Consider the following 288358-nt stretch of genomic DNA (forward strand, 5'->3'; position numbering starts at 1 on the left):
TTGATACTCATCAAATAACAATTAAGAAGAATAATATTTCTGGGATTACAGCCTGAAGAATACTTAATCCATTCTTCTAGCTATTGTAAATACTATCTTCAGATTAAATTACACCATCAGAGTTCTGTATACCTGCACCCCATCATTCTGCTATACACCCATTGCCTACTAGATTGTTTATATTTAATTATGTTTTACCCTGTTGACACTTATTTACCTTTAGTAATTTTATAAGACAGAAGCTATGAAACTCATTATATTATGTGATATCAAGAGGTTTTTATGTCATTTTTCATTGTAGCATAAACAGGACAGAATATATATTGCAAAATGGGTTCTACCTAGGTGATGAGCTAACATGTTTATTTTCTTTTTCCCTTATGATAAATTCAAATTGATTTTCTAATCACAATAAAAAGCAAGAATGTTTATTAAGTTGAAATACAATATGTGAGTTAAAAGAGAATCTTAGATTGAGGAGTTCACTGTTTGCAGACTATGCCATGTATTATTTAAAGTCATTTATTGGCTGTAAGAATTATTACTCTTGCCCTGGCAGGTGTGGCTCAGTGGATTGAGTGCTGGCCTGTGAACCAAAGAGTTGCTGGTTAGATTCCCAGTCTAGGGCACATGCCTGGGTTGCAGGCAAGGTCCCCAGTTGGGGTGTGCAAGAGGCAACCACACATTGATGTTTTCCTGTCTTTCTCCCACCCTTCCCTTCTGTCTAAAAATAAGTAAATAAAATATTTTTAAAAATACAAAATTCTAAACTTTTTTCAGTTTTATGTTGGTGGAAGAGTATTAAAAACTTGTTAAATTTATGTGTTGACAAAGGGGTTTATAAGCATTCAGTAAAAGGACTGGGGGAAGAAAAGAAACAGATTTACATGTGATTTTGATGAGCCAGTGTGCTAGGTAAGTTAAATTTGATATATTTTTTAACTATCCCAATCAAGCTAGGTAAGTATTCCACTCTCATTTTAATGTTAGACAATTAAACTTAAAGAAGTTAAATAACTCCCTAGGGTAACACTGATAATTGATAGAACTGAGTTATCTCTCAAAATATTTATTGAGATATGGCTTGCTATTAGTTTGAATTTATGAAATTAGAGGGAAAAGTTTGTGTTCCTATGTTTGTTTTTAGTCCAGAGTTTTCAGTTTTTAACTTTTGTTGGGTGCCTTTTCAGTTCCTGTGCAATATTGTAATGGATGACATCACCTTACTCATGGTGGGGCAGATAGCGTATCCCTTTCATTTGCCAAACCAGAACCTCCAGGAGAGCAGAAGACTGCTATATCACCAACATCTAGAACAGTATTAGGTAGGCATCCAATAAATATTTGTTAAATAAATAAATAAGTAAATAAGTAAATAAATAAATAAAACTGTGAATGTACTTCTACATACAGTAATAGCATCTGTCTGGGAGCTGGAAGAGATGTGCTACTTCTCCAAATGTAGCACAGAAATAAATAAGCAATCTAAATAAATATGTACTCACCGTATGAATACAGCTTAAAAAGTCTCCTACAGTACTCTTTTGATCAGATCGCCTCTTGTCTTTTCTAAACAAAATTTAGAAAGCCCATTGTTCTACTTCATCTGTTTTCAAAATAAATAAGATAGTTTATTTTGAAACCATCACAGACAGATGAGAATCATAAAGAAAAGATTCAGAACCATATAATAAAGGATAATTAAGCAGTAATAATTCCAGAACAATCTAAGATATGCAAATAGATTAAAATTAAGAATGAAATTTAGGCCTGAGTGGGCTGGTAATAAAGGGAATTATGAAACTATAATGAATATAATTCTTAGTATTAAATGAGAGAAGCATGTTAGTTTGCAAGAAACACCTATGTTTTCCTGATATTAAAAACTTGACTTTATAATTAAGAACATAAAGAACACATTGATAAAAATGATCAAATAGCTCTCATAAGAAAATGTCTATATTGGTGGTTTGCGAGACTGCCTACTCTATTGCTTATTTTATATTTTTTCTTTAAGTAGAACAATATGCTTGAAATAAGAGTTAATTTTGAAAGTTTTTGAGGCTCATTTCTTTTAAACATTTTACAAATAATAGTATTTTAATTTCCTTAATGAAAATTTATGTTGGGCCAGGGAGTGATTATCATTTATGACTTCTGCCACAGTAACTAGGGAATAGACACACATTTTTTTATTCCTCTTGCTACATCTAAAAATCCTAGATTCTGTATGTAAAACAAATATAAGAAGACTCTGAAAGGTGGAGAAAGCAAAGCAGGCTGGCCAGCAGACCCAAGGAACAACACAGCATTGAGCTCTCTGGATTTTCTTTTTGCCTCTGGTCTGCCAGACTGGGTACTAGAGAATTTGACATACTAGAAACATCAGCGGTACAAACAATGAGAGTCCCAAAGGAGAGCCAAGGACCAGAAAATTATCAGCTTACAAAGATAGAAAACTTTTTAGGCAATAATTACCAATAACTAGTCTAGTCCTACTTAACAACTTAAAAAAAATAACAGAAAGCAAAAAAACTGTGGTCCCACCCCCAGCCCTACCAGCAAAGGTTGAATGAATAGCTTAGATGTTTCCACCTAGTGACAAGGTTGTCACTAGGTATCTATCTGGGCATTTATCCCTTCGCTGGGGCAGTGTCAGAGACCCAGAAATTTCATACTCAAGAAGGCTCCACTTAGTCACTGCCATGGCCTTCCAAAGGCCAGGTAAAGGGCATGAGAGCTAAAAGAAAAAAAATACCTTTGAGGCATGTCAGGCCTTCATCAATTAACATTCAATGGTCCCTTGAAGGCCGGAAATAAGGCAAGAGGTTGGAGAGGTACTAGTATCCATGGTGCAGAAATACAACGGTGGATCTTAGGGGGAAAGAACAGGCCACAAGATCTCCCACAGGATTTTCATCTCCTCTTCACCCCACTGTTAAGGGGAAATTCCCACCCTTGGTTATAGGGATGACTGAACACATGAAACCTGACACTGGATGGATGAGATGGACAGCAGTTTATGCATATACTCACAGCCTTAGGGTGGGGGTGTGGGGCAGTAGAACACCACACACCACACAGCAGCTGTACTCAGGAACACAGTGAACAAGCAGGGCCTGTAGGAGGTAGGCTTCCTAATATCAGGAGTGTGGGTCGATCACTGGCTCCCACTAGGCCATGTGATTGGCTTGTTTGAATAACTCTACAGACTGGAAGGGAACTGAAACCCACTACTCATGTATAACCAGAAATTCTGCCTGCTCCCCTTGATAAGGAAGAATCTTTGTCTAAGGGACCTTATCCTCTGGAGCAGAGTGGGGAAGGGAACTTGTGGTTTAGCCCATCCGGAGCAACCCCCATCTCTTGTCAAGCAGCACATAACATTGCATCTTAATTTTAGTCCTTATACCACTCAAAGATCAGAAAGTTTTTTTCTTGTATTAAAAAGAATAAAGAACTCTTTGGAGGATTGCCTTGCCCAAATGTCAAGTCTAGTTGAAGGGAAAAGCATTTATTTAACAACTGAGCATTTAACAACTGAGCTGAGTTAAAACTAATTAAGGCTACAATAACTTTAGAATAGACCTAGCTCAATTACAAATTGGTGTGACTCAATCCCTACAGTGGGGGCCTGACAGGAGAAGGGGTAGGCCCTTCTCTGAGGTAAATGTTATTTACTAAAGATCTTTTAGTAAGATCTTTATACAGTAAAGATCTCTCATACAGTAAAAAAAAATATGAGACAAATGAAGAAATTGTTTAAAATGTAACTCACAGTCAAGAAAACATCAAAAGAAATATATCTAGAAAAGGTCCAAATATTAGAAGTATCAAGAGGTGAGGGGATTAAGAAGTAGAGATAGATAGTTACAGAATAGCCATGGGGATGTAAAGTACAGGACAGGAAATGGAGTAGCCAAAGAACCATACTCATGACCCATGGACATGAACAATGGTGGAGGGACTACCTAGGGGAGTGAATTGTTGGGTGGAAAGGGGGAAAATTGGGACAACTTTAATAGCATAATAAATAAAATACAATTTTAAAAACAAGTAAAATAAGTATGGTAGAATGGGGTAAACAATTTTGGCAACATGTGTTGAATACAAAGGGAATTTCAGCAGAGACAAAAACTTTAACAAAATATCAAATGGAAATGCTAGAAATAAAAAAAGAAATAAAAATATATTTGATAAGCTTAGTAGCACACAGGAAATGTTTTTAAAACATTACCAGTTAATATGAATTCAGATCAAAAGAAATTATCCAGATTGAAACAAAAGATAAATGTGTGTGCAAAAGGAAAAGCATCTGAGACCTGTGAGGCACTTTCAAATGGTTTAACTAACATGCATATAATTGGAATATGCATGTTACCACAAAGAAAAATAAAACAGAAAAGGGGGAGATTAGGATAAAAGACATATTTATAAAGATAGTAGCTAAAATTTTTCCAAATTGATTAAACTTATCAACCCAAACACTCAAGAAGTTCAAAAACCCCAAGAAAAAAAATATGCTTGGGTATATTGTATATATGAAATCTTAAAACACAAAAATAAAAAGAAAATATTGTAACCACCCAATTAAAAAGAAGTCACATTACATAAAGTATATAAAAATTATGACTGACTTTCCACTAAATACAATAAAAGAAGACAGCAAAATGACATCTTTGAAGTACTAAAAGAAAAAAATAACCCATTAATTTAGAATTCTATATCTAGTAAAAAATATCCTTCAAAGTAAAGGGGATATAAAAACATCTTAATAGACAAAACCTGAATTTGTCTCCAGAAGACTCACATGCTAATATATTTGACAATTTAAATGAAATGGATATATTCTTTAAAAAAAACTAAAATTGATAGAAAAAGACATGAAAACATCTAAAAACCACATTCATAATAAAACTTACTAACAAAGAAAGCTCCAGGCTCAAATGACTTTATTAGTAATTGTATCAAACATTTAAGGAAAAAATATCGCAAGTCTCCATGGACTCTTTTCAAAAATAGATAAGACAACATACTTGACTTTATTTTTGAGGCTAGAAAAACTCTAATACCAAATATTACAAAACCAAATACTTCCAGAAAAAAACAAAGCCACAGGCTAATATCCTTCATGGACATGAAAACAAAAATACTGTAACTAAATAATAGTACTGTGTAAAAGGCTACTATATCATGACCACATGTGTTGTTGTTTTTTAAAAATATTTTATTTATTTTTAGAGAGAGGACGGGAGGGAGAAAGAGAAGAGAAACATCAGTGTGTGATTGCTTCTTGGGCGCCCCCTACTGAGGACCTGGCCTGCAACCCAGGCATGTGCCCTAGACTGGGAATGGAACCGATGACCCTTAGTGGATTGGCCAGGGCTCAATCTACTAAGCCACTCTAGCCAGGGCCACATGGGGTTATTACAAGAATTCAAGGTTGGTTTACACTCAAAATTCAAGCTATGCAATTCATGATGATACAATGAGTCTAAAGTAGTCTAACAATTTCTAAAAAGAACTGAGTGAGTGGTTCACACTACATGATTTCAAGACTTAATCTACAGTAATCAGAATAGTGTAATATCAGTGTTCCTAATAATGTAAAACTAAGAGAGTGTTCTCTAAAAATAGAACTCTAAAAGAAAATAGTAAACCCACATATCAATGCACATTGATTTTTGACAAAAGCACCAAGTTAACTCAATAATTTAAAAAAGCTTTTTAACAGCAAATACTAAATCAAATAAATATGTAAATTAAAGTACAATTTTCACTTGTAATGTATTCCAATACCAAAATTAATTTAAGATAGATTATAAACAGTATAAGAACTAACCTATGACCCTCAAGAAACAAACATAAAATAATATCTTTGTGATCTTGCTGTAGAAAAGATTTCTTTCATAAGACACAGAAAACATGCACCATAAAAATAAATGATATAAGGAATTTTTTTCAAAATGAAAAACTTCAGCTCATCTAATTATACAATTAATAAAATGAACAACAAAACCTCCTCTTGAAGAAAAATAGTAAAAATTTAGATATTTGAACAAATTACTCATCCAGAATATAAAATGAATTCCTATAAATCAACAAAAGACAATCAAATGAAATAAATTGGCAAAAGCCTTGAACAGATACATAACGACAGATGATATACAAAGAACCAACAAATACACGGTGCTTAGCATAGAAAAGCAAAGCAATTCAAACTATGTAGATCATCCCAATTAAAGAAGGTTGGGTTTTTATTTTTGATGGTTTGACTTATGGTTTTTTACTCTGAAATGGTATGATTTGCATCCAGTAGAAACTGTACTTTGAATTTTGATATTTTCCTGTGTTAGCAGCATGGGGTAGATATTTACTTGAGTTGCAGTGGCAACGAGCTTAGCTCCAGCCAGCCACATCACAATATGGGCAAACAACTGATACTCTGCAGTGCATTCACTGTGTTAGCAGATGACTTATACAAGATTATTCATAACGGCTTTATTCCTAATAGGAGCCCTAAGAAAGAAACAACTCAGATGTTCACCAAGATATAAAAGAAGCACTGTTTTTGTAGTAAAAGTATTCCCTTTTACTTAGTATTCCTTTTTACTTACTTATTCCCTTTTAGTTATATACACAGTAATATTAATAAATCTCAAAGTCAATATTGTTGAGTGAGAGATTTTTAGACAGAAAAGAATACCTATGCTACAGTTCTATGAAATGCTCTCAAGAATGCAACCCAAGGCACCAGGAATGGTGTTAATCATGGAAAACAGTGTGGTGATTGCTGGGGGGAGGAGGGTATAAGGGGACTACAGTATAATGGAAAAAATACAATAAAGATTAAATTAAGAAAAAAAAAGCCAGAGCAGATTACCCTAGCTTGCTTTTCCCCCCTTGTTTCTAAATCATGTAGAATCAAGGCAAAATCTTAATATATAAGATATACATTATGACTCTTTTCAATAGTAGCTTAAATATTATTAACAAAATGTAACACCATAAGATTTTTGAGAAAACTCTCTTAGCCTTATGTTATTTAAAACACTTTAATTACAGCAGTGACTAACCTTCAGGTTGGTTACCAGACTTGTAAGAGCTCTAGGGATCCTATTCAACACTAAAAGGATACCTGGTGCTGAGGGTCAGTGCCCTCAGGCATCTCAGTTTCTTGCTCTCTGGGCTTTTGTTGCTAGGCATTCACAGAGAGCCCAATGGCTGGGCTGTTGAAAACACGCTTTTCTTTTTTTTTTTTTAACTCTGTTGAATTCTTTTTGTTTGTTTGTTTTTATTTTTTTATTACTTTTTTATATTGAAGCTTTTTTATCTGAAAATACAGTTTTTCTTTCTGCAACATATATTTCCCTGAGAAGACAAGTGAAATTCAAACTATATTTTATTTTAAAATTTTTACACTGTTTTATTTATTTTTTAATTATTTTATTGTTCAGTTACAGTTGTCTGTGTTTACCCCCACTACTTCTCCCCACCCCAGCCATCCCCACCTCCCTCCTTTCTTCCATCTCCTCTTGGTTTTGTCCATGTGTCCTTTATAGTAGTTCCTGAAACCATTCCCCCTATTATCCCCTCCCACCTCTCCTCTGGTTACTCTCATGTTGTTCTTAATTTCAATGTCTCTAGTTATACTTTGCCTGCTTTTTTTTTGTTTTGTAGATTAGGTTCCTGTTAAAGGTGAGATCATATGGTATTTGTCCCTCACTGCCTGGATTATTTCACTTAGCATAATGCTCTCCAGTTCCATCCATGCTGTTGCAAAGGGTAGGAGCTCCTTTCTTTCTGCTGCGCATAGTATTCCAATGCATGAATGTACCATAGTTTTTTGATTCATTCATTTACTGAAGGGCACTCAGGTTGCTTCCAGCACTTGGCTATTGTAAATTGTGCTGCTATGAACATTGGGGTGCATAGGTTCTTTTGGATTGGTGTTTCAGGGTTCTTAAGATATAATCCCAACAGTGAAATTGCCAGATCAAAAGGCAGTTCCATTTTTAGTTTTCTGAGGAAATTCTGTACTGTTTTCCACAGTGGCTGCACCAGTCTGAATTCCCACTAACAGTGCACTAGGGTTCCCTTTTCCCCACATCCTCTCTAACACTTGTTGGCTTGTTACTTTGTTTATGATGACCCTCATAACTGGTGTGAAGTGGTATCTCATTGTGGTTTTAATTTGCATTTATCTGATGGCTAGTGATGCTGAGCATCTTTTCATACGTCTCTGGGCCCTCTGTATGTCATCCTTGGAGAACTGTCTGTTCAAGTCTTTTGTCCATTTTTTAATTGGGTTGTTTGTCTTCCTGGAGTGGAGTCCTGTGAGTTCTTTATATATTTTGGAGATCAAACCCTTGTCCAAAGTATCATTGGCAAATATGTTTTTCCATATAGTTTGTTATCTTTTCATTTTAATGCTATTTTCTTTATTCATGCAGAAGTTTTTAATTTGATGAGGTCCAATTTGTTTATTCTTTCCTTTATGTCCCTTGCTTTAAGGGACATATAGGTGAAGATATTGCTGCATGGAATATCTGAGATTCCCTGCCAGTGTTTTCCTGTAGGACTTTTGTGGTGTCATGACTTATAATTAAGTCTTTTATCCACCTTGAGTTTATTTTTGTGTATGGTGTCAGTTGGTGATCAAGTTTCATTTTTTTTGCATGTAGCTGTCCAAATATACCAGCACAATTTGTTGAATAGGCTATTTTTACTCCATTTTATGCTTCTTCCCCGTTTGTCAAATATTAATTGACCATAGAGACTTGGGTTATTTGTGGGCTCTCTGTTTTGTTCCATTGGTCTATGTGCCTGTTCTTATGCCAGTACTAGGTTGTTTTGATTATAGTGACCTTGTAATATAGTTTTATATCAGGTATTGTGATCCTTCCTACTTTGTTCTTTCTCAAAATTGTTGCAGCTATTCAGGGTCATTTATGGTTCTATATAAATTTCTGAAATGTTTGTTCTCTATCTGTGAAAATGTCATTGGTAATTAATATGGATTGTTCCGTGTACATTTGAAAAGAATGTGTATTTAGCTTCTTTGGATGGAGGGGTCTGTATATATCAGTAAAGTCCATTTCATCTAGGGTATTGTTCAATGCCACAATATCTTTGTTGATATTTTGTTTGGAAGATCTGTCCATTTTTGACAGTGGGGTGTTAAAATCCCCTGCTATAATTGTGTTGCTGTCAATATCTTTCTTGAAGTCCTCCAATATTTTCTTTATGTATTTGGGTACTGCTATGTTGGATATATATATATTTACAATGTTTATGTCTTCTTGATGGACTCTTCCCTTGAGTATTATGAAGTGACATTCTGGTTTCTTTTTATGACCCTTTTTTGAAGTGTATTTTGTCTGATATGAGTATTGCTACCCTGGCTTTTTTGAAAACATTCTTTTTCCCCTGCCCCTCTTTAGCTCCTGTTTCTCTGGTTCTGAAAATAAGAGAATACTTGAAGACAGCTTAAAGAGAAGCCAACAGAAGTTTTCAAATGTTATCATCTAGTATATATCTATGGGCAAAGTATATTAAGATAAGAGCTATCAATAATTTTTTAAACTAACATGCTGCTTGAAGTGTTTTTTTAAATAATAAAAAAGTTTGTTATTATTACTTCTACTAAGATTACAGCTCTATTTTGAATACTAATAGTGTTAGTACCTGGTGGAATGTATAATGAATTTTTTAAAGCATTCATTTTCCTTTAAAATATGTGGCATTTGACATAACCCATAAGGACAGAAAATCTTCTGGCAGAATTTAATAATATGTATGAAAATAGCCTGAAGAAGAGCATTTATGTTGAAAACTGTTATAATGTTATTACTGCTTATAGAACAGTCATTTTTTTTAGCAATTCCTTTAGTTGATAGACTAAATCATCTACTAAATCAGCAGACTTTATGCTGTGAACCTACTAATCTTTTGGATATATTACATTGCTGCTTTAATTTTACAGAAATTCTGATTGCTCTGGGTAGAGAAACTAAAGGGGGTGTGGGGAGAAAACCTGGTACATTTGCACATAAGACTGCTTTTTTTTTCATTTGAAACCGAGCTTTGTATTTTGCTCTATCAGTTTTATAATGGAATAGTAATTATTTTCTATGTGTCAATATAAATTCAACATCTAAATTAATACACAAGGTTCACTGAGGGTAGAGGGTTTATTTTAAGCCCCAGAGCTAAAGGACCTGGATTCAAAGATCAGTTATGTCACTTTTCAGTTGCTATACCTTGGGCAGTTGCTTGACTTCTTGATAAAGTGGGGGTTATAAATCACAACATCATGGATTGTTAGAGAAAGTAAATAAAATAATACAGTTTTATATACCAATTAAGGCAATGCTTAGCACAGAATCAATACATAATGATCCAGCAACTATAATTATCCAGAAAATGCAAATCAGTATTAACCTATCCTTCTATTGGCATAAGAAAGGACAACTCAGAAAATTGATAATCTGTCTGAGAATTTTTAGAACACATGAGCCACAAAAAAAGGCTTCTAATGCTTAGAGTAAGAATAATTTTCCCTTAAAGCACAAAGAAATTCAAAGACAGGTGGGTCCAGGCATTTGCCATGACAAGAGTAGAGAAAATATAGTGGAAATTATAAGCAGAGGATTGATAGAGTACAGCCCTGGCTTCTTGATATAATAATATCTCAATTTGTATCAGTATACTGCTTTACATTATGATAGTCCCCTCCACACCAACCCATATAATCATCAGAAGAAGAATACAGAAGAGACCACTAAAGCTCAGTGAGATCATGGGATGTGTCTAAGGTCATACCAGTAGTACATGACAGACAGATGTGAGGAAAAATATCTTAGGTTTAAGGTTCAAACGTGTATTATTTGCTATGCTGCCTTCTTTCTACACTGTGCTGAAAGTGGTTTTCAAAGAAATAAAGGGTTAGGAGGTAAAGGTTCCATAAGAATATGAAAAAAAAAAACAATGGGATTTATTAAAGCAGGGTGGGTGTATTCAGGAGAGAGAGTATTATCTACTGGAGTTTGGTAAGAGAAACACTGATAAACTGAGGGAAAAGCACAAGTTGGCTACTTCTAGAGATGCAAATCCAGAGAATTCCTTTGTTGATGTGCATAGGAATGTTTTGAGTGGATAATTCCCTTTACTTTTTCTTTAATTTAACCCATGATATCTAAATTTGCATACAGAAAAATAAGCAATGAACTGTAACTGCCAATGGAGGAAATTTCTTAATTTTATGAGAATATATGCTAGCATCTAGTTGAGTTTAAATTTCAATCTGCTAAACACACACTTCAAAACTAAAATTCCATTTTTAAATTTGAAGCAAACACATTTGCAATACATTTTTTAACTTATGAACCACTTATTATAAGGTATTAAAGGACTCCAAGGGAATATGGCTGTTTTTTAGACTGATGTAAGAGATCTTCAAAATTTCAGAATGTTGGATATATACTTATGCTGTTAAAATGAATTCCTCTAACTGAAAAAGCGAGTGTTCTCATTTTGTGTGAATGCTAATGTGTGTATGAATGAATTATATGCCTTTTTTTAAAATGAAGGACCAAGACAGTGTTACAGGTGGGCACAGGTATCCAGGTTCTTGGTGATCGCAGACAAAGAATTGAACCAAACACACAGACTTTATAGCAGAAAGAGAGAGAGAGAGCAGATTTATTATGCAATAGTATATTCCACAGGACATGGGAGTGAGCCAACTCTGAGCAGAGATTGACCTCAGAGATTCTTTATAATAGAGTTCCTCTATTATAAGGTGGATCTTTCCTTGTTAGTTTTGGTGGGCTTTTATTGCACATGCGCAAGTAGTTATATTACTTTAAAGCTACTGTGCATGTGGGTCTCCCATGATTTTCCTTGGTTGACCACCAGGGAAGGGGGTCCCACAATGTTAATTTGTTATAATGCTATTATAATGAAGCAGGGGTCATGTAGCATCTTCTGCACAGGTGCATTCATGATTCACCATGATTCAGCGCTTTTCCAGAAAGTGGGAACAACTGGTCTTAGAATAGGGTCTTTGTCCTGTATTGATGTCCTTTATCTTAGCCCTGGGGTACTGCTGGAGTTTCCTCCTTCTGGTCTATCTCCTACCTCGACAGGAATATCAATTAAAAATGTCATGCGTTTATCAAAGTTACCCATGATGAATGTAAGATGTCGTATTCTAATCAACACTATTGCTACAACTCTAGTAATGACTTATCTAGTATTGATTCATGTTTTTACCCGGTGAAGCACTGTACAACTCCTTCAATCCATTGATATGTTGTTTTAAGTTATATACTGAATCCATTTCTAAAACGCTGTAATGGGTATGGGACAAGGTTCAGAAAGAGGGTAGGCTGAGAAGTTCCCAGAAATACAGACGAAAAAAATGCCCCCACAGCCTTGGCTTGGGAAATGGAAAAGCCAAGCATGACCATTGAGAGATTTTACCTAACTATGGCAACTGGGCCAGCCTCATAATTATGTTAAATGGCTGAGCCTGCCCACTCAGAGAGAGGGAAATGGGTGTGACTTTGACTTGTGATGTAGCTGGAGGAGCCTGCTGGAGTGTGCTGTAGCCAGAGAAAGGCAGAAGATACTGGAAAATGGGCAGATGTAGCCAATTGTGGGAGGGGTCAGAAATGGGGTTACAGAGGAAGCTCAGGATGAAGGTTTAAACTCAAGTTTGGCAGCCATTCTCTCTTGGCCATGCAGGGAGTAGTGGTGAGGGAAGAGGCATGCTGTAAGGGATTTTTGCCATACAGTTTGAAAGAGAACAGTGAAAAGGAAGAAGTAAACAAGGAGCTATGTAGTTTATAGTGAGGAAGGAGGCCTGGACTAAGAAAGGAAGTTTTGCTGCTGCTGTGATCGTGCCTGCTCTAGCTGACTCTGGAGCAGCAAAGGACTTCCTTGCAGGGTCCTGTCCTGCTGACCCTGGGTTTTACCTGGGTTATTAAGACCTGTGCCTTTCCTGAGTTTCACCATAATCCAGAATAACACAGCACATGCTTTTCTGGAGTATTATACAGAGGCTGATGACAGTGAATGCTATATACTGCACAGATAAGGACATGGGAGACTTTGGGGGATGTTTTTTGTCTAGTAGCCTAGTGAGGAGCATGGGAAGTGCTAGGTCTCATGGGAAAGGAGGGCTCTGAGCTGAGATGCTCTGAGCTGCCCCTCCAAAAGTTGTAATATTGCAAATAAATACCTGCTTCTTCCAGCATTAATTGTTGGGTCATTCACCAAGGTGTCACGTGGATGGGCCCCAGTCTGCTTGGTAACAGGGCTACTTTTCAATGTTTAATTTAGCTTTTGAAAGCTGAACAGAAATAATTAAACTAATAAAGGAGCTGGGTATAAGTTATACATCACAATTACTGAGAACACTTCAAATGAATATAAAGTAATTTGTGAGCTATTTCTGTTCTGATTATAACACTTGTTTATAACATCTGGTCATTTCCTAAATTTATTACTAACTACAGTTTGTTAGCAGCCAGGATATCTTCAGATTTAGGCTATTGATTTAAGTTGGGGTATTATATTAACCAATTTCCTTTTGCTTAGGAAAAGTAACTCTCTCAGAAAGATTACTTTCATATTTTGGTGAATGACCATACATCTTTAATTTAGTTCCTATAAGATGATATTATTGGCTCCTAATTTTTCTACCTTAGGTAGATTTTGTTATGGTAGAAAAAATTTTTTTGAATTTCTATTCAATGATTTGTTATTAGGTTTTGTCATTTCTGTCTTTTTATAAATATCAAATCATTTTATAAATATTATTTTGACTTAACAGTAAATATGTAAATATATGTTGTTAGAAACAATAGTTAGTATTTTTCTCCTTTAATAAAATTAATCTAAATCTTTTAAGCTCTTAATTTAACTGAGTTTAGAGGTTTTACAGGAATGTATGCAAAGACAGAACTAGGTTTAGAAAGACTAGCTTTTAGTCCTGATTCTAACAGTGAGTTTTCTTAGTGTCCTAATATATTTTTCCCTTCATTTTGTGTTCCAGGCATATTGCATTTTTGGTAAATATTAACTCAGTTTTTGTTGATATCCTGCCCTGTAGATCATGTTTGTTCTACAGATGAATGTAAATATTAGATGTGCTCATTCACTCGACTTAGGAAAAAGTGACACACTGCTGGGAGGGGGCGAACATTCTTGATTTCGAGCTTATTAAACTCTTTTTCTTTCACTTAAAAAAACTAATGTGTCAACTGCATACCAAGAAAGCACAACTCTTAAGTGCTTCAATGATTTTGACAATTATATATCCTCAGTACCCACAACCCACAGTAAAATGCAAAATATCTCCATCATCCCATGAGGATATTCCATGTCTTTTTCCAGGAAATCCTCTTACCATCAGAGGAAATTACTTTCTGATTTCTACCACCATAAATTAGTATTTCCTTTTCTTGGATTTATATAAGTCCTTAAGAATACCCACGGATTCACACAGTCCTTCCTTCTCCCTCTACCCAGTCTGGGGTACCATATCTCAGGAAAAGAAGTAGATGGTTCCCAGCACCATCAGCTGTGTTACCACTGCAATCTCCAGTTAATCCAAAACCATATGGCACCTTCTCATGGCCCACCAGCAAGAGTCCTTTCACCCCTTTCCTTACCAGCAAGGTCTCTCCTGCTTCCTAAGCCACGTGGCAAAAGGGAGCACCCCAAAGCCATGCATGGTCCAGACTCTCCAAAGCCATATGATTCCCAAAAAATCCCAGCATGGCTGCCACACATGGATTTAAATCCCAGCACCAATCTTCCTCTGCTTCCTGCAATTTCCATTTCCAATTCCTCCCACAATTGGTTATACCTGCCAGCATTCCCGTATTCTTCTAGCTTTACTGGGTTGCCAAAGTAAGCCTGGGCAGGCATGGCCCCATAGCATGGAGTCAATCAACTCCAAGCTTTTATGCAGGCACTGTAACCAGGCGGAGTTGCCTCCCAGTTGCATCCTGGGTTGAAGTCATTCTTATGCCCCTGGCCACAAAGCATGGCCACAGCTATTTAACATGTCCATGAAATCAGTTAAAACTTATATAGATATGTTAAATGACCATGCCAGAGGTGAGCTGCAAAGTTGTTGCTACGCAAAACAGCTCTTAATGGCCCTGCTCCATGTGTCCCATTCCCCAGCTCAGACTTGTGGGGGTGAGGACATACTATATATATCTTTACTAATATTTCTTGGACACCCTGAGTTTTGGACCCCATTACAAATCTCTATTTGGTCTCCCCCTTGGCTGCATCCTATAATACTATCACAGAGGTCTATGAAAGTACAACCTTAAAAGTCATGATGAGATTGCTACCTCTGGGCTCCACTAGCCTCTCCTATTTAGAGTCGAATTAGAAAACTTCTGCATTGCTTTAGAAATATGTTATCCCCCCACAAACAGAATGTATTAAGTAATAATTAATCATAAGTAAATAGAAGTAGTTTTGCTTCAACACTAATGTTTGACATAAATATATTTTAAAATAAATGGATGAATATATTTTTACATAAAATTTTTAAAAGGCAAAGATATTTAAAACAATAATTATTCATTAAAATAAAAATATATAATTATCCTCATAGAAATGTATAAACCCAAACATGTGAATTCAACAGAGAATATTGTATGGAAAGAATGCACTGTACTGGTCCTAACAAAATTGAGATTATATTGTACAAGTCATGTTAGTAAATTTAGTATCTTTACTCAAATATTTAAAAAGCATAAAAGTTGTTATTATTAATACACATTTGGTAAAGTGCATATTATGTATAACATTTACATAGTATTATATGTACTATATATTGTACATATGCACTTATATACATATATGTATACATACATAATATATACATATATACACAATATATGCATATAGCATATAGAGTATACACATACTTTAGTGTGTGTATATATTTACCTCATATTAGAGTTATTTGGGATACATATATGTACAGTAAATAAATAGGTAAATAAATACAAGATAACTAAATTTAAAAATAAATAAATAAATGAAGAGCTATGGGAGTTTACTCAGATGTTACATTTTATTTATTCCTTTAAATAAATTTGTGTGTGTGTGTGTGTGTGTATAGAAAGAGGTAAAGAAAGAGATACAGATAGAGTCTCTTTATGGAGAAGTGAGCTTCGTAAGGTGAGAAATTGTCTTCTTATATTATCACTTTAGAGTGTGGCAAATTTATGAGTTTATTATGTAATTGTTGAAAGCAAGTTTCAAAAGTAATGAGAAGTCTTATGAAGACTTTTCAATACTCAAATATCACTTGCTCTAGCATACCCAGAGGTAATTTATGTAAAGTGTTAATCAGATTACGCACTTTCCCCCGTGTAAGGCCTTTTCTTTCCCACTGTGTGCAAAACACAGCCCAGATTCTCAGATACTGAATGACCCTCTCCCCACTCCATACTTCTCGCATGCCACCCTCTTCATCACTTACTGTATCCTAGTCCTACAGGCGCTCTTTCAATTCTCAGACTTTTCACTTCTTCATTGGACAGTTTGGGCCCCCTTTTTCATTTTTCCCAAGGCTGCTACCTTTTTTGTCATTAATTCTCAATTTACATAGTTCCTTATTTCCTATGCCTATCTTCTTCAAATACACATTTCACAACTACACATTCATTTATTATTTATTTCCTTCTTACCACATGTGACAATTAGCTGTTATCTCACTTATTTATTCATTCTTATTAATTCTCCCAAAAGAAACACTAAATTCCATGATGCTACATGATATGTCTATCATATATTCATTTTATTATATTGCCTAGCATGCTATCTAACATACAGTAGGTACTTAATAAGAATTACAGGTGAGTACATGAGAAGTAATTTCTGAATACCCATAGCTCTTCATTTGTATTTCCCTTTAAACATTTAATCCTTTCTGCCTTGTGTTAGAGCTATTTGGAATGTAATTAGATGAGAAGGTCCTCTTGTATCCAGGGCAAGATGTGCTTTTCCTGTTTCTATCCTCCATTGGACAGAAACTGCCAGCAGTCTGTGGAGGCAGGCACCATGGTATACAACCCAGGTCCTGGCTCAGGAATGAAAGATTACTGTCCCATCTGTGTGAGGACTGCCCTCTACTGTCAGCCTTCTTTGGGAATTACCTTAGCTGAAGAGAAGTGTCTTGGCCAATGTCATACCTCCTTTCCAGGAGCAGCCTGCAGCAAGTGACCAATTGTTGGAATACGAGGACTCAGCCTCCTCACTCAGACTAGGGACAATTCTGAATGGTGTTGGCTTAGGTCTTTGTTGGGACTGCAGAGCAGCTCAATCTCCCCCCTACCCACAATTACTCCTTTCTTCAATCTTCTCTAAATATTGGTCCCAAAAACACTCTACTAAATTTCCTTGGAAGCAATCAGCACCTCAGAATCTGCTTCCCAGAGAACTTGAATTGCAATATCTACAAATATTTATTCCCCTTTTCCCATAGTAATAAAATCCCTTATTTTTAGTTGTATCATCCAGAATTAAGGCTGTACATACTAGTTTTCCCTGTGGTCTGTTATGACTAAGTTTAGTGGATTATAAGCAGAAATTGTGCATCCAATTGCCCAAAAGTGCCCTTAAAAGAAAGAAATGTACTTGCATCTTTTATTGCTTTTCCTCCTTCCTCCTGAATGGAATATCTGGAGCTCTGATAATCATCTTGAATCATTATAATAACTTGGAATCAAAACCTGTGAAGGACGAAGCAGTAGGATGCATTAGGCTGGGTCTTGAACATTGTGATCTATTGTTCCCGTGATGGCTTCACTGACCACGTCCAGGCTTTTTGAATAAGACAAAGAAGTAAATGTCTTGAACAGTTTAAGGCACAGTTAGTGGGTATTTTCAGTGACTGGCATTCAACTCAAATGCTGACTAACATAGTAACTGACACAGATCTTCAAACATTGTATAATGTCTGAAAATAATTTTGAAAATTAAACCAATAAATAAATAAAAGCTATAGAAAAGTTATGATTTAGGCAAGTTTTCACTATGAGTATGACTTAGATAATTGAGGAACAGAAGAAGGCAAAGTTATTTTAACAATCAGATTATTTCTTGAATGGCATCTTAACAATTTATATTTAAAGGCAGTAAAAAAGGCAATAGAAATGTTATGCTTTGGTTTAAAAGACCTTGTATAGATCTGTAAAATATGTATCCTCCTTCCAGTGCTCCAACTTTCCTCTTCGTTTGCATCTCTACCATAAATATAATTTTAGACTTTCTTAGATGTATTTCATAAGATCTAAGAACATGGGGTGTTCTATATGATCCTCTAAGAATAAATCCTATTAAAATATTCAACTTGAAAAAGAATAAATCATGTTAAAAAAGTTGACATTCCTCTCTGCATTGGTGAAAATCAATTGGTTCTACTGTGCTAATAAAAAATAACTTAAATTTAACTTTTCATTACAGTGGAAGGAAAGTAATAAAATTTGGTACTATAAAAGTGATTTTATTTATATTAGAAAAAATATTTAATCCTCATTCAAGGATATATTTATTGCCAATAGAAAGAGAGGAAGGTGGGGTGGCGGGAGAAAGAGAAACATCAATGTGAGAAAGAAATATTGATCAATTGCCTCCAGTAAGCACCCAGGCCAGGGATCATACCCACAACCTAAGTATATGCCCTGACTGGGGATCAAAAATATCAAACCCGTAACCTTTTGGTGTATAGGATGATGCTTCAACCAACCAAGCCACCTGTCCAGGGCTATATTAGAAATTTCATCGTGATAAAATATGTTGCTGTTCAAGGGAAGAAAGAATAATTCTTGTTGTTGACTCTGGAGTCAATAAAATCTGGATTCAAATCCTGATTCTATCATTTATTTGCTGTATTATGTTAGGCAAGATTCTTCAGGTACCTATATCTCAGTTTCTTTCTCTCTTAAATGGGGATGTACATAGTAATGCTTTCTTGACATATCGCAGCCTGTAGTAAACTGACTTGGATCTTTCAGTTTTCCTAATTCTTGACACCATGCTATTTATTTTTAAAATAATACAGTTTGGCATAACCCATCTTTGTAACTTTATTTATGTCCTCAGGAGCCCAAAATCTCTCTCCAGTAAGCCTAGTCTACCCAGTATCTCCCCATTTTTCACATCTACTTCTGTTCCTACATGACTCCAAAACAAAGACATGAACAATGTCTTCATCTTTTTGTTGCTGTTTATTAATTTGAAATATCTTTCTTAAAAATAATATAGAACTCACATGGTATGAAATTTACTTTTTGAAATCTACAGTCCTATGCTTTTTAATATATTCACAATACCCATTAGCAGTAAGTTCCCACTCTGCCTGCCCTTGGACCCATAGCAAGCACTAATCTACTTTCTGTCACTCTGCATTTGCTGTTTCTGTACACTTTCTATAAATGGAATTATACAATATGCAATCTTTGGTATCTGGCTTTTTTCACTTATCATAGTGTTTTCCAGGTTCATTCTTATTGTAGCATGTATGAGTACTTCACTCTTTTTTTATTGCTGAATAATATTTGATTGGATGTGTATATCACACTTGGCTTATCCATTCATCATTTGATAGACATTTGGGTTGTTCCTCCTTTTTGGTTATAATTAATAATGCTGCCAAGAGCATTTGTGTATAAGTGTTTGTTTAGACCTATGATTCAATTCACCTGATAGCTGAATTGCTGAGTCATAAAATAACCCTACATTTACCTTTTTGAGTAGCTGCCTCACTTTTTCATAGTGATTGCACCATTTTACATACCCCCCAGCACAGCACATGGATTCCATTTTTTTCTGCATCCTCACCAACACCTGCCATTGCACGTCTTTATGACTATATATTTGTTCTGCCTGCCTGCTCTTAACAGGAGTCAAGGAAAGTATTTTTAGTCAAATTGTTAACTATATTACTACAAATGTTTTTCCTCTCTTCTGGGAATTTCCTTTCCCATTTTACTTGCCTTTCCAGATTCTATGAATGCTCCTCGTTTACTGTCTTTATAAAGACAGCTAATTATTCTAGTGCATAATTATTTTTTCTGGACTAATCTATATGGCACATGGTATCTACACTGCCCATTTATTGTATTTACTGTTCTGCTTTATTATCTTCTTAGTGTCTGTTCCTTATCTTCCCAACTCTGTATGTCACTTGAGGTATAGAGCCGTGGCTCATACTCCTGAGCATCCCCTCGAGCACTTAGCATGTTCCTGAATACGTATAGTAGGGCCAAAGTACAAGCCTTTGGAAATTGCTTTATTATTAAGTTAGGAATATCACACTTTCCCGATCTCATGGCTTTTCCCCCCTTTCTCTGATAAGATAAAGTGAAGTCTTTCAAGTAAATTGTTGGACATTTTAAAATTATTTGTTTATTCTAAGTCCATTTTCTAATAACTTGGGTAGTTTTGATAAAATTTAGTACATTACTACCAAGATGTCTGACTTAGCATTTGTGTTTCAGTTAGCTATTAGGTAATTATAGCTAAGACAATTAGGTAATTGTAGCCAAAATAAGAGAAGAAATTTTAAAGTCAGCAATGTCACATATTTCTATTTTTAATAGATGTGTGTGTCATTGTGAATATGGTAAGAAAGAAAAAGGAAAAGAAAAAGAAAAAATACTCCGTAAACTCCATGTTTTCAGACACAACCACACGTCTCTGCTTTTCTTTATAGAAAACCAGTGGGCTATATAGTTCACGTGTCTACTTCTTCATCCCCTAGTATCTCCATACCCCCGCCTTCAAGTAAGACTTTCAGTGCTTCCTGTTCCACTTGAATAAATCATCCTCAAGATCTCCCAACCTAGCTCCACAGTGACCTATTGCTTGCCCAATACTAATGGTCAAATTTTTAGGCCTCATCTTATTCCATTTATCAGCAGTATATGACATGGTTGGTGACCCTGTCATTTTAGGAACACATTCTTTATTCAGAATGTGGGAAGCACTATTGTCCTGAATTTTTATCTCATTTCATTGGCCACTCTTTCTCAGTCTTTCTTTTTTGTTAATCATTCTACTCACATAAACCTCTAAAGATGGAATGCCCCACAGCTTAGTACATGGCTATTTGCATTCCCTGCCTCCTTCCAGTACCCAGAGAGTCATCTTGTATCTGAAGATTTTAAGTGCCACCTATGTGCAGGTGACTCCAAAATTTACATCTCTAACTCAATATTCTCCCTTGAACTCCCAGAGCCATAGAAAATTGCCTACTTGAAATCTGCATTTAGGTTTCAAAACAGAGCTTTTTATCCCAAATCCCCATATTAACACAAACAACAAACATGGGGATGGCTGGGGTGAGGGGGGGAAATGGTGTGGGGGAAATGGAGACAACTGTACTTGAACAACAATAAATAAATAAATAAATAAATAAATAAATAAAACAGAGAGCACCTCTCCTCTAGCTGTCCACTCATAGTAAATGACCACACCCCAACCAATTCTTTCTCTCACAATGCACATCCACTACACAAACACATGTGATACCTCTACTTTCAAGGTATATCTGGAGTCTAACCTATTCCTATGACATCCAAAATTTTCAATTAGTTTAATCCACTATTTTCTCTTCCCTAACTTTTCTGATTCTCATTTCAGCTCTGCTTTCTCTACAATGAGCACTGAAGCAGTCAGAGTAAACTTTTGAAATGTAAGTTATATTATAAAACTGCTTCTTAAAACCACCCCATGACTTCCTATTTCACCCACTGTAAAATCGAGGTCCTTGTCATAATTGAAGGCTCCCCATGACTCTCTGCTTGATCTCATTGTCTTTGATTGTCCATCTGGCCTCGTTCTCTTAGCCATACAGATGTTCTTCCTGCTCCAAAAATACATCAAGCCAATTCCCACTTCTGGACTTTCTATTTCCTGTTTCCATTGCTGTTACTTTTGTCCCTTACATTTATGTCTTTTCTGACATATCACCTTTTCCAAGTGTCCCTTAATGACCAACTTATTACATCTACCCCTGTGTATCAGCCATAGCTCTTTGCTGCAAATAATAAAACTCACAATGGGTAGTTTAAAAAAAAAGAAATTAATTAAAAATATTAAGTAACATACATCATATGAACACCACAACTCATTGCAGTGACTCTGAGGCCCCATTCACATCAATATTTGGGTAGACTGAATACTAGAATTGGCTGGCAATGTTCCTGAAAACCTGGATTCCCCTGCCACCACATTAGTCAAGAAACTCAATGTCCCAGATGAAACAAATGCCTTCATATTCCATATTAAAATGTAATGCTAGTGGATGTGTTTGACAGAAACCAAGATATTGCCTGCATCCTAGATGAAAGGTAGCTGAGACTGTAAGCTTTCTGTTTTGCATTTTTGGAAAGGTCAAAAATCATAATGCATAAAATTATCAAAACATAACATGAGTGGTCAAAAATATTGGTCAGCTTTCAATGATGTGTTCATTATATACTGCTTTTATTTTTTATCGCATTGTCACTCTCCATTATTGTAGCATGTACTTATTTATTCCTGGGTTGCCTCTTCATTAAATAAATATCTGCTCCCTGGGAGCAAAACTTCTCTCTGCTTTTACCACTGTACATTTAAGTCCCAATATAACATGATGACACTCTATGATTTTTTTGGCACATAGGTGGACATACTAATATATTTCAACTTGGAGTTGAACATCATGAAAACTGTCTTTCATTTACAACACCAGGTTTCTTGAAAACTATAGGTGGCTGTTTCTTTAGGAGCAATATGAGCCAAGGTCCCGGCATCCATGTTAATCTAGTTTTCTGATCCTCAATTGCCTCATCTGTAAAATGGAGATCACAACAGTACCTGCTACATAGAATTGTTATAAAGTAAAAATGAAATAACCTAGGATTAATCTTTTTGTTGCAAAGTATAAATAAAATAAATAACCTAGGATCAGGGAAAGGCTTTCCATCTAGAAAATGTTCAATGAAAATTAAAGTTATTATCGATAATAACATCTAATTTATCTCTTTGTATATAACTAAGCAAAGTTTCCTTTCTAGAAGGATGAATTAAACTATCCTTTTAAGGGATAAATTCTTGAGAGAACACAATAACTTGTTTTTGTATTTAAGGCATAAGTTAGTTGAAAGCAATTTTTTTTCTATGAAATAATATGTAGAATGGCTTTACCAAAAAGAATTCAGGGACCACATCAAACCTCTGCAAAAAAGGAAGAAAAAAATATGAAACTACCAAAAAGTAGTTAAAATACAAAACATACATGTAGTTAAAGTTTATCTGTGCAAGTGGAAAGTCATACATTATTTCACATTTAGAGCATACCTGTGAAGGTGGAAAACCAGTTCCAACTGTGGGAAGTAGGTGTTATACTACCCAGTGTCAGCAAGAGAGCAATCGATCTACATGATGAAAGCTTTACATGGTGACTTGGATATCTTAGAATTTTTAAATCCTCTCTCCCTCAAGATTGGAGGACATAAATAAGTTTACCATTATTCAGCATGTGATTGTTGGAAAAGGAAGAGAGGATGATTAAGGTTGAGCCTCTTTTGTTCAGTCAGTTCAGGTTCAGTAGCTTGCACTGAAAAATGACACAAAGTCATGTTTTTCTGATATTGATAAATGGAGTCAACAGCATCAAATCATTTTCTTTATTCTCTGCATCAAGTAGTTTGCTATTGAAGAGAGTTTAATAAAGGAAGTTGAATCTCAACACATACATGAAGATAGAGATGCTATCATTGATTCTAAGGTGAAGAGAGACAGACACATACACACAGACACACAGAGAGAAAGAGAGAGAGAGAGAGAGGGAGGGAGTTTTAACTTTTATAAAAACGCATGTGTAACCACTAAGGAAATATATAAAGGAAAAATTGAAGGCTCTGTACAAATCCTGACAGATTTTATTGCTAAGTCTTCATATGACCTAAATCATATAGCTGCTTTGTAAATGTGTTACAATAATGTTGGAACTAAAATCTAAAATTCATAATTGTAATACATGGAATAAACACTTATTTGAAAGAATGGTGGGCCTCCATTTATCCCTACTGAGACCATTTTCATTTTCTTTGTTGATATCGCCTGGGTCGATTTCTCTCTTTCTTTTCTCTAGTTACTTCACATAAAATGTAAACATATATAAACTATATGTATATAAGCTAAGACCTCCCTGATTGAAATAAATAAATAAATAATAATAATAATAATAAAGCAGATCAATGATTTAGGTGATAGTATAACAAATTAGTTGTATTAGTAGTAAAAATAATAAAAATAATACTGATGTATTATTTTTGAGCATCTTCATTTAAAGTTACAGATAGTATATCATTTAAGATACTTATGATTAACTGCTTGATTCTCTCTCTAATTTAGTTCTCAAGAAGATTAAAATATTTTATATTAAGATGCATTTAGGGCAAAACTATATAAACAGTAAAATTCTCATTACTCTTTAAGAAGTACTATTGGATTTATTTATTTATTCAAACAAACCAATTTCAAAACACATTTTGAAAAATCAGGAAAATTTGATTATGGTCTGGGTGTTAGATAAACAAGAATAATCTGATACAGTTACATGTGATAATGGTTTTGTAGTTACATAAGAATAGGGCTTTAATTTTATTGATACAGACTAAAGTAGACATATTAAACAAATTAAACACATACTAAACACATTAAAAAGAAATATGCCCCCTCAACACCTGATCATGCCTCTCCCTCTGGCTGTGTGTGGGTCTACACCAAATTCGGATGCTATTATCTCAAAGCCTTTATATGGGTTGTTCATTCTGCCAGGAGCATTCTCCCCTGGGTACCCACATAGCTTGCTCCTTCAGGTCTTTCCTTGATTGTCACATCACTGAGACATTCCCAGGCTATTTCATTTTATTTACCACATTTTGCCATGTGTAATGCACACTTTTTGCCCAAATGTTTGAGGGAAAAATAAGGATATGCATTATACTTGGGTAGTACTAATTCCATATTTATATAAATGTGTTTTTTTCTTTTATTTTTTTTAGAGAGAGGGGAAGAGAGAAAGAAAGAGAGAGAAACATCAATGTGTGATTGCCTCTCATATGCCCCCTACTAGGGACCTGGCCTGCAACCCAGGCATGTGTCCTGACTGGGAATTGAACTTGTGACCCTTTCATTCATAGGCCGGCACTCAATCCACTGAGCTACACCAGCCTGGGCTGTTTTTCTTTTATTTATGCTTATGCATTAAAAGTGTAACTCTAGGAAGCAATATCAATATCTGTATGCAAAATAGGACCCTGAAATATGGTCATCTGTTTTGTTTCTAAATATAAGTAAATAAATAATTTAAAAATTAAAAAATTAATTAAGAATTAATTAATTAAGAATTAAAAAATTAAAACCAAAGATCTTTTTCCTGAAAGTTTGGGTGAAAAATGTGAATGCGCACTATACACAGGAGAGCATTATACACAGCCAAATAATGGTATTTACTTTTGTTATTATTTTTAAATTGAAGTATAATTGCAACTAAAGTTGTAAGTACAATTTGATATTTTGATATGAAAATATCATAGTGAGAGGATTAAACCCACTAACACATCCATCATCTCACACACTTACCTTGTGTGTGTGTGTGTAAGAGAGAGACAGATGTTCAGCAAGTTTTAAATGTACAATATAGTGTTATCAACTGTAGTCACCATGTTATACATTAAATATGACTATTTTATTTAAAATACCAACATCCACTGCCCCTGCTCCCAGTGTTTCTTATCTGTTTCACTGATTTATTTTTCTTTGTTTAAAAATTTTATTCTATCTTTTTACTTTTCTTTTTTAAACATTTTTATTTATTAGCTCTGGCTGGCGTAACTCAGTGGATTGAGCACGGGCTGCGAACCAAAGTGTCGCAGGTTCGGTTCCCAGTCAGGATACATGCCTGGGTTGCAGGCCATGACCCCCAGCAACTGCACATTGATGTTTCTCTCTCTCTCTCCCTCCCTTCCTTCTCTAAAAATAAATAAATAAAATCTTAAAAAAATATTTATTTATTTTTAGAGAGAGGGGAAGAAAAGGAGAAAGAGGGGGAGAGAAACATCAATGTGTGGTGTGTGGTTGACTCTTGTGTACCCTTTACTGGGAACCTGGCCCTCAACCCAGGCACCTGCCCTGACTGAAAATTGAACCAGTGACCTTTTGCTTCACAGGCCAGCACTCAATCCACTAAACTACGCCAGTCAGAGAAAAGAAGCCAGCTGAAGTGATCAACTCTTTTTTTATAGAATTTATCATCTTATATACTATACAGCGTGCTTATACTTCGTTATCTGCCCCTCCCTGAAAGAATGTAAACTCTATGAAAGCAGAATTTTGTTCCTGCTCTAGTCACCATGATATTTCCAGTATTGCTGAACAAATCAATAGGGCAGAAAGCTAGAATAACAGAAATCCAGCAATTGTTATATTTTCTCCTGTGGTTATTAAGCAAGAACTTTGAGAACAGGAGCAGGTAATGAAGGAAGGAGGGCAGTGGTGCAAAAGCGGCTCCTCCCAGACAGGCCAGGCAGCACAGATATTCTCCTTCAAAAATATCTCAAAACTTTTTACAACATAAGATTCCATTTGAAACATAGCTTGGCTGGGTGGAGAATTCTAGGATAATAGTTTTTTATGTTACTACTATAAAAAGGTTACTCCAAAGTCATCTAGCTTATATTATTTCTGACCAAAAACAAACCAAACCAAAATAAAACAAAACAAAAAACAACAAAAATAATCCACTTACATCCTTGTCTTTGTTCCTCTTCAGAGAACGTATCTATTTTTCCAGCAAGACATTTGATAATGATGTGCCCTGGTATGTTTTTCATGTTCCCTGTGCTTGTGGTTCTTGACTTGTGGGTTTAAGGTTTTCATTAATTTTTGAGAATAAAATGACCACTGTTTTTTCAAATACATATATATTATATTCCTCCACGTTTGAGGATTTTAATTGCACATATGTTTGGCCACTTAAAATTACCCCAGTTTGTTGATCCTTTGTTAAATTTTTTTAAAATCGGTTTTCGCCCTTTCATTATGGATAATTTCTACTGCTATGTCTTCAAATTGACTGATTTTTTTTTTGCACTGTTTTATGTGCCATTAATCCCATCCAGTATATTTACCATCTTAAATACTGTTCACTTTGGGTCTTCTTTTATATCTTCTATGTGTAGATATATCTTGTTTAATCTTACTTCTAGTTTATTGACCATATGGAATACAGTCAAAACTGTTCAATAATTTTGTCTACTACATCTGTCTTCTTTGTCATTTTAGGGTCACTTTTAGATGATTTATTTTTCTCCTCATCATGAGTTGTATTTTTCTAGTATGTTTTCATGCTTGGTAAATTTCAATAGTATGCCAGACATTGTGAATTTTTCTTTGTTGGGTGCTGGATATTTTATATTCATTTAAACACTCTTAAGAATTGTCCTAGGATACATTTAAATTGCTTAGAACTTGTATAGTCATTCCAGTTCTTGCTTCTAATCTTTGTTAGGCAGAACCAGAGAAGTATTTAGTTAAGGCCTTCTTTTCTCCTGCCTACTGAAGCAAGACAATTCCTAGAACTCTAATGCCTTGTGAAATATGTTATTGTCCATTCTGGGTATTAACAGCAGGCACTGTTCCTGGCAGGATGTGATCTTAAGAGTTTGTTCCCTCTGAATATTCTGCATGGTTCTTTCCTCGTCCTCAGATTGTTTTCTCACATGTATAATATATGCTCAGCAGCACTTCACCAAATACTTGAGGATGGCCCTCTGCAGAACTCTGGAATTTTCTCCCTGTGCGACTCTCTCCACTCTAGTCTCTGCCCTGACAGTTCTACCCACCATTATTTCTTCAGTTTTTCATTTATTTAACTCAAAGAAGACCCTCAGTTCCTATGCTGTGGCCAGGATGCTTTCTCCCGGTAGGAACCCAGAGCGACCAAAGAACTCACTTCATTTCTTTTTCATGTGTCAGTGGTCACTGTTACCTGGTAACACAACATCCAGAAGGCCACAGTTTCATATAGTTTCCTTTTTCTTTTTCTGGTTATATCAAGCAAGAGGTTAAAGCCAGCCCTTGTAACTCCATCTTGGATGGAAGCAGAAGTCTGCTAACTCAATTTCCTTTGGGGTTTGTACCTACTTGAGAGATGTAGGACTCATTTAAACATTTGGATTCATATACTGGTTTTTCAGGTTATGCTTAAAATACCATGCAATCAATTCATTATTGTATGTTATTACTAATGAATCTCATATAGAGTTAAACACAAGACAAGAAGATATTCTTCATGAAATCTTTCCTTATGTAAACTATAAGTAGTGTCAAGGACATGAGTGTATTTCTACATTATGAGAAAAAGAGGGAAATCTACTTTTTATCATTTAAGAGTACACTTAGAATAACTATAGAGAATTCTGTAATTCTAAATAATAGTTTTATAATTCCACTTGCAATTTTAATAGCATGAAAAAGACTCTGACTCACGCTATGTTGAAGTGAACTGCTGTGGAGTGCTACACTACCTCTGTGAACAGCAGCGTGAAGTGACTTGACATATAACCCAGACTAATTACACTTTTGTAGCATCACAATACTAAATAGTTCAGAGCTTTCCTGGGTTTCCTCTTATCTGTTAGTGTGCCAACAAATTCATTATACCAACAAATGTTTTTGAAATCTTCATGAAGCAATAAATAATTTTTAGATGTAGAATATTACCTACTTATGAAATAGGGGGTTTAACATATTACTTTGGAATTTTGCTTTCATTTAACCAAGATAACAATCTTATTCTAGAACCATTTTATTTTTTAACATACTGTAATTGTTGCAGACAACAATCATATATTATTTGATTATTTTTCTCTTGAATAGCAACACTTTATTAAATAAAAGTTAAGTTAGCTATTATCAATAGTTAAATCTTCTGGAAAATTAAAAAGAGACATCCAAAAACTAAATATATATATACATTTTATTTTATATACATAAAATGAAAATGTTTTACATAAAAAGTTCCAAATAAGTATTTTTAATAAATCAATAAATATATACTTTTAGTTGTGTCTGCATCTATAAAATTAATTACATAAAGTATTTAAAATTTTCTAAGATATTTGATTTAAACCAAGAGGAAATGATATAATTCATATTATTAAAATAAATTAAATATTTTAAAATATTAATTTATTCTTTGAAGTTTAAGGTATATGTAGATTTATGTGTTGCCATAGTTACATGCTGCCTCATAGTTGATCATCTTCATTGTTCAGAAGGAATAGCCATTCCCATCTTTAACATTTGTGTACAAATTAAAGTCTGTTATGTTTGGAAACTAAAAGTATCCACATTATCTCCTATGCTTGCTATTTTTTATTTTTCAACATTATTTGAACTAAGTATTTTTTTAGTAGTTGCTAACTTTTAAGTAGATACTTATGTTATATTTATAACAATTTCAAAGCTATACATGTTATACAATATAAAAGAAATGAGACATGTGCTTGTACCCAAGCATAGCATGGGTACAGAAACATAGCATAACTAAAGCACTATGTCCTTCTTTTTTTAATGTATTGATAATATGGGCTCACGTGACACTATACTATTTTTTCTTGAAAATTATCATAGAAATTGTAGCTTTAAAGCACATGCAATTTTGTTTCTAAACAGCAGATGGCAGTATCAAATTCTAGAGCCACTACAATTTTTCTATTTTTATTTTTTCTTTCTTAACCTTTTTTTTTTAACTTATAATGACTGTCTTGCCCTCAGAAATACATTTAGATTTAATTCAGGAAATACAGTTTTACTGACATTCAGTCTTGAAAAAATGTTTTCAGTGTCCTATTCAAATGACTGTTTTTTCCAGAATTAATATCTGACAGGAGTTGAAAGCTGATCAAATTTAGAGGTATTAACATCAAAACAAAGAGAATCAAGCTCATAATATAACTGATTACACTCAGAGCACTGAAACTTCCTCTTTAAAACAAGGATAATCTCCTCTGAGCATCGGTAGAGAATAGGATGGCCCGTGATATACTGTGATATGCTGATGTACACCAGAACTAAATAGCCACAGGGAAGCCCAATGCCTGACAGCACACAGATAGCAAAGATCCTACTTTCTCCAACTTATGACACATAAGAATATTTTTTTAATTTATTGATTTTAAGAGAGAAGGGGAGAGAGAGAGACGTTGATTTGCTGTTCTACTTATTAGTGCCTTGACTGGTTGATTATAGTGTGTGACCAGACTGGGAATGGAACCCAAAACTTCTGCATATCAGGATGGTGCTCTAAGCAAGTGAACTATCCTACTAGGGCCTCTTAGAAGCAGCCTGAGTGCCCCTCAGTAGATGAGTGGATAAAAAAGCTGTGGTACATTTATACAATGGAATACAACTCAGCCATAATAAAGAAGGAAATCTTGCCATTTTCAACAGCATGGATGGCCCTGGAGAGCATTATGCTAAATGAAATAAGCCAGGCAGAGAAAGACAAGTATGATATGTGGAATCTAGTGAACAAAATGAACTATCAAGCAAAATAGAGACAAACCCATAGACAAAGAGCAAGCTGACAGCTATGGGGGTTAGTGGAGGGGAAGCTGTGGGGGAGATGAAGTTGAAACCACAAAAGTCAGCATTTGTGTAGCCTTTCACTACCAGAACCAGTAAGCAGAGACAGGATTAAATCTTTAAGGGCACTTTATTCAGATGCTAGCAATCTGAGAAGATGGCAGGTTATGTACCCTGAAAACCATCTTAACATCTCATCTGGAGCTAGCCTTTTTAATAAGGAGAAGAAAGGGTAGGTGAGGGTTTTTTTAAAAAAGGTTGATCAGAAAAGAGCTGCAGTCCAGCAGTAATTTCCCCAGTATTTATCAGCTGATCAACAATCCTTGATCTGTGTCACAGATGTTGCCTCGCTGGAACACAAGGCTCAGATACCATCTCCATCCCTTGCAGAGCCCCTGGGACACAAAGGTTGAATTGCCTGTGGCCTTCCTGGAGTTGTGTGGTCACGAATTCCAGGTCCTGGAATCATAGCTTTCCACGTGCATTAATCACTTAAACCTATCAACTATAACTGGAGCTAAAATCTTCTAACTCTTGAGTTCCCTGATCAGAATGACTGGGGAAAAAAGAAAACTCATGTATAGGGACAACAGTGGGGATTGCTGGAAGGAAGAGGAGGGGAGGTAGAGGAGTGTATGAGAGGACAAATGGTGATGGATGGAGACTTGACTTGGGGTGAAACCTGTATAATTTTATTAACAAGTGTCACCCCAATAAATTCAATTAAAAAATGGTTTACATTTTTCTTCCCCAGCCAGAAGGTAAATAGCCTAAATCACCCTACTCAGGGAGATAGAGACCAGAAATCCAATTAGTGCCATTTGTACCAACCACACCCAAGGATGGATGAAGTTATGAAATAAATCTCGTTTTGGTGGGTCAGCATAAAGCTGATGAGTATTCTATCAAAATTCTCCCCCAAGACCTCCCTAAACTCCCAGACTTTCAAATCCTCATAACTAGGACCCAGGGTGTGCTCTTCTTCCTGGAAGTACACGCAGCCTTTCTTCCCTCTCAGGCATGCATCTCCTAGACTCTAAGGGACCCCCATGCACTTGCAACCAGGGAAACAATGGGTGGCAGCAGCTCGCCCCTGGCTCACCCCTTGTCTCCTAGGCCCCTTTCCCTGACTTTCCAGTGAGCCAAACCAGCCCTGCCTGGGCTCCTTCCTCTTGCTTCTTCTATCCTAAGCCTCTCCTTGTTTCACTCACCCCAGCTTTAATAAATGTACTCGAGAAATTTTTTAAAAACCTTAAAAATTAAAAGATAAATAGAAGGTAAAACAAAATAAATTTGCAAATTGCCCTCAAGAACTATAGTGTAGGTTAGATAATATTGGAAAACCTGAGAAGAAAGAAAGATGGAAAAAAAAGGATAGTGGTCATAGAAGAGAGGGACTCCAGTCTGGTATAGGAAGGACAGATTCATTTATTGTAGAAATTAACCGTGAACATGAGTTCTTTGGTGGAAGAGTGTAGATCCACAACATTATCCAGATGGCTTCCTTATTCTGGTTGGCCCTGGAGCTGCCAGGGGGGCCAGAGGTAGAGCTGCCAACTTTAGGTGCTTTTCTGCTTGTGTGTTCTGCTGTATCCCACTTTCAACAGTCCCAGTCATATGCCCTGCTATTGTGCCTAGTGTCTTAGAATAACATTTTGGAAATTTAGCCCTACATATAATATTTTCTGGATCTATCATTATCCCAAATCTCTTTATATGCTTTTTCTTGGAAAACACACTTTCCCTTTATGTTTTCTCTATCATTCAAAAGTTAATTGTCATATATCTTTGTTCTTATCACTTAGCAAAGTATCAATAATGTAACTCCATGTTTCTTACCTCATTCTTTTCAAATTCTTCTTATGCTTGGCAAAATAGATTTTTAATATAACTAAACTGCTTTATTCCCATTTAAAAATATTTTTTCTATTTCAGAATATCTCTGCATATGCATCATAGAAGAGACCCCCATTGCAGTTTATACATTCATTCTTTTCACTTCTCTACTAAATTTATATAAATGATTTGTTCAATTATTTTGACTAAACTATAAACAGCTCTGCTGATTTAATAACACCAAGAGTAAGATCTAACTGTCTTTATTTCTCTGGCACTGAAAAACTAAGATCTTTAAGTAAATCACTCCTTATTCTTGGTGGTGCAAAACACCAGGGTGTTACTATTTGGGAGGTCATGATGTTTTCAATGCAAACACACTAACAAAAGTCAGTGGTGTCTCAGGTGGATTGAGAGCTGATAAGGGGTCCAGGTAAGCTGTGTCAGCGGGGCAGTGGCCAGCATTCTGCTAACAATTTAGAGTTCACCAAAAGAATAAGAAGACAAAGATAGGGAGCAAAATCAAATGTTCATAGTAAGTGTGTACCAGAATAAAGATCATTTTTTCTTCAAACATATAGATACCCAGTGCTATCTGTCCTGTTTTCACTTTTCATAGAGATGTGGCACATTAGGATTAGATTCAACTGTAAACAACAGAAAAATGAAAAAAACCATGGCTTCAAAAATAGAAATAATTTCTCTCTTGTGAAGAAATTCAGAGACAGTCAACTGTTGTGATGGCTACCCTGTTCCAGAAAGTTCTCTGAGGCCACAGTTATATCTAATCTAGCACTCTGCCATCTTTAGTATATGTCTCCTGTCCTCAAAGTCCAAAATGCCATTCAAGAAGTAGAATGAAGAAATATGAGAAAACAAAAATGAGGTAAAAATGTGTCTACCAGTTGTTCTTGAAGGAAAGTTCCAGAAACTGTCATATGACACTTTTGCTAACATTGAATTGGCCAACACTTAATCTCATATTACACCAAACTTCAAGATTATAGAAAAACACCCTTCTCCACTCTACCCAGGCAGGTATTATCACAGAGTACTTATTAACACAGAGACCTATGGGACCACTACCAAAATGTCAAAGTGGACACCAACCTCATTCTTTACCTTTGAGTGGAAATACAAGTTATGTATTAAATATCTCTACTCACTGATTTTTGGAATCACTAATCAAATCCAAGTGAATTTGATTGAAGCTGAAATAAAGAGAGAAAGCATCAAACTGTTGTTATGGTAACTGGAATGGTTGGAATATATTTATTATTTTCACAGCATAAATGATACATTTCTAATCATATACTTTCATAAATTGCCATGGGGTTTGGTTAATAGCCTGAGCATGAAGAAATATTTGTATCTCTGTTGGCAAAAAACCCCACATAGTTTTGACTAATTTGACACATTTTTAGCAGTTCTGTAATTTATTTTATTTAATTACATTTTCATCTTGCTTTTACAGTGGGCAATTGGAAACAATATTTAAAGGTCTAAACAGGAGAAATATAAATTTTATTGAATAACTACTTTTAATTTTTATTTATAATTTACTAAAAGAATAAAATTATTGCACTGGATATGAAATATCTTGAAGAGAATATGGCCAATTACAATGTCACTAGGGATTTAAAGTAACATAATTTACCGATTAAGGTTATGTTCTTATAGTCTATAGAATGTTGAAGTCCATATATTGGGTTATCCAGAAAGCCTGCTCAGTTTATTCCATAAAATTAGACACATTTTTCATTTTCACCAATAGCATTATTGATTTGGATATTTTCAGTATGTCAGCTATCTCCTGCATGGTATAACATTGATTGTTCTCAATTAATGTCTCAGTTTGATTGCTATCAACTTCAACTGGTCTACCCTGCCACGGAGCATCATCCAGTGGGAAAGAAATCTCCAGCACGAAACTTCAAAAACTACTTGTGACATGTTCGATCAATCACAGCACCTTCTCCATACACTGTACAAATCTTTTTCTTTTGTATTTCAGTTGTGGTTTTACCATTCTTGAAATAATAAAGTGAGCCCTGGCTGGCGTAGCTCAGTGGATTGAGCGTGGGCTGGGAACCAAAGTGTCCCAAGTTCGATTCCCAGCCAGGGTACATTCCTGGGTTGCAGGCTATAACCCCCAGCAACCGCACATTGATGTTTCTCTCTCTCTCTCTCTCTCTTTCTTTCTCTCTCTCTCTCTCTCTCTCTCTCTCTCTCTCTCTCTCTCTCTATCTCTATCTCTATCTCTATCTCTATCTCTATCTCCCTCCCTTCCCTCCCTAAAAATAAATAAAAAAAAGAAATAATAAAGCATAATGTGTTGAAAATGTTGCGTATTTTCTTCCATTTTCAGTATTGAAATGGCTACACAAAAGAGTCACCAATTTTGATAAGTTTTTTAAAATGCATGCTGACATGACAGCTGTCACAATACAATCTAACAAAATTGTTTCAAATGAAGTTAAAGTCAACTAAGCACTACTAGAGCCACCTTATGGGGGAAAAAACGAACTTTTTGGCCAACCCAATATTTGGTAAAACAACATTTTGATTATGACATGCACATACACAACTGGATATGAAGTTGTGAAAGATAAATCAAGTTGTAAACTTTGACCATGGTTGAAACTTTCAGATTTCAAAAGCAAATTTTTAAATATTTAGTTTTTTAATAAAACTGAGTGAAAGATATACAGGAACTCTCTGTACTTTACATTATTTTTGTAAAATCTCACATTATTTAAGAAATGTTTTAGAAATGTCCAGAATTAAAATATATTACAAATGTTTATTCAAAATTTTATAGGCATTATGGCTAATATAGTAATGATACTACAGGTAGACAGAGAGTGAAAATAGTTTGACTATGGTTAAGTTATTCACATTCAGCCTCGTCAACTTTATCTCAACTCAGTTCATCTTTCCTCCCAACTTAGACATGTGGTTACACTCAGTTTTGAAGTGAATAACAGGAGCATTAGATATTAAGGATTCACCGGGTGTCAGGAAATTATAAAGTTTCATGACTGCTGAGCACTCGTGCCAGGCTGTCTTGGAGAAAGCACCTCGTGTGCTCATGAACACTGATCTCTGACTTCGAAAGGCAACTTTGGAAGGAGGCAACTATCTCAGCAATTCGTTAAAGTGTTAAAAAATAAAAGAAAAACTAATTCAGCTTTCTTTATAACCTAAGATTTTTCCTACCTTCTCTTTCACAATTAAAGCTGCCAGTATTTTCTCAGATGCCAAAGAGAAAAAAATTAACTCAGAATGTATTTTTATTGCTGAGATACAGGTTTGTTGTTTACATTAGACTGCTCCTTTCCGTCACACCTTTTAGTTCAGCTTTGCTCTCAATCTGGACTGTTTGGCATCTGCTCCCGTATAGTCTATACCTTTATCGTCACTCACACAATCCATCCCATGAAGCACCGTCAGCCTTTTCTACTGCAAACCAATATCTGTGGGCCCTCTCTGATGTACGCCCCCAAGCACACACACACACACACACACACTCAGAGATTATGACTCAATACTGAACTCCATTATTAATTTGTGCTCAGTTCAACAGATCAAAAGCATATTTTATTCCAAGCTATTCACAAATAAGACCAAATTTCTGCACGTGTGAAAACAGTAAGGGAATTAGCCATCTAACATTATACTCTCCTATTGTGCAAATTTTGTCTATTTTAGCAAAAATGGACTGTGAGTTCTCTAGATCTGCTCTACACATCTCTTTTTCCTTCATTTAAAATGCCTACTTTTTCCCCATTATTTTCTTTTTAATTACCCACAAAAGTTAATTTGAAAGATCTCTATTGTGAATTGTTCCCTAAACCATAGAGCAATAAATGATCTCCCCCTTTCCTTTGAAAGAAAACTTACTAAACAGTTAATACATGCCTATGCAGTGCCAGGACACAAGAGACATTAAAAAAATATCTATATGCTTATATAACAACTGAAACTTCTATAAATCAAAAGCTGTACGTAAAATTTAATAACAGTATGTTTTGAAACTGTTCAGATACAGAGAAAGCCTTCCTGGTACATGCTTGGCACATTCTAGTTGATATTAATGCTGCCTTTGCATGTGCTGTTTATCCTCCACCACTTTGCAAGCTTCTTGAGGAACTCCAAAGATTTCTGCTATGGAAAATGGGAGGTAACCAATGATGGACAAACATTAAGGAGGTAGATTTGAAGAACTACTGACTGAACTGGATATGAGTGATGAAGAAGGAACTGACTATAGAGTAAATTACAGGAGATCATTTTGAGCAGTTTAGTGCTGATGCTGCCATTCACCAAAATAAGAACATCAAGATGAGAATTGAGTTTTAGAGGAGTAAAGAATAGAGAAGGAAGAGTTTACAAAGAAGATTATCAAGAAATAGAGGGGTAGGAAAGAATCATGTTTTAAAAAATTAGGACTGGAGGATTTCAAACTATAGAGTATTTCAATAATCACAGGGGTTAAAAGAATAAGAAATATATTCAGATACAGGCATCTGAGTTAAACAATGTTTTTGACAGAGCCATGGCAAACCATGTGAAAGTTTACTAAGGAATACTCTGCATTCATTGGAGTTCTATGTTTCAGGCTCTGGGCTAGGAACTGTGAATGTTGATGAGAAGAGGACCCAGCTCTGCTCAAGGGCCTGTGGCTCCAGAAGGACCGGGCAGACAGGTAAACCAAGGTCACCACTTTATTGAGCAGTCTCACATTGAATGAACCTAAATGGGAAGCTTTTAAAATGTTTTTTTATTGCCTTTGTTCATACTGTATGCACTTTCTCTTTCCCATCTCTTAACAGAATCTGGGTAAAAATGATAATTGTCTGACAAACTTCAGTTATTAAATTTAGTCCAGGAAACTAGCCAGATGTTGTTCTGTCTTTACAGTTCCCTGAAGATAGTTGCTGGGTAGCTGAACATATGTTGTGAATCCACTCCTAATCCAATTACATAAGGCTAGGGTGTAACTACAAAGGGCACACAGCTGTTCATGGGGTAGGCTGTGGATGAAGAAAAGTCTTCACTATGGAGTGTCAATGGAAAGGATATGATGAGGCCACTTTTGAGAAAGGAAACTTCAGATCAATGGAGAATTTGGGCAAAAGTGCAGGTTTAAAGAAATTCACTGTATGCTGTTCTGGGAACTCCAAATTATTGATTTAAAAAAAAAATTGTTGGAGCATAAATTGCAAGGACAATGATATGGTAACAGATGTGGGGAAAATGCACAAAGTTATGCTCTAAAATTCTGTTTTTTATTTTGAAATTATGCTTGATTTTATTTATGAAGACTTATTTATTTATAGCAAGGGCTGACTCTATTAATTGGAAGAATAGGTAACTACCTACACACTATAATTTGACAGTATGCTCTAATGGGGACAGTTAATTGCCAAAGAAAACCTATGGGACCCAAAATGATAATACTTACAACTTTAGGCTTTATTTCCAGAAAATGATGCAACATAGCAAAAAACATTAAAGTAAGTAAAGCTTCAGAGCTGAAGACCCTTTCCCAGCGCCTGGCCCAGAGAAGCAGGTGTGGACTCCTGCTGTCACCCCTCTGAGCCAAGGGGGAAGCAGAGAGGGAGCATGGGAGTCACTACAACTCATACATTTCCTTTTTATAAACACTCTGCCCCCAAATGGCTAATTCCAGTGATCCTGGCATTGGCCTTACTTGTGCTAGAAGGGTACGAGTCTCTGCGTGTCTCTGACACTTGGTCAGGCATGAACCGTACTGATTAATAGTGTTGCTCTGTAACCAGGAGCCTGAGGTAAGTATCAGAGGGGTTTGTATTAGTTTGTCAGCATTGTTTGTTAATAGCTGTGAGATCAGTGATTTCCACCTACCTTGAGTGAAGCCCCTGGAAACTCACACCATTAGGGATCATTATATAAAAGAATATGCCTATGTGACCAGCCGAGTATGAGGAGCCCAATCTAATTTCCATTGTATGCCTCCTGGCTCAGAGGAATTCTGTGCAGTCAGAAAGTAGACAGCCCTTAAGGAGGGAAGACAATAGGTGCCTACATCTGTCCTCTGTGGTCCCCTTGTTAAAGAAACATTCTCTAGCTCTGATGTATTCACTTACTTTAATGCCATTGTTATTTTGTATCACTTTCCTGCAATAGAACGTAAGCTTGTAAAAATTGTCATTTTAGGCACTGTAAACGTTTTCTGACAGCTAGAGTTGGTGGTAATGTTGCATTTAACTGTAGTAACAAGTGTTTCACTATTCCAAATAAACACGTATGTGCTTACCTAAAGGGTCATACAGCTTTCCAATAATAGTTAAGTTGGAAATAGTTAAGTTGGTTGATAAACTGGTTCATACTGATCCTGATCTCAAAAATGTAATGTGCTGGAGGGTCAGTGTCAGTTAGAAACGCTCTTCCGGAAGAAGGTGTCTGGGGACTTGGGAGAGGGGCTCACTGGAGATCCCGGGAGAGGCCACCGTGGTGGAGGTGTTGAGTCAGTAGTCTTACAAGGAGTTATTGCTTTAAGAGAGAAGAGAATCCCTCTTTACCCACTTGAAAGGTTATTTTTCTTTCTTGTGAACATTCTGTGTTTACTGAGAAACTTCCTGGAAGTGGCCATTTGTCATTTTGATCACTTAAAATCTAGCTTTAAACCTAGCATTATGAATTCAATACTTTTACTGCTAGTTCCTCAACTCAGCATACTGCCTGAACAGAAACTGTCTGGAACTTTGTCCTGTGGGAATTCCTCATCTTTTAGGTAAACACTGAGTTTTAATGCATGTCAAATCTCCGCCAGGCTGAGATTTTGAACACCTCTTAACTCTAAAAATTAAAATGTAAAATCAGGTGAAAGACACTGCCATTAAAAAAGTTTTTCAGTGTGAAAGAATTGAAGACATAGTTTATGAATTTTAAAAGATCAAATGCCTTTTCAATAAATACTATAGAGTAACTTGTTGTTTTAAAAAAACAGCAACAAAGAGTGTGAGACAACTGTAGCATTCAATATATGGCTCTATTAATTTACTAAAATGAGTTCAAAGAAACATAAGAACTACCTATTGATATACTTCATGTTTATGAAAAGGGTATGAGTTTAAACTTTTCTCAGTAGTTTATACTAAAAATGTTTGTTCAGACACAGATGAGAATTTTATTTGGTATTTTTAATTAAAATCATGTACATTAATTCAGACTGTATGCTAATTAAAAAGTGAAATGAGTCTATGGTGAGACTGGCCATTCAAAAACTAATGCAGGTGATGGAAATGGCTGTTGTTATGAATTCCTACTGATCACTGAGTTGGCCATGAATACATGTACCTATGTATCTTTACATGTATATGTATGCATACATATATCCATGTATTTAATAAATGCTAGGTGCTACATGAATCTGAAAAAGCAACTCTTGAACTTTTCACAGATTTTTAAATGCTAACATTTGAGGGATGAATGAAGAGGAAAAGCTACAGGCAGACAAGGAGCAGGAGGTGGAGAAGGGGAGGATTTAGAGCGGGGACATCAGAAGTGCCCCCGGGATAAACAGGGTGATAAATTGGTGCTTTCTAAAAAAGTTATGTAACAGAGAAAGCGATGCAGGACACGTGTTGGCAGCTAGAGATTTGAGTCGTTCTTTCACGTAACGACTGCACTAAATACCAGCCAGGCCAGGAACGCACTAACAGGAAAAGCCTGGGGGGCTGGAAGCAGAAGACCAGGTTCAGGTTTGGGACAGACACTTACAGCTCTCTAAGGACTCAGTTTCCGGATGGTCCGGAAGAAAGGGAAAGTGATTAAGGATTCATGCCTCAAAAGTTAATGTGGGGATTAAATGCTGTAGGAAACGATGAGCATATTGCCTGCCTCAAGCTAGTGCTCATGAAATATTTTCCCTTTTATTTTTCTTATGGGAGGTGGTAAATTTTTAACCTTTGTCCATTTTCTTGTTTTATTAACAGGAAGGGAAAGGCAAGATATTGTCCTAAGTTTTTTCTTTTTAATCTGCAATTTGAAGATAACATGTTTTCAATCAAATTGTCTTCTATGTGTTGGGTAGGATAGATAGCAGAGCAAGGCAGGGAGGAGGAGGAAGGCCTGTCTCGCCCACTGATGCGGCAGTCCCCAGACTGGTCCCGTGATATTGCCAGGTGTCCCACCATCCCAGGAAACACCTGCTGACACAGGAGGAGGGCAGTCCTTAAAATTCTGGGAAACAAAGCCTTGAAACTGTGCTTTCATCCCTGGAAGGTGGGAGAGGGACTAGAGTGCCCAAAGGAAGAAGCCCATAAAACAAGTTTGGTTAATTGTCTATCCCTGGTCAGTATCTCTTCTATGAGGGAGCCCCTAATGCTTACAGAAAGAGCCAACAAATAACTTTTGGTAACTGCCCCAACTTTAATTAACTGCCTCCTGTCACATATCTGTTTTACAACAAGATGTACAAATGGGGTCGGGAGCAAGAAAAGGATTTGGGGTGACAGACCCCACACATACTTAAGTTTGGGTAGTCACATCCCCCCTGGGAGAGCTGGCACCACCTTTACCCATCAATCAATATGTAACTTCTTCACCCCCATCCCAGCTATATAAGTCCTCAGAACAAAGGAACTGGGGCCACTCTTACATTTGCCACCCTTACCCTGCCTTGCCTATGCCTTCACCCATCCACCCCCAAATTAGCTAGGCCATTTTCTTCCTCAAGAACAGATCACCAATAAACTCTGCTTGCACACTAATAGATTTGCTGATCTGTAATTCTTTACTTCATTGGTGAGAAGAACTGAGTTTCTAGGAGTTTCTCCCATAACATGTGAACTTTGCTATACTAGATGGTAAACAATTTGCAGATTTTTATGCAGCAAGAAACACTAATACAGAATCTATACATCTGTAAGGTTAAGCAGAATTTCCACTGAGAAATTCTGAAGCAATTTAATTTTTTTTGTTCATATTCTTCTAATTCAAATTTCTAAATCAGTTACTGAAGCAGAAACTTATGGAAAGAATCCCCCTCCCCAAAACTAGAAATTTTATTGGACATTTGATTAATATGTCTATTATTCATCATTTTAGTTATTAAATGAAACTATTAACCTGAAAGCTTTGTTTATTCAATCTGTTTTTCATGTTCTTAAGATAAACATTTTATAAGCTATTATTTTATTTTCATTAGTTCAACACACTTTTAACTATCTTTTATCCAAATCACTGAGTAAGTCAATAAAATTTTAGTCAGGAAAACAGGAACAATAGTTGGTTTTTCAACATAGACAATTTAATATAATTGTTTAAATTATTTTGAAGGCCTGAAAAAGACATAATAGGAAAAAAAATGAAGGTTAATCAGTTCAGGAAGCAGGTATCACCCTCCTAAAATGGAGCCACAGAGGCGAAAGGTTGCGGTTTTCAGAACCCAGTGTCTTAAAGCAGGGCTCCTTCAGAGTCAGCATTCACGCTTCAGAGGAGAGGGTGTGACAGGTTCCTGTTGGCATCTCAGGAGCTCAGGGCTGCAGTCAGAGCCATGAGGAAATCAGATCCCTGAGGAAGGTGGCTGCCTGGAGGATGGTCAGTGCCGATAACTCAGAAGCCCAGGGAAGAGTCCCACATCACTGGGCCTCAGACATCTGAAGAGGGTCCTGTCCTCCATGTCCAGGAAACCCTGATGGCCACAGCTTGAGTGTTTCTGGAATCACAGAAGCAGCTGGAGGCTGGATCCAATTGCTGGGGCTGGCAAGGAGGAACACAGCTAGAGTCAGGTAACAATGACAGTGAGAACCATCAAATAAGAAGGATCAAATTACTTTTGCCCTGCTCTCCACCAGTTCCTCACCTGGCAGAACCTAACAGAAAGTCACCTGGGAAAGGAATATGGTTTGTGGATCCTAGCCCCAGTGCCAGAGAGAAAAGACAAAAAAAAAAAGGGACTTGGAGTTAGGGGCACTAGCTTCATAACTGGCACAGTGACATTGAGTTAAAAAAGATCTTATCATCAGTTTTGTTCAGTAAACTCACTTGTTCAGATATTAATATGTGTTTATTTTGTGATAATCCACCAACAAAGAATTGAGTGTCTGGTGTTCATGGACAGCAAATTAATATACTTTTCAGTTCAATTTTAAATGTCTTGATTTAAATACAATCAGAAAGCTGTTAAATTATCATCATCAGTTCTACCAATTAACCAAATATGAGAATCTAGTTGTAAAACTGGCATTAATTTGGATAAACTTTTATTTTTATCAAAGCTTAAAATATTCATTAATAAACTATCTTCTATTTTAGGACTCTAAAATAAATGTTTTACTACTGTTATAATTGTTATTAATAAATCATTATTATTATCTACTGCAGATACACATACTGTGGTATTTATTTATACTGCAATATCCTGTGTTTTGAATCTACTCAATGTTGAAATCAAGTTTCTCTATTTCCTACGTCCAGTAGTGAAAATGTGACAGTGACTTGATTATAAATATTGTTCTTAGTGTGTAAGGAGAGTAGCCCTTCATGTTACCAAAATTTTCTTGCTTCTGTAATCATCTCTATTTCTGGTGCTCCTTTTCAACACCTGTGAGGCTGCATTTATTTAAAGTTTCACTTGAATCACCATTTTGTCACTGATTAGACACAGTAGGACACAAAGCATATTCTACTGCATTTGCAACAAAAGGAAATCTGAGGAATACAGTATAAAATGAAAATGGCAACCAGAGAAGTCTACTTCGTCCCAAAGGATCTGTGAATCTACGCCCAACTGGATGGACACTCTCAAGTTTTCATTTTCTTTGCAGGGTCCCCAGTAGTTCTGTCTTTGAAAAGTCTTTCTCCTATGATTGATAGTTTCAAAATTGAGTCTTAGAAATAAACAATCCAAGATACAGCTAATAAAAATAGGGAAAGATGAGTGAGTTCTTATTCTGGTAAGTTTCTTTACCCTACAAACATCAATAATTCTATTGTCTGGATAAGTTGGTTTCATTAATAGAAGAGTAAGAATAATAAAATTATTAAAGGCGAAACCTGTGTAAGAAAAGGGAAAGAAATATTTAAAGCTCTGAACAAACTTGTTCTAAAGGAAATACCAAATAGTGAAACTGATGGGTAACTCAATAACTGGAAAATTTTAGTTTATTGTAATAATTAATAAGCCTAATAACTAATACATATAAAAGGCTATTGTTTCAGGAACTGCAGGTATGACCCACCCTGACTCCAGGAGACCACAAGCAATTGACCTTTGTGCTCCAGAAAAGACCATAAGCAATTAAGATGGTATCTGAGCCATTGTGTTCTAGGGAGAGACACCCACCACCCAGGACACAGGTAAAATAAATCTCCCAGGAAACAAGACATAGGACATACATAAACAAAATCATTGGTCAGCAGGTGAAAGGATGTTATGGAAATTGCCAGACTGCAGGTTTTATCTGATTAACCTCTTTTCTGAATTCCAAATCCCTTACCTACACTTTTTCCCCCTTATAAAAAGGTTGGCTTGAAAGGAAATATAAGACAGTCTGTTAGGGTACAAACCTGTCATCCTCTCAGACCACTGCCATCTGAGTTAAGTGCCCATAGAGATTCAATATCTATCTCTGCTTATTGGGCCTGGTAGGTGACAGGTAGCACAAACACTAGCTTTTCTGGCTTCAAAACCAGAAAGACACAATCATAGTTAAAACATTATTTTGAATTAAAATAAAAGTAACAGTTGAATATTTCCACAAATGCAGTAGTATATATTTAGAAAGCTTTTGGAGCAAATGCCAGGTTCTAAAACTGAGCACTGTCCAGGACAAAGCAGGACCCTAGTACTCACAGGGGTCCCTTAGGTAAGCAGACAGTTTCCTACAACAGAAAAGAATGAAACTGAAGTATAGGCTGTGTCCTACAAACTGGAGATCAGTAGGTGAAGAAGGGTTTGGGGGCCTCCTTCACGTACATTTCCAGGCACTGGGAATATAAAGAAATATGTGGCCCTCTGTTGCTCAGTAAGTAGTCATTGATTTCAAGACCCAGAAAAATACATTTCAAAGGTTATTCCCTTAGAATCTAAGCAATGTTCTCTATTGTCTATGCCCTATTTAGCTGTCAACATGCATACTTTCTATTGAATTATCTGGGCAGTTTAGAACGGAAAGGCCTATAGGATAGGAAGTTCAGGAATTAATGATGGATACTTTTCATCTTTCAGACAGTTAAAATAAGGGTGACAAAATGAGAACACACATTCTTTATAACCTTATTATAATTCAGTTCTTTAAATTCTCAGTCTTAATCTTTATTATACCAATGATTTTTTTAGGTTAACCTCCCCACCCTTACTTTTGTCAAATAATGAAAGCTAAAATGATAACCATCGTATGATACTGATGAGTCTGGTTTTAGAGCCTTAAATTTAAGCTTTAGAACTTTATTCCTAGTTGTGCATATCTATCTTAAAATATTCATAATGCTAGCTTTTGTTCTGTATCCCCAGGTTTTGTCTTCCACCTCCTGAAGCTTGCACTATACAAAACAAGCACTTTTAAAAGAGAGGATGGGATGGTGCTAATACTATATATTTTATTTTCTGGTATATTTGATTATGAGAGAGTGGGCAAAAATGTTAGTATATGTGGTAAAAATATGGCATCCACATCATCCATGGTTGTGATAGTGGTTGGTTGATCTTGGGCAAGTCATATGGCTTCTGCAAATTTCAGAATCCCTGGACAAGGTTCATCATGTAGCCAAAGTTTTTATTTGAAATATAACTATTAATTACTCTGATATATTAACTTCCTACCATAACTAAGCAACAGAAATATATTTCTCATTATCCTGGGACTAGAAGTCCAAGATCAAGGTGTCAGCATGGTTGGTTCTTTCTCTTGTCTCATCTCCTTGGCTTGTAAATGTTATCTTCCTCTAGTGCCTTCACATTGTCTTCCTTGTGTCTGTCTGTGTCCTGATCCTTTCTTCTTATATGGACACCAGTCATATTGGATCAAGCCTACCCCCATGACCTCATTTAAACTTAATTACCTATTTAAAGATGCAGTCTCCAAATACGGTCATATATTGAGGTGCTGGAGGTTAGGACTTCAATATATGAATTTGAGAGGGACAAAATTTGGCCTATAACATTTGGGATGTTAACTCCATTGGTTATTAGTGTCTTGGTAAATAAATTTCTACTACTTAAATAAAGATCAATATTTTTAGAAAGAAAAAGGCCATGAAAAATAAAAGGAAAATACTAAAAGAGAAAAAGAACAAGATGAAAGAAAGAAGGAAAAATCCTGGCTAAATAAGAGGCCCTTTATTTAGGTGAAGCTTTAATTTCCATCATCTGTGTATTCAGAGAGATTTCTGTATCATTCTTCACCTTCATTAAGGGTCTCAATATATCAATCAAAATATGCAATTCACATGAGGGACTATGTCATAATGCCCTCTCTAAATCCACAGAAACAAATTAATTTGCATATTTGGCAAGTGTACCAAAGCTCATCACAATTTCAACACTGACAGAATAATTTGAAAGGATATTAGATCAGACTTATCATAGTGTTACTGGTTCTAATCAGCTCTCTAAAAGGTATAACATTTTTTCTTTGCAATTAAGCTCTATTTTGGAAAGTGTTAAATTCATTCCCCCCTCCACTTGGTGAAAAAGAAAATGTGGAAGAAATCTTGAAAAGTAGGACTATAGTAATTATGAGGATATAAATCATTTAGACTGTAACCAGTACTTTAATAGAGAAAACTATTGTGTATGAAATAATTCCACAGATGTTTCTAGCTAATTATTGTAAGCAGGAATCAATAGATGTTCTACAAAGTTCTCTTGTTTGTGTAGGAATTAAAAAGCATGTTCCTTTCTTTAATAGGGACCAGGGTCTCCATACAGATGTTTCTCCTTGGAGATCAGTTTCTGAGATGCAGACCCTTTCCACAGTGGAGAGAAGCGTGTGCCCTGTTTCACCACTTCTCTTCTTCTCTACCACTCTGCCAGGTCAGTTTTAGGCAGTGATAGTTGGTACAAGATGCCTGGGAGCCTCTACTCTTCACATTAATCTCTCCGTACTATTGCAAGGTATGTCCTACGGCTTTGTAAAAATAGGGGAACATCACCACTTCCAATATTCTGTCAAGGTTCTAAACTTCCTGAAGAAAAACACTATATTTTAGATACACTTATGCTAAACAACTCTTTCAATCACATACATATATATGGTTATTAACAAAATATTGTATATATGAAAACAAAGTTGAAAGCTCATCAACTATTTCAAATGTTGACAGCCAGGATGCACCTAGCAATACTGATACAATCTGATATATATTTTTTGAAGCTATTCTAGTAGAGCTAAATTTAAAGATCAAGAAGGGAAGATAACTATTTTAGACAGAATAACTTTTAATATTTTCAAATATTTTCATGTATTTTAACTTTAGCTCTTCTAATGTGTTCCAAATGTTCACACTTGCTTAGCTTTCTAGTTGAACATGTATTATATACTCTAAATGGTTGAATTCTACCTGAAATAGCTTCACGTCCTGATGCCAATCACTTCTTCAGGAGTTAAGGACAATAAAATTGAATGTTTTTAAACCTATTACTTTGAAAAGTTAGTAATGAATACAAGATACACTTAGGCCAGTTCTTTTATTTTAGGTAGGATATTTTTAATGTTTCACCTTTGGTTTGGTGTTTCTCTACCTGAGTTTTTATAACCTCACTTTCTTTTCATCCAATACTAGCTTTTCTGTGACCAGAACTAAATCTGTTCTTTACTTCTGTAAGCTTTATTTTGTCATATGCAGCATTTATCACAGAAAATGAGCAGTAAAATTATTATTCTTCCTGTTTTTTCCCTAAGATGCTTTGTAAGTAGGATCAGTTCTTTTGCATATTATCATAATAGTTATTTACATACATTAACTCAATCCATTTTCACAAATTTATGAGGTAAGTATAGCTAATCTCTATCTCTTAAAGAGAAGAGAGCAGGTGGAGAAAAAGCTAACTCGCAAATATTTGCAGCTGTATTGTGTGCTATCTAGGGAGAGTATGGAAAGAACACAACTCATCATTAACTATTTGTGTCACATATCACAGAAGGAGGCAGTGGCCTTAGATGCATACTTAGTCAGGACATTTTGCACTGCATTGATAGAAAAACAGTTAATGGAAAATGCAGGGACATTCTTAAAATTGCATATAGGAGCATACAATAAGTTTCCTTGAGTATATAACATTTCTTAGAATATATTTCTAGAAATGGAATTGCTCAGTCAAAAGGTATGGATGTATTGAATGATTTGTTATTTTTAAGTTAACTTTTATAAAAGTAATATTTAATTAAAAAGTCAACAGGCTAACACAAGTTGCTGGACATAACAATATGTTTCAGGTATACCTTGTTTTGTTGTGCTCCACTTTATTGCATTTCACAGGATTGTTTTTTTTTTAACAAATTGAAGGCAGTACCCTTCGGCAGTAAATGGATTACAACTCACCATACTACAATGCTCACTTTATCACTGTGGTCTGCACTGAAACCTGTAATATGTCCAAGGTATGCCTGTACTTGCTTTATTGCGGTGTTCTGAATTAAACCTGAAATACATCCAGGGCATTCCTGCATGTCTTTTTTTTCTTATGTAGATTTGCTTACTTTTAAAAAATTATCACATATTATTTATGTAACAAAAAAATAAAGGCAAATAATAGTTATTGAATGTCATTTCAGTCAGTCCTGTCATGGAAATCCAATTTGATTTTTAACATATCTCAAGAGTATTATTTTTAACAATTAAAAATATTCCCTATAGGTTAAGACCATAATCCAAGATGATTAAGGATATTGAATTTTCATTTAATTGACTGCTGATATGGGCACTCACACAGAGAAAAACTAAGCCATTAAATACATGTCCATCTTACATTTGAAAAGTCTTGAGAATTCTTTCACTACTATTCTTTCATCTACATGATATGTATATGTGTATATTATATTATGTTGTCTATATCTTTATGATCCTGTAGGTATATATTGGTTCCTTACTTGAAAATTAGCAGCAACATTTCAATACATCAGTGAGATTTTTTATACGAATTGGTTTTTCCTTTTGTTGATTATACCATGTGAAGATGTTTGAACACCATATGTTTTCTCTTATAAATGTACTTGAATCTGTGAAACACCAAGTTAGATTTCTTGAAGGAGCTGGAGATTTATATATTTACCCAAATCTATTTCTAAACTTCAAATATTGATAAAGTAAAATAAAATTTATAACTTTATATTTTGACCAGTTCAAGTGTTCAGTAATCACTGCTATAAAAATTATCCTTTGTGGTTATCCTGACCAAAAAAAAAAAATCCCAGCTTTTAGTCCAAAATTTTAATGAGAAAAATCAACAGGAATTTAAACAGGAGTGGAAAGAAAAAGGAATCAGAGAGACTTAAAGAAAGATCATAGATTATCATAGAGAAGTTGATTTAAGAGGAACTCAATAATATTTAAATACTTATGAAGAATAATTAGACTGAATATATTGATAAGCTCTTGTCCCATTCTTGTGAAGATAATTAAAAGTAAATTGAACTAAAACAATTTATAATATTTAAAAATAAAAGTAAGGCCTGGCTGGTGTAGCTCAGTGGATTGAGTGCAGGCTGTGAACCAAAGTGTCTCAGGTTCGATTCCCAGCCAGGGTACATACCTGGGTTGCAGGCCATGATCCCCAGCAACCACACATCGATGTTTCTCTCTCTCTCTATCTCCCTCCCTTCCCTCTCTAAAAATAAATAAGTAAAATCTTTAAAAAATAAATAAATAAAAGTAAATAAAAAATAGACGATTGTCTACATGATACAATATAATGTTTTATGTGACATTATTATGTAACATCCCAAATGTTATGGGCTAAACTGTGTCCCTCTCAAATTCATATATGGAAGTCCTAACCTCCAGCACCTCAATATATGACCGTATTTGGAGACTGCATCTTTAAATAGATAATTAAGTTTAAATGAGGTCATGGGGGTGGGCTTGATCCAATATGACTGGTGTCCATATAAGAAGAAAGGATCAGGACACAGACAGACACAGGGAAGACAATGTCAAGGCACTAGAGGAAGATAAACATTTACAAGCCAAGGGGATGAGACAAGAGAAAGAACCAACCATGCTGACACCTTGATCTTGAACTTCTAGTCCCAGGATAATGAGAAATATATTTCTGTTGCTTAGTTATAGTAGTCCCAGCAAGCTAATATATCAGAGTAATTAATAGTTATATTTCAAATACAAATTTTGGCTACATGATGAACCTTGTCCAGGGAATTGGAAGTTTGTAGAAGTCATGTGACTTGCCCAAGATTAACCAACCACTGTCACATAAATGACATCACACATCTTTATATACTGACATGGATATGATATGATATTAAAATATTTATCAGGTAACCATTAAGAAGTAATTTCTTTGAATAATTTCCTTTTCTTGTTTTTTACAGATTTTATTTATTTTTTAGAGAGAGGGGAAGGGAAAGAGAAAGAGAGGGAGAGAAACATCAATGTGTGGTTGCCCCTCATATACCTGCAACTAGGGACCTGGCCTGCAACCCAGGCATGTGCCCTGACTGGGAATCAAACCAGTGACCCTTTGGTTCACAGACCCGTGCTCAATCTACTGAGCTACACCAACCAGGGCTAATTCCCTTTTCTTAATCTCTTAATGGTAAGGTGGCATAACAAGCATTCAAAACATTAATGATATGCTTTTAAAATAGTGTCGAAGATAATTTTTTAAATGCCACTTCATGCTCTCAAATTATCTATTGAGGAAAATATATCAGATGCCTGGATAATTTTGATATTACTTGAAACACGCTCATGTTAGTAACTTGTTATGATTTTTCTATTTATGAAGGAATTATAATTTTAGTTTTAAATACTACACAAAACATTATAAACTTTTTTATCTATTTATTTTTCTGCCTTTCTGAACACATGCAGTTACAGAGTAGAAGATTGGTCCTTGTGTAACCAGTCCCCCCTTCTTCACTTGCCTGGAACATTAGAGGCGGAGTTGATTTCTGAATTGGATATTCATTCTGAAGCCTTCCAGAACTGCTGTCAGAGAGAGTCTGGCAAACCTGGAACACTATTGGTTATATCATTTATCATTTTAGTTTTCTACCTTGGAAAATAAACAGAATTCATACATAGCTCCAACACTGCCCCTTTATAGAAACCAGGTTTTAAGAATGTAAAACTGAGCCCTGGCTAGTGTAGCTCAGTGAATTGAGCACAGGCTGTGAATCAAAGTGTTGCAGGTTTGATTTCCAGCTAGGGCACATGCCAGGGTTGCAGGCCACGGGCCCCCAAGAACCACACATTGATGTCTCTCTCTCTCTCTCCCTCTCTCTCCCTCCCTTTCCTCTCTAAAAATAAATAAATAAAATCTTTAAAAAAAGAAAAAGAAAACAAATAATGAATTTAAAAAATAGAATGTAAAACTGTCAATAAATACAGAGAATGTTAATTCTATCACTGCCCCTGTATTTCTTGAGGCTGCTGATACGCATAGCTGTGAGTGATGTTGTTATCAAAATCCATACATTATGGAGAAAAAAGGAATATTTGGCATATTTTAAATTAATGACCTTTATCAATGGTCCTTGAATCTCCCCATCTTATGTCCTCACAAATTCCATTCCTGGTTGGAAATTTTTTACCTATCTCTAGAAGCCAAAGTTATTGATGGAGAGGCATGAGACACCTCAAGTATATTTTGGGTGGGACGAGAGGTTGGGGACAGCTGGGAATAAGATTGCAAACTACTGCAATGAGAAATCCATTTTCTAGGGCACCCTGAAACATGGGGGCTAGTCAATTATAATGATTACTTGAATTGAGAGATTTCATTGTGCTTGTTCTTTGCTAAAACCTGTATTATTTATTCTTTAAAACAATCACACATGACAAATAAAATATCATTTCCATTTTATAAATGAGAAAATTAAAGATTAGAAAGGTTAGATATATGTTTCAAGTCACCACCACCAAGTTCAAATTGTACGCAGTTCCTCCACTCTCAGAAGTCTACCATATGTTTTTCCTTCTAATGCTAAAGTCATCTGAACTTTTTAGGTCCTAAAATGTTTAAATATATTTTTTATCTGGCTTTAAAGTCTTTAATCTTCGAATCTTGTATGTCTTTGTATTTTTAGTACCATGAAAATCACAGGGATATTTAAAATGATGTAGTTTGGCCAACAGACATTAAACGATGCTCAATATCACTAATCGTCACAGAAATGCAAATTAAAGGCACAATAAAGACATCACCTGTCAGAATGGCTATCATCAATAAATCAACAAATTAGTGTCCTCAGTGTGGATGTAGAAAAAAGGGAACTCATATCCAGTTGGTGGGATTGCAAATTGGTCCAGCCACTATGGAAAACAGTATGGAAGTTTCTCAAATATTAAAAATAGAACTACCTTCCATTTCTGAGTATCTCTCTAAAGGAATCCATGCAAGAAGGAGCTGCAAAGAAGTATTTGAAATTATGAAAGGCAAGGACCTACATTCAAGATTACTCTATCCAGCAAAGCTATCATTTAAAATGGAAAGGCAGATAAAGTGCTTCCCAGATACGGTCAAGTTAAAGGAGTTCATCATCACCAAGCCCTTATTATATGAAATGTTAAAGGGGCTTCTCTAAGAAATAGAAGAAGATTAAAAACTATGAACAGTAAAATGACAACAAACTCATAACTATCAACAACTGAACCTAAAAAAACAAACAAAAAAAATAAAGGCTAAGCAAACAACTGGAACAGGAACAGAATCACAGAAATTGAGATCACATGGAGGGTTTTCAGTGGGGAAGGGAAGGGGAAGAATGGGATGGAAGAGGTACAGGGAATAAGAAGCATAATTGCTGGGCATAAAATATGCAGGGAGAGGTTAAGAATAGTAAAGGAAATAGGGAAGCCAAAGAATTTATATGTGCAACCCATGGACATGAACTAAGGGGGAGGGGAATGTTAGAGGGTGGGAGGTGTGCAGGGCAGAGGGGGAATAAAGGGGAGAAAAAAATTGGGACAATTGTAATAGCTTAATCAATAAAATAAAAATAAAAAATAAAGAAATCTAAAATACTAATTTAGAAAGATATATTCATCCCTATGTTCATTGCCACATTACTGACAACAGCCAAGACATGGAAGCTACCTAAATGTCTATCAATACACAACTGGGTAAAGAGGTGGTACATATATATGATGATATATTACTAGGCCATAAAATAAAGAATGAAATCTTACCATTTACAACAACATGGATGGAACTAAAGGGCATTGTGCTAAGTGAAATAAGTCAGAAAGAGAAATACCATATGATTTTACTTATTTGTGGAATCTAAAAAACAAAAAAATCAACATATAAAACAGAAAAAGAAACAGAATAAACTGATGGTTGTCAAATAGGAGGATGGTTTAGGGACTGAGGTGAAGGGATTAAGAAGTACATTATGGTAGCTACAAAATAGTCACAGAGATATAATGTACAGCATAGAGAATATAGTCAATAATATTATAATAACTTATGGTGCCAGGTGGGTACTAGATTTATCAGGGGATCACTTCATAAGTTATATAAATTTCTAACTACTATGGTATACACATGAAACTAATGTAATATTTAATATCAACTATAATTGAAAAATTAAAAATATGTGCAATTTACATATTGTGCAAGGCATGTTCTTGTGATCATAATTTGTATAGTGTTGAGAATATACTATATTATTAATAAATATGCTAAATTACATTGTGCTATAATAATGTAAATGTAGTAATGTAATGTAAATGTAAATGTCCATTTCCTCTGTGATGCCAATGGTATTATAGAAACAACATGAAGTTGTCCGTGGGATCAAGCTAGATAATCTTTTTTGGACATTATACTCCCTCTTCATTGCTCTTAATATCTCTTTGAAGTAACCCCATGTCCTGTTTCAGGCTCAACACCTTTCCAAAATCATACACAATGCCACCTTAACTGTACGCATTAGGCATTCCCTCTGTGCCCACTAAGAAATTACAAGAGAAGCCTATCAAGATCTCACTACTGCATGTTTTTCATACATTACAGAAGATGAGAGGAAGATACAAGTAGAGGATAAGAAACAGCGTAAAGTCTTTTTAATTACTTGGTCATGGACAGCTTCCTTATTTTTCATGCCATTTCATTCTCCAGCACTAGCTCACCTCATGGCACATCGAAAAATCAGCTGTTTTATGGTGAAGACAGAGAGTTCAAGTTTAACCATGCATTTCATAGAATGTTAACCTATAGCTGTGTAAGAGTAGCACAGTATTTAGAATTCATCAATGAGAAACCCAAACACGTATGACTGCACTAACAAAATGTGCACATTAGTAATACTTCCCAATAGGTTGTTCTGCCATATTCCTTATGAGATATATAGGCTATGCAATGAGATTAAATTTTAAAGTTATATAGAGAGAGTTAAAAATTTACTCAAGGCCATACTTTGAGTCAATGATGAAAAAATATTTATTTACTTCCAGTTCCCTTCATTGTTATTGAGTAGTTCTTCTGCCTTAAGAATACAGAGCTAAGAAACTACAGGTAGAACATAAGCAATGTTAGTATCAGTGTTATCAGTAATTAAGCTTATCGAATGCTTACTGTGTGTAAGGCACTTTAAGGGGTGAAAAGTAGAGTAAAACATATAATTATAATTTAAAATGACAAAAAATTGTTTTATAATTCTTTTTTTCTTCTTTGGTGTGGGTAGTGAGAAATCATCTCTCCCTACTTAAATTGCCAACCTTGAAAAGACAAAATTTCATATATAAATGTACTCTTTTACAGTAAGATAAATTCTCCTTGATTTCCATTGTCATATCTAAATTAAAAAGCCCTTTCTAACATAGTTAGGTCAGGTCTCACTTTTTCCTCTTATCGGATATTGCATCCAATCTGTAATGTTTCAGAGAGCAACAGCCAATTCTGGAACCATATATGCCTTCTGGAACTGTTCCTGCTAGATTATCTCAGCTATTCCACTTAAGAATGAGACAGTCTTGGCCCGTTACTGAATGAAATTCTTTGCACCTCAGATTCCCTGTCTATAAAAGGTACGTAATGAAACTTAAGTTACCAATTAAATGATACAGTACATTACTCCTTTGCCAGGCGTGAAGAACCATTGAAAGGTGTGGGATCATGCTCTCCTACAACAAGCACAGAAAAGTAACAACTGCTCAAAATAATTCTTTCATTGGTCTGCAATGAGCAGGGCCTAAAATGCATATTTTATTCCCCTCCTTGATTTAAAGCCCTAGGTCTCAAGGAGATCCCTGATAAACTATAAATATGTCATATGAAATAATATATTAAATAATTGCCATAAAAGTATATTAAGGTACCTAGCTGTGATGGGTCACAATGGAAAACATTTATTTTTGGCAGTAATAAAAAGAAGCAAAAGCAATAAAAAAAAACAAGCTACTTACTGATAATATGCAACAACATGAATAAACTTTATAAATATTATGCTGAGTGAAAGACACCAGACACCAAAATAAGTTCATATTGTATGATTCCATTTTTGAAATTCTAAAATTATATTTACAACTAAGAAGGACATGAGGAAACATTCTCTGGTGATAAAAAATTTTCTATGTCTTCAAAATGATGTGGGTTACACTAATGCATGTGCAAGTATTTTTCAAAGCTGATTTAAACAAAAGATCTAAGCATTTCACTGTATATAAATTACACTTCAGCTAGTTTATTAACTAAATGTTATTATGGTTATTTTCATTAGTTCTTATATTTTATGGATGCACGCTAAAATATCCACAGATGAAAAAGGTATATGTAATTCTTGCAGTGTATTTAAAAATGGATAAGTAGTGGTAAAAACTGGGGAGTGGGTAGGCATAAAGAAGAAACATGATTAGCCTTATGTTGAAAAATGTTGGAAGTTGGGAGACAGTGGGGAGTCTCTATTCTATTTCTGTATATTTTTGTTTTAGCTTTTATTTGTTTATTTTCAGGAAGAGGGGGAGGGAGGAAGAAAGAGGAGAGAAATCTCGCTTGGTTGCCTCTCACAAGCCCCCACTGGGGGACTGCCCGCAGCCCAGGCATGTGCCCTGACTGGGAATCGAACCCATTACCCTTTAGCAATCCACTGAGTCACACCAACTAGGGCTTTCTGTATATTTTGAACATTTTCCATAATTAAATGTTGGAAAGGCAGGGGTCCCCTGGGTTTACCTCATTATAAAAGAAAACTGAACAGAAGGGGGACATAACTTGTACAAGGTCTCAAAGCCAGACAGCGAATCAACTTTCAAGCTTAGCCTTCTTCCTCTGACCCCAACGAAGAGTGTTTTGGAAAGGCTACTTTTTAAAAGGGCCCGTCAGTAATATAAATAATTATTTAAGCATACATATACTTGCTTCCTGCCCTTTTTGGTTTCAAAGGCTTGTTTTGTAGATATGCACTGCATATTTTTCAAATTTCAGACCCAAGTAAGTGCAAGGATCAGCGAAAGCATCCCTCTCCCCGCAAAATAAACACAAAACAAAATAACAACACGGCAGACTTGTTTTCCCTTCCAGTGTTAAAATCATCCTCCCAGGCAAAGAAAGCAAAGGCATTCTGTTAGAGGGAGGAGCTTGGTTCTGCATTCTGACGCGATCCAGGAACAGCTGTTTTCCCTCCCGCTGTGAAAGAGGTGAAAATGCGCTAAGCAGTGCAATAATTGTCTTGCAGCCTGCGCTTGCACGTCTCGGCGTCTTCAGCTCCGAGCGCAACCCAGCTCAGAAGTAGGAAAGGTGACAGGTATATTTCAGAAGGGGCGGAAGATATGTAATTAAATGCGATCATTCCGGAGAAGAAAACCGCTCTGGGCTTGTCTCCATCCAGACACTTGAGTGTAGAAAGTAAATTTCACTTCGGGAACGAAAAGCCAAACGACCGCTCGGTTTCGAGGGCTGGGGAATATTTATTCCTTATCCAGAGGATGGGAGAACCTGCGCCTGGCAGCCCCTGATTGGTGGAAGAGAGAATGGTGATAGTGGGGCGGGCAGAGGGTTTGACGCGCCTCCTCCCGCCTCCTCAACCTGTAACTCTCCCCCACGAGTCTCCTCTGCACCCGCTGGTCCCTTTCCGCCCCAGGCAAGGTGAACAGCCAACAGAAATCCAGAGGGTGTTGGAGCAGAAGCACCGTCAACCTTGTATTCTAAGACCATTAATCAAATTTCACGAGGGAAACGTGCTCTCGGCGGTGCCTCTGTGAGCTCTTTCCTGACTCGCCCGCCTCCTTCAGCAGCTCCCCAAGAGGATGACTCTATCTTTGGCGGTCGATCCCTAGGGACCCACGCCCCCAAACTGGCTCTGATAAAGGGGTCCCCGTGAAACCAGAGGAAAGGCAGAGACTGGGGAGGCGGGGGGATGGGAAAGAGGGAAAGACATCCGCCCAACCCTAACCGCCCCGGGTGGTCACGAGAGTCGCGGAGACCCTGAACTTGCGGTGAGGCACGCAACAGCCCCACCTTCCCGCAGCCGCCTACCGCCGGCGGGCGCCCGGAGTCGGGGCGCAGCCTCCCCACCCCCGTCCTCCTCCGAGGGGAGCGAGGTGCGCGCGGCGCGGGAGCAGCTTGCGCGGGGCGAGGGGCGGGGAGAGGCGCTGACAAATCAGCCGCGGGGGCGGTGAGCCGAGGAGAAGCAGGAGGAAAAGGAGGAGGAGGAAGAAGATCGCGACGACCAGAAGGGAACCCGAGAAAGGGGGCGAGCGACCGAGAGCGGCGACGCGGGGTGAGGTGTGTGCTGGTTTTAAAGCAGACCCGAGGACCCGCGAGCCCTGCCTTCAGCATCCTTCGCTTTCTCCCCGCCTTCCCTTCCGAGCCCGTCTCTTTCTCTGGGGTCCTCGTGTGCTGGGGACTGGGAGTGACAGTTCGACGACAGGTTCGTGGGTTGGCTCACACGCCCCCCGCCGCTCACCCCACGGCTGTGCTGACGGCAGCCTCCTCTGGGCACCGTCCCTCTCCTGGTGCCGCCTCTGCCCTTCTTCCCTACCCTAATCAGCGCTCCTAATCCTCCCTCTTCCATTTAAATGCTACTTGGGAATTGATTAAATGTTTTTAAGGGAATAGGGGAAATCAGACATCTGAGAAGCAGAAGGACTCAGGTAAGCACCTGTGGATCTAACTGGGTAGCTTCGTAAATCCTGGGGAACACCTGGTGGAAGGGGAGCCCTTGTGGGCGCCTGGCAGGGGGGTGGTGCTGCAGCAGGGACCCGCTGTGCCAAGTCTCGCTGGGAGCTGAGTGCGCTTGAGAAGAGTAGATTGACCAGGATTTCCTCCCTCTTGTGAGATTTTCCTTCTCTCAAAACGCAGAGAGGTCAGGCTTCTCCGGGACACATTTTTCCTTCAGGAAACGCTTGGATGCTGGATGCAGCGTGAGCATCCAACTTCATTTCTCTCTTACCTCGAACCCCCAGTCCTGCCTCTCGGTTCTCTCCGTAAAGTAACCAAGCAATGTTTGGCAAATAAATAAGTGCAAGTGCACAGAGGACAAGTCAACAGGTGGTAAGGGGTTAACAGGTGCGGGCGCGGAGTGGGGAGAAGTGTCGGAGCTGGAAGAGAACGCCTCCTGGGGCCGCAGGCGCGAGTCTGGAGTCAGCCAGCGGGCGAGAACAGGCGCCTGCTCACGGCAGATAGCCCGGGGCGCGGGTGGGTGGTGGAGTGGATTAGAGCTTCAGGGAGTGGGCTCTCTGTGGGCCCGAGATACAGCCACACCCAGGATGGCAGTTCTCTTACTCCTCTCTCCAGGTGGACCTGTTAGCGCTCCTCTGGGATTCATTTTCGGAGTGTCCCTGACCCAAAGCCCCAGCTAGCTTCCTCTCTTTTCCAGGCTTGACTTCTAAACGTACTTCTAATTTATACTGTCACCGTTTGGACCCTGGGAAGTTGAAAGAGGGGTCCATCTTTTCATGCAACTCCACCTCGGAAATGCAGTAACAACAGCTGAGATGATTCATCCTAATCCATGTTTAGGCAGCTAGATTTGTACTAGCCAAGATGGATGGGGCATGCTCAGTTTTTAATGAAAAACTAAAAAAAAAAAAAAAAAAATGCTTCTGTGCCCAATGGTTGAAATAAGGGTACAGTTAAAAGAGCCACCACACTTTCTGGAGTTCTACTGATCTCTCGGGGTGCTTCTAGTTTTGTTTTATTTTACCCAAAAGTTCTCATTCGAAGTGTGTTTTGTGTCTTCCAGTGTGGTGTAAAGGAATTCATTAGCCATGGATGTGTTCATGAAAGGACTTTCAAAGGCCAAGGAGGGAGTTGTGGCTGCTGCTGAGAAAACCAAGCAGGGTGTGGCAGAAGCAGCAGGAAAGACAAAAGAAGGTGTTCTCTATGTAGGTGGGTAAGCCTCAGTGTCATCTTTTCCCCTTTTTCTTTTTTTCATTGTTGTTGAAGCACAGTTGTCTCCATTTCCCTCCCACCACTCCCCCCACCCCAGACATCCCCTCCTTCTACCCTTTATTCTACCCCCCTTTGGCTTTGTCCATGTGTCCTTTATACATGTTCCTGACAAGCATTCCCCCATTCCCCTCATTATCCCTTCCCACCTCCCCTCTGGTTACTGTCAGTTTGTTCTTAATTTCAATATCTCTGGTTATATTTTGCTTGCTTGTTTTGTTGATTAGGTTCCGCTTATAGGTGAGATCATATGGTACTTGCCTTCCACTGCCTAGTTTATTTCACTTAGCCTAATGTTCTCCAGTTCCATCCATGCTGTTGCAAAGGGTAGAAGCTTCTTCTTTCTTTCTGCTTCATAGTATCCCATCGTATAAATGTACCATAGTTTTTTGATCCACTCATTTACTGATGGGCACTTCGGCTGCTTCCAGCACTTGACTATTGTAAATCAACAAGCAACAAATGCTGGCAATGTTGTGGAGAAAAGGGAACCTTACTGCACTGTTGGTAGGAATGCAGATTGGTTGCATCCACTATGGAAAACAGTATGGAATTTCTTCGGAAAACTGAAAATGGAACTTCCTTTTGACCCAGCAATTCCACTGCTGGGATTATACACTAAGAACCCTGACACACAAATTTGAAAGAAACTATGCACCTCAATGTTCACAGCAGCACAATTTACAATACACAAGTGTCATTTTGATATTATTTGTAATTAATGAGTTAGGATGATTAATGCTCTAAATGTTGATATCTCTCTCTGGATTCATTTTTGCCTCATCACTTGTCAAAAGGATGGACTGAGTCAGAGTTATGAGTGGGTAGGTGAATGTATATATTTGAGCTAATAGTAAAAAGTGAATGTAATATTTTACTTTTCCAGATTATTGAATTTTATAATAATACCTAGGACATTTTTGTTACTTTAAAAATGTTTATGTACATAAAGGACTATTTAAAAGGATGTTTCTTTAAAAAAATCAGTCTTTTCAAAAATAATATTTTTAAAAGAATCAAAATCATTCATGGGTTTTTAGCTTCTTTTGTCATTATGAATGATTTTAGGGTATTCTTTTAAAAAAATCTAAAAGGAGACCTGAAAAACAAAGGACATAGTCTTTGTTTTATAACAAAGACTTTTATAAGTTTTTGGTGGATTCTTTGGGACCACATGGCAAGCTGGGGAATAAGAGCTCAAAAAAGTACTTAAGGGTTGCTACTAATGTCTTAGGGACATTTATATAGTTCATTTATCAAATGATACACAAAATAAATAATGAGATTGATGCTTATCATTTCTACCTTTCCTTAAATTCCCACCTTGGAGTATTCATGAAAACCCTGACTCTTTTCTTATCTTAAACCATATATTGTTAGCTTGGGCGTTATTTTACAAACTTCAGATTCTTTGGGGGAAGGAATAGACACACACGTATATACACACACTCATCCACAGGGACAAACACACCCATGTATGCACATTCCCATTCCATCTGTCCTCTTTGCCCTCTGCTCCTCTGAGCTCTTCCACACTCTTGGGTGGCCCCTGTAGCAGCAGTAGCCACAGAATGAGCAGACAGGTGGAGGATGAGCATATCGAGTGGTCTAGGGTACCACACCTGTGTCTGTGTGGTGAAAGACAGCTACTCTGTCTCTCCAACATAGATGAGTTGGAGGATAGTTATTCTTAGAATGGTTTTTATGAATGCTTCTCTCTTTCTGGTCACTATTCATAGACTCTTTCCTATTGGTTGATCTTAATACAAATCTTCAGTTTAATTGCTTTCTTGATCCTAAAACATTTTCAGAAAATCATTGAATTAAAATGTTACAAGAGAAAAATTGGTAAGTTAATTTCAAGTTCTTTTTTGAAGTGTAAATTACATCTTTAGATGGAATTTGGACTACTGACTCAGTGACATGCAGATAATTAATATCTTTATATTTGTCCACAGAATCAGTGACATGCATATAATTAAAATATTTTTATATTTGTCCTCATTTTCTCAAGTTGTACATGTATGTGCTTAGATATGTTCTTTGATTTCAGTTACTTTTAAACTTAATGACTTTAAAGATTTTTTAAAAGATTTTATTTATTTTTAGAGAGATAAGAAAGGAGGGAAAAAGAGAGAAACATCAATGAGTGGTTGCCTGTTGTGTGCCCCCAACTGGGAAACTGATCCACAACCCAGGCATGTGCCCTGACTGGGAAGCAAACTGGGGACCCTTTGGTTCTCAGGCCAGTGCTCAATCCACTGAGGCACACCAGCCAGGGCTAAAGATCTTTTTATAACATCCACTTAATTAGTTTGTAATGAGTCCAGAAACTATTGAAAATTAAATTAATACAATTGCTGTTTTCCAGGTAACAAACAAGTTTTTCTTACCTGTAAAATTTTTCATTTGTTTTTATTGTTAACTGTGAGTTTGAACAAGTAAAATTTTATTTTCAGAGGTGAATTCTGTTATTCTCTTTGGCATTATTTTATAAAGTTGTGATTTATTTATGTGTTACATTTAAAAAATAATCTTTAATGTCTATTATGGTATTTGATATATAGTAAGTTCTATAAATTATTTATTAGTTTTATACTAACATCTAGTTAAAAGTTGAACCCAAACACAGGATTTTGGATGAGAAGGGACCATAAGAAGATACAATAGCATAGTATAGTTGTTGAGAAACTTTCTGTAAAGATCTAGATAATAAATATTTAGGCTATAATATCTCTGTCTCAACCGCTTAACTCTGCTATTGTAGTGTGAATGAAGCCATAGATAATAATCAGTGTGTCTGTGTTCCAATAAAACTATTCTTACCAAAACCAGTGGTGAGTTAATATAGTTTGTTGGCTGTAACTTTCTGACTCTGGGTAAAGTAAAAGAACATAAATTTTACATTAGACAAACCTAAATTCTAGTCCAGGCTGCATCACGTATTGCCTCTAGGATACTGGGGAAGTTACTTAACCTTTCTGACTACTATGTCCCTCATTTGTAAAAATACAATTTAGACAAATGTAACTACCTTGCAGAGTTTTTGTGAGAATATCATGATAAAAAGAGAACATATGAGTTACATAGCATACTTTTAAAAAATTAAGTGTTTTATTATTTGGAGCAGTTTCAGGTTCACAGAAAAATTGAAAGAAAGAGGTTTCCTATGCAATCCCAAACCCCACAGATTCATAGCCTCCCACATTATCAACGCCCCTCACCAGAGGGGTACATTTGTTCTCATTGATAAACCTACACTGACTCACCATTATCACCATTATGAACCCTTAGTTTACCTTAGGGTTCATTCTTGATGTTGGACATTACATAGGCTTGGACAAGTGTATAATGACAGCTATTTATCATTCAAGTATCATACAGTAGTTTTGGTGCCCTAAAAATCCTCTGTGCTCTATTTATCCCCTCCCCCAGCCCTAAGCAACCACTAACATTTTTTACTGTCTTCAGGCTTTTGCCTTTTCTAGAAGGTCATATATTTGAAATCATATAGTATGTAACCCATTGAAAGTGACTTGTTTCACTCAGTAATATGCATTTAAGTTTCTTCCATGTCTTTGCATGGCTCATCAGTTCATTTCTTTCCAGCGCTGAATAATATTCTGTTGTCTGAATGTACAATTTATTTGTTCACCTCCTGAAAAATGTCTTGGTTGCTTCAAATTTTGGCACTTATGAATAAGGCTGCTATAAACATCCATGTGCAGGTTTTTGAGTAGACATACGTTTTCAGTTCCTTTGGCTAAATACTAAGGAGTACAACTGCAGGCGAAAGAGAATGTGCTTAGATTTGTAAGGAGCCTTCGAACTCCAGAGGGGCTGTGCCATTGTGCATTTCCTGTAGCAGTGAATGAGTGCTCCTGTTGCTTCACATACCCTCCAGTGTTGAGTGTTTGGTTTTAGCCACTTTAATAAGTACATAGTGGTAACTCATGGCTGTTTCACTTTGTATTTCACTGATAAAAATATGATGTGGAGCCTTCTCGTACACTTATTTACCATCTGCTGTCCTTTTTGGTGAAGTGTCTATTCAGGTCTTTTGCCATTTTTTAATTGGGTTGATTATTAATTATTTATTTACTTTTTAGTGTTGAGTTTTAAGTGTACTTTGCATATTTTGAATAACAACCCTTTTTCAGATGTATCATTTTTTGAACATTTTCCTGTACACTGTTGGTTGTTTTCTCATTCTCTTGACATGTCTTTCCCAGGGCATAATTTTAATGAAGTCCAGTTAATTGATTCTTTCATTCCTGGGTCATGTCTTTGGTTTTGTATCTAAAAAGTCATTGCCATACCCAAGGTTATGGAAGTTTTTTCCTATGTTATATTGTAGGAGTTTTATATTTTTGCATCTTACATTTAGGGCTCTAATATCTTTTGAATTTTTTTTGTATGTGTAAACGGTGTAAACTTGGTGTCTAGATTCTTTTTGTTCTGTTTTGGTTTTTTGCACATAGATTTCTAGTTGTTCCAGTACCATGTTTGGAAGGACTATCTTTGCTCTATTGCATTACCTTTGCTCCTTTGTCAAAAAGCACTTGACTATGTTTATGTGGTCATATTTTGGGGCTGTCAGTTCCATTGATCTATTTGACTGTTCTTTTGCCAATGCTACACTCTAGCTTTATAGTAAGTCTGGAAGTCAGATAGTGCCAGTCCTCTAACTTGTTCTCCTTCAGCAGGGTGTTGGGTGTTTTGGGCCTTTTGCCTCTCCACATAAACTTTAGAATCTGTTTGTCAATATCCACAAAATAACTTGTTGGGATTTTGATTGGGACAGAATATAGATCAAATTGGAAAGTACGACATCTTGACAATATTGAGTCTTCCTAGTGATGACCACAGAATAGCTTTGTATTTATTTATTTCTTTGATTTTGTTCATCAGAGCTTAGTAGATCTTATATATATATTCTGTTAAGTTAATACTCAAGAACTTCATTTTTTTGGTTCTAATGTAAATGGAATTGCATTTTTAATTTCAAATTTCTCTTGTTCATTCCTATTACATAGGAAAGTAATTGACTTTGGTTTATTAACCCTGTATCCTGCAATATTACTGCAACACTTACTAGTTCCAGGAGGTTTTTATTATTATTGTTATTGTTATTATTATTTCAGAGTTTATATATAGATTATCATGTTATCTGCATATACAGTTTTTTTCTTTTTTTCCCAATATGTATACTTTTTACTTTTTTCTTGTCTTATTGCATTAGCCTCATCCTTCAGTGTGACGTTGAAAAGGATTGGTGAGAGAGGGGTATCCTTGCCTTGTTCCTGGTCTTAGGAAACCTTCTAGTGTCTCACCAGGAATTATGTTAGCTGTAGTTTTTTTTTTGTATATAGTTTTTTGAAAATATTTTTTAAGTGTGATTATTTTTTTAAGATTTTATTTATTTATTTTTAGAGAGAGAAGGGAGGGAGATAGAGAGAGAGAAAATCAATGTGTGGTTGCTGGGGGTCATGGCCTGCAGCCCAGGCATGTACCCTGACTGGGAATCGAACCTGTGACACTTTGGTTCGCAGCCTGCGCTTAATCCACTGAGCTACGCCAGCCAGGGCTCTGTATATAGTTTTTTTTTTTTTTAAGATTTTATTTATTTATTTTTAGAGAGGGAAGGGAGGGAGGGAGAGAGAGACAGGGAGAGGCATCAATGTGCGGTTGCTGGGGGTTATGGCCTGCAACCCAGGAATGTACCCTGGCTGGGAATCGAACCTGGGACACTTTGGTTCCTAGCCCGTGCTCAATCCACTGAGCTACGCCAGCCAGGGTTTATAGTTTTTATCAAGTTGAAGAAGTTACCCTCTATTTCTAGTTTACTGGGAATTTTTTATTATGTTGTCATATTTTTCATGAATTTTGAATTTTTTCAAATATTTTTTCTATATCTATTGATATCACCACATGATTTATCTTTTTAGCCTGTGGATGTGATGGATTACATGTTTTAATTTTCAAATATTGAACCAGTCTTGCATACCTGGAATTAATCCCACTAAGTCATGGTGTTTAATCCTTTTTGTACATTGTTGCATTTGATTCACTAATATCTTCTTGAGGATTTTTGTGAAACATACTTTATATATAGAAGCCATAGTTATAATCAAATAAATTCTCCAACAGAATAATTACTTAGCATATTTTATTTTATATTTTCATCCATTATTTTTAAAACCTACTATAACCAGTTTGAAAAATTATAAGTGACTAAAGAAAATTTTCTAATTTCACTATGGCTGAACAAGTTTGCCTGTTTTCATAAACTTCATAAGAAAATAAACCTTTTCTTTTATAGCATTATACTTTTGAAAACTATCTTTTGACTAATTGAAGAACTATTATAAGAATCAGTGTTGTTTTTTATGATTTTTCTCCTTTTGTGATATATACAAGTTTTCAGTCTATAGACTTCAATTTAATGGACAGATACCCTCAATCAAATGGCTGAGAAATTATAAATTGAGAGTCAAATTCAAAAGCAGATGGTCTTTATATAATGATAAGTATAACAGTAAAGGAAGAAAATAATCCTCAAAAGTCTTCTAATGCCACTTTGCTTACTAAACAGTAGTGGCTATGAGTATGGATTGATATCAACCTCTCACAATATGCTTCTCCTGTACAAAGGTTAAAAAGTCAACATGACATGAATGACAGTATAGCTGAGTTCTTAAAACTACCAGGTGTTATTTCCAACTATTTCACTGTGCAGTTTTGTGAAGTCATGAGGGAGAATAGGATACATGTAGGCCATGGCAACAGGGAGTATTAGTTCCGGTGTGTCTTTAGCTTTCATATCTTTCTATTCACATAGCCACTTGGCACAGATTTTGTGACAATATATTTTTAATTACAAGTTACTCATCAGTTAAAGTATAATCATTAATTAAATAAGAATAAATAATTAGCAGCAAACAACAAGTGATTTGTTTGACAAGAAGCAATCTTATTAAGACTCATTTATCGCTTTTTCATTTCTGATTATTTTTTTCACTTGATCCCTTTATTTTTATTGTATTTTTCCATTACCATTTATTCCCCTTATACCCCCTCCCCCAGCAATCATCACACAGTTGTCCATGTCCATGAGTCCTGTTTGTTCAGTCCCTTCGCCCTAACTCCAACCCCCCAGAGTTGTCAGCCTGCTGTCTATGAGTCTGTCTCTATTTTGCTTGTTCATTTTGTTCATTAGATTTCACATATGAGTAAAATCACATCATATTTGTCTTTCTCTGACTGGCTTATTTTAGTTAGCATAATGATCTCAGGTCCATCCATGCTTTCACAAAGGTTAAAATTTTCTTCTTTTTAATAGCTGAGCAGTATTCCATGGTGTAAATGTTCCATAGTTGTTTTATCCACTCATCTATTGATGGCCACTTGGGCTGCTTGCATATCTTAGCAATTGTAAATGACACTGCAATAAGCATAGGGGTGCTTATGTTCCTTAGATTTAGTGTTCTAGGTTTTTCTGAATAAACTCCCAGAAGAGGGATTGCTGTCATAAGGAAGTTCCCTTTTTAATTTTTTGAGGTATCTCCATACTGCTTTCCACAGTGGCTGCACCAGTCTGCATTCCCATCAAAAGTGCAAAAGGGCACCCCTTTCTCCACATCTTCACCAGCACTTGTTTGTTGATTTGTTGATGATGGCTACTCTGACCAGTGTGAGGTTAATATCTCAGTGTGGTTCTAATTTGCATTTCTCTGATGATTAGTGGTGTTATGCATCTTTTCATATGTCCATTGGCCATCTGTATGTCCTCTTTGTAAAAGTGCCTATACCGATCCTTTGCCCATTTTTTTTATTGGATTGTATGTTTTTTTGGTGTTGAGCTTTATAAGTTCTTTATAAATTTGGGATATTAACCCTTTATCAGATATATCAGTAAATTTCTCCCATTCAGTGGGTTGTCTTTTTATTTTGTTGATGCTTTCCTTTGGTGTGCAAAATCTTTTTAGTTTGATGTAGTCCCATTTGTTTATTTTTTTTCTTTTGTTTCCCTTGCCTGAGGAAATATATCAGAAAAAAATGTTGCTACTTGCCTTGTCCAAGATTTTACTGCATATGTTTTATTCCAAGAAATTTATGGCTTGAGTCTAATATTTAAGTTTTTAATACACTTTGAATTTAGTCTTATGTGTGGCATAAGGAAGTGGTCTGGTTTCATTTTTCCACATTTATCTCCCCAACACCATTTATTGAATAAACATCTTTAGCCCATGGTATGCACTTGCGTCCTCTGTCAAATATTAATTGATTATAAAGGTGTGGGTTTATTTCAGAGCTCTCTATTCTGTTCCCTTGATCTATGTGTCTCTTTTTATGTTATCACCAGGCTGTTTTGATCAATATGGCCTTATAGTATAGTTTGATATCAGGTAGTGTGATTCCTCCAACTTTGTTCTTTCTCAATCAAGATCACTGTTGCTACTGAGGGCCTTTTGTGGTTCCATGTAAAGTTTTGAAATAAATGTCCTAGTTCTGTGAAATATGTTTGGTATTTTGATAGGAATTGCATTGAACTTGTAGATTCCTTTGGGTACTATGGACATTTTAATGTTCTTAATTCTTCCTATCCATGAACACAATATGTGCTTCCGCTTATTCAGTCTTCTTCAATTTCTTTCTTCCGTGTCATACTATTTTCTGAGTACAGGTCTTTTATGCCCTTGGTTAGGTTTATTCCTAGGTATTTTACTCTTTTTGAAGCAATTGTGAATAGGATTGTTTTCTTAATTTTCCTTTCTGATAGTCCATTATTGGCATATTAAAATGCAACTGACTTCTGGATATTAATTTTGTATCCTGCTACTTTACTGAATTCACTTATTAGTTCTAGTAGTTTCTCAGTAGGATTTTTAGGGTTCTCTATGTACAGTGTCATGTCATCTGCAGTAAGACAGTTTTACTTCCTCCTTTCCAATTTGGATGCCTTTTATTTCTTCTTCTTGTCTTCATATGGCTAGGATTTCCAGTACCATGTTGAATAAGAGAGGTGAAAGCAGACCATATCTGTAGATGCAAAAAAAAAGCACTTGATAAAATCCAGAACCTATTTATGATAAAAACTCTCAGAAAAGTGGAAATAGAGGGCACATAGCTAAACATAATAAAGATCATATATGACAGACCCACTGCCATCATCATTCTCAATGGGCAAAACTACAAGCTTTCCCCTTAAGATTGGGGACAAGACAATGATATCCTCTTTCACCTCTCTTATTCATTGTTTATCTTTAATTGAGGATTCATTCCATGATATAGTCAAAGGTCAGTCCTCAGGTATACTGAGGAAGCAAGGAAAGACTACAGACCAAGTGTTACATGTTTCTTTCTGCTAATCATTTAGTCATTTTTAAAAATATGAATTACAAGAGGTGATGGGTGGATAGTGATAAGAAATAATCTCTCAAATGCAGACAGTTTTCACTTAACATAACATAGTTCCAGGATACACAAATTCAGTCACCACAGTTCATTAAAAACACCAGTCCCTAACAACACAGTTCAAATTTCTGTTACCACAACACATGAACTATGAGCAATTGCATAAAGTACAAACTGCTCTTAGCTCTTCAGCCTGCAGATTACTATATAAATAACAGAAACACATTATGATACATGACCAGATCCCATGGCTTCTTTCAAAGTCTGGTGGTGATTGATCACTGAACATCTGTTCAGTTCATATAGACAGCAAAGCCCATTGTTATTGCTCCTCCCAGTGAAAAAAATCATGGGGTATTTTGCAAAAATACATAATCAAGACAGGAAATTGGGACAAAATGATGGTAGTGCAGCAAAGAAATAAAGTGAAAATATTGGAAGGGAATTTGATTCAAGCATACATTTATTTATGGATGAAATAGTCCACTGTAGGAATATTGACAGTGCTAGAATTCACGACACTCTAGATGTGCAGCCAGAGAAACTTATTGAAGGTGACGGTAGCAACACGCACATAAAAATGGCTGTGAGGCCTGTGGTGATGTTGCATCAGAGGAAGTGGTTCCACTGAAACATCTCATCTTAAAAGAATAGTCAGAGATGACACTAAATATACAAAGAGTAACATTTTGAAAACTGATTCAAGTTTACAAATTTACAAGTTGTCTAAGGCCTAGAAAAGATGTTTGCTCCATATAAGAAGTTATACACTTACAAATAAGAAGAATAAGACAAGCAGAGTTTAAACTACTTAAGTTTTTCACAAAGAAATAAAACACTTGAAATTTTAATGTATTAAATTATAGTATACTAGGAGAGGGTTTTTTTGAAAATTTTTTGTTTTGTTCCATTACTGTTTAATACCCTTATAACCTCTTCCCTCACCTTCTCATTCACCACACTGTTGCCCATGTCTGTGACTCCTTTTTCCTTTTTGCTAAATCCCTCCACCCCTTCACCTCCCCCAACCTTAGCTGTCATCCTGATCTCCATCTGAGTCTGTCTCTGTTTCACCTGTTCAGTTTGTTCATTAGATTCTACATATGAGTGAGATCACATGATATTTGTCTTTCTCTGACTAGTTTATTTTATTTAGCATAATGTTCTCCAGGTCCATCCATACTGCCACAAAGGGTAAAATTTTCTTCTTTTTATGGCCAAGTAGTATTCCATGGTGTAAATATCTCATAGTTGTTTTACCCACTCATCTACTGATGGACACTTAGGCTGCCTGTGTATCTCAGTGATTTTGAATAATACTACAATAAATATAGGAGTTCTCATGTTCTTTCGAATTAGTGTTTTGGGTTCCATTAGACATAGTCCAAGAAGTGGTATTGCTGGGTCAAAAGGCAGATCCCTTTTTAATTTTTTAGGTACTTCCATACTGCTTTCCACAGTGGCTGTACCAATCTGCATTCCCACCAACAGTGAAAAAGGGTTCTCCTTTCTCTACATCCTCGCCAGCACTTATTGTTTGTTGATTTATTGATAAAGACATTCTGAGAGGTGCAAGATGGTATCTCATTGTGGTTTTATTTTACATTTCTCTGATAATTAGTGAAGTTGAGCATCTTTTCATATGTCTATTGGCCACGTGTATATCCTCTTAGAGTTTTTTAATTTTTTGGCAAAAAAAGTTCAAGGTTATGGAACAATTGTAATCCTTACCATTGTATAATTGTAATTTTTTTCATTTATTGTGAAGATCACATTCCACAACTTCACCTCAGCTGATAACACACACACGACATTTTATACACACACACACACACACACACACACACATATATGGCACCTATCCTGTATTCTTTAATATATTTAATACCTGCACAGTTTTATTTATATGAATTTATGCCTTGGTGATTTTTATTTGTTTTAAACTGAAAATTGATTTACAAATATTGTATGTAAAGAATAACAGTTTTATTTAAAAGTATTTACTATGTACTAAATACTGTTTTAAGATATTTATGTATTTCCTTTGACCTTCATGTTGACCAAATGATGTATATTTGATGTGGTGAAGTGAATATTTAAACACAGAAAATATGAATCCAGGGCTTATGTTCTTAAGTTCAAAACTATAGGGGTTTTTTTTGTTGTTGTTTGAGAATTGTATGAGTTTACTTGGGCCAAAATTGAAGATATAGGCTAGGAAGCAAGATCGCAAATGCTCATTTATGTTTTATTTTCTTTTTTCTTTTTTCAAAAAATGTATTTATTTCTTTTGTTGTTGTTTAAGTACAGTTGTCTCCAGTTTCCTGCCACCACTTTCCCTGTACCACCCACCTCCACCTTCCACCCTCAATCCTAACCCCCTTGGTCTTTGTCCATGGGTTCCTTATATATGTTCTTTGGCAACCCTTCCCCATCTTTCCCCTGTTATCCCCCTCCCCCTTCCACTCTGGTTAATGTCAGTTTGTTCTTTATTTCAATGTCTCTGTTTATGTTTTGCTTACTCTTTTGTTTTGTTGATTAGGTTCCTGTTAAAGGTGAGATCATATGGTATTTGTCTTTTGCTGCCTGGCTTATGTCACTTAGCATAATGCTGTCCAGTTCCATCCTTGCAAAGGGTAGGAGCTCCTTCTTCCTTTCTGCTGCATAGTATTCCATTATGTAAATGTACCACAGTTTTTTAATCCACTCATGATGTTTTGTTTTTATTGGAGATTTTAAATATTCACAAGTTGGAAGTTCTTAAATATATTCAAATAATTTTGTTAAATATAGAAGCTTTTCTTGATGATTTTGTAAAGTATAAATTTCAATATAATGCACACAAATCTCACTTAATATCATATTTATTTATTTTTATAAATATAGTGAAAGAACATTTTCAGTATGATTCTTCATATTTATTTAGACCATCTTATTGATCATTGTATTATTTAAATTGTATTCTAAATTATAAGTAAATTTCGAACTAGAAACTGCCTCAGACCAGTGTTTTCCAGATTGGATCTACAAATTACCTGATGTAGATTATGAGAGTCATTGCATAAGGCAAATATCTGTGCCTGTTATTTAGTGAATGATTGAGACTCCAGCTCAAGAGTCAACAATGTTACCTCAGTTCCACCCAGTTAATTCTGCTGTGCTCTCCAGTTTATGAACCAGCTTCTTACACATTATTTAATTGACCTTACCTAGGAATTATGTTGATAGGGAAACCAAAGCTCTCTTATATTTTTTTTTCTTTTCATTTAAAGTGTATTTACAGTTATTTCTAGCATACTTAGTAAGGCTTTGCAATGGAGTGCATTTTTAAACTGCAGATTGGTAACAATCTTAATATCCAAATATAGGTTTAAATCATTTCACAAATATTGTTTTCATTTCTTTATAGTCTCCTGTGTCTGATAGGATTATATTGTTTGACTTATAGTGTAGTTCTCAAGTGAATCTGCAATTCCTTGTTATTTTTCTCCAAAAATATTTTATTAAAATATTGGCATGAATTGCACTTGAAAACTCTAACATTAGAAAGCTTATAAATAAAATTGTTAACAAACTTAGTTTTAATGACAAATATTAATAAATTATTTGTATAAAAGCTGGTCAAAATTTGGGGCAAGTTCTTATTTTTCCCCATCTTGAAACTAGTGTTAGTAATACTTGAATGATAAAATAATCTATTCCTTCTCAAGGTTCACCGGCTCAGTGGAATGAGTTATATTTAAAATGACATATTAGCAATGTAAGTCCAGTTTGAGATTTATGTTTTGAATTTTTTTTAATAGGCTCCAAAACCAAGGAAGGAGTGGTTCATGGTGTGACAACAGGTAAGCTCCATGGGCTTATACCCAGGGGTGATGGGGCAGTGCCCTGTGAGCTGCGGGGACCCTGTGCCAGTCATTCAGGATGTAGTTTTGAACCACCCCTGCACCTGTAGAGGAGCAGTCTAAGGAAAATCAGCTCTGTGTAATCTTAATTCTTTATTAAATATGTTTAAACAGACAAATATTTATTGTGAACAAATCAAACAATATATTTAACTGTCAAGAATGATGTCTCTGAAATGACCAGCTATGTTTACTTTACAAAGTAGTATAGAAATGGAATACTCTGACATAGGCTAGGAATTTTCTACCTACAAAATCCAAGGAAAATAAATTCTTCCACTTAGGTAACCTCAAGATAAAATCCAGAAAATTCTACCAAAACCCCATCTTTCTTTTTTTTTTTTTTATCTCAGGACATTATTATTTCAGTTGTCAACTTCAAGTATCACATTATAGGAAAATATGATAGTGTAGTTAGTCTGGACTTACTGAATAATGTCTTTGAAATTGCTGTAAAGATCAAAAAAGTAAATTATATCAGTTTACTCCTTTTCCCCTAATAAATGTATGGTGTAAATAAATTCCTACTATTGGAGATTTTCTGAAGGCTTTGATTCTTATAAAAAGAAATTTACTATGAGTAATGAATACACTTAATTTTCAACATGTTCTAATTTAAAGTTTTTTAAAAATTGCTTTATAATATACTGTTCTTTATTTTCTCCAAATTTTTAATTTGTATACCAATTCAAAACTAGATCTTAATTGTAGTATTTTGCTTAATGTGTAAGGTTAGACTTACTATATCTATTCTAAAAGTTGGTGCCTTTTTCCTTCCCAGAATTTTATTAAGTTAGTTAAAGTTAAACATAAGTTTAATTATTGATGTTAATATATTAATTACAGGTATACAGCAAATTCTTTTCAATGAATTTAAAGTTATTTATTGAGTATCTACTGTGAAATTAAATATAAAGAAAAATGAAACAGGCTCTTTGATCTGATGACCTCAAAATACACTGGTGGAGGCAGACAGACACACTGGGAAATAACGGTGCATCGTAGAGGGCTCAATAGTAGAGATATATTTAAAATTTCATGGGATCACAGGAGTGGGAAGGAGGATACTTGTTGAGAGGAGGGGTTTCTATGAAATTTGACAGTTGAGGTGGGTGTTAATTGTAACACCAGCTTGAACTTGCTAAGTGAACAGAGGGCTGTCTGAGCAGGATGAAGGCTCCTGGCTAGAGGGGGCTCAGTGAGCCGAGTGGGAAAGGCTGGTACATTTGGAGGAAAAAAATAAGTGTTTAAAAATATGATACCATCAATTGTTTGGGAAGAAAGTATCCTTTTTGACCCTGGTTATAAGGTCTTACCCTTAACAAAATGCATTTATTAGTTGCCAAATGTACTAAGTTGAGTATGTTTCTTTTCCTTTTGTTTTTCACCCTTTGGTTGAGATGTCAGTGAACAGAGAAACAGTGTAAAAGGCTAAATGGGAAAATAAGGGTCAAGGTTAATGGATAAATCCACTAGATAAATCAAGTCCTAAAGAAAGTTTTTAAAATGTATTTATTATTATTACATGTATAGCCTGTCATTTTGTAATGTAACTAATTTACTTATTCTTACAATGATGAAACCTAATGAAAGTGTAGTAAAGTACAAAGTACATTCTATTGTGCAGTTTATGTTCATTAAAGTAGATTAAGGTTTATATATAAATAATTAAGTATTATAAAAATTAAGTATATTATTTATATATAGATAATTAAGTATTGTAAAAATAAATGGTTGGCAAAATTATGAGTCTGTAAAGAGATAAAAAATTACTTTTGTCTTTGTGATTTTGTAACAAGAAAAGATTAATTATCAAGCAAAATTTTCTATTCATGTTCTTGGGGAAAAATGGCAACCTGGAGCACATTAACTGCATAATGAAATGTATTTTTATGTGCTACTTTTAATGGATAAACAAATGTTTTAAAAATGTGAGATTGCTAGTACAGCTTTTCACTGGCATTTTAATTGAACTTTGCATTGGGAACAACCATTACTCCTTATGAGGCAGCGGCAATATCCCAGAGGTGGTAAAAGGCCAATATTCAGCAACACCTGCTGAGTGCTCCTGGTTTTAGGCTCTAGGGCAACTTCCTTTCCTCCCCCATTGCCTAGGACCAGGAGTAAGCCTCTTCAACCTTACAGACCCCCATAGCTTCAGTGACCTAGTATATTTGAAACCCAGTTGCTTTGTCCACACTGTTTAATCATTGTCCTTGCCTAACTGGTGACATGAAATCTGTACAATAATCATATGGCTAGCATGTAAGACCTAGAAGTGGACATGGTAAAATTCCATGGGTTCCCCAGACTGGGAATTATTTGGATAGGATGTGTATAAACACAAAGCATAGTAAATAAAGGTGTCTCTATTTGCTTAGCGTATAGTCTGCAAAAAAAAAAAAAAAACAAAAAAAAACAAAAAACAAAGCAAAAAAAAAAAACCCCAAATCACAAATCCCTGAAACATGGGGGAAAAAGCAGACAAAAAAATGAGTTTGTGGGGCAAAAATAAAAGAAGGCAAACACTGTATAGGTAGCAATAATAGATACAAGCCCTAGGTTTTACAAGCAAAATGTTACAAGGTTTAGATGAAGGGAGGGTGTTTTATTTCTTTATTGACTTTGACATTATTAAAAGAGCAGATTCTCTTGTTCCTTGCCTCTCTTTCATAGAGCTCTTTATTTAACCCAAACGGCCTTTTTAATTTGTGCTTTTTTCAAAAAAATATTTATTTGTTTATTTTTAGAGAGAGGGGAAGGGAAGGGGAAAAAGAAGGAGAGAAGCATCAAAGTGTGGTTGCCTCTTGAGTGCCCCCTACTGGGAATCTGGCCTGCAACCCAGGCATGTGCCCTGACTGGGAATCAAACTGATTACCCTTTGGTTCACAGGCCAGCACTCAACCCATTGAGTCACACCAGCCAGGGCCATTTCTATACTTTCTTTGGTTGGTAATTGCATGGAGGGAACATGAAAAGATTAATTCAGCAATTATATCAAAGACTGCTTGGAGAATTTTTGATATAAGATGAAACCTCTGCTTCTGCATCCAATCCTAAACTACTGATACTGTTTTCTAAATTTTTCACTTATGTTAAAAAAAATACTGAAGAACCATATTTTAATTTGTTTTGTGAAAAGAAGTTTTAAGTATGTTCAACAAACCTCTTCAAAATCAATCACATTATTAAGAGCCCTTCTGTTTCACCTACCTGAACTTCTAAGGAAGGATCAAAGGTCCCTCATAATCATCCCTCACTGCACTGTTTATTTCTGATAGTGGTGCGTATGAGCATGGAGGTGCCATGTGACTTGGAAAGTGTGGTGAAAAGGAACCTTTTCAGTGAGATAAAAGAATTGGCACTGAAATTGAAATAAAGAAATAAATTTCAGGCTGAGTCTGCTACAAGTGTAACTGCACCTGTAAACATAGCTTTCTGCAAACTCTCCTTAATAAAAGGCAAACCAAACTCACATTGCTCATGGCAATAAATTTGTGATCATTAAATGTGAAGTATCTTCTAGTGATCAAACCAAAATATCTTAACAAAGATTTAATATTTGTGTCCACGCTCACTTAGAAATCTCTATAGCTTTTATTTCTTCTGACCCTTCAGCTATCTTTGGTATTGTAAGTAGAGGTCTTTAGAACTTGACAGCTAGTGGAAGTAGAATTATTTTAAGTTGCTGTCATTCCATCATCTCTTAATCTCTTATTGCTCTTGATTTATCCCAGTGGCTGAGAAGACCAAAGAGCAAGTGACAAATGTTGGAGAGGCGGTGGTTACAGGGGTGACAGCAGTTGCACAGAAGACAGTGGAGGGAGCAGGGAACATTGCAGCCGCTACTGGCTTTGGGAAAAAGGACCAGTTGGGCAAGGTATGGCTGTGTTCATTTTTCATTACACTTGTAGTTTGTGAGATCACAGAGTGTTTTCTTGCAAGGCTTTAGACAGGAATAGGATGCCTACTTGGGAGGGATGCTCGACCCTCCCCAGCAAAAAGTACTACTTTTATATGAGTATTGTTTTTTGATGTAACAACCCAGATAAATACCATGAAGATTGTACAATAATCATGATTGTTTCATTTTCTGGAAGAAAGTTCATGAAATGAATGCTGTTATAAATGCAACAGTGACATTTCAGAAAGAATGGGTGCTTTCATGTGGGTTATGAATCTTGGAATTTCTCTCTATCAGAATATAACAAATCACTTTGTGCCTAGTTTCTAAATTTTCAAAATGAACATCTTTTACTTGATTTCTTTGTAATGACATCCTATTACATGATGCATTTAAATATCATGTAACAGTTTATTGCCAAATACATTTCTGGGAATTGAGGGACTTAAAATGCATAACAATCTGAAATCATGGTTTTGGGGTGATTTGAAAATTCTCAGAAGAATTTTGACTTTACATTCCTGATCCAACTATGACTCTAGTACAGTTATATAAAATGTATCATGACTTTCTTTTTAACCAGGAAAGTAATAGAAAACAAGGTGTCAAATGTAGGATAAAATTTTATAAATTTAATGACCACAGCAGCAGAACAATTTTTGCTCATTCCTTGCCACAGTGGCCTCCATGCTATTCCTTGAACAAGTCAAGCATGCCCTTGCCCTGGCTTCTCCCTCCGTAGGAAAAGCTCTTCCCCAAGATCGTGTACTTGGCTAACTCCCTCAGTCCTCACACCTTTGTTCGCGACGCCTTCTCAGTGAGGCCTGCCTGCACCTGTTTACAGTGGGCACCTTTCTCCTCACCTTTATTTTTTTCTTTTTTGCTAAAGCATTATCACCTTTAAAATAGTAAATAAGTTATTTTTATGTATGTTGTTTATTTTATTTCTGCTTTAGTACCATGAAGGTAGAATATATTTTGTTTACCGATATTTCACAAGGGTCCAGAAACATGTCTGACATGTAGTAGACAATTGATGCATATTTATTAAATTAAGGAGAAAAGGAAGAAAGGAGATGAATAAATAAGCAAAGCGACTTTCACTTTTGTGTATTGAATAATTATAGAGCTAGCAACTGTGGCTATTTGGGCATCCAAAAGCTTTAACTGACAACGGTTTGGAATAGATATCATGAAAATGGTAAGGTAGTAGCCTTGTTTGCTGGTGAACTGCTGAGTTGTCTCCACTCCATGTAATCCTGTGCAGCAGGCCTACCTTGATGGGTCATGGGAACATTGACAATGTAAAGACAGGACTAACAACCTGAACATATTTAGATTTTGTTGCATGGAGTTACATTATCTGGGGCAATTGATGCTAATTATGGAAACTGTGGACTGGGCTCCTAGTGAAGTTCTTCAGCTAACACTTACATGTATGGCTGATAATGGTAGTACTCCTTTGTGCGGAATATGCTTTTCAAATACTCTTATTACTTGTGCTGGTAATTATACTAATTCCCTTTTCCTATGTGAAATCAAAATTATGGCTTTATTACCTTTCAAAAGCTAGAGGAGAGTTTAGATATCAGTATAGAGATAATTAACCTGTTTTTTGTCTCAGACCCTTTGGCCAATCTAATAGAAGCTATGTACCATCTTTCTCCCAAAAATGCACACTCCCATACACACACCAAAGGCTGAGTGAGATCTCGGAAGGCTGTTGACAGACAGAGCCTGTGACTGAGACCAATGCCCTGATTATAGTTGAAAATGTGAAATCTACTGGGGGCAGCAAGCAGTCCAAGTTCACACAGACAGCCGGAACAGAATGGACACCTGTAGTGTTTTCCCATCCATTAGGTTTCTGCCCCAAGCACTTCCTCATAAACTAGCTTCCTTTGGGTTCTCATAAACTGATGTATGACAGGCAGATTTAACTGGAGAAATTCTTTGCTTTAGAATATTAAGGAACCAGGGAAACATGTATCACACCCCACACCCCCCATTTAAAGCATGCAATATAAAGTGCAAACAGGGCATGAAAGTTTTCATTTCTTACAAAGTTGGGCTTGTGTTCTACCCTTCTAGAAGACTGCTACTTATTTTAACATTTTAAGGCAGAAATCTAAATAGTGTGACAAAATTTATCATTTGGAGATATTTCCTCTTTGGGGTACTTTTAGGTTCTTACAAATTTCTAACATAAAAATGAAGCCATAAAACCTAGAAATCACAACATAGTTGTAGGGAAAAACAAAACAAAACGTTGCACTGGAGGTAAAATGGCAGACTTGCATCTCCACTCTGCCACTACCTGACTGGGTGACCTTTTGCAGATCTCCTAAGATTCTTTCTCATCTAATGAGGAAACTACACTAGAAAACTGGTTAAAGCCCAGTTTAGCAATAAAGTTCTGAATTTCTGTAACTTAAGGAAAATACCAATAAACTTCATTCATTGTAGTCACATCTATAAGATGCCAAAAAAAAAATCTAGGGAGTTTAAATAAAGTGGTTGAATTCATCCATTAGAAAATTTGAAATAATTTAATTTTATAATTCAAATTCTGATCAAAGTGATTCTGGTGAATGGAAATAAGCAATTTATTGTTGCTTCAACCATTTGTTACTGACACCATTGAGGAATTTACGCTTTAAGAAAAAATGCTTATTCACTGTGTGCCAGAAACTGTGAGATGTTGAGGTTAAAATAATGAGAAAACCTTACTCTGTTTATCTCTTCATTTAGCATATATTCTAGTGATAAAGATCAATACTAATCATCACATAATCAGTGTGTAATTTTTAACTGTGATAACTGCTATGGAGTATAATGCTGAGAATAGCTAAAAGGTATAACACAGCTCTTACAGGACAGGGGTAGGAGAGTGCATCACACAGGCTTCCCTGAGGAAGTGTACTGGAGCTGAGATCTGAAAGGGAAAAAAATGACTGGCAATTAATAAACAAGCAAGAGTTGAAGAAAAACATTCCAGGCAAAGCAAAAACATGAGGGAATGTTCTGTGTTGTGAGAGGACTGTAGCAAATCACAAAGGGCTGTGTTAGGAGCCCGAGGAAATTAGGAGGAAGAGACTGGAGAAGTGTCAGGGGCCACATCATGGCTGGCTACAATAAGAATGTTGGTCATTATTTTAAAAATAAAGGACCCTGTTAAAGCTTTTAAAGCAAGTTTTATGTCAAATTGTAAGTTTACATGTTGAAAACATGTCTCTGCCTCAATGGAAGGAACAGGTTAAAGGATGCTCACAGTGGTAACCAGGGACATTTAGTGGGTTGTGATGGAAAGAGAAGATGACTGTATATATCAATCAAATACAGTGTTGGCGGGGGAAAGGAAAGAAATGGGTTAATTCAAAGACTATGGAGAAGGTAATATCAACAAGATTTGGTGATGTATTTCATGAGGTGTGGGGGAAGATGGATGTGACAAGTAGGGCTACTAAATGTTAACTTGTAGAGTGGATGCATGGTGGTGCTGTTCTCCTGGTGGTCCGAGCCTCTCTTAAAGACCAGGAACACTTCAAGAGGAATGGCTGTGTTAATGTTCAGCCTTTGTGCCTTTTAAGGATATTTGGCCCATAACTCTGATTGAGGAGACAAAGCTTTCTTCCTTCCTTCTGCTCACTCTGTCCTTTCTTTTCTGTCTTTCTTCCATTTTTTTTTCTTTTTGGGTTTGTTTGTATTTAAACCAAGAGCTCTAGTCAGCTCATGTTTTATTTGTCTCTCTCTTTTTGTTTTTTTGTTTTGTTAAATTTATCTCTTTGTGACATGCTATATTTGGTATATGTGTCTTTTTGATGCTAACAGGGAGGAATGACCACAGATACCTAAGTATTTTTGTGAATTTCATCATGCAAATGAAGCCACCCTTAAAAATAATTTCTAATTATAAACTATTAGATTAAAGGACAAATAAGATGCTTTGAATTTTACAAATTTATTTTATCAAATATTATTAGCTTCTCTATTTAATATATCAAAATAATACATCTGACCTATATTTTTTTCTGTAAGCACAGAAGTGGTTATCAGCCATATAATTTTTTTCTGAAGCTCATCATTTCATTGGCAGAGTAGAAACAGGCTACAAATGCATCAGCAGGGATATTCAAGTTTTAAGTTCAAATAAATAGTGATGTTATATGGAGAAAATTTGTTTCCCACTGAGAACAAGTGATCTACTAGTTCCAGTAATATTATATACAGAAAGTAACTTGACGAGAGGTGTTCTCTAGTGCCACCATGTTTAAAACACACAGCTCATGACTAGGACATTTGTTCCATCTCAACTCCTCAAGAGTGTTTTGCATGTGGCTCTGCTCAGATCCTTTCTGGACAAATGAGTGCTTCTCTCAGGCCTTCTGGAATGCCTTACAAGGCTCAGACCCTCAGGATGCCTAAAGTTTATATTTTTGTTATTTTCTAGATTTACAGAGAGTGAAAGTCTTGCATAAACTATAAATCTGCTACCCAGTAAATGGTATAGCAGTCAGCTTCATTAACACATTCCATGGAGACACTGACCAATCTACATAGAGATTAATAGCTTTCATGAAAGAAAAAAATTGGAAATATTTATAGCCTCAGATTTTTTATGTACTCAGGTTCATGTATTTTCTCTGTATTTTCTTTAAAATTAGAAGGAAGTTCCCAAACAGTGCCAGTGTGGAAACATTAGATCAGATTATAAAAAACGTTTACAACCTCCAGCACAGACCAATGTTGATTTCAAATGGATAGACACCTGCATACTCTATAATGCTGCCATAATCCACAAGAGGATAGCTAACCAAGTGTCTTCTCGATGAATAAAACAAAGCAGGATAGAAAAATGTCAGGTTTGACATTATGATCTATAACATTTAAGTGTCTTTCTGCTTAATTCCTTTGACTTACTAGAGCTCTCATGTTTAGCTTGATGCAAATTTATTTTTAAACACTTGAGTGTTATGAACCATCTGATTAAATGATTAATTGGATGATGGATGTTGCCATCAGCTAAGTCATTTTATGTTGACTTCACAAATAAGCCAAAGGTCACAGGCAACCTTCCAGATTTCTTTGAAGAAGGGTACACAGATCATAGGTGTAATCTTAGCATCATTCATCAGCAGGTCATTGGAGATGTCAAGATTGTAAAATATTTTATTTTATAGTGCATAAACACAGACAACAGTGTGGTGATTACGAGGGGGAGGGAGATGGGTGGAGGTGAAAGAGGGTATGAGAGGATAAGTGATAATGGAAAAATACTGTAAAAATTAAAACATAAATGTTTAAAGATAATCAATATATTGTATCAAACAATTAATGTTTTGATTCTTGCCTTTGTACTTGATCTCAGAAAATAACCAACATGACTGTTAGTTATATTTACACCTAAACTAAAAGACTTATGGAACAAGGATTGTCTCTGATTTGTATTCCAGGTGGGAGCTATATATACGGTTAATAGCATTGTAATCTTTAATTAAAAAATAGTGTGGTAATTAGAGAAAAGACAAATTGAAATAACATTTTTCTATATATATGTATAAAATCAGTAGTATTTTGACATGTGGTATGTAAAAATCAGTATTTTATGCTCATGTGAGAGTCTACTAATGTTAGATACACTGTCTCCACTTAGAAATACATCCATTATGATGGGCTTTTTTGTGTCTAATAACATATATTTCACTGGGCCGGGGACGGATGAATCATGATGCCTAATGACCCTTAATCTTGTAAAGTTGTAAATAGAAAAGTACATGTTAATTATATATAAAGAAGTAAGGAACATAGGCTTATAGTTATGTTTTTATTGAAATTCAGTAGCATTCAGTCATTGAATGGGCACTTTACATGTGCCAGACACTCAGCTGGGTACGGTGGGGAACACAAGAGTAACATGTGGATGGCTCCTGCCTTCAAAACTGTGCAGGCCAGGGGTGACGACTGGCCTGCTCCCGCTTGGTACAAAGGCACATCCCTCATCTTTGACAACATTTATTTATCTGTTTCCCCTATGATAGGGGAAAAACAGTTTTTGTTAGAAATGAGAAAGACCTATTTTTCAATGTACATTATACTTTAAATTTTGTTTTGTCAGTGTACTATGAAATCACCTCATATATATAGAGATTAGAGCCATAATATCTTAGCTGTTGACACATAATACACTTACACTGAGTTCTAGAAGCAATGGTTAATAATCTATAAGCACTACAACCATGCAATATATACATGATTGCAAATTCAATTTCAGCCTTCTAAGAACTGATGGTGGTGATAGTATTATTTGTTAAAAAAATGTATTATAGCAAGAATATGATAAAAATACTGCAAGGCTCACTAACAACAGCTTTAAATCATATTTGTGCTGTTGGTTTATTATTTTTTATATGCCCAAGATGGATTAAAATTCTGCTGAATGCAGTGTGAGAGCAATGATTATACCTTTTGAACCCATCTTCATCGTGCATGTGCTAACACCTATTAGTGATGTCTTTTCACATATGAACATGACATATTTTATAGTGTTTTATTAATCTTAGGCTATTACAGGTAGGATAATTTCACACTCAGGTGGTTTTTTTTTTTAACTTCTGCCACCATCTGAGCCATATTTTCTCCTGGTAATTCAATGGAGAACCTAGAAAAATAACATTACTATGTTTAGGTGACAGATAAACAGATCTTAAGATGTGCTTATGTATTATCACATACAGTAGTCTTACCCCAGCTTCAGTGATAACCAACTTGTTTGTCCCTAAAAAGAAAGAACTTGATGTTTTCAACTTCAAAAATTAGATTATAGTTTTTTTTAATAATCAGGAAGACAATCGTTGATGTGTTTGCTTTGTCAAGAGAAAAATAAAAAAAGGGGTTCTGTGGGTCTCAGATATTCAAAATATACAAAAAATCTAGGATAGAATATGTTTTCTTGAATTCAAGAACCACATGTAAGGTAAATGAGGTACCAGTTGTGTTTTGAATGCAAATACATAATCATGGGGACCAGGGTTGGACGATCCATCTCAGCAATCCAATTGTTCTTCTGTGAGGGGAAAATGACTAGTTTGTCAACTCAAACATACAATAATTTTTATCAGGAGCTTTATTAATCTTTAGCAAACATTTGAATATTTAAGTTACAATTTATATACCTGTCTATCAGGTGATTTTGGAGTCACCCACAGATATTTATAAACACCCCAAATTTGTATTTAATTCTTACTAAGGCTATATTGTACATTAATGCAAAGAACACTGAATCATAAATTATGTTTGTTGAATAATTAATTACTTAACAACTAAGTGAATAAATGAAAAACAAAAAGAAGAAATAGGTATTCTATCTTTCTAGTCAGAGGTGGACACCACCTCACCTTTCTCTTGTGTTCTTCATAGTAACACACTATCATGAATGTATTTGGAATTCAATTTATAAAGATAAATTCTGTTGCAACTTTATGGATTATAAAGAAAAATGTGAACTTTTAATTTAAGGACTTCAAATAGATCTTAACTGTCTATGCTTACAAAGGAATTGTGTAAGTCTCACAATCCATTATGGCAGATCAGCTCCAATCCACACACTCACACAAATATTTTATCCTATTTGATCATTGGGAATCCTCAAAAAATAGAAATTCTTTCAATATATGCTAATGCCACACAGGTTTAATCCTTGTCATATAACTTCATCTGATGCTTTAGTTCTTGTTCAGTGGATAGTATATTATTAGTGTCTCTAGGAGAATTGAGGATATGCCCTTCCTACTATGTCACGGAGTTTTAGGATTAATATAATTGCCATGCAAAGCATTGAATGTTATTTAAAATGCTTTATTTTAATTTTTAATACTCATGTACAGTAGCTCCTCTAAAAATAATCTCCACCAAATAGTAATAACTGCTTCTAATAACAATCCTTCTTCCACGGTATTCTTTCTGCAAAAGGGAATTAACATTTTTGAGTTTGAAGTAAAGACAGTTCATAAGTGTTCTAACTAAAGCTGCTCTGTATCTGTTTCCATCCACCACGACAGCCAGCTGGCCTTTGTCTTCCTATGAGGTTTCTGGTTTATCTGCAGCATTTGATTCAGCCACATATAGGGAGAGCATGGCTTTGTGTGGAGGGCATGAGTTTCAAGTCAGGGACCGTGGAGTTGGTCTGGCCTGTCTCCTTTGCTGGATGATGTCCTCTCGCCTCTCTGAGCACAGATTTTTTCATCTGTGAAATAAAAGTGTTGGATTAAATGAGTTCAAAATGTTTTGAGTCTATTCAATGGCTTGGATTTTAGGTTAATTTGTTCAATTACACATTGCCAGACCTCTGGCAACTCATTTAACCTTTCTAAACCAAAGCCACTCATCTGTAACTGGCCAGCCACTGCACAGAATCAGAGTGTAAATTAAATGAAACAATGCAGCAAAAGATAAACAATCAGTTGTAACACACTATACGGTTAAAATATTTTGCCAATGGTCTTTGTGTGGGGGGGGGGAATGCAGACAGCTATAGCTGAACAACAATAAAGTAATTAAAAACAACACTAAATAAAAAAATATATCTTGCCAAGAAGAGATGCCTTTCCTTTAAGATGTGTTAAATAAATGATTGTAGAAAGTGTTTTCCATATTTATTGACAGTTTGATGATATTTAGTAAATAAATGGTATAATGCAAAGAAGGAAAAACTGTTCTTTAATCATTTCACTTTATTTAACTAAATAAAATGAAGTCACACTACTGTTTGTCCTTAGATTTTCCCAAAGTAATGTGGTTCCATTGAATACTACACCCATGTTGTAATTAGAAAGGAATGATTTGGGAAAACACTGGAATAAGCAAAGTTAAAAGTTTCTCTTTTAAACTGAAAAGAAAATCTCAGAACCCTGATGGGTTAGGGTTATAGGTGCTGTCTTTCCTAATGCCTTTTAGATGCCAAACCCAGGGGGAAGGGTTCTGGGTATTCACTGAAACCCAGGCTTGAGGTTCCTTGGTTGACTGAAACTGTCCCTACCCACTCTTTTCCTCCTTTTCTAAATGATAACCAGTTTTTAGGTCCTAGATTAGAGAGATTTAGGAAGATTATCAGCATGCAGTATCCCATATCTGAACCCTATTCTTTCACAGCCATTTTCTGTAAGATCCCTTGCAATAAGGAAAAAACAAAACAAAACCACACACACATACACACAAAAACATGACCCTCTTCATTCATACGAGGCTTTTGTGCTAAATCCTGATAAAGCTCCCTTCTGACTCAGAAAGAGGTAGGTCTAAGCAGTTTGCATTTGTGAAAATGGGCTAAGGCATCTTCTTGGCTTTTTTATTTTAAACCCAAAGACAGGGAAGTTCTTAATTTGAAGGGAGCCAGAGGGTTTTCCTGAAACTAATTTTTCATGCCAGAACTTTCTTAAATGGTAAGGGTTTCAGAGAATGAAACCCTTTCAATCACACTCAGGTGGGTTTATCTGAATTTGACCCCTTTATGATCTTTAAGACCCTGTTTTTAATTCTATTTTAGTTATTTGAAGTGTAACATACTTGTTATATAAATATTCTGTCAAATTTAAGATATATTTATTGCCAGACCTTAACAGGAATTCAAAGTTTCTTCTCCCTAAGTTCATTTGAAAATGGAGTGGTATGTCTACACAGGGTAAAGGAGGAGGGAATCTCTATGTTCTTGATGTGGTCTTGTTTTCATTACACATAGCTATGAAGATCCTGGGGTCACTCTCTGATATGGTACATTATATGACCTAAATATGCTTGGTTGATGCCCCCTACCCTCCGGGGTCTAGTATAACCACACTCTCCTGCCACTCACTGCCTTTATTCCCCATGTTTCCCTTGGTCAGTATCTGCTTACTCTTTGTTCCAAGTCCTGATATTGGCCCATGAGAAACCTGGGAGTCCCTGTCACACCAGCCTCAACTCTGAGGAATCAGAGTGTGTGGGGGAGTGAGCTTAAATTCCCCAATGTGGTATGTTAGCCCGTGTGCCTATATGGTCGTTTGCTCACATTCTGTGGGCATTGGGATGGATGAACAGGTCCTGCTCCTCAAGCGGCATCCCACCAGGAAATGAGACGCGCCTCTGCCCTGCTCAGAGACGTCTTCAAACCTGAGTCACTGCTGGCTCCCACAAAGGCAAGCTCCACTAATGCTTTCCTTTAAATCTCTTTCCCCAAAGACCTCTTCTCCTCTTTTCTTTTTATTATTTACAGGTGGAAAAATAATGGAAGTGTATGGCAGTTGGACTTTAAGAATTTAGTTTGTTGTCTCAACTGTGAGCTTACTTCCCAGCAATCCTTGTATCTTCTACTTAAACACAGGATAGGGAAGGGACTAGGTATTACCCAGGGTCACAGTGCCCTGAGATGGTGTTTCATATTTTCAGAATTTTTTTGTTGGAGATGACCATCAATCACCAATAACGGTTGGACAGTAAATTGGTACAAATTATTCTTGCAGACATAGTGAAAATCCGTATTGAAGTTATGCATATCCTTCACCAAACAATTTCACTTCTTAGTTTAAATGATCACAAATGTAAATATAAGGATGTTCATCTCAGCATTGATAATAACAAAAAATTGAAAAAAAATGCTAGAAGTTTGACAACAGAGACTCAGTTAAATGTGCTGTGGTTGATCTGTAGTGGTGAGCAGCTATTAAAATGTTTGTATAGAAGAAGAATTAATGGAGTGGAAGGATGTTCTTGCTGCATCAAGTGAAAAGAACAGATCACAAAACAATAGGAACAGCTTTTATAGTATAACCTATTTTCATTTTAAAAACACCTATACATGATATATGTATGTAGAAAAACCTAAAGTAAGTTCACCAGGCTCTAGGGTTTTTCTCAAGTAAACTCTATTTGCATTTCCGACCCCATAATCCTTTGCTCTGGGGAACTGTCTCATTCACTGCAGATGTGTCCCAGCTGCAGGCTGTACTTGTTAAATGCCAGTGGTGCTCCCCTGGGATTGTAACAATCACAGAAAGCCTTCCCACATTGTCCTTGAAGAAATGCCTATTTCTGGGTCATGGATTACATTTTGTGGTCTTCCTTTGCTTACTTATGTATTTTTAAATTATCTTTAGTAAGTGTGTATTTATAACAAAAAGTCTCATAAGCAGTACTTATAACATTTCACAGTATTCAACATTTATGTGACTAAGCATTCTGATGCTTTACCCATAATTAGAACGTGAAGATCCTAATGTTCGTCTTTGGCATCCCAGTTCCCACTCACATTTATTCAGCTTATTCAAAAGAAACTTATGTTAGCTTCATAGGCACTTAAAAGTACAGGCATAGTTATAGCACTTGCTATTTATTCATTCACCTATCTATTTACCAATTCATTCATTTGACCCACATTAATTAAACTTATGCTATGTGTAAAATAGTATGCTAAGCATCATCAGAAATATATTGATAGATGAAAGCAATTTCTTGATCTCTAAGCATTGATATCTGGCTGTTAATCATGATCAACATGTGTAGGTGTATATTAGTTAATTAATATTACAGACCTTGCTTAAAGATTTCTTATCCAACCTCCTCTTCAAGTTGCAAGTAAAGCTGGCTTTGACTGAGGTATCATAGCACTCAGTCTTTTATTGTTTCTCAAAAATTGTGATTATAACACACTTCTTTCATGTATTCCTCTTGACCCCAAAGATCTAACCTAATTAAAATGCCATTTCATCAATTTTCTGGTTTGTTATCTAATAATTCTGTGCACTTCCATATTTTAAGATAAATTTTACCATGATTTTTGCAGGAGTAATGGGTTGTAATGCCCAAATAAATTGAATAATTTGTTTTTTGATTTCTCATTATGGCAAGTGTATCTAATTATTGAGAAAAGTCAAAATTTGACTTTGCAAAATTTTATTTTAAATCTTTTGGATGCAGAAGTCCATTATCTTCCTATAGTCATGTATCCTCAAAACTTTGCCTTACCCGTTGTAATATGCTTTGTCCACAGCTTGCCCCAATCCCTGAGCTCACAAATAACCTTTCAGTGTTTTTGTAGACTTTCAATGTAGTCATTTTGATTCTACTGAAATTAGATAATCCCAGCCCCAGTGTCTGGTTTATTTTGCATATGAACAAAAGACCTTGTGCCGGAACTAGGGCAGCCTTTATATTCTTCAGGCTTCCCTGTATGCCATCCATTCCACTGAATGTCAGGAGGTCCTAGTTTTTGTTAAAAGTGCCTAGCAAGTCTGATCATTCCAAGTGCCTAAGGTCACACTTTAAAATAAGTTATATTTTTGGACCTAAGAGCTACATTTTTGAAACATAACAAGGATTATGCCATTGGTGTATGTATTTAGAAGTATAAAGTAGTTGCAAATAGAGAGTTTCTCAGATTTGATGTATACAGTTAATTATATATAAAAAAATGAACACTGTAGAAGGAAAGATCCTCAAGGTGCCTATTTTTATATAAGTAACCTGGACCTATATGAGGAGAAAAAAGGGTATTTCTTATAGCCAACAAATATTTGTGTTTTCATTATTCATCAGAAGAATGAAATTTCTCCCCTCCTTTACACATTCTACTTTCTTACTAGAAACTCTTGGTGAAAGGTTTTCTTAGGCTCTGCTGAGGAATAAATGGCAATCAACCACAAAGTTAGGCAATATAAAGCTTTTTATTGGAGTTTGCATTTCCAGGCAAGGTTCTCTGGTCCAGAGAAAGGGGGCAGGAGAAGTTGCCCCAGCAGGAAAAAATGGTGGGGTTTTATTTTGGGTTGGCTCTCCGTGGGAGCTGGGGATTGGTCCCTTGTGAACAAAGCAGCAACACATCATTGGTGGTTCCGCTGGTGCCCTGGTGATGTCAGCCATCTCTTCCAGGTTGTAGTTCAGCCACCATGATTGATTGTAGTCCAGCCACCATTTTGGTTGTAGTCCAGCCACTCATCCTGACACTTGGTACCTTTATAAAATAAACTACAAAAGACTACGTTTTGGGGGAGAGAATTCCTGGCTGATGTGATGAATGGTGGGTTGTGCTGCATGTGTATATGTGCATATGCACACACATGCACTAAGTGATGAAATTTACCATTGCATTTTCTTAGAAATCTGCTTGACCTCGACCTTCTCGGAGTTTTACCATTTATAAATGCATCTACACTAATCTTTATCTTGAAACCTATGGAATGGCTTTTGGCAATACTTCCTTTAATACAGTGTACTCGAAATTTGGATGTTACTGTTACAGATAGTTCTAGAAAATTTGCCAGTAAATGTATACTGTCTACAGCAGGGGTGCCAAACTCATTTGAACTGGTGGCCACATCAGCTCACAGTTGCCTTCAAAGGGCCAAATGCAATTTCAACTCCTGAACAGTTAAGGAGTAGTTACATTAATGCAGTCCTAAAATTATTTTGGTCCTTTGAAGGCAACCGCGAGGGTGATGTGGCCCCTGGTGAAAATGAGGTTGACATACCTGATCTAGAGAATCAAGCTCTAAGTCCTAATTCTGTTACTTAGGTCCCTCTTTATACTGCCTCTCTTTCTTATCAGCTATATGTCTTACAATTATTCAACCAAATTCTTCAGTCCTGGTTGACAGTGTCTTTAAAATACCTCCCAGGTATTTAATACAATGTGCAACTTCCAATGCTGCCTTACTTTTAAGAAGGTTTTTATGCCTCCTCCCTGAGTTTTACTGAGGCTAAAAGTTTAGTTCAGGCATCTCCAGGAAGCTCTCCCTAGGTGCCAGGAGCCATAGCAGTTTCATCTGACTTAGCTCTCATTGCAGTTGCAATCATACCACACATACTCAGTTGCTCAGTCCAAAGTCGGGAAAGCATCCTTGATTCGTTTCCTTCTGCATCTTCCATCCAATCCTTTAGCTAATCAGTTTACCTGTATTTCAAAATATGGCTCCGATGCTACCACCCTAGGCCAGGCCTTCATTGTGCTCACCAACACTCCTTCCCAGGCCCCTCAACTGGCCTCCCTGTCTGCACTCAAACATCCCCATTAGTCTGTGCAATGAGTCAGTGTAATTCTTTTAAGATAGAAACCAAATCATTTTTCACTAGCTTTGAACCACCCAGAGATGTCCTATCACATGCAGAATGGAATACAAATCCTTCTTTTGTTTTAAAGGCCTGACATTATCTAAACCTCATTCAGTTCTTATTTCCTTTTTCTTTCCTCCTTATACACTGCCCTCCAGCCATGTGGACCTCTGATGTTCTTCAGAGCTGCAAGCACATTTCCAATACTCAATAAGTGCATATAAAATAAATTTTATTCATTTAAGTGTAGATTATTTTCTTCTCCTAAAAGTAAAGATAAATGATATAGTCTTCTTAAAAAAACTTGTCTGCCCAGAATTTCTGATCTTAATTTTGAAAGACAAACTGCATGAAATGTACTATGAAATGGTAAAGATATCATTCAGTCCCAGATTTCCTTGTGCTTTTAGTGCATATTAGTAATTCACTGTATTATAGAATACAAATCTATTCTAAATAAATTTCTTATATCTTTCATATTTATCATAATAGTTCTTGCTTTTCCACATTTTTATAACAATTCAGTTGATTGTATGTAGATACATGAAATTAACTTTGTCCCTGAAAACAAAGCAGCCATTTCACTCATGACATATATAAATGTTATATATCTTAAAACTGCTTATCATTGTACATTATTCCTATGACATTAAATATTTTCTTAGTAAATCACATAAACTACACTGACTCTTGGACAGATGGGCAGAACCACATGCATCCAATATTAGGCAGTTGGTGAGCATAAAATGCCAGAAAAAAGATTAGGAATATTGAGACAGGAAGCTTCCTATTGCTCTTGAAAAGCATGATCATTTGCTCCTGACTCTCCACTATGTGTTTTACTGGGTTGGCCAAAAAGTCCATTTAATTTTTTGTATTAAATAAAAAACATCTTTTTCATTTTCACCAATAAATTTATTGATTTGAATATTTTGATTATGTCGGTTATCTCCAGCTAGTGACTTTTAGTAGGTAGATACCAGGGTTGCTGCATATCTTCCAGTGATGAGACAGCCCCACAGCAAAGCACTGTTTGGCCAAAATGTCAATAGTACCAAGAAAGTTTGCAAACCACTTTTGACACATTTAATCAGTCACAGTACCTTTTTCATATACTGCGCAAATCTTTTATTGTGTTTCAGTTGTGTTTTAACCTCTTTTGAAATAATAAAGCATAATACACCAAAAATGTTGCATATTTTCTTCCATCTTCAATATTAAAATGTCTGCACAAAAATTCACCAGTCTTGATTTTTTTTAAATGCACAGTGATATGACAGCTGTCAAAACACAGTCTAAGAAAATTGTTTCAAATGAAGTTAAAGATAACTAAGCACTCCTAGAGCCATCTTACAGAAAAAACTAAGTCAACTTTTTGACCATCCCAATACTTTGAAAGTAATGCCTTCCAAAACAACTTTTCATATTTTATATCCAAATGCACACTCAAAGCTTTCTTAATTTATATATTACCAACAAAAGGAAACATGTAGGCAGATTGAAAAAGGAGTTTCCCCTCCTTCTGACTTTTATGCAAGGATGACAGCTATGAAACATGTTTCCTCAGCAAGGAATGTACAGTGTCAGTTGCAAGATGAGAGGGAGAGAAAGGCTGCAAACTGTGGAAGAGAGTGGCATTTGTCACTGCCAGGACTCAGCAGCTGTGCAGACAGACCTCTGAGGGGCACTGGCAGAGATACGAGACTCCCTTATTTATTTCTGGAATATTCAGCAATACAGATTCCATTAGAAGCAGAGAGAAACATTAAGAACTAGTTAGTTTTGGGGAGGCAGAGCATTCATCTCTAGATATTGATTGAGGTTCAGGAAGGCATCTTTGTAACTTCTTATCCATAAGCTCTATTGTCACATTTCAATAATTCTAATCTCCAGAACTATTTTTGGGGTGTGAAATATCTTAACAATAATGAAAATTCACTCAAAACAACAAGTAAATTCTGTCTACTATAATTTTGATCTGGTTGAAATCATTGTAGTTTAACAATTCTTCCTCCGTAGGAGGAAATTAATTGGTAACTTACGGCAAAATTATTTGTTGAGGGCCAGTAGCTTCACATCCAATGAAAACCATGCATATATTTGCTTTTTCCTAATACAAGATATCTCTCTCGGACATAGATGGCAGTGAAAATTGTGTGAGGATGATGGCTTGAGGGCCACAGCTCTTTCTCTTCCTACTCTTATACCTCTTCTAATTGGTCCAGTAAAATCTGAAGAGCCCCCAAACAGCCATTGTGGCTCCATTCATTCTGCTTCACAAAGGAAGAAGCAAAAGCAACCACAGTGATGGTGAAATCTTCAGCTTTTCATGCCCAATATGGATATTTGCTTGGAATTATTACTTTCTACTACATTAAAAAAATAAGAAACTTAGTTATATAAATCAGCATGCCAAATTTTTTAATTTATTCACTGTATTTTGAGTATAATAGAATTATTGCAGCCTGAAATTTTTATTTCAGTTGTTCTCTATTCAAACTTTTAACTAAACCTAAACCAGCTAAACACATACAGTCTTTATTACCATGCAGGTTTAATTCTTTTAAAATCAATTTTAAAATTTTGGTAAAATATTCTTTTGAAATTATTTTCTCCTTTTTCTTTTTTTAAATTAAATTTATTGGGGTGACACTAGTTAATCAGGTTATATAGGTTTCAAATGGATATTTCTATGACACATGATCTGTATTTTGCATTGTGTGCCCAGCACCCAAAGTCAAATAAATCTTCCATCACCATGTATTTGGCCCCCTTTACCCTTCTTTATTCCCTACTCCCTTCCCTCCAGTAACCACTTTACTGTTGTCTGTGGCTATGAGTTTCAGTTTTATATCCTACATATGAGTGAAGTCATTTGGTTCTTAGCTTTTTCTGACTGACTTATTTCGCTTAGCGTGATATCCTCAAAGTCCATTCATCTTGTCACAAATGGCAATAATTCATCTTTTCTTATGGCTGAGTAGTATTCCATTGTATATGTGTAGTACATCTTCTTTATCCAATTATCTATTGAAGGACACTTTTTAGTCATGCCTTTCATAAATGTATCCCTCCTGTATCATATGTCTATATTCTTCATTTTTAAAATTTATTTTCAACCCGCTTACAATGTTAGTTCTTATGAACTTCTCTCTCAATTCTAAACATTCCATTCTTTATTTATTTTATCTTCCTTTTCACATCATTGAAGAAGAGTTATTTGTTTTTTAGAATTATTGTTGCCTTGGGAACTGTATTTTAACATATTTTAATTACAATCACAAGTTAACACAGCAATGGAGTTTTTCCTGTTAGAGATACACTGTTTTCTGTATATCTCACTGGGAGAGAAGTTGGCATGGTACCATTATAATGTTCTTAATGGATATTACCTTTTATAAGGTACATTGTTTCTGAGAATGCCATTGTTTTGTTTTATTCAGGTGCATGTCACACAGGCTTACAGAGTCAGTACCTATTATTTCAGGACTTATTATTGCATATGTATTAAAACTTGTTATCTTTTGTCTGCTCACTTCAGATTCCTTATATGATTTAAGTTAGAAATGTACTTACATTTTACATTGTCATGCTTTTTAAACATTGTATTTTGAATAGAGGTTGAAGGTGATCCAGTAGATTGCAATCAATAATAATTCCAACAGCAACACAATTTAGAAAGCAAGTATAGAACATAAGCAAACTCATAAAAATTATATGCGGACCTATTTCATCACTATCTCCTTTTACATCTAACACTCAATCAATATTTAATAAATTTCTTTGCAGTATCATATGTTGTGATAAATTCTAGGATGCAACGATGAATCAGATACAAGAATGTTCTTAGATCGGAAAAAGGTTCATAGTGTCTCTGTGTAACAGTTATCTCAACAAATCTCTGTAAAGCTAATGGAATAGTTTTTCACGATCTGTTTTAGACTCTAGACACTTGGTTCGTCTTTTTCTCCTTAGCAGACCAGAATCATTCCAGGCTTCTTAAATTCTGGGAAACCATGAAAATCAAACACTAAATCTACCACAGATGAGATCTATTCAGTCTTGCTTGGTACTGAAGGTCATGAATAGAATGAGATTGTATGTCTAGTTTTTTTTTGTTGTTGTTGTTGTTTTCTTTTCAGTAGATATGAGGGGAAAAAAAAGAAAAAAACAGCAACATGAACACCAGGCCCATGCCTAAAACTGATTCTTGAGTAAATAGGAATTTTCGTTATCTCAAGGATCTCCATGGATGCCAAGAGATCCCACAGTTTCTCACCATCAGTGAGCTGCTGAGCAATCTAGTGTATGCAGCATAGTTTGAATTACAGAAATGTGAGTTCTAGAGATGGACCCTGCAAGAGATCTATAATATAGCCTTCTTCAACTTTACAGGAAAAATGAAACTTCACTAAATTCATTAGCTGTTTGAGCATAAAAAATCACTTCACTATTCAGTTACATCATCTGTATATAAAGAGAATAATAAAATTCATTTCTCATTTCTCATATTAACTTTTATAAGATACATTGTTTCTGAGAGTGCCACTGTTTTGTTTTATTCAGGTGCACATCACATGGGCTTACAGAGCCAGCACCTGTTATTTCAGGAATTATTACTGGTGTGGTGAGTTTACATGAGGTAAATGTAGCACCAGAGCCTGGCACAAAATCTTAGAATGTGCAGTCTCCTCCTGTTCTTCCTTGTACTCCAGAGGATGTTTGGCATATCACATCTATAATACTGACCAAATGGCACTGTGCTTAGTGTGTCCTTCGCTGCCATGCTGTAGGATCATTTGGGAACAGGTCATTGCTGATACACTCCATATTTTACATAGTGCTTTATGACTTTCAAATTGTTGGCATAGTGTCTAATACACAGCATAATTATTAAGTGTTTTTTGTTATTTTCATTGTTACAGCAGCTTCAGAGTAAGATGGGCAGGAAAAAAGAGAATGTAATTTCCATTTACAATACAAACGCATTTTCAACGCGCAGAGGAATCAAATGAACTGAGGTCACATGTGTAGTGAGTGGCTCAGACGGAGGAGACAGAGTCCACTGAGTCTAAGCTCTGTGCTTGCCTACTATGTCCCAGAAACTATGACATATTCCACGAAAATTTTAAATGTTCTATTATATGATTCTCAACTATATACTTGAGATACATACATATGTACTGTACATATCTAGTACAGATGTGTGCTATGCATATGTACATGCATGTATACTATACACATATATTATATGTAGGTATCAGAAATAAGTATCCTGCTGTTCAATATTCCTAACAATTAACAGGTACTGACAGTCATTGGTATTTAAATATTGATATTTACCAAATGAAATGTTGATATCAATGTAGGAATGGTCAAAGAAAGATTCATATCCTATGTATGTTGCAAATCAACTTTTTCAACTATTTTTTAGTTAAACAGCTTAACTGCTATTTATATTTATATTTAGCATACAACATTTTTATAATTTTAACACATTTCCTCATCATTTCAACAGAAAAGCAGAATCTCTGGTCCTTGGTCTTTCCTTGGCCACTTGCCTGTCCATAAAATAGCTATCAAATTGTAAAGCCCACTACACACTATTAGAATCCAGGACACTAACAGCACCTAATGTTGGTGAGAATGTGAAGCAATAGAAACTCTCATTCATTGCTGGTGGGAATACAAGATGGTGCAGGCACTTTGGAAGGCAGTTGGGCACTCCCAATAAAACTAAACATACTTTTATTATCCAATCTAGCATTCTCATTCCTCGGTGCTTACCCAAAGGACCTGAAAGCTTACATTCACACAGATGTTTATAGCAGCTTTATATGTAATTGCCCAAACTTGGGAGAAACCAAGACGCCTTTAAATAGGAAAATGGTTAAATAAAATGTGATGTACCCAGACAATAGAAAATTATTCAGTAGTAACAATAAGTGAGCTATCAAGTACAAAACACATGGAAGAACATTAAATGCCTATTTCTAAGTGAAACAAGCTAGTCTGAAAAGACTACATACTAAGTGATTTCAGCTATACTACATTTTAGAAAAGACTAAATAGGAGACAGTGAAAAGTCCACTGGTTACTTACCAGGAGCTCGGGAGAAGGACAGAGGGATGAACAGGAGAAGCCTAGAGCATGCTGGGGGCAGTGAAGCTGTTCATTATGACACTGCAGTGGTGGATATATAACATTATACATTTGTTAGAACTCGCAGAATGTACAACACAGTGAACTCTAAAGTAAACTATAGCAGATATTTTTAATGTATTTTAAGAAATGAATCACATACTCATGCAAGATATGAATAACAGGGGAAATTGTAGAGGGAGCATATAAGAACCCTTTGTATTTTCTGTACTATTTTACTGTAAACCTAAGGCTTCCCTAAAAAATAAAGTCCTTTTAAAACATTGTAAAGCCCAGATTCGATACAGCATCAGTATGGTAGGTAGGAAATCTTATTTCAGATCATATCACCTGTCCTGCGTATACAGTTGTAGTTCAAGTTAGTGAGATTTCTTTCTAATCCCAATACTTCTTCCTTGGGGTAGTGTTGCTTTATAGTTCCACTGAATTGCCACCCTTAGTTACAAATTCATACCCTGTTTTACATGAGAATAATAAGGACAAAGAAGTGTTTTTAATGATCTTTTTATCCATAGCTAGATTTTGTTGATCAAATCAAAGTGTAAATAGCAATTTAGGTATCAATCAGTAGTTAGTGTAAGGCTGTATTATAAAACATCATAATGATTGGGGCTGATATGGAGAAAACACCTCAATGACTATTTGGTATTTTGCTTTCCTGTAAACATTTTGAAATGTACTTACCTGGTATCACTTCTAATTCCCATAGGAAACAGATAGTGCACATGAATCAGGTAATTTACACAGACTCTACAAAGTGACTAATATGAAAGTTTGGAGAGAGTTAGAAAAAAACTGAAGAAATTGTGTAGTCCTTTAACAGCAACAGTGGGCACCATTGCAGCCACTAGGCCTGAGCGAGTGGGGGGCAGATAGATTCTCAGGACAGGATGTTGCAGGGAAGGGGGAGAGGGAAATGAGACCATACATAAAAAAGCAAGGGCTGTGTGTGGTGGCTGCCTGACAGGAGCTGGGATCTTTGGAGTGAGCTTCTGCCTGCACTGACCGAGCAGAAGTAAAAAGTTCTGGGAAACGTGACCTGATCTTGCTTTCCTACCTCCCCTTTGATCTTTCTGGTGCTCCCATTGGCCAACACAGTTGGTAACTGAAAGGCAAAGGAGTACAACAATGTAGCTGAGTGGTTCTCCAATGAGGGTGATTTTGATCTCAGGGAATATTTTTGGCTGTGCTAACTCAGGGGGAGAGGGGAGGAAGAGGGAGAGCACTGCTGGCTTCTAGAGGATAGAGGCCAGGGGTTCTTCTAAATATCCTGCAACACACAAGACCTTCTCCCATGACAAAGAAATATTGATTCAAAATGTCACCAGTGCCCATACAAGTAAGTCATCTTCCCAGGGTATGGAGCAGGAGAGTATGGTGGAGAGGATTTCTGACGGGAGAAAAAAGGAAGAAACAGCATCCATTATGAAGATACCATGAAATAGCAGACATGAGAAGAAATAGCTCTGAAAATACAGAAGTCTCAAAAATATGTCTGATAGTGTTTTATGGAGTTTATTAAAAATCAACTTGGAGTGCATAATATTTAACAGACCAGCTAGTCATGTTATGCAAAACATGGACAAGAATATAATAAAACAAAGCATAGCATTTCATGGCTACCCAGGCAATCCTTCACTGCTTTCGGTCATGCATGTTAAAGGCTATAGTGTACACAGTAATATAGCTACATAAGACAGTAAACTTGACATTTATTTAGCTTTATATGTGTGCACACCAGTATGCATGGCCTTTCTACCTAGTTGATATTTAATTCTTTGATTCATTTATAGTTTATTCCCAACAGTATTCTCTACAAAAACTGTCTCACATTTTTACAATTAAACCTTTAATCTGCTGTGTAGATTCCTGACTCATTCTCTGAGTTTTGCTTTTTTCTCAACAATATCATGTATTCTCATGGCTGTTTATCCCTTTGTACATTTCTAGTGGGATTGGATCTCTTTCCTAATATACACCCTCCTATTTCTTTTTGTACACTGCACATTTTTATTAGATACCACATTTTCATTTCAACAGGTTTAAGATTGAACTTAATCTTTCCCACAGACAAGGAGCCCTTCAGTATCAGCTATCAATATCGATGACCAAATTTTTCCTGTAACACACAATATTGATCTTTAGTGTAATACAATCCCCTTTCCCACATTTAGCCACAAAATGGTTCTAGGATCCTTACTTCTTTCATTCTCCCAATTTCTCTCCCATCTGTTTCATTATGTTTGGAAAGGACTCTCATCAGCTCCCACTTACATTAGTGCAGTGGGCTCACAGCTCATCTGTCTGTGGCTCATCTCTTCCTCTCAGAAATCTTTCAGCCACCACATGGACCACTTCATACTTACTTTCCATTCGAACATATTTAACTGGCTCTTCATTTATTAGAAGCCAACATGTATGTCATTAAATAGTCTACAATATATCTTAGTGTATATATTGTATCTTTTGTCATTTACTTATTTGCACATTTAAGATTTGTTTAAAAATCTTAACAAATTAAGATTTGTTAAGAAAATTCAATATCATATAATATCTCAAGTGCTGGCTCATCCATTGTTCTTAGAACAAATCAGGCTTTTTCTATCTTTGTGTATGTGTATATATTCTATGCCTAAAACCCACATATTAAATCTCACATATCAAAGACATACTTTTGTTCAAGATCACAAAAATCCTCACTGTAATTGTTACACCTGTTGCCTACACTACTCCCATTAAACTCGTCAGAGATGGCCGCTCCTGTTAATTATCCACTTAGTACAAAATCTTTTTTACAACTTCATTGTAATTCCTTTAGTATTGGATTGTGGTATTTTTTTTTCCCTTTTGGGTTCCCTAGTACAATTTCTTCCATCTGATAGGTATTTAGTAAATGTTTTTCATTGACCTCTGCCTGCATTGCCCCATGTGCCAGGTATGAGATTTGTGTTACTGTTAAGCACTTGCAACATAGCTAGCCTGAATTGTTATGAAGTGTAAGACAAGGTAGGAAGTATCTCAGGCTGCTGTGCAGCTCTGAGGAAGTCTTGGTTTCCAACTGGGAGTTCTGATACTAAGATTGCTTGTTAAGGAGAAAGGCAACAAGCAGATATGTCCAGGCCCTAAATGTATATTGTTGTTCTCAGTCACTGGCTGAAGTCTGGCTCAGTTCATAGACCCAGTGGACCCTCTAGCTGCTGCAGCCAGAAACTGACAGCAATTCTTGCAGCTAATTGGCTTTGAATAGAGATCCAAGAGGTGTGTCTTCATAGCTACCCCCTTGGGTCAGGGCCAAGTTTGAGGAGGGGATTAACAGGGAAAAAAAGCACAAAGGGAATTTGGGGGAAATAAAAAGATATAATTTTGTGATTATAGTGGTGAACATGGATTTTTTAATGCCTTAAAACTCTAGAAATATACATTAGCAACAAGGGCATATTATTGTAGGCAAATTATATTGCTGCATGGTTGACTTTTTAAAATTACAGACTTCTCTTGATAAACAGAACAGGCTCAAGACCATGTGCTCTCCAAAACTTGTTTTGTGATCTGCAAAGCAGAAGGTACCTTGTAGAAAAGGAAACATGTGACATTTTTAGCAAGGGAAGGTAAAATCAGCCTTGTTCTAAGTTAACAAACTTCAAAAATGTTACAGAAAAGGGCTCCTAGTAATACACACTTTGAAAGAGATACAGTTTTCCTAGTATAAAATTTTGGATCTGTAAAGGGGCTACACTATTTGTCCAGGTGAATAAAATATTGAAGATCTATTAAGGAGGAAAATAAAATAAGGAGAAATAAAATATGAAGGATCTCTTGGCTAGAGGACATACTTAACTATCAAGACATGTGGAATGAAGTTGTGTTGGTTTTGCAGGGGTGTTTGTCCATCTCCGATCATGTGATGAATTGGTCTCCCCCTAAACTTGCACCTCCCCCTGTAATGTTTTTTCCGTTCTCTTCAACTCCTCATCTGCCTCACCCACCGCCCTCACTTATAGTCAGTCATCCAGTTCTACACCTTCACTTTCTACATTTCCTGTATCTGGAACTCATCTCTGGATTTCACAATCCCTTAGGTGGACAATGGCAGTTCTCTCCAACTGCTTCCTTTTTTCTCTCCCTGCCACCACCCAAATCCAGGTGTCATAATTGTCAGAGGTGCCCCCTGACTAACACCCATGAGCTGCCCTCCTCCAGTTTGGGGACACAGCCCCTCCCTGGACCAGCTCAGGCTCTCTCCCACCTCATCTCGTGCCTCCACTGGCCTGCAGTTTGCCCTCTCCTTGGCTGGTGATCCCTTAATATACCTTCATGAAAATTTTTTCATGAATATTATGGCTTTTGATGCATGGTAACTTTGTTCACTAATTTATTCCAAAATTTGACAAGGAACTTTCTGAAGCAAGCATTGTCTTTCTCATTTTTAAAAAATCCTCAGCATTTTACAAATTCCTTGAACATAAAAGAGACCTAAATGAAATAAATCAATTGTTATGTAGTAGGTTACTTCTCTTTTGCTTTATATAGTTTTTAATAAAAAGCTTTATTATATAAAATAAATAATGCCAGGTTTTACATAAACTTTAGAAATATTGGAGATATTACTTCCTAAAAGCTTTTTTCTGTAATCTTCTTATATATTTTTATAAGATGTAAAATAATAGAAAAAAATTAAGACTTTCAGTGTCCTTCTAAGAAGTAGCATTATAACAAATAAGATGCAAAAGCTATTTGAATTCTCTTTAGCTTTAATAGGGGCAGATCTCAATCCAGATTTTTCTATTTTAATATAAATTAGTCTTACTGAAATGCCACACAAAAGCTTCCAAATTGGACTTTTTTTTTCTAGGAGTGTTTTTTTTCTTCTCTTGGAATATTAAAGAAGAAGACAATTTTTTCAGTCTACCCCTCCATATGTACTTGAACCAATTTTACCAGCCAAAGTGGATAAAATTTACCATGACCTCTAAGTAGTCTTCTGTGACATGAACAGCTACTATCGATTAGCTCAGGCTTCTTTCTAGTACCTGATAACAGAAGGAACATTATGTCCATTGCATGACTCAGTGATGTTTCTAATTATAATACTATATTGGGGTGGTAACTGAAGCACTTCCATGTGGGGAGTGAGTCCTAGGTTCTAGGTTATAATGTGATGAAAACTCAAATAGCTTGAAAGTGCCCTGGAACTTCTTTTGTTTTTCTCTACTCCATCACCAGTGTCAGTTCTGGTCTTCAAAATATCTTACCTGTCCGCAATAACTTACTAACTACTTTCTGTCAATATAGAATATTTCTGCTATAGAATATTCCTGCTAATATTCATACTATGGTGTATTAGTCACAAACTCCAACTGCTGGGAAAAAGGCTGCCGCAAGGTTCTTAATCTGAGACTTGTGAACACCTGCTAGGTGGATGGGTCATTTTCAGATCCTGGGTGGCCTTTGGACATCTGTGCAAAATGCTGTGAACAGGTAGGGATGTGTAATTTTGGGGGAAGTGTTCATGGATTTTATTGGATTCTAATAGGGCTAAGTAAAAGGTAAAACATTAACAACTATTACAATAGGGAGAATTCAAATCTTTTCCCATCCCCATCACCAACTCAACCACCACCCTACATCCCGTATTGAATTCTGAATCTGAATCCTTAAAAACATGACAGAGGCATCAAAATAGGGGTCACAGCTTTAAGTGTGAGAGGTGCAGAATAAAAATTCCCCTAAGGTTCTTTTGCTACATGTAACTGGGTTTAACAAATACGCCTTCAGCCTCTACTATGTACCAATCACTATTCTAGGTAATAGAGATACAGAGGTAAAACATAAAGATTTTGCTTTTGTGGAATAATAAATGAGTAAAGAAATAAACAAACAAGGTAATTTGGAGAGTTGTAGGTGCTTTAAAGAAAACAAAACAGAATGTTTTTATTAATAATAACAACAATAATAACATCAATTTTTTCATACTATGTGCCAGACATTATACTACTTGGTATTCACAAATATAACCTCAGTTAACCTTCCAAACAGCATCTTGGTATTAATACCCCTAGTTTACATATGTGAAAATTGAGGCTCACCATGTCTGGCTTCTCACAGATAACATAGTTACTAAGAGACAGAGCAAAATAACTTGCCCATTTGTTTATTAGCCCATGTTGACTGAGGGCCTGCTTTGTGCTGGACATCGTTCCCAGACACTAGGGTAGAACTATGAACAGGACACATAAAAAGTCCTGCCCTCAGGGACTTAACATTCTCACAGAGCTTGGGGAAAAAATAAACATGAAAAGTATGAAATATACCATAGATTTCTGGTTTGTGCTAAGAACTATGAATGGCCTTAAGAAGCTTGAAAAGGCAAAAAAAAAAAAAACCCCAGATCTTCCCCAGAACATCCAGAAATGAACACAGTCTTTCTGACACCTTGATTTTAACCAGTGAAACTCCTGTCAGTATACTAAGCTGCAGAACTCTGATAAGTCTGTGTGGCTTTAAGCCACTAAATTTGTGGGAACTCATCACAGCAACAATAGAATAATGCAAGGGGGAACTAAAAAAGCCAGAATATATTTATTAAAAATTTATCTGTGTACTTATTCTTACATGTTTAAACTTCAGTCACCTTTGAAGTACCCTCCATTTGGTGCATTACACTTACTGAGATTTTTTTTTCTGCTACTCAAAACAGTCTTTGAACTTGTTGATTTTGATGTCTTTTAGTGCTTCTGCTTTTTGTTTCACCTCTTCCACATCAGCAAAACATTTCCCTTCATGGCCTTTTTTCATATGGGGAAACAAACAAACAAAAATATTGCTTGGGGCAAGATAAATAAGGAGGGTGGGGCATGGGGGTCGTGCTGTTTTTGGTCGAACACTCAGCAGGTGTGGACAGATGCGCTTGTAAATCATTCCCATGGAATGGGCAAATGCACTGAAAGAGTTTTCACTAAAAATTCACTGAAGGTGAACTTAACCTCTCACAACAATGCCTGCTGGTACATTGACACAGATGGGATCCTAGAACACTCACCTAGCAGGGGAAGACTGTACTACAAGGGACCTGCACTCCAGAAGATGATTCTGGGTTTTTTTTTTTTGGCAGTTTCCCTTCATACTATATCAAAATAGTTATAAAATAATAAAATATAAATGTCACAAATAATACCTAAGGAATAATTGTAAATGCTGAAGAAGATAATGGATTTAAATTTAGCATTAAGCACAATGTTTGACATAAAGTAATGCATGCTACAATGCCACCATCATCATCAAAATTTAAGGACCAAAATAAGTGGCATACGTGTAAAGAGATAAGATTTCCTTGCTGAAATAGAGGTTATAATAGAGGATGTACAGGTAAATAACAGCTATCAAATAAGGGAAAAAAATGGAACATTTTACGGGGTTAAACCTAATTCAAAAGGGAATAAAAGCTACACAGTAGGCTTTTTAAAGTAAAATTCAAGCTAAAAGATAAACTCTGAGTATATATTCCAGAAAAAGTCACACCATTGTTAATATATCAAAACGGTTTGTGTGATATCAATGTAACCTGACAGTCAAGGAGAGTGGACTGGAATATGCATGTGTGAACAATGACAACTTCACTATACTAGTTAGTGATGCAGTAGATGCCATTGAGTGAGCATGTGTACTGTGTGGCCATTGCATTCAAAATGACTGAGAGAGTAGAGAAAAGAATCTGGACCAGATTTTGCATTAAGCTTGAACATTCTTCTATGGAAACTATTCAAATGGTTCAGAAGGCTTCAGCTATAAGCAGCTGGTAATTGGCAGCCTCATCACAACAATGCTCCTGCTCATGAATCATGTCTCCTGCAGTTTTTTATTTTTGGCAAAATATCATATCACCCAAGTGACTCGGCCCCCCTGCAGCCGGTCCAGATTTGGTGCTCTGTGACTTCTGGTTTTCCTCAAACTAAAATCACCTTTGGAAGGGAAGAGATTTCAGACCATTGATGGAGTTCAGGAAAATACGATGGGACAGCTGATGGTGATTGGGAGAACTCTATGAGGTCCCAAGGTGCCTACTTTGAAGGAGACTGGGGTATCATGGTCCTATGTACAATATTTCTTGTATCTTCTTCAGTAAATTTCCCTGTCTTTTATATTACATGGCTGGATAGCTTCTGGAAAGATCTGACATATATGAATAAAGAGGTGATAAAAACATCAAGAGACTAGGTTGACATACTTTATATACTAGTCACAGTTGTGACCAGGGAACTAACTATGGGAATAATGAACCACACCAGAAGCAAATAAAAGAGATTGTGTAATATGGGGTATGCATACAAAATGGCTGATGTTGGACTGTTACAAAGGAATTTGGTACTCATTGCCTTACTAGGCTTTACCAGAAGAAATTGAACAGGATCAGCCTAATAACCCAGTTCTCCCACCAGCTTAGACTTAAGCAATTCATTCCAATTCAGATGCCCTGTTTCCATTTGTAAGTAAGAGGACTGTGTTTCAGGATATCTCAGGTGTTTTCCAGCAGTAAATTTGTATAAATTTCTATTGTCCTCAAAATAGAAATTTACTTTTATGTTACAAATATTCTAAATATATTGGATATCAGTAACACTAATTTTAAAAACAAAACATAAAAAATCAGCATTCTAGAAATAAACACAAGTAATATTTAGGTTTTAATGTCTATTTCTCTTCAAAAGTGTCCATAGATCCAGTCACTCAGAAGAGAGGAAATGTTGTGATAGTATTAGCACAAGTTGGAAAGATTTGATTTCCTGAAGTAGGAAAGCCCTTCTCATTTCTGAGCACTTTTCATTTTTCCAGATGAAAGTCATTTGGAAGGGTCAGTGTTAGTGCTGGAGGGTAGCCACGTCAAAATGACCTGTTTGCAGGACATTTTTACCTGTACAAACTATTGCCATATAACATAGGAGCAATCAGGTCAGTATATTTATTTCCAAGGAGCTAGAAAATCTTAATCAGCGTGGTTTTGAGGCAACAGTATATCATTAACTTTGAAAGCAGTCGGGATTCAAAACACTTTCCCAGGCTAAGTGATGATGATGGGAGAGGATGGCAGGGGGAGGTTTGTATTGTTTCCTCTGTGGACAGAGAAACACATTCTTCATTTTGTCACACTATTAAATCGCTGCTGTGCAGGATTTATTAGTGTATTCTTCTGAGACAAGCAAAAAGCTACCAAAGGAAATCAATGAATTATTCTCCTCACACCTGAAAAAGGATGAGAAACATATCTGTCACTGACTTTGGTTTTGACCTGTGGAGTAACTCCCCTTAGGAGAAATAAATTAATTCAGCAACTCTCCTACTTAATCTTTGACCTTTATTTTATAAGAGATTTTCCACATGGCATCCTGAGCTGCCTCAATTATGCCCGGGTGTCCCCTGAGATAGGTGAGTTGAGACCACAACTATTTCATAGCCCGAAATCTTTAATAGTAATTATATAACAAAACATTACTTCAATTTGTATAAGTACACATAATTCTCACTAATGTCAGAGAGCATGCTACAAAATGTTGTGTGAGGGTACTAGGCAGGTAAAATACTGAATAGCTTGCAATGCTCCAATTAGAATATTAAATTAATACCTGATGGAAGGTGTGCGTGTAATATATACACAGCAGAGCTGGCTTCCCTTTCCCCATAGCCTGCCCCTGGAATTGCCCCTCACCCTTCCATTGTCCTTAGCCATTGCTTGTACCTCATCCCACTCTTCTCACCATTGCTTGTCATTGGAGACATGGTTCCCTCTCTACCAGTTGGTGCTAGAAACTGAGGACACGAACTTAGGCAGCATTCGCTCTCTACCAAGAATTGGACCATTGTGCTGCCCAAGGTCACTCAGTGCCCTCTTCTTTTACCCACATTCCCCTTTCTCCACTTAGAACCTCAGGACTTCTTATCTCACTATTGAGAACTAGAAAAACTTACTGCTGAGAACTAGATTAACCAGTACAACAAGAACTAGTAGGGAAACCTGGATCTCGAGAGCGGACTTTTAGTATCTTAGTTAGATGTGTGGTACTGATAATACGGTGTTATAATTTCATGACTTAATGAATAAGAGAGACTGTTCTGGACTTGCCTTGGGAACTAAAGTCATCCTTAATGTAATTGGTGTGGCAGAAATAAGGTTTTTGTTTCAGCAAATGGCTTACAAACACATTTTCGGAGGAAAGGCATTTATAATAAAGGAAACAGTGCTCTTGGTAACAATGTTCTCTTCCTGCAGTAATTGTAAGGCATAATTTGTTTTCTTACATATCCTCACATATATTCATTCAAAGCCCAGTTTAGTAGTAATATTACATATACTGAAAAACTTACTTTTCTGCTAATTTATCAAAGGACATTAATCAAGATTTTTATGATATTTAGCATAATAAATAGATGTTGGAAAAAATACCCGAGACAACAGTGTGGTGATTGCTGGGGGGAGCGGGTGTAAGGGGACAAAGAGGTAATGGAAAAAATATAATAAAGATTAAATTTAAAAAAAAAGAAAATCTGAAGTCTTTTAAAATAAGACCTTGCTAACCAGCTCTGTCTTTTTTTATTGATGAGGATTTTTGGCATCTATTCAGAGAAAGAAATGTATTTCTAGCAGAGATCATACTTCCTACATAGAAATGAAGCATCTACCAAAACATCTACAAGGCAAAATGTTTCTGTGTGTGTACTATATATTTCCTATAGAGCTATTTTCTTCTGTAACTACATTTCAGAGAAAAGCTCATCTTTGACAAACAGAAAGCTTGTTGGTTTACAGATATATTTTAGAAGTTATCAGTGTTTTGGTTTGTGATAAAGGAAATAGAAAGATAAAAGCATTAAGTAGACATACGTAAATAAGGCCTTGTCGGTAACCTGAATTATGTTACTGGACAACTGAAAGAAATGTTGAGTGTCAGCAGCCTTTAGATTCTCTCAGGCCAAGGACAAGCTTTTAGGGCCCAGGGAATGAGAGAAGATTCGGATTTTAATCTGAGTGAAGAATTCAGCTTTGCATGCTGATCAAGATGCTGGTCATCCAAGGGACTTTAAGTCTAGGCAATCGACTCTGATTTCTCAGCCCTCAGCTATTCGTTTCAATCTGGACAGGATTTTAAGTGAAATATAAATATCCACATTAGGTGTCTGTGGGGGATGTTTTTACTACTGACTTTCAAAAATGTTATGGTACTTTCTGGCATTTCCTTTCATGTAACATTGTATTAAAAATAAATTAATTCACCCATCTCCTTTGCTTTTCCTATTTTCCCTTTCTTTTCTCATTTCCCTTTCCTCTTGCTATAGAAACATGCACACACAGGTGCCGGATGTCCGAACAAGGGGCACTCAGCAGCCAAAGAAGTGGGAGGGGAGAGGAGGGCTGCAGAGACCCTGAAAGAGGCAGCCAGAGCAGTTATAACATTTGTCACGCTGAACAAAAAATTGATTTTTAATTGATTTTTAAGAAAGGTAAACAACAAAAATAATAAATTAATCTATTCAGTGACATTTGTATATTAAATACTGTAGGATAAATTTCTATAAAAATACTTAAACACAGTAAATTTCTTTCTTATTTATATAAGTCTGTGGTAGGTGGGTCTCCTTCATGAAGTTTTAAGGGACCCAACCCCCTCCAGTTGCAGCCTTTTGTTTTCCAGGGGGGCACATCCAACCCACTGAAGTACATACATTATTTCCTCTCTCTCTCCGTTGGATATTGGCTGTAATTAACTCAAGGCAGATGGGAAAATGTAGTATAGAGCTGCATGCTCTCATAAGGACAGGAAAACAGACTTTGGTGGACTCCAGGCAGACTCTGATCCAGCCTGTCACTAAGGTTATTTGTGGGTCTGTGCTGACTAGAAGGAGGCTCTCTTCCCTTCAGCAAACAAACATGCAGTTCCACTTTTTTCAGTTGGAGCTGAGCAAATATGGGGATATCAAAATATTACAAGCAGACGTAATCACTTCTGTCAGTGAGCTCAGAAAGGATGAGTATCTGTAATATAATCACACCTAGAAGGGCCTGTGACAATGAAGTACAATGAATATTCATGAGTACAGTTTTAGCAGTACATTTCTGTGGGATGGTTTAAAGTTATCTTTGAATGTTATTATGTCAGGGAGAGGAAGAAGATGTTTTGGGTTTGGGGTTAATAATTATAGCTAAAAGCAGTCTTAATTTTTTTAGTTTTATATTTTCATGTTTAAACATATTTCTATCTCCTAACATTCAAGGGGTAGAGACTGTGTTGTATAACCATAACAGGAAGAGAACATGTTAGTAACACACATACTGCATCTTTTTACCACTAGGTAATCATGTTGATTGTTTTGGACTTAACTGATCATTTATATTTATCTAACTGAGTGAGCAGACATGGCAAAAATGTGGAGAATCCATCTGTATTGTAGGTTTTCTTATGCACTCTTTTCAAATGCTTCCTGGAGTTTTATTAGAGGATTTATTTTATAGGTCAGACACCTTGGCTAAGTCATCATCATTATAGCAAATCTACATGTTACTCTTTTTTTTAAAGATTTTATTTATTATTTATTTTTAGAGAGGGAAGGGAGGGAGAGAGAGAGAAACATCAATGTGCAGTTGCTGGGGGTCATGGCCTGCAACCCAGGCATGTGCCCTGACTGGGATACATGTTATTCTTACTACAATATATATAGACTTTGTCCTACTGGGAATTTTTTCAAGTAATTAATGTCTAGCTTTTTTACCAGCTTGAACTTGTTTTCTTGGGAAAAATTCACTCAGCAGCATCTAATACCAGGAAAACATTAGAAGCTTCTGTGAATGTTAGTTCAGAATTTGTTTTCTTTTATTTATTATCTCTGAGTTATCTTTTCTCTGTTATTCTTCTATGATTATCCTAAAGGAATCTAAAGTATTATTTTTATAAGTAAAGTTTATGTATGAAGAAAAATCAGGTGAAATATTGACTTTGGCTTATCCCTAACCTTTTAATAAACTTAATTTTAAGACCCTTTTAACTTAGTCATTTAGTTGTAATATAAATGATAAGTTCTACATTAACTTTTTAGTTCCTACCATAGTATAATACTACATTATGACTGCTGATGGTGATAAAGACTTTGAAAATATATTTGTATTTTTTAGCTTTATTGAGATATAATCAAGAAGTCAAAATTGTATGTGTTAGATTGATGTATAATGTGATGATTTAATATATATATAGTGAAATGATTACTATAATCAAATTAACACATTCATCACCTCGCATAGTTACCATTTTCTTTTTTTTTATACTTGCAGTAAGAACATAAATATACAATATTAATAGTATAGTATTATTAACTATAATCACCTTTCTATGTATTAAATCTCCAGAACTTATTCATCTTATAACTGAAAGGTTTTTACCTTTTGATGAACATCTTCCTATTTCCCCCATCTCCCTAAACCCTGGTAGCCACCATCCTACTCTTTAGTTCTGAGTTCAACTTTTTCAGACGTAAGTTTCACATGTAAATGAGATCATTCACTTTGTCTTTCTCTGTCTGGTTCATATCACCTAGCATAATGTACCCCAGAACTATTCATGTTTTCACAAGTGGTAGAATTTTCTTCTTCCTCATGGCTGAATAACATCCTATGGTGTGTGTACAGGGTTGGGCAAAAGCAGGTTTATAGTGTTCATATGGAAAATAATACAATAATTAATAAATAATAATATAAGAATAAACTGTGTTTTGTGTACCCACAACTGTTAACCTACTTTTCCCCACCATATATATATATATATATATATATATATATATATATATATATATATATATATATATATACACACACACACCCCACATATACATATACATATACATATTCTTTATTCATTTACCCACCAGCAGACACTTAGGCTTTATCCATACCTTGGCTATTGTGGATAATGCTGCAATGAACATGAGAGGGCAAATATGTCTTTGATACATTGATTTTATTTCCTTTTGATATGTCACATAATTTATTATGCATATCACTTTCACACCATTCATAAGTAAAAAAATTATAAGGTGAATACCATGGTAAGTTGAGAACCATCTGCATAGTATTTTCTGCTTGTAAAGCACTATCACATGTGTTTCCACTTGATTCTCACAATAACCCTGCTAGATAAACAGTGCTAGCTCCTTATTACACATAAGGTTATGCACAGAAGCAAGACTGCTGGGTCCTATAGCAGTTCTATTTTTAGTTTTTTGATAAACCTCCCTACTGTTTTCCATAGTGGTTGTACCAATTTACATTCTCATCAGCACTGCATGAGGGTTGCCTTTTCTCTGCACCCTTGCCAACACTTGTTAGCCATGCTAACAGGTGTGAGGTGATACCTTATTGTAGTTTTGATTTTTTTCCTCTGAAGATTAGTGATATTGAATATCTTTGCATAAAGCTATTGGCTTTGTGATATCTTTTTTGTAAAAAAAAATGTCTCTTTGGGTCCTTGGTCAATTTTTAATTTAGCAATTTTGGGGTTTATTTTTTATTATTATTATTTTGCTATTGAGCTGTATGAGTTCCAAATACATTTTAGATATTAACCTCTTATTGGATATATGGTTTGCAAATATTTTCTCCCATTACCAGTTGCCTTTCAGATCATTATTTCCTTTGCTTTACAGAAGCTTTTCAGTTTGATGTAGTCCTACTTGCTTATTTTTTATTTTGTTTCCTGTGATTTTTATGTCATATCCACAAACAAAAAAACATCACCAAGACCAATGTCAAGGAGATTTGCCCTATATTTTCTTTTAGGAAATTTAGAGTTTTAAGTTTTACATTTAGTCTTTATCTATTTCAAGTAAATCTGTTTTTGTGAATGTTAGAAGTTAGGGGTCCAGTTTTACCCTTTCACATGTGGTATCTAGTTTCCACAGCACTCATTGAAGAGATGATCCTTTCCCCATTGTTGCTGAAGCCTTTGCCAAAGATTATTCAATCACATATGTGTGGGCTTATTTCTCAACTCTTTGTTCTGTTCCATTCCCCTTTTAAAATTGCAGTACCATACTGTTTGATTACTATAGCTTTGTGATATAGTTTGAAATCAGAAAGTGTGATGCCTCCAGCTTTGTTTTTTACCTCAAGATTGCTTTGGCTATTTGAGGTCTTTTGTGGTTTCATAAATGTTTTAGGATTAATTTTTCTATTTCTTCAAATTTACTGGAATTTTGACTCCAAGGGGAATCAAAGGGAATCAAAGGGATTTGATCCCAAGGGATTGTATTGAATCTGTAGATTTCTTTGGGTAGTGTGGACATTTTGACAATATTACTTCTGTCTTATGTCTTCTTTAATTTCTGTTATCAAGGTCTTGTAGTTTTCCTCATACATATCACCTCTTTGGTTAAATTTATTCCTAAATATTTTATTCTTTTTGATGCTATTGTAAATGAGATAGATTTGTTAATTTCTTTTTTGGCTAGTTTGTTATTAGTGTATAGAAACATCACTGAGTATTCCTTTAACTTTACTGAATTCATTTATTAGTTCTGTTTTGGAGTGGAGTCTTTAGGGTTTTCTATATATGAGATAAAATGAGTTCTGGCTGGGTAGCTTATTTTGTTTGAGCATTGTTCCAATATGACAGAGTTGTGGGTTCAATCCCCAGTCAGGGCACATATGAAGTCAACCAGTAAATGCATGGATGTGAGGAACAACAGATTGTTGTTTCCCTCTCTCTCTCTCTCTCTCTCTCTCTCTCTCTTCCCACTTTACTCTCATTCTCTCTAAAATAAATAAATAAGAATTTAAAAAATAAAGATCATATCATCTACAGATATGCTTCATCTTCTTTCCAATTTGGATGCCTTTTTTCCCCCTTAACTAACTGCTTCCGCTAGGTCTTCTAGTACTATGTTGAATAGAAATGGTGAGGGTATGATTACTTACCTTCTTCCTGGTCTTAGTGGAAAAGCCTCAGCTCTTCACCACTGAGTGTGATGTTAACTCTAGACGTGTTATATGTGGCCTTTATTATGATGACATAGATTTCTTCTATACCTTGAAAGTATGTTAAATTTGTTGTATATTATCTACCATTTGGTACATGTGGCAGCATAAAAACCTGCTATTTGACTCTACTACAACCTATTTTTAATTAAAAAATTAATTATCCTTCCCTTTTTGAATAAAAAATAATTTAAGTCATAATTATACATAAACCCATACCCATATCCAACTAACAACTGGGCGGGCCATCAGTCCTTCATTTAGAGTGTGATATCGAGTGTCCTGGTAGAGAGGGCTCTAGATCCAGAAATAGATAACATGGATTTGAGTCCCAAATCTGTCCATGACTTCTGCTGTGTCTGTGATCAAATCATGTGACCTCTATAGGTCTCAATTTACTTATTCAGTTTACTTGATAACTCATTTCATGAAAACGTTGCAATTTATTTATAATTTTATGTATTACAAGTAATGTTCTGATAGGCATCCTTAGATTTAAATCTTTGTTTATATCTTCATCGATTCCTTAGGAAAGGTTGGAGAAGGATTTATTGAAAATAAGTATGTTTGCTGCTAAAAATACTGAAAAGTCATAATGTACAATAAATGTATCATATTTCACAAATATTTTTATTTTTAATTAATTCATCTGTTTTGCTCTTGCAATAGTTTCCTGAACAAACACATATGAGGACACTACATAAAGCAGAATTTTACTAGGTCTTATAACTGTATATACCTTTGAAGTCTATGGAAGCAGTTGATCCTATAGAAATAATTTAAGAGTTATAGTTAGTATCACATAATTCAAGAGGTCTGTGACTTTATTCATGTCATTTACCATTCCTACATCTCACATGTAATAAGAAGATAATCTCTGTCTGGCAGGGTTACTGTGAGAATGAAACAGAAACACAAGTGAAAGTGCTTTGCTAATAATAAACCCTATACAGATGGCACCTCACTTATGATGGTTCAGTTTACAATGTTTCAATGAGATGATGCTGCGAAAGCAATATGCATAATACATTATTTGAGATATCCAACACTTTTTAAACAAAATACGCTTTGTATTAAATGATTTTGCCCAACTGTGTGCTAGTGTTAAGTGTTTTGAGCACATTTTCAGATAAACTGTGCTAAGTTACGGTATTTGGTAGGTTAAGTTTATTAATTGCATTTTCAACTGATATTTTCAACTTATAATGGGTTTATCAGAATGCAACTATCATGATTTGAAGTGTACTTACATATTTTTATTATTATCATTATTTTTTGGTAAATAAAATGGTCAACTTTATTCAATGACCTTTAATTTCAATTTCAGGTTATATAGGTTTTCCTTTAACATTTCTTAAGGTTAATGAATAAAATATTTCTATTATTAAATATATTAACCACTGTCTTTCTATGAACATACTGAATATATTTTATAGTAGTATTAGAATATAGTGAAATTTTGAAGTTCTTTATAGGGACAGATTTATGAACAAGATTAAAAAAATAAAATGAACAAATGGACTTATATGAAGCATCTCCAACAACATTTTGTCCCTAAGAAGAGCCAATTTTAAGAAAAATCTGACTTGTTCATGGGTTTTATTTTCAAAATAAACCTAGCTCATATGGTAAGTTTCAAAGAAGGAAAAGGAAAAAACCATCTGAGACTCTGGTATGCTGCCAAAAGTATAATTTGGCAGTTTATCCCACCTTCTGGACGCAACTGATTGGCAGTGATGCTGTGATGCTGGGGCATAGTGAGACTAGAAGGAGAAAGCGGAGGATTCAGTGTTCTTGTTTCTGCAGAACAGCCTGTTTCTTTACAACACTCAGACTCTCCCACCCCATCCTCTAAACCTGTATGATTTGTGAGACCAATGTTCCTTATATTGTTAGACTTTCACATCCTTTTTCCACACTGTCTTAGAAGAGTAAACATTACTTTATAAATACTCGTCTTTCTTAGCTATATAGTCCCATCCCAAATATCTAAGAAAGAATTAATTTAAGGTGAATTTATGCATATAGATTAAAATGACAAACTCTTCAGATGTTTCAAATAGAATACATTGTTTTTTAAAAAAGAAAAATAATTGGATTCTGCTCTGACAGCTGTGGCTCAGTTGGCTGGGCATCCTCCTGCAAAACGAAAGGTCACTTGTTAGATTCTCATTCAGGGCACATGCCTGGGTCACTAGGTCAGGGGTTTGGGTCCCTCTGGTCAGGGTCGGCACACGAGAGGCAACCGATCAATGTTTTTCTCTTGAATCGATATTTCTCTCCCTCTCTTTCTCCCTCCTTTCCCCTTTCTCTAAAACTAAATATTATTTTTAGTTTTACAGAATAATTTAAATAAAAAGGAAAATCAGATTATTTTAATTAAATAATTAAGTTTAATAGTAAAGTAGAATGATCAATTCTAAATAAGTTTCTAAGACTTGTTCAACTAAGTTAAATAAACCAATCAGCAAAAGACAAATACCATATGATCTCAATTACCTGTGAAATCTAATGAACAAAGTAAACTGATAAACAAAATAGAATCGGAGTCATGGATACATGGAATAGACTGATAGCTGTTGGAGGGGAGAGAGGAGGGAGATCTGGATGAAAGAAAATGAAGGGATTAACCAAAAAACATATATGATATATGCATGACCTGTGGACATGAACAATGGTATATTGATTGCCTGAGGGGTGGAGGGAAGCTGGGTGGAGGTAGGCAAAGGGTGAAAAAGCAGTACTAATTGCTATAACTGTAATAGCATAAACTATAAAATACAATTTTTAAAAAAGGTGTGTTCAGCTTCCACTACCTTGGGAAGGAACAAGAAATTTTAATAAAGACATCTCTTCATATAGATGTCAGTGTTACATGTTTAGGAAATGCCACCATAGTATTTTTATTAATGCACATTGAATTCCCAATACTCTTGGAAAAGTTCAAAAATATTAGGGAAGTTTCCAGATATAACTGTAGCTGCAGAATCACCAGACTTGCCATTGGAAAGGACCATCGTGGGCCCATGTCTTTGGATTTATCTTTAGATTCAGAGTCACAACTGACTAGCCCAAGGTCACAAAACTAGAAAGTGGCAGAATAGACACTAAGATACGTATTCTTTCCCTAGTGCTATAGTCTTCTTATTACTAAGCTTGTTATATTTTGAAATGTTGAAGACTCTGTTATTGATGTCCTTTCCTTGATCTCTTTCATATTTTAAACAATCAAAATACCACCCCTCTGTACCGCTTCCCAACCCATCTTTGAAGGTACTTAAAAACAATTATAGTCACTCTTCCTCCTTCTCTGCAAGACAACTGCCAATATACAGGTTTCTCTCTGAAGCAGATTTCTCTGTTATTCATAAAAATATTACATAGTATCAAGTGCATAAAAATTTTCTTCAACAGGAAACTATCAAGCTTTTTCCCCCTATCCACCTGTCCATTCATTCCTTCAGCTGGTAATTACTGACCATCATTAAGTTGCCCTTTGATTTAGATGCTATTGCTCTGTCCTGGGGGGATCTGAGGAGACAACCGAGCATACTCTCTTCTTTGTCTTCCCTGTTTTTGATATATTTTCTTTCATCTTTTCTACCACTGGCCCTGGCTTCTTCATTGTACTTCAAGCTTCTTATTGTTCAGAGTTATTTCTGCAACATAGACTATTTTCTTGGTCACACTGTTTTTTTCTTCACTTACAAAATTAACTCAGAAAAATGACCCAAAGATTACTATCAGCCACAGAACATAAACTCTAATACCATAGGTCAGGCTATAGTTTAAAGTGTTTCAAATGCAGATTCTGAAAATAGATATAGGTCTCATATAAATAATGTAAATAGTTTTTATTACTCTTCTCTCCACTCGAAAGAAAGAAAGAAAGAAAGAAAGAGCAAGCTGTCTTAACATATTCATTCTGAAAAAGACCTATCATTATAAACACAGGCCCTTCCACACAGTTTATAAACCCACAGTTAAGAATGTGGTTTTCTAAGCATCCAGTTACATGTTAGACTTTTAAGATTTAGTGCCAAATATTATGTTTTTATTCCATTTTTTTTACAATTTTGATAAAGGCATATATTGAAACTAGACATACAAGTGTGGACAAAAGTAGTTTTATAGTTCATATGGAAAAAGACATGTAAAATAATACAGTAGTTAATAAATAATAATATAAGAATAAATTCTGTTTCACATACTCATAACTCTAAATTTACTGTATTTTTGGACCATAAGACACACCTAGGTTTTAGAGGAGGAAAATAGGAAAAAAAATTTTTGAAGCAAAATATGTGGTAAAATATGTAATAACATAAATAACATAATATTTTACCAGTGTAAATGCAAACAGAACTGAACAGCAGCATTAACAACCATTATTCCTCCCAAATTTGGGTGGGGGGAATGTGCATCTTATAGTCCAAAAAATACAGGTACTTTTTCCCATCCTGGTAAGGAAATGTTTAAATTTTACTTTTATGCCATATGTGAATGAAAAGAGGTAAAAAGTTTTTTCCATAATGTAACCTTAACCATACTTAAATTTAGACTCAAAAAATAGAACATATCTTTTCTATCATTCAAAAATCCATGTCCTTAGAATAATGCTAAAATTGGGTATAAAAGCAAAATTTGTTTGGCTTGATTGCCATTGGCCCATTAACTTAACAAAAACAATAGTTATAGGTAATGATATGAGATCACCTAGCTCAAGTAAGAGTGTATGCTTCATCAAAAATATGTCAGAATTAGTAAGAAATGTGTATTTTCTCAAGTCACCTCTGTAAAAATAATTTTTAAATAGTAGAATAGAAGTTTGACCTTCTATTCCCTACTGGAAGACATCAAATGTCCGGAACCTAGAACTACAAGTTCTTATTCTCAAAGGCCTTTCTTAACTTTCTATTGCTAATTGGAGTAAACATAAGTTGTTATTTTACTGATCCTTCAACATCATAGTGATAGAACCCCAAAGTAGCTGATAGATAGAGAATAAATGATAATTTAACTGCTGATAGAAGTCAGTGTTAGAATTAGCCTTGGAACCGAAGGAGTAAAATATACTCAAACCTTGGTTCTTGAACGTGTTGGTTCTCAAACAATTCAGTTCTCAACCAAGCTGCTCACAGAAAACAATGTCTTGGTTGTTGAACAAATGTTTGTTTCTTGACTCGACAACCCTTCCATGCTGACACATGTTTCTAATGGGAAAAAAATAATTCGGTTTTTGAACAAACTGCTGCTTGAACAGCCCTCTGGATGAATTAAGTTTGAGAACTGAGGTTTCACTGTAATTCTAGGAAAGTTGGTAGCTGAGGTGTTAGTGTGGCACACGTTTGCCCATGCCTGCAGAAACAGCCCATTCTATGTGGATACATGCATTAAAGGAGTGACCACAAGGGGTCCCAGTATTGCTCCAGAGAGGTCAATGGGAAGCGTACTGTCCTAAAGGTATAGAGAAATTATTTTCAAAATGTTTGTAACTGCTATAGAAATTATTTTCAAAAGGTTTGCAGGATTTTTCAATTGGTGATAGCTTTCAAAAATTAAAACGAGTTCAGTATATAGGACATCAACCTTGGATATATTTTTTTGCTATCGTTATTATTAACCATCTGTTCTCAAATATAAAGAATTTGTTTTTCTCTAGATCATACTCCTTCTCATATTACTAAAACTATTTCAGATATTTAAAGGGTAAAGAACAGTCTACATTATTATTTTTCCACATGTATCTGGAAGAAATAGCAAAAGCTAGTACTTGGCTGTGTGTTCTTGCATATTTATGTTTATAAAATAAATATTGGGAAACATTTTACTTGTGTGTCCTTGTTTAGAAACAAGATATATAAAAAGGATTTTAAAACTATCTAAGGTCAATATATAATTCTAAAGTAAAGTTGAGAGTCACTGCTCTTAGGTAAAATACTGCACATTGGTCCTACTCTTCAGAGAAATTTAACTGAGAATATAAGAAGAAGGCCTCTTGTTTAAGCTTAAAGGTGAGCTACAGTCAGAATGCTTTACTCATTGGGACACATAATTTGCTTTTCTCATGAGTAGTATTGATGCTGCTGAGATAGCTACCTGTCTGTGACCACAGCTCCTGTTGGGATGTGGCCCTTCAGCTTAGGGATGCTCTCCCGCTATGGGAAAAACCGATGGCTGGGATGAAGCTATGGGGTCTAGGAAGGTTTGACTTTGTTGGCAGAGTTCAAACAAGGAAGCCACAAGATTTTCAGTTGTGTTCTTATAGGTTAGTGAGACATATTTCACACTTTTCCTACGAGATAATATTTACACAAACCTTGTTACAAACTACAATAAACTGATCAATCAACTGACTTGTGAATTTTGTATTATAAAAAAGACATCTGCGAGGCCCCATATGTAAGACTCTTTTATAAAAAAGTATGATTCGATTCAGTAATCATTTATTGGGCCTCTACTTAACTGCCCTTATAGCTTTATAATCTAGTTGATAAGGGGAAATGAATTAATAAAACATCACTTAATAACTAATATTTAACTATTTAACATCAAATAATAATAGGTTAAAATCAACACATTGGTAAATAAAATATGAGTGTTACAGATAATTTTGGAGAAGAATAAATATTATAGTAGAGGATTGGTTGTCTGAGAACTAGTCATACAATAATAAGGTTGATTAGATCGTTGAAAACTTAATGAGAGAAATAACATGATGAAATTGAAGCTTTCAAATTAATCTGATGGCAGCACACAGAATACACTGAAAAAAGGAAAAGTTGGAGGTGTGAATGACAATTTGAAGGCCGTAACAGATTCATCTCAAATCTCAGTATTTTGGAGTGATTATTCATGTATTCTAACTGGCAGTCAAATACTTAAAGGACTATATCTTTAAAGTAAAAAAATCAACTACAATGGCTCACACATAATAATTTTAAATAGCGTTTTCCTATTTTATATGACAGATTTAGGAAGACTTTTGAAAAGCAGTTTGCATATTACTAATTGATGGACTGTTACAAAATGATATGCTAGTGTAGTGTTCCTTAAGGCCACCATTATAAATAGTATGTGAAACCTTTGTAATTGGTTCTGGGATACTGACCACAAAATGTCCTTTGCACTCTAGAATTTTTGTCAATCTTAACATTTGTTATCTTTGTATGTGGGTTTGGACTAGATATGTATAGCTCATAACAGGTAGCAAGAAGAGCCAGCATCCAAGGCATATAGCGTACGTTGGAAAACACAATGGTGCCAGAGGTCTACACTGAGGGTTTGCCAAAACGTGGCAAGGTGTGTGGATTGAGATTCATAGAAGGTCTTGCTCAGGAGTTCAGGGATGACCACATACTTTGTGCGCACGTTCGCGCGCACACACACACACACACCAATACACCAGTAGGCATCTATCTGTGAGACAGAAAGAGAGGACCAAGGTAGTACAGAAAAGCACCCTGCATGGCCATCAAACAGAAGGCTTCACTGTCGACAGGAGCATGGCATAGACCCAAGCTGATTGACTAGGTACTTGGCATTGAGAAGCAGGATTCAAAGAAGAATCCAAGTTGTACAAACTGAGGCACCTCCAGCAGAGAGGGGAACATCTCTAGAATATAGGCTTGAAAACACTCCTCTCAGGATAGGATCCTGTATGTCATCCAGGGATTTACATGTATGTTGTGGGACACAAGTGGCAAGGAGATAATTCTATGAGCCAGGTTTCTACCATTGTCCTATAAACAAATAAATATTCATGGAGAATTAGATATAAAGGTAGACATCTTGCAGTTAGTTCCCAGGTACTTCCATGATAAGCCTGTAGGAAGGTGACTTAATGTCTATTGGGTCCCAGGTCTTAACCACCCAAGAGAAGTGAGTTAAGGACATATTATGGACAGAGAAATAGAAAAGAGACCCATTACAGTTATGTCTTAGATAGGCATTTTAAGCTGCTTAAGTATCTGGAGCCTTAACTTAGGCTGGTTCTGGAATGCGAGAGATGGCTAAGCTTTATGGGAAGTCACTGGGTCTAGCAGTTGTAGAAATTGCAGAGAAATGATGCTGGGTATTTTGTTGCTTTGATTATAATCTCACAGTATTTTGAGACTCTTGTTGGGATTTTTTTTTTATTTTAGTCATTTGCCTCTAATTTTTAAACACAGTTATAAAGATTTAATATAGTTTACAAAGATAGTTTTTGAGCATGTGCTTCTTTTGTGCCTTGTGCTTATCTGTCTCTCAGTTTCTTTGTGATTTCACAATAGAAAGTTATAAAATGTTCAGATCCACTTAACTGTCCAATCTTATGCAACCTATACATTCATAGAACATTCGTGCAGTTACACTATGGGTTGGCCATACAAAGGTGGAGAGGTTGTGATGTCTCAGGCAAAGAATTGTAATAGAGTGTTATAGGCACACCGATGGATAGGTACAAAGTGATACAGCAACAACACTGAGGGTGAAGAATTGAACTGACTGTAGAAAGTGCCACTGAAATGTCATTCAAATATCAGCAGCCTCTAACCAGGCTTTTCTTACCTTTGTGCCTCGTGCTTGCCTGTCCTCTGCCTTCTTTCTCTTAGCCAACTTTTTCCTACACCTCAGGACTTTCTGAGGACTTTCTCAGGACTTTTGCATCATCCAGGAAGTGCCCCTTAAACCTCCCAGCCTGGCTTATTAAATTATGTCCTTCTTCTTTGCTGCCACAGCATGCGTGCCTGTGTCTGTCATTACACTAGCCCAGTTGTTTTACAATAGTCTTCGTGTGTATCTCCTCAGTTAGGTCATTGAGAGCAATGGCCATTGTACTCGGCTTTACACCCCCAACACTGTGGGTCCATGCTGAGTGACTCTGTGCTATGTGAATTTGAACTCTCGCCAGTGGCAATATGGACACAATGACAGTTTTTCATTTGGGCCATGGCGAAATCACATTTGGATTTTATTTTAAAAATTCTGATGGTATACTTAAAATTAAGAGATGAAGTTACAGATTGAAATTCTAATTAAGAAATTTAAGCACAAGCACAGGTGAGAGATCAATGAGGGCCTGAGCCAGACTGGGAAGGTGAGAATGGAGAAGAAGGCTGACAATTTGGTTGTGAGAGGGGTGAGAGAGAGAGGTGTGAAGAATGACTAAGCGTGGAACTGTTCGTAAGGAGGGAATAAAAACCTGAGTATGTGAGCTAATCAGGCCTAATGTTTTGAACAAAGCAATATGCTTGCAACTTCTCATTTCAGCTGTGGACTGAAAAAAATAGAAATCTGCATTTCACAACCTCTTTCATATACCTGGTTTGACTAAGGAGTCCAGCTAACCACTTGGCCTCCAAACTCCATGTAATCCTAAACCAGCCAAACAAGTGACTCCTACTTAACCTCAGAGTCCTATAGGAAAAGTTTACTGCCTTTTTTTCTCTAATAATGTGTCTAAGTGTGGGTAAAACTCTTACCTATATTTTAATAAATTTTTGCTATAACCATTGATCTTCATAAATATTTCAAGTAAACCAATTTTTCCCTAATCTGAAAAATTTACAACTGGTAAGAAGTATATTGCCTATTTTTTTGAAAAAGGAAATGTTATAATAAGTATTTTTAGAATTAGCTAACTAAATACTTATAAAAATTATTATGCAAAATATTTCAGGTCCCTTTAAAACTGATATAATTATAAAAATACTCCAACTTTGTCTGCTAACTATTTCTAATGATGATTTTTGTATAACTTTCACATTTTTATACCACTAATACTTCTGTTTTCTCTAAACCTTGATAAGGGATACTTCTGTGTCCTCTTAACCACCATATAGCCACCTACACTTATATCTGACTAAAATGATTAGTTGAGATTATTGTTAGTACAGCTGTAAAAATATGTGTAAATTTTACCTTCAGGCAAAAGATTTTATTATATTTTATGTGTAATCACAAAAATATAAAATTTACTTTCAAACCTATAGAACAATGACAAAGGAATTGTCAGAAGACTCTGGGTTGCTTATTACAAATTCCAGGCCTTTTATTGGTGGATTAGTGAATATTATATAGGGAAACTACAAATAATAATTCAGTCCAGTAGAGCCTTCAGAAGGTCAAAGGGCCATGGGACTGTGTGTGATCCAGTGAAACATCTGTACTTTCCTGTAACATTTTCCTGAAACTTTAAAAGACAATGGAGAATGCTTGGTAAGCACGAGGAATTTGCAATTCCTGTTCCTTAGGAGTGGAAATGGTGGTGGTCAGAGAACTTGCACCTTGACCAGGAAAGGCTGTCTTGGGACAGCTTTGCCAACTGACTATCTGAAAGTGGTGAAAGGAAGTGGCACTTGCTTTTAGTCTGTTTTTTTCCTCAGGACACAATCCCCCTCACCAAGCTAATATCTCTAGGTCTGAAGCCTAAGAAAATGTGTACATCTCATTTCTCTTTCTCTCTCACAACCTATCGGAAGTTACATTGGGGAAATATTACTTTATTCAGAGATTGGTCATGCCTATTTTTTCGGTGAGTTAGCTTTCTTCATTTTTTTTTATTCCACAGATATTTCTGACTTGTCACTCAGTGCCAGGTGCCCTAACACTCATAAGTACTTTTCACAGGTCCATTTCCTAAAGCTCATAGTTTACCAAAAAGTCCATAAATGAGAATTATGAGTTCATTTATTTAATCTTCAAACATTTATTAAACATCTGTAGTTTGCCAGGGACTGTATTAACATTAGTGATTCAAAGATGCACAGGAGAAACCTTATCATGGCACAGAAATTTCTGTGATAAGGTCTCTAATAGAAGTAGATTCTAGGACCTGGTTCACAGAAGCAAGGTGGGTTTAAATAAGAGAGGTGTTTTGTCTGAGCCTTGATGGACTCCCCCTGAAAGCAGAGTCCGAAATATAGTGGTGAAGGCAGGAAGTTTCTTCAGGTGGTAATCCCAAGGAACAATAGAGAGTGTGACATGGAAGAAGAAAAAGCCAAAATAAAAGTATGTTATTGAGGTCAACCTCTGAAGAAGCATATAGATAGCTTCCCCAAATTATCTGCCTGAAGGACAAAAGGGAAAAACATTTATCCATCAGTTCCTATCTCTCATTCATGAAGAGCTGTCAGAGAATATTAACTCCCTACAATTCTGCAGAAGTCCCATCTTATCTTTGGCACTGGAGAAACCCACAAGCAAAAAAGACACAGTATTCTTTTAATGCAAGATACTGGTACAAAATGAATGAAAGTCCATAGGAAACTTTGCATCCAGAACAAGCTGGAACCTGAGGCACTGGCAGGGGACTGAGAGCAGTGGCACCTCTGATGTTCCTTGTAATGTGCCCTGTAGTCTGTCCTGTGTACAGGTGAGCAGAGGTATGCTGGACAAATGGGCTAACAATGTACAAAAGCACAGCAGGCAAGAGCACAAGTAAAATTCAGGAGGAGGCTAGTGTGTTGTGCCTTTTCTGATGCTAAGAGTCACCAAGGGCAGGCTTGTGACAGAGATAAAGTTAGGTGGGGCTACAAGTATCTGAAGGATCTTAAATATGGTATTTTAGAATGGCACTTTTTCACAAGTATTGAAGTCTGTTTTCAGAGCAGCAAAACTAAAGGCAAGGAGACCATGCTGATGTTTAATGATTCAGAAATGAAAGAAATGACATCTTGAACCAAAGCATGAAGCTACTTAATGATTTATAATGAAGAGGATTTAGCAAATTGAGTATGAAAGGAGAAGGAGAAAAAAAAATCATTTCTTTTTGTTTGTCATTCTTTTTTCTACTCCTCCCCTCTTCTGAGTGTGGATGAACTCTGTAAACACTTATCCCAGAGGATTCTGGGCATTCATAGTTGTCTCTCTGATGAAATAAACAAACCTTTATATGTTTATAAATGTGTAAACATATTTAAATATTAGGAAAAAATGTTAACAAATTTCTTGGCAGGGGTTGGGGGGAAGAGACCTGATTCTTTGTTGGCAATATCCATTGCTATTTTTGTACATGATCTACACTCATATTTTTACTAGTTGGAAAGTGTTTCTCTAATTAGTGCTACTATCATTGTATGCTTTCCTGTTTATTATTATCAATCTAAAAAATTATCTCTGAAAAATGTAAACACATTTTAAAACATGCAATCTGAATGGCCACTGTGGTGGCACAATGAAGAAAATGTCATCAAATTGATAATAATCTATTATCTATTCACCTATACATGGAGTCTTAGCCCAAGAAAAAGGTGGTTACTTATGTTTCAGAATCAAACTCTCCTACACAGAGGAAGAGGTGTAACTAATGTGCAGGCATACCTCTGAGATATTGCAAGCTTGGTTCCAGCCCCCTAAGTGAAGCAAGTATCATAATCAAGTGAGTTGTAACGTCTTTGCTCTCACAGGGTCTTGCCTTCGATTTGTTAAAAACTCAGCATATGTGCAGCACAAAAAAGTGAAGCTCACTAAAATGAGCAATGGCCATACAGCTGACACAGCAACCAGCTTTCAAGTACAGTGACCATTCAGTCTAAGTTTCTCCACTGAGCCTGAATCTAAAAGTTGGCCTTTTCTATAATAAGTGAAAGTAAAATAACTGAAAAGAATCTGTTGCAATTTTGAAATATCTGAAAGTATATTTGGGTAAGGGACAGTTTGCTTGGTTGTTTCCTCTGTAGGCAGATAAGAATACAGTGGAACCTTGGTTCTGGAACTTAATTAATTCCTGAAGGCTGTTTGAGAAGCAATTTGTTTGAAAACCAAATCCTACTCATACTCAAGCATTCCGTCCTTTGTTGCCTGAGAGACGTGTGGCTGATCATATAGGTATCAGTATGAAATGGTTCTGGTCGAGAACCAAAGTTTTCTTTGATGACCAAGACATTTTTTCTGTTGAACCTGGTTGAGAACTGAATTGTTCAAGATGGAAGATGTTCAAAAATCGAGGTTTGGCTGTAATGCCCTGTTCCTCTCTTCAGCCTTGACATATCACCTGTTACTGTGTATCTTTAGTTTTAGCCACCACATTTTTGGGAATTGTTTTAGCAGCAATAGGTAACTGATATAATTATCTTAAAAATTGTAAAAGAAAATTAAGTGGGCATAATACTAAAAGCAATTAGAAAAGATTATAAGAATTTTGTTTCCAAACTAGGAATTTAAAATTTTATTGTTCCTTTTAAAACAGTTCTTTCAACTATGTGAGTACCCTTTTTATCTCATGGAAATATAAGTATTATTTGATGACATGTAGAAACAAAATGAATTCTAATAATTTAAAATGTAAGTTAATGCTATTTAAAAAGAAACAGGAGAAACAGCACCCAGAAAGTCTGTCTAATGGATCTTTATATCATCTACTTATGCATGTGTGCATGGATTCAGAGGTAGGTTTATAAGATATGAACATAAGACAAAACTTAAGGGAAATATTTATTTCATTCAGTGAAAATTCAATACAACTGTTATATGCCAGTATACACTATGTCTTTTGAACATTAGGCCATATTTATTATTAGAATTTTAGTGGAGATTAAAGATGGTACTAAATTCTAATTTCTAATTGAAAAACATAGCTAAGATGTAGAAGTTTTTCACGTATAAAGGAAACACAATGGTTAAAGAAATTCAACCATGTAGTTATACCATGAGATTGGTGATATTCCATATCTCTTAATTAAATTTTACTAATTATACATTAAAGAAAAATGCTGAATTTAATTGTAATTGGGAAAAATAGAATTTTTACATAGTGTTAAAATAATTGAATATCAGTATTAAGTGTATGAAAGAGGTAAAGTGTTTTTTATTCATTTGTCCTACATCTTTTAGAAATAAAATTTAACTTCCTTTTACTTTTGTAAAAAAAATATTCAAAGGAAAATCTAAGGTTTTGCTTTTAGGTGACTCACTATTCTAGAAGTTTAATATTTTGCTTAAAATATTTATGCTCTGTGTTCCATCAAGTGTAGGTTTAAAAAAACCTTTATTCACTTGAACTTTAAGGTGGAAGAAACCAATTAAGTGGGTAGAAAATATCACACTTTTATCCATATGTCTTTTTATTTAAATGCAGAAGCCCAAATTTTGTAGATTTAGTTTGCCTTTGAGTCATACATGTGTCAGAATGTTACTCTTCCACCCATCTTGATAGCAACTTGAAATAGAAGCTCAGTAGCTGAAGAAAAAGTGGGCTCTGAGATTTGGCTAGAAATTATTTGGCTGGGAGCCTGTTGCTGAGGGAAGAACTATCTAATCCAAAACGTATTTTTAGAACCAAATGCCAAATTGTCTGTGCTGAAGTATCACACACCAGGCTTACCTGCAAAATGATTCCAAACCAAACGGAGAAATGTTTAGGTTTTGGCTACAGGATTCTATTCATAAATAATAGGAAAATAGTAGAAAGCAAGAGGCAGACAGCATCACAGTTATATGTGACCCCTCTTCTTTTTCAGAATAAGGGTCCTTTGTTTTTAAAGTCATATAGTCATTTGAGGATATAGTCATTTATCATTCTTGTTTTCCTTTACATTTCATGATTTTTAACATGATTACTTCAATAAGGAGCAATATATACATATATACTGTTAAATACTTGAAATATTCTGAAAGTACTACAAATTTTGTGGGAAAGATATAGGAAAAGGGGAACTGAAAAGATTATTTCTCTACATTGCCCTACTTCGGTGTCTGCATTTTAAAAATTTTCTATTGTTAATACTCAAGTTGAAAAGTAGCTGTTACCAAGGCAACTCGGCCCAGGCAAAAAAAAATCTTTAAATTTTTTAAGTTTATTGATTATCAATATTTTATTGATTATGCTATTTCACTTGACCCAAATTTTCCCCCTTTACCCTCTTTCACCCAGCACCCCCACTCCCTCAGGCAATCCCCACACCATTGCTCATGTCCATGGGTCATGCTTATAAATTGTTTGGTTTCTCCATTTCCTATACTGTACTTTACATCCCCATGGCTATTCTGTAACTACCCATTTGTACTTCTTAATCCCCTCACCTCTTCACCCATATCCACACATCCTCCTCCATCTGACAACTATCAAAATGTTCTCCCTATCCATGATTCTGTCTCTGTTCTTCTTGTTTGCTTAGTTTGTTTTTTAGACTAAATTATTGATAGATTTTATTTTTTGCCATTTTATTGCTCATAGTTTTCATGATCTTCTTTTTCTTAAATAAGTCACTTTAACATTTCATATAATAATGATTTGGTGATGATGAACTACTTTAGGTTTTTGTGGGGGGTTTTTTGGGGGGGGTCTGTGAATCTCTTTATTTACCCTTCAATTCCAATGATAATTTTGCAGGGTAGAGCAATCTCAGCTGTAGTTCCCTGCTTTTAATGACTTTGAATATTTCTTGGTAATGCATTCTAGAATGCAAAGTTTCTTTTGAGAAACCAGTTGACAGTCTTATGGGAACTCCCTGTAGGTAACTAACTGCCTTTCTTTTGCTGCTGTTCAGATCCTCTTTTTATCTTGAACATTTGGAATTTTAATTATGATGTGTCTTGATATGGGCCTCCTTGCATCCATCTTGCTTGGAACTCTCTGTGCTTCCTGGACTTGCATGTCTATTTCCTTCACCAAATTAGGGAAGTTTCTTTCATTATTTTTTTTAAATAGATTTTCAATTTCTTGCTCTTTCTCGTCTCCTTCTGGCATCCCTGTGATGTGACCTTTGGATCCTTTGAAGTTAGTTGTCCCAGAGGCTGCTTATACTATCCTCATAGTATAAGGAGATTCTTTTTTCTTCTTGTTTTTCTGACTGGTTGTATTTGCTTCCTTATGTACCAAATCATTGATTTGATTCTCAACTTCATCCACTTTACTGTTGTCTCCCTATAAGTTGTTCTTTATTTTAATTAGTGTATCCTTAGTTTCTGACTGAACTTTTTTTTATGCTGTTTAGGTCCTCACTAAATTCCTTGAGCATCCTTATGACCTTTTAAACTCTGCTTCTAATACACTGCTTAATTTCCATTTTGTTCTTTCCCTTGAGTTTTGATCTATTCTTTCACTTGGGCCATGTTTCTTTGTTGCCTCATTTTGGCCACCTCCCTGTATTTGTTTCTTGTGTATTAGGTAGAGCTGCTATGATTCTCTGTCTTGGTAATTGGCCTAATATAATATGTCTCCTGTAGGGTCCAGTGACACAGTCCCCTTTATCACCCAATCCGAGTACTCGAGGTGCACCCTCCATGGGGGCTAAGTATACCCTCTTCTTGTAGTTGAGCCTTGATTGCTGTTAACAGGTCAATGGGAGGAATTTACACAGGCTAGTCAGCTGCAATGACTGGCTGTGAACACTGACCACCAACCTCCTAGCTCTTTGGAGGATCTGTTGTGTAAGAATAGGGTAGTGGTGTTCCAACGTGATCTGTAGCTGTCCACTGGGTGCACAGGTTTCAGGGTTTCCAAGGTCAGCCACCACCTGTGTTCTGACTAGGATCACCCTGTATGACCTATAAATCAGTCTGCAGATGACTGCTTCTGGGGCTGGGCTTGAAGGTCCCCAGGTGAAACCAAGCTGTGAACCTAGGCTAGCTGCTGCTAGTGCCAGGCCTGGGGCTACTTGCAAGAGGTAAGGGTGTAGGGACTCACTGAAGCAAGCTATTGCTTGTTTGAGAGGATTTAGGAAGATGTAAACTTTACATCCTTTATTAAAGGATGAGCCAACACCAGCCATTCATATAGAAAAGCCACTGTTAACAGTTTGGGTAGGCCGTAAGTTGGGTCAGGTGGAACCTCAGGGAGACACCAGAGTGAGGGAAACAGTGTGAGCCAGGCTGATGGAGTCTCTGATGTCTCCTGCCTGCTGGTTCTGTGGCTCTGAGGGAGAAAGGTTCAGAAAAAGAATCATGGCCTCTGTCCACTGTTCTGTTTGGGAGAAAGCTGTTCCCCAGCTTACATCATGAAGCCAGACACTTCAGTGTCTCTCTGTATGCCACTTGTGCCTTTCAAGCTGTTACACTAGTGCTGGAGCTCAGAGGGAGTGAGTCTGAGTAAGTCTATACACTGATCTTTTAATAGGATCTGCTTGGGACTCAAGAAGTTACTTCTACCAACTCAATTTCTGCTGGTTTTTACAACCAGAAATTATAGAGACTTACCTTCCTCACTCTGCAACCCTGGGCTGAGGGGCTTGGTGTGGGTCTGGAACTCCTCACTCCCAAGATATCCTCCCCATATTTTATCCACCGCATATGGGTGTGGGACCAGCCTGTTCCACATCTCCATGTCTTCTACCATTCTGGATAGATATGGTTTTTTAGTTCCAGAGTTTTCAGACTCCCACCCACCTCAATTTCTGATGGTTGTGAGTGATGGTTATTCTGTAATTTAGTTGTAATTTTGATGTGGTTGTGCAAGAAGGCAAGCTATGTTTTCCTATGACTCCATCCTGACCAAAAGTCTCCAAATTTTTATTCTTGAAGATAAGTTTTTATGCCTCTGCTTAAAATTAAGAGGCTTAAAATTGATTTAAAAAGAGCAGATTTAAAAATACAGAACAAAATATATATTTGAAAAGTAGAAGAGAAGGGTTAAAGATAACTAACCTCTTGTTCTTTATTAGTTTATAGATATATATTTATTGCTATATATTTTTATACTTTCAGATAAACAACTTTGTAAAACAATTGCTTCATGTAAATATCATGTATATTTTCAATAGGTTTAGAGACTTTGTGAGGTCACCTTTGTAACCAGCTATTTGTTTACCATATTTCTTTCTTAATCTCACTACCTAATATTTTAGCTTAAATCTTCAGCAACTATTAAAATGTTTGTGACATCAGTCTTATCCTGTAGCAATACTGGTAATAAAAAAAAAATCATGTTTTAGACTAAGGGAAAATAGAATGCCAGCTTCTCATGGAGGAAAATAATGTACTTCTATATTTAAAATAATATCTTTTGTTCTGTTTTTACAAATCTGGTCTTGTTCAATCAGTTGTAAACTATTTGAATATAATTTATATACCTAATGGTAACTCATATAGGAGTAATGATAACTTAAAAGAGGATATCTACAAATAATTAAATTAATTACAATACATTCTTATCACTTTCAAAATAGCTTCATGCTGCGCTGACTAGTGTGGCTCAGTGGTTTGGGCATCATCCTGCAAACCAAAAGGTTTCCAGTTCAATTCCTGGGTAGGGCACATGCCTGGAATGTGTCCCAGGACCCCAGGTGGCAGTGTGCAAGAAAACAGGTTGATGTTTCTCTCACACATTGATGTTTCTTTCCCTTTCTTTCTCTCTCCTTCCCTGTCTCTCTAAAAAAATAAATAACATCTTTCAAAAAATGGCTCCATGCACATTTTTCCCCAATATTTTGTGAGATATTTAGCAAGAACCCTTCAAATGTCATGATTCCTACCCATGTGGGCAAGAATCTAAGTTCTCTAAGTAAAAATTTTGCACATTGGCTCTGTGCTCACCAGCAAAAGGGGCAACAGGGCTTCTGAGTACAGCCACTGCCTGGCCACATGCTTCTGTGACACAGGAGACCTTCTCAGATCAGCAGGTCCTTCCTGGGAGGCAGGAGATTTATGATTGGGAGCAGCACCCCCTTCCAGTAAGGAATTAACAACATTACCACCTTAGAGTGAGAAAGGCTGACAATATCCTAAAGACCAAGGGGGTCATGTGACTTGCAAAATCATAAATTTGTCATCTACCAGTGGCTGGGCACTTTATACTCAAACATACAACAAGAATTCTTTGAGCAAATCTTTCCTTCTTCCATATTATTTTTATTCCTTGGATCCCCATCTGTTGTTGCAGGCAACTATGCTGTAAGGATGTCTTCCTGCGTGTTGCCCCTATTAGATAGTGCCATCCCAGGTAGGTCAGGGATAGCATCTTATTCTAGAAATCTCCAATACTTATCACTACCTGGTTACGGGGAGATATTTGCTGAAGAGTTGAATAAAAATATGTATGAGGGACAGAATTAACATTGTTAAGGGAGATGTAACAAGATAAAGACTGGCTTGGAGGGTAAATCTACAGAGCAACCAAAAACATCTCTTCATCTCTTGGTTAGCTGCCCTTACTTAGATTTCTGCCACTGAACTAAGCATACAGTGTAATGCTATTTCCATATGCTCTTGAATCTAATACCTAGTAATAAGATATACTATGCATTTAATAACATTTTTGGAAGAGCTTGAAGAGATAGGCAGAGAAGAGAATATACATATTAATTTTAAAATTTACCCCAAAATCAGAAATAAAAAATGTACAGAAAATTGTGGGTCATTGAATAAAAAATATATATAGTATTTTAAACTACTGAATTTACTATAACTTGTAGCAAATCATTATAACCACTGACATATATTGAGTATTTAATATGTTCTAGTCACTGGGTTATGATCTTTATATGCATTATCACATTTAATCTTCAAAATAAGATAGAATGTAGGTATTTTGAGAAGTTAAATAACTTTCCTTTGATCAAAGACCTAGCACAGTCCTGTCAGGCTCTGAAGCCTGTGCTTGTAAGCATTATCCTGTCTGCATTAGCTCCCAAATTTACTTGCAATCCAGTCATTTAAAGGCAAGTCATAAACGTAGTATCACCAATGTATCCACTTACTAAGTTTTATCTTCAAATGGTGGTTTTATCTTAGTTCATACATTAATGAGCATGACATTTTTCACCTTATATGACAAGGACGTATTTGTAGATATGCAAGGGTATGGTTACATACAAATCTACTTCCTTTGCTTCTTCACTGTGGTGGAACATAACAAAAACCCTAACTTAATGTGTGGATTCCCATAGGCTTTTGGTGTCTGAATAGAAATAAACACACCTACAACAAATGGAGAAAGCATGTGAAGTATTTCAGTGAACAAAGTCCATTCAGTCACAGACATAGGAAAACAAAAACTAAAAGACACTTAAAATTCCTCATGCAAACTTCATAAAAAGACCTCTTTGTTTAAATAAATCCTGCTCTATAATTACTCAAAGTAATATCTTTCAAATACTGGATTTTTTCCCTGAGATTTATTCTGCCTGTTTTAGATGAATAGAACATGGTGTACTTTTAATTTGCTCAGACTTTTATGAGATATATAGTAAACGTATTAAAACAGCAGTCCCCAGGTTGGATTGCCAGTATTGGAGTCTGCTTTCCCGCTTACCCACCTGTGTCACCTTGGGCAAGTCACTTTGCCTCTCTCCTAGATCCCTCAAGTGGGGGACAAAAGGAATACTTACCTCAAACAAGCATGCTATAACGGTTTTAGAAAAGTTCCACATAGCACTCAAGGAGTGCTGGGCTTTATTACCTCTTTGGAAATGGAGAGTGAAATTATCAAAGTTATGCCCCTAAAATCCATCTAAGTGACGGAAATGGAAATATTTCAGGTTTGTTGAAGAGGGCTTTTTCTGGAGCTTTGGCATGTGTTTTCAGGACAAAGCCATTCAACTCCAGCTTCAAATGAGAAACCATCTCTGAGTTCCTACCTCTGGGTTTCAGGCTTTTTGCCTCCATCCTGAGATGAGGAAGCTTTGATGGGGAAGAGGAGAGTCAGACTCAGCCCAGGTCCCTAGCCAAATGAAAGCAATTGTCTCCTTTAAGCAGGCAGTCAAAATTCTTATAAATTGTACATATATTTTTAAGTCCAGGGACTTCTGTATATAATGGGTTTTTATGACATACACCTGCACTTCCTGGGAATAAAATAGTCAAAGCCAGGAAGTGAGCCGAAGTCATGTCTTAGATCAGTGCCTTGCCAAGTTCATGGGGAGTCACTTGAATAAAAGCCCCAACTGCTTCTCACCTGACTCTCATTCTTCACTCACCAGCTATTCCTGAAGTACCTACTATATGCCACTCTCTGTGCTAGTACATGCTGGATCTGCCCTTTCTTACTATTGTCTTCTGTTCCCCACATCTTCAAACCATAAACACATGAGGTAAAAAAATGAAAATCTTTTCATCAAAATCCATTTTTTAAAACACCTATATTTTCATTTAAAATACATATTTCATCCCAACAAAACTACTGTTAAATGTTTTGAGTATACCTTTCCAAATTTTTTTCTATATTTGCACATAGACTATTACACTTATGTTTATATTGTTTTATACCCTGATTTAGTTCATTTCGCTTCTTACCTGGTGCCTTGATATTGTCTTGACCAGTATACTTGAGCATTAGTCTAGGTGAGCATTGGGTGACTCTCTAGGATCCGCCTAACTGGAGCTAACCTGTCTGGTATGAAAGGACTTGTCACAGGATTTCATAAGTAAATTTAAGGGAGAAACATTTTAATATTACCTTTTCTGCTGATGTAGCAGAGATAAAGATTTTATGACACCTACTTTTGCAAGCAGGTGTCTTGCATGTTACCTGATTTTAATTACTGTATATAGTATTTGCCTGTGTGACTAAGTTATGAATCCCCGTAAGTTATGAATCCCCTTAAGTTATGAATCCCCGTGAAGCCCAGACATGATAATTAGTCAGCTAAATTGGGTCAGCATCCATGGTTCTCTGAATGCTGCTTCAGTGCAAAGAGGAGTCTTACTTGGACCATTTAAACACCATTTTTGACCAGACTTTTGTTGTAAAGAACAGCGCACCAACACACAGACAAACACACAGCCCCCCTGTTCAGTCACAGCCCAGCAGCCTCAAACTTCACCAATTTCTCTTCCATTTCCATGACCCGATATGTTGGGTGACTGAGAAATGGGAGCTCTATAGCTTGGAAAAGCAGCCACAGAGGGGTCACAGTCCAGGCTGAGAGTGGGACTGAGAGCAGGGCCAGAAACATACCAGCATCCTAGGGTAGTTACAGTGCTGGCCCTGAGTGTCTGAGCTGTGGCAGTCAGTGGTCCCTCTCTGCCCATCCTCCCTCCAGTCAGTCACAAGGGCCTACATATTTTACTTTCTAGATATTTTCTGATACTATTCTCCCTCACAATCTTATCAATGCTAATGTATCAATAGTTAAGGGCCTCCTTATCTCTCTCCCCTGGCCTTCAGTTACAGCTCTTCAATTCTGCATTTCCCCAGCCACAACACTTGAGCGATTTCCCACCCTATGCAAAATAAAATCCAAACCTCTCATCAACACACACAGGTACTCTGTGGCCTACCTTTATTTTCTTCTGCAGGCTAATTTTCTAGAAATTGGCTTCCAATGGGAACCTGGAGCTATGACAACATGATAAATAAATTTGAAGCTGAAGATCCTAAATTAAAGACTATGTAATGAAAGGCTTATAGCTATATCACAGGAAGCCTTCTAGTATATAGTGGCTGAAAGCTTGACCTTTACTGTCAGACAGACCATTTGCCAACTAGGAGATGAGGATAAAAATTACCCCTCTTTCATAGGATTTAAATAAAGTGTTTAGCATAATATACTTGCTAAGAGTTAAGTGTTTAGCATAACAATTATAAATTCAGTACTGGTTATTCGTTATAAATGGAAGACTACTGACTTTATATCCATATTTAATATGTTCTGATACATGGATACATGCATATAAAGTAGAGGCTTATAGCCCTGACTAGTGTGGCTCAGTTGGTTGGGTGCCTTCCCTCAAAAAGAAAGGTTGCCCATTCAATTCCCCATGAGGGCACTTGCTTCAGTTGTGGATTTGTCCCTGAGAGACACAAGACCATTGCTCCATGTTTCTTTCTAATGTCAATATTTCTCTCTGTCTCTTTCTTTTTCTCTCCCTTCCCCTCTCTCTAAAAACAAATAAATATTTTTAAAAAGTAGAGGCTTATAGAATTACCCAGAAAGAACTGGCTATAGCTTACTCAAAGATAGTAATGGAAGAATAAAAGATAATTGCAGGAACTGTGGTCCTCTTTGCAGGAGAAACACAGATCAAAAGGCTACCAATGTGTTTTGGCCTCTTTTGCCAAAATGGAAATGAGAAATCTGTGGCTTAAAAATTAGGGCAATTGTAGCATCTTGTTTCCACACAATTCTGATCCCTAAAAAGGAATCTATAAGAAACACACAAGAAAAGAGGCAGTCAGGGGTACCAATGCCTTTTGAATCATCTTTTAATGATTAAAATTATAGCTTAAGTTTCCAACATGAAAAAATAGTTTGCAAATTGTAAAAAAATGGGTTCTAAATTTGTACTGAAAACATAAGAATAAAGCCTATTAAAAGATGAATTCCATCTTTTTAGAGATCAAGTACATGATTTAACAATGTCCAATCAAACCTTCAGCTAGTACATTTAAACTCATAATTTCAAAATGTTACTTAATGATGCCAAATGTGTCTCTGGATACAATGTCTCTGGATATCCTGAATATTATTTGTGCAACTTGATTTTCAGTAAAACTAAGCTATGAAAAATGTTCCTACTCTGTATGAATTTATATAAAATTGAATATCAATGAAATAATATCTGTTGGGATTAAAAATAAGTGAAAACATATATATTTCCATTCCTTTTTCATCAAACTATGATCATGTTTAAAATAGATCTGAATAGTAAGGGGTGCATAAATAATCCTTAGCTAAGGTTAAAAGAGATAACATACTGGTTTCAGCAGAGCTTTTAGGATAAATTAGTTTGTAGTTAGGCAGCAATATGCTACTAGCTATGGCTTTGGTCCTTTTATCATTTTTTCCATTTGATCTTACAAGTGGGTTTTAGGGTTGAATGTCTCTTGGTACCTATAAGCTTTACTGAAAGATGTATTTACTTGTTTGGGTCTTTTGATTTTATAATCATAACCATTCATAGCTTTCTTATAAGATTAGCACATTTAATTTATATTGTATTAAATTTTGTTATATTGTACATTAGTAGGCTTTTCCTATGGAAAGCAAATATTGGGTGAGGCAAAACTAGGTTTATAGTTTTTCTCATGAAAAATAACGCAATAATTAATAAATAATAAGAAAAGAATAAATGATTTCACATACTTACAAATATATGCCTACCTTTCCCCACCTTGTATTGTTCTGAAGTCTCTTTTTTTTAATTAAACTTATTGGGGCAACATTGGTTAATAAGATTATATAGGTTTCAAGTATACATTTCTATGGTACATGATCTGTACATTGCATTGTGTGCCCACCACTCAAAGTCGGATCATCTTGTATCACCATATATTTGGCCCCTTTTATTCCCCACCACTCCACCACCCCCTTCCTTCTGGTAACTGCCATACTGTTGCCTCTCTATGAGTTTCAGTTTTATATCTCACATGAGCAGAATCATATAGTTCTTAGCTTTTTCTGACTGTTTCTGAAATTTCTTAAAAGATTAATCAAAATGTTGCATCTTTTTAAATATTATGGGACTATACCTGATGAACATAGTTGCTAAAATCTTCACAAAATATTAGCAAACCAAAACTAGCAATACATCAGAAAGGTCATACACCCTTATCAATTGGGATTTGTTCTGGGAATGCAGTGTTGGTACAATATTCACAAATCAATAAATGTGATATACCACATAAACAAAGAGAAGAGTAAAAACTACATGGTCATATCAATAGATGCAGAAAAAGCATTTGATAATATGCAGCGCCCATTTATGATAAAAGCTCTGAGCAAAGTGGGAATAGAAGGAACATACCTAACCTTAATAAAGGCCATATATAACAAACCCATTGCCAGCATCATACTGAAAAGGTAAAAACTGCAAGCATTCCCCTTAAGATCAGGTACAAGACAGGGATACCCACTTTTACCTCTTTTATTCAACATAGCACTGCAAGTCCTAGCCACAGCAATCAGACAAAAAGAAGAAATAAACTGCATCTAAATTGGAAAGGAAGAAGTAAAACTGTCTTTATTTGCACATGACATGGTACTGTACATAGAGAACGAACTCTAAAGATTCTTCTACCAAGAAACTACCAGAATTGATAAATGAATTCAGTAAAGTAGCAGAATACAAAATTAATATCCAGAAATCAGTTGCATTTTTATATGCCAGTAATGAATTATCAGAAAGGGAAATTAAGAAAACAATCCCATGCACAATTCCTTTGAAAAGAATAAAATACCGAAGGATAAATCTAACCAAAGACATAAGATACCTATACTCAGAAAATTATCAGACACTGAAGAGAGAAATTAAAGAAGATACAAGCAAGTGGAGGCACATACCATGTTCCTGGATAGAAAGAATTAACAACATTAAAATGTCCATACTACCCAAAGCAATCTACAGATTCAATGCAATCTTGTCAAGGAATCAATGATGGATTTCACAGAACTAGAACAAATATATCAAAATTTTATATGGAATCACAAAAGGCCTCCAATAACAACAGTGATCTTGAGAAAGATGAACAAAGTTGGAAGAATCACACTACCTAATATCAAACTATAGTATGAGGCCCCAGTAATTAAAACAGTGTGGTACTGGGATAAAAACAGACACAGAGAGCCCAGAAAACACCCACACTTTATAGTCCATTACTATTTGACAGAGGAAGCAAGCTCATACAATGGTGTAAAGTAGTTTATTCAATAAGTGGTATTGGGAAAATTGGACAGATGTGCAGAAAAGTGAAACTAGACCACCTTCTTATGCCACACACAAGAATAAATTCAAAATGGATCAAAAACTTAAATGTTAGACCCCAAAACATAAAAATCCTAGAACAAAACATAGGCAGTACAATCTCAGACATTGCTCATAGCAATATTTTTTCTGTTGTATCTCCCCAGGAGAGGGAAACAAAAGAAAAAATAAACAAATGGGACTACATTAAAGTAAAAAGTTTTTGCACAGCCAAGAAAACCATCAGCAAAATAAAAAGCAACCTACTTAATTGGGAGAACATACTCATCTATATATCTGATAAGGGGTTAATAATATCCAAAATTTATAAAGAACTTCTGAGATTCAACAACAACAACAAAAAAACAAACAATCCAATTAAAAATGGGCAAAGGATCTGAATAGATGCTTCTCCAGGAAGGACATACAAATGGCCAATAGACATATGAAAAGATGCTCAGCATCAGAGAAATGTGAATTAAAACCACAGTGAGACATCACCTCACACTGGTCAGAATGGCTATTATCAATAAGTCAATAAACAAGTGCTGGCAAGAATTTGGAAAAAGGAGAGACCTTTTGCACTATTGGTGGGAATGCCGATGGGTGCAGCCACTCTGGAAAGCAGTATGGAATCACCTCAAAAAATCAAAAATGGAACTGCCTTTTGACCCAGCAGTTTCACTTTTGGGAATATGTCCAAAGAAACCTGAAACATTAATTCAAAAGAATGTAAGCACTCCTTGCCCTGACTGGTGTGGCTCAGTGGGATATGCATCATACCACAAATGGTAAGGTCACCAGTTTGATTTGCAGTCAGGGCACATGCCTGAGTTGCAGGCCAGACCTTCAGTTGGGGACATGCAAGAGGCAACTGATCAATATTGCTCTGGCACATCTATGCTTCTCTTCCTTTCTCTCTCCCTCCCTTCCCCTCTGTCTAAAAATAAATATAATTTAAAAACAAAGAAAGAACTATAATCATCCCTGTGTTCACTGCAGCATTAATTACAGTCACTAAGATATGGAAGCAGCCCAAGTGTTAATCAGTAGATGAGTGGATAAAACAACAATGGAATACTACTAGGCCATAAAAAAGAAGAAAAATTTTACCCTTTGTGACAGTATGGATGGACCTGGACAACATTATGCTAAGTGAAATAAGCCAGTCCATAAGAAAGACAAGTACCATATGATGTTACTCATATGTGGAATCTAATGAACAAACTGAACAAACAAGAAAACAGAAACAAACACATAGACGGAGAGCAGGATGACAGTTGTGGGGGAAGCTTAGTGGGTGGAGAGATTGAGCAAAAATAAAAGGAGTCACATACATAGACAACAGTGCGGTGATTATGGCAGAGGGAGGGGATATAAGGGGGATAAAGGGTAATGAAAATACAATAAAAGTAAAAGTTAAATGTTATAATAACCCTATAATTTTGCTTACATGTGGAATCCAATGAACACAATAACATGTGGAATCCAATGAACACAATAAACTAACAGTGAGACAAACTAAACTCATGGATACAGAAAAGACTGACAGCTGTCAGCTAGGTCATGGGAGGGGGTGCTGGGTGAGAAGGATGAAGAGATGAAGCAAAGAAAAAGAAGCACGATTCCTGGATGGAAAACAACAGTTTGTTGATTAACAGAGGGAAGGGGGTTGTGGGGGGTGGGGGGAAGGGGGATAAATGGGGATGGAAGGGGACTTGACTTGGGGTGGTGAACACACAGTACAATATACAGATGATGTATTTTAGAATTGTATACCTGAATCCTATATAAATGTGTTAACCAATGTCACCCCAACAAATTCAATAATTTTTTAAAATAGATTATTTCAGATTTGGGATGTGTTACTCAAGATCCAATAAAGCTTATTGAACAGCTGCTAGCTAAGCTGATAGGACTGTTACATGAACTCCAAGCAATGTTGCACAGTAGCTGTGCGCTTCAGATTTCACGATGGTTAATTCCTTCTGTTCTCATCAGTGATTTTCTGAGCCCTGGGCACAAAGGCCTTTTTAGGTATCTGAAAAAAAAAGTAACAAATGTTCATAAAATACAAGTGGCTTTGTCACTCTATTATAGCAAAAAATGAATGAGAAGTTAAAGCTGATGTTAGACTATATAACTAGACTGTATAACTGCTTTTTAGCTGGAAAATATTTTATGCCAAGTTTTATGTACTTTGGGGTCAAGAAAAAATGGAACTTATTTTTTATACACTGTCATCTGCTCTCTTAGAGAAGCTCTGTGATGAATGAGCACTATGTAAATATGGTAGATGTGTAATTATAGGCTTTCTTTGCCCAGTTTCTAAATAGTGGATGCCATTTAGGAGTGCCTCTAAAACTTGTCCTTTTGCTGCAAACCATATCTGCACAAACATCTAGCCTACTTTCCACTCTGATCCCTTGCCTTTGTGACCATACTGTTCAGATAACACTTCTAATCCTCTATCCATATAACTCATACCAGCAGGACCTTACGATAGTTACTGGCTGTGCTTACCTATGTTCATGGTGTTTGTCAATTATTATGGCTTTATGAGGAAAGGCAAGAACTCTAGGTGAAGTGCCATGAGGAAGATTAACCCACCAGACCACCTACTGCCCCCTTCATTTGCCCTCACTTCACTTCAAACAACCCTCTTCTTAACCCTATCTTGAAGCTGGTACAGATCTAAGTCAAATTTAAAGAGCTTCTGAATCTTAGAAAATTGCTATCTTTCTTCATATAAAATATCAATTATTTTCTGCCTAGTGCAAATAGATGTTTACTTACATGTTTTATTTAGGGCAATAAATATAACTATTCCCAAATATTAGCAAATAAAGGGGATGAAGAGGTAATTTAAAGGGGAGATGTGTGGAACTATAAATAAAGAAAATGATATGTTACATGTATAGAAATATCCTGTTGATAGAAGAGAGGGGCTTGTACTATAAATGAAAGCATCTTTTAAAAAGAATGATTTTGGTCACAGATCTGAAAACACGAATACTTGTGACTATAATTTAGATAGTTCCCTCTGTGTGGATATAACATTTGTTTTTCTCTTCTCATAAAAAGAACACTAAAGTAAATAGTTTTTTTTCTATAAATGTTTCTAAAGGATTCCTCAAAAGGATTATTGATCAGATTTTCTTACTCTGTGTGAATATACAGAGTCCAATGAATTCAGCATTATTTCCAGGGGCCTTAAATGAGAGAGCCATTCCCAATGTAAATTACTCCAAAATTCACATAGTTGACTTGTAGGCAGAGACGCTGATGCAGCCTGGTGAAGTCTTTGCCCACTGATTTGTGATTACACGAGCACAATTAGAAAAATACATAACATATGTCTAAAAATTCTGTAACAGGGACATTCACATACCATATTACAAAAGGCCTGGGTGCCAAACAGATGAGATGATGGAAAGGAATTGAATGAGAACCTTGGACTCTCATTCAGCGCATCACTGTTTCTCACCACAAATCTGTTTCAGGCACTGTCCACCCATGCTGAATCCACCTGGATTTCAGTGGCTAGGTAATGTTTTATTTTCTGGTGTAAAATTTTGTACTATCTTACAGAGTTACTAGTAGTGCACAGAATGGCACTGAACAGTAGTTATTTATGTGGCTTCCCAGACATCTCTTTCATCATCATTTTTGAATGTTTTCAAAATTATTCTTAAAGCACAGCCAAAGTCCATCCTCCGTGGTGGGACTCACATGGACAAAATCTAAAAGCGGTTTTAATTAAAGGTCATTTTATATTTCTCAGATAATGTTCATCAGATTGAAAACAAGCCTGCCACTGCACAGAACTCAAAAGACCACAGCCATTTGCCAAATGAGATCTTTGTAAATGAGAGAGCTAGCAGTTAAGATGAATGTTCTGTCACACTTGGGAGAATCTGGGTCCCTGAAGACTTATACAAATGCTTAGCTCTTATCGAACCATCTCCTCATAGATGACTTAGTAAATGTCTGTTTTTGCACCAGATAATGGCTTACAAGTTAATCTCCTTTTGCTCCCCATTACACACACACACACACAAACACACACACACACACACACCCATATGCCTGCTTCCCAAATGGCTTATAAAGTGCAAAAAAGACTTTGATTTCTGACTGTGTAATTGATAATATCGCACAAGCCACCTGCTTGTCATCTGCTAGTCACACTGGTGGAGTTAACAGTTTGAAAGGCATTAAAAACAGTGCATATATTAGGAAATTAGCAGTTTTATGGAATTAGTTTAATTGTCATTTTTAAATTACCTAATTTAATTTTACTGCATATTTTATGATATTTGATAGTAGGCTTGACCAATTCAGTTTTGAACTCAACTATTTAGGGGTTTGGTATAGTTATTCTAATGCCCAAATTTCAGATTTTCCTTTACTCCCATAAACATGTTTTACTATAATTTCCTTGGTCAGCTCCAACACATTCTGTCAGGATTCATTATTAAAACTGACCCTTTAAAAGGCTAAATGTCATTAAGTCAAGCATATCTTAAAAAGTGATACAAACAGTAAGTTCCAACCTCTCAAAAAACACACATTTTCACTTAAGGATAATATTTTTCTTTTCTGATACATTGCATTATGCCTGTATTCCTTACAGTCAGAGAATTTTTACAAACCACTTGCACATCTCTGAAATTATCACCTATATTTTAATCTTTTAATCTAATTCCATCAAAAATATCCTGTGTAGAGATGGTGCTGTAAGCGTGTATACTTATATTTAAGAGAAGGGGTAAAGAGAAGTAATAAACCAAACCCCCAGTGTAAATGTGTGTGAAGTATTTCAGGACTATAGACTGAAATGGTTCCAGCTAGAAATACAGTTGTCCCTCAGTATCTGTGAGGGATTGGTCCCAGGACCCCAGCAGATACCAAGATCCACAGATGCTCAAGTCCCTTGTATTAAATGGTGGAGTATTTGCACATATAACCTATGCACCTGTTCTGTATACTTTAAATCACAGGTGGCAAACACAAGGCCCATGGGCCCAATCTGGCCCTTTGCCTTGTTTTATCCAGCCCAGTACCTTGTTTCTACCCAGTGGCAGCGCTGAACTCTCACTTAACTGTTAAGGAGTAGTTACATTTATACAGTCCTAAAATTACATTCTACCCTTTAAGGGCAACTGCAAGGCTGATGTGGCCCCCAGTGAAAATGAGTTTGATACCCCAGCTTTAAATCATCTCTAGATTACTTAAAATACATAATACAATGCAAATGCTATGTAAATTGTTGTTATACTTTATTATTTAGGGAATAATGACAAAAAGAAAAAACTATATACATGTTCAATGCAGATGTAACCATCATAGGTCATAACTACTTAGTACACATCAGGAACAATGTAACTTTTTTCTTTCTGAATATTTTTCATATTTACTTTCTTTTTATTAGTTATTTGGATTCTTTACATATTTAGCATAAGTGCAGAAATGAATTATCCACAAAGTTTCCCCCATGTTTAATTTTATTTTCTTAATGGAGAGGTCCAGCTGGCCTTAGCACAGAGCTTGCTGTATGTTGTGATGTTATTTTTGTATGAGAGTGTGTAAGGTGTCTGAGATACTGATTCACAGACTCTTTGCTTTGATCACGCTCTGAACAACTGATATGGGAGTAATAGAAGTTAGGATGATTTATTGGCTATTACTGAGGAATGAGATTTTTCACACATGTACACTTAAAAAAAGATAACCAACACAAAACTTTTTATGTTTGGCAACACAAAAGTTTAGAATTGAAATCGTTTTGAATAATTTTGGTCTGCCATTGGTTGATTCCATGGATGCAGACCCATGGATAGGAAAAGCCTACTGTATACCTTTCCAGTCCAGAGTGCTTTAGCCTCAAGATAAAAGTATTTATCTGTATCATACATCTGACTTTACTGAATGACCATGTGGCTTTCTTCATTATATACATAGAATTTATATTTTTAGTCATTTTTGTAAATGGTACCTAAATGATTAGCAAAAAGAACAAATGTCTATAGAAAAGCACCCTGTATTTGGGTGTAATTCACTATTTTAAAATGCTAATAGCCTCTGAGAGTGACAGCCCAATTATTTGAATAAACCATTATATGAATTATTAGAACATTAGTTTATAAGTCCAAATAATTCATAACATTTATATTTCACATTACTGTTGTTTACATTATCAGATACTAATTTATTTAATGATTCATTCCAGTTATTCCTCTTAAGTTTTTGCTTGCCTATTTGCTGAACATCAAGCTAAAACAGTCAGAAGGGGAAAGGGTATTTGAAATTCCAGATAACTACACTTACAACAAACAAAAAATGCATAATTTGCAAACATAGTTAATTGTATATTATATGTAATCTAGGGCCCTTAAAATGTATTCTTTTCATACATCTAAACTTCCTATAATATTCATTTAGAGTTAAGTAGTTTAAAAAATGTAATTGCTTTTAATCTGCCTTTGAAAATAGTAAATTGAAAATAGGGTAGCAAACTCTGCATTCCACATTTGTGTTCAAATATTTATTTTAGCTATTTTGCAGGCTCCCTAGATATCTATTTACCATTTATTTTTTGAATAAAAAATATATAGTGGAAGCTATATTTCAGTTTTCCCTGAACTCTATAGCTCCTTCTTTTCTATATGCCCTTTTGTCAGGTGATCAGAAGGAGTATATTTTATCTTAAGTCTCACAAAGCATTTAAGAGAATATTTAACCTTAAATTCTTTTAAATCTGTTATTTTAAGAACAAATTCACATTGTATTCTTTGAGGTCATATTTGTATTTAAGATTTCAAATTAATGGCAAAGTAACATTTTCTTTTCTACTAAATATATTTAATCATTTTAAATTATGAAAGTTAAGTGTTCACACTCTTCCCATACTAATAATCCTAAACACTTTTACCTTGTGGTCATATGGAGTATACTTTGTGGAGGTTAACTCACATATTTGCCTTATTTGGTAGCACTGATGAAATGAAAATCTAATGTTGACAAATATATGCTGAGGTTATTTTCTATTTATATTTCATGATACAAGCATTTAGAATCTTCCAAATTAATATTGGTGTATCTGTGCCTTTTTATTTTCTTTTTTTACAAAAGGTCTTTTTTTTAAAACTTATTAATTTCTTTAGAGAAAGGTGAAGGGAGGGATAAAGAGAGGGAGAGAAATGTCAATGTGTGGTTGCCTCTTGAGTGCCCCCAATTGGGGACCTGGCCTACAGTCCAGACTTGTGCCCTGACTGGGAATCAAACCAATGACCCTTTGGTTTGCAGGGTGGCACTCAATCCACTGAGCCACACCAGCCAGGCCTGTGCTTTTATATTTTCAAAATAGGTGACTTTTTAGTTCCACTGAATAATTTTAATGAGTCTACAAACAGTTCATCATTTTTGAAAGTTATCATCATAACTATAAATTACAGTCACCTGAGCTCCAATTGGGATAAAATGGATGAGTGAACCTTACTGCTCTGAATCCCCTACTGCTGTGCAATATGGCCACAGAAGCACGCTCACATGCTGGCCTGAGGCACTCTTGGCCCTGTCAATGCTTTAGTAGTTTTCTTGGAATCTGAGAATGGAGCTGTCCACAGATGATGCTTCTTTCTTTGAATCTCATTATTATCACCTTTACAAGTTAATTAATAAGAACTTAGATGTTAAATTAGCTTAGATATATTACTAGCATTAATAAGAACTTGATGAAAACTTATAGTCTTGATATTCTGATACTGTAAGTAAATAAAAATGCTTGGAAAGATGAAAATCTTGATCATGTACAGGAATAACCACAAATATCGAACACATTTTTAAAGTTGAAAAATTTACTGTTTTTAAAAAACATGTTAAGTATAATTTAGATATAAAATATTATTTGCTTTAACTTGTTTCCATATTAAAAAGTACAAGTAGGGACCCAAAAGGCCCCAGAATTTATTTATAAAAATGGTGTATTTATTCTTACATGTTTAAGCTTCAGTCACCTTCAAAGTACTCTCCATTTGATGCAACATACCTATTGGGATGTTTTTTTCCACTGCCCAAAACAGTTTTTGAACTTGTTGATTTTGGTGCCTTTAGTGCTTCTGCTTTTTTGTTGCACCTCTTCCACATCAGCCAAACATTTCCCCTTGAGGAAATTTTTCCTTTCATACAGGGAAACAAACAAACAAAAAGTCTCTTGGGGTGAGATCAGGTGAATAGAGAGAGTGGGGCATGGGGTCAGGCCATTTTTGGTCAAAAACTGCTGAACACTCACCACAGTGTGGGTAGGTGTGCTTGTAAATCACCCATCATGAAAGGGACAAACATGTTGAAAGACTCTTTCACAAAAAAAATTCACTGAAGCTGAATGCAGTCTCTCACAACAATGCCAACTGGTACACTGATGCTGATGGGTTCCTAGAACACTCACTTAGCAGGGGAAGCCTGTACTCCAAGGAGCCTGCCCTCCAGAAGACAATGCTGTTTTTTTGTGTGTCCCCCCTGTAAATGTTTACCAATCTGTTTTAAATGTGATCCTAGTGATTAAATTAGTAATTTGCCTACTGTATCTCAGTTAAAAATAATCTGTATTATCAGTTAAGAATATGTACAGTTTCTTCATTGATTGAGGTATTATTTTAGGAAGGTAGATTTGTTTTAAAAAATATTCTTTCCATGTGCTGTTCAATTTCCATGTAGCTTATTAGTTTTATTTTTGGAAAAATCTAACCACTAGCTATAAACTCTTCCATACTTACTTGCCCATCAAATGTATCCTAAGGTCCCTAGAGGATGAGGAAAGAGATAAGACGGTTTGTGGTAGTTCATCAATATCACAAGGAAAAACCAGACTCTGAAGGCACATGTTGTATTGACAGCATCATGTATACACATGCTAGGGAGAGAGTATTGTCAAATCAGTTGCAGTTTTTCATGGTTGAGAGTCAAACGAAATGCTTAAATGTATTGTCATTGGAGTTAGAGACTAATTATAGCTAGATTTATGGCTGTGCTAAATGAAGCTAGTTAGAAAACAGATTAATTCCCTGATAATACCAAGTCTGACTGATGACTCAACTTAAATTTAGTGAACAACGGTTATCCTCACTTCTTTGTTGGTCTATCTGACATCCTGCTAGTATCCACTAAGTAGCTATGAGAAAAGGGAAAAGCTCTACCTGGGCGTGTGGCAACACATTGGGATGGATTTGTGGCTTTTGATAATTCCTGGATGCTGTTATCAGGTTTAATATAGAGACAGAGCTGTCCCTGCTTATAATCACTGACTGTTACCATGCCAGAGGTCATTCATAACTTACCCTGAGTATCTGCACACCTGCTAGCCTGAGGATGAACAGGATTCCCTGCCATCGCACAGCCCCAGCTGCAGGGCCTCAGCCTCCCCTCCGTCTCCAGTGCTGTATTGCAGTCTCCACAGGCATCTCACATGTGTTCAAGAACAAATCTGCTCACTTTCATCTGCTTCCTTTTTGAAATCTGCTGCCCTCAAGTATCTAAGGGAGGAATCATGCCACTGCTGTCCTTGCCAGTGACCTTCTTGTGCCCTGAGTACTTCAACGACCTCAGTCAAAACAGTGCCTTCATCATGTGCTGCCATTCTCTCTCTCTTTCCCCCTTCCACCACCTCCCTCCTTAGGATACCTAGTGTGGATGGAGCACAGACCTTATTGCCCCCTCACACTTCTACACCAGTACCGCCTCCCTCTCATTTTATTTCCAAGCAATGCATCACAAAATAGATGCATAGAGAGTATGTAATGAGAACAAAAACCTATTAGCCATTTAGATTCAGTGAGACTGTCTAATTTGTGAAAGTTAATACAAAAAGGTCAGATTTAAATTGAGATTAGAAGCATGAGAAAGGCCAGCCTTGGGATGAGAGAGGGAATTCGGGGAACAGGGTGAACAGAATGTAGAGTGGAAGTCCCCAGAGTAGGACAAGCACACATGTGAAGGCCCTGAGGATGGGAGAATCTGCTGTTTCTGATGCCATGAAAGAGGCCAGAGCAGCTGGAATACAGTGAATGTGTGAGAAAGAAAGGGAGAGGCAGAGGCTATGGATGTAGACAAACTGTTCCAGTTTATAAATTATAGTTTGGATTTTATGTGTGAGGTTATAGGAAGGCATTACAGTTTTATATGATACAGATTATTAATATTGTCCTATTTATGTTATTTATGATTCGTGACCAAAAATATGTAAGAAACCCCCCCCCAAAAAAGAGCAACCACAAAACCATGGTGATGACTTTGGTCATGAAATGTATCTATATCCATTTTCACAATGTAAAACCATTTATTATTTTAAATTTTAATATAAGTGTGACTATGCATGAGTTTGCAAATATCAAGGTTTATTGGGGAATATTATTGCTAAATGCAGTATTAATTGCATGAATGCAACTCACTGGTGGGAAACATCTCAATACCTTTTGAGGTAATACATGAATATTTTTAATCTTCCTGGAGAAGAAATCGCTAGAAAATGTCCATGAAACACTTAGAGTTTCTCTGAAGAAAGCAACTCTGTAAATGGAATGTAACTGGTAGGTCTTGATAGCATTCAAATTTTTTACTCAAAAGTTAATGTGGCCCTGGCTGGTGTGGCTCAGTGGAATGACCATGGGCCTGTGAACCAAAGAGTCAATGGTTCTATTCCTGTCGGGCACATGCCTGGGTGGCAGGCCAGGTCCCCAAGCAGGGGGCACATGAGAGGCAACCACACATTGATGTTTTTCTCCCTCTCTTTCTCCCTCTCTGCCCCTCTCTCTAAAAATAAATAAAATATTTTTTAAAAAGATGTTAATGTGGAATTTACTTCCTGAAATGGACTCAGATTCTGTCAAGTTCTCTTTGCTTTCATAGATTTTTTTCAAAAAACAAGATATTTTAGATTTAAACTAGTAAGTGACCATCCCAGAGTAGAGTAATTTTCAATCTTACTGTATTTTGTTTTGAAAAACAAACTATATTTATAACCATGTTATACAAAATGATCCAAGCTACTTGTAAAAAAAATCTCATTCTATCTGTGCCTTTATGTGACTGCCTGTAGCATCACAATCGTCCATTTGTTGAAGGTCCTCAGATCTCCAGAGCATGCTATAACATAGAGGTTTTAGGTGTAATTGTTTTCATTTTGTGTTAGCCTCTGAAAAGAACAGACCATTTCCACAAATGCAGTAGACACTGAGTATAAAATGTTACCATTTTGTTTATACTTTTTAAAACTGTTTTGTTCATACTGTTACCAAATACACCATTTGTTTGGCTTTAAGCAAAAAGTCCAGTGCTTTTTCGCCTCTCTCAGATTATCTCTCTCCCCCTCCATAAGTTTTATATCTATTCCCAAAGGACTAGTTCGATGTCGGATGCTATTGTCTGTGTTTCTTCCTGGAAGAAGAGCTAATTAATCTCCCTGGGTTTGCATGTAGACTGGGGTCCGGGGAGAGTGAGTAGTCGTCTGGGGAGTTAACCTCATCTCTAGAGGACAGCCATCAGATGCACTCCACAAAAAGCTTTTGAAAAAGGAAACAGCGCAGCCACTTCGTCAGGGCTTCTGCAACGTTCAGAAGCCTTTATTGTTTAAGACCCCCTGGCTTTTGTCCTTCCAAGGTCACCTCTTGGATGGGCAGTCATTGTTCTGTTCATAATTCAGCATGTTATCATGTACTCTTCAGAAAAGATGCTTGTGTTCAGACACATGCTTCCTCTGAAACTACCAAAGGAGGTAAAATGCTCCAAATAAAAAGGGAAATGAAGAGATAATGTAATTCATAAAAAATAATTAACAGCAACACCTCATGGGATGTGTGTTTTTAAAAAATCCACCTAATCTTCTTGTTGAATGTGCTGTTTCATTATATTGAGTCATTATATTGAGTGTGGCTTAGAGAGCTGGAAGACAGTTCTTGCTTTTTATGTATTTACCTCTCACTGAAAGTTTCCAGGGAAGTTTACTTCCCTAATTTAGGTAACAGATCATACTACTTAGGAAGACTAGAAACATGAGCCTAAAACATTTTCTGAGTTTTTAAATAATCTAAAATTGTACAGAATATTAAGACTAAAAGAGGAGAAATAGTGAACAGTGCTTCAGATGAACTGAGCAATTGGTCAAATTGTGTTAAAATTTAGTTTTCAAAAAATAAAACGCTTGTGACTTTCACACAAAAATAAAATGAATACGTGTCAAATATTTTATTCACCTAATTAATTAATATATGAACCAGTAAGCTGGTTCAAAGGAGAATTTGCAAAATAAAGATTTGTAGAACAAGTGAGTCAAATGAATCCTGAAATTAATTGGGTAATAGATACAAAACTGGTTAACATCATGGACAATAACCTGTAACCTTTGTAATTACCTTTTCTACTGTTCAAAAATCTACAATTCAACATATTACTTCAAGATCTTTGGGCACTCATCAAAAAAATATCCACCTCAGATATTTTCTCCTAGATAATTTAATAATCATTGGGTTAGCCTGTTAAACTTAGCATATAAAGGACATATAGTAATCCTCTTCATTGCCAAGTTGTTAATATTTTTTGTCATGAGTGAGAGAGAGCGTTATAAAACTTTTAATTGATAACAACGGAGACATGACATAGGTCCCCAAAACCACCTCCAAGAAATCACTCTAATCTAATATGTGTGTGTGTGTTTACACCTGTATTTATATATACCATACATTAACCAAACAAAACATACTGAAAGGCTGTTAGCTGATTTGAGAGAAAGGTGATATGCTCTAGAGAGAATGGGAGAAGAAACAGTGTTGCAACAGTTGCTTGCATTGCATTCAATTTTTTTCTTTTTTTAAAACCCTTTAATAGATGTCAGTTACAAGATACTAGTTTCTGGGAAATGTGGCAGGATTGAAAGCCAAATCCAGAGGGAACTAGGGATTTATGAACAGATGTTAAAAGAAAAAAGTGTTTCTTCAATATTTCTCATACTTGTGTTTGAATCATAGTTTTAAGTTCCCACGTAACTGGTACTGAAATACACAAGGATGCAGAGAATTAATGAATCCACTAAAATTTGAATGGTTTAGAAAGTAGAAATATTTTCTCATTTGCCTGGAATTCCAACCGTTAAAATGAACCCTGGGCGTCATTTTCATCACAGAGGACACCAGGGTTTGCACATGTGCCTAGAGAGTGCCCCCACCCCCCAACCGGCCCTCCACACCTCCAGGCCTGCTTTAAGAGGTGATGTGGCCTGGTAGTTCCGAGCGTAGCTTCTGGAGCCAATTCTCCTGGTTTCACTTCCTACAAGCTGAGAGAATTTGGATAAATTAGCTTCGTCTGTAGAGTGGACTTCATCCTAGTACCTGCCTCCTAAGGTTATGGTAAAATCTCCAATGACTATCTAAAAAGTAGTAAATCTTCAAAAATATTAGCTACCATTATTTTCCAGCCTAGGTTTTCATGTTATAATCAAGACAATTCCAATTTAATGATTGTTTATAATCAATAATATTTTTTTAATTCTGAAAGACTGCTCTATTTAATTACTTGAAGTTCTGTGCATTCCTTCTTTATCCAGATTTCTAAGCTGCTGTGACAGTCCCATAAATAACACCAGGAATAGGCAATGGACCAAATGTCATGGGATTTAGGAATTTCTTTTAAAGAAAATAAGGGTGAGGGGTGGAGGTCACAGTCACTTCCTTGGATGACAGAGTCCCAGGGATCAGGATTTTTCCAGAACGTGTGCTCTCAGGAAAGCTGATTACCTTTTTATATTTCCCAGAGAAAAGGGTTTTGCTGCTGTTGTTGAGAAGAGGGACTTCCCAGCCAATGCTTACATAAAATTTCCTAACAGCAAATAAAAAAAGAAATAATAATCACTTTTAATCAACTGATTTTTAAAATCAAATTCCTGTTGGCTTACCCGCAAAGATTCATATTAAATAGTTCAGGGACAAAGTCTAGGAGTCTACATTTATAGCAAGTACCTGAGGTAATGCTCATACACATTGGTCTTAATACTCTATAATTAGCTATACAGAAAAGGTAGATAAATAAATAAAACATAAAATGTGGTATAAAAATTTAATATCATTTTTTTACCTATTATGTGACAAATTGTGCCATCTTTATGAGGCAGTAGCATCTCTTTTTACTTTGTTCTGAAGCCCAGTTTCTGCTATACATCACGGAGGGATTCCTATTTAAAAACAGTTCAACTGAGTTTGTCTTTTAGTAACTTTTGATTTTCTGTCTTCTCCGCTGGTGTCATATACATTTATTCATTCTTTTTGTTTTGTTTTGTTTTTTTCATGTTAGGATCTCACAACCCAGCAGTTGGACATTCATCCACCCCAGTGATCTCAAAACACAGCAGCCACGCTGAACTAGATCCATGGGGCGAGTTGTAGAGGAGCACGTAGGAGAGAGAGGAGCTCTGACGAAGATGTCATGGAAGAGCTCATAAACCAGTTGTGGCCATTCAATGAGTATTTACGAAGCACTGACTAGGTGTATGCACTGCTCTAGGATTTAAAAATAGGTGGATGGTGAAGACTTTAGGTCATCCTGTGACTTTGACTTTTAAGCATACTGTCAAATCTTTCCTCTTCTAGTGAGCATGTGAGCTGGCCTTAGAAAGTGGTAATTAAGGAAATTGGTGAGGAAACTAAAAGTGTTATCACTCAGTTTGCTTGCTTTTGTTTATATTTTTATTTCAACACAGCACAGTGTAACAAGGCATTCTCCCAAGTCTAGGAGTGGATATATTTTGGCTGGTGTTTCTGTAGCCAGGAACCTGGCTCTGCCATCATCACACTAACCCAGGAAGGCACCTGCAGGTAGGTTTGTGGTGCTCTCAGGCTAATCAGTTATGACTTTGCATCTTATCTCACTGAGGTTTCACACCTTTGAGTGTGATACTGTCTTTAGCTTCTTTATTGCAAGCACCTGATTCATATTTTTTTACAAGCTCAATTGAAATCAGATGAGCACATGACTGGTTATAAAGTATATGCACAACTCTTACTGACCTCTTTTTAAAAAATGTGCATAAATAAGATTGAGGCACATTCCAGAGACCTATTTATGAATATCTGTATATCAGAAAATTTGACAAAGAAGCAACCTTATTCTTCTGCATGTTTTTCTCTTTGGCAATGAAGAACTGAAACTGCTTAAAGATGCAGAACAGCAACCCATCTCCAGTGATCCTTTCTTAATTAATGTGGTGATCTCTGTAGAGAAAAGGGACAGTCACTAGAGTCCCTTAATAATTATCTAGCCAAGGGCTTCGTATAATTATGGCAGGAAGATTTTTAAGACACAAAACACCCTGCAAAATTTGACCTCTCATTTTGATTTGGACACGTTATTTTAGAAACCTTTTTTTTCATATTGCTGTTTATGCTTCACAAAGTCAGCCTAATGTCAGAGGGATCCCTAGAAATGAAAACATTACTGGGTCACAGTTGGAGAGTTGCAATATGCTAAACCAGGCTTTTAAAAATCCCATAATGAGAATAAGAGGGCTGAATGAAAAAATATATAAATAAATTTTTGAGTAGAAGTATAGAAATGTGAAGTGGAATAATAAAACATTTTATTCAAAATATGAAATGTTAACTCTTGGCAAAGAAAAATATACTGTCAGACAAGGATATGTTCCACTTGTAAAAATGATCATTAATTAGTGGTTTTGCTCTGGGAAACACGAGAAAATGCTGAACCGTCCTACTCATGAATATTAAAATCATCATTAACAAAACTTCCCTTTTGCTTAATTTTATAATTGATTGTCCAAATAAAATTCCATTTTCTCCCGCTGCAATTTTAAAAAGCTTCAGTCTTTGGATGAATTTCTGGACTTTATAAATTCAGTCAGTCAGAAACTGCATTAAATTTTTTTGTTTTCATTAAAAGCCAGCTTGACTTCACAACCTTTCTAAGTCTTTAAAAAATATTCCATCAGCTCTCTCTGTTCTTTGAATAATGGCAGTATTTTCTGAACATGGCAGGCTCTTATCTCCTCTTTGTGCCTCAAGATAGTATATAAACCGTCCTTAGTCCTTTGAGATTGAGCTCTAAATTGTCCTTTGTGATACCAAGCAAGGACACTGCTTTGTATTAAGTGGCCAGAGGGTTAACTACAGCCAGAGGCAACACTGTATCTTCAAAACATCTCATATTTTTTTAAAAAACTGACTGACATATAAATCATAAATAGACAAATGCATAGGCATTACATTTTCACCTCCCTATCCCTTTTTTTCTGAGTTATTTCCCTATTTTGGCATCCTTTTCTCTCAGCTGCCTTGCACTCCATGGTGGTGTGTGTTCACACTAACCACGGCAGTTGTCCTACCTGCCAGAAATAGCTGTGACATTTAAGAGAGGATGAGAGGAAAGGGCAGAGTTAACACCCAGGGCTGAATAGCTAGCTACCTGTGAAACTGGATCAGTTAGACATTTAGGGTTAATGGGTGTGCAGGTTCATCTTCAAATAGTTTATGGAAATGATTTCTGTTCTGAATATGATTAAAACTAACCCATGTCAATTTTGTTCATTTATTTATTAACTCATTCCATACAATCTGTGTGAGGGCATGAAGAAAATAAAACTAAAGGTCTAAGCTTTTGCATGTAGGTACACATTGAATATAACTCCTCTGTGTAACTAGTGGGAATATGTTTTGAAAGTCTCATTTTATGGGAATGCAGATGGAATATAGGTAATCAAGCAAATTATAGTAATTTATCAGTAGGTTGAAAGTGGCTTCAAGTTTCATAACAGGTGATACTCTAGCACACTGCTTTTTTTTTAAATTAACATGTTTATATTCTCCTTTTGATGGAAACATTTATTTGATTGTTGTGGTTTTCACACTTGCTTCAAGGACTCTATGAATTCCTTTGATGTGCCTAAATCTCCTATCCCAGGGAGAAAGGGAATGATGGGCAGGAACGACTATTACCTGTTTATACAGAAATTTGTTTTTTTGTATAAAAAAATGAAGCAAGTTATCTTATACTTTATAACACATACACTATGATGATGATGATACATAGGTTTAAAATCACTGGATTGTTGAATCTGGGCAGGAATTGTTATGTTGTAATAACAATCATAGAGAAACTCCAGACTTATTTTCTGAGCAAGCCCATGAGCACACCTGCACAATTCTACCACCTGGCTTTTGTTTTGCTTAGCTTTGTTTGGAACATTCACTGGCTTTCACATTTAGGTGCCCCTATGCTGGGGGCATAAATGTTTCCTAAGGCTATCTATGTCCTCTTGTTGGATTGTTCCCTTTATCATTATATATGGTCCTTCATCTCTTACTATAACCTTGGTTTAAAGTCTATTTTGTCAGATACAAGGACTGCTACACCTACTTTTTCTTTCCTTTCCATTTGCATGAAATATTCATCCCTTTTATTCTGTGTGTATCTTTTGATCTGAGTTGAGTCTCTTGGATGCAGCATATATATGGATCTTATTTTCTTATCCATTCAGCTACCCTGTGTCTTTGGTTGGAGCATTTAAGCCATTTATGTTGAAGATGATTATTGTTAGATTTGTATGTAGCACCATTTTATTGTTAGACTTTTTTCTGTTTTTTTCTTTCTCTTTTTCTTCTGCAAGTAGCTCTTTAACATTTGTTGCAATACTGGTTAACAAACTCCTTTAGCTTTTCTTGTCTGGGAAGCTCCTTTATTTCTTCTTCAATTTTAAATGAGAGCCTTGCTGGTTAAGTAGCCTTGGGTGTAGGTCCTTGCTTTTCATCACCTTGAATATTTCGCACTACTCCCTTCTGGCCTGAAATGATTCTGTTGAGAAATCAGATGACAGTCTAATTGGTGCTCCCTTGTAGGTAACTCCCTGTTTTTCTCTTGCAGTTTTTAGGATTCTCTCATTGTTTGTAGGCCTTGCCATTTTAATTATAATCTTTAGGTCCAAATTGTTTGGGACTCTTAAAGCTCCCTGGACTTGTATGTCTTTTTGCTTCACCAGATTAGGGAAGTTTTCAGTCATTATTTCTTCAAATAGGTTTTTGATCCCTTGTTTACCCTGTTCTTCTGCTGGTGTTCCCATAATGTGGATGTTATGCTTTATGTTGTCCCAAAGGTTTCTTAAGCTCTCCTCCTTATTTTAAATTCCTTTTTCTTTTTGCTACTCTTCCTGGGTGTGCTTTTCTACCTTGTCTTCCAAATCACTGATTCAATCCTCTGCTTCATCTAATATACTGTTCATTCTTTCCAGGGTATTATTTATTTCAGATACTGCATTCTTTAGTTTTGATCATCCTTTTTTATGGTTTCCATGTCTTTTTTTCATGCTATTGAGTATCCTTACAATCATTACTCTAAACAGTCTAACTGATAAATTGCTTGCCTCCATGTCATCTAGTAGTTCTTCTGGAGAATTTTATTATTACTTCATTTGGGTCATGTTTCTTTGTTTTCTCATTTTGACTGCCTCCTTGTGCTTGTTTCTATGTAATAGGTACCTCTGCAAGACTCCATTGCAGCTCTGTGTCAAACCCTGTCTGTGACTGGCCCTGGGTAATCCATTTGGAGCTATCAGTGATCCACAGCATGTGACTCCCTCTGCTGGGTCTGGGTGTGTGCAGGAAGAACCAGGTTGCACGCAAAGGGTGACTTTTTTCAGCACCACAACTGGTGGATGGTTGGCTGAAGTCTCATAGATCCCAGTGATTTGCCTCTGCCTGCAGTGTTTCTGTATGGCAGGGGTGTCAAACTCATTGTCACCAGAGGCCACATCAGCCTCACAGTTGACTTCAAAGGGCCTAATGTAGGACTGTATATATGTAATTACTCCTTAACTATGGGCAAGGAGTTCAGCACTGCCACTGGGTAGATAGATACAAGGTGGAGGGCCAGATTTGGCCTGTGGGCCTTGTGTTTGCCACCATGCTGTAGGGTTAATCAGTGAATGTCTTCCAGCTGTACTCCTCAGCAGCAGGGCTTAAGAACAATAGGGTGGGGCTATTGCTTCTCATCAGACTGATGCCACTCAGAGAAGAGTGCTCTGTCTGGGAAAGATGGCCTCTGTAGTATAGGGAATGACTCAGCACAGGGATCCTGGTGGTTCTTTCAGTTCTCTCCCCAGAGCCACCAGTCCCGGATTCTCCTCAGGCATCTCTAGGCAACTCTGCCCCCCCTCTGCTGGAGCCCATTGTAAGTGGCTGCAAATGTAATTTTGTGCATTGGGCCTTTAAAAGTCCCTCTGAGTCTCCAACTATCTCTCCCTGGTAGACAGAAACCCCGCTGCTTTTCAGTCATGTGTTATTTGAGTTTCTTTCCCAGTTCTGGTGCAGTGGGCTAGGGAGCCCAGCTTGGGGTTTAGACCACACATTTCTCAGGGGGAATCCCCATGGCCACTGAAATACCCCTCTGACACTTCAGCTGCCCCCCATGGGAGCCCAGACAGCTCTGTCATGCTTCCTGCACACTCCTTACCAGTCTTGTTGTGGTGATGTGGCTTCTCTCATCTGTCTGTGGTTATAAGTCTTGTCTCCATCTAGTGTTCAGTTGGTAATTCTGAATGATTTTTCTATAATTTAGTTGTAATCCCAGTTTAGTCTTGGCAGGTTAGTGTGGCTTCTACTTTCTCCTCTGCCATCTTGGGTCTTCTCTCTCGCTGGCTCTCAAATATTCCATTTGACCTGGAAAACCAGACAGAGTCAGACATTTTTCCCCAGGTTAAATTTGCTGAGTCTACTAGGGAAGTAAATATGTGCTCTAGTTTTTCTGCTCTAGTGGACTTCCTAATACAATCATCTTTGCACTGCGTACATCATGGTTTCTATGGAGATGGGTTGCATGGGAATGCCACACCAAATTATGGTCTGAGATGTGAAAAATGGGATAGGAAAGCCACAGCTCAAAAAAAAAAATGATGGTAGTGGAAAAGTTAGGTCTAGAGAAGATTGAATTGCTCCCTAAAGTTAAAATTCCAAGTATTTGGAAACAAGAAAAAAAGTAATGATACAAAACTAATGTATATAATGGAGACTGTGCATAATGTATTTTAAAGTGAGATAAAAATTGAAATTTGATCTTCAGTATTTAAAAATTTGATATACATCTATTTAATTATTCTGAATGAATGTTTTGCACTCTTCTTCTACACAAATTTTTACTGTTTTTCTTATCCTCATTTTATTACTGTGACTTAGGAATTTGATGAAATAGAAGGTAGTTTTCTTTTTTTTTTAAGATTTTATTTATTTATTTTTAGAGAGGGAAGGGAGAGAGATAGAGAGAAACATCAATGTGCGGCCGCTGGGGGCCATGGCCTGCAATCCAGGCATGTACCCTGGCTGGGAATCGAACCTGGGACACTTTGGTTCCCAGCCCGCACTCCATCCACTGAGCTACGCCAGCCAGGGCTAGAAGGTAGTTTTCTATACAAATATTTTATATATACACACACACACACACACACACTTTAGAGTTGGCTTTTAATATAACACATAGCTGGGCCACCTAAATTACTTGTTCACTGAGCAGCTATGAGGCCTGGAGAGTTGCCCTAAAGGGAGGACAGTAGTAGAGCTGTCTGAGGCAGAGGTGTTTTTTAATTCTTTATCTATTGAACACTGTTACACTGGTGCTGTGAAACAGTTCACAATTAACTCAGTCCATGTGAAAGATTCAAAAGTTAGGCTAAATCCTTTGTCTTCTAAAGAAAATCAGAATACTGGGCTGGTTAGTTCAATTAAAAAATCAATGATACCCAGATTCCACTTGGCACTCATTGCCTCTCAGCAGTAATTTTTTTCTTTCTAATTGATATTTTATCTTATTTTTCAGAGTCCATTATAAAACTTTTCCACTTCCCTTAAGACCACAACACCACCAGAGTAATTAAGCACTTATCTTTTAAAAATTATTTTATTTTTGTTCAATTACAGTTGTCTGGATTTTCTGCACACCACTCCCCCCACCACCCAACCCCAGCCAAACCCACCTCCCTCCCTTGCTTCCACCCTCCCCCTTGGTGTTGTCCATGTGTCCTTTACAGTAGTTCCTGAAAACCATTCCCCTCTTTGTCCCCTCCCTCCTCCCCTCTGGCTATTGTTAGATTGTTCTTAATTTCAATGACTCTGTTATATTTTGTTTGCCTTTTTCTTTTCTTGATTATGTTCCAGTTAAAGGTGAGGTCATATGGTATTTGTCCCTCACTGCCTGGCTTATTTCACTTGGCATAATTCTCTCCAGTTCCATCCATACTGTCATGAAGGGTAGGAGCTCCTTCTCTCTCTGCTGCATAGTATTCCATTGTAAACACTCATCTTTAGCATAAGATTGGTATTATTTTCAATGCATTTTGACCATCAATCGTCTTTGTGACTTTAGGCAAAAATGCAATCTCTGACATTCATATTTCTCATCAGTATAATGGGATGATTAACTACCTACAAGATTATTTAATAAATAAATATTTACCGAAAAACTCTATCTTTATAATCTCATTACCTATTTCACTTAGAAAGTAGAGAGTGTTGCAGACTCCTTTCTGTTCTCTCATCTCCATCCAGAGCTTCATGTTCATGCTGACATGTCCTGCCTTTCCTTTAAGTAAGCAACACCTGTGTTCTCGATTCCATTCCTTCCCCCTCCTTTGAGATCTTGCTCTATCAGCCAGCCCTTCTCTGCCTTGTACCATAAAACTCTACTTGTACTGACATCACTAACAAGTCTCTTCACTCTCTAAAAAAAAAAACACAACAAACAAAAAGCCCCAAAACAAAAAGCCTATTCATCACAAATTCTATCACCTTCAAAATTAATTATCCCAACAACTTTCTCTGCTTATAACTTCTCAAACTGTTGTTACCATCACAGCCTTCAACAGTTTGCTTTTATTCCTTTATCCCCTTAAATCTGAATTCTCCCTCCATCTTTTTCTGGACTATTCAACAAACTTAAACAGTTATTAAACATGCATATACCCCCATGCAAAAAATGCTTAGTACCGAAAGTGCACGTGTGTGGCTCTTCCTCATTTTCTTTCATCCAGTGCTTGAAACAGTCTGTAGTATGCTGATGGATAATGAAAGGCCTTTTTCATTTAGCTTCTGAAAGATTATTGTTTCCTGTTTGTTGTCCTCTGTCCCTTACTTTGTACTCTTTTACCTTCCTTGACCCCTAACTAGAAAGGTTGCTCAGGTAATGCTGTATTGTTTTCCTCCTTTTGCCTCTTTTCCTCTTAGTTGTGAACTCTGCTTACCTCCTCAAATACCTCTATGGAGTAAATATTCAAAACGTATTTATAATTTTTTCACTTTTATTTTTTAATTAAATTGGGACAACACTGGTCAAGAGGGTCATATAGGTTTCAAGTGTATATTCCTGATACAATGTCTGTAAATTCCACTGTGTGTCCACCACCCAAAGAAAAATAATCTTTCATCACCATGTATTTGGCAACCTTTACCCTTTACTACTCCCTGCCCCCTTCCCTCTGGTAAATAACAACCATGAAGTTTATCTATGAGATTCAGTTTTGTACCCAATGTGTACCTGAAATCATATGATTTTTAGCTTTTCCTGACTGACTTATTTCACTTAGTATAATATTCTTAAGGTTCATCCATGTTGTCACAAGTGTATTTCATCTTTTCTTATGGCTGAGTGTTCCATAGTATACACACACCGTATTTACCTATAATTCTGAAGTCTTAACTCTCACCTCATACTTTCAACACATATTTGTGGGGACACCTCAGACTCTACATAAAAGATGACTTTGGCCTTAAAATCTGCTTTGCCCTATTTTTCTTTAGTGCTAATAAGTGTCCAGTTTCCTAATCAGTAAAACTCAAACCTAATTGTTTTTACCTCTTGTCCTGTACTATCTGTTCATGTTAAAGTAGTGTTAAGAGACCAAGGGTCTCATATTTCTGCACATTTTACAAGAAAGGCACTAACAGAATTTTGTCTGAGATAGTGTTTCAAGGATTTTTATATAGTGAACAGACCTCGAGGATAGAAATAGTTCTCTCCTCTAAAGAAGAGGGCAGGCGTGTTCACAGTCTTGGTTTAGGAAGAGTGTCTCTGGAGTAAAGGAAAGACGTGTTTACTATTAGTACAAAAGGTCCAGGTTAAGTTAGCCCTGGATTTCTCTTCTATAAGGCAACTCACTGGCTGTGTAGGTTTCACCTGAACTTCCCATGGGTATTGGCACTTGGGGAATTGCTAAAAAAATGATGATACTCTGCCTACCACTGTTACTCTTCTCCACTACTGCTGTTTAGTAATAGAGTCATTTTTCTCTTACCCAAGAGTCCTGTGTCTTTAGCCTGCATCTGTGGAACTGGCAGGGTAACGTTTTTAGTTTGCAAGTGGTATAAAGTCTCAGACTTATCACAATCCTTAAACAATAATTGCTACATTCCATTCTTTCATCTTCTAAATTATCTTGCAACACCAATCCCTTTTGCTCCATTTCCATTCCCATTCCTCTAGTCACCTCATCACCTCTGTCTGGATTGTGTCTGAGATGGATTGCCTACACTCCCCATTCATCTCTGCTTCCCTTCCTTCCAAACTCTTCTGCACATCATTGCCAGAACATTCCTCCTCAAACTTTGTATTCTACAACTTCTTCCCATGACAACACAGAACAATTCTTACATGTTCAAACTCCAGGGCACCCATCTGTCTCCACACCCTATTCTCTAGCCAGATAAAAGTCACTCCCCTGCCATTATGTTTTTGTCCATAATGTGTCCACTCCCTGAAGTTCCCACTCATCACAAAAACATTCAGACCAAGTTCCAATGGTGTTTCCTCAGGCCAGAAGTCATCCCACTCCATTCTAAACATTTTACTTTTACCTTCCTTATGCCCTGTATCACCTTGCATTATCTAGCTTTTATGTATCTCATTTTACTTACCTAGATTTGAGGCTGGTTGAGGTAAAGGGACCATCCCTTATACAGCATGCACATTCTACAATTCTCGTTTAATGCACTATACATAATAAGTACGTTTTATATATATACTGCTAATTTGTTTCTTTTGATTAGTTGAATAGGTAGATTAGTAACAGCAATAAGATCACATGTTTGGTGACAATATAATACAAAACACATGGGAATTCTAAATGAGATTGTACAGAAATAACATTTTCTATTTCACAGTTTTTTTATTATAATTTGGAGGCTCTTATTGATAAATAATAACAGAAAAATGTCATTACATCAATTCTGAGTACAAAATAATGTTAATTATATAGTTACTCCCCAAAATCTTATAGGCCCTTAAACACAAATGTATTGTACATTTTTAGAAGCAAGTCACAGTGTTACCAGTTATTGTGACATATTGTCAGATACTCTAATGCTACACTGTTGGTAGTTGAACTTAGTACAGTTGGTAGCAAGAACTTAGTACAGAGTACTTCCCCAATGTTGTGTTTCTTATGTAAAGATTGTAATGGATTGATATGGCAGTCTAGAGTTTCACAAGTACAGTACTGACCCTTTCCTAAGGTTAACCCCAAGAGTCTACAGTGGAAAAAGCATGACTTTTTATCTGTATCTTATTTTGCTTCAATTATGAGAAGTGAGGTACTTCAAGGACAAGAGGTGCTTCTTACCAGCATTATAAATGTCAAGCAAAGTACAATCGTCCTCCAGTACTGGTGCTGTGAATATTTCTCACCCTTGGTATGGTCTGAATATAATGTCACTTCTGCTTATAAGCCTTCGGTTTAAAATAATTAGACACTGTATTTGTCGCATGTGTGCTGATAGCTCTGTAGCATTTGCTTATTATCTATGTCGCTAAGATGTACTCAGGACTTGGCAGGGTCCATTTATCATTTAGTGCTGAAAGTTTGCAGCTGTAGTTTTAGACCGCTGAGAGAAAGGGAACAAAGGGGAGGACAATGCACCAGTTTGTGGAAAGTAAAAATATGAAGGTCCACTGGAGTGACACATGTAGCTCATCAATGAGATAAGGTAAATGCTTCCATTCTCAAATAATTTTTTATTCCAATATTTTCCAAGAAAAGCTTTAAAATAACTTTAAAAATAAAGCTTTTAAAAAGGCTTTAAAAATAAAATCAGCAATAAAATTAAAATGTAACAATGGGTAATATGTATGATATACATTTATTGGGATACTTAGATAACAAAAGTCAAAGGCTGAGACAGTAAAATGCATGCTCAGCAAACATTTGGTATTTTTGTGTACTGGTAATCATACACTGTTTCATGTACATGTCTCATTTAATACAACAACAATCTAAAAAAGGTTTTATTATTACCATTTTCCAATTCAGGCATCTAAATTGCTCAAAATCTCGTGGAATCCATCTACTGGCTACCAAGTCCCATGCTATTAAAAGTGTTCTTTCTCCTTGTCTTCAAACAACAAATAGTGTATACAATTGTTGGAGAATGGGGACTATGATTCAAGGTATTTAGAGTGATTGTGTAACCAGTTTGAGTTCTTTACCAGTGACCAAATTTAGGGATCATCCTCAATATATACTTTTCCTTCGCACACACACTCAGGCACACATGAAACCATTCACCCCACCTCCTTTTTGCAACCGTAGAGACGGCTGCAGCATCTTAAGTACAGAATATTCTGTGCATTCTTTATTTTTCTCCCTCTGATACAGAAATTAGGAGTTCCCACTCAATCAAAACTAGAGGGACTTACAAATGAATCAAATTAAAAAAGGAAAAATGGTTGAAAAAATTAAATTCAGAGCTCTACATTGATTTACTGAGTTTAATAATATAATCCGGAAATAATGGATGATTTAAAAGTAATTAAATGAACAAAAGCTTTTATTGCTTAATTAAGTAAAGAAACAGACAAAACTAGACAATGCAAAGGGTATTGATTTATGTGATGAGAATATAATCTTTTATTCTCCTTCATATTTTCAGTGGAATAAGACAATGTAAATAAGCAAATGTCATACTAAGTATATCTGCCCCATAAACTTGGTGCAGGGGCTTAGGATTCCCATTTGCAGTGTGAAGATAAGGTCTGTGACCCAGGTAGAAGTTGTATTGGTTCCTCAGAAGGGATGAAGAAACTCAAGTGATGATATTTCAAACCATTCTAAAAACCTAGATTCTGTGCCACATATTTAGGGGAAAAATGAAAAAAATATTTCTGATGACTTAATTATTTCTACTCTCTGAAAACACTCTAATGAGAAGTTCTAAACCAGAAAAATGCTATGCAGTAAATTCAGCTATTTATTCCTTGGATAACAAAAGGTTAAGCAGTTAGCATTTGCAGATTTAATAGCTATGTGGTATATATATATATATATACACACACACACACATATATACAATGTTTTTTATCCTTGTAAATACATTTCTCATGTATGTGTTTGTATATATGTATGTATACATACACACATGTAAAAGAAAATATATAATATAATATATAATATAAATTATATATAGTATATATAGTATAGTATATAGCATAGTATACTATTATTATATAGTATACTATATAATATATATTACATAATATATATTTATATTTACATATGAATAAATATATTTTTATATATTTCTTTTAGCCTCTTACTTTTTCTGATAAAAATGACATATTGCCCCATAGTAGAGATAGCTAGATATTTAATCATAAAGTATTTACATTGTGTTTTGAGATTATTAATTTTTTAAAACTTAATTTTACCTGTGCAAGCAGCTCAACTTAATGTTTTTAGTAAGAAGGTGTTTGTTTTTTCATAAGCTTGACCAATATTGCATAATAGCTAGGAGTGCTGGCTGTGGAGCCAAACTGATTACCTCTGCTCATTCATTAATAAAATAAAGATAATAGAAGTAACTTCCTCATAGTTTTTTTTAATTAATAATGCATGTGAAACTCTTGGGACAGCACCCAGTACAGAGTAAGCACTAAATAAACCTTACCTAATGTTGTTATTTCATGTCAGAGTAAGGTGAAAAACTGAGCATTTTAATATTTCATTTGAATGGCCCTCTAAGGATATGCCCAGTTCATTATCTTTCATGATAATCTTACAGATTCCCTTTTATCTCAGATCTGTTGAGACATGGATAGAGGTTTTCAGAGAAAAGTTTTTGTAAGTAACCCAAAGAAAAGAGCAGCCACAACTTGTGTGAAAAGCTTAAAGATGAAAAAATTACAGGGCAGAATAATTGCAACAACTATTGAAACTGACTGCTGTGACCTGCCTGTGGTCATCATTCCATTCCTGCCTCCTGTCATGGATGCTAATTAAGCAAAGGTGTTCCAACCAAGAGCCAAGATCCGCTTGAAGAGTATTCTTCCCAGCTCTTGTGAGCCTACACACGTGACTCGCATCTCTTTCCCAATAGTAAGAAGACTCCTGGAACCTCAGGTGGTCGGTCACATGCTCCTGACTGTGCTATGCTCCATTGCTGGCTTTCTCGTGGCCTTTCCCAGTCTTCCCTCTCTGACATGAAGAAGACACCTCATTATCTTACCCTTTAAGATTTCTCTCTTGGGTATCGTAGACACCGGTCTTTAAGCTATTGTGTTCACTCCCTGCTTTTGTGTGCTTTACAGCCCTGTAAGTCCTATTCACCCTTTGGTGTAAGAGTAATTTGTCTTGCCTGAAGTATTTTCTCCCAGTCAGATATTAAGACCAATTCCCCATCAGTTTTTAAAGCAAACACCTGGACTCTGACTCACTAAGGTCTTGACAGCAGCTTTCTCTTCACATGAGCCTTTTAGCATTCCCTAGGTTCCCTAAAATACAGAAGCGGGTTCCTTACTTCATTTTCAAAATCTGCTTTCCCCCATTAATTCTAGCTGTAAGATTTGCCTCCATATATCAGTACATTTGCAACGATGAAATGACTGACTGCTTCTGAACTCAACACGAGGGTAGACGTTTCTCGGGTTGACCGCTTTGATGTTTTATTCAATCACTACCCAAGGGGCTGATTTTCAAGAATTCTACCACGCAAACTTAAAATAATAAGCATATATAATAGTGAACATACTAATAGCATTTTTATCCATGGAGGAGAGCCATTAGTATTTAGATGTGAAACTGAAAAAATAGTTTATTCTCAAACTTCCCATTGTGTGTTGGTATTTGCAACTAGGTCTATTTCCAAATAAGGGGTGGGGGTTGGGGGAAGTCACTGTTTCTGTGTCCTGACCTCTTATTAGGTGAGTCATCTAATTGCATAGCATTGTCACAAATGTTGCTGTCACTGAGCTGCTGGTTATATTTACCAAAGGGAAGGGAGATTTAAGATAGAATATTACCTTTTTTGCTGTATAATGAAAATTTCTTCTAAAAATGATTTATAGATCAGTTATGTTGTGATTTACAGTTGAATGTATTTAAAACTGGGTTCATGGGTAATACTGATAAATAGCACACAAAAGTAACCCAAAAATAGATTTAATGTAGTAGTAGCTTTACTCTCTCCTCCACTCTCAAACCTTTAAAAACGGTCAAATGAAATAAGGAGGGGGGAGAGAAAAGGAAATAATTCATATTTCCTTTTCTCTCCCCCCTCCTTTTCCTCCCCCCTCCTCTCTGTCTTCCTTTCTCCATCTCTCTCCATCCTTCCCTCTCAAGATGTCCTCTTGACATCTGTCAAGACCAAAAAATAGTTAAAAAGGCAAAAGACAAGGAAGCAACTAATATACTAATAGATTATCCTAAGTAGAGCATGAATAGCTATGGGAGACTATTTTCTCTGACAGTATCATTCAATTAAAATAGATGTGCATTTTAAATTTGACGTTTCATGGTATGTATGAATAATGTAGAGTATGGTATATTTACTGCATGACTTAATAATGTCCATTTATTTGACTAATCTCAAGTGATCCAGATGGTCGATGACAGAGTAATTTGTGAACTTCCTGAGACACAACCTGAGTAGATATATCACACAGCTGGTGAGGGTAGGTCACCTTACCAACCAGAAAGCCTAGCAGATGACCAGAAGCTGTGTCTTCACTCAGTCTTCTTGCTATGTTTTACTTATTGCAGCATAAAAAATTTATGATGAAAATCATATGCTATAATTAACATTTTACTTAGAGTCAAGACAGTATCAGGAGGTAGCCTCAGAGGTCATTGGTGGTCCAGTGTAGTGTGTGTGTGTGTGTGTGTGTTTTCCCTCAGCCTAGAGCATGTCTTATATAAGTGAGTAGTAAATGTTGATAGAACATTATGAACTAGGACATCTAAAATGCAACAGGATGCTATATTATCAAAACTTGAGATGTTTTGTCTTGTTGAAAGGTAACACAATCTTAAATATTGCTACTTTGAAATAACAGTGCAAAAACATTCAAAGTACCATAATTACAGACTTGTCTCTGTACCGTGCGTATCACACTTTAATTCCTGCTGATGCCATGACCTTCTGTTTACCAATTCTCTTTTACATCTATCTGACTGCATAAGTAAATGTTGCAATTCTTTGCCCCCTATCTATATAACTGCCTTGAAAGGAACAGAGTTGTTCAGTGGACTTCAACCACAAGGCCCCTAGCCATTTGTGCTGGTTCTGCCATATTTGATACATTCCTAAAGGTGTAGAGTATTGACTAAACAATCCCATTCATCACTTTAATTCTTCCCTAGATCTAAACCATTACTATATTTTACCCAACAATAAAAATTAAATTTTAATTAAACCATACATAATTGGAAAGAAAGGGGGGTTCATTTAATGCCTCTTTAGCATGATTATTATTCTTTGGGTATTGGTTATACCAGAATGTGCTAATTTTCATCATTTCTTATGTCATACTAGAATGCATTTAAATACTCTTTATATTGTAAACAGTAAATGTGATCATTACATTGCTTTTTATATATATTTATATATATAATATTAATACAAAATGTAGTGGCATTGCTGAACTACTTATGTTGTTTTGATTTTAAAGATTAAGTACTTGTTCAAAGTTATTTTTGAAATTTTAATTTCTGCCCTTGCCGATGTGGCTTAGTGGACTGAGCACTAGCCTGCAAACCAAAGGGTCATCAGTTCAATTCCCAGTCAGAGCACATGCCTGGGTTGCAGGCCAAGTCCCCAGTAGGGGGTGTGCAAGAGGCAACAACACATTGATGTTTCTGTCCTTCTTTCTCCCTCCTTTTCTCTAAAAATAAATAAATAAAATCTAAAACAATTAATTTCTTTTCTTTATAAAACTGCTGTTTTTTAAAAAATTAAAATCAATCTGACTTTTGAATCAGATGCCCTTTGCTCCTCTCAAACTGAATATATTTTAACCTTTTAAACAAGATTCTTATACCTGCCTACTCCATTTTTCTAGTTTTTCAATAATGTAAATGGTACTGCTGTTAGTGAAATACACTATCCATAACCATAATATACTCTTCATCTTAAAAAGGTTTTTGCATGTTTTTGAAAAGCCTGTGCTATTTTCACTTGAACAGAAGTTCTGTGCTTGATTTCATATCAAAAATGCTGGATTCTTTAAGATGAGTGTTAAATTAAGCTTTTTATTCCCCCCTTTAGTTAGAGTTCTTTGTTTAGTTTCTACATTTATTTTTAGAATTACTCTCTCTCTCCCCTATCCCCATTGTTTGAGCTGTTGAGTTATTCGGGGTTGGTTATCATTGTTTCACAATGCAGAAAATAATAGTTCCACACAAAATATCTTGCAGTGTAAAAGAAGTGGAGAGAAGAGTGCTTCTGCTGCTTTGAATATTTGAGGCATAGATGCCTGGTAGTGACTGAAGCTCTGTTGTTATAAATATCACCGTTGAGTGTGTCTCAGAGTCTTTAGAAAATCTGACCATTTGCCAACAGTCTTTTACAGACTTCAAAATGAGAGACTTCATACTAACAGCAGGTAATTGCTATAGTCTGTACCAAATGATGCCACAGAGTTTACGAAAATACAGTGATACTGGGTAATGATTTCCAAGGAATGTATTACACCCTCACAGGACCCTAGGATGCATTTTTAACAAGGACAACAGGCGATTGTAGGTTTTAGGTATGAAGGTGGTTTGGGAAAGCAATTTTATCTCCATTGTAAGTGACATTAAATATATAATAAAAATACGTCATGCAATTGAACAAAAATAATTTTGTTACACAAGTTATTAACCTATGTTTCTCAAAAGGAAAACTGGGACATGTTTAAGGGTTCATGTGGGCAAAACACAGTTTGAGCAGCATCCCATCTAGCAGACAGAAAGGATCTCCAAGCAGCTGTACGAAATGAGACTTTTATAAGCAGAAGGGAGTGGAAATGAGGAAATTATACTTAGGTTAAAAAGCATGTTGGTTATTAAAAGGTTACTTTCCTTTAGGGCATGGCATAGACTTCAGGCAGATTAGTGCTGATCTGGTGATTCCTGATTGACTGGTTTAATTACTTGGATGGCTAAAGTCTGCTTGGTGACATGGGACTTAGCATAAGCATGTTCATTTGGGGCATGGCACCCCTTTGATCAGACTCTCAGCCTAGATGGAAGAAGATGTGATCAAAGATTTAAGGCATTAGCACTACTCCCCATTACAGCTTTGGAGTGCTTGTAGTTTTTTCAAAATCTGTGTTGTATTCAGTGGTCACAGGTTAAGGTTTACATTCCTTAAACTGGTTATTCTTTTCACATCTTATGTGCTATTCTTAATGAGATCATTTACTTGGTGATTAGCAACTGCAAACATGCATTTGAAGCCTTTGAGAAAATACAGCGCATCAGGGAGATTACTATGGTTATTATAAACTGGATCATCCCCAATGTGTGCAGTGCACTTTGGAGCTATGGTCCCCAAGGCACAAACTAATCAGAATCAAAGGCTTCAGAGAAAGACTCCAGTGAAGGTGTCACTTTCTTAAGCCAGTGGGCTTGTTCCGTGATCTTACAGAGCTGAGTCTCAACTTTCCCAGAGCAAAGACACCTCATTCTTTCAGCTAAAAGAGAATCAAGGGCTATCCTATTATCAAAAACAACTTTTGTGAGAGACCCTAGGGGTTTTTTGGGCAGCTACTGCTTTAGCAGCAGATTCTGCAATATTCTCAAGAATTAAGGAGAGGGTTCTGATCATAGCCTCATTGCACTTACTGCTAGCTGGGGGATAGGGATTTGCCAAAGAACAAATTTTGAATCATGAATGCTTCCTGGCATCTCCCTTTTGAGTCTGTGACAGCCATGAAGGCCAGTAAAATAGAAGGGTCCGTAGACTCCAAAGGGTATTTTATTCTGATTATCTCTTCCTTGTGTCACTTTCTTTGTAGAGGCTGGAAGCAAAGTTTCCCTGGTTCAGGACTGTTAACCAGAGGCAGGGAAACAGAACCTGCCTCTGAGGTTAGAGGACACAATACCATAGAGCAGAGGCTACTTATGTTTCAAGAATCATACTGTTTGTGAGTAGACTTCTTTGGTGTGTTTAAGCAATCAAATTATGAGAATTTTGTTTACCAGCAATAAACTCTTAACTGGGTTTTAAAGGCATAGACCAAGCCTAATCAAGGATATAACAGAATGTCTTTTTTTTCTCAACTACTGGAATCTATAGATAATTTAATTGAAGAAAACATTTCGAATGTCAAAACTCTCATGGCAGTGGTTAAGAGCACAGTCTCTGAGTCACCTCTGCCAATTTCACTCTGAGTAAGTCGCCAAACCCCTCTAAGACCAAGCTTCCCTGGGAAGATGTGCCCAAGCTAGTTTGCCTCAAAGATCTGTAAGCTTTCTCCACTTCGTGTAATATAATGCAGTTATTTAAGATCTTCACAATTGTTAATAATACTGTAGTCATTAAAAATTAATGCCTTTTTATTTTTTTAAAGATTTTATTTATTTATTTTTAGAGAGGGAAGGGAGGGAGAAAGAGAGAGAGAGAGAGAAACGTCAATGTGCGGTTGCTGGGGATCATGGCCTGCAACCCAGGCATGTGCCCTGACTGGGAATCGAACCTGCGACACTTTGGTTCGCAGCCTGCGCTCAATCCGCTGAGCTATGCCAGCCAGGGCTAATGCCTTTTTATTTTAATGAAATCAGCAATCTCATTTTCCAGAATCAGACCTGTGAAAGCAACATATATTTTATTCCTTTAGTGAGTAAACATTTCTGAAAGTAGGTGCTTATTCTTGTGAAACATAGATAGTTATTGAATATCTTGGACTTTATCTTGGATTGCTCATTCTTATATCTTTGTTTCCTCTTTCTTTCATTTGTTTATGTGTCTTTATTCTTGTAGCTTACCTTCTCTCTCATCATTTATTTGATCTCTCTTTTAATATTGTGTTAGCATTACCTCTGTGGTTTCTCAAATCCTGGCCCTATAATTAAGCCAGTTTTACAATTCTTTTATATTTTTGATTTATAAGATAATTTCTCAAGGACATAAACTGGTTACATATATGGGTGCAATTTTACGCCCTGTATATAGTTTAAAATTAGTGATCAAGTGTAATTTTAAAAAGATTAGGTAAATGCATGCTCAAAAATGCACATGCTTTTGTTATGTTCTCACTACCTGACTGAATCAGTATTTAAAATTAACATGGATGGATTTCATTTGCTTCCAAAGCATGATCAGTCGAGCCAAAGAATTCATAAGCATCACCCAATGTTACTCGGCTGAATGTTGAAGGACGTACACAGACACACCAAAATACACACACACTCAGTAACATTACCAGCTTTAGTTTTACAGTAGACCTCATTTGTGATAGTTGAACAGCAAACAAGTCAGTTCTGCCATATTTACTTGTCCAGTCTACATAAAATTCTCTAGCAGGTTAGAAAAATAAGTCTCTACTTGTTAGTTTAAAAATACATGGGAACAGGAAATTTACCTATTCTTCACATACTTGACTATTTCTAAAAGTTATATACATACGAATAGAGAATAAATGATGTTATTGGCTCCTCCCAATTAAGACAGGTAAATTGCTGTCTCAATTTATTATTAAAGCTGTTTGTGCTTAGAGAAAACTGAAGTCACTTGTCTAACATCACAAAACATCTGGAATATGGAGGCATTAGGATTTGAGCTTCAGATTTGTGCTGCTACAGTCCTTTTGTCTAACTACAATGCATCAGAATCTGTATTCTTGACTTGTACTTGGAGGTGAAATACTATGAAAACAACACCTTTACTCTGCATTTAGAAAAAGGTATTTGGAGAATGGTTTATATTAAATTTTTTATATATAACTTGAGATTTTTTGGTTTATGAAAAAAGGTGGTCAGGGGAGGATGATCTGTAAACTTCTCTGCCCTATGCAGGCATCAGCATTAGTTTGACCTTCTCTTAAGGTCAGCCATAGCCAGTTTCTTATCCTCCTTCCTGTCACTTCATGCTGAAGATATGTGGAGACATTATTTATGTCAGGCATAATTTTGGACATAGCTGCATTGATTGAGGGGCTACTTGATCTCTGAGTAAATCCATTTAAGCTCACACTGTTTCTCTGCTCTTTTAATTTGTAATGATAACTACTTTGCTGGAATAAATGCAAAACAATAAGGGGTGATTAATGAAGAATAATAAAATCACAATAGTTTCAGATTGAATTTTGTGGTATCCTATTTCTAAGGGGAGAGACCTGAAAAACTGACCATGTATTTGATTTTCTTCCTCCAAATATATATAGTTTAAACTTTGAAATTTCAGAAAAAATTTATGTGCCATAATTTAAACTACGTTACAAAATATGTATGCTTTTACATCATAAGTGATTATAACTTAAAAATTGATTTAAAAAATAAAAAATACACACTATCCAACAAAATGTACTTTTAATATTTTGTTGTATTTTCTTTCAATTGTTTTACCTTTGCATCTGAGTTCTACACAGGTTGTGTCCACAACATACACAGTACTTTTTATCCTGACATTTTATCAGAAATATGTTCTCATTTTGTTATGGAATTCTCATATCACATTAATACGTGTCATTATTTACTGAGTTGGTGAATGATGATTTTCCTAGCTCTTTTTCATCCACTGAACATTTAGGTTAATAACTTTTTACTGTTGTCACAGATCCTATAAAAAACATCTTTGGACTATAGCTTTGAACTATCTCCTGTCCAGGGAATTGCTTGGGCAAAAACTTGTTCATATGTAGAGTAAATAAACACGTTGCCTCAATGTTTTTCCAAAAACATTGTATAGTTTAGAATGCCAGAAGTGATATTCAAGAGTGCCATTTTTATGACATCCATGCTGGTATTGTACACAAGATGTTTTCCAAATGTTTGTGACTTTAAAAACCGATAAATGGTGCCTCATCATATTGGTTTTGTGCTTCCACTTAAATTTAGGGTGAAGAAGGAGCTCCACAGGAAGGAATTCTGGAAGATATGCCCGGGGATCCTGACAATGAGACTTATGAAATGCCTTCTGAGGTAAAGTTTATATATATAAAACTCCAAAATTAAAGTTTGGGAGTTTAAGTTTGGTCTTTATAATAAGCAGTACCAAAATCTGTCCCTCTCAGATTTCCCACACATTTCTCCTTAGTGAGAATGACTTACACTCTAGACGAACAAGTTGGCCAACTCCAAGATACATTTTATGTGGACAACTTGCAAGCTAAAAATGGTTTTTACATTTGTGAAGGGTTGTTAAAAAAGGAAAAGCAGCAGTAGCAACAGAAACCATATGTGGCCTATACCCTAAAATACCCACTAACTGGCCCTTTACAGAAAACGTTTGCCAGCTTTCATTTAAGCATTATTTTATTAGAACTCTTACATTCTACAATAAATTCCAAAATGGAAAACTAGAGAAATCAACTAAATGCCAAAAGAAAGTAATTACTACTTGTCATACATTTCTAGTGAGATGTTTGCATAGTAAAAAAGTTAACCAAAAAATCACAAGTAGAAAGATGATAAATGAATGATTTGTGACAACTGATATAATTCAATATAGTATTTTAAACAGTATGATTTGATTTTTATATTAATTTGAAAATAATATTTCTTTAGTAGAAAGTACATCAGAAGGGAAATTAGAAAATACTTTTAGATGAATGAAACTGACTCAAAATAAAACAGAAAATCTGAAAAGATATATAACAAGGAAAGGGGCTGAATTATTATTTAAAAGCTACCCAGAAAGAAAATTTCAGGACCAGATGACTTCACTGGTGAATTCTACTAAACATCTAATGAATAATTATAATAATACCAATTGATTACAATGAATACTAATTAAATTCTCTTCCAAAAAAATAGACAAGGGAGAATGCCCCAACTAATTCTGTGAAGATAATATTACCGTGATACCAAAACCAATGTCATAAAAAAAGAAAATGTGTTACTGCTTCACTAGAAATTGAGTTAAAGTGTGTTGTAGTTAGGTTATACGTCATTCTTCATGGCATCATTACAAGGCATGTTGCTAGTAACCCCATTTATAAAAATTGAAATTCAGTTGTTTCTTTACTTAGTTAGATTTTACCAATGTTTGGGGGTCTTTTTATGCATGGCACAAGGCTGAACACTACAGAAAATGCAAATAAGAGTAATTGATAGTACCAGGACAGAGGGCTACAGGTAAAAACAAATACAAATTCATTTCTTCATTTATTTCTCATGATTTTTTAAACACACATTATTAGCTGTCTTCTCTGCACCAGGTATCACAGAAGCAAAAGTATACAAATTAGACAAAAAAGTATAACAGTTTAACAGGTCTGTTTAGATCAATTGGGAGGAGTTTTACAGAGGAGGTGGTGTTGAGTGGGGTGGGAGGAGCTGGGAGATTTGATAGGCTAAAGTGAAGAGAGGACATTCTAGCACCAGGGTGCATCAGAAGTGAAGGCACGCATGTCTGAGAATCTATGTCTGAGGAAGAGTGAGTAATTGAATAGGAGTCAAGCTTAGGGAACAGAGAGAGTAGTGACAGATTACAGCTGCAGTGATGGGTCAAAGACAAATTATAGAGTACTTACTAGAGCCTTTTCAATTCACTTTGTACTTTGCTGAGACAGCAGCTTGAGTTATTGAAGGTAAGTATTTTATTTTAAACAGGATCCTGATATCATTAGTTATTCTTTAGAAGGACTAACTGACCACTTTTGTTAAGGCCACTAATATTTTTATTGTGGATGTTATCCACATACTGTGTGCCTGGGCTGGGTGGAGGAGAATTCTTTAGAAGAAATAATTGAAGCCATGAATTGGGAGAATAAAAGGAGAGAAAACATAACTAGCCTTTACATGTTTAGTTTCCTTCTAATGATTAGAGCATCTTAGCTTGAAAGAGGCATTATAGGTGACTTGATTTGATTCTCACATTTTACAGTTTAGGAAACTGATAGACAGATAAGCCAAGTAAATTGTGCTGCAAGACTAGGTCATATGATCATTAAATGGCACATGTAAAAGTAGAATCCAGATACCCTGACCACCAGCATAATTCAGTTTTATATTTGACAGGCAGACAAAACTATCAAAAATTATGTTGGATGTAGCAGAATAGTCCCAGAACTGTTATGAGTATGACCTTTATTCAAAGTGGCAAGCCGTACCCTATCTCACTCACCCTAAGCCCTTGATTATGGAGCCCTCACACTAACTTCGCATGTTGTCCTTCTGATTTCCCTAATATTAGGAAGGGTATCAAGACTATGAACCTGAAGCCTAAGAAAGATCTTCGCTCCCAGTTTCTCGAGGTCTGCTGACAGATGTTCCATCCTGTACAAGTGCTCAGTTCCAACATGCCCAGTCATTTTCCCAAAGTTTTTACAGTGTATTTTGAAGTCTTCCATCAGCAGTGGTCGAAGTACCTGCACCTGACCCCACTGAGCATTCCGGTGCTTCCCTCTCACTGAAGTGAATATGAGGTAGCAGGTCCTTGTGTGCTGTGTGAGTACTGTGGCTTCAAGTATAAAACGTTAAAGCAAATTAAAAACACCTAAGTGACTACCACTTATTCCTAAATCCTCACTATTTTTTGTTGCTCTTGTTGAGAAGTTGTGACTTACTATCATATATTAAAAGATTATAAGATTTTTAGGTGTCTTTCAATGATTCTGTCTAATAATAATGATGTATTGTGAAATCTGTCCATATATACAATACTTAAAAACATGTGAGCATGAAACTATGCACCTATACATATTAACTATGAAATTTTACTGTTTTGTGATGTGTTTTATTAATTTGTGTTTGTATATAAATGGTGAAAATTAAAATAAAATGTTATCTCATTACAAAAATCTTATTTTTATCCCATCTCACTTTAATAAAATCATGTTTATAAACAACATGCTTATAAACAACAATTAACTTAATATAAAGTTGCTGACCACCATCTGAAAGAAGAGAAATTTTAGAACTGTTAAACACCTGAGAAAGAACACTAACCTTTTACTCTAGAGAGAACGGGAAGCAGTGCTGCCTAAAGCGTGTTCTCATGCGCACTGGCGCCTTAAGGGGCTACACTGCAGAAGTGGTCTCCATGGAAGGGTGAATGTAAAATAGGATTTTTACCACATCCCCTTTAGATATTCATTAAAGGCTCTGAGGAAATGAATGTTAACTTTCATTTTTTGGGTTAACTTTGTTAACACAAAATTTTCTTTCGTTATTTTATTTAATAAAGATCTCCAGAAACTACCTTAAGAAGTGGTAATTCTCCAGATTTATAAAAGTCTCATAGACCCCTTTAAATTCTGCTAAACTTATGAATTCCAGCTTTAGGAAAATTTCTTTTCTGTGTAGGAAGATCCATGAACTCCTAATAGGTGCTGACAGTAAACTTAAGAGTGAAAACTATACATAAATTAACAAAAATTTGTTCATTTTTTAAAATTTTAACCATTCAGGGGAAAGATGTCATAGTCACTTTTAAAAGTAGTTAGATCAATGGAATAGAATCAGGGAGCCCAGAGATAAAATCCTCACTTCTATAGTCAATTAATCCCTGACAAAGAAGCGAGGATATGCAGTGGGGGTAAAGGTAGTCTCTTCAATAAGTAGTGTTGGCAAAATTAAACAGATATGTGCAAAAAAATAAAATCAGACAACTTTCTTATACTACATACACAAATAAGCTCAAAATGGATCAAAAACTTAAATGTTAGATGGAAACCATGAAATTTCTAGAAGAAAACATAGGCAGTAAACTTTGACATTGCTTTTAACAATATCTTCTTGGATTTATCTCCCTGAGCAAGGGAAATGAAAAAAATAACAAATGGGACTACATCAAACTAAAAATATTTTGCATAGCAAAGGAAATCATTAACAAAACAAAATAACAACCTACTGAATGAGTGAAGATATTTTTGAACAATATATTCGGTAAAAGTTCATGTGCAAAATGTATAAAGAGCTCATACAACAACACACACACACACACAAAGAAACACCAAACACTCCAATTACAAAATGGGAAGAGGACTTCTCTCCCAAGAGTATACAGATGGCCAACAGACTTATAAAAAGGTACTCAACATCATTAGTCATCAGGGAAATGCAAATTAAAACCACCAGAAGGTATCACTCCACACTGGTCAGAATGGCCATCATCAATAAATCGACAAACAGCAAGGCTGGTGAGAATGTGGAGAAAAGGGAAGTCTCATGCACTGTTGTGGGACTGTAAATTAGGGCATCCACTATAGAAAACAGTATACAGATTCCTCAAAAGAATAAAAAATTGAGCTGCCATATTATCCAGGAATTCCACTTTTAGGCATTTATCTAAAAAAAATAAAACCACTAACTCGAAAATATATATGCACTCCTATGTTCATTGTAGCATCACTAGTAATAGCCAAGATATGGAAGCAACATCAGTGTCCATTAATAGAATAATGTATAAAGAAAAGATGGTACATATATAGAATGGAATATTACTCAGCCATGAAAAATAATGAAATATTGTCATTTGTGACAACATAGCATAATACCTTCAAGGTGCATCTAACTGAAATGCCAGATGGAAAAATACAAATAACATGATCTCACTTATATGTACAATACAATCTAAAGAAAACAAAATCAATAAAATAATACAGAAACAGGTCCATAGATATAAAGAACAAGCTGATGGTTGCCAAAGGTGAGGAGGTAGAGGGATAGGAATAAAAAAATCACTGTTAGAAAGTATAATTTTAAGAAGGAATATTCTAAAAGTTCTAGACAGATTATATGTAATCGTGAGTAATTTGATACAGGCTAGGCATTGGCAAGGAAGGAAGGAGGAATGTGTATAATGACTATATACATAAGTAAGAATGACCACCACAGAAACTTCCTCTTTTTTCCCAACTGGACAGAGACTACTAGTTGTGTTAAGCAGCCTGTGCAATCTCAAACTGGAGAAAACTGGTAAGTCTCTTGTTTCATTTATGTACATTAATGAGCATTTCTAATTAGGAAAATAACATGGAAAATTAAGATATCTTTGTACAAAAAGACTTCTAGTACTAATATGCACATAGAAAATACCTGGGATGATATACACCAGCATTGGTTCTTTTGTGCCAGTCACTAAAGCAAAAAGCTGTGTAAGGCGTACAAGCCTTTTCAGGAAGGCTGCCTCACATCCACTGCTGAGACATTCACCTGACAAGTTGCCTAAGGGTCAGTCTAGTCCTAGGTTTGCTTTGCAGACATCATGTTTCCAGATCTGAATGATTCAGCCTCATAAGACTCCCAAAGGGCTTTAGCAAAATAGGTCAAGGGGCTTTGGCACACAGTTGGCAGCACAAGAACCTATTATGTGGTTTGGCATTCCAACCTGGATCTTTTTCACGTCTCCCCACCAATGTGAGATTCAAGTTGTTTCCTTCTGGCTCATCTAGCAGGTAACTGTTGGATTAAACATACACACACACACACACACACACACACACACCTTAAGGATCACGATTAATTCTGAGATAGCATCGTCTACATCTACACTGAGGAATCAAAAATCATTTTTCTAACTACAAACTTGATTGACTTCTCTGTCCACCATGCTGATGGCTGTCTGTTTTCCTGGTTCACACCAACCCCACTGTGTTGATTGTATCTTGGGCAGGAACATAACAAGGATGGCATTTCCCTGTTTGCTCTGTCCCTGGAAATGGAGAGAGTTTTTAAAACTGACTATATGTCAAATATTGATGTGATTTATCAATAATAGCTTATTTATTCTCAAAATAACCCTAAGAAGTGCTATTACCCTCATTTTACTTCAAAATTTAACAACATATTTTATTTAATTTATATCCAAAATATTTTTTCTACATGTAATCAATACAAAAATTACTGGTGAGATATTTTTTTTACATTTCTTGGTACTAAGGTTTGAAACTGGTACTTATTTTACACTTACAGGATTTACATCTCATTTGGACTAAGTAACCATATTTTAGGTACTCAAGAGCCATGTATGACCAGTGGCTACTGGCCTGCCCAGTGCAGTTGGGGAAGGGAGGTTCGACTCTGCCACATGAGCTTCCAGATCCTGTAGTGGCTGTTGCCAAAAATATTTGCTCAAGTACCTCCAAAATAATTTCAGAAGTATGTATATCACTCTATCTTCCTCTACCTCACACATGCTGTCATATTGATAACTAAAAGTTTCCCAAGATTAAGTAGTTGTAAAGATATAAATTGCAGTATACTTTAAACATTGACTTTTTAAATTTTTATTTTTAAATTATAGTTTACAATATTATTTTGTATTAGCTTCAGGTTTACAGCATAGTGGTGAGATATTCATATACTTTACAAAGTGGTCCCTCTATATTTGCAGTACTCACCTGGCACCATACATAGTTATTATAGTATCAGCCACCCTGTTGCCTATCCTATCCTGTACAGGCTTCGTTTCATACACAAGCAAACTGAGGTGCCTGCAGGCCAGGTAACTTTCTCAAAGTCACACAGCAAGCAAGTGGGAGGGCGGGAGTCCCAATCAACACAGGGATAGACTCTGTGCTCTCAGCCCCCTCGCAACATTGTCTCTCAAAGCGAGCACACACAGCTATAGAAGAGAATCTTCCAGAAGTCTAGGAAGTGGGTAGTAGTCTCACTTTTCTACATGTGATTATTAGTGTGTTCCTATTTTTCTTCAGCTATCTATGTCCAGGATCAGTGATCCTCATATATGTGGAGATATCTTTTTAATTCTAGGAGAAATTGGCCAGGCCCTGATACCACTGATTGATGTTTCCTTATAACTAAACTGTGCATATCCTGACCACAGACTAACCTATTTCCAGAAGATAAATATTTAATATAATAAGAGCAGTCTATAGTAAGGCAGGTTTTGTCATTTTTTTCTGTTGAGTGACAGGTACTCAACTTCTGTCAAACAGTGTGTGTGTCTGTATAAAAGTTTAGCTAAGATTTTCTCTTAACAGGAATGTAATGACTGAATTTATAAGTGAATAAACCAGAAAAGGCATAATGAATTAAATATTTGTATTTCCAAAGAATAGTAACACCTTAACATTTTATAATAAGCTTTGATTTTTCTAGGTATATTTTTGGATATAATAAAGCTATATTTTATTATTTGTGTAAGCATGGATTTGAAGAATCCAAAAGCAACAGAATAAATATAACACAAACTACTTCAAAATATGATTTCAGTTCTGATATCTACTGTATAATTATCTAATATTTTCCTTTAATTTTTTTGCTGTTACAATAGTACCTTTGATGTTTTAAAAATCTAATAGCACAAATGGTATAGTGAAAGCAGTTTAAAAAATTCCTTCCAAAAGCCTGAGTTTGAGCCTTTAGTAAGTTTTGCTGATATATATTACTTCTAAAGTCAGGTTGGATTACATAGGAGCTTTCCAAAGTTCATCCTGCAACTATAGATATTGTACTGGGGTAGCTTCTCTTATGAACCTTAGGAAAATGTATCCTCAGACTCCCTTAAAGGTCAATGACCAGAAATTCCCACTGTTTCTATGGCAACACAGCAAGATATGGTGCCTTGGAAATGTGCTGCATTTTAATTAGGTTCCTCTAGGGCTGCCTAACTGCCTTCTGCAGGTAAACTAAATACCCAGTTGCTTTATGACTTGCAGTAAGATGAAAGCTAACCCAGATCTGCAAAGGTCAAAGCTAAGCTGGGCTCCAGTAAACTTGAATCTAAACAAATATATTAGCAAGTCTATATGTTTATTGAAGAAGAAAATGCAACACTCCTGACCTGGAATAGTCAGGGATGCTTGCTCAGTCAGGCTGGCAGCAGTAGTAGTGAGGATCCTGAATTCTAAAACTAGGCTATGGAGGTTTGACTCCCAATTATGTCACATACTACTATTTTTACTTGGAACAAGTTAATTAATCTCACAGTGCCTCTGGTTTCTTGTCTGTAAAAATGAAGATGATACTAATAGTACCTCATTGCATTTTTGTATGCATTAAATGAGTTAATATAAGTAGAATATTTAGGACTATACCTGGCCTATAGTAAGGAATGAAAGATGCTATTAGTAGTACTACTAATAATGGTAGTCATAGGTCATGCTGTATTTGTAAAAAATAAATAAGAAATAAGAAATATTAAAATGTTTAGAAATACTCATAGTACCTCATTGCATTTTTGTATGCATTAAATGAGTTAATATAAGTAGAATATTTAGGACTATACCTGGCCTATAGTAAGGAATGAAAGATGTTATTAGTAGTACTACTAATAATGGTAGTCATAGGTCATGCTGTATTTGTAAAAAATAAATAAGAAATAAGAAATATTAAAATGTTTAGAAATACTCATTTATACCCTTTCTTGGTACAAAATAATACTAATATCCAATGTAACCTTGAGAAAGAACAAAACTGGAGGCATCATACACCCTGATTTCAGGCTATATTATAAAGCTATAGTAATCAAAACAGTATGGTATTGGCATAAAGACAGACACAGATCCATGGAACAGTAGAGAGCCTAGAAATAAACTCACATATATAGGGTCAATTAATTTATGACTTCTTAAGAAGTCAAGAATATACAGTGGAAAAAAAGTATTTTCAATAAATGGTGGTGGAAAAACTGGACAGTCACATAAAAAAGAATGAAATTGGTCCACTATCTTTTACTATACACAAAAATTGACTCAAAATAGATTAAAGACTTGAATGTAAAACTTGAAACTATAAACTCCTAAAAGAAAATATAGGCATTACGCTCCTTGACAATAATCTTGGTAATAATTATTTTTGGCTGTCACCAAATGCAAACACAATAACAAGAGAAAAAAATAAGGCTTACAAAATAAAAAGTAAAGTCAAAAATTTCTTGAAAGCAAAGAAAACCACCAGTAAATACAAATCAAAACCACAATGAGATATCACCTCACACATGTTAGAATGGCTATTATTTAAAAAAATCAAGAAATAAAAATAGTTGACAAGAATGTGGAGAAAAGGGAACCCTTGAAATGTAAATTGGAAATATAAATTATTATAGCACTGTGGAAAAGAGTATGTAGGTCCCTCCAAAAAATAAAAAATAACTACCATATGATCCAGAAATTTCACTTCTGGGTATTTATCCAAAGAAAATGAAAACAATAGCTTGAAAATATATTCAATATATGCACCCCCATGTTTGTTTCAGCATTATTCAAAATAGTCAATACATTGGAAACAACCTAAGTATCCATCAATGAATATATTGATAAGAAAATACCACACATACATGCACGCACACACACAGGTGCACAGGTATAATGGGATATTATTTAGCCATAAAAAAAGAAGGCATCTTGCCTTGCAACAATATGGATAGACCTTGAGAGCATTATGTTAAATGAAATAAATAAAACAGAGAACTGTATTAACACATGAAGTCTAAAAAACAATGGACTTCAGACTCACAGATACATAGAATCGATAAATGTTTGCCAGAGGTAGGGAGTGGAGGATGGTCAGAATAGATGAATGGGATTAAAAGGTACAAAGTTTCAGTTATAAAATAAGTCCTGTGGATGTAAAGTCCTATTTGGTCTACAGCATGGTGACTGTAGTTGATAACACTGTACTCTATATTTGAAAGTTGCTAAGAGAGCATATTGTAAAAGTTCTCATTGCAAGAAAACAATTTTCAACTATGTGTGCTAACAGATGTTAACCAGATTTATTGTAGTGATTATTTTCCAATACATACAAATATTAAATCATTATATTGTAATCATTATATTGTACACCTGAAACTACTATAATGTTATACATCAAGATCAGGATGATATTGGAGACACTTTGGAAACTTAAGCAAAACCTGTTTACTAGTATATATGTGAGCATTTTAATGGTTTAATAACCAATATAGATATTAGTATAATATCAAAGAACACCAAATACAGATTGAAGCACAATTTACTAACAGGGGAATATGCACCAAGGCCATAAACACTATGTTAATGAAACAAATCTATCTTTAGACTCAGCTGTACTCATCAACACAGTGCATTCACTGAGTTTGGTTCTGGTCACTAGAAACAAAGGACATGTATGTATAGAAGTAAAACTCACTGGTCTAAAACATTATTATCAACCACAAGGGGGAAAAAACAGCCACTTAAATCTCCATTAATTTCCCAAACCTCATTCATTTCCCACTGTCTTCCCCCATATTCCTGCTTCTTGGTAAAACTCACTTCAATGCAAAAGAATAAAATATTTTACATGGCAATTTCTGCAGTATACTAAAAGCAACAGAAATACCAGCAGTTATAATGGTTTAGGGAAAGTACTGTTTGTTTTCCCTTTATGTCTTTGGTGAGTCCCTTAAAAGCATTGCCAAGGGAGAGTGGGTGAGCTGATAAGACACTTGCGGTAGTACAGCTCTGTCTAGTCATCCTGCACAGTTTGCATTGATAGTCGATCAGTAGGACACTGTGTACTCATCCTTTTACCTCTGGACTGTTAGAAACAGCCTACAGTAGCATAAAGTTATTGTTCAATATTCTTTACTAACAAAGATCAACACTATGGTAAAAAACAACAAAAACCAAAATCCAGACAAATGAGCATCGAGGGCAAATTATTTGTCACATAAAACCTCACTGGCCTCTTCATAGAAATGGTCATGACAAGTCTTGAGAGGCTGCCAAGCATTTGTAATTCAGCAGGACTGGCTGCTGCTGTTGAAGATGGAGTGCCATGTTGACTGATGAGAAGTCTGGCCATTCTTCTTGGAAAACGTGCCTGGCAATCAGCCATGGGCATCCTTAGCAGCTTGCACCACACTGTGAGCTGGATCATTGGCTTAAGAATGATGAACAAAAGGGTGAGGCTAAGATAAAGATTTTTCCCACAATTTTCTTAATCTTGTCTAAACTGAAAGACAACACATGATTTAAAGCAACTGTAAATGATCTGTTGCTAATAACCGGTACTGTGCTTTGATTACCACAGCACTGTTTGGAGGTGGAATATTGGTGGACACATGGTGCCCTTCTGAAAAGGAGTCCAGCACAACTCGACGTCATGTCTAGGAGCAGCTATTCACATTAGTATTAAGGAATTTTGACCTGGTTGTTTTGTTCATGGTGACAATAGATATTCAAACACCGCACTGTCGATTTTTCACTATCAGACCTAGTTCCAGGCCATTAGACACAGCTTTTAGTCATAGTTTTCATGTCAACAACTCCTGAATGTACTACAAAGTTTGCTAAAAGCAATTATTTCTAGAATAACAATGATTTCCACACAATAGGCACCTTTTTATAGGCGATAACTCATATTGACAGTTTGCAACTGACTTGAATTCCTCAAGCAGTTTTTTTTACTGACAAACCTCTCCATTCCTACTCACCCACACACTCATAAAAAGCTTAAGACAGGCCAATCTTGTAATGTTGAATGTTTAACTGTGGAATGCATTACATCTGAGTACATTAATGTTTTTATCTTTAACACTTGGTATCAGTATAATGTTTCTGACTTCTGAATGCATTTTTTTAGTTAGGACCAACTTACACACAAAAAAAGTCAGACCTGACTTACAACAAAGAAGCAAACCATCAAACAAATAATCCAAAAATCACACTGAACTATAAAATAAAGCTAAAATTTTTAAAGTGAGAAATCATTTATAGAGAGTGAAAAAATAAGTCTACTGAGGATATATGTAAAATAATACATTTAAACCCTACATTTAGATCTGTATTTTTTGGTTGTCAAATTTCAATGGGTAAAATAAAGGTTACAAAGTTTTCAGTGCTGCAGGTAAAAAATATTTTGTTATTGTTCTTATTTGTGATTATTCTTTATTATTATTTTGCAAAGGAGCAGAAGAGCCATTCTAATTTTTCCTATTTTTGTGTCTGGTAGAAACTAATCAAACAGCCCTTTTAAAAACATAGCACACCCTGGCTGGCATAGCTCAGTGGATTGAGCACAGGCTGCAAACCAAAGTGTCACAGGTTCAATTCTCAGTCAGGGTACATGCCTGGGTTGCAGGCCATGACCCCCAGCAACTGCACACTGATGTTTCTCTCTCTCTCTTTCTCCCTCCCTTCCCTCTCTAAAAATAAATAAATAAATAAATAAAATCTTTAAAAAAAGAATCAAATCCACAATGTTTAAAAAAACATAGCACAGTCATATGGAACCATTATAAATTATAACTTCCTATAATCAAACATATATTCATAGCTAGAACCTTTGTTGAGGAAGAAATAGTAAAAGTCCCAGACCAGCCTAAGTATGGAACACTAGACAAACTACACTGCCTTCCCATTAATGCAGACCTACAGTATGGCCAGAAAAGACAGGGACATATGTTTTAGTTGGTCATCTTTTCTAGGTTTCTAGAAGCAGTGAGCCAAAGTCCCAAGTGCTGCCTTCCCAGTGAAAGAATTGAAAGCATTACTTTCCATTTTAAAGAAAAGGCCCAGTGGAGGACTCGGTACAAATTGGGATTGTATCTCATAACACTTAGGTATAGAGGGCTCAGGTACTTATAGTACAGTATATATTGGAAGCAAAAACATTTTGAAATTTACTCATCTATAAAGAGAAGGAAATACTGAAAAGAGGTCTAAATATATCAGCAATAGAGAGAAAGCTATCCAACAAAGGACTGTGCACTAAAGGTCCATGAAGAAGTAGCCAGAAGCTACTGGGTAAGCGAGCACTAAGAATATAGGAATAAGTACTATTCATCTGGGCAGCATCAGGGAAGGCAGCAGTATATCCCCACCCCAAGCCAGGGGTCAGTAATGCGATTCTGGAGCCTCTGGTGAATTGGCAAGATCAAGGTCCAGCCAACCAAAAGACAAGAGTTCTGAGGAGATTAACAAGAAACTATTTAAAATTCCTTAACACCCTTTCAACTAGGTAGCCAAAATGTCAGTCTTGACCCAGAGGCAGCTGACAAAATAATAAGCACTGTTGTCACCAACTGTCCACACTTTGAGAAAGTCAAAGTTTTCACAAAGGGAAAACTTTGTGTTGGGAATTTTGTTGAGAACCAAATGATATCATGAAAATTTTAGGCCAAGGTGAAGCAGAAATATAGAAAGTGGGTCTCAAAATCTCTAAGATACACTTATGCTTTAGTTCACTCTTCGTTTTCTTTCAGCAGAGCCCCTTTTACCTTTTACGTTCCATTTCCAGGAAGCAGATTGATTGCCACTTTGCTTTCTGAAGTCCTCAAGTACACATTGTAAAAAGTCCAAATTCCTAGGTGGAATCCTACTAGGTTTATGTTGCCTGTGGTTATCTAGTCAGTTTTCTTTTTGGTGGATGCCTTCATCCCAAATTCAGACAGGACTTGTGAGTGGGATTGCTACAGTGATATTCCAACAAGTGACAGCAAAGAGAGAACAGTTCAAAAGAGTCTAAACTCTTAAACAGTACAAAAAGTTTAGTAATAAGACCAGGTCAAGATTTAGGATATAACATATTTGTAGGAAGAAAAATCAATCTCAGCAGTTCCATACCTGAGAGTCTAGCAAATTGCTGCTGACAGCTCTCCCTGAAAATTGACTCCACCTCTCCTCCCCCATCAGCCCTTCTTGTGGTAAAGTGGCCTGCCCCAGTGTGATCACGAAGCAGTGGAATGGATGAGAACCAGAAAATCACCTCTGTTCATAACTGTCCAATGCCTTCAGTTTAGAAACATGCAAACTCCCAAGATTGTATAGTCTTGACACTTTGTATACAATTAAAACAAACTTTCAACTAATAAAGATTATTGGTGCAAAAAACATTGCAGGTGAATTCCACCCTACCTCATGGCAATATTCCAATAAATGTCTCTAGAAGAAACAAAAAATATTACCACTAAAATCCAACATACACTGAAAGCATATATGAGGTCTGTCTGGAAAAAGCCCAACCATTGTTAATATAAAGAGAATGGTTGTGTGACATTGATGTAACCTTGCAGCCAGCCAGCCTGGACTGGAATGCACATGTGTGACCAATGATGACTTCACTGTATTGGTCAATAAGGGTAGTAAAGGCTGCTGAGTGAGCGTGTATACTCTGTAGTCAACATTTGAAATGACTGAGTAGAGCAATGAATCTGCATCAAATTTTGCATTAAGCTTAAACATTCCTCCATGGAAACTATTCAGTTGATTCAGAAGGCCTCAGCTATGATAAACTGGTGATTGGCAGCTTCCTCATGACAAGGTGCCCACTCATGCATCATATCTCGTACAGAGTTTTATTTTTTGGCAAAACTTCAAATCACCCAGGTGATTCAGTGCCCCTACAGCCCAGACTGGCCCTCCTGTGACTGCTGGCTTTTGCCAAAACTAAAGTCACATTTGAAGAGGTTTCAGACCAACCATCAATGAGATTCAGGAAAATGTGAAGGGGTAACTGATGGTGATTGGGAAAACTGTGGGAGGTGCTAAGGTGCCTACATTGGGGGGGACTGAGGTGTCACTGTCCTATGTACAATGTTTCTTGTATCTTGCATCTTCTTTAATAAATGTCTGTATTTTTCATAGTGAATAACTAGAAACTTTCTGGACAGACCTTGTTGTGTTGCTAGAAACATTGACAGTTCAACACAACAGACTCAAGATTCACTAATGCCTGCTCCTTTGAGCCACTGTCTTCAGCCTTACTCCCACATCTTCCTTACTGCTTGTGAGAAAAAAAAATCTAATTTTAACTTAGCTAAGAAAAGTACAGTAAATTTACATATAAGCATTCAAAAAATAGACAAATTCTGTCTAAATTCTAAATGCAAAAAAAGAATATTTAAGTTAAAAATGACCCTTATACCCAAGCAAATACAATTTTAGAAAGTTCCTTACTGCATACAGCTTGTGTCCTCATAGTGCAGTTCCAAGTAGAGTCTTGCTCAGAATAAATACCTGAATGATTAAATCAAGCTATTAGATATTATTCCTAAACATAAAATATCTTCTACCAGATATATTAAGATTTAGATGAAAGGAAACCCATTTGTACATTGGCTAAATATGAAAGCATGACCAAAACTTGTTATATCATTCTGGTGTACAACTAATATCTTATAAATATAGCATAGATAGCCTTAAGTGCCTATCATCAAGTAGAACAACGTTTACTTTTCAAATGCTGTTTCTCTGCTCTTTAAACCATGTCCAAATTGTCTTGGTCCTTTAAATAAACTCTAGGTCATGGGGAAAAAAAAGATGAGTGTTAATCTTTAGGGAAAAGCAAAAAAGTCAGTCACCTCAGGACACTATCAGTTTGCAAGCAAGCAGCACTTTTGGGGAGTATGGCTGACATTTTCCACATATTTCAGGAACATTTTACTGATCTAAAATTGTAGCAGATGGAAAAGCAGCAAGTGTGAACTCAGCCAATAAACAACAGACAGGACTCCAAACTAGGCCAGCCACTTAAGTGTCCTTTCACACTGAGGTTGGGGGATGGAAATACTTTAGAAAAGATATAAAAATATGTGAGTATTATGCATTAAAAATTATGAGCGTTTTTATATATGACAGACCATGAATTCAGATCCTAGGACAGGAAAAACAAGCATGGGAAAACAGAGGTAAGAGTTAGATACCATGGTAAAATGAGGAAACTGATCCCCATTACTGTGAAAACTTAACCCAACAGTTCCTATCCTTAGGAATATGCTCCTCTAAAGGCAAATTCTTATTCATTTTTACAACTTCATTCCAAAAAATTGTTCTATCAGTTGTTTTGAAATTGTTAAGTAAATTTTAAAAAGCAAATACTTAACCTTGCAAGTATTTCTTAAATCCCTGGGTTCAAGTCTTACCTCTACCATCTCCCAGTCATGTCTAGAAAACAGCTTAGTCTACCTAAAAATTAGATGTAAATTGGAAATAATGGTATTTATATACTTTATTGTTAAAGTATAATAAACTCTACTATAATTAAATTACTCTTAATATTCATAGAATCTTCATTTCCATTTTCTCATCTTCACAATTTCCAAAAAAGTCAAATATTTAAGAGTAAGGTGTAATAAAATTAAAATGATATAGATATTTTAAAATAAATGTATCTGTTTGGGATGAAAATACAGTAATTCTTTGCATTATTATGATGAATAATAGAAAAATAAAAGGAAATAAAAGGCAAAAAGACACCAAAGGAAAATGTTTTAAATAAAGATTCCAACTTCATTACCAATGTAGGAATAATTTCCTGTACATTATGTTGGAGAGAATATGGTAATTTCCACAAATGCCTTTTGATTCAGTAAGAAGTACAAAGACAGAGTACTTTAAATTGCAAGCAAAAGCAATTTGTTTACTTATACCATTCTAACTTACATGGAAGAAAAAAAGAACAATAAAAGAAAAACTATTTGTACACCATCCTTAGACATATATTTGAAGTCGACTGTACTTCAACCAAATAGAGTACATGGTGTTTTGTTTTGTTTTTGTTTGTTTGTTTATTTGTTTGTTTGTTTTTGCTTTTGGGCACAGCACAGCACAGAAATGTTTTTACAGACTGTTAAACTGACTCAATATTATGTTTCTGAATAACATTAATACAAAGAGAATAAGAACATTTGATCTTTTTGAACTTTTTCCACTAAAGAAATGCATTTACAATTTTGTATTCTAAATTCTGTATTTTAGAATACATAAAAAGGGGAAATCAACCTTGACCTTCTTGTTCTTGTTTTTTTATAACATCATTTTTCCACTTGCAGGAAAAGAATTACAACAAAGGCAAAAGGCACATATTACATTACATGAAAAACAGTAGTAAAATTGTAAATCTTCAGTTACCAACAGATGAGTATTCTCCATGATAGTGGCACCTAAAAGAAAGTTTAATATGTAAGTGAACCAAAATGTTCAGGTTTCTTTAACATGGTACCAGGGGTGGATTTTAAGTATAACATTTAAATAATATGCAATATTTAGAAATTTATGCAAATTTAATGTTCACATATATATGATTTTTCTGGCTAGAAAACATTTATAGCAGGCCAATATTGGAGGAGAACATAGACATTAAAATCCTCAACAAAATATTGGCAAACTGCATCCAGCAATATATTAAAAAGATCATATACCATGACCAAGTGGGATTCATTCCAGGGATGCAAGGATGGTATAATACTTGCAAATCAATAAATGTAATACATCACATAAACAAAAGGAAAGACAAAAATCACATGATCATATCAATAGATGCAGAAAAAGCACTTGCTAAAGTACAGCACACATTTATAATAAAAACACTCAGTGAACTGGGAAGAGAGGGAGCATTCCTCAACAAAATAAAGGCCGCATACCAGAAACCTACAGCTGACATCATGCTCAATGGGCAAAAACTAGAAGTTTTCTACTATGATCAGGAACAAGCAAACAGTATCAGCTTTCACCATTTCTATACAACATAGTATTGGACATTCTAGCCACAGTGATCGTACAAGAAAAAGAAATAAAAGGCATCCAAACTGGAAAGGAGAAAGTAAAACTGTCACTGTTTGCAGATGACATAACAGTGTACATAGAAAATCCTATAGACTCCACCAAAAAACTACTCAACTAATAAGCGAATGTGGCAAAACAGCAGTATTCAAAGTCAATATTCAGAAATCAAAGGCATTTTTATACACCAACAATGAAATATAAGAATCAGAAATCAGGGAAAAAATATTTGCTATAGCAAAAAATAATAATAAAGTACTTAGGAATAAACCTAACAAGAAGGTAAAAGACCTATACTCAGAAAACTACAGAACACTAAAAAAAGAAATTAAAAACACAAATAAATAAAAGCATACATTGTGTTTATGGATTGGAAGAATTAACATCATTAAAATGTACATTCTACCCAAAACAATTTGTTGACTCAATGCAATCCCCATTAAAATACCAATGACATATTTCACAAATATAAAAAAGAAATTCAAAAATTTATATGGAACCATAAACAACCCAAATAGCCACAGCAATTCTGAGAAAGAAGAACAAAGTGGAAGAGATGACAATACCTGATATAAAACTATATTACAAGGCCACTGTAATCAAAATGGCCTGGTACTGGCATAAGAGCAGACACATAGATCAATGGAACAGAACAGAGAATCTAGAAATAAACTCAAGTCTCTATGGTCAATTAATATTTGACAAAGTGGGCAGAAGCATAAAATGGAGTAAAAATAGTCTCTTCAACAAATAGTGTTGGGAGATCTGGACAGCTACATGCAAAAAAATGAAACTCAATCACCAACTTACACCATATGCAAAAATAAATTCAAGGTGGATAAAAGACTAAATATAAGTCCAGATACCATAAAAGTCCTAGAGGAGAACATAGGCAGGAAAATCTCAGATACTCCACATAGCAATATTTTCACCAATATGTCCTCTAGAGCAAGGGACATAAAGGAAAGAACAAACAAATGGGACTCATCAAAATAAAATCTTCAATGTGCCTAAAGAAAACAGCAGTAAAATGAAAAGGGAACCAACTGTATTTGAAAATATATTTACAAGTGATACCTTGGACTAGGTTTTGATCTCCAAAATATGTAAAGTACTCACAGGACTACACTCCAGGAAGACAAACAATAAAAAATGGGCAAAAGGACCTGAACAGACACTTCTCCAAGGAGGAAATACAGAGATATATGAAAGGATGATCAGCATCACTAGCCATCAGAGAGATGCACATTAAAACCACAATGAGATACCACTTCACACCAGTGAGAATGGCCATCATAAACATACCAGCAAACAACAAGTGCTGGAGACACTGTGGAGAAAGGGGAACCCTAGTGCATTGTTGGTGGGAATGCAGACTGGTGCAGCCACTGTGGAAAACAGTATGGAATTTCCTCAGAAAACTAAAAATGGAACTGCCTTTTGACTTGGCAGTTCCACTGCTGGAATTATACCCTAAGAATCCTGAAATACCTATTCAAAAGAACCTATGCACTCCAATGTTCATTCCAGCAAAATTTACAATAGCCATGTGCTGGAAGCAACCTAAGTGCCTGTCAATAAATGAATGGATCAAAAACTATGGTACATTTACACAATGGAATACTATGCAGCAGAAAGAAAGAAGGAGCTCCTATCCTTCATGATAGCATGGATGGAACTGGAGAGCATTATGCTAAGTGAAATAAGCCAGGAAGTGAAAGACAAATACCATATGATCTCACCTTTAACAGGAACCTAATCAACAAAACAAACAAGTGAGCAAAATATAACCAGAGATGTTAAAATAAAGAACAAACTGACAGTAACCAGAAGGGATGGGGGAAAGGGATAATGGGGGAAAATAGGGGAAAGGCCCTCAAGGAACATGTATAAAGGACACATAGGCAAAGCCAAAGGAGGTAGGTTCGAGGATGGGAGGCAGAGATGGGTGGGGTGGGGGGACATGGTGGGGTGAAAATGGAAACAACTGTACTTGAACAACAATAAAAATATTTTTAAAATGTATAGTCTTCATTAACTTTTAAAATGGACATGACTCACCCTGGCCAGATGGTTCAATCCCTGGTCAGAGTGCACACATATGGTGGCAGGCAACCTCTCAATGCTTCTCTCTCACAGTGATGGTGTCGCTTTCTCTCGCTCTCTCTTTCTCCCCTCCTCCCTTCCTCCCTCCCTTCCTCTGTCTCAAAAAGCTCAGTAAACATATCCCTGGGTGAGAATGAAAAGTAAAAATAAAATAAAATGAATTTGACTCAGAAGAGGTTAAGAAATTAAAAAATAATGTGTGGTTTCTATGGATATTTATCAGAAATACTAATTAAAACCTTATTTTTACAAAATTCATTCTATAGATTAGTTCCTAGGGAGTTAAATAGATATAAATTTATTTAATGGATAAATTAAACTTATATACTACAATATTTTTCAGAACTATTAACATTTTAACAAACATTATTCACCTCCAGAGCATGATGCAAAAGGCGAGTTACAAAACTTCATCTACCCAGGGAAACCTCTTTATCTAGGAGCAACACCCAGGTCTGGCTCCAGTATTTTAAGGAAAACCCTTGAGGAAATGATCATTTAAGATTGAACTTCCTGGTCAAACGTTCAGTGATAGGTAACCAAAAAGAATTTTATAATTCAATTGAAATCAATTAATTTTTATTGAGTAAAATAGTGACTGTGCCTTTGACACCATGTTATTTTCTGAGAAGCAATAACCATGGTCTAAACAACTAGGTGAATTGACTAGTAGGTCCAATTGGATGAGTAATTCTCCACATGTTTTTAATCATTTGGGCAAATTCCTTTTGAAAATAAAAAAATGTAATATATATTGTTTGGCATTATTGTCTCAGGATCCTTAGTATTCCTTCCCTAAATAGTCAGCAGGTGTACAGAAAAAAATACATAGATGAGAACAGTAAAAGACAGATAAGAAAAAAAAAGGCACAGAATGTTTCACCTACAGGCTCCAGGATATAGTCACTGGTGAAATAGAGTGAAATATGATAAGTATAGCCAAGAGCTATATTTTATAGGTAAGATTACCAGGATTTGAAGTTAATCTATCTAAATATATATCAAAACAAACAAACGAAACCAAAAGAAAGAATCAAACACTTTACTAATTAAACATGACTAGAGTGGATCTCCATTGTCATACTTCCTAAGACTCACACATTTTATGTAACTGCTTCTAATGTTATAAAGACCTATAGGATTGATGTTCTTTATAAATTAATCAGAAATGCATTTTATTTCTGCAAGAATCACAGCTGTAACCTATAGAGAGAAAATAAGATTGCAGGTCATCTTTTTTCTTCTTACCTACTTTATCAGCTGTTCGGTTACATCCAAGGACTCCATTTAAGCAGACAACTGATAGTTCTCTTTTATCGCCTCTGCTCACAATAATGTTTTATAGCTTCCTCCTTCTCCACTAGCTGCACCATCTTGTTTTTACCTACATCTGTTCTTCATTAGCCTTTCAGAGAGAGAAATTTTCATTCCACAATATTTATTGAGTACCCATGATAGTGTGAGACTGAATATGTGCATTTGGAAAGATCTGTTTCAAGACGGGAAGAAGCTGACTATCTCTCAAGGGAGCAAAGGACAAAAATAGCTGCTACTTTATCTACCAAGAATAAGATGAATTTTTTGATAAGTGGTTTTCTGCAAGTATAGTAAATAAGATAAGGATTCACTTGATCCCTCATTTTTAAAATGCTATTTTGACATTTCCTAAAGGTTGCCTAGGAAGCTATTACTCCTCGTTAGTAAAGTGGAAAGAAGTTGTACATTTAAAAAAATTATAAATATTCTTAGGGAATCTATATTGTTAAAAAAACTATGTTAGACATATAACAATATTTAAAATTCTGAGCTGAATCTGAGCTGATTCTGAGCTACACCATCTCCTTTAACAATTATCTTTTATACCACTCTGATAAGGACATTGAATTATCAAAAATTAATGTAGCACACTGAACAGTAGAAATGAGCTAAGAATATGGTTGTTCTAAAAATATAACAGAATTGATCTAAATTAATTAGAATTTGAGTCAATACCTTCTTTATAGTTAGATTAAGGGTGTACTCTGTCAACAATATTATTTCAGTAAATTACAATACTAAATGTAGATTTTCTAATATGGGTATCCTTGACATTTTGTTTTATTTAGTTAGTATGAACATTCTAATTTGAGTAAAAGTTTTCAGAGGAAAAATATTTGTCATGCATGGTTAGTAGGCAGCAGATATGTAAAAGGCATTAGTGTTTACAGGAGGAAAATGTCTATAATAGAAATAAGACTTTAACATAATACTTGAATTTCATTGGGTGCAAGAACAGACACCAACTGGTGCTAGATTAAACAGCATATTTTAAGAATATGCTGGTACAATCACAGAAGCTTAGCAAGAGTTCAGCAACTGGCTCTCAGGTAAAACATAGCAGGTTTCAGCTAGGGGAGTTCACAGGCCTCAGGGGCACTGCCAATAATGAAACTTAACTACCAGAAGCTCCTGGCCTCTGTGATTCTCAGTTCAACTTCCTAAATTTCTGGGATTATGTGATGGCCACTGCTGAAATGAAGCATTCACCTATGACCCAACCACCGCACACAGTAGGCAAAGCAGGGTGTAGGCACAGTCATGAGTGATGCAGACCCCCACCAGCCTTCTTCTGAGTCAGAGGCAGTTTCCAAAGAGAAGGAAACCTTGTCACTAAGCCAAGAGCTATTTCATTGCCTACCACCAACAAGTACGAAAGTTTCACAAATTAAATTTCAGTGATTATCCAAGTTGATGATTCTAACTTTAAGAGTATTTGTTTACCAGTTACCGGAAAGGTCATTTCTCAGTTCAGCAACACAACTACAATATGTGCTCAGTCTTGCATCATGGTATGAAGAGAGAAGTACTACAAAATGCATTCAATTTTATTTATATAAGTAAAAGTTGGAGATGGGGAGACATACCTCACCCTAATAGGCTTTAAAGTTTCTTTTTCCTCCTTTTGTAGGCCTTTGTGCCTTTGCAAAGTCTTAGATATGGAATGTGATCATTCAACTGTTAAATTTTATAGAAAGTTGAAACCTTAATGGTATGATAAAAAGAATAAAGTAACTTTTCTATGTACTAATGCATATATCAAGAATATATGGGTCGATGCCTTTTTAGGAATAAGCTAGGGTTTCCTTTTGTACATTAGAAGACATTAGAGATTCTGACTACTCCTAGGTTAAAGAATTTTACTCTGTTACCAACTGTGCTTCATGAAGTTAGTAAACTTGCCCTACAGGAAAGTTAGTGATCATGTTCAGCCTTACTTGCTTTAACATTCACCATTTACGAAGAAATTTACTGACTATACAAGTGGCACAAATAAGAGGGCAAAAAAAAACAACACCGAGTTCTTCAAGTAATTACATAACTTGCCCTTGGTTTTTAAACAATACAAATCATATACTCTTCTCCTTATTCTATGGCAAGGTGGCAAACACAAGGCCCAAGGGCAAATCTGGCCCTCCACCTTGTTTTATCCGGCCCAGCACCTTGTTTCTAACCCAGTGGCAGCACGGAGCTCCTTGCCCCTAGTTAAGGAGTAGTTCTATTTATATGGTCCTAAAATACATTCGGCCCTTTGAAGGCAACCATGAGGCTGATGTGGCCCCTGGTGAAATGAATCTGACACCCTATCTACGGGGTGGTATAATGAACTGACCAATAAAAATTGTAGGTGGTCCTTTATGGACTACAGTGAGGGAAGAACCTGACTTCAGTGGCCGCTATGAAAGATCCTTATGGTCAAAAATAGCTAATTTGTTTTTTTCCCTCTGATAACCAAGCACTTAACTCCTTTAATGAATTCCTTTTGTTGGATCCTGGGATTGGAGAATGGAAAGCAGGAAAATTGCAAGATGAAGAGACAGGCCCTCATGGTCTGGCTGCTGACTGCTGAGCTGGAGCAACATCAGTGGGGCTCAAGGGAGAAAGGAATGACAAAAAATACAATGGGTTCTTTGTACATTCAACATTGTGTTAGATTCGGGGCTAGATACCAGCAGTGTGCCACAGACAGGAACCAAGCATGGACCTCTGTGAGAATATGAAAGCCTTGTTGTTTTGCACACTTGCAAATGCCATGCATGGGTACACCAGCGATTTTCCACAAGGCCCCATCTTCTTGTCCTTTCTTTCTTAGCAAGCAGAAAATCAATTAAACTTTGAGCTCTTGACCTTCACTCTCAAGGGCTAAAACTAACTAGAATGGCATTCTCTCTGTAATAGCATGCTATGTTGCCTTGAAAGAAATTGCACTGAGAATGAAAGGCGGAGGTTTCTGTGGGTATAGATAAGGGAAGCTGTACAAACTGATTCTAGTACATGTCATGGGTTAAGGCAGCATTGCCAGAATTTTGCTGGTACCTATTGAGTGACATCAGTTCAACTTTAATCACAAGCATGTTGTATGTGGTGATAATTTCTCCATGTAAGTAACATGATTAATGCAAATTGACACAGTAGATTTTAAATTACGTAGAACTATAGCTTATTCTTTACATGCAAAGAAGCCTCTGTCAAGAATCCTAGGGGCTACTTCCAACAGCTTAAGCAAAAGCTGTGGTCCAGACCCATATAGATCAGACCCCAGCACAACAGGTCAGCCTGACCAGGCCAATTTCAGATCAATGGTAGCTATTGGCTTAGTTATAATCTTTCTTGAGATCAGACACATTCCAGTAGACAGAACCCAGCTAATACATAAGCAATTAAAATCAGCTTGTTCTACCTGTACTATATTAAAAAGGAATAAATTATTGAATTTAGTGAAAATCATCACATAGGCTCTAAAAGAAATGTAATATTTACATATTTAATAAACTGACTGACTATTCCAGGTAACTATGCCAAGAAGAGGTTTGCAACTCAGTTTGAATTTTGGGTAGTGGAAAAGAAAAGCATCAAACTAGCAGATAGAATGAACTTTGATGCAAGTGATTATTATTAAACTTTCTCCAGTTGAAATGGATGGAAATGCCCAGAAAAGGAACTGCACTGGCTGATACAACATATTAGGCTTTTGGAAGGTTCACTGGAAGCACTAATTATAAAGACAAAGGAATCAGATGGCTCTTGCTGAGCATAATTGATGCATTGGAGAAAGACACTGAAAGGCTGATGGTAATTTCACAAATCAAAAGCAAATGTATAAGTCAGAGACCCCCCCTAGCCTCCACATAAAGTAACTCATTTTTTTTCCAGCATAGGACAAAAAAAGCAGAGGATCTTGGCCGCAACAGAGCTCTAAAGGAGGTTGAAATTTCAGTTACAGCAAGTCAAAGCTTTTGGGTGGATAGCAGTGACTCTGAGACTGGAATGGGGCCATGTGGGGTAGCAAATACTGAAGCCTCAGATCCCCTTGAACCCTCTGCATCTACAGGAAGACTTCACACATCCCTGTTAGAGCAGAATTCAAAAGGTCCTCATTTTCCCTTTCTTGAATACAGTACAAAAATCTCTAGACTGTACTCCCATAATAGCATAGGATCTAGCTCCACATCTGCTCCTAGCCACCACACCAAGTAGAAAAAGTAGCATCAAGTCACAGCAGAATAAGGCCATTGAGGTACTGGGGCTGGAAGAGAAGAAATGGACTATATTTCAAAAAAGCTGCATGATTTAGCCAGCACAATACCACCAGGAGCCTGTAACTATTGTATGGGACTGAATTCTGAAGGGCTAGGCTATGGAATTGGGTAGGTGGGGAATGTAACAGAAAGCTGGATAATGAAGATTTGATTGGCATGGGGGTATTCCCCCCACCAACAAGATCTAATAATCTGGCAAAGAACATCAGAAGATGGTATTAATGGCTAATTTGATGGTTCTAATTTTAATTTGGATGGCATTTAGAAGTTTGAATAGAGCATTGGTCCATAGTAAGTAAAACCAGAAATGGAACAGTGGCAATAGAAGTGGAAGAAGGCATGCTAGAATGGGCATCCCTGTAAAGTTTGAAAATCCACCAGCTGACCATGTTCCATTGATGGAGTTGGAGGACACTTCTACCAAAGTGATAAATTATGCTCCAGAATGTAAGAGGGGCACCAGTATCATTAAAAAGAAAAAAGAAAAGAAAAAGAAAAAAAACCTCTCGGTGGTGATTTTTTTTTTCTGTAGTGAGGGAAAACAATAGGGGATTCTGTTAAAACTGGGCTCAATAACAGAATTGGGAACGACAGAATCCCAAAATAATAGAGGCCAACCAGTGGCACTTACCTGCCGAGAAGTTACAATAAACTCCAATGTCAGGCCTATTATAATGAACCCCTATGAGCTATAAGAGCAGAGTGGCAGATGAGGGACTTAAACTATGAGGCACCAAGGCACCCATCTTGGTAACAAGGGAGCCAGCAAGGTTATTACTAGTTACAAATAAAATCAAGAAAGGAGGCTGCGGACACCAGGCTCAATAAAGTATTTCAAATGCCCAGTTTCCAGACCTGAGCCATTTTGCAGATATGAAACAATGACTGAAGTCTTCAGGAGGAAAGATCCTGTAAGACCATGAAAATGGCAAGTATTTCAAAAAATGAATCCCCACAGTTCCTCCTCAAGGGACTTAGAGCCATTTACTCAAGTATCATACACTAAGAAGGGGGGAATACAAAAATATTTCAAAGAATGTTGGACACTGGCTCAGAGTGAACTTGATACTCAGGAATGTGAAGTACATATAAATATAATACTGTCTTAGGTTGGCCTATGGTGTGCTCCCTGATCCCCAGAACCACCCAATGGTCATGTCTTTGGCACCTGACCCTGATATACAATAGGTATGGATGTACTTGGTTATTCTAAGAATACCATTTAAGGTTCCTTGTCTTGAATAGTACAATGTATACAATGGAGGAAGGCCACATGGAAGCCTCTAAAATTGTCACCATCCCACCCCACCAACCACTGACCAAGTTAGTAAATCAAAAACCAATACTGTATCTTGGAGAGAATGGCAGAGATTAGCATCACCTTTAAAAAGATGCAGGGTGATGGTCCTCATTATATCTCAAATTAATTCACTAGTCAACCAGATGAGTTTTGTTTGCTGTCTGAGAGTAAGTAACATGGGTTCCAATATATGGTGTGTGTCCATTGACCTAACAAATCTTTTCATTTCTATTCCTATTAGAGAGAATTTAAACAAGTTGCAGTCATTTGGAACAGACAGCAGATTACTTTTATGGTTTGTCGGGGCTCTGTTAACCATCCTGCCATCCTTCATAATGTATTTGCAAGAGAGCTGGACTATCTGAACGTTTATAGACTATATGAATACACTCTGTGGAGAGCATAATGTCAGTAAGACCAAATGAGCAAGAAGCCATAAATATATTAGAGGTTTTGGTTAAATGCATAAATTCCAGAGGGAGATAAACCAGGGCCCACTACACTGGTAAGTTTTGAAGGGCTCAATGGTCTGGGCCATGCTGAGATGTCCCCTACAAGGTTATTGCATCTCATACCTAAGAGAACTTAGGTTATGAAGAAAGCCAAGAAGGAAATATCTTTAGATCTGTGGCAGAATATTCTGCTGGTGGAAATAGCCTGACCTTTTAGTGGATGGCATGAAAGGCAGCCAAATTTGAATGGGACCTGGGATAGGAAAGTGTCCTGTAGCAGACCTAGGCTGCTGTGAAAGCAGTTCTACCTTTGAGCCATAGTCTTATGAAAGCACTCATATTTTCAGGTTTCTGCATGATCCAGGCTTTCTGAGTAAAGAGTGATTGAATAGCCCACCCTGGATCCATCTCCCCTGGAGCCATTTGTTTCTATTCCAAAATGGTAAAAAATAAAAAAAGCTGGAGGCTTGTTCTTCTCCTCCCTAGACAAAATTTATTTCTATTCCAGAGCAAAAGCCTCTCTCTGGAGAGGAGAGAGCAGATGTGTCACTGCCCTGTAAGCTCCAGCTGTTATAATTTCAGGGCTCGGCTTTTGCAGTGTAACCACTGCTTGCACAAGTGATATTTGCCCCTCACTGCCCTGCCTCACGGGGAGCAGGGCACTGATAAGATGCTTTGTGAATAATTTGTCTGTTCTCTCATGAGAATCTGCAGTTTCTGTTAGAAGATTGATAGGTAGATGATAGATAGATAGATAGATGAAAGGCCAAATAATTTGGTTATATGCAGATACAGTAACGTCTCAGATACTTCACAGTCTTAAACTTTAAAATGTGCCCCAGCATTTGGGGTGGAAAAAAAACCACATTGTGTGGGATTTCTGTCAATTCCCAGTGGAAACTTTGCAGCATAAATCCCAAGTGTTCTGGATCAAGGCCATGTATCTACAGTAGAGAATGAAATAGCATTTACAAACCAAATCCTGAATTGTTCTTAGCCCTAACAGAGATGAAGATCATATAGCCGCTTGGCTACACTAGAGTGGGGTAATTTAGACAAGGCCAATGACAGACAATGGTGACAGGGCAGAGGAAGGAGGGATTCTTTATCTCCCTGTGATACATAGGAACTCAGCTGTACATTATTCTTTCTCAAATATGTCTGTTTTCAGAGAGAATTTATGAACCTCTAGAAGCCTGACAGGCATAAAGCTCCCCTTTAAGCACAAATGATTCTGTCTTCAGTCAATGTGACAAAAGCCAAAAAACCTCAACTGGTTAGACACAGAGCTAAAGTAACCGGCTAGGTGAAAGTGCAAAGGCCTCTACAGATTCCTGGAGAAATATGAAAGGTCTAGGTACACAGAGAGGCCAAGGTCATTTGAGCTCATGCTATACTTCCCACAAGACTAAGCCTTTCCCCCAGGTCTACCTGAAGCCTATTGTACAGGAAGCCACAGCGCCTGAGAGTACCTGACACCTCAGCACTCACCCAGTGCCTTTCCCTCTGTGCTTAACCACACTCAAATACAAACTGGGTGCCATTTCTCATTAATAAAAATAATTATGGCACAACAGCTAACATTTCCAGAGGGCTTATGTCAAGCACTGAGCTGGTGTTTTGTAAGATTTACCTTGTTTTATACTTAACTTGATTTGTTTGGTCCTGTTATTAACCTATGTCACAGAAAGGAAATCAAGGTACAAAGAGGATTAATAAACAAGTCGCACAAATGGGACTTGAATTCATGGACCTGTGCCCTCAGCTACTACATTTTTCCATCTCTCCTTTCACTTTGCTCAGTCCCATCCTCTCTTAAGAGTCTCTCTGTTAGGACAGCTGAATATATTTATCATAGTCAGAATATTATGTTTGTTCACCCAGGAATATGTCAAGTCACAAGATAGAGGTAACCGAAAAAGAAAGATGACATTGGTTAACTTGAATGGAGCCAATTCACTGTGAAGACAGTTTTTTTTTTCAGAGGGACAGAAAGTGGAAGGCAATGAAATCTATGAAAGAGAACATTTTCATCTGCCACCATGAGTGCTTTAGCCGGGTTGTAGAAGGCTGTAAGTCCACTTTAGTACCATAGATGCAAAAGCTAAATTGAGAACTCCAGATTTTATATTCATTAAATAAAGGATCATTAATCACATATATGTATTCTTTCATATATTAACTTTCATTTACTTTTTAACTATGTATCAAAAATCCAATTATATTTAGATCTCTAGGAATGAAGCAAATAGGGGGCAGATTTACAAATAGATTTTATCACACATTAACTACCTCCCCTTTTTTCTCATCCTTAAAACCCAGTCACTGTGTTGTGAGGAAGCCCAAGCCACAAAAAGTGGCCACGTGTAAGTGTTCCAGCTGATAAGACCAGCGAAGAACTCAGGAGAACAGGATATTTTGTTACATGAATGGGCAAGCATTCAGATAATGCCATTCTCCAGGTCACAGGCTTCTTTCTGAGCAGAAAGCCTATCCTCTTACCCCTTAGTTTTCAAATTAAATGTTCTTTTCTCATAGAGGTTTTCTCTGAACCCTCAGCATCAATTAAATTGTGCTTTTTATAGTTAAATGTATTGAGGTGACATTGTTTAATAAAATTACATAGGTGTCAATGAACAATTCTGATACATCATCTGTATATTGCATTGTGTGTTCACCACCCAAAGTCAAATCTTCTTTTGTCATCATATATTTGACTTCGTTGACCCTTTACTGACCCTCCACCCCCTTCCCTCTGGCCACCACTATTCTGTTGCCTGTGTCTATGAGTTTTTGTTTGTTTTTCTTATTTGTGTATTTGTTGATTTCAGTTTTATATTCCACATCTGAGTGAAATATATTGTTCTTTCACCTTTTGTCTGACTGATTTCACTTAGTATGATATTCTCAAGGCCCATCCATATTGTTGCAAGTGGCAGCATTTCATCTTTTCTTATGGCTGAGTAAGCAGTCCATTGTATATTTTTACATCTTCTTTATTCAACCCTCTATTGAGGGGCACTTTAATTTTCTCCTTATCTCTTGGCCACTGTAAATAATGCTGCAATGAACATAGGGGTGAGTATTATCTTTGCAAATAAATGTTTTCTCTATTCTTAATTTTTAGGGAAGCCCACATATTGTTTTCCATAGTAGCAGTACCAGTTTATATTCCCACAAGCAGTGAATGAGTACTCCTTTCTTTTTCCCACAACCTCTCCAACACTTGTCATTACCTGTCTTGTTAATAATAGCCATTCTTTGGCTATTATCTCACTGTATCATAGTATCTCATTGTAGTTTGATTTGTATATCCATACTAACTAATGATGTTGAGCATCTTTTCATATATCTGTTGGAAATTTTTATATCTTCTTGGGAGAAGTGTCTGTTCAGGTCCTCTGCCAACAGAACAAATTATATTGTTTGTTTGGTGTTGAGTTGTATGTATTCTGTTTATATTTTGAATATTAATTCCTTGTTGGAGCTCTTGCTTATGAATATCCTCTCTGATTCAGTGGGTTGACTCTTTACTTTCATGGATGTTTCTTTTGCTGTGCAGATTTTTATATAGTTTTATATAGTCCCATTCATTTATTTTTGCCTTTACTTTCCTTGAATTGGGGTCAAATTCACAATATTCTCTTTAAGACCAAGGTTCAATTTTCCCAGTGCTATTGAAGAGGCGTTCTTTTCTCCTTTTTGGTTCCTTTGTTGAAAATTATTTCTCCATATACAAGTGGGTTTATTTTTGGCCCCTCAATTCTGTTCCATTGGTCTGTTTTTTCTGCCAATACCATGCTGTTTTAAATAATGTTGCTTTGTAGTATAATTTGCAGTCAGGGAGTATGATACCTTTGGCTTTGTTCTTTTTGCCCAGGATTGCTTTAGCTATTTGGGGTCTTTTATGGTTTCATACAATGTTATACATTGTCATAATGCCTTGCTACTTCCCTCTATAATGCACATGGAATATGATTATATATCTCTTTGCATAATTATTCATTAAAATTCTGCTCCCCATAAAGGGGACATGAGGTGTTTCTTTCTGGTCTACCGTATGTTCTAAGTCTGACACTTAGTAGAAATTCAATACATAGTTATCTAAATTAATTGATACAGTAACATTGTACTTCAAAAGGGCTTGGGCAACAATGGTCTGAGAATTCCTAGATGGCTCAGAAAGACTTTGAGACTCGTAAGACTGCTATTTTAGGAGATTGGAATGGTGCTGAGAGTAGTATAATTTTAAGTTTTGCATTTTTATTTTTATAATAAAGTATATGGTTTTTTAATATTAATAAGTAGCTCATCTGAGCAAATTTTATTATGAAATTACTTTTCTTTCATTGGAACATACAAATGACTCCTTCAAAGTGTCCTTGTTTTTCTCTGCCCTGTGCTCTGCCACCATTTATCACTCAGAGAATGAGGCCACAGTTTAGAAGGTGAAAATGAAAGGAGGGAGTCCAGAAGACAGATGCTGCAAATCCTGGCTGACAGTCTGGGCATACCTGACCTGGGACTGTGTTAAATATTCCTAGGTCTGTGTTCTGTAAAGCAGTATAAGCAAAATTTCCAGATGGAAACTGATGCACATATATCCTCAATTATATGCATGGTACAACTTAATGCCACATAAAGCAATGATAAAGTCTTCAAGATATTCTCAGGGGTGACATGCTGTAGGAAGAGGAATGAGGGCTTGAGTCACAGAGATCTTGAACCTGCCTCCCACATTTTGCTGGGTCTCATTTACAAAACAGCCTATAATTATAACTAAATGAACTAAAGCATATAAAACACACCATAAAATCAAAAATGTTTAATCCCTTTACCTATTACTAAGGAATCAAATCTATAGTGAGCTGTTCTGTATTTTAATTGAATCACTTTAAATATTCTGGTTATAATATTGTACTCTATTTTTATAAGATGTTACCTTTGGAGGAAACTAGGTGAAGAGTACCTGAGATCTCTCTGTGTAACTTTTTACAACTGCATGTGAATCCACAATTATCTCAAACAAAAAGTTTAATTCTAAAAACTCTATAGGAAGAGGAAGGAGAACCTCAATTCATACAGAGCACAACTGAGGGAACAGTTCATTCTGACACTGTTTTGGTATTACTACAATCAAGCCAAATTGAATTCTATTTGAATTAACTGTGTATAGTACTGTGTATTAGAAACATGAGACTTTTGGCCAAGACAGAGGCATAGATAGATACACCTTGCCTCCTCACACAACCAAAACAAGGACAACAACAAATTTAAAACAAAAAATAACCAGAATTACCAGAAAATTGACTGTATGGTCAGTTTTTTCTTTAACTCCGACAACCAAGGAGTTAAAGAAAAAACATTCATCCAGACTGGTAGGAGGGGTGGAGACATACAGCCAGGGCGAAGAGGACTGAGGCAAGGTGGCCCCTGGAAGACCTGGTGAGGCAGTGGCTGATGGAGTGGGCATTCCCATATTTGCATGCAGATAAACCGAGATGAACAACTGGGGAATGAGACAGACCATGCAACCCAGTTTTCCAGTACAGGGAAATAAAACCTCAAAACCTCTGACTGAAAAAACCTTTGGGGTTTCAGCATCAAGAGAAACTCCCAGTCTCACAAGAGAGTTCATTGGAGAGACCCACAGGGTCCTAGAATGTAGAAAAAAACACCCACCAAGAATCAGCACCAGAAGGGCCCAATTTGCTTGTGGGTAGTGGAGGAAATGACTAAAAGCCAGCTGAGAGCTGAGTAAGCAGCATTGTTCCCTCTCAGACCCTTTCCCCACTGACAGTGCCACAAGGCAGTGACATGGGTTGCCCAGTCCTGGCAAATACCTAAGGCTCCGCCCCTTACTACATAACAGGTGCACCAAGACAAAAAAAAATATGGCCCAAATGAAAGAACAGATCAAAGCCCCAGAAAAAAATACAACTAAGTGATGAAGTGATGAACATATTGGATACAGAGTTCAAAACACTGGTAATCAGGATGCTCACAGAACTGGTTGAGTATGGTCATAAAACAGAGGAAAAAGTGAAGGTTATTAAAAGTGAAATAAAGGAAAATGTACAGGGAACCAACAGTGAAGGGAAGAAAACAATGACTCAAATCAACGGTTTGAAGCAGAAAGAAAAAACAAACATTAAACTGAAACAGAATGAAGAAACAAGAATTTTTTAAAAAGGATAGGCTTAGGAACCTCCAGGATAACTTTAAACATTCCAACATCCAAATCATAGGGGTGCCAGAAAAAGAAGAGGAGGGGCAAGAAATTGAAAACTTATTTGAAAACATAATGAAGGACACCTTCCCCAATCTGGCAAAGGAAATAGATTTCCAGGGAGTCCAGGAAGCTCAGAAAGTCCCAAAAAAGTTAGATCCAAGAAAGCACACACCAAGGCACATCATAATTACATTACTCAAGATTAAAGATAAGGAGAGAATCTTAAAAGCAGCAAGAGGAAAGCAGAGAGTTACCTACAAAGGAGTTCTCATAAGATTATTAGCTGATTTCTCAAAAGAGATCTCTCAGGCAAGAAGGGGCTGGAAAGGAGTATTGAAGTCATGAAAGGCAAGGTCCTACAACCAAGATTATTCTACCTAGCAAAGCCATCATTTAGAATGGAAGGGCAGATAAAGTGCTTCCCAGATAAGGTCAAGTTAAAGGAGTTCATCATCACCAAGCCCTTATTAAATGAAATGTTAAAGGTACTCATCCAAGAAAGAGAAGATAAAAACTATGAGCAGTAAAATGACAACAAATTCGCAACTATTAAGAACCAAAGCTAAAAAAACAAAAACATGCTAAGCAAACAACTAGAAGAGAAACAGATTCACAGAAATAGAGATCACCTGGAGGGTTATCAGTAGGGAGGGTGAGGAGGGAGAATAGGGGAAAAGGTACAGGGAATAAAAAGCATAAATGATAGGTACAAAATACACAGGGGGAGGTTAAGAACAGTATGGTAAATGGAGAAGCCAAAGAACTTACATGTATGACCCATGGACATGAACTAAGGTGGGGGAATGCAGGTGGGAGGAGGAATACAAGGTGGAGTGGAATAAAGGAGAGAAAAAAATGGGAAAACTGTAATAGCATAATCAATAAACATTTATAAAAGAAAAGAAAGCACGAAAACATTCTTTTATGGTTTTCCTCAAGTATGTGCAATTCCTTGTATTGAGAATTGCACATCTAAATGCAAGAATGTTTAGAACAAGAGATAAGTAGCATAATTTTCAGCGTATGTGACAGTGTTTCCCAAACACTGCCTCCCTGATATGGCTGAAGTTTCTACAACACTGGAAACATACTTAAGGCATTCCTTCCATTACTACCTGGCCACCTGTCTTTTAAACTCTCCCTCTCTCTCATTCTCTTGTTCTCTCTCTCATTCTAAAACAAATAAAACTCTAACACTACAGAGAAGGGCAAAACATGACAGTCACTTTTAACCTTCTAAAGTTGACCATTCTGCTATCAATATTATAAAAATTTACTAGGTATCCTTTAAAACCTATTTCTTTCAAGTTATAAATACTCACTGATCACAAACACTCACAATATTATGCTATTCATATTTTCTGTGACTTGCTTTTCTTTACCTTATAGGTTCTACAAATTAGTTATGTTTTTCTCAGTGATATACAGGATATTCCCAATTACTCACTATTATGAACATAACACTGTATCCTTTCACTATGTTCTTTGCACAAATGTAAAATATAACCATAGTATAATTCCCTAAAAATAATGTATTTCATTTTTAACATTGATAGATATTGTTATATTTCTCTGCAAAAAAACTGGACACATTTACATTTACACCAGTAGTAAACCAGGGTCCATTTTCACCTCCTCAATTTAAATTTTAAGGACAAGTTCTGCCCAATAAATTTTTGTACAATTATAGAAATGTCTTGTATCTGTGATATCTAATACAGTTGCCACAAGCCACATTTCAGTATTACCACTTGAAATTTGTTATGTATAATTAAAGAACTGAATCTTAAATTTAATTTAAATTATTTTTTTTGACACAAGAGAGTATAATACTTCAACTTTTTTTATTGTTGTTCAAGTACAGTTGTCTTTACTTTCCCCCCATCACTTCCCACACCCAAACCATCCCCACTTACCACCTTTGATTCTACCCACCTTTGGTTTTGTCCATGCACCCTTTACAGATGTTCCTGAAAACCTTTCTCCCTTTCCTCACATTATCCCCTCCCACCTCCTCTCTGGTTACTGTCAGTTTGCTCTTAATTTCAATGTCTTTGGCTGTATTTTGCTTGCTTGTTTGTTTTGTTGATTAGGTTCCACTTATAGGTGAGATCATATGGTATTTGTCTTTCACCACTTGGCTTATTTCACTTAGCATAATGCTCTCCAGTTCCATCCATGCTGTTGCAAAGGGTAGAAGCTCCTTCTTTCTTTCTGCTGCATAGTATTCCATTGCATAAGTATACCATAGTTTTTTGATCCATTCATTTACTGATGGGCACCTAGGTTGCTTCCAGCACTTGGCTATTGTAAATTTTGCTGCAATGAACATTGGAGTGCATAGGTTCTTTTGAATAGGTGTTTCAGGATTCTTAGGGTATAATCCCAGCAGTGGAACTGCCAAGTCAAAAGGCAGTTCCATTTTTAGTTTTCTGAGGAAATTCCATACTGTTTTCCACAGTGACTGCACCAGTCTGCATTCCCACCAACAATGCACTAGGGTTCCCCTTTTTCCACAATATCTCCAACACTTGTTGTTTGTTGATTTGTTTATGACAGCCATTCTCACTGGTGTGAAGTGGTATCTTATTGTGGTTTTAATGTGCATCTCTCTGATGGCTAGTGATGCTAATCATCTTTTCATATATCTCAGGGCCCTCTCTATGTCCTCCTTGGAAAAGCATCTTTTCAGGTCCTTTGCCCATTTTATAATTGTGTTGTTTATCTTCCTGGGGTGGAGTCATGTGAGTTCTTTATACAGTTTGGAGATCAAAACCTTCTCTGAAGTATCATTGCCAAATATGCTTTCCCATACAGTTGGTTCTCTTTTCATTTGAATTCTGTGTTCTTTAGCCCTGCAGAAGCTTTTTATTTTGATGAGATGTCATTTGTTTATTTTTTCCTTTATGTCCCTTGTTCTAGGAGACATATTGGTGAAAATATTGCTACATGGAATGTCTGAGATTTTCCTGCCAATGTTTTCCTCTAGGACTCTTATGGTGTTACAACTTATATTTAAGTCTTCTATCCACCTTGAATTTATTTTTGTGTATGGTGTAAGTTGGTGGTCAAGTTTAATTTTTTTGCATTTAGCTGTCCAGATGTCATGACACCATTTGTTAAAGAGGCTATATTTTTACTCTATTTTGTGTTTCTTACCACTTTCTCAAATATTAATTGACCATAGAGATTTGGGTTTACTTCTGGGCTCTCTATTTTGTTTCATTAGTCTATGTGTCTGTTCTTATGCCAGTACCAGGCTCTTTTTATTATAATGGCCTTCTAATACAGTTTGATATCAGATATTGTCATCCCTCCTACTTTGTTCTTCTTTCTCAAAATTGCTGCAGCTATTCTGGGTCATTTATGGTTCCATATAAAGTTTGAAATGTTTGATCTATATCTGTGAAATATGTAACTGGTATTTTAATAGGGCTGGAATCTATAAATTGTTTTGGGTAGTATGGACATTTTGATGATATTAATTCTTCCCATCCACGAACGTGGTACATGCTCCCATTTGTTTGTTTTCCTTAATTTCTTTCTTCAATATTTGATAGTTTTCTGAGTAGAGGTCTTTTACTCCCTTGGTTAGGTTTTTTCCTAGTTACTTTATTTCTCTTGTTGCTATATCAAATGAGATTTTTTTCCTGATTTCTTTTCCTGATATTTCACTGTTGGTATACAAAAATGCCTTTGATTTCTGAATATTGAATTTGTATCCCACAACTTGTCAACTTTGCCAAATTCATTTACTAGGTTAAGTCCTTTTTTGGTGTAGTCTATAGGATTTTCTATGTACACTATCATGTCATCTACAAACAATGACATTTTTGCCTTCTCCTTTGCAATTTATATGTCTTTCATTCTTTTTCTTGTCTGATTACTATGGATAGGACTTCCAATACTATGTTGAATAGAAGTGGTGAAAGCAGACATGCTTGTCTTTGTTCCTGATCTTAGTGGGAAAGTTTTTAGTTTGTGCCCATTGAGTATGATGTTGGCTGTAGATCTCTCATGTATGGCCATTATTAGGCTGAGGAATGCTCCCTCTATTCCCACTTTGCTGAGTGTTTTTATCATACATGGATGCTGTATCTTATCATATGCTTTTTCTTTATCTATCAATATGATCATGTGATTTTTATCTTTCCTTTTGTTTATATGATATATTATGTTTATTGACTTGAGAATATTGTACCATCCTTGCATCTCTGGGATGAATCCCGCTTGATCATGATGTATGATCTTTGTAATGTATTGCTGGGTGCAGTTTCCCAATATTTTGTTGAGGATATTAGTGTCTATGTTTATCAGCGATATTGGCCTGTAGTTTTCTTTCTTTGTTGTGTGTTTATCTGGTTTTGGGGTTCCAATGATGCTGGCTTCATAAAAAAGAGTTTAGGAGTCTTCCATCTTATCAGATTTTTTTAATTGTCTGTAACAGATAGGGGATAGCTCTTCCTTAAATGTTTTGTCAAATTCTCCTGTGAAACTGTCTGGCCCAGAGATTTTGTGTGTCTGAAGTTTTTTTATTACTGCTTCAATTTTGTCAGTTGTTATTGGTATGTTCTGGGTTTCTGCTTCTTCTTCACTGCATTTTGGACGACTATATTTTTCTAGAAATTTTTCCATTTCACCTAGGTTTTCAAATTTCTTGGCATATAGTTATTTGTAGTGATTTCTTACAATCCTTTGTATTTCTGTAGTATCAGTTGTAATCTTTCCTCTTTCATTTCTAATTGTGTTTATTTGGGTTCTCTCTCTTTTCTTCCTGATGTGTCTAGTTAAAAACTTGTCAATTTTGTTTATCTTTTCAAAGAACCAGCTCCTGAATTTATTGATACTTAGAATTGTTCCTTTATTTTCTACGTCATTTAATTCCACTCTGATCTTTGTTATTTCCTTCCTTCTACTTGCTCTGGGCTATCTTTCTTGTTGTCCTTCCAGTTCTATAGATGTAGGGTTAGGTTGTTTATTTGAAATGTTACTTTTTTATGTATTTTATTGATTATGCTATTACAGTTGTCCCATTTCCCCCCTTCTCTCCTCTCCACCCTGTACCCCCTCTCCCACCCACGTTCCCCCCCCTTTAGTTCATGTCCATGTGTCATACTTATGAGTTCTTTAGCTTCTACATTTCCCGTACTATTCTTGCCCTCCCCCTATCTATTTTCAACCTACATTCCATGCTACTTATTCTCTATACCTTTTGCCCCCTCCCCTCCTCCCAACCCCCTGCTGCTAGCCCTCCATGTACCCTCCATTTCTGTGGTTCTGTTCCTGTTCTAGTTGTTTACTTAGTTTCTTTTGGTTTTGCTTTAGGTGTGGTTGTTAATAATTGTGAGTTTGTTGTCCTTTTACTATACATGTCTTTTCTTTATCTTCTTTTCTTAGAAAGTCCCTTTAGCATTTCATATAATAAGGGCTTGGTGATGATGAACTCCTTTAGCTTGACCTTATCTGAAAAGCACTTTATCTGCCCTTCCATTCTAAATGAGAGCTTTGCTGGATAGAGCAATCTTGGATGTAGGTCCTTGTCTTTCATGACTTGGAATATTTCTTTCCAGCCCCTTCTTGCCTGTAAGGTCTCTTTGGAGAAATCAGCTGACAGTCTGATGGGAACTCCTTTGTAGGTTACTGTCCCCTTATCTCTTGCTGCTTCTAGGATTCTCTCCTTCATTTTTACCTTGGCTAATGTAATTATGATGTGCCTTGGCATGTTTCTTCTTGGGTCCAACTTTTTGGGGCTCTCTGAGCTTCTTGGATTTCTTGGAAGACTGTTCCCTTTGCCAGACTGGGGAAGTTCTCCTTTATTATTTGTTCAAATACATGCTCAATCTGTTGCTTTTCTCCTTCCCATTCTGGTACCCCTATAATTCGTATATCGGAACATTTAAAGGTGTCCTCGATGGTCTTAAGCTTTTCTTCGATTTTTTGAATTCTTATTTCATCATGCTTTCCTGCCTGGTTGATTCTATCTTCCTTCTGGTCCACTGTATTGTTTTGAGACTCAGATTCCTTCCTTTCACTATTGGCTTTCCTCCGCGTATCTTCCTGCATCTCTTTTATGGTAACCTGCATCCTTTCATCTAAATTGCACCCAAAAATCAACCAATTCCGTGAGCTTTCTGATCGCCAGTGTTTTGAACTGTGCATCTGATAGATTGGCTATTTCTTGGTCGCTCAAAAGGATGAGTCCTGGGGGACTGATCTGTTGTGTTGGAAACATGTCTTATGTCTTTTTTTTTTTTTTCTGGTCTGGTCGCTCTTGTTAAGGTGGGGGACGGAGCCTTAGGTGTTCATTGGGGCTTGGCACTTCAGTCGCTAGATTGTGACATTATATGTGGGGGCAGGGGTGGGAGCGGGAGGGGACAATGGCGGTAGTTCCATTCTCCTGGGCTCAGACCCTTCTCTGGGATCCTGGGCTGCGAGCTCTGCCCTGGTCCACAGTCGCCGCCTCACTGGGTCCACCAGCCGCAGCTTGCATACTCGGGGATCACTGCTGCGTTCTTGCGCCCCAGATGGCTGTCGCGCCGATTTCGTGCCAAATTTTCCCTGACCTCCGCACGCCACGGACCCACGCCAGCCCCGTGCCTGCCCGGCTCGTCATCTCCTACCAGCCTGGATGTACAGGTCCACTTCAACTTCTTGGCTGTCCGACTTCCATTCAGATAAATCCTCTGTCAGTTCTGAGTGATATTCTGTATGCAAATCATTGTTGTTCTAATCTTGGTTGTGCGAGGAGGCACCGTGCGTCCACCTATTCTTCCATCTTGCTGGAAGTCTGAAATGTTCCTATTTTTTTTTTAGGTAGGCCTGTATCACTATGAACTTCCCTCTTAGGACTGTCTTTGCTGTGTTCCATAAGTTTTTAATTGTTGTGAGTTCATTTTCATTTGTTTACAGAAGCTTTTTTTCCTTGATCTCCTTCTTGACCCATTCGTTGCTTAATAGCATGCTATTCAATCTCCATGAATTTGAGTGGTTTTGAGTATTTCCCTTGAGGCTGGTTTCTAGTTTCAGTCTTTTGTAGTTGAATAATATGCCTGATATGATTATTTCAATTTTCTTGAATTTGTTGAATCTTGTCTTGTGTCCTATCATGTGGTCTATCTTTCAGAAGAGAACCAACATAAACAGAATCCCAAAAGTAGCAAGTTCAGGAGATCAAGGATACTGCACCACTGAATCTCACATGTCTCATACTATAGAAGTTCACACCACAAACTCAGGTAGTCAGGACAGATCAGTTTCAGAATCAGAGGCTAATAAGAAGACTCTCACAAACAGTGGGAAGACAAAGAAACCCCAAATGAAATGAAAGGAGGAAGCCTCAGAAAGAATGTTAAATGAAATACAGGCAAGTCAACTATTAGATACTGTGTTCAAAGTGATGGTAATGAGGAAGCCCAATGGGCTCACTGAGAATTACCAAACACTCCAGGGAAACTATGATTAACTCACTACAAACTATATTAACATGTAAAAGAAAATACAAACTATCAAGAAGAGCCAAGAAGAAGTGAAGAATACAATTTATGAATTAAAGAACACAGTAGAAGGAACCAAAAGCAGACTAGATGAAGCAGAGGATAAAATCAGCAAGTTAGATGACAAGGTAGAAAAAAACTCCCAGAAAGAGTAAGAAAAGGAAAAAAAAAAAAAGGAATGAATGAAGAGGGGTTAAGGGAACTGCAGGACAACGTGAAACATAATGATATCCATATAATAGGGATACCAGAAGGAGAATAAGAAGAGCAAGGGATAGAAAACATGTTTGAAAAAGTAGTGATGGAAAATTTCCCTAATATGATGACAGAAAAAGTCACACAAATCCAGGAAACACACAGAATCCCAATCAAGAGGAACCCAAAGAGGCCTACTTCAAGATACATCATAATTAAAATGGCAAAATTCCAAGGCAAAGAGAGAATCTTAAAGGCAGCAAGAGAGAAACAGGAAGTAACATACAAAGGAGCCCAAATATGACTAGCAGCTGACTTCTGAATGGAAACACTCCAAGCCAGAAGAAATTGGCAAAGAATATTCCAAGTAATGAAAAACAAAAGCCTGAAACCAAGACTACTCTACCCAGCAAAGCTTTCAATTAAAATGGAAGGCCAAATAAGGAGCTTCCCAGACAAAAGAAGGCTCAAAGAATACATCCCCGCCAAACCAGCCCTGCAAGAGATGCTAAAGGGGCTGCTTTAAGAAAGGGAAGAAAAAGAGTGAGAGAGAGGGGAACACAGGTACAAATGGAGTAAAATGGCAATGCATAACTATCTATCAATAATAACCTTATATAAATAGATTAAATGCTACAATCAAAAGACATAGGGTAGCTGAATAAATAAGAAAATGTGATGTGCACATATGCTTCCTACAAGAGATCTACCTCAGAACAAAATACCTCACAGAATGAAAGTGAAGGGTTGGAAAAAAATGTTCACAGCAAACAGACAGGAAACAGAAAGCCAGGGTAGCAATACTCATATCAGACAAAATAGACTTCAAAACAAGGGACATAAAAAGAGACCCAGAAGGACACTTCATAATACTCAAGGGAAGAATCTATCAAGAGGACATAAACATTATAAACATATTAACCCAACATAGGAGCACCCAAATATATATATGAAAAATCTTGGAGGACTTCAAGAAAGATATTGATAACAACACAATTATATTAGGGGATTTTAACACCTTACTGTCAAAAATGGATAGATTTTCCAAACAAAATATCAACAAAGATATTGCAGCATTGAACAATGTCCTAGATCAAATGGACTTAACTGATATATAACCTTTCATCACAAAGAAGCAAAATATAGATTTTCTAGTTTAAATCATTTATTTAAAATTAAATAGTCATATGTGGCCAGTGTCTACCATATTGAACAATGCAGTTATACATAGAGTTGGATTTAGTTTAATTTATATTTTCTTGCTTTTCACAGTTGATCATATTTCATATTTTTAATGTGGTTTATTCATTACTTTAAATTATTTATCTGATAAATTGTTTTGTATACTTTGCTGTTTTTTGTTATATTGTTTGTCTATTTCATTGATTTTTAAGTACTGTCTCACCTATATGCTTATTTGTACTTGATGTTTATCACTAATCTACTGTATAGGCTACAAATATTTTGTTCCATGCTCTTATTTATTCACAAGTATGTTGCATACTGAGAACTATGATGAATTACACATTTTCTTTTTCAGTATAGTATCTGGGTAATAATGGCTTTTATATATATACCCTATTGTGTTTTATATGTTTATTCTGTAGCTTGTTGCTTTACTTAACTATTAGTATTAATTTTTGGTGTTTTTATTAAAATTATTTTCTATTACCTAATTTTTAAATTCTTTTATGGATCCCTCTTACTCCTTTCCTTCTGGGACTCCTATTTTGTATATGTCGGTATGCTTGAGGGTGTCCCATATGTGCCTTGTTCCCTACTCATATTTTTCATTCTTCTTTTTTCCTGTTCCTTAGACTGAATAAGCTCAAAAGATCTATCTTAAATTTCATTTATTCTCTCTTCTGCTATTCCAAATCTTTTATTGAGTCCCCCTTGTAAGTTTTATATCATTTTTTGAGTTTAATTAAAAGATTTCTGCTTATTTTTTGTGTATATCATTATTGATATTCTCTGGTTGAGATTTTCTCATACTTACCTTTAATTTTTAAGATATGCATATATTCATTGTCCATGGACACAGATAACAATGTGGCGAAGGCTAGAGAGTGGAGAGGAATGGTTGGAGGGGGACAAAGGGAAGGAAATAGGAGATATCTGTAATGGCGTCGACAATAAAAAAATAAAAATAAAAATAAATATCAATGATTGTTAGAGATACATACCCTGGGGATATAGCTATTCTCACCAAGCAACTTCTAAATCAAGCCCTTGGCTTGATTTAGAGTGACTCCCATGTCTTAGTGTGACTATGAAGTGTCAGCAAAGGCACTTCAATTGTATCATGTGTACCACACTGGGGGGCTGGGGATGATGACAATGGGAGTTATCTACGCATGTGTAGGGGTTGGGGTATATGGAAATTCCCTGTGCTTCTCAAATGTGCTGTGAACCCAAACATACTCAAAAGTAATCTATAAATATGGAAAAATATTTTTTAATTGCTCTATGCATTTATTAGTGAATATAAATGCTGCAGAGGAGACAGAAGCTCACAAACACTCTACACAGTTTCACAAGACACAGTGCAGGCAAAGAGTGACTAAGGATCAACAGTATCTTAGGGTCTTGGTGGACGCATTCCTGGGGGAGGTGCACCTCTGATTCCAGGTAGGGGGGGTCTTATCCCTGGAGGAGGCATGCCTATCGGGGTCCCCCGAGCAGGGGGAAGCCCAATCGGTGGTCCCATGGGTGGTCTCACACCAGGTGGAGGAGCCATAATGCCTGGAGGAGAGGTTGCCTGACCCACAGGTGTGGGGGGAGTCCCCCGACCTGGTGGGTAGTAAGTGGGAGCTCCAGTTATGCTGGCAGTGACCACCACAGCAGCAGCTATGACGGTGCCTCGTCCCTGTGGAGTCATTACCTATTGGGTGGGTCCCCCTACCCCTCAAACTGGGCCTACTAATCCCGCAGGAGCCTGTGGAATCAGAACACCAGCTGGAAGTCCTCTGCCTGTGGCCCTGCCAACCCCGGGGCCTCCTGCAGCTCCTGCCAGCGGTACAGGAGCAATGCTGGTATCTTTGCGGGGAGGTCCCTCCACTGTCATGGAAACCAAGTTCTCCCCACGCAGCAGCACCAGACCCAAGACCCGCTTCTCTTCATGCTCTGGCTGCTTCACATTCTTTGGCTTGATCTTCCTGAACTCATCACAATCACAGAGGATCAAGTTCATATGCTTGTCAGAAGCCTTAAAGGTACCGATGATGATCCGGCCATCTTGCAGGATGCACTCCATCCTGTAGTCAATGTGTTGCAGCACTTGCTGCTCTTTCCCACAGTTATGATTGCTGTTTCACCAAACCCAATATCCACAGTAAAGTTTCAGGATCCTTAAGACCTAAAGAAAGGCTGGGATGCCCCAAGACTGCTTTAACCACCTCTGGGTGTCTCAGCTAGGAAAGCCTGCCTCAGTTCCCCAAGGAAGTCCACCACAGGTAGTTGCTGCTGCTGCTGCTGCTGCTGCTGCTGCTGCTGCTGCTGCTGGGAATGCCTCGGGTACAGCTGACACTTTTGGTTGCTCAGAGAGGCCGTCCTCCTCCGTTTGACCTGGACTTCCACCTTGGGTATATGCTGTTACGTGGTCCTTCTCAAGTGTAAGCGGTCCCTGGCCCACTCCATCGCGCTGCTGCTGCTCCTCACATCAAGTCAGGCATCGCCGGCAGCCACTCCAGACTCTGGAAAAAATATTAATGGCTGGAATAAATACTTATCAAATATAAAGTAGTTATGGTCTTTGTATTATAAGCAACATGCCTTTAATATCTAATGATGTGGAGGGAGAAATAAGCAAAGCCAAAAGGTCAAGGCTTTAAGATACCACTCTCAGAAGTAATTATACATGGCCTAGAATAAAAATTATACATATCCTGAAGTAATAGTATTATACTATTATGTAGCATTGTAATAAAACTAGGCTTCATAAACCTTTATACTTGACAAAAAAAGAGTAACTTTAATTCTTTTTAAAGTCTCATGGGTGTTACAAAATCTCTACAGCTACAAAGAAAATTTCTAAAAATTCACTAAAGTAGAATTTCAATTCATAACATTTCTTGCACACAATAGAATTCTAGTTTAGTAGGGAAATGACAGAAAAAGTAATAAATAAACCTATCTAATTTGCAATAAGCACCCTTCTGAATAACTCTTAGATTAAAAGAGAAAATCAAAACAGAAAAAAAATAGAAGACTATGGCATTTTGACTTTCAAGAAAGCTACCTTTTCAAATAACAGCTATTATTCTTTTTTGATTACATTATTTTCTTGACATTCTCTAAGAATACAAATTACAAATAAACTACTTTTCTCTATATCTCCTCTTTCTTATAAGTAGATTTTGACAATATAAAATATTATAACATCCATAATTACATTTCCCAGAGGCAACTACTTTTTCCAATTCTATTTTGTGCAAGTCTGGCAGATATCTCCTTAACTATGAATAAAAAAATTATCTCTCTTTTTTTGAACACGTAGTTTGTGACATTATTTATTGTCTCCTCCCTTTGAAAGATCAGGATTTGTTCCCATTACTCTATTTTCCTGCCTTTGTCATTTTTTACACTTGATATTTTCTTTTTAACTCCTCTGTGGCTACCTCAGTAATTTTAAACAAAATTCCTAAGCCACTCTTTTTTATAACAATGACTTGAAGCAAGGATCTAAACTACCCACTATGCAATGGAAAGATATGACTGACCCTACCATTTCATTCTCTTCTCACCTCAGGCTTCTATATAGATGCCTTCATTATCTTATGTCAAAAGGACAACAATGTTACATTTAATTCATCTGTGCTGGGTCAAAAGTTTGATCAAAATGTTCAAAACAATAGATGTAATTTGATTATGTTTTGTTCACTACTGAGCCAAAGAATATACTAGAATTTACTTTTCCTTCTCAATGAGTCTAATACCATGACCCCAGTGACTCTGGAAACATCAAATTCAAATGGATTCTCTATTCTTAAATTCTTTTGAAAAATTAAAATTAGGTCACATTTTACTCTGCTCAGTATCAGGATCATTCTTTGTGCATACTTTAGTTTTTTCCTGACAATTTTATATTTTTCTGTTGTTGTTATTAGCAAAGTTATATATTTTTCTGCAACATACCCTCAAAATTATCTAGGCTTTTAGAGATTAAGACCTTTGACTAAAATTTGTTATCTGATTATGTTTCTCTTCTTTGCTATTGATTTTTTTGCATATGTTTGGTGGTCAATTTATTTATTATAAATAGACAATTAATTTGATTAATGTTGCTGGTACAGAATTCTATTGTTTTTATGTATACCTCTTTCTTTAAGTTTTTTTTTTAATATTTTATTTATTTATTTATTTATTTTTAGAGAGGGGGAAGAGAGGGAGAAAGAGAGGGTGAGAAACATCAGTATGAGAGAGAAACATTGATCAGTTGCCTCTGGTACACACCCTGGTGGGGGATTGCCTGCAGCTCAGGCATGTGCCCTGACCAGGAATCAAATGGACAACCTTTTGCTTTGTGAGACAACACCCAACCAACTGAGCCACACTGGTCAGGGCCTAAGCTTTTATTCTTGAAAGGGGAAAAGATGCAATCTCTGGGTGCATGAGAAAGACATGTGAATTTGTTGGCTTTATTTTAGAAGATTTATGAGCAGTAGGAGTCAGGGACATTGACCCTCACCACACACACACAAAAATTAAATAGGTTTGTATTTGCATTCACTCCATTTGGAGACCACTTTCAATTAAATTTTGATTTGGGCCCCACAACTTTTGTGAACCCAAACCTCTACTGAGAAGAATGGCTCCTATATCCACTGAACCCTCTTTCTGTATATTGACAGGCTTCTAACTTATTTGCTCAGCTTTTACTTTTGTGTGTCATTTAGGTGTGGTTCTTAAAAACATCTAATTATGTTCCTTTGTCTTATGTTCTTATGTTATATGGGGAATTTATCTAATCAATATGTTTAAACTTTTTGCTGCTATCTTGCGTTATATTTCCTTTATGTTTTTGAATGTCATTTATAATTTGAACATTGATAAGTTATTATAATTGGTGATTACATTGTGAATCTTCTGTTTAATGAATCCTACTTTAAGTATTATATTAAATTAAATTTTGGAGTGGCAGCCTCAATAATTATTTAGAGTTAAAAGAACATTTTTCTGGCCTATATGTTAATCATTATTTCTCGAATCCAAAATTTTCAGTCAGCTTCCATTATACAACTTTCTATTCACTACCACTCCACAACACACATGGTCTATTCCAACAGAGTAAGCAAAGTGATCCTTCTATAAATAAAACAAATCATTTAAGTGTTTTTCTCAAAATCCTATAAATGTCTTCCCATATCTCAGAGTAAAAGTCAGACTCATTAAAGCAGGCCTAAAACATCAACATCTAATCTAATCTCTCCCTTTTATCTCCCTAACTCAATTTTCTCCAGCCACAGTGATCAGCTTGCTGTTCTGAAGGACACCAATAACCTGTCTAATTTGATCTTTCCAGATGCTGGAATTCTCTTCCCCTGCTGTTGGCTTAGCTTACTCCTATACTTACTTCAGGTCATGCTCAAATTCATGTTATCAGGCTAAAGAATGACCCTTAGGTGTCACAGCAATATGTTGGGGATAATTAAATACTGCATTGGAAAAAGAATGGAATTAGGAGACCTGTGTGGTACCCCCTGCTTTTACTGAAGCTGTTGATTTTTTCATTAGGTTAAACTACAGTAATTTGATTCATCTCATAAAAACATTATACTATCAAAGTAATAACTGTAAAAACAATCGAACAATCAGAAATGAAAATAAAGATGACACGTTGAAACATTTTTGTTGTTGATGTTGTTTAATATAATTTATTTCGTGGTTCAGTTGAGCACAGTATCCTGTTTGAACAAAGCAATAATAGAGGAGAATGCAGTGGACTAATGCACCAATTTGTTATTATACCAAAAACAAGTGCTATCTGAATGAATCATAAACTTAATAGATCTTCAACATGAAGCTAACCTAGTAGAACACTCTTGATTGTTTGTATGTCTGTCTCTTCTCTTCTCTTTTAAAGAAAATATTTTATTAAATTCTGACTAAAGTATAGAGTTGCATGCTCTACATTTCAGAAATATTTTTATTTTCCCTCAGTAAAACAGTAACAACAAAACAACATGTGATTTAAGAGTAAAATCTTATAACAAAACAGAAATCAACAAGTAAGCACTTCTCTGCCTCATATCCATTCCATACCACATAAGTAATCTGTTACCTGAATGTGATATTAGCCAAGTCGCTGCCCTAAACCAAGATCAGTTTTTCTAGTATTAACTTGCAGTCCTCCCGGACCATCTCAAATGTGGGCATTAACAAAAGGACCACACTCCACACCTTCTGTATCCATGCCCTTCTCAAAGTGATTTTCAGCTCCTCCCACCAACGATGGAGGCTATTTCCTTAACTCTGTACTTCATACTTCATTTTGCTTTATTGTGCTTTACAGATGCTGATTTTTTTCACAATTTGAAGGCAAGTCCTTTTACCAGCAAAAAGGATTCTGACTATCTTAAGTACAATACTTACTTTATTGCAGTGATCTGGAACTGAACCTGTAACATCTCTGAAGTATGCCTAGCTGGGTGGGCCTGGTGAAGAAAATGTGGAAAGACTGGCACTGCCATTTCCAATCCTAGATCTCAAGAGGCCTTGCATGTAACACTGTTTTTCAGAACTCTGTCATCATCATGTGAACAAGGCCAGGCTAGCCATAGAGGTGGGTGAGGGCCATGTGAATAGAAGAGCTTTCCCAGCTGAGGCAATCCTGAACAAACCAGCTCCCTACCAATCCAGCAACAGACCGTTCACACATGACTAATCCAGAAAACCACCCAGCTGATCCCAGTCCCCACTGTCAATTTGTAGATGTGTGTGCTAAATAAATAGTTTGTTTTAAACCACTATATTTTGGGGTTAATTTTTACTAGGCAATTGTTACAGTGACTTTCTTGCTGGTGAATGAAAAAAAAAAGCTACAGACGTCATCTTAAATTACAGTTGGGTTTTAACTGCAAAAGCAGCAGTTCTTTTTTCAGTTCAATAAATTAGATAAAAGAACTGATTTGTTTGTTCCCCCAGAACCCCCTCACTAGACTACAATACTAGGTGCAGGTGGCTGGCACCAGGGCACTGAGTAGCAAGCAGTACAGGACATCCATTCCCTTAGAGCAGAGTTCCTATCAGAGCCAAATTGTGCTGCTAAAACTGCTCAGGCCCCTAATAGAAAAACTCTACACTTAATCATCATTACATTAATGTATTCTTCCATTTCCAACTTTCCCTTAATTGGCTTGCCTCTTTTGTGAAAAAAGAAGGCTAAAGTTTTTAGACATAATTTACCACACAAGCTGAAGAAAGAATTTATAAACATAACTGGAATATAATTATTTTGTGGCTACAACTTTGGGAGGGTAGGAGATAGCTACCTGATACATTCTGAGAACACATGGACTGTGAGAATTCAAACTTCAGCAAGAAGAACAAGTACAAAGCACAAAAAATATATAATGAAATAAGATTTTGAAAAGCAGAATTAACAATCTTCATGTGAAAGAATATCTGTGTGGAAAAAACTTTATGCCACATACTTCCTCAAGTCTAATGGATTATCCTCCGCCCTAGTAAATGCTCACAAATCCACCACTTGGCATTTCCCCCAGGCTCTCTTCTGTTTCTTGCCTATTAAACATTAGATTTTGATTTAAGTGCTGACTTATTTTTTCTTAAGGAGAGCCTTATGGTGTAATTTAATTAATTTGCTGATAGTGAAATTATTTCTCTGATTATAATTCCATTTGAACAAACCAACAAAAGCAGATGTTTTCAAAAACTTTAAGCAAGCCCCACCCACTGACTTCTACTCACTGATTTATAGCTTATTGGCCAGGACTCTTGTCATCTGACTACTCTTGGTCTGAGAAACAATTGACTTTCTCTACTAAGATAAAAACCCATTTTGTAATATAAAATATCAAAATTGATGATTAAACTGAAGGGAAATAAAATACATACATGTATACATGCATACATATATAGATACGTACAAATGTGTGTGTATAATGCTCCTGACCCAACTTTGGACACTCTGTGGTCTATCTGTGATCATAAACTAACGAACTGACCAAAGTTTAATTGAAATGTGAAATCAATTTCTTGAAAGAAAATTCTGAAAGGAGGAGGGAAGTTATTTCCTTCATAGAGACAGTAAGTTATATTTAAAACAGTATAACTTTAAAATAATATTTTAATAAGCTATACAGACCTAGCTGCCACAAGTGTAGCCATTAATTTGTCCATTGTTTCAGGTCTGCCCACATCCCCCCTATCTGCCTAGCATTTTCTATTTTCACTGTAAAAATGATCTATCCTGTAAGTTTTCTCAGTTCTTACTGCCTATTATGTTGCTGATCAACACTTATCAAACATAAATAAATAAATAAACCTTAAGCTTAACAAAGAAGACACAGAATCGTTGTCTTTACTGTTTCAACTTCTAAAATTGGGATCAGAGTTGAATAAACCAATATAAACTTGTAGGCTAGCTCATTCACTGTCTTAAAGCCTTTTATTCAAAGCATACTTAATTTTTAGAAATAGATATCCTTGGCTTTGTGACTTACCGTTCTGTAGGTCACATTTACTTTGTTAGAAATCCAAAATTGGAGAAAAATAACTGCAAAACCAAGTGTTATGAAACAAATGTCTATTTGTTAAGCACACTTATAGGTTCACTCAGTTGAATTGCTCTAACCTCAAGCTCTGCTTGCTGTTTCTCAGACGACAGTCATTCCAGCTTAGGTCTTATCATGAGTTATCACCCTTAGACATTTAAGACCACTTGTATATAATTGTGTAAAGTGGAAAAACTTTCCTTGTAAATCCATAATATTATCTCTCACATATGCCTTTCTAATTTTGTAGTATACTAAATTGGATTTGCCTTTTAAATCAGGGTAGTTCAAAATAAGAAATTGAATCAGAGTCTAAAAAACTTAGAATCTTAAATGTCAGTTGGTAAACATCGAACCAATCTGTGTTATTCAGGAGGATGGAAGTCTGAGATCAAAATGCTGATGATTGGCTTCTAGTGATGACACTCATTTGGGTAGCAGATGATTGACTTAATGGATGAAGTAGACAGCATGCAAGAAAAGACAGGCAATAAAAGCAAGAGATGGAAATTCTAATAAATAACCAATAAGAAATGCTACATACCAAAAGGACCATAAAATAATGTCTTTTTAACATTTTCATAATTATATACTTTTAAATTTTTATTGTTTATGCTGTTAATATTGTTCCCACTTTTTCTCCCTTTTCCCACCTCTTGCCAGCCCTACCCTCACCCCTCTCCAAGTCAGTCCTCATACCATTTTCCACATCCATCGGGTGTGCATAAATATACTTTGGTTAATCCCCTCACCATCTTTACCCACCCCCCATTCTTTCTGGCAACTGTCAGTCTGTTTTATGTATCTAAGCTTCTGTTACTATTTTGTTTGTTAGTTTATTGTTTTCATTAGATCTCACACATAAGTGAGATAGTGAGATCCTATGGTATTTTTTTTTCACTTACTGGCTTAATTCACTTAGCATAATTTTCTCCAGGTCCATCCATGCTGTTTCAAAACAGGAGAGCTTTTTCTGCTGTGTAGTATTTCATTATGTAAATGTACCACAGCTTTTTTATCCACTTATCTAGTGATGGGCACTTAGGCTGTTTCCAAATCTTGGCTATTGTAAATAGTACTGCTGCAAACATAGGCATGCATACATAGGCATGCATACATATTTTGTTAAGATAGTTAAGGTTAATGAAAATCATAAGGCATGTCACTACAAATGTACAGAAGAAAGGACATCTAGAAATGTACAATGAGAAAGCTCACTGTACAGTGAGAAAGCTATAATCTACAAGCCAAAATGGAGGCCTCACCAGAAACCAAACCTGTAGACACCTTATTGTTGGGCTTCCAGTTTTCCGAACTGTGAAAAAAATAAATGTTTAAGCCATCCAGTCTGTGGTCTTTTTAAAAAGATTTTATTTATTTATTTTTAGAAAGAGGGTAAGGGAGGGAAAGAGAAAGAAACAGCAATGTATAGTTGCTTCTCACATGGCCCCCACTGGGGACCTGGCCTGCAACCCAGGCATGCGCCCTGACTGGGAATCGAACTGGTGATTCTTTGGTTCGAAGCCTGCGCTCAATCCACTCAGCTACACCAACCAGGGCAGTCTGTGGTATTTTTTACGGCAACCTGATATGATTAATACAACCCCCTAAAACCTCATGTTAGTGTAATTATGCATAAATAATACAAAAGTAACATAAAATAAAAACCATTTGAAAAAACTCAGAATTACTCAGAAAAGTCGCTAATAATCTGGCTACTTCTACTTGTTCTTCTCCTCCACTTCTACCCCTCCTTTCCTACTTCATTTTGTTATTATCAGTATTAGTAATATATACTGCTACAAACCTTGATGACTATCATATTAACCCCGTAATCCCCCCTCAAGGTTTTAGAGATGTAATAATATGGGAACTAATTTTGTAGGCAATCTACTATGTACTATCATATTTTTTTGATACATGATATATTGTTATCAAATTCTGAATTGTCATGTCTATCTTAAGTATAAGAAAAATAAACTGTCCAAGGTTATAAGCTTAGTATTTGGGAAAGCTAAAAATCTACATACTTACAGCTTTTTGCAGATCCTGTGACCTGTTCACTACTGTTATGCCTGAGGAGCACCATTTGCCAGAGTATTTCCAAATTCCTGTGCTTTACCTGAGCTTATATGTCAGCCCATTTAGTTGGAAAGTAGCATTAATGTGTCCCAGTGCAGTGGTCCAATTTTTATTAGCTTAATTATCCTACATCCTACATAACTCCAATCTTTCCAGAAAACTATCCAACTGTTTTTTATATTTTTAAACAAAATAACTGGAAAGTCCAAATGCCAACTACTTATATTTCTGAAAGAATATTTAAGTTCACAAATTAGATATCATTTTACTTTTAAATATGTAGGTATTCTTGTGTCAAAATTTCCATGTAAAGAAAAAATAGTCTACCTAATGTTTTCTTAAATATAAAATAATCAATCTTAATCAACATTTTATTGCAAATTACAGAATTTTCCCTAATATTCATTTTTGAATATTTTTATTTTTATTTATTTTATTTTTTTTCATTTTTGGATATTTTTAATGCTGCTAAGTTATCTATTTCTCAGAAATAATTTGAATTTTTTTCTAAAAATAGTAGTTGATATTTTTAAAATTTTATTACTACAGAAGAATATAAAAAGAGAAAAAATTAAAGTTTTTCTTTTTCATAACAAAAATTTTTCATTTCACATTGATAGATTGTAACTAGAAAAAGGAAAAATAAATCAATTGCTTCTTCTATTCTAAAAATAAGTAATGATCAAGTTAAAGAGAAAATGTACAATATCTGGTGTTTGTAGTGTATTTGAATTTGTTTAGAGAAAAATAAATGAGCTTTATCAATATAATTTTATATAAAATACTTAAACATTTAGCTATTTATGTTGAAATAATGATTGATCATGCATTCAAAGCTATAAACAATATCTGGAATATATAAGATTTTAGAATTTTGTGTATGTGTGAAATATAAAGTTTCAATTCTAGAATAATTTTAATGATAATGAATGTCTCTCTAATATAATGTAACAATTACTTTCTGGACATCCCTTTAGGTATTTTTTAAAATTTACTTTTGGATCTTCCTCCCATTATTACTATTCCTGTCCTTCTAGGGTTGTTTTGCGATAGGCAAGGTCCTGAAAGACATCGGTTGCTTTTCTTACTTGCAATCTAATTAAAGGCATGCCAAGTCCTTGCACTTGATTACAGCACTTCAGCAATATATAAAGAGAAGATGGAAGTACTATATGGACAATGGAGAGAAAGCCTACCCTTGGCCAAATAAATAGAAAACCAATGTAGAAACTAAAATTAGATGATATGTAGATAATCTATTCAACTGTTTTGATCTAAGGACCAATGTTCACTGAAAATATTTAGATTTATTCAAGAATGTTATCATCCTGTTACAGCAGAAGCCACATTCCCACAAGAATCCAAATAGGTCACTTGGCAAGATCTGGGGCACAAATGCAGTTACAATGAATTTGCAGGAGATGTACTGAAAGCTGCATACAACAGGATGAGGTGGTTTCATTCACTCTCTGTGTTGAGCCTTCTGAAAGCAGGCTGCGTGCCCATGGGGCAAGGACTTCAGAACACTGCTACAATACTGAGCCATGTCAAGCTAGCACTTAAACCAATCCAGGTCAATAATCACAGTGAATACAGCCTTCTGAAGATATTTCCAGGTCAGGCAACTACAAAAAGCCAAGTGTCAAACAATAATCCCTTAGAACTGTGCTTAAAAACTTGGCTGTCAGTGAGGGGTTTTTTTTGTTTTTTTTTGTTTTTTTTTTTAATGTTTTTATTTATTTATTTTTAGCGAGGGAGGGAGGGAGAGAGAGACAGAGAGACAGAAAGAAACATAAATGTGCGGTTGCTGGGGGTTATGGCCTGCAACCCAGGAATGTACCCTGACTGGGAATCGAACCTGGGACACTTTGGTTCCCAGCCCGTGCTCAATCCAGTCAGTGAGGTTTTTAAATTGCCCAAGGAATGATTCCAAGAGAACTGAGAGGAAAAGCTTTTACAAATAGTACTTCAGAACTAATGAGAATTATTTATGTCTTTTCAGAATGACAATATATTGAGTTTCCTTAGGTAAAAAAAAAGTTGTTTTAATAGTTGTATATTAAGTCTTTAATTTTTTATTGAATTTATTGGGGTGACATGGTAAATAAAATTATATAAGCTTCAGGTATACAATTCTATTGCATATCATCTGTATATCGTATTGTGTGTTCACCATTCCAAGTCAAGTCTCCTTGAAATTAAGTTTCAACCTCCCATTACAGAAGCCTTATTGATAAAGTTTATTCTGGGAGCTTCAACCTGAGTCTCGGCTTCTCACTTTCCTCCCTGAACAACATGAGTTTCAGCACATGCTCCAGCTTCTCCACAAGCTACCGGACCCTAGGCTCTGTGCAGTCACCCAGCTACCAGTCCGGCTAGCCAGCCAGCAGTGTGGCCAGCATCTATGCAGATGTTGGGGATCTTGGGCATCTGGATCTCCATGTCCTGCTCCACAAGTGTGCAGGGCAGCTGGGCATCTGGAGACCTGGCTTCAGGGATGGTGGGGGGTCTGGTGGGCATAGAGGGTATCCAGAACGAGAAGGAGACTATGCAATGCCTGAATGACCACCTTGCCTCCTACCTAGAGAGGGTGAGAAGTCTGGAGGCTGATAATTAGAGATTGGAGATCAAAATCTGGGAACACTTAGAGAAGGAAGGACCTTAGGTCAGAGACTGGGAGCATTATTCCAAGACCACTGAGGGCTTGAGGGCTCAGATCTTTGCAAATTCTGTGGACAATGCTTGCATCATTCTGCAGATTGACAATGCCCATCTTGCTGCTGATGACTTCAGAGTCAAGTATGAGAAGGAGCTGGCCATGCACCAGTCTGTGGAGAATGACATCAATGGGGCTCAAAAGGTCATTGATGACACCAATATCACTTTGCTGCAGCTGGAGACAGAGATTGAGGCTTTCAAGGAGGAGCTGCTCTTCAGGAAGAAGAACCACACCACAAGGAAGATGTAAATGGTCTACAAAACCAGATTGCCAATTCTGGGTTTACCATGGAGGTGGATGCCCCCAAATCTCAGGACCTCAACAAAATCACTGCAGACATCGGGCCCACTATGACAAACTGGCTTGGAAGAACTGAGAGGAGCAGGACAAATACTCATCCCATCAGACTGAAGAGAGCACCACAGTGGTCACCCTGCAGACCGCTGAGGTAGGTGCTGCTGAGAGGATACTCAAAGAGCTGAGACACATGGTTCAGTAATTGGAGACTGATCTGGACTCAATGAGGAATCTGTAGTTCAGTTTGGAGAACAGTCTGAGGTAGGTGGAGATGCGCTATACCATGCAGATGGAACAGCTCAATGAAATCCTGCTGCATCTGGAGTCAGAGCTGGCCCAGTCTGAGGAAGTGGGGCAGCACCAGGCCCAGGAGTATGAGGCCCTGCTGAATATCAAGGTCAAGCTGGAGGCTAAGATTGCCACCTACCACAGCCTATTGGAAGAAGGGGAGGACTTCAACTTTGTTGATGCCCTGAATAAGAACCCCTCCTTACAAACCATCCAAAAGACGATGACTTGCAGGGTTGTGGACGGCAAACTGGTGTCTGAGGTCAACAACACCAAAGTTTTGAGGCATTAAAGGAAGCAGAAATGGATCATCCCATGGTAAAGCAGAAGGCCAATGAAAAGTTCATTGACAGATTAAAAATTTAAAAGAATGAAGTTTATTCTACAACTTTCTAGTTTATTTAATATTTATAAAAATCTTAAATGCAAAAAAGAATAGTACATACTAAACAAATGAAAATGAATAAAACATTCAAATGATATACATTGGCATCATGATATATATATATGTGTGTGTGTGTGTGTGTGTGTGTGTGTATAATCAATCAGGTATTTTTAAGCCCCTAGTGTTATGTCAAGAAATGCTACTAATCTAATCTAAGAAATTTTAGTTAATTCTGTCTTGGAGTAGTGTCATCCAGTTCCCATGGTGATTTGGGGGACAATTGCCAAAAGATGGACATAATTTAGAGATGCATCACAGTTTGGTTTGAGCATCTGCATTTGGCCAAAATCTAATATTTGGATTCATATTTGGTCTTACCCTTTGGAAGTACAAATGCCTGCAGTAACATTACTTCTGGTATAATCAACATGTGTGTGAGCAATACAATCAGATAAAATACCATCATATATAAGCAAATAAATTCAGTGATATAAACAAGGACCAAGAATATGAAGCCCGTCTGGAAAAAGTCCAGCAATTGTTAATATAACAAGAATGGTTGTGTGACATCAATGTAACTTGGCAGCCAAGGAAAGTGGACTGGAATGTGCATGCATGAGCAATGATTACTTCACTGTACTAATCAGGTGGGACGGCGGATGCCATTGAGTGAGCATGCGTACTGTGTGGCCATCACATTCAAAATGACTGAGCAAGTAGGACAATGAATCCACACAAAATTTTGTTAAGTTTGGACATTCCTCTGTGGGAAAATATTCAGATGATTCAGAAGGCCATAGCTATGGGCAACTGGTGATTGGCAGTTTCGTCATGACAACGTGCCCACTCATACATCTTGTCTAATACAGAGTTTTTGGTGAAACATCAAATCACCCAGGTGGCTCAGGCCCCCTACAAACCATATTTGGCATCCTGTGACCTCTGGCTTTTCCCAACACTAAAATCACCTTTGAAAGGGAAGAGATTTCAGTCTGTTGGTGAGGTTCAGGAAAATAAGATGGGGCAGCTGATGGTAATTGGGAGAACTCTGTGAGGTCCCAAGGTGCCTACTTTGAGGGGGACTGAGGTGTCATTTTCCTATGTACAGTGTTTCTTGTATCTTGGATCTTCTTCAATAAATTTTTCTATTTTTAATATATGGTTAGATAATTTCTGGACATATCATGTATACTTCAGATTTATTGTTAATGTCTCATTATTCACTTGCATATATAAGTAATTAAGTGAAAATATTCTCACAATAAAATTTTATTAGTTAATTTGAAGTATATATACACATACATATTATTGCAATAGTAAAACTGAATAAAAATTAAATAGTTGTGAAAGTTCTCAATTATATTTACATAAACCCTGTTAAGAACTTTTAAATAGTAAAATAAATTGACCGTTATGAATGTTAACATAAAATATATTACACAGATAAATTTTAGAAAGAATGTTTTGTTTTTTTAGAGCTACAAAAGTGTTATAAATAATTTTAATACTAATAAATCAAAAATAAAGACTAGGTCATAATATGTTTATTTTCATGAAATTGTTTGGGGCCTAGGATGTACAACATTACACAAAACCACCTCTAAAAACTCTATTTAGTGTTTAATAATTTAATTCTTATTTTAGGCCTTAAATTTTGCAATAAAAAGTCCTATTTGCTTAATCCCTTCACCTTTTTCACCTAGTCTCCCAACCTCCTCCCCTCTGTCAGCTGTCAAGACTTATTCTGTGTATCTATGAGTCTGTTTCTATTTTGTTTGTTAGTTTATTTTATTAGATTCCTCATATAAGTGAAATCATATGGTACTTGCCTTTCTCTGACTGCCTTATTTTACTTAGCACAATACTCTCCAGGTCCAGCCATGCTGTCACAAAGGGTAATATTTCCTTATTTTTAACAACCAAGTAGTATTCCATTCTGTAAATGCACCACAGCTTTTTTTATCCACTCATCTACTGGTGGGCGCTTGGGCTGCTTCCAAATCTTAGCTATATAAAAAATGCTGCAATGAACATAGGGGTGCATATATTCTTCTGAATTAGTGTTTGGGATTTCTTCAGATATATTCCCAGAAGTGTAGATATTAAGCAAAAAAAAAAAAGGTTCTCATAGGCACAGACAACAACAGTACAGTGATTACCGGAGGAAAAGGGGAGTTGGGGAAGGTAGAATTGGGTAAAGGGGGGATAAATGGTGATGGGAGGAGACTTGAGGTGGTGAACACACAATACCATATATAGGTGATGTATTATAGAATTGTACACCTCAAATCTATATAGTTTTATTAACCGATGTCACCACAATAAATTCAATAAATAAATTAAAAATTGTATATTTAAAATAAAGTTCATTATTTTTGCTTACTGGTCAAACAAAAAAAGGCCTATCTGGTAGCTTTTTAGTCTTAGAAAAGGTCATTTAACAGATGGATATCAGCTTTGCTTCCTTTGTTCATTACCTGTGATAGGCAGCAACAGTATCATGAGCAGAAGCCTAAGCAGAATGAGCCAAAAGATACCTCGCTGCAGTTTAGTATTCCAAATGCTCAGTGTAGTGACTAATGCAATAAAGTTGCATGCCATAGTGCTGAGACATTATTGCTCCCACACTTAAAAGCCAAACAATAAGTTATTAAAATAATTGATTTATTAATTCAAATTTCAGAATTATTTCTTTGATTCTGGATGTTAATTCTAGAGTATGATAATCTGCTTTGATCACATACCAATTTTTGACATTTAGACATTTGACATTTTTGTTCATTTGTATGCAACATATATATATATGTTTGTATGCACATGCACAGACACACATATATATGCACATATGACTATATATGTATATGTGACTATATATATACACACAACTATCTTTAGAAAACTTAATTTTAACCATGAAGAAAATATTTAAAAACTAAAAAATACAGAAGAATTTTAAAATATAAAACACATTTCTGTATTCCTATGGAAGAATAGTATATAATTTCAGTCTCTTTCTCTGGATGTACAATTCACATGTACACAGTCCTGCATACATACTCACATAACACACACAAAAACACATTCATTACCCTTGGGTTAGATAGACAAAAATTTTTAAATATTAGGAGATACTTTTTTAAATCCTTTAGGACACTTTTCTTCTTTGTAAATAATTCTTTGCATTGTTAAAAAAATAATTTTGTATAGAACAACCTGCAGGCTGAGATAGAATTTGAACCTTGGGCTCTAATCTTGATTCAAACTGTTTCTACATTTCTTTAAGTGTCTGATAATCTCTTGTTTTCTCTTAGTGTTCAATAAAACACCTGAAAACTCCAATACATTCAGTTTTGTGATACATATACAAAATAAGCATTGTTGTCCTTGCTTAGATTAGAGGGGAGCACTGCATAGCTTCATCCAACCTCGTGACTGCTGCTGTATTCTAAGTGGCAGAGTTCTGGAAAAAAGAGAGAAATGAACTGGTAATCTCATAGGTCTGTATTATCATGCCCTTCCCTACCTAGAGAGCTTTTATTTCCTACTAGCTGCTAAAACCTGAAAGATTCTGCATTTATTAGTGGAAATAATACATTTAAAACTATTTTAATTCAGGCAGGAAATATTTTTCCCCTCTCTTGGTTTTACTTGTTTGAGGAAGTCATATTATTTATTGATTTGCCTTAAACTACTAATTAAAAGAAAACAACAAATCTCCCTTTTTTTTACTTTCTCCAGTTTCTCAGTTATATCTTTTCCTAATAAGCTACTTGGATTTTTGGAACCAAGGGTAAAAATTTATATTAATTCTTTTTAAATGCAATTTTTAAAGATTAGCCCAATCTTCTAATCTCTATGTCATTTCACCCTGCTCATTTCTCCAGTGTATTTTTGTCACATCAACAATCTTATCTGCATTGTAATAAGTACCTATGTTAATTCTTCATTCAAAGAAATAATAAAATGACAACAGATTGGGAGCAATCCATTAATAGCTTCTAAGTGTGATGAGACAAGCATTATCTAATCCCCTTAATTACATTAACATCTAGCCTGTATTTCTTGGTATTAACCCTAAGGATCTTGAGATTCCTTGTCAAATATCTCTTCTATTGTGGCTACACAAGGGAAACAAGAAAATTCAGTACCATCTCAGACCTTTACTGTTTAGTTGAGTAGTATTTCCTACAAATACTAGAGTAATTTTGTAATATCTGTTATAAATTTATTTCTTACTTCCATAGTAGTTTTGTGATTTAGTTCAGAAAATACCCATATACCTATGCAATACCCACATAAATAAGTGTGTATTATTTGTGACAAAGTTTTCTACTGATTTATTTTAGAGAACTGGCTTTCTAATGGTACAAAATTGGATTCTGTTGTAGGTAAATCAAATCCTCATTGGCTATAAGATCTTATCAAAGTTATTTAAATTTTCTGGGCTTTAGTTTCTTCATCTTTAAGTAAGGGATTAAATAAAATTAAATACTTCTTAAAAGAGTCTGGCAAAATCCTCATAGATTTTCAGCAAAGACAGACTTACCAAAGTTGTTAGAAATATCTTGATAATACAAAGTACCCTCCTTAGTTAAAGATGGGCTCCTTTTCTGATTATTAAATGGAATCAACATTAATTCTAAGTATGGCATAAGCAGGGACTAAAGTGAAATAGATATATTTATTAATGGATTGGTAGAAATTTCTATTTTAAATTTAGCATAACACAGAGTGACAATCAAAATAGTGTTATACAGTTAAAAACAAATTAAATTTCTGCCATATATTTTACCCTCTGTTAATATTGGGAAAAGGAAAGGAAATTCAAATGTAAGATTTGAAGGATGGTCTTTTCAAAGAGCAGACCACAATCCAGTAAAGAGAACTTATACAAAGCAAATAATTACAATATAGGATTCAGAGTTCTTCAAAAGCAGATTGTGTGAAACATTTGGGGAGCAATAAAAATGGCCCAGTTAACTGTCCCAGGAATGGTCAGAGGAAAAGTCAGAGAAGAGGAGACATGTTTGCTCCTTTATATATGAGTTTTAAAGGGAGCAGCATTTCTTGCTTAGGAAATGGTAAAGAACTGTGTGTGGTGAAACACACGACTGATTTGGACTCTCTGAAAGAGTAAGCTCAACATGTACTGATATTTGTAAACTTTCTATAACATGGTTAGAACATTGAAATTTTTTCTATAGGTGCTGCTGATTTAAGTAGAAGATACATTCAACAACCATTTAGGAGAAATAATGTACTGGACTTAGGAAATAATTATTTTTGAATAATGAAAGGGAAACAGGTCACCATGAATTTAAATTTATATCTTGGGTGACTAAGCAGATAGTAGCAAAATAAGTACAATTAAAGCATGGTAGAGTAGCAATGTGAAGGATACATGAGCTTGAGCTATTCAAGAATATTAGACATAGTGTAATATTACATATAGTGTAATATGCAGCAGCTATTTGTCAATGAAGTTCTGCTGCTCATAACAGACTACTTACAGGTGTGAATTTTATATGTAGTTGTATCATTTATCATTTTATTATCATTATATATGTCATTTATGTTTATTGTAGAAAACAAATATATAAAATAGAATATAAATTTTCCTTTAATCCTATCTTATTAATAGTTACAGGGACAATTTTGGCATATATCTTTCCAAAATTTGGTTTATGTTTATTCTTTTTTCACTTAACTTTATGTCATAAGCATATTTTCATATCCCTACATATTAATTTTAAAATAGTTAAATGCTGTTATTGTATAATATAGCCAAATCTAATGATTATTTAATTTCACAGTATTAGATATTTTAGACATGCCAATTTGTTATAGTAAGATATTATGTTTACTATGTTTTCTAGAAATATATGTACACATCCCTGATTTTCTCCAACTAACTACATTCCTAGATATGGAATTAATTTAACAGATTTATGAAAATTTAAGGACACTGGTGGAGACTTTCAAATTGCCTTCCAGAAAGTTGGTCCTATTTTGCATTTACCTTTTCAAGCAATGTGTGAGAAAATCCATTTTGTTAAATTTAAGTAATTGTGAAGTTGAACTTCTGATTTCCTATGACTCTATTTTTTAAGTAAAATGTTTTTGACTAATACTGAAAAGGAAATGAATGCATTGCCATGTAGCAATAGCCTCTATCTTTACAATTATGTTAACCCTAAAAAAAGATTTCTTTTAGAATTTTGAGTAAACCCTTTTGAGCCAAGAGAAACATTAATACAATTTGAAGGTTTAAACCCAAATTGCAGATATTTCATGGTTTACTGTGTGGGTGTGAGTCAGTGAGAGAGTAAGAAAGAGAAATTATACATGAATATGAAATATACCATTAATCAGAATACTAGCCCATAGAAATAAATAAAAAGATAAACATACAAGATATATTTTTTATCCTCATTCAAGGATAATTTTTTTCATTTCTTTCAGAAAGAGAGGGAGGGAGAGAGAGAGAGAAACATCAACATGAGAGAGAAACACTATTGGCTGACTCTCATAGGCACCCCAACCAGGAAATGGGAACCTGCCAATTTTTGGCTTACGGGATGATGCTCCAACCACCTGAGCCACACTAGCCAGGGCAATATTGTTAATCATTTTACTATACTTTATTTTATTTTTAAAAGAAATGTTTAAACTTGCTGTGTAGGCAAAACCTGAGAAGACAAACTTTTTAATGATAAGAGAATTTTCATAATAACACCTGAATAAAATATATTAGGAAGTGTTAACAATAAAAAATAGTGCCAATAATTCTTTTGAAAAAGAAGCAAAAAGAAAATATAAAATAAAATAGATTAGGAAATAAGACTGATAAATCTGATATCTGAATTAAAGATTTTTAAAAATGTTATACTAAGCAACTACAAATAGAAAATTTTGTACAATAAGATCAGTTTATTTTATTACATTTCTCTTTATACTGTCTGCCTTTAATAAATTATTTTTTTGAGAGTTTGTAAATTCTGTTATCCAAATTTTAGACATCTACTTAACTCTCTTGTATTTGCAATGGGAATTTATTTTAAAATACAAGAATGCAAATCTGTTATTAGTCTCTGTATGTTTCAAACCCCAGGGAAATGCTGGTCACTTGTACAAATTAGAGAAATTATAACCAGACATTAAAAGAGAGTTATGTACATGCCTGCAGTACTGCATTGTCATTTACTTATTTTTCTTGAGACTTCTAACTTGTTAGGAGTTGTGAGGGTTTTTTTTTTTTTTTTAGATGCCAGCTTCACTTTCTATTTAGAACTAATGTCTTACCTTATTTGTTTTCATTCAATGCACCAAAGTAAACACTGAGCGAGAAACAGGATTTATCTCTTTATTGCCTTTATGTCACTTTTTAAAACTTACATCTTTAAAGTAAAAAAGAAATCTGGTCACTGAGTATGAACTAAAAGATTTTAAAACAATCCAAAAGTTCAGTAAATTAGAGTATGATAGGAAGAGTCATAGTCCATATATATGCATATATGTGTGTATGTATATATATATATATACACACCCACACATATATATGTACACACACACAAAGGGTTTAACCGAATTGCCCATATTTAATAATAGTGAATATGAGGCTTGAATCTGAGTATTTTTTTAACCCCAAAGCTCATGTAATAGCCATGATATAAGGGCAGAATTAGCTCACTGGTATCTGAGTAACTAGACTGAGAATAGTAGGGTTGATTCTAAACGAAACAAGTGGGGCACCAGGAAGCAAGCATCTTCCCCAGTCACCCAGCCCCTGATTATGTGGAGAAAAACACAATGAGGGCCAGAGGGCCAGTCCAAGTGATCACAGTGCTTTCTTATGAAATTCCTGTTTAGCTTGACTGTCTGGTCTTTGACTCCACTGCCAATTCTGACCAGTCTGATGTGCTTCTGGCCCTGCTTTTGCACCTAACTCAGGCTTTCTTTCATCCTCATCAGCTACATTCTGCCCCCCGCTTTCTCTGGCACATCTTGAATCACCTGGATAATACTGATTCCTAGTGCAGTTCACAGGGTTTTAGAAATTTGAATTATCTTATAATACTCCTATTTTTTAATGAATAATTTCCTGAAAATGAGAATTCGGTTTCTGTTTCTTTCCAGTGCAGTAATACTCTCCCTGAGTACTGTTGTCTAAATCGGGATTCCTGGGAGTGGAGATAGAGCAACTGAGAAGCCCTATTCTGGCCTCTGACGAACAAAAGAACAGGTACCTTTTAGAATTGTGCTTATAATCACCATGTACAATTTTACTCTCATGTTGGGTTTTTCCCCCAGAAATCAAAAAGTTAGGTGAAATTAAAATTGGCAGATAGCTCTATGATGATCCATGGAGAAGCATAATGTAGTGTAGAAATCAAAAGATCTAGTTTTTAATTTTGCCTCAGATCAATCTTGACTAAGACACTCAACTTACATAAATTGTTAATGTCATTTGAGAATGCAGGAGATAAGTGATCCCTAAAGCCTTTAAAATCATAATATTATATAACAGCATTAATCTAACTAGCAAAGTGGGAATCTAAAGAGCAGAAGTGTAAAGGGGTAGGCAGACTAACCAATCCTCCAGGAAAAAAAGTAAGTGCACCAAGTTAGTATTATGTGTTAGTATACTTATAATTAGATCAATTTTATTCTATTTAGTCCTGAAGTTTCAACTTGACATTTTAAATTGTTTTTGTAGTCTTAATGATTAAGAATGGAAAATATTAAGAAATGTCAACAAAGCTCTCAAGATGGTTATAGCAGAAAACCTACTAACAGAAAATGTTTCAAGGAGTCTTGAACTTGAGTCCCAAAGCACTGTAGAACACATGTGATTCCAATTGTGAGTTTAAATTTAAGCATTTTAAAATGAACTTCTTATTGATAGAAATATAAATTTTAATACACAAAATAAAATTATTTTAATTGAAATGAAAATTACCATAAAATATTCAGTAAATGACAAACAAGTATGCTTCGCAATACATATGGTAAATAATTTAAAAGACAACACTAAGCAAATATATAAAATGCTTGCATAAAATATATAGTATGTTAAAATTGATGAATATATTATATATTTGAGGTAATTGAAGAAATGAAATATTTAAAGAAAAACACCACATTTTACTTCTCAGTTTGAAAAAGTTTTAAAAGCCTGGTAATATTAGGTCAAAACAAGGCTGTGAGAAAACTAATACTTTCATATTCCACTAAAAGGAACCTAAGCTGGTGCCATCTTTCCAGTAGATATTTTGATAGTATATATTATTCTATTTGAGTTAGCATAATCTCTGAATTAACAATTTCACTTTTAAAAAATATGCTAAATATATATGTGTGTGTGACATTTATGTACAATATTTTTGCTACAATATTATCTATAATATGAAAAATTTGGAGAAAGAAAACAAAGATTCAAAGTTAGCCCTGGATGCTATAACTCAGTGGATTGAGCACAGGCCTGAGAAGCAAAGGGTCACTGGTTAGATTCCCAATCAGGGTACATGCCTGTGTTGCAGGCCAGGTCCCCAGTAAGGGACACATGAGAGACAACCACACATTGATGTTTCTCTCCCTCTCTTTCTCCCTCCCTTCCCTTCCTTCCTTCTCTTTAAAAAAAAATAAATAAAACCTTAAAAAATTAGAGTTGGGTTAAATATACTATGATACAATAGAATACTCTGATGATATAGTTTTATATTTATTGATATTGAACCAATTTTATGAAATATTGTTAAATTAAAAAGCAAGTTTCTTATTATTACTACTGTTACTCTTTTTAATTCAGTTATTTAATTATTCACTCAACAAAACTCAAGAAGCACTTACTGCATGCCAGGAGTTCTTCTCCGCACTAGAAATGTAGCAGTGAACTAAAAATTCCAGTCTCTGCTCTTGTTCATGGAATTTACATTCTAGTGGGGATTACAAGCCGTAATTCAGTAAATAAATAGTAAGTTCACTAAGATAAAATCAGGTAAGTGTTATAGAGAATAATAAAGAGAGAGGTGGTTTTAAAAAAAAAGTCTTTCTGATAAGGTAAACTTTGAGCAGAAATCTGAAAGGAACAAGAAGTTAGCAATGATAATATTCAAGGATGGATATTTTGGTTCAGCAGATAAAAGAGAAAGTAGAAGGTATGCAGGAAAGCATGTGGTGGTGTATTCAAAGAATAGCAAGGAGGCCATCCTGTGTAGAAGTGAGCAATAGGGAAAGGCGAGTGTTATAGGTCATAAAGGCCTTCTAGGGCAAGATGTAAGGATTTTGACTATACTGAGGAGGGTGGCAAACCAGTGGAAGGTGCTGAGCCCAAAGAAGCTACATAAATTGGCATACATTTAAAAGGATGGCTGCTGTGTAGACATCGGGTAATAAGGAGAAGGGTGGAATTAAGGACACCAGTCAGGAGAAATGAGCTAGAGTAGCAGCAGTGAATGTGGAAGGAAGTAGTGGGTGTATAAGAAAGAGAATTCAGGGATGACAGCAAGCAAGTAAATACCATTGTGTGTGTTTATGTGTATATAAGCATAGAAAAAAAGGTAGAGAGCCATAATGAAATGCTTTCATGGTTATTCAAAGGCAGAGATTTTTATTTGCTATTTTTTTTTCATGAATGTGAAATATCTGTGAAACAAATAGAAGAGAAGGCACTCTTCTTCAAAATGTATACTCGGTTGATCAAACTTGATGATTATGCATTTTCCTTCTTTTTGCATTTGAATAATATCTAAAGTGACCTAAAAACTCCACAAAAAATCAATTTGACAAACTTACTGATGTTTCATTGATAGTAAAAATGACCACAAAAGCATTGATAAGTATGACTTCCTTTGCACTAATTAAAAAAAAAAACTTTTAATAAGAGAAGGTTTGTAGCGGCATCACCCTCAAACAGTCTCTATTTCTCACCACCATACTCGAATATTTTGTCTCTTTGAAAAGTAAAATATATTGTTAATTGCAAATAAATAATTTTATATTATTTTTGAAAGCCAGAAAACATTCCATTCCCTCAAACATAACATATTTGAAATCATGGTAGGTTTTCCCTTGTTTTTTAAGTTTTTTATCTTAAGATATTTACTTTACTTTAAGCCCCTGTAGAATATGAGTTTCATGAACACAAGAATGAAATTAACAAATATTTTTGGTGGGTACTCAAAAATATTTGTTGTGGTAAGTAGGTGTTGGGAACCACCCTGACTGGTATCAGAAGCTGAAACCCCTGCCTAGGCTAAGGCTAAGGGAATGCCCTTGGAACCATAAGCCAGCAAGGAGACAAAAGCTTATCTCCCTGGCAGGAGTGCTGCTTCCGCTGCTTCATTCATAACTGAGCCCCAAAGCTTGGTCGGTTAGCCAAAGACGGGTAAAATTCCCCAAGGGGAGAACGACCTACGACAGGCACGATCACTTGGGAGGCCCTCCAAAAGAAGGACTTTGGGGGCTGCAGCAAAAGGGGGTGATGGACCCTCTCTCCTCGGTTTTGACATAGCCTGAGTTCTCATCGTCTGGAAAATGTCCTTATCTCTTGGTTGCCTTAGTTCCCTTGCTCCACCTAAGCCTGAAACAATGACAGGGTGGTGCAGCTCTGTGCTGAAAAGGGCGGATTCCCCGGGTGATCAGGCCTAAGAAAGAACATGTAAATTCCTGTGAAACCTTCTTTGTTTAGAATGCTCTCAGTTGAATGAGAAGGGTCCAAGGAGGAAGTTAGTTTGTTCCTTAAAGGCTTACAGCTCTTTGACCCCAACTCAAAATAGACTGGCAGAGTTCCTTGTTATCTATTGTTCCTTACTTCCCCCTAATGAGTACTGTACTTTACCTGAATTATTATGCAAAACGAGCCCAATAAAAGCAGGTTTGGACAGTAAATCAGCATGCTCCCCACTAGAGGGGGTGGCCATTCCATCCCTACTTCTCCACAGGAACTGGTCTGTCTCTGTGCATGTTTTTTCTTGCGTGATTTTCATCGAGCCATCCACAGCGTTCCGTGATCACTGTTGGCCGGTGACCCACGCATCAAGTAGGTTCTATGTTTCTTTCAATTATCTCTGCCTGATATTTATATTTGTGTGTATTCCTCTCTTCTTGAGTAAGAGCTAACCTAGCAACTTGCTTATAACCAATACAATACAGGAAAAGTAATGGAATGTCATTTCTGTGATTAGTTTTCATAAGAGAGCAACCTTTGTCTTGCCAGCAGGCTCTCTTTTGCTGGCTATGATGAGGCCACATGGAGAAGGCACGTGGCAATATACTGGGAGCAGCTCTTGCCAATATCCAGAAGGCAACTGAAGCCCTCAGCCCAACAGCCCACAAGGTCTAGACACTGCCAACATTTATGAGAGCCAGCAGTGAATTTTTCCCCAACTGAGCCTTTGGGTGAGATCCTGGCCATGGCTAACACCTTGATTTCAGCCTTCTGAGACTGAAAAGAAAAGGATCTAGATATGTCCAGATTCTTGAAACTGAAATAATAAATATGTGCTGTTTTAAGATGCATTTTGGTAATTTGCTTCACTGCAATAGATAATTAATACATTTGTAGAATAAATTATTGAATATGTTAGTTTTCTATCTGTAAAATGAGAAAAAATACCCATGTTATGGGTTTTTTGTTAGAAGGGATAAAACACCTGAACGCCCATCATATAGTAAGTGCTCAATAAATATTATTTGTTATTACAATTAGGTAAGCACATTTTTTTACACTCGATCCCTATCTGAAATGAGATGTTGTAGCAGGGACATAAAAATTAAATTAGAAGTAGGGTAGGAAGCATCACACTTTCTGACTTCCAATTATATTACAAGATTATAATAAAACAGTGGGTAGAGATTGACTTTAGGGCAGGGGAGAGCAACAGGAGAAAATTGGGAAGACTATAATAGAACAACAATAAATATATACAGAGGGGGAGATAAATGGAACAGAATACAGAGTTCAGAAATAAACCCATGCCTATATGGTCAGTTAAGTTATGACAAAGGAACCAATAATATATAATGGGGGGAAAGTAGTCTCTTCAATAAGTGATTTTGGGAAAACTGGACAACCACACAAAAAGCAATGAAACTGGACCACTGTTTTATACCACACACAAAAATTAATTCAATATGGATTAAACATTTAAATGTAAGACCTGAAACCATAAAACTCCTCAAAGGAAACATAGGCATTAAGCTCCTTGACATGGATCTTGGTGATTATTTTGAGGGAGCTTGAGAGCAAAAGCAAAGACCAAAAAAGCAAAATAAACAGGTCTTATTTTGCTTCCTGCACAGCAAAGGAAACAATCAACAAAATGAAAGACAACCTACTGAGTGGAAACATGTATTTGCAAATCATATCTGGTAGGGGCTTAATATCTAAAACATTTTTTTAAAAAAACCTCATATAACCCAATAGCAAAATAACAAACAGTCTATTTTTAAAAGGGGACAGATGGTCTGATTAGATATTTTCCAAAGAAGACATGCATATGCCAAAAAATACATGAAAAGGTGTTCAACATTACTAATCATCAGGGAAATGCAAATCAAAAATACAATGAGATATCACCTCATGTAACCACAGAACCAGGTCAAATGATCCTATTCTACTTAGTAAGAAACTGAGTTGCTTTTCAGAGACAACAGACTGAAATTGCAAGTCATGCAGCCCAAGCCTGTGCAGAGGAGAGAACTTTGACTTCTAGCTGTACCTGAAACCAAAGACTCAACACCTCCTCCAAACACACACACACGCGCACACACACACGGAACCAAAGGACCAGGACATAATCTGAACTTGAACACCAGAACCCTTTCAGAAGCCAAAGGTTTATTTTCCAGGAAGAACTGGTGTTGATGACCCTACTGTAAATGGTCAAGTTCCAAGGTCCTCCAATTAAAACTTGCCCCACCAGGAATTCTGCACACATATTACCCCTATCCCCTTAAAAACCCTTGACCATCAAGGGTTTTAAGTCGATCAAGTAAGATGGATTTAAAGCACATTTAGGTCTCTCATTTTCTTTGTTGGTGCCTTCTCTATAAATAAACCTTTCCTTACTCCAAACTCTTGATGTGTTGAGTTTTGGCCTTTCAAAGCATAAGACACACAGACTTTAGTTCAGTAATACTCACACCTGTTAAAATGGCTAGTATCTATCAAAAAGTCAATAAATGACAAATGTTGGCAAGGATATGGAAAAAAGTGAACCCTGGTGAGCTGTTGGTAGGAATGTAAATTATAGGAACTATGGAAAACAGTATGAAGATTTCTCAAAACATTAAAAATTAATTGCCATATGATCTAGCAATTCCGCTTCTGAGTATTTATCCAAAGAAATCTAAAACACTAACTCAAAAATATATGCAACCCCAATGCACTTACAATAGTCAAGGTGTGAAAACAACTTAAGTGTTCATCAATAAAGGGATGAATAAAGAAAATGTGATATATATATATATATATATATATATATATATATATATCTGAATAGGATTATGTGTGTGTGTGTGTATATATACATATATACATATATATAATGACTTTTCAACTATGAAAAAGGACATCTTGACATTTGAGACAATATGGATGGATCTTAAGGATACTCTGTTAAGTGAAATAAGTCAGACAGAGAAAAACAAATGCTCAAATACTATGTGACATCACGTATATGTGGAATATTTAAAAAACTGCATATCTGAAAGTTACTAAGAGAGTAAATCTTAAACATTGTCATAAAAAATCTGTAACAATGGGGGCAGATGTTAACTAGATTTATTGTGATGATCATTTTATAATATATACAAATATCAAATCATCATGCTGTACAACTGAAACTAATATATGTTCATTATACTTCAGTTTAAAAAATAGAATACATTTTTGAGCCCATTACCTCTTTTCTTATATTGTGTATGTAGCAATGTTAGAGGCAGAGAAGTAGGTGGGAAGATCATGGACTGGGTTCAAATCCTAGTTTTTGGTTTAAGAACTATGTGAACTTAAGGAAGCCACTTTACCTCATCAACCCACAATAAACAATGGGAGCAACCATATTTACCTCAGGGCAAGGATTGAACCATCTAAGGCATGTAACCACTTAGTACAGTTCCTAATTCAGAGTTAGCAATCAATAAAACCCAGCAAATCTTCCCATTGTTGTTCTAAATATCTTCAGTACAGGAAGTCTGTACTGGCTTGGTAATTCTGGAAATCAAACAATATCCAATGGAGAACTTGGACCATATTACTCTGTATCTTTCCTTATACACTTAAAGCTGAAGCACCCTTGCCCTCTATCGTCTGCCTTCTCCTATTTTTTACACCTGGGAGTTGTCATTCCCACGCAGGACAGGGCCTCTGGGTCAGTTAGTTACCATCCAATATACATGTTAATTCATCTTAGATGCAGGTGGCCTTGCTTATTGCCAGTCTAAGCAACTTACTTGAATAGAAAAACATAATAAACCCAAATTTGAAGACTATATCTTTTTGTAAAACTTATTTTTAGAAAGAGAGGAACGGAGGGAGAAAGAGAGGAAGAGAAACATGAATGTGTGGTTGCCTCTTGCCCACACCACACCAGGGAATCTGGCCCACACCTCAGGCTTGTGCGCCAAGTGGGAATCAAACCAGTGACCCTTTAGTTTGAGGGCCAGTGCTCAAGCCACTCAATCACACCAGCCAGGGCTGAGGACAATATCTCAGTTTTATAGTTTAGCCATGATAACAAAAACATTGCCTTTGGGCTTAAGATTTTTAAAATATATATGAAAGTGGGATTATATCCACCTCAAAGAATTTTGGAAAGGATTGAAGGAAATAAAATGCTATGCCTGCCACACAGTAATTGTTTAATGAATGACAGTTGATATCAATATTATTATCATGATTGCTATTACCATTTTTGTAGTCCCAGTACTCAGCAGTGCCTAGAGTAATATTTGCATGAGAATAAACCAATGTAGTTATAATCTTACTGCTGCTCAAGTCTTACTGCTGCTATCTTCAGTGTTTCTGAGGGAAAACCATAGTTTCTACTGGAAACGATGTGTATATCGGTAGCATCCATAGAACCATATGCATGGTTCCAAGTAGCAAATATTTGTAGCCTCAGCCATGTGGCTGAACGTACCGGTGAGCCCTGGAAAATGCAGCTGGTTCAGCCCCTTTAAATAAAAATGACTAGACAAAGAAAAAAGTGGAAAACATATTTATTTATAAACCATCCTACATAGACACAAGGCGCAGTTTTGTTTTTGTGACACACCAGCAACTCTTTAAATATTTATTGTCAACCTGGGGAATTCATATGTAGACTGAAGGCATATTTAGGCCTGTAATATGCCATCTCAGCAGGGCCTGCTTAAGGCTGCCCATCTGGAAGACAAAACTTTAGAGCCAATTTTAAAACATTTTTTTCTTCAAGGACAGATAAAACTGTTTCTAGCTGATTTTTACCATGACATATGAAAGCAAACCTGGGGCTTTTGTATTTTGGAGTTAACATTTAAACCAGAAAGATACTTTTTTTCCAGAACACCTGTAGCAAAGTGCTGCATAGTGAAGCCTAATTTAAATTCAGTTCTGTAAAGGCAGCCAGAAAACAGTCTATGAATCAGAGTAGAGTGATGTATTTTCCAATTAAGGCACCAAAAGCAGTGAAAAAAAAAAAGCAGTTAGAATTTTATTCTCATTTCTTCTCTTGAGACTTAATGGATAGTTTAATGTGTTGAGTTTCTGCCAATTGAATAAAATTTCTCAGAATTTTAACAAATAAATATCTAAGTGGAATGAGGCAATGTTAACTTTGTCTTCAAATTACTGCTTTACCAATTTTTAAAATGTCTTATGTCATAGAATCTAAAATGCCACTTGGACTCATCAGAATCAGTTTATTCAGTTAGTCTTCCACAAACACATCTACTGTGATTTGAAAGGCTATTCTTCCTTCCCTCCTCAACTCCCTCTCCCTTACTCTCCTTTTCACCCTTCTCTTTCTCCTCCTTCTTTTCCCCTACCTTTACCTTCCTTCTTTCCTTCCTTCCCACCTTCCTCCCTTCCCTCCCTCCTTCCTTTCTTCTTTCATCCTTCTTTCCTTCTTTCTTCCTTCCTTTTATTTTTCTTGGATTCTTATGAGCTAGTAAAGTCAGTGAGTGTTCAATTGTGAACGTGTCTAAATATTTAACCCCTTTATTTTTCTGATCAAACTGTTTTCTTTCAGAAGCTATATTTAAATTGTTTTTCCATTAAATAAAGTTATCAAAAAATTCTGCATAGCACTTAATATGAGTCATAAGAGACGTGTGTGGGATGGGAGGATCGGGGAGAGGGAGAATGAGAATGAGAGCAGGAGCAAACACGAGAGCTGACTGAGAGGCGGCAGAGGCAGAGATACCCTGAAGGCCCCAGGAGAGACAGTCAGATCACCGACCAAATCCCAGTGTGTGATCACGGTGTGGCCCCCACCACCTTGACAGTCAGTGCAGAAACACTAATGAGAAAAATGAGTCTCTATAAAATCCTTTTCTATAATCTGAATTTTTTTAAAGTTTTACTTTCCTCCAAAATCATCTTTTCAAAAATTGAGAAGAAACACTATCTCTCTTTCCTCTCAATCTTTTGAATATTATTTTCTTGAAATTAATGTGGGAATCATGTAGCCATTATAATCAGATAAAATCCAGGGAAGTGACAGTAGATAGCAGGAATGTTCCTCTGAATGTTACATTTTTTTAATAAGGTTTGATGTTACTGAAACAAGGAACAAGATCTGGGTTTTCTGCTTGCACTATATTGGTGAAGGTATATATATAGTTTCCCTGTGTACCCATATACTTGGCACTTAGGACAATTACTCGGGGAAATGAGTAAAGCAGTTTCCATTTACATATTACCCCAGGTTTCATGTTGTTTGAAAACACTGACCATCATTAGCAGGACTCTTTATAATCAGCTATGTAAGTTTCTCAAGTGTACTTTCAATTGGAGAACCTTATACAGTCACACTTTGAATAACTATGTTTCAGTAAACAACAAACCGTATATATGATGGTGGTCCCATAAGAAATCAATGAAGCTGAAAATTTTCTGTTGCCTAATGATGTCATAACTGAAGTAAAGTTATATATAACACATTACTCTTGTGTTTGTGGTGATGCTGGTATAAACAAGCCAGTTGTACAGAAAGCATAGCACATACAATATCACAGCACAGTGTAGAACACTTGATAATCATAATTAACAACTATGTTATTGGTTTATGTATTTAGTATAGTACACTTTTTATTGTTATTTTAGTGGTACTCTTTCTGCTTATTAAAAAAAATTTTGCTGTAAAAGAGTATGCTGTTATGCTGACAGCAGTCTCATACATCTGCATTACCGTGTCTCTTCGTTGCATCATCTTTCTCTTGGGCTTCATTTAATCTCATGTTGTTTTGTACAGTAATGTGCTGTTCAGACTTGTAGCCTAGGAGTATAGGCTATGCCACATAGCCACGGTGTGCAGTAAGCTTTATCAACCAGGTTGTGTAAGTGCACTCTGTAATGATCACATAACAATGGAATCTTCTAAGGACACATTTCTCAGAATGTTTCTGTGTCATTAAGCTAAGCATGGCTGTAATTGGACAAGGATTACTTTTACTGGAGAGGGAATCATTGGGAGAGTTATTTTCAAAGAGCTCACATGACTAGATTTCTCCTTTACTACATTCCTTGCAAGAAAATGTGTTAAAGTGTGTCTCAAGTTCTTCTTTTCAATTGTTTTTCTTCTTTTTTTAATAGAAAATGGTGAACTGTGGCTCAATGTTCCTAATGATTACTGGGACATTACTATAAGATTTAGAAACTAATGTCCCTCCATCTTAAAATTGAGAGCTCACAAGCTTTGTAGACCAGCTCTGCAGAGACCCAGGCTCCTAGCATACAGCAGGAGTTCATTCATTTTCTACAAAATGGTTCCCAGAGATTTGTGGGTTTTCCTAAATAGATCCAAGATACATGAATAAGAAACCTCTATTGTGTTTAAGCTACTCTTTTACTGTGCTTTCTTTTTTTTTTTTTTTTTTGCATTTCATAATACAAGACTTTAGCACTTGTCTAAAATCAGATATAAAGATTAATGACTTTTTAATAACTTTTAAAATTTTGTTTTTCAAGTACAGTTTTCTGTCTTTTACTCCCATCCCAGCCCACCCATCCATCCCTCCTCACCTTCCTCCCATTTTCACCCCCCCCCCCAGTTTTTGTCCATGTGTCCTTGTGTCCATTTGTCCATGTGTCCTTGTGTCCTTTTGTCCATTTGTTCATGTGTCCATGTGTTCTTGTAAACCCTTCCCCTTTTCCCCTGAAATTCCCTCCCCTCTCTGCTCTGTTCATTGTCAGCCTGTTCTCTATGTCAGTGCCTTAGGTTATATTTTGCTTGCTTTGTTTTGTTGATTAGGTTCCTGTTAAAGGTGAGATCATATGGTATTTTTCCCTTACCACCAGGCTTATTTCACTCAGCATAATGCTTTCCAGTTCCATCCATGCTGTTGCAAAGGTGGAGCTCCTTCTTTCTTTCTGCTGCATAGAATTCCACTGTGTAAATGTACCATAGTTTTTTGATCCATTCATTTACTGATGGGCACCTAGGTTGCTTTTCTTCTTCATTCAACTGATTCTAATTCTAATTAGCTGGTTATCAAGAATAAACAATGATGACAAGGGAGGTAGTACTTGATTTGAGTCTTGAACTAGATCTTTAGCCAGATGGAGCTTGAATTAGAAAAGGGAGACTGTTGTGACTTAAAAGAATGAAGAAAAAAGGGACATTTCTGACAGAATAAACATGATGTTCAAATGCTACAAGCATATGCAGACTTGCATCCTTAAGGCTCGCCCAGGGGGCATCCTAAAGGGGTGGTGGTGGGTATCTCTACTCTTCCCTCTTCTCCATCTTGCCCTGTACCTGAGAAGTCTGATGTCCATGAACTGGATCAACAAACTCCTTTGCCTTCTGGCTTCTGGTTGGGTTTAGTCCAGAAGCACCCGTAGAATATCAGAAGGAAGGAAGAGAGCAAGGTCAAGGTAATTATTCCCTCAGCTTTTTTCCTGCAGAACCACTGAGTGACTGCATCCAGTGACTGCTGTCTTTCCTCTGTGCCTTTAAACCTGAGGGTGTAACGACATCCTGTTATCAACCCAGAGGGTCTACACTGATGATTTTTCTACAACTTGCTGATAATTTTGTAAATAGTCCCTTATTATATACTCCTCAAATAAATTCAATTTCAATATTTCCTGATGGCACTCTGACCAATAAATTCTACTTGCTTTAAAAACAGTAGGAACAGGCTACTCAGAAAAGTACTTATAGCTCAAAATACTTGACTGGATTTTGTGAACACAGCACCACTTTTTCAAGAATGATTGAAATTACCACAGGAAAATTGTGAGAACCCTTATCCTCTGGGTTCTGATCCTAGTGTATGCATGCTGTCCATGTGGAGTGTCACTTTACCTTGTTTGAACTTTTATTGTTGAGTCCTGCTAATGTTATTGTTCAGTTTGTTTCAAGAACTAAGTCTTAGCCAAATGATTTCTACAGAGACTTTGCTTCTTTCTTAACTTCTCCTAACTCATCTGCTCTGCAAATCGCTTACTGTCTGATTATCGTATTTTGTCATGTATAATGTGAACCCATCTTTTTGACCTAAACTTGAAAAAAAATCTTTCATTTTAACTTTTTAATTCAATTTTATATTTATTTATATTTAGACACTTGGCTTTTTGTATTATAAAATAATTTTAGCATTTATTTTTTAACATATTATGGTACAAGAAATTTTATGTAACAATTACAAAACATGAACTGATACAAGGTATTTCAGGTACTTACCCACGTACAATGCACATCTTTATTTTTCCCTCAAAAATGTGGGCAAAGAAAATGGCACGTTATACATGGCAAAATATGTGTTCTTTCCTTGTTAACCTAGAAGTGACTTTCTTCACTTTGCTCAGAACTGTAGCTATATTCCTGTTTTGACTTCTCTACTATATTGTTGGGGAGAAAGAATGGGTTTTCTTTGAATTCATAAAACTGCTTGGAATTCCTCTTTTGTATTGATCAATAGATGTTGGTTTTATTTCTCCATACTTTCATTTCAAATCATTCCGATGAAGTATTGTGATTTTTTTTTTTTTTGAAAAACAAATCAGTGCTGAAAGACCTATTTTCCTTTTTACTTTCCTCATTTTGTTAGCCAGCTCCTGTTGTGTTCTCATCTCAGGACGGGTAGAGCAGAGCCGGAAAGCACCTACTTAAATGGCAATGTACAGAAGGAAAACCAGAAGGGGGAAAAAATCCCCATATGCCTTTTTAAGGTCTAGAAAACCTTTTTCAGAAACTCCAGCTATCTTTTCCTCTTATCTCATTGACCTTAATTAGGTTACTTGATACTCCATAATCAATCATTACCGATAGGCAGTAAAATTATCAAAATTGGCTTAATCAATCTGTAATTATCTAATAAACATAATTAGGTTATCAAGAGTTCTGCCCTGGGGCAGAAACCAGCCTTCCTTGAAGCATTCCCTCAAGCACAGATACTGACAACTGGGAGGAAAAACACAAAAAAGAGTTCCATCAGTGAGAAGAGGGAAACAGCTATTTAGTAGATAATCACCAATGTCTGTTGAGAGTGACTGGAAAATCTAAGACTGAAAATGTAAGGTACTCTACCTAAGAAAAGAAAACACCAGCAGTAGTGGCAACATTTCAAGTAATTATTAGGAGGAGGGGAAAAAATTCCTGGATAGTAGCTTTACTCATTTCCTAGAACTCTTTAAGTAGCATTTGTTTTTTGGATTTTTGGTTTTTTGTTTTGTTTCTTTTGGGGGGGTGGGTAAGAAAGAAAAAAAAAAAAAGACGGCAGCTGGGGAATATGTCCTGCATCAAGGAAGAATTCAATTTATTTTTATTTAATTTCTTATCCTGAAAGACATTCTGTAATTCATCCAGCCAGGGGTCAAAGTATAATCCAATTTTCTCACTGAGTCCATTGATGAATTCTTATCTTAACAAGATTAAGACTTTAAAGCAGAAACTTCTCTGAAAAGACAATAGCTTTTCACTAATATTCTTGGGTAGCTAACCATTGTGTCCTAAGTTGCCATTTGCTTTTTTAAAATCTTTATCATCATTAAATTCTTAGCCATTTTCCTTTTCAGAAGTAATAGTGTTTTCTATTTGCCCTTTAGCTGATTGAAAGGTCAACATGGCTGTCTCCTTGAATATGTGAAACTATATTCTGAAACACTTGTAAGATTCTACAAATATTATAAGGAAAACATGCAGTATAGGTCTGTCTTAATATCCAAACCATGAATCCTAAGTTTAAATTCATGAGTACAGTATACTCTAAGTATAGGAAGTAGGAAGAAGATCATATAAGCATATGTAAATATAGAAAGTATATGTAAGTGTCCTGTAAGCTTAGAAAAATCTTATATGTGAGTATGAACTTATATTTTCATCCAAAAAAGTAAATATTTTGTAAAAGCTGTTTTCCTTCATTTATTTTTTAGTGAGTGGCATGTGGGAAGGTCAACCTTCTCAAAGTCTCTCTCAGAAGCCTTTGTGGTATGTGTGAGTATCAGTCAATTTATAGATCCATCTCCAAATAAGGAAGCCTGGCTTCTCTGGAGAGCTGGCCTAGTTCTGAAAAGAAAACTTAAAGTAGCATGTCTGCCTATGAGTAGAGGTTATCTAATATTAGCTTTTGTGTGATAGAAAACAAATTGCCCCAGTCATTAATCACTCCATAACAGATTGACCTTATGATGCAGGAAGAACTTTTAAATTAGAGATCACTTTATTTAAGAGACCAACAGAATTGCATTTCATCCAGATTCACCAAGTTTTTTATTTTCTGATTATTCTTTCTAATATTTCCAGGAAAATCTGCTACTCAAATCTTCTGATACTATTAGAAGTTTCAGATAATATGAATGGTCATGTATACTATAATTATTTTAATATCAGTAGGTGGTAAAAATATGAGTGCTATACAAAACATAAGGAAATGTCTCTGTTCCTAAAAAGAGACAATTATCCTGCCTAAAATAAATTTTGGAAAAATATAAGACAAATAAAAATAATAAATAGGACCTGAAAAGTTGTTTTGGTCTACTGACTGGGATCTGAAAAAGATCAGTGAGAAGATTATAGTAATTTGGTTAAATTTATGCATTTAAGTTAGACTACCTGGATTCAAATCCCAGCTTCATGATTATTTTGGCTGTGTGATATTGAAAGGTTATGTAAAGTCTATGTACTTCAGTATCCTTATCTGCAAAATAATAATAACAACAACAGAAATAGATGGTTGTGGCCCTTAAATTAGATAGTATAAAGTACTTCAGAGCACACAGATCAGTGTTAAGTATATTATCTCACCTCCTGCTTCAAGTCTAAAGATTTTCTTTCAACCTAGTTTTTATAATTTCTACAAGGGTTAGAAGCATTCTGATCAAGAAAGTACTCTACATTTCTTACTTGGTATTGCCATGCATTCATTGTCTCACAGGAAATAGAAAGCAGTTGATCAGCTCCACTCTATCAGTAGGTTTTATTAAGGTCTTGGTAGACAGACTCCGTACTAGACAGTAAGCAGAAGCGAGGACACCAAGGAAGTAAGCACTTAGTGTGCAAAGAGTTTACATTTCAGTTGGCCTAATGCAATCAGTATGCATGAAAACAATAGGCAATAAACTAGACTTATAATCTAGAAACACATTATGAATCTCTCTTAATACACCTCTCCCATGATATAATAATTTCTGTTGGTTTCTGTCTCCCCTGAGATTGAAAGTTCTTTGAGGGCAGCTATGAGATCCTGCTTGTCAGAGACCTGGGTATGGAAAGAACCATGCACTCTGTTTTATAAAATTAACATTAACCTAAAATCTAAATTAGTGGTTTTCTAAGAATTTTTTTTTATTTTTAAAGAGCTCAGAAACATTCTTCCAAAGGAATCATCTGAGTAAAAACAGGTAAGAATGGAGGACCACAAACAGCCTAAGGATTGCTGAGAATACCACCTGGATGATTAAGGTTTCAGCTGAGTCCTGAAGAATGAAGGGGAGTTACCCAGGAGAAGAGTGTGAAAATGAGAGCTGATTGCTCCAGAGGTTAGAAAGAACCTGAAACTGAAATTCATTAATTCTGGTTGAATTCAAGAGTGTGAAGAGGGAGTGGAAAGAGATGGTGCTTAAGAAAGTAGGCATTGCCAGATCATAAAGATCCATGGAAATCTTGCTAGGAATTTTGGACTTTATCCTTAGAGCAGTGGGTGGACACTAAAGAGTTTTAAATAAGAGAGTGATACCATGTTTTTTTCTCCAGAAAACTCATTCTGGCTATGGTGGGGAGAAGGAAGTTGAGAAGAGCATAATTAAGGCAAAGATGGCATTTAGGAGATTGTTTTAACAATTTTAGTAAGAGGAGATACTCATGTAAGCCAAGAAAGCAGCATCAAATCCCTCACTTCCTTGATTCCCTTGCCTTTCCCCAATAATTCTATAGGACCACCATAACAGTTCTGGCTAACCTAACTCTTCATCAGCTCTATTCCTATACCCAAGAAGTTAAATGTGACTGAGGGTAAACATACAACGAAGCTTACTGGTCCGATTTTAAATTCATGAAAATAGCTGCCAGTCAGCTATTGCCTTAAAATGCTGCTCAGGCATCATATTCTTTATCTTCTGTGTCCATTCATCCTCCAGTTGTTCTAAAACAAAAAACAAAAAACAAAAAAAAAAGAAAGAAAAGAAAGATAGGGAAAAAAAAAACACCCAGTTTCACTCTTTTCCCCACTCAATACCTCCTCCCCCATTTTTACGTTAGGCATGCATATCATCTTTTGCCCACCTCACCAAGAAAGTGAAAAAGTTAGAGGGAGATATTCACAAATTTCTACCACTGCATCTAACCACCTACCATCATTACCTACCACCATCCTTTCTTCTCTTCAGTCACTGCAGGTGAATTTTCCATGCTCCTATCCAAAGCCAGTCTCCCTACTAGGTCCCATATCTTTTCACTTCCTATGGAACATTACCTCAGCAATTCTCCCCTCTCTCCATCATTAACTTTATTATTTAATCATTGCTATTTTAATTCTAATATAGTGTTATTTCTCTCATCTTAGAAAAATCTTTTCATAACTCCACTCTCTTTGACAACTACTACTCTGATCTTTTTGCCCCATTGAAAGAGTTGTCTAATCTTCCTCTTCGCTATTTCTCTCCTCCTTTTTTTCTAAGCCATTTCCAATCAGGTTTTTATTTCCACCACTCCACTAAAATCATTGCTATCAATATTATCAATAACCTCCTCCTTGCTCCTTCTTGCTCTTCCTTTTGTTTAATCTGTCAGTAATATTTGACTCAGTTAATCATTCTCTACTTCTAGAAAAAAAATATTAACTTATCTTTCAGAATAACATGTTCTTTGATTTTTAACCTGTGTCATTTGATTTTTCCTTTATGGCATCCTTTTTTGGTTCTTCTCTCTCCATTCCTTAAAACTCCATAATATAAAATCTTGGGCCTCCTCTCTGTCTATGCTCCTTCCCTTGATGGTTGTATCTAATCCTGAATTGAATATCCTCCACATGCTAACATGTCCAAAATGTCTTTAGCCCAGTCATCTCTTATAAATTTAATCCCTGAAGCCACTCAAAGTATGCTACCAACTGGCTACAGTAATTGACTTAGGGATAAATATGTAATGGAAGCTAATTCAATAAGATGAGCCTTAGTGCCTGTTTTGGGAATTTTAGTGAATAAATTCACACGTTCTCCACTGGACTCAGGAATCTGGGGCTTGAAACTTATATAGTCATTATTTGACAGAGGTTCACTCTATGACTGAGTTTGGAGACAAGATAAAAGTGAACTAGATATTGAAGATGGATTTTGATGGCCATGTTTGAGTCCTGGATGAGGTCATGTGTCAAGACAGAATTGCTTTTGAAACTCTCAATTCCATGCAGATAAAATTTCCTTTTTGAGTCAGGATTTCTGTTAGTTGAAAATACATGCATCTTATCTGACACACATGTATTATCATCTCCACTTTATATAAGTGGAAAAACCATGCTAAGATGCCTACATGATTTTCCCTAAGCCATTCATCTATTAAGTGGTGGCACCAGCACATGACCCAGATTGTCAGACTTTGGAATTCACAGTCTTAATTACAACTCCATGTGAGTGAGAGTTTGGAAACATTGAAATTCGACACTTGATGTGGTATGTTCCTCTAGTGTGTGTGTGTATGTGCATGCACACTCTCACTCTAACCACTACATTAGAACATTAAACATATCATCTATTTACCAAGAAAATACCAAAGAGTTGATTCTCATTCATTATTTAGCTCTATTTCCATTGAAATATTCTGGAAACAAAATCAACTTCACTCTTTGGTCTGTATCCTCAATTTTAATCCTGTTCTACACAAAAGAATGAACAGAGTGTTCTGACCTAGGAATTTCATGTTTCTATATTTTCAGACAATAACCAAGAACCTGGTTTTATAATGTCTAAATATTATGAGATAGATTTATCTTTCTACCACTGAAATGATGTTGTTTAAGTGAAGACATCAGTGAAATGAGCACAGAATGCAGTCTGGGAAACCTGGGCTCACACACTGACTCCAACACGTGACAGCAGGCATCCATTGGAGCCCTTTTCTCCTCCACAAAATGTGAATCACAAACATCCATCTCCCAGTGTTGGGAACCACCCTGCCTGGTTTCAGAAGCTACCCCCCCCCCCCCCCATGACTAAGGATGAGTAAAGGACCTTGGGACCATAAGCCACTAAGGAGACAAAGCTTATCTTCCCTGCAGGGGAGCCACCTCTACCCTCTTTTACTTCACCCTGCTTGGCCCTGGGCAGATGACTGATGAGCCCATGATGGGTAAGATTCCTCAAGGGAGGGATGACCTAAGACAGGCACAGGCATGAAGGGACCCTCAGGGAAGGACTTCTGGATCTAAAGGAAAAGGGGGTGAGGGACCCTTATGCCTTGGCTTTGACATAGCCTGAGTCCTCATTGTGTCTGAAATAAGTCTCTTAATCTCTTGGCTGCCTTACTTCCCCTGCTTGACTGAATCCTGAAACAATGCTAGAGAGCAGCCCTGGGCCAGAATGGGTGGTTCCCCAGGTGATCAGGTCTAAGAAAGAATGCATAAAATCCTGTGAAACCTGCTTTGCTAAAAATGTCCTCAATTTTCTGATAAGGATCCAAGCATGAAATGAGTTGTTCCCCGAAGTTTTATAGCCCTTTAACTAATGACCCTGACTCAGAATAAGCCCTCATAGTTCTTTATATGTTATCCATTGTTTGATCATTACTGCCTGACAATGATTGGTGAGCTTTACCCATATTCCTGTGAAAATTGAACCCAATAAAAGCCCATTGAGGAACAGGCTCCTGGCCATTCTCCTTTGAGAGATCAGGCACCTCTCCTCCCCAAGCAGATCATGTCTTGGTAGACTTGTTCTCATCTGTGGCAGACAGGGGGCTCTGTGGGTGGAGACCCCCCTCACCATATCTCAGGACTGTGGTGATGATTAAATAAGATAACAAAGTGAGCATCTCACATACAGAGGACCCTGAACTGATCACGGTGATTTTTTCCCTTTGTTTTTCAAAAATCAGTTGGAATATAAACCTCAATATAGCAAGAGATTCACAATCACCACTTCATAGCCCCTTTGTTTCAGTAAATGTTGATTTCCACAAGTGTTGTATGGTACATCACAAGATGTCCCTTCCGGTCCTTTTAAATAAGACGTTAGTCGCATTGATAAGAAACATTGCAGTGCACTGAAGTTGAGTCTCAAGGAATGGCTCAAGAATGTCCTGGACAGAAAGAGAGATGAGTCCAGAAGCATCTAGAAATAACACAAGAATGGATTAGCAAGTTTTCCTGCACTGACATTATGTGGATGTATCCTGACTATCCTATAGCTTAAAAAAATCAACTTCACACCATCCACTAGGGAGGATTCAATTTGACATTGTTTAGAGTCCTATGGAGTGAGTGGGAAACTTATTGCATCTGCTATCTTATGTTTTTTTTTTTCCCCAGAATTCTCAAAGGAGTCATTCTTTGATAAGTGAACTCCCTGTGGTGTTGGTCAAGTGGAAACAGTGCAAGGAGGCTTCAAAGAAATAAAAGCTATAAGCACAGAACAGAAGTGTTTCTGGCTGTGATGAGAAGAGATGTCTCTTTGACCCTTTAAGTAACAAAAGGCAATCGTTTAGAGAGAGCCCAGGCAGAAGGCTCTGAAAAAAGCAAAGGAGAGTAGGTATGGGGAGAAGTTTTGCTACAGCTTGAAGATCCTCACAAAATAGTTCTTACCCTTTTCAGTGTAGCACTTTTGTTCATATAAAATATTACATAAATCTAAAGTTAGAAGGAAATGATATTAAATTAAATGTATAATTTAATATATACATGTTATATAAATATATTATATTATATAAATTATATAAATATATATATTCAAATTGTTCAGCCTGAAAGAACTGTTTCAATTCAGCAAAATTAAGAAAACTACAGGGTAGGGCAAAAGTAGGTTTATAGTTGTTCATATGGAAACTATAATAAATAATAAATAATATAAGAATAAACTGTGTTTCATGTATTCACAACTATAAACCTACTTTTGCCCTGCCCTGCATTAGAGGAGTAAATGAATAATTACATAGATAGTAGAGGTTCTCCACAGGAGCACTGAACTTTGATGAAGGCAAAACAGTTTCACTGAAGAAATTACTACTAAAATTAAAAAATAAACAGATTTATAGTAGTTTTTGAAAAGATAAAGTCAGCATCATTTGCTATCATGGCAGCTTTGCTAGGCAGGCCTATGAGCTTGTTGAATGTGACTTCCATTTTACTCTTCGGAGCTTATGTCCCCAGGACTGGAAATTATTGGAGAGCAAGAATAGAACATGACTAACCGCTCCCTGAAGCCACAGGCAGAAGAAAACATTGGAACAAACTGCAGCCTCATGTTACAGTGCTCCCAACAGTCCAAGGGCCCCACAACAGCACCCCCACCCTTTTTAATCCAAGTATAATTCAATAAAAGGTCAAAAACCCCACCCCTCAATGCTTGTGTATCTCTCCACACCATGCCCCTCTCCTCTCCTGCAGAGTGAATAAATCTTTACTCTCTACACTTTGTGAATTCTTTCATAGCCCGTGTCACTGACCACCCTAACAGTGTTCTTGTATCTTCAGTTGTGTTGTATCTTTGCCTATTTCTCCTTATAACCAAAATTAACCTGCATAGTTAACTATAACTGTACAACAATAAAAAAATTTAAATATATTAAGAAAAAAACAAACAAACAACAACCTAATGGTGCTTTTTTAATCCTTTATACTCCTGAAAAGGAAGTCTACTTTTTTTTAATTTTTAATTTTTAAATTAAATATTTTGGGATAACATTGTTAACAAAAACATATAAATTTCAGATGTATAACTTTATAATATGACATCTGTGTACTCCATTATGTGCTCACCACTTGAAATCTAGTCTTCCTTCACCATATATTTAACTCCCTCTACTTTCTCCCCACCCCACCACTTCCCCCTCTGGTAACCACCATTCTGCTGTCTGTTTCTATGAGTTTGTTTATTTGTTTTGTTTGTTTGTTTGTTGCTTTTTAAGTATATCCCACACATTGGTAAAATTACAATTCTTCAAATTACAGGCCCATTTTGACCTGACTTATTTCCCTCTTCTGGGTAATTGCAAATACTTATTCATAAAGACTATTTCCCTTTGTCCTTGCAGCATTACTAATGATAGACAAGACATAGAAACCACCTAAATGTCCTCTGGCAGATGATTAGATAAAGAATATGTAGTATATATATATACACAATGAAATACTAGAGTTTAAAAAAATTTTTTAATCAAAATAAAATTTATTACCTTGATATCCTGATTCTTTCCTGAAATTTTTTCTTACTTTTCTTTCCCTAAATTACCCTCTTGGGCTAAGAACCCAAGCAATGATCCCTTTGTGTGGCAAAGCTCATACATGCATTTCATTCCCACACTCTATTATATGCAATATCATGGTAAGAATTAAAAATTATTTCCTCATTTCTATGGATGTGTAAGAGTTATTTTATCTTTTTATGGATGTGTAGTGTCTACTCAGTGCTGAAAGAAAACAACAGTTACCCAGAAGGGTTACACATTTTACTTCTGCTGAATCAGTGTAAAGAAAATCTGACATAAATCTCAGCGGCTTTGTCTGCCTGTATTCGATTGGGCTGCTACCTTTAGGTTTTTCACAATCAAGCCATTTATCCGTGGTTTCAAAACATTAACCTTATTTGTGTTTAATCATACCTGGGGCATTTCTGAATATTAGTAGGAATAGTCTATCTGGAAATTTAACTTTTATGGATTTACATTTTCTATTCTGTTTATATTCTTCTTATTTAAGGCAGAAATAAGTGAAGTGTCCCCAGCCTGCCATACAATAACCTAATATGACATTTTAATATTCCTTTGAAAGTTGTGGTCTCAAGAGCAGCCACAGGTTGGCATCCCTGAAGGCCTGGTAAGAACCTGAACTACTTGAAGAGCAGTGAACTGTGTTTTAGTCTGATTTTCTGAAAATAGATGAAATATTTAGCAACTGATCTAAAGACAGCTGCTGTTCCTAATAACCACAGCTCCCAAGAGGAAGTCAGACTGTGCTCTGGGCTCCGTTGCTAAGGAATTTCATCAGTGTCAGAGCAGTACCAACCAAGCAGCCTGAAAATAGCTATTGAATGGTAATACATCATCATAATTGGCCAATATTTTAACTGAGCTTACTATGAACAGGATACTACCCTGTTAGGTAACAGGGCTACAAAATGGCTCAAGAACCTAATATCTAGCTGCAAAATTTCTCATTTCTACTCATTTTAATGGTAAATTCTCTGCCAGAAAAGTATGAAATTTTCTGAAGGGTTTTTTCTTCTCCTATACATTTCTAAACCAACTCTTTCAAGGCAGGCACTATCAAATTAGTAGGAATATTAAGTGGGGAAATACTTACTGTATATGGCTTTTCAGGAATACCATATATTGACTCTATAAAGGGAAGCAACAAGGCTGAAACTTAGACATTTGACCACTATGAGATTAGTAATAGAGTGACTATCCAACACAAAAATAGTTCATGATATTTGCACTTATTATATTTATGTCATCACAGTATATACATTTCCTTGAAAATAATTAATCACTACCATTTAAGGCAAATGTATGACTCTCACATCATTTTGAACTAGAGAAAAAATAGACAATAAAAATCACACTGGGACTAGAAATAGAGATATTTAACTACCCATTTAATATATACTAAGAATAAGAGGCAAAGGAACAGTTGTACTGTTCTTTGTAATGCAAACTCCAGTACAAAAGCTAATTTTATCTCTCGTCATGTAGAAAATATTATCATTCCATTCCTATTAGCAAGCATGCACCAAGCATCAGTTGGCCCCATCCTGTTATGCAAAGTACCAAAAAAAAAAAAAAATCCGGCAGTACAACCCCTGACTACCAGCTGGGAAAACACAAGTCATACGCTTCTTTAGGAGGCATCAATCTAGTTATTACTTAACCTTTGCTAATTAAAGCCGATGTATTTCTTGAACTTTGAAAGTAAGAATAGATTCTCTTCTACTCATTAGTATCCTCAAGTGCTTCAGATGATACGTAAATAGGAATAATAATAGCTAACATTTCTTGAGCATTTAGCTTGTGGGAGACACCAGAAGAAGCACTTTACATACATTATCTCTTTTCATCCTTACCACAAACCTATGAGGTAGATAACCTTATTAAGCATGATGAGCTTAACAAACGTTCATTAGGTCACATAGCTAATAAGTGATGAAGCTATAAACTCAGGCAGTGCCCAACCTTTTAAACTCTGCTTCTTCTGCCTCATAATGCTACTCAAGTGAAGGGAAATCAAGTTGGTTCCAATTAGAAAAAGGGATTGTGTTTTAAGAATTCTGCTTTGGTATCTGAAGTGCCCAGCATTTAGATTACGTCCACTGTTTTCAGAGAATATGTCCTTCTTAAAAGTGTAACTGGAATGAATACATACTTCAATCCATTTACACCAATGAGCCTAAACTCTGAGAAGGGGCAAATATCTCGTGTAGGAAGGAGCATAGACAGGAAATGGCCTGAGACTGTCAATTCCTGAAGGGGGACATTCAGAAGAGGGTAGACCTGGATAGACAGAAGTCAGTAGACTTGAAGCAAAAGTAGGGGTAAGGATAGAGGACATAAGAAGTAGAAAAGGAAGCAGCAGGTGAAATGAAACACTGCAGTAAAGTGGAAGAGTAAAATCAATCTCAAGATTTTCTTTGGAATAAACACCTGTTATGGTTCAGTTAAAGACATAGCCTCACCATCTGGTGTCCCACTCTCAGACAAGTCAACAAAGGATTTATGTTGAGAATTTAAATTCCTTTTCCTTTATAATATGAAATCCATACATGGGGCGAATTCCACTTTGAAATACAAAAGCTTTATCCAAGATAGAAGGCATAATATTTGGCAATTACTTATCAAATTGATTAATTCAAAAACTATCCAAGTTATCCCAAAATAAAATTGACATCCTGGGGCAAAATATGAAAATGTCAAATGAAAACAATCTTTCCATTCTCAACTCCTTTTACTTACATGAAGACAATATATACTTTCATATTGCAACAGTCTGTGACCATATTCATACATTATAAAATGAGTTTACTAATTTATAGTGCACTACACTCTTATAAATTGGCTTTCTGACCTAGTCAACTTGTCTTTACACTAATGCTGATATTCAGACTACACACAGAGAGACAGAAGCTCAATCACATCTGCCTTGCAGTAGTAACACAATTCTCTTTTTAAAATTTATTTTGACAAGCCCTGGCTGGTATGGCCCATTGGATTGACCAGCCTGTGAACCAAAGGGTTGCTGGTTTGATTCCCAGTCAGGGCACATCTGGGTTGCGGGCCAGGTCCCCAACAGGGAGTGCACAAGAGGCAACCACACATTCATGTTTCTCACCCTCTCTTTCTTTCACCCTTCCCCCCTCTAAAAATAAATAAATAAAATCTTTAAATAATAATTTTGACAAAACAGCTTTTAAAGTAGCTTATATTGGAACATACTGGTAATCCAACTTTCTCACTAGTTTCATTTTCAACATGAGAAACTCCTATGAATTGTTAATAAAGTTTTCATAATAGTGCTGTTCTATAATGCATTAAAGATTATGTACAGTGTAACATTTTGAATGTACTGATAAAATTTACTATTTTGGATAAGAAGAATTAAGCACAGAATTTTATCTACTTTTCAAACTAAAACTATAACTTCATTTCTATTTAAAAAATGTAAACTATCACATTGTGGTATAATGGAAAAAGTCGGGACTTCCATTTTGCACTGAGTTTCAAAGTATGCCTGCTTTCTTAGGTAACAGGTGTATCAAGGAGTCAACACCAGACTATGCAGTTATGAGCAACCATTTATTTTCCCACTGACCCCTCACATCTTCTTGCTGGTCTAGTTTTATCCCCATCCCTGAATTTCTTAATCCCTTTTAGTCATATTTCACAAAAGCAATGTCATTTTAATGTGAACATGCAACCTCTTAAATTAATGAAAACATCTATGTAGTGAGTGAAGAATTCGTCTTACCCAAGGAAGCATCAGGCCTTTGCCCTGGCTCCTTGGAGATAGCCTCTTAACCTTGGACTTTTCCAGGTAATAAGAATGTCTTTGTTATTCATAGGGCCCCTGGACCACACCTGATAGTTTATGCTCATAACACAGCTGTGGGCAGGGTCACCTCAATAGACTTAGGATATGGGCTGGTTATGCCAGAAAGACAGCCATGTAGTTAGAAGGTTGGAACTTTGAGCCCAGTGATATATCAGCCTGACCTCCAGAGGGGGCCAGACTGGACATCCAGTTCAGCTACTGGGGCCAAAATTCAATCAATACTGCCTACATAATGAAGCTTCAAAAAACTCTCTGGACACCAAATTCAGGTGTGCTTCCTCAGTTGGAAATATTTAATGTGCTTGTTGTTATACATCACCAATGTCAAAAGGGTAACCTTGCCCCTGAAGACATGGGAGCTTCCAGTTTGGAACTCCCAGTTCCAGGGTTGTTCTTTATGTCTCCTCCTTTGCCCAGTTTTATGTGTCCTCTTTTGTTATAATAAAACCATAATCTTATGTATGGCACTTTCCTGAATTATGAGTCATTGTAATAAATCATGGTTTCATAATCTGTGGGCAGCTGGTCAGAAGTGAGGCTGACCCTGGGGACTCCTGGACTTGCAGCTGGTACTTACGCTGAAAGCAGTCTTGTGGGGACTATTCCCTCTGACTTTGCAGTTTAGTAAACTATTCAGTTGTTGTCAGAAGCCTTTGGTAGACTTGGCCATCTGGAGGACTGTGTCCTTAACCTTAACCCCCAGTTTGGCCTCCCTGCTGATAACACCAAACTTTTATTCCATTTAGTTATCTGTTCCCCAGTTGAGCATTCCTTCAGAACTAGAATCTGGAAGTGGAGAATGGGGGCTGGTTCTAGAAAAAGAGCTTCTGTCTGTATCCTGCCAGCTCCAGCCCCATTTTTCAGCTGCTATCTCCAACTCAGTAGTTGTCTCAGAGGAAGAAAGAATTAGAGTTTGTTTTACATTTTGTCACCTGGCATTGGGATTCTCAGCAATCTTTGTGATTGTATTCTTGGCTCACTGGTACTCTTTTCCTCAGGCCCTGGGGTGCTGTTGTATTACTTTGTCCCTCCAGGCAGCCTTTCTGGGAAGAGTCCTTATTGGCTTAAGATGAAGAAAAATGTCCTCCCCATTTTCCTTATTCATTCTTGTTGATAATCACCCTCTCTCAACTGGTCCATTCCTGCTCTTGTATAAGCCAATGCTGGAAGAACTCTTTTATAATTTCTTGGCTTGTCTGGTATATTGCGTTTTTACTTTTTAGCTTGCCTTCCTAGGGGGCACCCTTATATCGATGTAACTTAATGGTCAACTAATAATCATTCAGAAACTGTCCTTAAATGCTTTGTTCCTATATTTTTTACCCTTTTTCAAGGGAATCTATGTGTGAAGGTATGCTTTCAAACTTCACTGAAAACCTATAATATAAGGGCGGGGGGGGTTAAATCAATTCCATTTATTTTTACTGTCTATCTCCCTACTTAAAATTCTGCCATGCTGAGTATAAAACCAATACTTCAGACCTATGTGAAACCCTGAGTGCTCTCCTTAGTGGTGTGAAAGACATTTCATAACCTTGGAGATAGCCAGATGGCCAAACTAATTTTAAAAATTTCACTTTTGGTTTGACTCAAACAACATAAATATATTAATCTATGAGAATTTAATGTGGGCATATGAACTGATAAAGTATTCAGAATAACGAATAATTCAGTCTAACATTTGGTCTCAAACAAATTTTAATTATTTTTCAAAAAGTCATCTTCAAAGTAATAGAATACATGACTGGCCTTGCAGCTGAAAAATAAATGGTCTTCCCAGGTCTCATGCTGTCAGGAGCTGTACTGAGAAATGTTCACTTTGCAACCGAATTAGAGATGACTAGGAGGAAGGCCTCAAAAGGAGCTTCTGCACAAATATGTGCTCTCCAAATCGGAACGTCTGTCGTCCCTCCTTAGCTTCTGTTTTACAGCCTTTCATGCCAACGAGGTTTCAAATGTTCAATGGATCTCCCTCTTGCACTTTCTCTCTTGGGATCTGTGCATTTTCTGTTGGTATTCTAAGTCTAACCACATTCACCTACCATCCACATAATTGCTTCCTTCTATCTTTAAACCCTCTAAGCCAATCATTTATTATTTTTAAAATTATGTGAATCCCATAGAACAGATACTTTTTGCGCTTCAGGTTTCCACCAGTGAGTGAATTCCCCCAAAGCTCCTGGAATGTTGGAAGACTGGCACTGTGATAAACTCTCTAACTGCCACAGGATTAAGTAATATCAAAGAGTATATTTAACAGTTTTAACTTCCTTCACATCTTGCATTATTACTGATGATGTAAAAATATATGTGTTAAATTATTTTTGTTTTAATCCTAACAGTCCAGAATATATTAAAAATGACCAAAGATATGAATAAACAATAACTAGTAGTTTAAAAATGAAGATTATAGTAATAACAGCTATCACAGCTCACCCATCAGACTGCTAAAAATAAAACAGTAATAACACCCACTACTGGCAGGGATGTAGGAAAAAAAGGTGAAAATGTGAACTGTTGCAGGCTTTTTGGGAAACCATCTGGCAGTATCTATTAAAAATTTAAAATGTACATGTCTATAAGCCCAGCAACCTCACTCCTGGGAAATTACCCCATAGAACTAAAACATCAGTGAGTAAGGTTATTATATAAGGATGATTATTCCACATTTATCATGGCAAAGGGCTGAAACAAAGAGAAAACTAGTCAGCATGAGAATATTTCAAAAGACTGGAACACATTTCTACCACGAGGTGTTCGACAGCCATAAAAAAGAATGCACTAGAGCCCCACAAAATGAACAGGAGGACTTCAAGAAAAACATCAAATTATAGAAATATGTATATAATATATCTCACTTTAATAAAACAATGGCTAAATAAAAACTTTATATGTATGCATGATTTTGAGCATGAAGATATGCGTGGAAAGTTACACACAAGGGTTATAACATGGATCACCTAGAGGGGAACAAAGGGCAATAAAGAAGAGGAAAAAGAGAAGTTAAAAAAACTTGAAAAGATAAAGTGTTCATTAAAGAACAGTTTATTTGATTTGACTCAGATGTATAATGTTTTCATGTTTTTGTGTTTATGCATAAGGAGATTCACTGAAAATTAAAAAATCACCAAATGGTAAATATGGCTTTCTCATGGTAGGGTGATTTCATGGTAGGGTGATTACTATTTTCATATAGTTTTTTTGTATGTTGGGTTTTTTCAATGAGTTTCTACAATTTACATACTATAAAACATTTACCTTGTGAAAAAGAAATGCCAAAGATTATTATAATAATTTTCCATATCTATTCTGCCATACTTTAAAAAAATAATCGATGAATATCAGCCAATTTGCTGGTACCTGTGCATTCTGCCCTGCTCCACCCACTCTCCCCACTCTGGCTGCCTGGACAGCAGCACTCGCTCCTTTCCCCAGCCCTCTCTGTGCTCCTGAACCCCTGGGTTGAGCTGCAGATCTTTCAGATTGAATTGCCAACTTCCTATCCCCAGCTTTGCTATCTATAATGTGATTTGTTGTGATTTTACATAATTTACAATCTAGCTGTCACTTTAAATTTTTTGACCAATTTTGTCACAACAAATACCATCATTTCACTCTTTAATGCTCCCTACCAACTCAGCAACAGTCTCATTTTTAAAAAATTTCTCTTGACAAGGACATTGTATTTAAGTAAGTGAATCTGAAGCACCCAGAAATGGGGAAGAGTCTATGAATGAAACTGTATAAGCAACAGATGCAAGATTTGAGAGTGCTTTGAGAGATTTAAGAGGAACAAGAAAACTTAGGAAGGGCATTATATATAGATAAAAAGACAAATGGAAATGGCAGCTAGAGAACAGAGTTAGAACAGAATTTATAAATAATAGCAGAATGCAAGAAAGAACACTTTCATGGTGGGACTTGCCCCCAGATACACCTGGTAGTTCGGGGTAATAGGGAGTTCACTCTGAAGGAAAATGTTCAAATGGAGATATGGTTTTCATTACCAAGGTAGAATTTGTATCAAATCATCTCTTATTTTCTTTTCACCTTGAAAATACTGTGAGGCCTACTTACTGCTTTACACATATGGTTATTTATTTCAAAAGATGGTTGGGTGAACTCATATACTCTCTACAAATATTGGAGTTTGGATTGGATAAACCATTTAGGGTCATAGCGTATATATCTCATCCTCCTCTCCATTTCTTTTTGTGTCCCATATTTCAAAAACAAAAGCTCGGAAGCAAATTGGCCAGGGAATGTTTTCTGATGGGCTTTCATGCTGCCCTACACTGCTAAAGGTCTATCACAGTGCATATTTCCAGAAAGACATATTTGTAATCATGAAAAGAGCTTCAGATTTTTTTTTCTCATCTTTACTTTCTATGCCTAAAATGTGAGCTCCAAGTCTTAGAAGTAAAACTTGATGTTAATCTTCCTAATTCTTCTCTATTGAAAGCCTCCCCTGTCTTAATTAGCTTTCTAGAATTAAAGACAACTCCCAATGCAAAGGTAACATGGCTCAACACAAATATACGCAAAAATTTCCTTCAAAAATATCCTTATGATATTAAAAAATGGTCTTTGTTCCTTTCAACGTGAGCCCCCTTTACGCCAAAATTACAACATCTTTTCCTGAAGAAGATGTGAGCCAGAAAGAGAAAAGATGACTCCTATTACCCTCTTCCATCCTAGCCCTTTGAATGTTGTCTAAGTTGCCTGAGTTTTTATAATGGATGATCATTCTCCCTCTGTGTCTGTCTCTCTCTGTTTTACTCAATCTCTTCCTCATTAACCCCTTTTCTCTTTCCACTTTCTTTCATTTCTCTAGCTCCTGTGGCTTTTTATGACTGGCTGAATCCTCTAAGAAGTGTTTTTGGGATGTTGAACCTAAGTATGGGAACCACAGTGCATTACATTTGTTTTTATTGATCCATTGTTTCATGGAAAATTTTCTTCTTCATTTCTTTTAAATATTATCACCTTAATCAGATGGTAATTTCTTTAGCAATTTCCAAATCTTTGTTTCTCTACAATAATGTGAGTAACTATCCTCTGTGTAACTATCAATCCTTTAATAGGCTTTGCCTACTGTGTAAACAGTGACTCTGTAACCAACCAAACTAGGGCTTACCCATGTGCTGCCTTGATGCCTGACCCAATGATTAGTGTTGAAGGTAACAGGTTTTTATTTATAGGATTCCAGCCTCCAGGACAGGGGGGAGCTGAGACGACTCCTGCTGGGAGCCCTGTTCTCCCATGATACCCAGCACTTTCTTTGCTCCCCACCAAGCTATAAGCCAGAACCATGCCCAGAAGTTCCCCATATCCTTACCTATTCTTAGGCTGGCTGCACAAACAGGTCTCTACCCACTCTTGAATGTGCACTTGTGGGTTTCAGAGTCACCATCCTCTTGCAGCATCTCTCTCCTTCAGTATCTGGGTTACGTTGTCCTCAGCCTCCATGTAGTGATTCAGGGAAACCATGTGCTGTATTACACTGGGTCATGGTGGAGTCCAGGGAGGCACATGTCCCAAGAGAGTGGCTTCTCTGTACATCTTTCAGAGAAGCAGAAGTCTACAGTTCAACAGTCCCAGTTCAGTTCCAAGCAACTTCCACAAATCCGTGCTTGGTTAGGCAGGATCCTGCATAGCTCTATCAGCTCTCTCCTTACTTACACCCTTTCTTCTTGCCCACATGGCTGGTACCTCACTATAGGTCACATGACCTCTTTCCTTAGTATCCCAAGCCACAAGGAGAAATTAAAAAAAAAAAAAAAAACCCTTCTCTTTGAGCTCACCCTTATTTTAAATACTCAGCCCAGAACTTCCTATATGACCTCATATCCAGCCCTGCCTATGACATACTATTTTTGCCAGTTCCCTCATATCTTTTACCTTCTTTGGTTTCCATCTTTAGTCAGAGCAAGAGTTCTCAGTGACGCAGGAGCATCTGGCTCCTGACTCTCCAGCAGGAGCTGTATAAGCTCCCTTAGCTATGATACGAGTTCCAGAATGCTCCCAAAGTCACATGCTCCTTTTTGTTCAGGGCAGCAGCACAACAATTAACTAACTTGCCATGGTTATGCAGAGTATCTTAAATGCCTTATTGTCCACTTTCCCTTCTTCCAACCAAGGTTTGTGGGGGAATATGCTCTGCTATTTTCAGGAAACCTCTCCCTCAGGTCTGCACCCCATTACAACTCTATTTGACCAGTAGTTATATCCATGAAATACATCCTTAGGGCTTTTCTGTATTAACCTATTTATCCCAAAATATTCATGCTCTTGATTCCCTGATATCTATATAATCCAAATTTAAAATGGCTCATTAAATTCATTAACATTTAGAAGTAATGACCTATACAATTTTATGCTTTACTTTCCTCTATAAGCTATTTGTGATTTAATGTAATGTATTTCAGATATAAGAAAACTAGAAAGTTAGAGGAGAACTTGACACAGAAATTTCCCATCGGGTAGAAAGAGCATATTCTAGTAGAGCATATCCTAAAGGTATAAAGTGTGAAGAAAGAGGAAAAGAAAAGTTGAGGAAGTTCTGGATTTAATAAAATTTAAAATGTTTATATTTAACTTTAGGGCTGGAATTTGATTGAAGAGAGGGAGTTATAACATAGGTTATGCCAAAGATAGCCCATGAGGTTATGAGGTTTCACTAAATGAGCCTAAACAAGCCTTTTTTAGAGAGCATGGGATCCTATTCCAAATCCTTAAATTAAAATTGACTGCAGCAAAATGTGAATAACTTAAGACCTTGAGGTGCTTACTGAGCATTGCTTGCTCATGAGCAGCCAATTTGTACTATAATTTATCATCTTCTGCTCTTATGAAATACTTAGATGTACTTTTATTTTAACTTACAGTAGTATCCAATTATTTCTATTTCTGGAAAAGCACATAGCACAAAAGACACTTTTTTTCAAAGCCAGGAACATGAAATAGATACAGTTCAGTTTAAATGAAGACAATGTTTTCCTCCTTCTTTCTCTATATATGAGGAAATACATAAATATTGGGTAGGAAAGAGACAGGTTATAAGGAGGAGAAACCAAAAGCAACCTATGTACTATTCTGGGGAGACTATGTCACTAAAAAAAAGTTTAATAATTCAAAAAGCTTTTCTTCAAAGTTTGACAATCTTTGATGGCCTTCACATACCTTTTCAGTTAATTCAGACAGGCTCACAACTCTGATTTTTGCCTTTATCAGCCTGTTCTAAGGGTAATTATAAAGATAATTGAAATATATCTGCTTGTGAAATCTTACAGAAATAAGCAAGAGGATAGAAGTCAGGCAATTATTTGAAATAGATTAGAATAACTGACAGAGGACACCTGGTGGTGATTAAGAGAAATGCCATCTTTTTCAGTTTGAGATTGCCAGGTATCTGCTTGTTTAGTCACTCTCAAGTGAGCAAGAGGTGCCCAGACAAAGAAGCTTTTTAATAATTAAAAACAAAAAAACTATTGTTTGATTTCTATATGCAGACTTGTTCCAAATCCTTTAAAAATATATAGTCTGGTAGAAAACAAAACTGTATTATAAACAGTAAACTTACTAAGAGACATCAAACTTTTGGTGCCTCTGGGCCATACTAGAAGATAAAGAGTTGCCTTGGGCCACACATTAAATACACAAACACTGATGAAAACTGATGAACAAAAAAAAGGATTTAAGTAAATGTCCAATTTTGTGATGGGCTGCATTCATAACCATCCTGCACCACATGTGGCCTGCAGGCCACGGGTTGGACACCCCTTGATCTGAACTATTCTCACTGCTAGAAGAAATGATAATCACATGACAGGACACAGTGTTACATAACACTACAATGGGAATCATATTGAATATAAACACATCAAAGCAATATATTGTACATCTTAAACTTGCACAATGTTACATGTCAAGTGTATCTCAATTTCAACAATCAAGCTATCAATCAATCAATTTAAAACATATATAGTCTAAATGGGAAGTTTGTGATCACACAGCAGATAGTCCTATAAAAAAACTTTCCTCCTTTTCAAGTGCTAGATTAATGTTAACAATTTTGGGGGGGGGGAAGGACAAAGTCACTAAGTAATTCCATAAATCAATGTTATCATTGTTCTTACATGTTGTGCCAATCATTGTGCATGTTCTGAACACACACACACACACACACACACGTACATTTATATACTCTGCCCAGAAGGTATCCAGCCATCCAGCCATGTCATATGAAAAACAGAGACATTTATTGTCTCTGAAGATACAATATATAAGAAACATTGTACATAGAACAATAACACCTCAGTCCCCTTCAAAGTAGTCACCTTGGAACCTCACACAGTTCTCCCAATTGCCATCAGCTGCCCCACCATATTTTCCTGAATCTCATTGACAATCTGAAATCTCTTCCCTTTCAAGAGTGATTTTAGTTTTAGGAAAAGCTAGAAGTCACAGGGTGCCAAATCTGGGTTGCAGAGGGCCTGAGTCACCTGGGTGATTTGATGTTTTGCCAAAAAACTGTATGAGACATGATGTATGAGTGGGCACGTTGTCATGATGAAGCTGCCAATCACCAGTTGCCTATAGCTATGGTCTGAATCATCTGAATAGTTCCACAGAGGAATGTTCAAGCTTAACACAAAATTTGATGCAGGTTCATTGCTCTCCTTGCTCAATCATTTTGAATGAAATGGCCACACAGTACATGCGCTCATTCAATAGTGTCTACTGCCCCCACTGACTAGTACAGTGAAGTTATCATTGTTCGTATATGCTCATTCCAGTTCATTCTCCTTGGCTACCAGATTACATCGATGTCAGTGTTACACAAACCATTCTCATTGTATTAACAATGGCTGGACTTTTTCCAGACAGACTTCATTTTATTTATATATATGTAAATAAATAAATAAATAAATATATATATATATATCCACCTATGAACACATACAAATCATTTAAAGTTGGGTGATATTCCCAGATCTAACAGACTTCTAACACTGCCCATAATTTTTTTTTCTTTCAGTGCAATGGATGTCCAGTGTGGCATATGAAAGAAGCCCAGAAAGCTTGATTTCACCTAATTAATATAACCATGGACAAATTGATTATTTTCTCAGGCCAGTGGTTCCTCATTTGGAATGTGGGATAAATGAGTTAGAGAATTTTAAAATAGTTTCTTGGATGCTAATAATTGCTAAATAATACATATGGTTAAATGGAGAAGAAAAAAATTTAAAAGAAAAATAATCAGCATATATTTCTACTTTCTATATTAAGGAAAATAATTTTTACTTTGCACTCATTTCATATGAAACAGTAAGCATAAAAATGTTCTCATTTATGTTTTGAGAAATAGCCAGATGGTGTCTAAAGAATTATTTTCTTTGTAGTTTAATGAAATTGAAATGAGTTTGCTAGTCACCTCTTGAAACCTATGGAGCTTTAAAATCAATCATTTTGTATATAAAGATCCTAGTGAGGCTATTAAACTCTTTGACTTTTAAATGTTAAAATCACCAAGATGCCTTTAATTTTACTGGTAATAACATATACAACCTTTTATACTGTACTAAGCATTCATATTAAATTATAATAAATATTCATGCTAAACTATAAACTACCTGATATTGCAAATTGTCATTTATGTACCATTGTTAGATCTGATAGGGTAATATTTATAATTTATTAAGTAATATGTCACAAGAAAATGTTCAACTCCATTCCATTTCTATGTTAGTCACAATAGATTTTGCCAGAGCATGATGGAATATAAGTTATTTCTCAATTTGAACATGATGCTACTACAATAAAATGCCCCTAAGAAAGTCATTAGTGAGCACTCTAGAACAAGCTTGTCATACATCATACACACAAAAATATTAGAATATTGCATATCATACACAAAAAATAAAATAAAGAAATTAAAAAGGAATAAACATCAAAGTTCTGTGACTTACACCAAGCAGAATGCAGATGGAGGGAAATCTTGCAGTGAAATGCATAAGCAAAGGTTAGTTTCTTTACAGCAAGCCAAATACTTTCCCTTTACCTCCTAGGGAGCACAGTTCAAAGCCAGGTCAGCCAGGGAAACTTGGAACTTAAGAGAATTAGAAAACAGGGATCTTTTAGAAAAAGCTATTGCTTTCGATTGGTGACTATGCAACTAATAAAAATGGATGGTGTCATTAATTTATTTAACTATTAATCTCCAGATGTTGTGAGCCATACAGAAATTTAATTTAATGTGTTCAGAGCCGTTAATAATGATACATGTGTATAAGTACAGAACAAATAGTAATTTAGATTTTTAAGGAAGCAATTTGTTTTATCAGGTCTAACAATAGTAGAGGAGGAAACATTATGATATTTGTGATAATGTTGCCTTAGCACTATATAGTATTTTTCAGTTTATAACACATTTCCAGATGACTTCACTGATAAATTCACTGATAAATTCTACAAAATATTTAAAGAATTATTTTGAACACTGTTCCAAATAACAGATGAGGGAATACCCTATAACTCATTCTATGGTTTCAGTATTACCTTGACACAATATCACTACCAATACCATGAGTATCACAAGAAAGGAATGTTACAGACCAATACCTCTTATGAATATAGATGCAAAAAATTTTTAACAAAGTACTAACAAACTAAATCCAGCAACATAAGCAAAGGATTACATACCATAAAGCAGTGTGATTTATTCAAGGTTGATTTGACACCCCAAATTCAAATAATGTAATATACCATACCAATAGACTGAAGGACAAAATACACATGGTCATCTCAATAGAAAGAGAAAAGGCCTATGACAAAATTCAACACTCCTACATGATGAAAACAATCAACAAACTAGGAATTAAAGGAAACTTCATCAACCTGAGAAGTCTCTCCCCAGTGCCTGGGTGAACCAGTGCCAGCAATACCATCAGGGTGAGGTTCCCTGATTCTGAATAGAAACCTTGTGGTCACTGGTCCCCATTTGTTCCCCTCAGGATACTGGCCAACTCTACCACCACATCCATCACCACAATGCATGAAACTAACTATGGAGTCATCCAGGGGCCCAATTTGAAAAGGGTGATCTGGTGAGAGGCCCACTGTCACTAGCTAGCGTGAGATTTCTTTCACATATTCCACAATATCGGGCTCTCAGAATCATGTTAATATATACATACTGAGTGATTCTCACTCATAGCAAATACTGGTCAAGTTCAGGGTTCTGAGCTATCAAAGGTTTATCATGACCTTTGAGCATGAGCATGCGATAGACCCAAGGGTTAGCTCTCACTCTTCCGTATTTCAGCTGTTACTGACTGCAGATTCCCTCTCTGGTTTATAGCACCTAAGGACAGTGGTAGTAGCAGCAAATGTCCTTTACCCTGAGAGCCCCCTAATCCTGTTACCAAGGATAGTTGTCTCGTCCTCTCTTCAGGCTTCAAGCCACATGTCAGGCAGTCCTCCAGGTGTGGATGCACCCATCTCCTCCAAAGGTGTTCCAGGCCATTGCTTTATAATACCAACCAACATGACTGATGTTCTCGCTTGCCTATAATCCATGTGGTGACACAGTGCTCTCCCCAGTAAGCCTTAAGCTATACCAGAAAAAAATTTTTTTTTAATTTTTTGGGGTAAATGGGTCAATTTTTCTTGCTCAGTACAAAGGTCCTTTGGCTACATTTCCCACTCATAGTAGAATGTCGAATGCAGGGTTGCAATCAACATTTAGAGAGATCACATTCTGGGAGCATTGTGTTTACTGTTTAAAGAGTTCTAGAAAAGACACTGTTCTATGTTTATGCTATAAAATTCTGAATGGTAATTTTAATATGACCAGGAAACAAATTATTCACATTTTCCTAGATACCCTAAATAAGATGTGTGTGTGTAATTATCTTTAATGAAGTATAGTAACAACCTTTGAGAAAGTCATTAGATACCAGTATTTGCCAGCCACTCTGCAGTGAGATAAAACTCCTGAATTTCTCAGTATTTCTGTAAAGAAACAAGCTTCCTGAGACTCCTAACAGACCATGAGAATTAGATTTGTAGCCATCTGTCTATGTAATTGTTGCCTGGAAGGAGTCTCCAAATTAAGCCCCCCCACCCCGTGTTTCCAGGAAGACTGAAGACTATCCCCCAAGTATTTTCATTTCAAGAGGAAATGAGGTCCAGGAACTTGAAGACACCCTTAGTTTGGAAAAGCAGAGAGACAAGGCGCTATCTAGCTCTGGGAGAGATTTTATTTATACACCGAAGGTTTAGGTTAGGATTCAATCCCATTACTTTTCCAATGAAGGGAAAGCTTTTTCCTTCCAGGGAAAACTTTTTTCTTGATCTCTTATCTATGTAGTGCCCCAAATGTCCTCATGTAGGACATTTGATCTGGCTCTCATCATGTCACCTAGGGGTAAGCAATGAATCAAGAGACCAGATGATTGTCAAATGTCCCTAGGAATTTTGTGCTAGATAAATGGTTAGGAGAAAAGCTAGTGAGGAAGATAAGCAATGTAGTAACAGGATTACCATTTTCAATAAAGTACACAGGGAAAGGTTGCGTGAGGTTATGTTTGAATGAAGAATTGAAGGAGATGAGAAAACCAGGCATTCATATGTAGGGTAAGAACACTCCAAACACAGGAAAAAAGGGAGCAAATGGTCTAAAGCCTGGACATCTCTGGCATTTTTTGAGGAAAAGCAAGGAGATCAATGTGGTTATGAAGAGAAGAGTAGGAGAAGAGATTAGAAACGTAACTGGGGCTGGACCTTCCAGGGCCTATAGATTCAGAAGAAATCATTTTTACTATTTAGGAAAATCCTAAATAATACTGAGAATTATTTCAGTAAAATTTTTGTAAGCAAACTAAAACAGGATATTTTTCAGTTATGGTTTATTTCAATGTAATTCATAATGAAAGTAGTAGATGAGGAAGAAATGTTTCTAAGAGCTGTTGTAACCTACAAACCATCCTTGTTAAGGGCATTTGATGATTTTGCTGTTAATAAGGATGATCTGGGGACATGCCACAGGCAGCAAAGAAAATGACTTGTGCTTCATGAACAGAACGAAGCACTCCAAAGATTATCTAAAAATCATGTAGACTATAACAAAATGAGAGAATATGCATCCTCATTTAGAAACTATATGCTCTATTTTTCAATTATACAGAACAGTGAATAATAATTGCCCATAGGGAGAAAGATGTGTGAAGAGGGGAGTGGCTATCATATTTTATTTTGTATCTTTTTGTACTATGCAAAATGTTTATTTATATGCTTCCACAGTTTTCTAAATAACAGCAAGGATTATCTGATGGAAAGATTATTACATGTGTTCTACTTGATTTTATTCTTTGTACCCCCTGTATTTTAACTGAATAACTGTTATATTATAAATAATAAAATCAAAACTGCCATATTAATATAAATAGTTTATAAGCAATAATGATAAAAGTTAAACTTTTCAGAACAGTTCAAATAAAGGCAAACATTTCAACAAACTTGTCTTTAGACACTTCCTGGATTCCCCCAAAATGGCAAAATTGACAGAACAAATAAAGATGGATCTAGAATTAAAGAGTGCTATGTAGCAGGTACCTTTCCTAAAATAAATCTTTCCAAAATAGCTCAATTTGCTGGAACAGAGCACAAACATTTCAACTTATTCTAACAGTGTAACGATACTGTAACAGAAATCACATAATGCCTGTGAACTTCAGTTTCTCATCTGTAAAATGGGCACAGTCACATCCCTTTCAGAACTGTGAAGAGTATCCAAAACATGTCAGTAAAGTATTTAACATACCACTTAGCACCAAGTGCTCAACAGGCTGTAAGCAAATTAAATGTCAGAGTTTAAGTGATTGTCTGAGTTCACACAGCTTTCCAGTAACAGCAGCAGTTAGAATTGCTGAGTGCTTCCATCATGCCATGAGTAGGCACCTAGGCATTGAGTTCTGGACCTCCTACCTACTTAGACTAGCTTGTACTAGTTTATAAGAGCTAACTGTATACAACACTTCCCATCTCTGTATTTGGTGACATCATATTGGTAATTTGAAGTTGACCATGAAGAGTGTATTTAATTATTAGAAATAATTTTATATTTCTATTATTCCAAGTAATGAAAAGTAAGGGCCTACTAACAAGACTTCTCTATTCAATAAGGCTTTCATTTAAAATTAAAGGGGAAATAAAGAGCTTCCCAGCCAATAAGGCTAAAGGAGTACATTTCCACCAAACCAGCATTGCAAGAGATGTTAAAGGGACAGCTTCAAGAAGAAGAAATAGAGAGAGAGAGGAGCACAAGTTTGAAGGGAAAAAATGGAAATGAATAAGTACCTATCAATAGTAACCTTAAATGTAGATGGATTAAATGCCACAATCAAAGCACAGAGGGTAGCTGAACGGGTAAGAAAACATGACCTGCATATCTGCTGTCTACAGAAACCCACAAGTAGCCCTGGCTGGCGTAGCTCAATGGATTGAGTGCGGGCTGCAAACCAAAGTGTCGCAGGTTCGATTCCCAGTCAGGGTACATGCCTGGGTTGCAGGCCATGACCCCCAGCAACCGCACATTGTTTCTCTCTCTCTCTCTCTCTCTCTCTCTCCCCTCCTCTCCCCCTCCATTCCCTCTCTGAAAAAATAAATAAATAAAATCTTTTAAAAAATCCTCCCCATTTAAAAAAAAAAAAGAAGCCCACAAGTACAAAAGATATCACAGGCTGAAAGTGAAGAGACAGAAAAAAAAATCCCATGCCAAAAAAAGCTGAGGTAGCAATACTTATATCTGACAAAATAGACATCAAAACAAAGACAAAAAAGAGATAAAGAAGGTCACTACATAATACTGAAATGATCAATCCAACAAGGGGACATAACCCTCGTAAACATATATGTACCCTCTATAGGAGCACCTAATATAAAAGGAAATCTTGAAGGACTTTAAGGAAGAGATCAATAGTGACACAGTCATTATAGAGGATTTTAACACCCCACTGTCACCAATTAGATCTTCCAGACAAAAAAATCAACAAGGAAACAGTTACCTCAAATGACACACTAGATCAAATGTATTTAATTAACATTTACAAAATGTTTCATCCCAAAGCAGCAGAATACACATTCTTTTCAAGTGTATATAAATTATTCTCTAAGATAGGCCACATGGTAGGATGCAAAAAGTCTTAGCAAGTTCAAGAAAACTGAAACCATATCAAGCATTTTATTGAATGACAATGGCTTGAAACTATACACCAACCTCAATTTACAAAAACTCAAAAGCATTCAAGTACATGGAAGCCAAATAACATATTACTATATAATGAATGGGTCAAAAGTGAGATCAAATAAGAAATCAGAAAGTACCCTGAGTCAATGAAAATAAACACACAACAACCCCAAACCTATGAAACACAATAAAGAAGTCCTGAGATGGAAGTTCATAGCTAAAGAAGATAGAAAAATCTCAAATAAATAATCTAACCCTGCACTTGAAAGAACAGGGGGAAAAATAGTTTGGGCTCACTTTGAGCCCAAAATGAGTAGAAGGAAGGAAATAATAAAGATCAGAGCAGAAATAAATGAAATAGAGACTTTAAAAAATTCAAGTGATGAATGAATCCAAGAACAGGTTCTAAAGAATGAATCCAAGAACAGATTCTAAAGATAGACAAAGTTGAAAAACATTTAATCAGACTTATCAAGGAAAAAAGAAAGAGGATCCAATTAAATAAAATCAGAAATGAAAGAGGTGCATACCACAACTGATACCACAGAAAGACAGAGGAATGAAAAAAAACATGTGAACAATTGTATGCCAAGAAAGTGGACAACCTGGGTGAAAGGGATAAATTTCTAGAAACATACAATCTCCCAAAACTGAATCGGAAAGAAGCAGAAAAGCTGAATAGGTAGTTAGCAATAATGAAATTGAAGCAGTATTTAAAAAAAAATCCCAGCAAACAGAAGTTCTGGACCAGATGGCTTCACAGGCAAATTTTGCCAATCGTTCAAAGAAAAACTAACACCTACCCTCCTCAAATTATTCCAGAAAAATTCAAGAAAAGGGAACACTCTCAAACTCTTTTTAAGAGGCCAGTAGTGCCATAATTCTAAAACCAGGTAAAGACACAACAAAGAAAGAAAATTACAGGCTAATATCCCTGATGAACAATGGATGCTAAAATCCTCAATAAAATATTATCAGGCTAGATCCAGCAATACAGTAAAAAGATCATATGGCATGATTAAGTGGGATTTATCCCAGAGCTGTAAGGTTGGTGCAATATTTGCAAATCAATAAATGTGATATATCACACAAACAAAATGAAAGACAAAACATGCGATCATATCAATAAATGCAGAGAAAGCATTTGAGGATCCAGCACACATTTATTGTAAAAACACTGAGCAAAGTAGGAATAGAGGGACTGCAACATAATAAAGGAAATATATGAAAAACCTACTGCCAACATCATACTCAATGAGCAAAAGGTAAAAATGTTTCCCTTAAGATGAGGAATAAGACAAAGTTTCCACTTTCAACATAGTACTGGAAGTCCTGGCCACAGCAATCAGAAAAGAAAAAAAAAAGACATCCAAATTGGAAAGAAGTAAAATTGTCATTATTCACAGATGATGTGATATTGTGCATAGAAAACCCTATAGGCTCCACCAAAAAATGACTAGAGCTAATAAATGAATTAAGCAAAGTAGTGGCATACAATCAGAAATCGATGAAATTGACTTGAATCAGAAATTGATGGCATTTTTATACACCAATAATGAACTATCAGAAAGAGAAACTAAGGAAATCATCACATTTACTATTGCAACAACAAATTATAATAAAGTACCTAGGAATAAATGTAACCAAGGAGGTAAAAGATCTGTACTTTGAAAACTATAGGACATACAAGAAAAACAATGAGGAAGCATATACCATGTTCATGGACCGGGAGAATTAACATCATTAAAATATCCATACTGCCCAAAACAATCTATAAATTTGATACAATTCCTATTAAAATACCAAGGGCATATTTCTCAGATCTAGGATAAATATTCTAAAAATTTATATGGAACAAAAAAAGACACAAAGAGTCTCAGCAATCTTGAGAAAGAAGAACAAAGTAGCAGGGATCACAATACCTGATATCAAACTATAAGGGTACTGTAATCAAAACAGTCTGCTACTGGCATAAGAACAAACTTGTAGATCAGTGGAAGAGGATAGAGAGCCCAGAAATAAATGCACATCTTTCTGATCAGTATTTGTCAAAGGAGGCAAGAGTGTACAATGGACTAAAAAAACTTATTGAAGAGGCTTCTTCAATAAATGCTTTTGGGAGAACTGGACTGGTACATGCAAAAAAATGAAACTAGACCACCAATTTATACCAGACACCAGAATAAAAACAAAATAGATAAAAGACTTCAATATAAATTATCCACCATTTTATGATGAAATCCTTTCATCATAAAAATCCTAGAGGAAATCATAGGCAGTACAATTTCAGATATTTTACATAGCAATATTGTTGCAAATATATATCTCAGGGCAAAGGAAACAAAGGAAAATTAAACAAATGGGACTACATCAAATTAGAAAGCCTCCACACAAATAAAGGAACATATGTATGGGAGAACATATTTGCCAATGACTTCATCAGACAAGAGTTTAATCTCCAGAGTTCTCAGTAAATGAGTGGATTAAAAAAAACCTGTACTACATTTACACAATGGAGTATGATACAGCAGCAAAAAGATAAGGAATTCTTACCTTTCGCAACAGCATGGATTGAACTGGAGACTATTATGCTAAGTGAAATAAGTCAGTTGGTGAAAGACAAATACCATATGATCTCGATCTCACTTATAAGTAGAATCTAGTGAACAAAATAAACTGACAAAAAAATAGAATCAGAGGCATAGAATCTTGGAACAGACTGACAGCTATAAAAGAAGAAAGGTGGGGGCTGGCTGAAAGAAGCGAAGAGATTAGTCAAAGAACATATACGAGGGACGTATGGATATAGACAATGGTGTGGGGTTTGACTATGGATATGGGGGTGGGTTGGGTGGAGTGGGGTGAAGAGGGAAAATTGGGACAACTGTAATAGCATAAAACAAAAAAGTACTTAAATTTAAAAAAATAAATAAAACAAAAAGCACCTGAATCCGAACTGAAATTTCATACTTACTTGTTGGTACTGCCATCTAGTGACTTATATAAACCAAACAGCTAACACCATAAAAGTTAGCTATTCAGATATTTAAATAAATCAAGTGCATAAATATCCAGTTTTATGCAAGTTATATTTGCCTCTTATTTACATGAAGCTTTTTTATGAGCAAGATGCTATTGAAATTTCTTTTTAAAATAGCATGCCAATAGTATTGCGTTGCATAGCTGCTTTGCAGGATTACAGTATCTTGTTACTAATTTTGCAAAGTGTTTTAACTATTCCTGATAGATACCTAAATTTTGTTATCTACTGATGCATGAGTGACACTTCTTTTTCTGCATCAGAAAAGGAAGGGATGCTTTGGTGCCATCACAGTTAGAATTACTCTGGATTTGTCCCAGCACTGCCAGTATATTTTTGCTCAAGCAACCCAATACCTGCTCCTCAATGACAGTCATCAAGCATTTGGAATTTGAACAAAATACCATCAATCTTATCTGATTTCTCAGACTTGTCTGCCTCTTATCCAAGTAGTATTGTCAGTGGATGTGGCATAGGAAATCGTGTAGCGTCCTGGGAAGTGCTCTCTGATGTCAATGAATTGTCAATGATGGGTCACACAGTAATGCCAGGATTCAGCATGTGACATGAGGCCTGCAGCCACGTGCTATTTAAGACATGTAACTTCAGAGACCAATCCCAAGAGAGCTAATAATGAGAAAGCAAATTTTTTCTCTTGCCCAAGCCCTCATAAATCTGGAGTCTATTTTTAATTATTTTTTCTGCCATTGAGTTTTTTTACTCAATGATGGCTTAAAAACTTATCATATAATTTTATTCTATTACCACCAATTTTTCTAATTGTAACATTGCATCATTTTCCTTATTTTAAAGAATAAAGTAACACACAAAAAAAGCAAAAACAAAAACCTGGTGTCCCCAGATGCCTAAAGGATTCTGCTTTGTTTTTTACTATGATTACCCAAAGAAAGTCAGGTGGCTCTCTCTTGTGTGCCTCTAGCACGCTGTCTTACTGTATAGGAATATTGGTGACAATGGTAATTGATGTTAGTTAAACATCTGAGACACATCTACAACCCTGCTAGACTGTAGGCAACTTAAGAGCAAGATGGAGAGCAACTACCAGACCACCTCTCCCTCCCCAGAGCCTAGCACAGGGTCTCCTTACATAGTAGGCACTCAAAAGAAAACTTACTCAATGAAAAAGAAATGAATAAATGCCTGAGGATTAACCTTAGAATTATTTCTTCTGTACATCATCACTATGTATTACAAATCACACACAGAAAAATCTATCTGAACCGTTTTTTCTAAACCTTAGCTCTATTAACCCAACTTTTTCATTAAAATCTGTTAAACCTGATTCTAGCCACTTGATCCCTTTGTACTCAAGTTCTTAATTTGTGAAATCAAAATACCATGGTGAAAGAGTGATCATATTTTATCTGTCTTCTATTAACCATGCTTTTTTTTTCCTGTTTCTTAGCTTATTGTCTTGGCCAGAACTAAAAGAACCATGTTAAATAATGATGGTGGCAAGACAAGATGTTAGGTTTTAAAAGACCCCTGTGAAAGGCCGTTTGAAACACTGTGTCCAGTGCTGTGTTGCCAGAGCTCTTTTTGAGCAGTATCTAAGGGTGCTAAGATATTTCAAAGTCTTAAAGTCTAAGATCAAAATGAGAAAAAAATGAATAGAGAAAAAGCATACTTCCTTTTAAACAAGCTGCTATTTTAATCTTTAAACCCAAATGTTGAACTGGAGTACAGCAATAAAATCAATTGAGGGCTGGCAATTAGTTGAAAAGCAGAGATGACCACATAGCCTTCCAAGGTAATAATGTTCAGGAAAGCCCATAGATTCAGTGTTTTAAGTACTTTTTTGAAGTTTGATCAATGTAATCTTTCTGTTCCTTTTAATGGTGATGTTAATATTAGGCTGTCTGAATCCTTTGATATAATGCTAATTATCAATTTCTAAGCCATACTCAGCAGATGCCCATGCCTGCATTTATAATTATGTGAACCAACTCTTTAGCAATCAAGGCCATCGATTTAAATTATAGGTTAAAATAGTAGCTTTGGGAAATCATTATTTTCAAAATTTAGAGTTTCTTTTTCATGATTTTTAAAAACCTATCCAATGATATATAGATGAATGCTTTACCCTTACTGAACCACTCTTAATTTTTTTGTCCATATGCTTTCTGGTATTTTCCGAATGTTCTACAAAGGGCTTACCAACTTTAATTTTCTCTTTGTCAATTACTTCACGAGGGAGGCCAATTCTAAGCAACCGCTCACAATCACTGCTTCCAGGAACTTGATGAGATTCAAATTCCTTCATAGCTCTAGCACCCTGGACCCCACTCAGCAGGCAAACATACAAAATAGCCATGAGTCAGACAGGCCCAACTGCCAATGGCAAAGGTGAAATTGAAGCCCCTGATGTAGAACCATCCCCAGGTGACCAAAGTCTGAGAAAGGAAATTTTCAGTCAGGAAGGGAGCAGCCACTTTTGTCAGAAATAGGTATATTTTATGCATACAAATTTATTTTCCTTGCTCAAATGTCTGGCAGCACTGAATTTATGGAATTCCTTATTCATCACTGAGGTCTTGTACATAACAGAACCTCTAAGGAAATATTTTTTGTTGAAGGAAGTGCAGCAATGTGTCCTGCTCATAGGATTCCCTGCCATAGAAACAATAAGTGGAATAACAACATCAAGATGGGGACCTAGGAGACCCCAGAACTTGCCCCCCACACCAAAACAATGATTGAACAAGTTCAAGAAGAAAAAGCTCTCAGAGAGCTCGAGATTCCAGTTAAGAAGCTCCGGAAACCTGAAGGAACAAAGGAACCAAGGATGACCACACAACAGAGTAGAAAGAACAGTGTGGTTTTGCAGCATCACCCCACCCCCAGGCTGGCACAGCACAATGATAAGAGTCCCTTCAGTGTTGAGTCCTCCTCTCCCCAGCCCCATGAGGGGAGGATAAGAGGAGCGAGAAGACCCCAGTAGCCCCACCCACCAGCAAGGACTCCCATACTCTTCATAAATGAGGACCCCAGTTTCTGGAGGCCCCAGGAGCCCAAGTTGTCAGAGCTCAAGTACTCCCTGCCCAACCACTCTCCTGTGCACTAACCCCCAGTCTATATCTCTGTGCCCTCAGGACCCAGTGCCACCACACAACCACTAGTCCCAGGACACCCATGTGCAATGGGCCCCGTGCCCACACATGCCCCAGGACAGGCACTGAGATGCTTGAACAATGTGCCCCAGAACTTGTGCCCTTACATTCTCCTGAATCCAGGGCCCACAGAACCTGTGTGCCCTGGACTCAGGGCCATCACAACACCCCAGCAAGTCATCACTCTCATGCCCACTCACAGAAGAAAGTCTCCCCCTACTGACGGAGCATGCAAAGTCTGGATGATGTGACTACTTCTCCTAAGGAGCAGACACCAATGCATGGCTACAAAAACACAAACAAATTAGGAAAATATGACACCACTAAAGGAACACAATACATTTCCAGTAACCAAGCCCCTGAAATGGAGGTCTATGAATTGTCTGACTTAAGATAATTACTTTAAAGAAGTTTACTGAGTTTTCAGAGAACACAAACAACTCAATAAAATCAGGAAAACAATACATGAACAAAGTTCAACAAACAGATAGAAATCATAAAAAAGAACCATATGGAATTCAGTTTCCAATTAGGTTTCTCTTCCTGTCTTGAAAACAGCCACCTTCCTATAGTGCCCTCACAGGACCCTACTTCTGCATCCATGTGGAGGGAAAGAGAATGCTCGGGTGTCTCCTCCTTCTCCTATAAATACATCAGCTCCGTCAGTTTGGGGCCGCACCCTTATGGCCTCATGTCACACTAATTACCTTCCTAAATGTCCTATTTCCAAATGGAGTCAGGTAGGAGGTTAGGGCTTCAATATATAAATTTTAAGGGGATACAATTCATATCATAACATTCTTCCTTCTGGCTCCCCAAAATTTGTATCCTTCTCACATGAAAACTACATTCACTCAATCCAACAGCCAAAAATATTTTAAAATATTTCAGCATCAATTCCAAGTCCAAAATATCATGTAAATCAGGCATGGGTGAGATTTAGATATGATTCATCCTGAGACACAATTCCACTCCAGCTGTAAACCTATGAAAGCAGACAAGTCATGCACTTCCAAAAATACAAGGGTGGGACAGGCATAGTCTAGGCATTCCCATTTCAAAAGAGAGAAACAGGAAAGAAGGGTGTGGAGGACAGGGTCCCAAATCAATGTGTGGTTGCCTCTATGCGTCCCCTACTGGGAACTTGGTCTGCAACCTAGGCATGTGCCCTGACTGGGAATCAAACCGGTGATCCTTTGGTTCACAGGCCAGAGCTCAATCCACTGACCTACACCAACCAGGGCCAACTCCAATAGATCTTAAAGTTGAAAAATAATCTTGGATTCAAACATTTGTGTCCCAGCCCACTGGGGCAGCAGTCTCACCTCCATGGCCCTGAAGCAATGGCCCCAACCCATTCAGCCCTTTGCAAGGCAAAGAAACAAAGAAGTGGGACCACTTTCAGAAACTGAGGAGCAAACAGGTTTACTCCTAGGCCGATGGTACCAGAGGTAGCCCTGATAATCTCTGAATTGCTATTAGGGTCATTCTTCCCCTGTTTTCCAGGTTATAGCATGTTCCCTGGAAGCATAAAGTCAGTGCCATTTGCTATCGTGGCACCATTTGCTAGGCAGGCCTATGAGTTTGTTGAATGTGACTTCCATTTTACTCTTTGGAGCTTATGTCCCCAGGACTGGAAATTATTGGAGAGCAAGAACAGAACATGACTAACCACTCCCTGCAGCCACAGGCAGAAGAAAACATTAGAACAAACTGCAGCCTCATATTACAATGCCCCCAACAGTCCAGGGGCCTCACAACAGCACCCCCACCCTTTTTAATCCAAGTATAATTCAATAAAAGCTCAAAACCCCCACCCCTCAAGGTGATATATCTCTCCACATTGTGCCCCTCTCGTTTCTTTCTTTTTTTTAAAAAATATTTTATTTATTTATATTTAGAGAGAGAAGGGAGGGAGAAAGAGAGAGAGAGGGAGAGAAACATCAATGTGCGTTTGCTGAGGGCCGTGGCCTGCAACCCAGGCATGTGCCCTGACTGGGAACAGAACCTGCGATGCTTTGGTTTGCAGCCCACGCTCAATCCACTGAGCTACACCTGCCAGGGCCCCATCTCCTTTCTTGGAGAGTGAATAAAATCTTCACTCTCTACACTTTCTTCTCTTTGTGAATTCTTTCAGAGCCCACCATAACACTCTCTCTGGATGATTCAATTGTCCCATTGTGTAGAATTCCAGAAGCCTGAAAGTCTTTCTTTACTTCATCTTGTCTCTTTTTTTATTTTTCAGTTCAAACTAGCAGTATCCCTAATCCTGTTTCTCTTCCTGGATTCTGCTGAGATTGTTGATTAGAATAGAATCATGGGTAATCTCTTTATGTAGTGACTGTCCAGACAGCCCTTGGTGTTCTGTCCAGAACATGCTTTTTTTTTTTTTTTTTCCCAAAATACTGCATTTTTGAACTATAAGACGCACTTATCCCCGCCCTCCTAATTTGGGAGGAAAATGGAGCGGTGACCTTGTTCCTGCCTCCCATGACCCCACTCCACCACCACCATCCCCCCCCCCCGGGAAGTTAGATAAGTTACATTCGGACTATAAGACACACACCCCCTTTCCTCCCAAATTCGGTAATTAGTCTGAGAAAAATATGGTAAATAGTCTGAAAATTTTCCAAATATTTAAGTTCTGATTCCTTTTTGCTTAACAATTCTTTCAATGTATTTCTCCTCTCACATTTTACTATAATATAAGTAGTAAAGAGAAACCAGGCCACACATTTTCAACACTTTGTTTACAAATCTCCTCAGCCAAATAGTCATCACTCACAAGACTAAAGACAAAGGAATTTTTCATTAACACTGTAGTATTTGAATTGAGGAAGTTTTCCCCATGGGAGTACACATTATTCTAAAACCACAGTACACATATAGTGAAACTGGACAATTAAGTAAATAAATGGGAATGGTGGGAGCCAGGTTTCTCATGGTTGCAGTGAGGGGTTGCAGACAAGCAATTGGAGAAGGCTAGAATGATTCATGTGGTAATGAATCAGAGTTCTAAACAGCAGTATAAATTCACGTTTAGCTTACAACAGGTACAAATGGTTGCCTACAGCAGGATTTATGGATATGTGCTATACACAGGTTAATATGCCACACATATGTGGCTCTGTCAGCTGAGAGGCCCTAGAGGAAATGACACCTGTGGAAGAAAAGGGGCCACAGTCTAAACCTGACATGCTCT

The 288358-nt window shown here is 36.1% G+C and overlaps 2 protein-coding genes and 2 pseudogenes across 7 annotated transcripts; 2 read left to right on the forward strand and 2 right to left on the reverse strand.

The window, feature by feature from the left end:
• The first annotated feature begins 56314 nt into the window (after positions 1-56314).
• SNCA (synuclein alpha) lies at positions 56315-176134 on the forward strand. 6 transcript variants are annotated; one of them, XM_036026473.1, is made up of 6 exons: positions 56315-56434; positions 58881-59026; positions 72307-72348; positions 76146-76288; positions 173434-173517; positions 175733-176134. In XM_036026473.1, the coding sequence occupies exons 2-6, from the start codon at positions 58906-58908 to the stop codon at positions 175763-175765; spliced, it is 423 nt and encodes a 140-aa protein (XP_035882366.1). In that variant the 5' UTR covers positions 56315-56434; positions 58881-58905; the 3' UTR covers positions 175766-176134. The 6 variants fall into 6 exon arrangements, with proteins under 6 accessions (XP_035882366.1, XP_035882354.1, XP_028362228.1 ...); XM_036026461.1 differs by lacking the exon at positions 56315-56434 and adding an exon at positions 56827-56894; XM_028506427.2 differs by lacking the exon at positions 56315-56434 and adding an exon at positions 57222-57421.
• A 40651-nt stretch (positions 176135-216785) lies between these two features.
• On the reverse strand, positions 216786-217603 carry LOC114491987 (small nuclear ribonucleoprotein-associated protein N-like). The gene is given in 1 exon segment (XM_036026479.1): positions 216786-217603. A coding segment is annotated over 1 exon segment (675 nt). The 5' UTR covers positions 217581-217603; the 3' UTR covers positions 216786-216905.
• On the reverse strand, positions 217370-217963 carry LOC114492369 (annotated as a pseudogene).
• A 10436-nt stretch (positions 217964-228399) lies between these two features.
• Positions 228400-229739, forward strand: LOC114492368 (annotated as a pseudogene).
• Positions 229740-288358: the final 58619 nt, after the last annotated feature.

Source organism: Phyllostomus discolor, chromosome 1, assembly GCF_004126475.2.
Source record: "Phyllostomus discolor isolate MPI-MPIP mPhyDis1 chromosome 1, mPhyDis1.pri.v3, whole genome shotgun sequence".
Lineage (NCBI taxonomy): Eukaryota > Metazoa > Chordata > Mammalia > Chiroptera > Phyllostomidae > Phyllostomus > Phyllostomus discolor.

What these genes read in the sequence shown, in the direction of transcription:
- SNCA (XM_036026473.1), top strand. Translation starts at nt 58,906, where the DNA reads ATGGATGTGTTCATGAAAGGACTTTCAAAGGCCAAGGAGGGAGTTGTG. An exon ending in AGAAGGTGTTCTCTATGTAG is followed by an intron (nt 59,027 to 72,306) that starts GTGGGTAAGCCT and finishes TTTTTTTAATAG; the next exon opens with GCTCCAAAACCAAGGAAGGA. An exon ending in AAAAGGACCAGTTGGGCAAG is followed by an intron (nt 76,289 to 173,433) that starts GTATGGCTGTGT and finishes ACTTAAATTTAG; the next exon opens with GGTGAAGAAGGAGCTCCACA.